We start from the raw sequence: 244,258 nt of genomic DNA on the forward strand, positions 1-244,258 counted from the left end.
GAAGTATTCTTTAAAAATACCATTTTTACAGCATAGCACCATTATGATAAAATGAGTGATACCTGTTTTAAGTTTTGTCTTAGTCTCTCCCTTTTGACACGCTCTCTATACACCACAAGATCACATTCAAGAGACATTTTCAGTATTGGGCTTGTGCATCTCCTTCTTTGTCATGAAAAACATCAAATGAAGCAAAAATGGCCACATTTCTAGTGAGCAATCAGGTTTCAGGCCATGCAGTGTTTTTCTTCCACTTGTTATCCTCTAGAAATCCTGATGCACAGGGATATGAGGGACAGGAATCTGCCACCTGCCCCAAGGATTTGCCTTGAGTTAGAACCAGGACCTTCCCTGTGTCCTGGCCATGGTTTGCCAAGGTAATGGGCAAGCAAATCACATTGGAAACCACTGGTTCTGAATTTAATTCCAGGGCAGTTCACCCCAAATGGCTCCAATTTCAGTGACCTCCAAGTGCAGCCAGCATAATTTTCTGTGCTGCACTTAATATCCTGCCTGCTGTTGAGGATAAAATTCACTTCTTGACTGGGCCTACACAAGATCCAAACTCTGGAATGCCATAGTAAGGGTAATTCAGACTTCAAGGGCCAGCACAAGGCCATTGCTTTTAGGAGTGTTTTTACTCTTAACAGTTTCAGCTATGCCTATTCACACTTAATTTCATTAATAGGTTCCCTATGAATAATTAACCAATTATTTTTCTCCTTATCGTCACTGGACAAATGATTGCAGAGTTAAAGCATCTGCTGCTTTATACTTTGATCTGTTTAGCTTGCTGTGTAATATTAAGCAATTTATCTTCAATTTTGTTTTGAATTAGTACAATATTTCTGACAAATGCTTTATGGAGTTAGCTGAGCATGGAAAAGGAATTTTCACACATATGAAATATCTGAACTATCAGCAGTAGCTTAAAAATACATTTCCTGTATATGTTCGTACACACCGCAGTAAAATGGAACTGGCACAGTTACAAAAACTCTGTATCAAAATGATACACAGATATGGGGGGTTTGTGTGATGTTTTTAAACCAAACAAAAGAGCAACACGGTAAAATGCTGTGAAACGGGCTATTTGAATTATTGGTGAGGTTTTTTGCTGATGCTTTAAACATTTTTTGGGTGCATTTGTTCAAGTTAGGTGAACACAGGTGCAATTCCAAAACCCCTTTTTATTCCATTGTTTTCACCTTGTCCCTATGACCCAGTTTGTAGTCACACAGTATATAGGATTTTGATTATTGTTTACCTCAGTGCAGTTTATACCAAAAACCCCACTTTGCTTTCCAGGAAAGCCACAGCCCCTCTCCAGGGTTTCTCACCTGAAAAGAGGCTGCAGATGAGTGACGGAGGAGCTGGTGAGCACTGTCAGGTGAGGTTCATAAAGGAGACCTCAAGTGTGGAATCAGCTAAATCCACTCAGGAGATGGGGCCACCACCGGAGCCCCTGGGTGATTGTTCCTGTGACTGAGCAGCAGCTGCAGCTCCAGCCCCGTGGGGCTTTAGCCCAGGCCTTTTTGGAAACACAGCTTGCACACCTTGGAGAACGGGTGGCACCGGTGCTCCTCTCCATCAGCTGCTCCCTTCCCGCAGGGAGCTGCCGAGCTGCTCAGCACCTCGCAGAGTTGAGGCTTTGGGGTTTATGGCAGACGGGAGAGCTGCTCTCCCCTGCTTGTGGGATGCTGCCTGAACCAGGAGGGATGGAATTCCTGCATCCAGGTCAATGGCAGGGATTGGCCCCTGCTCCAGTGTCACATCTGACAGGTGCAGTCAGGATCAGCCTGGAGTGACCCGAGGTGTGCCCTGTCCCAGCGGGCACACGAGCAGAGGGCAATGTTCCCTGGCACAGGGGGGAATGGCACATGCCCCAGGAGGGCTCCTCACCCCTGCCCAGCTGCAAGGGCAGAGTAGTTGACCACCATGTAAGCACAGCACATCAGAGAGGTTTGGCTGGTCGTGTCAGGAGGAAATTGCACAGTCAGATGTATTTACACTCCACTGGACTTATCCTCTGACTGTTTCATTTTCCTCTGGCTGAGCCTGGAATGTCTGTCTTTCCTGCTCTTTGAGTTTGTGTATCCAGCTTTTAAATTGGCTGATCAGCCTGTTGTACTCGTGATGGCTCTAGAGGGAGTTTGCTTTGAATTAGGACCCTTGGATGAGGATCGCAGTTCCCTTGAAAGTCCTTTTTCTGGGGGCACCTCAGTGAACACGAAATGAAAAGTGCTGGAAAAGGCATTTGATTCCATTCTAGTAAAATGTAGCTTATTTAAGTGGTAAAAGGAACATTTGTGGCCCTTCTGCACATGATGGATTAATGTAACTCCATTTGCAATCTGTGTTTTCAGATGTTTCCCCATGATAGAGAACCGTGGAAGAGTTCTGGTTTTACAGATGAATGAAGGAGGTACAAATGTGTTTTCATTTTTTCAGAACATGACTAGTGCTTTAGGATATGAACATTTTTACAATCAATCTTTAAAAAATAAAAAAGATCTTCAGAGCTGTCATTCCATAAGGATCTTAATGGTGATGGTTCTTTTTTTTTGTGGTGTATTTACAAATAAAGAAGCAAAAATTAACACAATTTATTGTCCTAACACTTCTTATATTCATCACTCAGATAAGTTCACCCATTTTATCACCATGTCACTGTTTCTTTTCAATTAATATTAGAAATTGCTTTGTTTCTTCGGCAACTTGGATTAGAGTTTAATAATTTAATGTAACTGCTCTTAGAAATGAATTGTAAATATAAATACAGGTTTTTAAGGATTTGTTATCTCAGCTAATTTTATTTCCCTACATAATCTGCTGTTAAATGGATTTGCAGCTTTTTGTTGCTTATGAAAGCCCAATTAACAGTTCTTTCAGAGTCTGGTTCACTACTGCAGTGGTAAAAGACTTTGATCTTCATTGTTTTTATTATTAGATTATTTTTTAACGATTACATTTTTACCTTCCCTCGGAAACAGCAAGTGCAAAGTTTCTTTAATTTGGGAAATTCAGCTACAGGGCTTTGACATTTGCATGTTTGCACATTTCTATCGGTATGGATAAACATTTATAATATGCCATGTAAATGCCGATATTCTTCCTGCTGTAAATGCCATTTCTAACAGGAAATCCATTCTCTTGCACAACATATATGGTGTCCTTGGTCTTCCTAGCTTGACTCAATCCTCCAAGCTTACCTTGTTCCCTGTACTTTACAGCAGTGGACTCCAATGGGACAGAGTTTTGTCTTAATTATTTTACACAAGATTTTACTGCCTGTGGATGTGTGTACATGGGTGGATGAGGCTCAACAGATCCCTCATCTTTGTCTGAGTTTTCCATTCCAACAAAGACAACAGTGCTGCACATTTACACACAGATTCAAACACGAGCTGCTGTTTAAACCTTCAGCACGTTGCTCATCCTCCCACAAGCCTCTCTCTGTGGCTGCCTGCTTTTGGTTTGCTCCTTAGCCATGCTTCAGGCATACCTGGCATCTACTGATTTTTTTCCTCTGCTCTTGTCCTTCTTTAAGAGTCCCTGACAGGGGGGCTGATGCAAACTGCAGCTCAGGCATCACGGTGGTCAGCCAGAAACTGTATTCATTAGCAAAGAACTGACACGTTCCCCGCTGGCCCTGGCACTCAATGAATGGTGCTGATCTGAAGTCTTCCAGGCAGCTTCCGGGTGACATAAGGGACTGTCCACCTCCCTGGTCACCAGATCCAGTGTGCTGCAAAGAACAAAGAGACAGCTTGGTAACTGTGCATGAAAAATAGGTAAATGATGTTAATCTGTCTTTTTCCCTACTTGATTTTACCTGTGCTGTTTTTTGTAATCTTAAATTGGAGTAAGCTTCTTTTGCTGGAGAAAATCTTGATTTGTTCTGTAATAAATTAATTTCAAAGTCTAGAGCCGGCTCACTTAACTTTCAGGTATTTATCAAACTGAAGGGAGGGTTGATTCAGAATGATGCTGTTATCCAAACTGCTGCAAATGTAACTTGAGGATGGCATTAAAAAGACTGGAGCTCTAATTCTGAAAATTGTCTTTGCACATGAAAATCTCATTGTTTATTATAGACAAGGAGGCAAAACCTTTGTACTTTTAGGAAATGTGTATCTTAAGTCTCTGAGTACAGTATATGTAGCTACAGCCAGGTTCTGCAATTTGGAAGTAACCTTTGTCTTGTTTCTTGTGAATTTTCCTCTTTAATGTTCACTAGACATTGAATAATTTACTTTTCAGAGCTAAAAATCCTTGAACCTTCAGAATACAAAAGCTGGATGAAAGCAACATATCTATATAACCACACACCCGTTTCTTACCATCAGAAAAGAGTATCCTATCCAAAGACTCCTCCAGTTGAGTGGGCAGGGAGGAATGGTCTGGTCCTGGCTGTGCAGTGCCACTGCCTGTGCCGGGGCCTCGCACACGGCACACCTGCTGATGTAGGGCCGGATCTCCTCCTCGGACAGCGGCGCCACGGGCAGCGGCGCCGCGCTCGACAGCCAGTAGGACTTGTCATTGCGGCTGGCATAGTAACACACCTGGTTGATGTTGCAGTAGGCAAAGGGCATGGTGCTAAACACAGGCAGGCAGGATCCTGCCAGACCTGAAAATAACAGCAGTGATGCCAATTATTCCACTTCCTAGGTAAGCTGAAAATTGTATTCTGGTCAGTGTTGCTACAAAACTATGTATTTTAGCAGGACTTAGGTAATCCACAGATGTTAAACCTCCCAAGCCCTTTACCAAAATGTCAACGGTAAAAACAGAGACCTATTACAAGTAAGTATCTTCCTTTGACCAGTAATATTTAATTGTGTCAATCTGATATTTAAACATGATGTAGTTTGTCACCATGAGAAACAGTTATGACAACAAATTTCTTAGCTGTGCCAACACTGAAAAATAAATTAGGCAAGAGGTGGTGGCTGGTATAAAAGGAGATCAGCTATTTACAAACTCATTAGGAGCAGTGAGAAACCAAATGACAATGCTGATAAATAGAAACATTTTTGTGAAGGATGACAAGCCGTTGCTAGCAGTGCATTAAGCTGAAATCTCAGCAGCTGTCCTACTGCCTTCCAGAAAGGTTTCATAGACTCTCAAAGTGAAATAAAAGGATTGAGGGATTTTGCAGAGCCAATCCTGCAAAATTCTTGTCAGGCAGACATCAGTGGGAACCAAGAAGTGACCAGTGCATACTTCTGTGGTGAACTTCTTCCAGAACTGAATTTAGAACAGTTTCACGATGGCCTATTTAGTTGGCAGTAATCACTGCACAAAGCTGTGCCTTGAACTTGCTGTGTGAAGTGTTATTTCTGTAATGCCCCCAAACCCAAATACCTTCATTAAAGACATGTGGCACTTCTGTACAAAAGCCAGTTTTGTTTATCACTGATAATATTCCATTCCAGTACTAATGAAGGATCTGGAACAGCCTGAGTAGGAAAAATGCCTGCAAAATCACACAGGAGACAAAGACTCTGTTTTCTTTGAATCTTATTTTCACTGCTGTTATGAGGCATTCTGTTAGCAACTGACTCTCCTGGGGAATGCCAAACACACAATAGTGAAAACATTCTAAAACATCACTGCTAGTCTAAAAATAGCTTTTTTATTGCTCTTTTAAACACTTCTTTTTTGTTCAGCTTATTAGGTCCTTGATCTTTTTTCCTCAGAGACTTCTCTGACTCTTGTATAACAAGTCAACAAGAATTTAGGAGACTTTTTCTGTGCAAATTGCCACCAATCAGTTCCTCAGGCTGCAAGTCAGGCAGCTTATTTAGACATCTAATTTTAGTCAGAATTGTGAAAGACAGGGAAGAGATGACCCAAGGCACCTAAAGGAGATGTCTCTGGAAGAAATTTGGCTTTGGCTTTTCTAAAAAGTATTAGCTTCTGACTCTGAAAAGCACAGGATTCTGCTCTACACATGATGCATAATTTACTTGTAAAACTTACTTATACTGCCCAACTGTACTTACCCAACTTAACAAGCTGTATGTATAGTAAAAAAGGAGCAGATCCTCCAGGGAGTTATTTCAGAGTGGCCAAATGAGATTTCTGACCTAGGAAAATCTCTCCAGTGACTTCAAAGCCTAAAATGAGCTGGGATAAGTGAAATAAAGCACTCATCTCTCCAACTTCAAGTCAAAATAACTCAGAAATACTTTTCCATTCAATTGCAGTGCAGTAGAAAGCCATTTTACATAGGTGACAATAGGGCAGCAAAACCAAGTTCATTATCATCTGTGTAAATTAGTTTTGAGTCTGTAGAAAATAAGAAACTGACAGTTGTATAGCTTGCTGCATGTGGCGTGTCTTTCCTTGCATAGATAACACCATATTATCCCTGAGCTGGGAGCAATTCTATACAATACATACCCAGATCTTGATTATGGGCTTTCTCTTGTCCTTCCAGGTACAGCAGACTATAGCCAGTCCATAACTTTGGCATCCCCTGTGGGCACAGTGGTTCTCTATCTGACTGACTGTGCAGGACGAGCAAGAATCCACTTGCAGATCTAATCTGGGGGCCTGGTTGTCCTGGGACACCAGTCTGGCCAGGTGGGCCTTGGAGAAAGGCAAAAGAAATTTACTCGTATAACACACAGTAAAAGTTCACACCAGCTGTGTGTTCAATGTTCAGTAAGAAGTTCCCAATTGAATATAATACAATTTCAGGGCAGTCATGGGCAATAGAGACACAAGTAGACTTGTTATCCTTCTGGGAGAGAAATGAACTAGATTGCTACTGAATGCTTGGCACTTGGCTTTTCTATTGTGCCTCTGTCTTGTGCTGTATGGATTAAGAAATGAACTGAAGTGGGCAATGATTTCCCAGACTTGCTCACTAGGATGAACAGAATGTCTGGACTGAATTTGAATCCTTGCAGTAACAGTCGATGCCCTGCTCACGTAAGTATTAAACCCTTAATTTTTTAGAGAGCAGTCACAGTTAAAATACAACTTCAATTACTGCCAGACAGTTGCCCCATTAGCCCTGGCTCAGAGATGCATGCCTATTGATATATGCTGTCTGAGCATGGCTGCTTAATTGTCTTTCTGCTTGACACTGAATGCTGAGATACATTTTCTTCCAACAGGTCTTGTTATGAAATTATTCACAAATGTCACTGTCAGTGCTTGAACTGAGAGGGGGAAAGAGGTGTCACGGAATCTCAGGCTAGAGGTGGATGTATCCATGTGGGAATTGGGGGAGCAGAAAGAAAACTGATCTGTGCATCATCTCACACCTCTCCCCCCCACAGTCATGCTCCATTTTTACCTTGTGGCCCAGCATATCCTTGCTCTCCTCGGCTTCCTTGGTCACCTGGTGGTCCAGGTGCCCCAGGTAACCCATCTTGACCTGGCAGGCCACATGATCCTTCTTCACCTTTTATGCCTAGATAAATACAAAGCACGTGCTTTTTCCTTCATAGGGCTGCATTTAAGGTTCTGCAGTGTACAAACACAAAGTGCCAAGACAGCAAAATGGACACTGGGACAGGGAGGTGCAGAACTGCTTCTGCTGGGAATTCTCCTCACCACTGATTCACCTTGTGACTATAGCAGTAGCTCAGCGGCACGACTTAGGAACAGCAGCTCCTGATAAGGTTTTCCATCCTCTCCAGAGATCTTGTATGATTTTACAGTTGAAGTTAAAGCACTCTTCAACAAACATTACCATGCAAGCCTTGTGCAGAGCTGCCATCAGGCTGTGTACCATGGAATGAGCTGTAACTCCTCCCGAGGCAAGCCAAGCTGTCAGCTTTGAGAACCCCACTCAGCAAAGTCTCAGAACAGACAGTGAACTCCCTTTGAAGTAATGGATGTATTGGAGTACTTAGAGAACAGGGAGGGACTGCAGAACTGGACATTTTTGGGCTCCTGATGGCCTCACCTTTTTGTATTTCTCACACGTCCATGCATTTTTTACACTAGCAGGGAAGATATGGCTGTGACAGTAAAATATAGATCTCATGTAGAGTGCAGATAATTATGGGCCTATTCATTGGCTACTTAAAATATAATCTGAATTGAACAAAGTAACACTTATCAAGTACTGTTGCACTTAGAAGTGGTTTTCCCCTTTTGATAAAAACCAGGTTTCAGAGGAGGGTGTTTCTCTGGCACCCACCACAGTTGTTTATCAGTAATGGTGTGTCATTCCTTGCAGACTTTGCTATTTAACCTGCAGACTGAGTAATTCAGGGTTGCCTCACAATATTCAAACTTCCCCTTGTTACTTTTTACTAAGAAAGTCTGAACCACTCAAAAAAATTAACAGCTTTTCTATGCTGGTTGCAGAGTTATTCTGCCAAAGCTTAAGCACATTTAGGGGTTTTAATAAAATCCATTGCTTTTGCCAGTAAAACTTCCAGTTCGCCTTCCAAGCCAGGAAAAAATTGGATTCTCCTATCTTAATGAAGGAAAAAGCATTACTACTTCTTTATTTCTTTCATAAAACCAGTGCAAATATGTGTATCACTGTATCACCTGGTTTTACAGAAGCCCTTAATGATGTATACAATGGAAACACAGCTGTGTAACCCCAGAAACCCCTTTTAGCTGGCAAATGAACTAAGATACTAAAGAGTTTACTGAAAACTGCATTGTTTCCTTTCATGATGGGAATGACTGCTGCAGGGAATCTCCTCGGAGACAATCATGGATCTTTTTCTCTGGGCACACTAGATGTCCAGAGCTGCAAACACAACAAACTTCAGTTTCCCAAGTAGGAAATACCTAAAACCACACAAGGGATTCCACCATCTAAACTGAAGACACTCTGCAATACAGCCAGTGCTGTGTTTCTATGAAGGTGGCCTCTCTTTTGGGATTAACAGTACCAGCATCACCCTTGTTTTCCTTTCATCTGTCAGAAGAACATTTCAGTCTTTCATTACTTCCTTTTAAGATCTCTTTGGTCAGTTTTCTTTGGTGGTAACTTTTTCATGTTCTAGCAGATAAAGACCTCTTGTGTCCTTTCAGGACTTTGGTTAGCAGAGCTTTGGGATTCATTATTGCTAGATTTTAAAGCATGCATATTTTAAACATCCTCCAAATAGGTCTAAACCACAGGGATGGTTTGAGGCATTGCTTTATAATTTAGTGAGGAAAAAGGAAAAATACCACTTGAACTTTTTTTCTCAACAGTGCCTTATGCTTTGCCTTGCCTGGCCTAGGAAATGGGAATGTAGTGCAGGCAGGTTCAAACAGCCTGGTTCAGCTACATTTATCCATCATCCTCAGCATTAATCAGTCCACTATGTCTTTCTGGAGACTGTTAATAAGTGTTTAAGGAGAAGAGAGAGGGTAAAACACAGAGAAGTAACTCTGACACTGACCCTTTTCAACTTGTTGTCTAAATGGCTGAGAAGAACATCCAAGCTTCTGAAACATGAGCTTACCTTGGGGTCCAGGGTGGCCTATTGGCCCTGGTAATCCCGCAGAGCCATCCTCTCCTCTTTGCCCTGCTTCCCCAGGAGGCCCTGGGATTGTAGGGCATGAATCATCTACTTTTCCTGGTTCACCAGGGTCACCTGGAATGTGTAATGGCAAAGTGAATTGCAAGACTGGCTAACAGCTCCCATGCAAAACCTAAACATAAACGTTGCTGATATGGATGTTCAGGAGTGTGTTTTAAGTATTTTAAAACCTTGAATTATTGAGTCCTGCTGTCTTTAATTTTAGTATTAACAGCATGGCAAGCCAGTGTTAGCAAGTATATGTTAGCTGTTCTGTGATCTTGTGGGCAAGGCCAATGGCATCCTTGCCTGTGGCCAGCAGGACCAGGGCAGTGACCCTTCCCCTGTGCTCAGCACTGGTGAGGCTCCACCTTGGGCTTCTCCAGAAGGACATTGAAGTGCTGGAGTGTGTCCAGAGAGAGACAGTGCAGCTGAGAACAGTCTGGAGCACAAGTCTGGTGAGGAGCAGCTGAGGGAACTGAGGGTATTTAGTCTGGAGGAGGGTCAGGAGAGGCCTTATTGCTCTATTACAGTTACTTGAAAAGAGCTTGTGGAGTGTCTCTTCTACCAAGTAACAAGAGGAAATGGCCTTAAGTTTCATAAGGGAGACTTATATTAGATATTAGGAAGTATGTCTTCATGGGAAGGGTTGTCAAGGCCTGGAACAGGCTGCCCAGGGAAGTGGTGGTGTCACCATCCCTGCAGGTGTTGAGAAGACATGCAGATGGGGCACCTGGGGACATGCTAGAGGGGTGGCCTTGGCAGTGCTGGGTTAATGGTGAGATTTGGTGTCTTGAAGGTCTTTTCCAACTTAAACAATTCAATGCTTATATTTCACATATTTCATATTCAGCTTCAGTGTTAATGTGCCCCAAACTGATTTAAAGTGTAAAGTCTATGCAGCTTCAGTGTAAGCACCTTAGCACATGGAAAATTTTGCAGTATTTTGCCTATTTTGTTTCTGCAAAACCATCAATAGGCAGGCCAGAAAAGCTGGCCCATAACAGCCATTTGAAATAATTATAATACATAATTAAAAAAAAAATAGTCACATTTTATATATTGAAAGTTACTGGCAGCTTTTGCTTGTTTGCATTTTGGATCAGCATTTAGTCAGATGGAGAGTTCAGTGTTTGTAATAATCCAGTGTTGGGATTCAGCCTTTTGCTATGATTTTGGTTAGAAAGCATCTTGTGTGAAAACCAAAAAAAAAACCAAGTAAGAACTAGAAACAAATGTTTCAGAAGTCTAATTGACATCCTAGTATGAGAGTTCTCAGCAGAGCATTCTCATGACATTGGTGCAGTTTATGTGAAATATGTATTAGAACTATATCCTGCTAGCAGTACTTTCTAAGAAACTATGCCAAGGATACCTTCTAGTAAGAGCTGAATGTTTCTATATATAAGGGAGCTCCCATGAAAAGAACAATAATCAGAAGTCATGAACTTACCTATGAAACCTGAAGGATTTGAAAAATGGAAAGCAGATTGTGGCCATTGAGGTGCAGGTGGAAGCAAGTTTCAGGCATGTAAATTAGAGTAAAGAATGGAATGAGAACTGAAATTACTTACATGAGGTGACATTAGAAACAAATAGTTGAGAAATTTTAATCAAATGAGAAATCATTTAAGTCGGCAACTGCAGGGGTCTTTTTTCTGAGATTGTTTAAATTATTTGCATGCAAATTAACATTAGTATGATTATATATGAATAGAAGGACCATAATTACAGTTGAATGACAATGAGCAACAGCTTCATAAGTACCTGTAGGACCTCTGGGACCAGGTCTTCCTGGAAAACCTTGGTCTCCTGGTTGTCCTAAAGCACCAGGTGGACCCTGTGGGCCATGGACCCCCATAGGACCTGGAAATAAAACCAAACAAAAGTAAAATGCAGTCTGGATGCTTGAGTAACAAAAAATGCTTGGGAATCCTCAACTCTGTTGTGCCACAGAAAGAAATACGCATTTTTTTCTTCCTTCCCTGGTCTGGATCTGACTTAAAATTTACTACTTTGTTTTTTGTAGAGATTGGAAATGATTGGTGTAGATGGGATTTCTCTACAGTGTGTGGAAGAAGCAGAGTATGTAGATTTCTGTTTTCAAACTAAAGAATCTCTTGAAAGCCCCAAGCTATTGATATGGGCAGATGTGAGACTCTGTTAGTTCAAACACATCTGCATTTTCCATAGTTTCTCAAGACCCTCGAAGAGAGGTCACAGTTTGCTTATCTGGCAAACTCAAATGTTTTATTGGGCACAAGGCTCAATCACAGGGCATAAGTGCACACAGGAGTTAAAAACCTGTCTGACCATACCCTTTGGGCCTTCTCTTCCTTGGCTCCCTGGAGGGCCTCTGGCTCCCTGTTGTCCTCGTGGCCCAGGATTACCTGGTGCCCCTCGCATGCCGGTGTCACCTGGATCTCCTCGCACAAAGATAGTCTCTCCAGGAGGACCAGGATTCCCAGGATCACCTATGGAAAAGAACTTTATTCTTAATGTATGCATAAAGTACAAACATCTAAAAATAGCCATGTTCTGCTGGTGGGTTTTTTTTTTAATTTTACTCTAGCATGTGGGGGTTTTTTCTCTAGGATGTAGGACAGCCCTTGCATGTTTCTGGAAATAGCAGTGTTAGCCTTTGTCCAAGGAAGACAATGTTAGGAAGAGTTCCCAAAATTATTTAACTTCTGTGCAAGCAGAATAGGCAGCAAGTTACTGGTACATTCATTGAAACACTGTTTCCCTGTATTTATATCTTATAGATGTATTAGTGTCTTGGTTAATCTGGAGATATGCATTTTGTCCTTGCTCTGCTTATCTACTTAGGTTACTTGGGTTTCTTTATTCCCTATGCACTTCTATACATTGCTTCACAGACAGTAACCCTGTTATTCCTAATAGTCTCAGGGTTTTTTTATATTATAAAAGTTGGTACTTTTAGTTTTAATACCTCTGATTCCATCTAAACCAGGTAATCCTTGATCCCCTGGAGGACCAGGGGAAGCACTATCAGGAGACCTTCCCATAGGTCCAGTGGGTCCAACAGGTCCTCTTCTACCTAAGGGATCACATTTAAAAAAAGTAAATCTGAGGGTTCTTTTTTTTTAGATTACAGACAGAAGTTAGTAAGTAAAAGAATGCTGACATGAGAAGTCATGGAGGTAATGTATACCAAACATACCAGTCCCCAGGCTAATGAGGCCATCTTGTCAAAGTGAAAATATCCCTTATCTTTTTAAATTTTTAATTCTTCCTGTAAAATCTAGGCAACCTGAAGAATACATCATCACATGTTGGCACATTGCCACAAATACCCACGTTTTCCTGAATTCCAACAAGGGCAGCAATGGTAACCATGTAAGGTGAGTGGGGACTATGAAATGATTCTGCCTGGGGCAGGATAAGTACTCACAGATTGTTCCTAGCAAAAGGGAGTTATGCTGATTCTAAAAATCTCAGTGAACAAGATGAATTTACTAGCCTTAGATGCATTTTTTTTTCTAATCTTTAATCTGGATTTTTACATAATAAAATATTTATGCCCGTACTTGTGACAGGCAGAGTTGCAGGTTACCATCCTCTCTACAAAACTTTTGAACAGTTGCAGCTGGTTAACATGTGGGTTGTATTCTGTTGCCTTCTCTTTTCTACAAAAAAACAAATCTAGTTTCTTCAGTCTTGCTTTTGACTCCCTCTTTCCATTTACTTTTTGCTGAGTTTTCTCTTACTTGTCAAAGCTGGTCACAGCCATCAGAGACCTCGCCCATCCTATATCAAACAGTGTTAATACATCTCAGAATTCAACCTTCTCCTTTTTCCTCAGCAGCACCATTCTGTTGACTCCCCCAGTTCACAAACTAGTAACCGAAGTAAGAAAAATGATTGTGTCTTCATCTTAGAATAATTCACCTCACCAGATTTCACCTCCTGCTATTTTTAGTCCATGTGTTATATGACTGTGGCAAGGTCTGGCAGCATAAAGCTGATGTCACTTCTAATCACAGAATTGCTGAGGCTTGAGTGGGCCTCTGGAGACTTCCTAGACTAACCCTGCCCTCAAAGCAGGATCCACTGGAGCAGGTTGCCTCAGGCTCTGTCCAGCTGGGGTTTGAGTATCTCCAATGACAGACACTTCTCCAGAAACCTGTTCCCATGTTCAATTCCCTTCACAGGGAAAACAGAACTTTTCCTTGTACTTAAGTAGAATGTTCTGTATGTCAATTTGTGCCCATTCCCTCTTGTACTGTCACTGGATATCAGTATGAACTGTCTCCAGGTCCTTCCTATCAGGTACTTACACACATTAATAAACTCCCCTTGAACCTTCTCTTCGGGAGCCAAAGCAATTCCCCCTCTCTCAACCTCTCCCCATAGAGATGCTCCAGTCTCTTCACTTTCTCAGTGGCCTTTCCTCAGACACTTGCTTTTTCCCATTTCTGTGCAGTTCCTATATCAAGGAGCTACCAAGCTCTAAAATAACCATTGCAATCTTGTGAAGCAGTTCTATCTTGCACTTACATCAGAACAGTTGATAGATTTACTATAGTTCTGGGACTGCCAGATCTTCTGCACTCTTTTTCTTCAGGAATTTCTTCCCAATTGGCAACCCTACCTAGCAGTTCCCCAAGTCTATTCAAGTCCATAATTTTCTATTTTCATTCTTTCCTATAACATAAACCAGAAGTTCTGAAGTCTCTGTATCTCCACTCAGGAAACAGCAGCATGTTACAACAGAAGTGTTTTTAGGGAAAGAATCCTCTGAGTAATGTTCATATTGATCAGAGTAAGAACCTTTAGAAAAAGAAATTAAGTATGAGCTTAATTTCAACTCTGCAGAGCAGCACTTTGGAGAAAACTTTTTCTTACCTGGAAATCCTGGGAACCCCCTTTCTCCAGGGGGGCCTGGAATAGAAATACCAGGCCATCCAGGTTCACCTCTGTCTCCTTTTGGTCCAATTTCTCCTGAGTATCCTGGGGGCCCTGTCTCACTCTGACCTTTGTAAGAAACCAATTATGTACATAAAGCTTACAGCGAGTACAAATACAGATGTGCAGAACAGAAATACCAGTTGCAGATGTTCCTCCTTGCAAGGGTTGCCTAGTGCTGTTTTTCTGGTTCTCTCTTGGAAGCTGGATAGAGTTTTGTTGAATCTGGCCCTAATTCATCACTTTCAAAGAAAGTAATCTTTTTGCTTGAATGCTCTTCTTCAGGGGTGATTTTATTATTGTCTATAACTTGAAATGTAAACTGATTGGATTTAATTTTCTATATATATATATATCTGTAATCTTTAGATAGATTATAAGCATTGTTTTTAAATAGTGCTTCAAAAGCACCTTTTTAAAGTTGCAAATACATCAGCACGAGTGAAATCCACATTCCTCTTGAGGCACAACTCCCATGGACTTTAAATGGAGCTGGGATTTCACAAGTCTCCTTTTAATTTGCTAGTTTTATCTTTTATATATTAAAAAAAAAAAAAAAGAGAGACTTGGCTCTCCTTTGAATCATCTGCACTGAACTTTTAAATTTTATAAACAGCCTTGTAACGTTCCAACAAAACTATGTGAGTAATGGAAGTTTGAAAGTTTTCCCCACAAATAACTGCAGGTGTGCCATTAAGCATACTTTAGATTCTGTTTGAAAATTTAGACTGAGCCTTAATGATATCTTCTGGGCAAGACAAGCATCAAAATAACATGCACCATTCCTTGCACATTCAATCTTGTAGGAGAAGATTTTCTGTTCCAGTTTTTTCTCATCTTTACCTGGAGCTCCTGCAGAACCCTTTTGACCTTTTAGTCCATCCAAGCCATCCAGTCCAGGCAGTCCAGGAAGACCTGAGAGGTGTTACACAGGTATGACTGGGTACCACAACAATCTTCTACAGTCACAATTAAAAATCAAGCCTTTGTTAAATCTGACAACACATACTGGATCAAGATGGGGTATTTGCTGAATTTGATTACTGGCAACTGCAGATGAGGTCACATTGCAGTGCAGTCTTTTTGGAAAGGCAAGAGTGAAAGGTTTAGAAATAGCAGTCATAATCTAGTTTCACATCAAAGCAATCAGAAAGCACAACTTTTAATCCTTTAGGTACTTCCATCCTGCAGCTAGCAGATTATGGGCTAATCTACAGAGAACCTTGTGACTGTGGCTGGGCTGCTACTGCTACCTGTGGTTGCTACTCCAAAGTTCACTGTGCTACCACTTCATGGCCACTGATGGGGATGCAGACACTACCTAGGATAGCTTAAAGCTTTATAGCTTCTGTTCAAAATAGAAGTGCAGTTTAACCCAGCTGCACCAAAAAGAAACTAAATTTCCACCTGGCTTCTTTTTTCTGGTCCTGAAGATTTCACACAGAAAACTGCTTTTTTTGCATCACTCTATTACAAAAGCTCTTTGAACTGAACAGCACAAAACTTTTGAAGACAACAGATCTATAATGAAACCTCTGGTGACACATGGTAGTATATAGAGCAGCTCTGTCACTAGTGATGTTCACTAGCACTGGCTGAGTGCTTGTGATAGTCAGACATAACTTCTGCTTTATAATTTGTGCTTTTTTGAAAATTGCTAAAACACAATAAATAAAACCATAGATGGCACTTTTTAATCCATTTTTTAAAAGCTGAGCTAATCTAAGGCTTGTTTGTTGTTGGCATTCAAGGGTAAAAATATCTCCATGTCATCAGTGCTTTTTAGTTCCTAGGTTGTATAAACTATCAAATGTGAGAACAAACACTTCCTCAATGCAGACAGTAGTCTGTCACCTGTGATAGCAACAAGTCTGGCAAAACTGATGGGTCATTTGTGACAAGTTTCAAAGAGGTTTCAGAGACAGGAACAGACTTGGGATGCCTCTTGCTCCAGACAGGGACACTGATCACCAAGGAGCTGAATGATACTGTCAGTGCTTGTTCCTGTCCCTGTTCCACTTCTCCTGCCCATCTCTGCCTCCTTTCCTTCCCCATCAATTCCTCTCCCTGCCCTGCAGGATTCCCATTCCAGTGGCTTTTCCCCACAAGGCTGAATTTTCTGTGTGTCTGTCTCCTTTCCTCTGGCTCCTTCCTGGCACAGAAAATACAGGTTCTCTGTTGAGTGCCTGTGCTCAATCCCAGCATGTCCTGCAGCTCACCAACCTGCCATGGACCCAGAGCAGGCATCTTGGGAGAATTTATTGCACTAGTTGGACATATATGAACGGATATATTTTTTAAAGTTATAAACTGGTCAAATTTGGCAAGGACAAACTGCTGTAGGAACAGCAACACAAAACCCTTCATCAACGCCTTCACCTGCCAAATTTAAGTGTCCATAGTTCAAAGATGGGTCATCTGACAATGAAAAAATAAAAAAAGCCCTAGAGTTCTCTAGCAGGCACACCAAAAATTATAATCATATAGCTTTGTTCTCAGAAACTGTTGAATTATTGTAGTTAAAATTTAACAAAGGATGAATTGAAAAAAAAAATTCCAGTGTGTAGCCAACATCAGTCTGGAAAAATTTTAAATCCAGAAAATTGTTTGAAAACCTGCAAAATATTGATAATACACTCTCTGTGTAATCCACTTTATAATATGGGACACTTAGTAATCCAACCTGTAATATCTTCTATGACCTTAATTAACTATTCTTTAACTTTTCATGACATTCTAACTTTCATTCCTGCTTTCTGTAACCTTCTTGTGGTTTGGACATGTTCCCATTCTAAAATTTCTGTAAGAGTTGCTCTTGAGGAATTTAACAGTGGTATTTTAAAATTATTAAGAACTCCTAACTAATTTTGGCCCCCAGGTCACCATTGAAAACTTTTTTGATCTTTGGCTTATTCAGGCAAGATTGATGGCTTGGTTTTACTTGCTTTCCAGGGAATTTCTGACACATTTGCCAACAATCCATTATAATATCAGCACTTGTAATTCTAGATTTTTGGATTGCTATGGTCCCATATTTCTAGGTACAGCTGAATTGGCTGACCTGAGCATGAACCACTGTTTCTGTGTTGTACTGCCCAATTCAGCTTCTACTCACACAAGTCTTCCTGGTGATGGTCTGAATATTACTTGCTCCATCAAGGATTACTCACACAAATAAGGCTTGCCAGGCTAAGCCTTTAACTAGTAAAACTACTGTAATAAAGAAAATGGGATTATGCTTTGATGGATGATTTTTAACTTTTTTTTTTTTTTTAAATCTAGAACTTCTTTAAAATCTGAAAGCTCAGGCACAAGACCTTTAATGTAACTGAGAACCAATGAGACTAACGAGGCCAGGTACTTAGCAATGAATTATCCATTTCATTTCTAATGCTTGCACCAGCACTTGTTGAAAACAGCACCAAGATCTATATATCCAGTTGAACTGGAGTACAAAGACCAGTCAGTTTTTATTACTGGGTATAGTTTCAAAGGTATTAACCTTCTTTTCAGCTATGCTGGGGATACATAAAATCCTTAACAGCAGGCAGCTCAGTCTCTAATGAACTGCCATTTTGGACTGAACTTTTCCCTCTGCAGGATGTGTCTTAACGTTATGTTCCTGTGCAGGACTTGGGATAACTTCTGCACAGTACAGTAAAGAAGTGTCTTGTGGCAAGAAGGAAATTGCCCATCAATTATGAAGTTTTTAGCAGAAGAATGCTTTGTTCTTCTTTGACCCCTTTCAGACATCCCTGCTGCTGTAGATCTCTGCTTTTGTTACAGCAAATATTGTTTGCAACACTGAAATGTTCTCTTGCACATTATGTACCAGCAGGGAATCTGTCATGACAGTTTAAATCAGCACTGCTTATTTACTGCAAGCAATCATAAATTGTTTCCATTTTTCATTTGGATTTTCAGTAATTTGTAAGAAACCTTCTCAATTTGTCCTTAAGCTGAATTTGAAAAAGTGGATCTATTGTCCTCTCTAACCAATTTTTTTAGCTCCAAGTGTTACTTTACTGTGGTTTCTGTACATGGGTCACTAATCTTCTTCCTGTCTGGGAACAGGTTATGACAGACACAGGATACTGACTTGTTAACTTTCTTTATTAATAACTTAAAATTTCAATTCTAAGCATAGTAAAAGTTAATAATGTTCTCCAACAAAAAACCCAATTGTATAGATGAATTGACATTCAATCTAAACATAACAGTAATTGCAAGAAGTGTAAATTAGGATTTGGAGGAAACACTTCTCTGCTAAATACTCCAAAATCAGACAAGAAGCAAGAAAACCAACAATAAAACACAACTCAAGTTATAACAGTTTGTTAAAACAAATTTGAAAAACAAAGCTGTCATAGCAGCCTGCTGGGTTTATAGAGTAACAGTGGCACTCCATGGTGAAAATGTAGAACACAGCATAACTGAAGTGAAACAACTGAATTATTGCAAACTCCTTTTTCTTTCCCGAATTTCTGCTATTGGTTACACCAGACTCTGTTTCTGTTTTCCTCCTTACTCATTTTAGATTGTAGCCCAATTTTCCAAAGTAGCATTTATGTTACTTCTCAAAGGTAATGGGAACTGGCTTAAGTCTTCTAGCAGTTTAAGAGACCACAGAGTCCAAATGACAGTCACTGTTAGGCCTTTTCCATTTTCACTACTGAAAGAATATTTGTCTGGTACTGTCACATTACCACTAGAATGGCACTGTATATTCTGTTTACCTTTTCTGCCTTGGGATCCAGGTAACCCTTGCAATCCTGGAGGTCCCAAAATTCCAGGTTTCCCGTTTTCTCCACGTTCTCCTGGCAATCCTTGAGGACCTAGAGCTCCTGAGAGTAAAAGAAACCCCTGTGAATATGCAATTTGATTAAACTGTTGATTGTTTTCCCCATGCTATGCAGCACACTGAAAGTGTCTGGGGATGCAGGAAGAATTAATGGGTCTTGCCCTCTGAGACTGAGCAGACAATTGCTGCTATAGGTACAGAAATAACTTTCAATGCCTCCCTTCATATGATCTCTGATTTCTCCTGCCTCCTCACAGAGATGCCTCAACTGTCTTCTCCTGTTTCATCCCTCTTTTGAGCTATCCATGGCACTATTTTTCAAACTTGGGCATTACCTGGTAATCCAGGTAGCCCTGGATATCCAGGGTCACCCTTGGATCCTGGCCTCCCAGGCTGTCCTTGGATACCTGGTAAACCCTTCTCCCCTGGAAATCCACGAAGTCCTAAAAGAAAAAAAAAAACGCTCAAATTAATGGCACAGGGAGCAGAGCTCCCTCTGCTAATAAAACTTTAGAGAAAATATATTTTTAAGTCCAATTTTATGTCCAGTCACACAGAGGTACCTGGCAATCCTGGATCTCCTGGAGGCCCTTTCTGACCGCGTGTACCAAGCAGAGGAGTTGGGTCACCTCTCTTGCCTGTTGAGGTACAATGACTTCCATTTTATACAAGCATCCTTTCCATCCACAAAAGCAAAGCTGGACACTTTTTTAGGATCAGAAAAGTCATTAATAGATATAAACAGCTATAGAAGGGACTAAGAGAGCACAAAATGAAAATTGCTTTGGCACATGCAAATTATGACAGTTCACTTTGATTGCATTTTCTCTTATTTGATTTGACAAAATTTCCATATCCATAAGAATGGATTTGTACATGATTTTGATGGAATTTTTAAGTTCTATAAAATTTGACAGGAATTTATCTTCTAAATTAGTAATACCTACTTTTAAAGGAACAAGCTGTTAAAGAATATACTGAAATGCAACTTTTGCCTTCAGGTAAGTGAGACTTGTTTCTAATTGCATTCATGTTTTATGGTAAAACAGGACAGAAGTGAAAATAATTTTCTAGAGAGTCTTCACCATCTATCCCTCATACATCCTAACAATATTGCTCTTTTCAGATTGTATCTATATAAACTCATTACCTTTACATCCTTTGGGGCCAATCAGTCCTGGATATCCAGGGTTTCCTGGTAAGCCAACATCACCCTAATTTTTTAAAAAAAAACAAAATAGAAATGTTTGACATAGGATACGTGTAGCAGGAATGACCTGCAGGAGCATTTGGTTCTCATAGCAAAATTGTATCTTAAGCTCAACAAAAAACATCTTGTCTTTGTTACATATCTAACACTGGCCACCAACAAAAAACTGTAGGTTAGACTTACTATTAATTTTGAATTTGTGCTTTTATAGCTTATTCTCATTCTTGGCTCAAACAGCTTAATTTCCCCACAGATGGCTTGAATAATTTGCTTTAAAAGGTACCGTAAAATACATATCCAATATTGTTGTATGTTACCCAAAATTTGCTATAAACATTAACCAGAAATATGCTGATGTCACAATAAAGATGTAGATTTCCCTATTTTTTCCTTTTGAATAATGATCTTTAATCATCAAAGAATTTTAATTAAACAAACCAAGAAAAAATATGTCCCTTTACCAAGAAAATAACTGTGTTTTATCCTTCATGTAATTTCATTGTCTACCTCCCCAGCATGCAAGAAGTGAAGAATTATACCTTGTATGGAATGTTTGTGTGGTTTTGTGTATTTGTTCTTGAGCAACACTGCTTGCCTGGGTTCTGCTTGGGGCAAAGAAGGCTTGCTTTGTCTTGTCTGCTGCCTTGGTCACTTCACACAGCAGGACATGAAGAAATAGCTACGTATTAACTGCCTAATTGTGCTGCGGCTATGTTATGATCTCTGTGGTAAGTGGTTTGTCAATCTGTTCTAAAGAAAAATGTTAAAGACTTGATTGTGCATCTGTTTTTTGCCCTCCTATTTAGTGTAGTGAGCCTGGACTTCAACCACATAGCAAAGCACTGCATCAGAACAGGCAACTAAGACAGGTCCTTTCTTAACTCCCACCTCCCACCACAGCTCCTCCTAAAATTTAACCAAGGCACAGAGGGGTTTCATTAGGGAATTTACAGTTCCTACTACACTGGCTGTCTCTTCTTAGGAGGAACATCTAATGGGTGAGTACAATACAAGCACCCTTCATCATATTTCTTAAGGGCAGGAGATAACTGCAAAGTCCAGGACACTTCACTACCACTCTGTTTACCTGGTCACCTGGTTCTCCTTGAAAACCAGTAATTCCTTGAAGGCCCTTTGGTCCAGGCAAACCCCGTGATCCTGGAAACCCCATCACTCCAGTGTCACCTTGGTCACCTGGCAGTCCTGGAACACCATTCTTCCCTGGAAATCCTCGTGTGCCTCTGAAACCAGTATTGCCTTTTTCACCTGAAATTGATTGCAGAACAAGATAATGACCAATCAAGTCAAGCCAGTGTTTGACACTGATTTTCAATATGGCAACGCTTTCACTCTTGGTGCACTGCCTTAGTGATAATCTAAATAAACTGTGCAGCCAGTTTAGGAATCTGTAAAGGTGGTATGGTGGCTGGATGTTACTGCAGCCCTGAGTCCACACTGTGAAAACCACCAGTGATATATGTCAGAGGAATGTGTGTGTATGCAGGGCTTTCTTTTCTGAACTTACCTCTTTCACCTCTCAATCCATGGTCACCAGGAAACCCTGGGTCTCCCTTTTGTCCTTTCTCCAGACGGAGGTTAACACAGCCACTGTCTCCTGGAGGCCCCCTTTCACCTTGGAAGTAAATGTGGAATGTAAATATATCCTCACAAGTGACATGTCCTGAAAATCACTTTGAATGGTGACTTTCCTAATAGAGAAAGCCTTCAAATACTGATGTGGTTCTCAGTTTTTCCAGCAGGCTCACTGCTGACAGAATTTGCAATCCTTTCCTTGCTTTTTTGTTAATTTAGTCATAACCCAGATGATGTTAAATCAGAAGAATTAGGAAAGATTGTGAAATTAGGAAAGACAGCAATTTTGAACGGCCTGTGATTGCACATGATTATTCTTTTTCCTATAAAAATTAAACAGATTTTTAACATAGTAGTAACAAAACTAAACATAGCAGCAATATAACTACAGAGTGAAGTGGATTTTTACCAACCTTTTATTCCCATATCTCCACATTCTCCACTAGGCCCAGGTAGACCCATTTCTCCTTCTTCACCTTTTACACCAAAGATTCCCATTGGGCCTTGTATTCCTGGGAGTCCTGGGAATCCCTGGGGTCCTTGAATGCCTTTGCTTCCTGGTAATATGAAATGCTTTATTTACATGTTAAGTCTGCTTGTACTGTTGCTATCATATTCTAAAGAATAGTATAAAGCAAAAGCAGGATGTTCATAAGTACTTCTTAGGAAATCAGCAGAACTAGAGAGCTAACAGTTGGAGCATGTCTTCATGCCAAGGTCAAACTTCTCTTGAAACCCAGATTCCACTGAAGCAAACTGCCTCCCTGTACCTGCAGTCAGCCCCTGGAGATTTAGGCTACCCTTACTCCTAAAGCAGTTATCCCTAAAACACCACCAGACCTTGCATGTGGCTACTGGATTATGGGGGCTGCATTCTATTCCCTGTCCCTGCCCTCCAGCTCAGGAGGCTGGTGCCCAGAGAACAGTTGGGCTTGCCATTAAAGCAAAGGTGAAGAAGGCATTAAGTACCTCAGCCTTTTCCTCATCCTTTGTCACTATGTTTTCCCCCCTCCCATCCAATAAAGGATGGAGATTTGCATTACCCTTCCTTTTTGCTGCTAATGTATTTATAAAAGCATTTTTACTGTCTTTTACAGCACTAGCCAGATTGAGTTCTGGCTGCACTTTGGGCCTTTTGATTTTCTCCCCCCATAACCCTAAGACACCCTTGTCCTGAGCTGCCTGTCTCTTCTTCCAAACTTCATACACTCTCCCTTTTTTCTTGAGTTCAGCTAAAACTCTGTTCAGCCCAGCTGCTTCTCTTCCCTGCTGGCTCATCTTTTAGTGCATGGGATGGCCTGTTCCCATGCCTTAAAAATTTCCTTCTTGAAGACAAGCAGCCCCTCAGGACTGCCACCCAAGGGATTCTGTTAAACCTCTTACTATAGCATATTGCAACCTATTATAAATAGTTAGGAAATAATATATAGAAATATTTTAGTGTTGTAAAACAACTAAAGCACCAGCATACATCAAACCATATTCATCCCTTTGCTTTTATCATAAGAGAAAGAACAAGGGATGGTTCTATGGTTATTGATTCTGCCCTGCTGCAGACTTATTCTTGAAGCTGGAAAGGGAGGTGGCTGGAAAGTACTTCCTGACCTTAACAGCAGTAAAAAGGGCTCCCTCTACAAGAGAACTTAAAAGTGAGATGGTCTGCATGGTATTTAACATACCTGTTTCTCCTGGGAAGCCAGCGGGTCCTTTATTGCCTGGAAGTCCTGGGGGACCTCGTGAGCCTGGAGGACCTGGGAGACCTCGTGAGCCCAGAGAGCCTTTGAGACCTTTGATTCCAGGTGGCCCAGCCAGGCCCCTGTCTCCCCTCTGACCTTTAAATCCTGGTAAGCCTGAGAAAGAGAGCTTTAATCTATGTATGTAAATGCAGGCAAAAGTTAAGCAATTGTATATAAAATAGAAAGTGATAGATTTGGTATAAATTTGAAGACCATCAAACATGGCAAAATAAGATGAAACCTTTTCTTTACCATGTTGGAGTCCTAGCCTTGCCTAGCTTTCTCAATTGGAATGTTTGTTTTCTTCTATTTCTTTAGTGACAGATATTATAAGAGCACTGTGAAAAATCCCTACTAATTTGTAAATACTTTTGATAGATGTATCTCCTAGCTCTTCCTAAATAATACCTCCACTGAACAATAAAGAAGATAAAAGCATCACAGTAATGACAGGTCAGTTAAGTTACTCAAGACAACAGGTAAGAGACAACTCTTTGTTTATTACTTATAGTGTACCCACTGTGATTTGGCCAGTTAAGGAGCAGCATGGGAAGGGAAGTTGGGATGCACCTGACATGCACAGTCTACATTCCTTGAGTTTAAAGAAATGTGCAAAACATAATGTACACCCCCAGTAATGAGCAGCCCCCATGGAAACATTTGTCATGCCAGCCACAAAAATCATGTGATGAAATCTGGCAGAAAGTATGTGAAAAGCTTAGAGCTGTGAGGCAACCTGCTGGCTGTTGTGTACCTTGAGGTCCTGGCAGGCCCATGACACCTCTGAGTCCAGGTGGTCCTGGTAAGCCTGGGACACATGGTGAGCCAGGGAAGCCTGGACAACCTGGTGCTCCTACATCACCCTCTGGGCCTCTAAAACCTTTGGCACCTGGAAATCCTGGGGTGCCAGGCTGTCCTGGAATAAAAACCATTATTAGTTCCATTACTCACTGTCCCTCAAAATTCCTAGTTTTAATTTTGAAATGTATGTGTTCGGTTACTGTAGTATCTTACTTATCCTCTAATTTTTGCATAGTTTGTAAACAGTGATGCTTTTCTGCAATTTAGAATTGGCTGTTGTGGAGAACTTCTTTCTTTAAGGAACAAATATAAATTCAACCCTCATCTATAGGTACAGTAGGCAGTTTCTGATGTGTAGGAGCAGAATGGGAGGAGCTCACTGGCCTGCACCAGGTGCACAGCACTGGCCCAGTTCTATAGGTGTTCCCTGCAGTGAAGGATGGGTGTTATCTGCTTAGGGCCAGGCAAAAGGGACACCTGTAAAAGGAAACAGCAATATCCTCTATGAGGTGGGATGGACATGGTGCTGTGGAGACATCACTGCAGCAAACAGCAAAATGTAAATGTAAAAACAGGGAGTACTGTTCACAGTCACCATTATGGATCTGAGTGTGAGGAAGTTTTCTCTGAACCAGGAGCACCTTTGCTCAGATTTTGCCCTTTGAACATGTAGAAGTGTTTCATAGAAACTGATCCATACCTTGAAGTCCAGGAATGCCTGGATTACCCCTTGCTCCCTGTGCACCAGGGGGTCCTGGCAGTCCCCTGTTGCCTGGCATTCCTGGAGGGCCATAAGTGGTGTCACCTGGAAGACCTTTCTGACCATCTGTGCCAGGTGGACCTGGAAGGCCATTTTTGCCATCAATTGTAGGTCCTCTTTCACCTTCATCACCAGGATCACCAGCTGTGCCTCGAAAGCCTGTTAATATGATTTTTAAATTCAAATAAGGCTTAATTCAGGAAGTGTTCAAGATTTTTTGTTCTGTTCTTCCCACACCCAAACTGTGGAATATTGTAGTCCAAATTTAGCCAGATTTAAACTGTCACCTTGAAAAGAAAAATATAATAATAATATAAATTTCATGTTTCTTATTTATAGCTAATGATACATGAGGACTGAAGGAGGTAATTCCTGTGGGAAGTAACAGGGGTTTTCTTTGGGGCAGCATCTGTCTTGAGTACTGTCAGTCTTGTCCAGTTCAGTGCCTTTGCTCTCTGGACACTGAACTATTCATTTCAATTCAATTCTACTTAACCCTGCCCTATCCTACCTTTCCCTGCATGTATGAATTACAATTTGACCAGCAGTTCTCCCAAATTAGGAAAAGCACAATTTACCTTCTGGTCCAGGGATTCCTGCTCCTGGCCTTCCTCGATAGCCTTTTTGCCCATCAAAGCCATTTGGTCCGGGATGCCCAGGGAGTCCTTTTAAACCCTTTTGTCCTGGAAATAAAAAGAAAATACATAAAAAGGCTGTTAATAGTGTAGCATTTTAGGACAGCCTCTTTTCTTTAATTAGCAACTCAAAACTCCATTTCAGTAGAAATCAAAAATTCTCCTATGCATAAACATACCTTGAACACCTTTAAAACCCGGGGGACCTGGATTTCCAGGATATGGTGATGTAATGCAGACAGTTTCACCTGAAGCAAGAGGGAGAAGAAACTGGCTTATGATTTTAGATTAACTGGAGTCTGAACGCTTCCTGTAATATTTCTTGGGAATTACTCAATCACATGTGCAAACGTGCAGTGACTGTTTATGCAGATTGTTAATTCCATATTACTGAAATTTTGATGGGGAATCTTAAAATATATTTTTCTTGGTGATTTTCATTGGTAACATCTCAAATGTTGTAACACAGTTGTATTTTTAAAGTCTTTTTTAAAATTTTCATGGCAATTTGTTTTACAATACTCTCTATTGCAAGAAAGAAATAATATTTTCATTTAAATTCTATCTACAGTTATGAATGTAGACTTTTTTTGCTAAGCATTTTTTATAACCAAAAACCAGGCCAAGCTTTAAGTATAAATTGTGTTTTCCTATAAATTAGCATTATTTTTACCCTAAATGAATAGACTATATGTATATACATAGACATGTATATAGAATAATACATCAATACAATATATAATACATGTTAAGCCATAATGGATGCCACCAAACATCCAAACATATATTTTGTTATTTCATTCTTAACATAAACATTCAAAATTACCTTTCTGGCCTTTTGGACCAGGTGGCCCAACATTACCCATATCACCAAAGTCCCCAGGGCTGCCTCTGGCTCCTGGAGACCCAGGAAGCCCCAGGCCAGGCAATCCCATCTGGCCTTTTACCCCAGGAGGTCCCGGGAGCCCAGGGAATCCTTTATCACCTGGAACTGCTACTCCAGAATCGCCCTGAAATAAAAACTCTCGGTAAGAAGTAACAAGAGCTAATTTCTCTCCTGCCTTTGATTATGAAAATCGTGTTAGAGAATTATCTGGAGAAACACTTTCACAATGGAAAGACTAAACGGATGACATTAGTATTTTTAAATATTCAAAGGCAATAGGAACAAAGGGGTTTGTGTATTTTTTGTTTCCTGACCCCATAATATTGGCACACAGTATATGCAGAGCTTATAATCAGGAATGCTAAAATAAACAGTAATACTTACATGAAACTAGTTTTTTAATGGATAAAAACTTCCATAACTTTTAATAAGATAATATGTTAACTGAAATGCAAAAAGTCTGGGGAAGTTGAACATACCTGAGCTCCTTTTTCCCCTGGCAATCCTAGTTCCCCATCTCTGCCATCAAGACCTCTTTGGCCTGGAAATCCTGGAAGCCCAGTAGGTCCTCTTTCACCTTTTAATCCTTAAAATATTTTTTTGGGAAAAAAATAATATTTGCAGTAATTTTAGAGGGAGGAATTATTTCTGCTTAAGGAAATGCTGGGTAACTGTTGATCCTATCTTCATGATAATTCCCAGTCCTTGATTTCACATTTCCTAGGCATTTTCGGATTAGAAAGGCAGTTTGTAGTTGGATACCTGATGGAACAACTTGGTCTCTCTGTAAAAGACATGTTCACAGGCACCACAGGAATGTGGCTTTTGTCCATGCTAAAAAGTTAAAATATTTTACTATTGAAACAGATCACAGATTTATCCTTGATTTCAGTGAAGTCAGGATATAGCAGTGCCATATGATAGAGAATATTTGCATCAATATTCCCCAAAGCTTTTTGCTTTTTTCCCCCCCATGGATTTCTCCTGCACTAATATTTATGAAAAAGTAACTTTTGCATCAAGAACAATAAAACTATTCTAATACAAAGATTCATTCTGCTGTGTCAAGAAATCCTTTGCAAATAAAAGCAAATGTTTTCCCCTGCTCCAACATCTGTAAAAAACCCACAGGCATCCAAAGCAAAGCTAACTTTTTATAAACAATAAGAAGGACAATCTTTTGTGAAATAACTATTTTAGCCTTTCTAACTAAGCTTTGCCATCAGATTGCTGTCATTTATTGTTCTCTGTTTCTTTTGCTTTTGCAAATCATAACCATAACTGTGGAGAGGTTTTGATCTATTTAATTAAAATAATTCCAGTTGTGCAACTGGTGGCCTATTGTTTCTCTTCAATGCCTGGTCAAGAGTAATTTTTAGAAATAGGAGAGGAATCTGAATAGTCATTGAGGCTGAAGTTTTCCCAAGAAGGATGTTGGTGGCCTAATTTGAGATAACAGCTATGATATTGGTATATGACATTTCAGGAGGTGGCTTCTGTTCAATAATATTTCTTCATGATTTCACAGTACTTGTATTCTGCTTAGTCTTTGCTGTACAGACCTCTGGAAGACCCCCAATTATCACCTGCATGACATGAAAAGTCATTTGTTGGCATGAATAACATGCTGTTAAAATTGTTTTATGGCTCAAATATAGAGAAAAACCCCACAAAACACTGCGTTGATCTTGTGTTTAGCAAGAAGAGGTGGTACCAAGAGAGCAGTTTGGATATATATGCCCTCTAGGTTTCAGTAACTTATTGAGCTAATAGATTTAGTAAAGAGTAAATTAATGTTTTTCTCACACTATTGCTTAGACATCATATAAGAAAACAAAAAGGTTAATGCTAAAATGTGTTTACCTTTTATTCTAACTCTTCCTGGATCACCCTTCTCTCCTTTTTCCCCATGCTGTCCAGCAAAACCAGGAGTCCCCTTATCATTGACAAAGAAAAGAGTTGTCAGTTATCTCCAGCAAGGAATCAAAGTGTGCATTTAAGGGAAAATTAGATATCCATCTCTTGCATGGTTTCCAAAAAAAGACCAATTAAAATAACCAAAAGGACACACTTTTCTCTTTTGATGGTCAAAAAGAGGAGTGTGAATGGCACATGTCCTTTCCAGCCTGACTGCCACGTGCACAGATACACAAGTGCAAAAAATTGTAATGCTGGAAGTACTGGGCTCAGGGCTGCACAGATGGGACTAAAAAACGTAAGAATATCAAGAGACAAATGATTCATTAATTCTTCCCACTGCAGACTTCAACCCACAATCCATTGAGGAAGGGAATCTCTGGAGGGTGGTGTCCTAGGGTGATGTTATGGTGTTTGTATCTCCAATCGTGTGTCCTGATTATGTTTGGTATTATGTCCTGTGCTTCCAGGACTGAGTCTGAGAGTGAAGCTTTGTTTTGTCTTGTTATCAGCCGGCTCACCTCCCCCATGGTCTATGTTTAGGAGAGGTTTTAGCTCGGCTTGCTTGCTTGCTTGCTTGCCTGCTTGCTTGCCTGCTTGCTCGCTTCTGCCTTTTTCTTTCCTTCGCTTTGCCCTTGCTTTCTGCTTATTAGTTAGTTCAGCTAGGCAGTCCAACTTTTTCCCTGGACTGTTTTCTCTTCCACCCCGTCCCCTCCCTCTCCTGGATACCATCTGAACGGACGAGGACCTGGGAACCCCAAGAAACACCGGGAGGCTACACTTTGTCACCTGCAGCAGTCATCCCCAGCGCCAGAGACTGATAACTGAGCGACCACTCGCCAGAGAGACTGAGTTTGTCATCCCTTCAGAACGGTGAAAGAGTTTTTTTGTCAGCTGGTGTTGTCTTTTTCCCTGTGCTGGGGAGTGTCTTGCTTGTTAAATAAACAGGTTTTTTCTCCCACTCTTCTCCGAGGAAATTCTTCCCGAACCCGGTGGGGTGGGGGGGGAGGAGTCGTGGGGTTTGCTGTTTGGGGGCTCCTCCTGGAGGTTTTCCCCCAAATTTGCCCGAAACCAGGACAGGTGGTGACTCCTGGATGAAGCTGTCCTCCCAGAAGGGAACACAGCAGGAGGTAAGTGATGTTTTGTTTTCTGAATGAAAACTCACAAAGCTACCAATAAAAAATTTCATCTGGTTAGGTACATTATATTCTTAGATGAATATATGGCTCGACAGGTTTAGAGGGGAAAAGAAAAGCTTTTCTATATTTTTATGCTGATTTTTGCTTTCAGCTGTCCAAGCAGGGTGCAATTTTTATATCATCATTGGTCAAGCTCGGATCTTGCAGCAGTACATGTGGATCAATACACTTAACCACGTGAAATTTACACAGAAGTAAAAGGCCACTAATGTACAAAAACTGGCATATTACTTAGGCAGCTTTCTCTGTTACTCAAAATCTTTCCCTTAGGAATAGGTGGAGCAAAGCCAGTTTATAATGTGATTGACAATTTTAAATCACGCAGCAGACCTCTGAAAAATATGTATCTGAAACTAGAAGTGATTACTCGTTACAATCTCTCGATCTTCAAGTGGGCAGTGATGAGTTATTATTGTCTGAAAAGAAAATGAAGTATTTGGGAAGAAAAGGGAGCAGAAAAATGGAGAAAAATGGTCCATTAAACCAAAGCACTTCTGTACTGAAGTGAATTATTTCTTTCCAAAGTGATTGCTTTGTCCTTGTTTCTCAATTAAATAATCTAAGAACAGCAAAGTTCAGGAGAAGGCTTCAAGCTTCACTTCAGAGCCACAAGGGCTAAAACATCAGAATCTCACACACACCACTCAGGTAAACGAGTTTTAAGAAAAAAAAAAAGAGAGCAAATGTAAACCTTCTAATGAAAGTTCTATTGGAACTTGAATGTGAGCCCTTCCACCTCCTTCTCTCAGACTCACAATGGATTTGTTTGCTTTTTTTCTTTTGAAAGAACATGTTCTGGAAACTTTTAAGCAATTTCTTATGTGAAGAAACAGTTCTGCTGTTAAAACTAACTCAAATCTCAAAAAAATAAAAAAAGAACCAAGTAAGGACAACAAAAAAAGGCCCAAAACCCCCTCTAAACATGCCCCTCAAAATAACCCAAAAACCCAACCATAATGCAACAGTTATAAAGCAGGGTATATCTACCTATATTCTCAAAAGAAAACCCTCTCACACACAAGAAAGTGCATTAAAAACCTCTTATATTTGGCATCATTTTGGCATGCAGCATCCTGGATGTACATTCTGCATGCCACACCAGAAGAAGCAGATCAAAATCACAGCAAGGCCAATAAATTCTCATATAGTGTATTCCTAAAGCAGTCAGATTAAGTGGCGTTTTGAATTATTGCTCACTCTGGGGACTAAGATAAACTATATGAAGCACATTAAAGAAAGTAAGTCTGCTCCCAAAAGTAAAAGCTTGTTTCCTGAGACTGTATTAAGCTATAGTAGATAAAAGTTCCAGATAGTGCCCTGCAAAACTTTCTCCACCATTCTGCTTAAATGCCTCCTGAGTTGAGAGGTAACTTGATGTTTACTGAAGCTCATGAAAACTACTCACAGGGAGCCCTGGTGATCCCACTGCACCAGATGAGCCTGGGTCGCCCTTTTCCCCGTGTCTTCCAGGGTATCCCATCTGTCCTTTCCTTCCTTCACTACCTGGAGGTCCTTGCACACCACGGGGACCAGGAGGACCAGCAGCACATGAGCAGAAGCCTTGACTTCCTACATGAAAATTTCAAAATTACTTTGAAACGGTAGCAAAATTAATCCACAAATATAATGTTGCCCTTTTTCTTTTCTGTGTGCGTAGTGCACAGACCATTCTATCTCATGTTCTCTCACCTGGAGAGGATTATCAGCCTCCCTTTACAGTGCTGAGGACCTCTGCACTAACAGGACTCTGCTGACTCAGAAGCCCCAATGCCAGCAGGCTGTGTAACTCTGTGTTTGATGAGCCTCATCCTCCCAGTTACCATGAATTTCTTGCACATTTAGATTTGACACTCCTGGCAAAGGTTTCATGCTCAAATTGTTGTTATCCAGGCCAACTTACCCTTCTCTCCTTTTGCACCTTTTCTTCCTGGAAGGCCTATCTGACCTTTTGCTCCAGGTTCTCCAGGGATCCCTCTCTCAGTACAGATTACACCTTTGAAAAAACAAATTTTCCAGCCAGTGTAAATCAGGTTTACTGTTTCCACAGCTTAGGTCATGTGTCCTCTTCTCGTTTCTCTCGTTATTCTTGCATGAAGAGTTAGAGATCTTATTAAATGCTTTACAAGTTGTTGCTTATAGATTATACTGCAACAGACAATATGGTTAGAGTTGAATGTTGACCCATTGCTTCTCATTGCCACTCCTATTTTTTTCTACTTAGCACTTGACTTTTTCCTTATCTAAAGGATGCAGATTTGGGTTTCCTCCTCAGTATTTTTAACTTCAAGTAGTATATTCTTAATAGAATTTTAATATGTGTGTTACTTCTGTGGGTTTAAATCACCCAGAAAACTATGAAAATCTTGAAATCTCACTGATCAAAACCTAATAGGAAAAATATGTTTTTAACATCCCATGTAAACTTGGAAATAGCTGTCAAAACTCACTTTTCACATCTCTGTATTGCAATGGATCTATTAATCTGCAGAATTCTATTCTTGTTATATAAATTGCTATTGAACCTACTGGGTAGTCCAGGTAAGCCTTGTCTTCCTGGCTGCCCTGGTGGGCCTGGTGGTCCAGGAAACCCCGGTCTTCCTGGGATTAATTCACCTGTTCCAGGCAAACCAGGGTCCCCTTGAAAACCTTGAGGTCCTGGTGCCCCACTTACTCCTGGCAGGCCAGGAAGACCTGAAAAAAAAGAAAGGTAAACAGCCCATACAGCATTAATGTGAGATATCAAGGAAACTCCAGACCATTCAGGACTGTCCTGAAAAACAGCTTCTATATAACTAATGCTGGAATCCAAATCCTAAATTTTTCAGGATGCTCAGGAAAAGAGGTTCCTGCTGTAGACCTTCAAATGCTTCTTTTCCTCCTTCCCTCCATTACCTCTTTTCCAGACATCCCAGTTACTCCAGCTCCTCATACAGAGCAAAGCCATCCTCAGCACTTCCCTTTATATCTTTTTGACACGGAGAGCAGAAATTTTAAGCACAGCACTCCAGACACAGTTATACCATGGGTTTACCCATGGTAGTATTCTCCTCAGTCTTCTGTTCCTTTTCTAGTCATTCCTAATGTTCTGCTTGGATAATTTTGTTTCTTTGTCTGGCTATTAAGTGCTGAGTTAATATTTTTACTGAACAGTCTTTACAGTTGGTGACTTGCATCAAGCAAGAACAAAGAACAGTTGTCTTTCCTCCTGGTGTATAGTTCACATTTATCCTCTACTTCTCTTACTTGTTCCATCATATCCTGGTCTTCCTAAAAGGCCTGAAGGACCAATTGGTCCAACTGACCCCATTTCACCAACAGGACCTGGAAATCCTGGATCTCCTCGTGGACCTACAGAGAATTACAGACACATGTGAGTTGAACACCTTATGGAATTTATAGCTTAAATCTAAATTAAGTTGCAACCAAAATTATAATTTGGAAACTACACAAGTGTAAAATAATTTATGAAATATTTTAAAATGTGTAACAATTGAATTTTAAGGTGGGAGGATTTGGTTACTTTTCTATGGATTCCAGCCCATTTCATGAGCACATTTTTAAGTCTTCAACACTTTGTAGAAGCATCTTTGTGCTATGTATTACAAAATGCTGAGAGAAATGTTTGCCCAAAATAAATGCATGTAGCATTTAAAATAAATATGGATTTCATGTTATGTGCTTTGGCAGTACACAGAGAGAGGTCATTTCAGGATCACCTTAGTTGAAATTATCCAGATTTTTAAAAAGTATATTTTCAAAATTGCTAAAAATAATGAAATTTAAAATTGCAATTACATACTAATACATAAAGAAAACCTAAACGCAGCTAACCAGCTTCATTAAATTGGAAAAGGAAAATACTGGCAGTAGTTCTGTTCTCTATTGTGCTAAAGGCCTCTCTTTCTGAAGATTGTATCCACTCACACACCATGCACACCACTGAATGTTACTTCAGGTTTTAAACATGGAGGGGTTTTGTTGTAACTTCTGCGATGACAAGAAATTTCTGGTGCTGCACTAGAAATACATTTATGATGACTTCTCTGTTGAAATGTTCTCACAAGACAAACTCTCCAAGTATTAGATGCAAAAGCACAACCTTGCAAGCAGCAGACCTGGCTGTTCCCCACTGCTTCCTGCTATGAAATAAGAATTTCCACACATCTTTTCACTGATTATATGAGTAAGATGGGGATAAAAGGAGTTGGGGCATTAAAACCCAGCCTTCAGGGTTAGGGAGGAAGGTGATAAATTGACAGGTATCCTGTTAGGGGTACTAGTCCCAGGACTTTGCCCCTGCTATGCAATAGGAAGCTTGATTGTAGTCAATAATCCGTGTGCTGTGGCAATACTGAAAACAGGAATCCTGCATTACAATGGGAAGGCAAGTTTTCTTATTTGCTGTCCATTAACCAGCATGGGCTTATTTTTCATAGATTTTTTTGTAGATGTGCTTAGGTCCAATAACGAGAGAGTCCTTGAGATCTAGTTGTGACTGCATGCATGAAGATCTTGCACACAAACATTTAATCTGACACTTGTATGTTTAACGTAGTTCCAGGAAGATCAGGGAGACAAACACAAAAACGTGGCCAAACCCACAAACACAGCCTGTGGCCACTAGGAATCATTTACGATTTTGTCCCCTGAACCCCTAGTGACCATTTTCATACACCTTAGCAAAACAGGTCCTGCATTTCATACAGCACAAAGACTAGTCAAAAATAAATACAACCTTTTATAGGAGGCAGTGGAGTTCCAACAGCTCCAGGAGGACCTGGGGGCCCTTTCTCTCCTGGATCCCCCTGTAGGAGTCCAACAATTAATTTTTTTTATACAAATATATGGTGTACTAGAATGTAACTGAGTATTTCAACAATGGGGAGGTATGTAAGGATTTGACACACACCACCCAGGAAACTTGATTTTGACACTTCACAGCATTTAAAACCAAGCAAAAGGATTTTAAATAATCATTATCTTTCAGGATGCCAGTGGCTAAATAGCAATATACCCATCATACATGTCTATTTGACCCTTCAGAACATGTGACTGTTGTATTTGATTTCATTACTTTATTGTACATATGACTTAAGTACAGTAAATCAGTATCCATTCAACTGAGATAATTTAACAACCTATCTGTAATTAAAATTACAAAAATTCTATATCAGAATTAGGAAACTACTTCTATGACAGATAAGCATAAAGGAAAACAGTTTCACAGTCTAACAACTATTACCAATGGTAAGAGATACTCAAAGATCTTATAAAAAGTTTAAAACATCTGCATTAGGGAAACATAAAAGTGCTTACTAATGGTGAGGAAAATCACTTCTGCTTGGAGGATTTCTAAATTAACTTGGATTTTGTTACTTAGAATTGCAAGTGAAGTGGACTTTAGGGAAGACTTTTATGTAGCAAATTGTATTAGACCTTTTGCTTTGTAGCTTAGAAATCAGCTTTCCTTTTTCAGCAAATGGGAACTGAGAAAAGAAGAATGGCAATGTGGGAACTGCGTAGTGAGGCTGCATTCCCAGGGCTGGATCCCAGGGCTGTTCAGGACACAGACAGGGAGAACTGGGACTGCAAAACTGGATACCCATTCTTACATAAGTGAAAACAAGGCCTCTGTGCCTCTTTCTTGGCTTTTTTATTTATTTATTTTTTAATGGTATCTCTACAGTAATTAGACAGTTCTGTCACTGACTGCTGCCCTCTTCATCTCTGGCCTGTTTCCTTTGACTGTATCTTGCAGAATGAAAAAATATCCTTGTGTCATCTTTGGTTCTTTTAAATAGGAACATAAATTTGTCTTCCCTAATGACACCAAGAGCCTTCTGTGTGGCAGGAAAGAAAAGGTAAAACTAGCATTTTCCCTCCTCTGATAAATTTAGAAAGGATTTTTAGCTTTAAAATTAACTTAACGATGATAAATAATCAAAGATTTGTATAATATTTGTATTTGGCCCAAGTCTTATATAATTTTCATGCTGATTTTAAAATGACAACCAGAACACAAGAAATAACTGAAGAGTAATAAGCCAATGTCAAACATGTCTGTTCTTTGTATCTCAAATAATAAATTCTGGTTGTGGTCTCTGAAAATCTGTTTTTAGGCTGTTAGGGTAAGGACCCTCTTTAGCTGGCTGCTGCCTATTTGCTGTGTTTTCACTGTTGGTACACTCCTACATAATGGCATAGATCTGTTTGGATTATTTTGTTGACTGATACTGTTTTACCACAAAAATTTCAGGAGACTCAACTTGCCAACAGCTTATTAAAAAAAAAAAAAGTGCTGCCAGCATCCAGGCTTAGGCATCAAAGGCTATGGCAACAATTCCTTGAAGTTCACTCTTTGCTTTTAGCAACAGTTAGCATTTTTTAAAGATGAAATCTACTTTCAGTGCAACTGGGGTTCTTTTCTGTCTCTACACCTTAAATCTGAATACATCTTAGATTTTCTATGAACATGGTTTTTTTTCAGAATAATCTACATAAAGACAGGCTATTCCCAGGAGAAATTTTAATTAAATTCTTGTTCCTTTGGTGCATGTGATTTTTAGTAGATAAGCAAGAGCTGAGGTGAGGCCAGCTGAACAGCTGGTGCAGTCTGGATAGGTCTGCCCCTTTCAGGAATAATCAGATTTCTCCAATTGATTCCCAATCAAAACTACAGCATCTGTGTAATCACTCAGGATTTTGCATATCTGTATTAGTTACCCTTTTTTATTAAGTTGTGTCTATACTTGATTTGATTTCTTTTGCTCTGGGCACTAGCAATTGTAATTTCATCTTTCTGATTCATTACTGCAGGACTTCAACCTTTTCCCTAGTATAACCTACCAACAATTAATCACGTTTTGTTTACTGTTTGTAGTGTTAACTGATGGCTACTCAGGCCGTGGGCTAAGCAATGGAGTGTGAGGAATGCACAATTCTGCCTATAACATAATTTGTATCAAGTTTGTTAATGAGGCCCTGAATTAAAACAATATGTACATCAGGGTGAGAACTTTTTAACAACAAAACACTTAAGATTTGATTCTAGATTTTGGGAGTATTGGACTGCAATGAATTTTCTGTTTAAATCTGATATGCAATGTTTCAGTTCAATTAGTATCTAAATGATATCACCATGTTGTGAAGTTGATAATAGCCAAAGGAGAGGAAAAGTAACATCTATGGGCTATTTTCTCCCCCTGGGTATGACCATATAATTAAAATCTTAGCTGAAGAAGCTGGTGTAGCATTCTCCTGGCAGTCCTAACTTTGAAAGTAAGTTTTTGACTAAGCCAGATGTTTTTATTCTACTTTTATTTATTTACTTTATGTGTTCGTCATTTCTCCTTTGTAGACATGCTTTGGGAACCTGTTTGTTGCTTTTATTTGTGTGCTTTTCTACTGTGTCTTTAGCTGTGTACTACTTATGACAAGTATGCACCAGCCACAGTTTACTTCTTTGTGTGGATTATGTAGAGTGTGTTCCAGTCTTAGCTTTAGTTTATAACAGAGGTGATTTTTGTGCAAATCTCTTGAAGAAAATTTCCTAGCTTATATGCAGTTTTCAAAAAAATATTTCAGAGGGAAATAAACACTCCTGGACTTTTGTATTCAATAATATTTAAGCCAAGTTCATTAGCATCACAATTTCTGCAATGTTTTTGTCTTCTGTGCAGTGGTAATAACTTCGATGAGCTTTTTCAGCCTTGGTGTCACTATTGATGATTCATCCACCTTCTGCATTGCAGCACTTCACTTCTCCTCTTGCTCACACACTGCTGACCACCTGGACCCTATCCTAGGACTCCTTGGGCCTTCCCCTCTGGCTAGACTCACTGCTGCTTTGCTCTCTCTAGGGCAGCATCCAGAACTGCTTTTTTCTTCTGAGTGTGCTTTAGCATTGTGGATTCCACAGGAGATACAGTAGTTCCCTTCATTCAAGTCTTTGTTGTTACTCAGAATTACAATATGATCCAGTAGTCAGAATTTCATTGTTTCTGCAGCCTGCAGAAGAAAACGCCATAAACTTTTATCCTAAGATGTCACTAGACTGACACCTGGGTCTTCTGAAATTGTTTTAAACTTCTCTTCCATACTTTAATTTTTTTCCTGTTTTACTGCTTAGCCCTGGGATGTGACACCTACACTTCTACTCCCTAATGGAATCCTCATTTATAGGATCATACTATTAACTAAATAGCAATTTCCTTTACCTCCCATACCTCCCTGAGAATGCAGCTCAACCATGAATACCCTGCAGAGCACTACAATTCATGGATTAGGAAGCTATTTGGATTAACAATTCCTATGATATGTAAAACAGAATTCCCACTCTCACATGCTAGGAATGTTTCCTTACATTGCTGTTTACTACCACAGTGATGAATAACTACAACTACCATGAAAATAGTAAATCTTTAAAGAAATTATGACTGTATAAAGGGAAATGACCTGGCAAGTGGGTACATTTGGGAGGAAATATTGGCACAGAGGGGAGAGGGGTGTGAATGTGTGGTCACTTTTTACCTGTATGCCTGGATAGCCAGGTTGTCCAGGAAACCCAGCAAATCCTGTTTCACCCTGGAAACGATTGCATAAATACAATTTAATTAATCTATTAAGACATAATTAATTGAGCAAAACCCAGTAAGGCAGTCATACAGTACTGTCATGTTATAATTGTGTCCACAGCTTGTTTCAGAGAATTCCCTGGGTTTGTAAACAAGGTGGTGTTTCACAGACTCTCCTGTGTTGGGAAATTCACAGCATGTATTGGCAGGTTATTCAGACAGTGCTCAGCAGATTCAGAGAAGCTGGGGCACAGAATTAGCTGGAATACATACCAGCAGACTCTGATAGACTGTCTGTTTAATACAGCTGAAATTGGTTTGCTGCCTGCTGAATGACTCTCTTAAACTACTGCATGGAAAGCAACTGCACATCAGCTCTCTTCTCTTTTTATGATTTTCTAATATACTCATCCAGCCAGTATTTGAACTCTTTGGGTAGATGGGAGTGAAAAACAAAGTTAAAAGTATTTTTGCAGATAAAACAGTCACCTGGAACATAAATCTAGAGGCAAATATTTATACATTAATGTGATTCATGAACAGCATGATCACTACCTTAACTAGAGTTGGGCAAGACATAGATCTATATACATATATATATTGTTCTTCATTTCAGTAAGATGTTTTAAGTTCATAAGTAAAATTTAGCAGACTTAGTATCACTGGAATTTCTCAAGTCACAAACTTGAACAAAACATGCATGCACCACAAAATTACACGATGTCACCATAAAACACAAAATTAACATGCTGCATAGCTTTTCTGTTATGCTGTATGTGTGTCCCACTAACTTTTCTACCTCCTTGCAACTTCAGATTCCATTAGCAAATTTCAGCCCAATTTCAAAGAGTAGCAGAAATTCAAAGACACAAAGTTCATACAGCTTCTGTGACAACAGGTAGCAGAAGAGAAAAGAAGGAATGCAATCTGAGCTGTGAAGTATGTGAAAATTCCAAATCTGCACAAATCCACAGAAAACAAAATCTCACTGATCCCACTGTTCAGAGAGCTGCTTAATACTTTCTGCCTTCATACCTTCATTCCAGGAAAACCTGCAGGTCCATAAGAACCAGGATGACCCTAATAAAAGCAAGCAGACTGTAAGCTAAAACGGTAAAAACGTATTTAAAATTAAACCTATTCAGAACTGCTGATAGTTAATGTTACATAGATAAATATTATGTGGGATATCTTCCAAAAACTTTGCAAAGCTTTTGAAAATATTTTCTGTGAGAAATGGACAAGAATTAGAACTACAGACCAAAGCAAGCCAGTCAGGTTTTCACTTATTTTTTTTATCATATTGCATCAAGCATAGTAGTGGAATGCTGCTCCATTTCAGCACTCTTAGGTAAATCAAGCACAAGTAAAGTTGCTGTAAAAAACTGCCATCAACACGTGTGCAGAACATTAAAATTACTGTATTAGTACTGTGCTATTCCAGAGCAGCTTTGTGCTGGTCTGAATATTTAGAGGATAACCCTACAGATTTACTTTCTTTCCAAGAGAAGTCTGTGTGAGCTTATGTTTAAGTCTGAGACAGGGTAAGTACCAGGGCAAGTCTCCTAAATATTCAATACATAAAGCATGACAGATTGGGTTAAAAAAATCCTTAAAGTCTTTCTTGAAATTGCAAACTTAAACTGCCTAATTATAGTGAATTTGTAATATCATTTTTTGTGCAATTTTCTTACCTGCAATCCAGGGAATCCAGGAAGGCCTTTCTCACCCTTTTCTCCTCTCCCAAGTATGCCCTAGAGCAGTCAAAATAGGTGTTTTAATGAAGATACTCAGTGAAGTGTGCCATAAATTTCAATTTTTGTGCAGGTTTATTAAATTATGTATACATTGCATTGATGGATCTTGTTTCACTTGCAAGGCTCAGTCACTGGGGCTGACCTCACACAGCATCACCAGCAGTGCCTAAGTAGCTCCACTTATTTGAGGAACCTGCTCTGGTGTCTTCTCTAAGCTACATACTATTCCAGCAGTTGAATTTTTATATTTTTTTTTAAGTTCTGGACATCGTTTGAGCTGCTTCAGTTGGTTTCTCTGTTCCTGCTTATGACTAACAAGAGCATGTATTATCATCCACACAGACAACTAGTACTGGAGCAATGTCTATAAAGCCCATTTTATTCAATGTAAATCTGATGGAAAAAAATTAGCTTTGCTCTCTTTTCTAGTGCCAAGTAACAGTGGTCTTTTTATGATGGAAAATGAACTTCTGAAAAAGTGCTAGACTTACAACTCAGAAATGTGATGTTCATGCTTCTCGTTTCTTCTCTTCTGCTACAAAGCTAAATTAGTTTTTAACATAAACTAGAGTTATCCTTTTGCCTCCAATTATCCTCTCTGTTTTTCAGAGATCTGGCAGCTTCCTGCCTATGGATCTTCCTCTTCTGGCAACTCAAACTTAAATTGATCATGTTGACAGAAAGAAAAGAAAATTCAGAATAGACAGTCAAGAGCAACTCTTTCTCCAAACAGGTGACTTTGCCTTCTCCACCCTTGGGGATATCCACAATGTCATGTTAAAGACTTTCCTCAACCTTCTGTGGTAAATATACATCATGCCCCACATGAACACACTCAGATCATCTCTGTTTCTCTTCCTGAGGAAAAATAATCTGTACTTGTGTTTTCTTTATAGTTCCAATCCATTATGTCAACTGCCCAACTGGCAACAACACTGACTTTTTGCTACCAGGCAACACTCAATAGGTATGTATAAAACAGACTCCAAGAGATTTTCCAAAGGGTTTTGAAATATTTTTGCTTTCACACTGATTTAGCTGGTGATTAAATTTCACAGCAAAAAATGCTTTAGAAGTTTAACATAATAACCACAGAAGGACTTTGCCAGCACCATGGGAAAAAAAGGTCCTGTTACTTACTTTGGGTCCACGTGGCCCTCTGTATCCTGCTACCCCAGGCAATCCTTTTTGGCCCTAAATATAAAAGAGAAGATTTTGTGTATATTAATATGAAGGATATGCCTATGTGCTAGTTAACTTTTTTTAAGTCCTACTCTGAATTAGAAGTGTTAAATGATGTTTTTATAAGCACTGGATGTGTTTCTTTAGGTGTCCTAGACACAAGAAAAACATTTAAGTACTTATCTTTATTTCTGTTAACACTGTCAAACCAGCATAATGACTGTGGAGGGAGACTTGTATCTTTTCACTTCAAGGATCTGCAAGTCAGTGCTTTGTTCCTACAAATATGCATGACAGTAGTTCTTTTTTTAATTTGCTGCTCTTCTTGGTTTGATGCAAGTACTCAAAAGCATAAATCTACACTTTTGAGCACAGCCCAAATCTGAATGGGGTGCATGGCTGCTTACATGGCCATGATTATGTGATGTAGATGCAGCAAATGTCCCACTTCCCAGGAACATGGGGAGTTTATGGAGGTTCTTTTGGTCCTTTCCCTCTCTCTGTACACCTGTACAGCAGCCATTTGCATGATCAAAGCCCAAGGTCCAACATGTGAAATCTACTGGTTCCCTGAGTTGAGGCTGCAAGAGCTGGCAATGCCAACTTTACCTTTTCATTTGTGTATTTGAGGAAATCTGACTTGAGGATGCAGAGAGCTCTGTAACACAGTTTTTGTTTAAAAGTGACATGGGTTACAAACATTCTAATGTTCTAAGCCACTCAGCTGTAGCTATGGTAGGTGTGATGTAGAAGTGCAGGCTGCCCAGGAAAGTTGTGGATGCCCCATTCTGGGAAATGTTCAGAGCCAGTTTGGATGAGGCTTTGAGCAGCCTGGTCTAGTGAAAGGTGTCCCTGCCCATGACAGAGGGACTGGGACGAGCTGATCTCTAAGGACTCTTCCAACCCAAACCATTCTATGATTCTGTGATAAACTTGCAATAAAAATTGACAACAAAATCACACAGTTTTTATATTAAAAAGAGTATCCTAGCAGGGTTAGGGTTAGTTCAAAACTGTACGTTAGAGTACAGTTGCTAGTGATATGCAAAATTTAAACTATTAATGAAGAGCCACAAAGAGATTCAATAGCACAGTAATCAAATTTGCCAAGATGCCTGAAATACGATTTGCTAATGACAAAAAGTGAAGAAAAGCAAAGCAAGGGCAGTATATCTTTTCTGCATCAACAGTCTTCCCTCCAGAACATGAGCTGAAGTACACGTGGGGTGTTCTCTCCTGAAAGTTTGTAGGAAGGGTGCTGAACACAGGATTCTGTTGCAGCTGGTGGTTTCTTACAGAAAGATGTTTGTCTAATGCCATCCTTGCAAAAATTATATCATAGGATTGTACTTGCCAAGTTGAGCACTGTTAAATATGATGACAAATTAACACCTTTTGTCCTTTGAACAGCTGAGCTCCAGGAGGTCCAACTAACAGTGGTGACCCAGGTGGCCCAGGCAGTCCGATGTCACCCTGTGGAAGCCAAAGCAACAGCAGAGATGCTCCATGCAGTATTTCAGTGACACTCTGCTTGTCTTCCTGTTGTAACACAGCACTACGTATTTCTGTACTCACTTAAAATGTACTAATTACCTGCAGATAAAGGTTTGCACTGAAATGTGTAAGCCTCTTCACCATCTGCCCAGAAGAGTAAGGTTGGCAATCTAATCTCCTATTCTCCTGAGTCATTAAAAATAACATTATGGCTAGGGAAATAAATGAGAAAGCCTGGCTCCTGCTCCAAATCTGCTGTGGGGAGAGTAGTTACAGGACTGTCAAATATCTTATGTGTCCAATCTCTCATGTTCTAGACCAAAGCCTTTGAGCACAAGACTGTGAATGTGAAATGAAATTATTGATTTGCTATGGAAACTTGTGTATGTTAGACACTTGCACAAATTCTAAGAACTGATTGGACCAATTCATAGAAGAAATATCAAATATTCTTTCATAGAAGAAATATCAAATATTCCTCATTGGTTCTACACATCCTATCTACACATATAGGTGGAGACTGGTAGAGGAACTATTATTATGTGCTTCTTACACACTTTCCTTGACACCTGTTCTGCACTTAGCAAGAGATGAGATGCAGGATCTGATCTGGTCCAGCCCCTGTCATTAAGTAATCACAAATACTGTTGTGATTATCTAGGCAGTATCTGTTCAGAATATATGCAAATGCTAAGTAACACTGTTGCTTTTCAAAATCTTCAGAATGTGCTTGATTCCTGCATGCAGCTCACTGAAGGAATCACTTCTGCTCAGAATTAATTGATTCAGTAACTTCTTCTGTTCTAACATGATTAGCAGGAGACAAAGCCACAAATGAATGGGTTCCAGGGAACTCAATAAGACACTATTATTCTTCTAATGCTACATCAATAATATATTTATTATTATTTGTTTTCTTACCGGCTCCCCCTTTTGTCCATCTACTCCAATCCCTGGATTTCCCTAATTGATAAAGAATGTAAACAGTTTCAGCATGATCAAAAAATACTAACATTAGAGTTGAATTAAGTAACTCTTTTGAAAAACTTGATAAAAAATAAACATAAGAAACATTTCAAATAGTTGTATAAATTATTATTCCATTAGCAGCTTCAGAAGTTGTTACCTACCTGTTCACCTGGCAAACCAGGGTAACCTGGAATACCCTTTAAAAGAGAATGAAGACAAGTTAATATGTGGGATTTAGAGACAGTTTTTGAAAATTATTTCCTCTTGATTATAGGACCTAGAGGCAGAATTTTCTCTTGGGGTTTACCTATCCCAAAGTACAATTTACTTCACTTGGTCACTGCTTTCAGGAGGGCTGACCTCTGGTTTCCCCCTTTCCTGTCTCCCACAGGTGGTCTTGGGAAAAGGGATTAAAGAGAGCACTAGGAGCATTTCTCCATGATCACAGACTGCCAGGATGAAACATGTTCACACAGACATGGGAAGGAACAACATATCCCTCAACTTCCAAACTTGTAAGGTAAAGCAAAAATCTATCTTATCACCTGCCTCAAAATTACTTTTAGGCTTTGATTCACATTAAGGCAAGTTTTAAAATGGCTAGACAAGAATGAATGCATATGCTAAGGCAAGGCTGTATAACTGGTTATCTTACAGGCAAGCCTGGATGGCCTGGGTATCCAGATGGGCCCGTTGCACCTCTGGGCCCTCTAGGTCCCTGGAAAAGATTGCAAAAGGTCTTTTTGTGAACACAGAAAGAACTTTCCCTTTTCTACACAAACCCAGCCCCTCCAAAACACCTTGGACTCAGCCTTCTGGTCACTGGATTCCACCCAGAGCCCAAAGCTTACACCACAAGTGAAATCTCCCTGTGACTAGAGCAGCCCAGCACCAGCTCCTGGGTAATGCTGGACAAGACACAGCTCTGTGTTTTTAATGCACTGAGAGTTCACTTTGTCAGCAATTGTGCTACAGTGTAGGGACTTGATACAACTCATCAGTGAACACCTTTTTGAAGGGTGTAACCAGAGGAATCCAAAGCCATCAAGAATGTGATTCAGGAACAAAATTAAACTCTCTCATCTTCTTTCGTGTTCTTATGGCTGGAATATGATGAAGTGCTACTTATTCTTAGGAAACCCATCAGATACTGTAGGAGAAGATTTCATATCTTGAATTTCACAGAGAAAATACTCTGTGAGTACCAGGGCAACAGCTGCTCCACACACAGTGAATGCAGATGAGGATGGACTGTTACTACTCCCTTTCAGCCAGCATGAACTGGCCATGGGAACAGACTATACAGATTTGATGTTTCTCAGACTTTATTCTGGAATTTTACTATTTAAGGCAGGCAGAGAGAAACCCCAATATTTGTTACCATGCTAAGCAGAAAAAAATTTATGGTCTTCATGTCAAAAAGCAGTTCCAGAACCCACTGGCTGTACTTACAGGCATGCCAGGGGGTCCAGGATCACCTCTCTCTCCCTGTAATGACAAATGAACCAGTTCAAACTTTCTTGTGGGTATTTTTTAACTTTACAGATATTAAGATCACAAACTATCTGTTAGAGTTGTATATGTGTTTTTCATTTAGGGTTTTTTTCACTAAGTTTTATTAACTAGTGAGGAATAATGGAACAATTACATTTACCATACATCTTTTCCTACAATAGATGATTTTTTTTCACAATCAGGTACTTACTGGAAGTCCTTTTCCAAAATGTGAAATATAAACTGAATTTCCTTTTTCTCCTTTTTGCCCTGGAATTCCCTTTAAAGAAAAAGAGTCTTTTAAAACATGATCCACTTTTACATTATATGATCCATATTTTACATTTCCAAGGAGACTGTATGATAACTTCTCAGGCTGTGACTTTCAGGTGCCCGTATATCACAAGGTAACCCACAAGGATCATGAATGACCATTTTATTTTAACAAAACCTTCTGTTCAGTTGAGCAAACCAGCTTCCCACAGCTTCTGGACTCTGTTAGCACTTGGGTCCTTCAATATTCTACAATCTTTACAAATCTTGCCTTTAGTCTTTATTTTTCTTTCAGAGAGGCAGTGGCTTTAAGTACTAGCACTCTGCCTTCCATGAAAGTTCATTGTGTGATTCAGAAGAATTTAAAGTGATACTGCATACAAAAAAAAAAAAAGGTATGGACTGTATTAGATGCATAGTATTCAATATTTCCATGTATTAGGAAACCTGTTTCAGTCTATGAAAAAATCTGATACCTAAGACCCCTGGATTTTAAGAACCAAGTTCCCATGGTACTTGCTGTAGGGTCCTTTATAAAACCCTGTTAATTGTAGCACCCTCCAAAACTCAATCTGAGTTAGCATGAACAGATGATTTATTTTGCAAATTTAACTGTAATGCTCAGTTTAGTGTTAAGAGCATGATATATACATATCTAAAGAACAGATATATAAAGACATTATTGCTGAAGTTTTTTCCATTTGAAATCCAAATAAAGTGGATATAATTTAACTAAGTTAACCATCTGACTACTGAATTCACTAAAATGGGACACTGTCAACCAGGTTAAAACTACTAGTACAGTGTTCATGATATCATAAACTGGCTATCCAAATCCAGCAGTCAGAATGAAACAGGGAAGGTATTTCTCCCTGGAATGGCACAATAAAAGGAAGAATTACAGCTGTCTGCAGCTGGATATAGCTACAGTAGATTAGCTACAGATTACAGGTAAACAACAGTGCTAGGGAACACATTAAACAAATCAAAAGTTGTATTTATCTTTAGTTATTTTACATGTGGTCTCTTGTATAATAAAACATCTTTGTTAGATTCAGTTTTTTATCTTCTATATGACTTAGGCAAGGCCTTACAGATAGAAACTGCTTTCTTATTTTCCAACAAGGTCCATGAATATGTACATGGTGTTAAAAAAAATTATACAGGAGAATGTTAAAAATAAGAATTAGATAAAAACGTTGGCTGTAATGTAACAGGTTTGTACCTGGTGCAACATATCTATTTAAAAATAGACAATCTGCATAGAGAGGCATTCTTGCACACAAATGGTTACTATGTGTTGTTTTTCTGGGTAGCTAAATGAATTTGCACTGGAATTTTAGTTTGCATATCCAAGGCTACATGCCTATTGTGTCTCCCTGTTTTGTAGTTCGCAAATACTTTTCTAGGCCTGCCAAAGAGCATGCTCCTGAAATTGGTAGGATTTATGCTGTAATTTGTCCCATATCCCGTTTTTCCTTTATGTCACTTGTCTAATTTCAAAAAGTAAAACTCTATTTTGAAGGCCATAGTCAGTAAGAAAATACGGATGAAATTAGAGTTTCAGCAGAAGTAACAAGTTACTTTCAGAGGTATAACAAATAAGGTTATTATTAAGTTTATAACGTTGCATCTTTCATAGCATGAAACTGTATTTTATTCTAACTGGTATTATCTTTGATAACATCATTACACTCGTGAATCCTCTCCACGTTTTTCTAACAGCTGAATTCATTAGTAGCATTTTATTTAGCTCTCATTAAACACGTTTGATTTTTCATGTAAAGTGCAGTTGTTTTTATTGTATTACTTAGAAAATTTCAGGGAAGCTGTTAGACCAACTAATCAGCTCTAATTCATTCAGAAGTAAAACTTGTTTCCAGAAAAAGTCAGAGACTGGTGACTTGAACTGTTCTGCAAAATTTTTTTGGACCTACAATAATTTATTTCCCTTAATGACAAGAATCTTTTTATCTTCAGTAGTCAAGTACTGCTAACACAGCTACTTAAACAAATATTGAAGTGCTAATTTCAAACATTTTAATGTGGAACGATCTCTGCATATACAGATACATGCCCAGGCAAGACTAGGAGTGCATAGAGCACATATGTGTAAAAAAGTGGTACAAAATCTTAGAGTGTAACAGGACTTAGGCTTGTTGTACCTTCCACTTAGTTTTTAAGTCATGTCACCTATGTCTCTACTAGTAATGCTTTTAAGAAATTTCAGGTACTAATGAATGGTATGGTGGTTTCAAGCTTCACCTTCTCAGCTGGTGTGGCTTCATTCTGGGGAAACAAGTCAGAATTTAACTCTCAAGGCAGCCACATGTATTTCAAGGATACAGGACCTTATTTGACATTCAAGCTTAATCTGTTAAGGCAGTGTGCTTCACTCCCATTAACCTGAGTAAGAATTCCTGGGAATTCCCAGGAAATTCCCAGCAGCAGTGTACAGCTGGTGCCACAGTCTAAGTCATTTTAAGAGCAGTTAGCTTGGAGGGGAAATGCACATGCACAGTGGGAATGCCTTTCACATACATAAGGACCTCTTGGTCCCATGTAACCGTTTTCTCCTGGAAATCCTGGGTCACCTCTGGAGCCATTGCAGCCATCCAAACCATGCTTGCCTCTGGGTCCTTCCCTTCCTGGGAGGCCCTGAAAGACAGTTTATTATTTATTAGAAATACACCATGACTAATGGGAAATTACTTTTTAAATTAACAGAACAGTTCAGAAACAAATATATCTCAGATGTGAACAAGATGACTTCTAACATTGGTGCTGGTTTCATACTCTTGCATTAGAAATGCTTTCTATTCTGAATATATATTTTTTTGTGTGGTGTAGAACAAATGAGGAAAGTCTTTTATTTGAGTTTTTTTGATGCACAGGAAATATAACAGGGACAACACTGGTTAAGAGGACCAGACTGTGTTCTCACTTGAGTGAAAAAGTAATGTTTGTCTTCTCAGACAATACTGACTCTAGCTCTCTATCTGTCGTCTTTCTTGTGGCTGCAAAGCTGAAAAAACCCACCAAAAAAACCCCACGATGTCTCAAGCAGCCTCATGGTTTGTAATTGTTAGGATAAAAAAAGTAAAAAGAGGACACAGCTTGACTCAGGCACACAGTAATTACAGAAATTGTGATTTTTCTAACCTAGCAATAACTAGCCAGTGTCCAGATAAGGATTAGTTCTACTAAACATTAGGAACTGGCCAATGAAACAATGAGATTTTTCTTGGAATAATCTTCCTGTTCTAGGAAAAAACTATTTTTCACAGAATTAAAGACTTTTGTAAGGACAAAATATTCATTTTGACCTAAAATTATTTTTGGGGGGGAATCTGAGAAATTGTCAAGCAAGTATCCTCCTGGCCATTTGCCTGAAATGCTTTTGTCAATTCTACCTCTTCCCGTCTGTAAATGCTTCAGTCTAATTTGTAGATACTATTTTTAAATTAACTTTTTTTTTTTTTGCAAAAAGAATATCTATTTCTTGGGAACGCTTTTTTTTTCTTTTTTTTTTTTTGCCAAATTTTGGGCTTGTGACCTCTACAGACATTTTACAGACATTATCCAGACATTTTGGCAACAGTCCCACTGTCAAATGTGGACAGCTGACAAGCCGATGTTGCAACACCCACTCAGCTTTTGGTTCTGTTTTCACTTTCAAAATTCAAAATTTTAACTTTGTTTGATCCATATGAAACTGGTAACATCACAGGAATTCAGTTCTAGTAGAGTATTTTTAAAATTCCAGTATCAAAGATACTATTTCACCAATTTTCACACTGAGGAAGACATTCACAAAAATACATTATCACATGCTTATAAAGACATACTTAGGACCCACTTTGCTTATTCAGCCCCTATTCAGGTTAAATTACTGGACTCAATTGTTGGGTTTCCTCTTGCAAAAGGACTACAAGCAAAAATCAGAATATTTGAACAAAAACCAGTGGATTGTTTGAGATATTTTCAGGGATATTAAGAATTAACCAAGCAGACTAGAGTCTGCTATAGAGCCTGAGATAAGAAATATACTGCTTTGAATCCTAGCTCTGGCACATGCTCCATGGCCATGGGTGGTCTCTGCCTTCACTGCCCCACTCCTGCATGAAAATTCTCTACTTACCTCATTGGGATTTGCTGGCCTTTGCTGTCAATAGGAAATACAGCTGAAGTTAACCTAGTTATTTTACATTTTTTCAAAACATGTAACTCTGAGAGAAATTATATCAATAAGTATAAAGAATTTAGTGAGTGTATTATTCTGTCAGAGGACTTGCTATGAATTTATAGGACCTATAATTTTTATAAATATTAGTTTAATACGTACAGGAACACCATCTAAACCAGGAAATCCTGGGACGCCAGTTGGGCCCTAAAAACAGGTGATATGAAAAAACAAAGTTGATGAGGTCATTAACTCTTAAAAAGAATTAAAAACAATAATATGTGGTACTATATAGCAAGAAACAAAATAACAGTCTTGTTTGAAATATCAATCAAAAGCCACAATTTTCAGAAATTAAGAATCTGAAAAAAACTTCTACAGGCCTAGCAGAAGACTAGTGCAAACAGTTACCCATGTGACAGGTGGTACAGTACAGGACAAATGTCTAATACTCAACAGCCATTCATCCTCTGAAGATTATAAAATGACAGAGAATGGGAAGTTGCCTGTAACTTATAAAATATTTCTGTACATAATTTCACAATGCTGCTCCAGTACAATACAATTTTTGTTTACAGTATTTACATTTCAGGTGTGCTAGATACTGACATTAGTGATTTCACTCTGGGATCAGTCAAATTAGATTTTTAAAACTAAGATGAAGTACCAAGAGCCAGGGATTGTACAGATATGAATCTGAACAGCAGTTTATAATCTCTAAGTGGTAATAAAATTCTGCTTAGTGCAGCACTTTTATAAGCACCATACTGCTCCCTCCAGCTCCACACTTCAACATCTTCTTTGAGGTTAAGGAGGATGACATGTTATGTGACAATCTGAGTCTGTCTGTTCATCATATTTTATGTCTTCTGACAATTCTAATCTTGCAATCCACAGCAAAAAATCTCCTGAAATACTTTTTCAAGAATTAATTTTCTATAATTGACTTCTGTGAGAATTTTGTGTGAGCAAGAAAATAGTTTGGCAAATGCTTTTTGGTCATTCAAGTTCTGTTTCACTTATTTAACTTTATATATTATATACACCTAAAAGAGCTGTCTGTGGTGTTTCCTACCTTATCACCTTTTTCTCCAGCTGGCCCAGGCTGCCCATTCTCACCTCTCTGTCCTTTCTCCCCTGGCAGACCAGCTGGTCCTGTAGATCCCAAGGACCCAATTGGACCTTGAGCTCCCAGCTCACCAGGCTGACCCTGAAAAGAGTTCAAAAAAGTGGATGACTACTGCTGTAACCCCCACAGCAATTCAGAGATGACTCTGTGGATAAAACAAGGCTTACAATATATAAATATTCATGATTGAAAATAGCTGCTGGACAGCCTGCAAAACTGTCCCATCCATTAGGTGCTGTAGGAACATGACATTCAAGTTTATCAACTTGCTTAAGGTGATAATTTTTTTTTCACCTTCATCAGGTCTCCAAGACCACCTCTCTGAGATGCTTGGGATAACCTGCAAGTCTCCACCAATTGAAGTATCACCTTTTGCAAGCCTAGGACTCCAATGAGCATTGTTTTCCCACCAGAAAAATGAGGACTCATTTTAGACAAAGGGACTTTGTACACAATTAGAACAAATCAAGCGAGTTCCCTCTTTCAAGACATGGTATGCCAATTATCTTAAGTTTTTCTAGCTCACATTTTTCATAATCATTCTCATATCTTAGTGCAAGTTTCCTGGAGAAAAAAATAATAGTTATTAGAAAACATATTCACAGAAAGTATCAATTTTAATAGATTGTGTTAAAATGGATTGGGGGGTTGAAGAATGTAATTTATCTATAAATGGCTCTAAATTGAGTATTTGTACCTTCATTACCATGCAGTCTCCATAGATTTCTACTAACTTTTCCAAGGTAATACAGATTCTCCTGAAGCCAAATTACTTCTTATGCCAACTGGACTTTTCAGCCTATAATACTGGTGTGGAGTTGTTTCAGATGTGTTGCAGTTTTTGATCTGTGCTGCTCAACAACTATGCAATCATAGATTTAAAGTGCTGAATAAAGTAAACTTTCTAATCAGGCTTCACATGTGAGCTGTCTATACTTCCACCCTATAAAAATCTATGTTATTGCAGGTCTTTATTTCTCTTACATATCTTTTTCATTTTATATCATTATCCTTGTCTACCGATAACTTGTTCTGTTTCCAAACTGAAGACATTTTTGCTTTCTTTCCAGATTTCATCCATTAATTATAATTAATTATTATAACTGTAATTAATTATATTAGTTACACAGTATGTATAATCAATCAATAATTTTAGTATAGAATTAATTCTTATAATTCAGTATTTTAAAAGAGAGCAAAATGGAACCCCATACGTTCCTGAGAAAACCCTACGGCTTTAGGACCACTTGAGGGCAGTAAAAGATATTTCAGTAATACAGAAGTAACAGACTATATCTTTACTTTTATGAATGGATTGACAAAAGAAAAAAAAAGATGGAAATGAAAGATAATTGTAAGAAGGATATGTAGCTTCAGGAAGCAAAAGAACTGAAGGCTTGCTTCTCAGTGTAAACACTTCAGCAGGCTAAATCTATCTGGACAAAATCTTGTGAATTATAAGCAGGGACTTAAGCTTCTTTTACTTTTTATTTATTTTCTACTTTTCTTTGTAAAATCAGTGTGATTTGACAGTTGGAGCAGAAGTGAAAAAATGTATGGTACGCATCATTCAATCAAACCAGCAAAGCAACAGAGAAGGTAATTACTATGTTTGCACAGGAACATACCATAGGCTCATGTCACAGTGGAAGTAGGGCTGGGTGACCACTGGCCCTTAAGATGTGAAAAGGAACTTAGTCCAGAGGCTGGGAAAAGAAGTCCTACACTTAGGAATAAGGACCTCCTAAAAAAAGAATCCTCATATGAGTCATGTTCTATTTATCTTTACTCCTCTCACTGCAGCCTTGATCCTGCTTCCAGAGAAGTCACTAGCAAAAATTCCAGGGCAGAACCAGCATGTTGTCTTCTCTAACAGTTAAATTTTTTGTGATACCAGAATTTCAGCAGTGTAAAATATTATGCAAATTAAGGGCTACTGGTATTAAAAGCTGCTGATTCTGCATCCTTGTTAACAGTGAATGGACAGTGGGGTTTCTGGGTGTTGAGTGTCTGCTTGCATGAACACTTGCAGCCTGTCTACTGGCAGTGCATTGCTTATTCTATGTTAGAATGAATTTATCAATTGAAGTACTTCTAAGGCAGCTATTATGCTCTTTAAATACTTGACTGAAAAAATAATTGGACGACCATTTTAATTAAAGCATCATTTTGAGTACCAGTGAAATGAATCAGACTAATAATATAATAAAATACAACTGTTTGAGCAATTAACTTTACCATAAGTGGCTTTTTAGTTCTCTAAACTAGCGATTACCTTGCAAAATGCATCATCCATCAACAGGACAAGAAAAGCATAAGATGTTTTGCACTCATTTTATAATGCCTTTGTCTTTCAATGCATTTTGTTGACAACAGGTTTCTGCACCAACTTCAAATTTTCTTAATTACTAGTGTATATGTCCTGCATTCAAGAGTTGAAAGAGAAAATTTTCAAAACCTGTTATATCCTTTGGACAGTTAAAAAACATGACTTTTATTGCACTCAGAAAAAATGCTGAGACACTGTAGGCATTCCATGGTAGTTATTATACTTAATAAATAAACGCTTCCAGGACATGTAGTCCTTTAGGTTGATAAAATGTCTTCATTTGCTGCTACTCTGTGAATTAATTGACTCCATGGTCTTCAGTAGAAGGTAGTGAAGTCATAGAACAGAGTCACTGAATTCAAAATTCACAATGGGTTTGGCAGCTGATACAACTTTAGCATGCCATGTGAAGCTGATGGATTCTCTCTCTTTCTTTCAGCTCAAAGACTGATAATGACTGGAGCTTTGTTAAGACCAAACTGATACCATGCCATAACATCTATTATCACATCTATTATTTGTGCCCATCCAATGTGACTACCACAGCATTACAGTCTCAGGACAGCTGTAAAAATAAAGAGGATGAAGGTAGTCATGCTCATGTGGAAATGACAAATTAGCTCAGATAAAATGAACAGAATATTATGCCCGCTCTGCCATCTGATGCCAATAAATTCCTCTAGGTTTTCAGTGCCTTGTTAATTGTCTAGGTCAGGAGCTACCATGCCAAGACTACAGTCTGTTATTTTAGCATATCCTGGGCTTGACCTGCAGTAAGAAATTGACTTTAAGCAAAACAAGGCTATATTGTTTTTTAATTAACTATGCTTCCTAAGAGTAAGACTGCAAATACTTCAGAATCATGAAACAAAACATTTAATATTGTTTGGAAAAGGCAATGGTCAAGGTTATCTGGAATTAATTATTTTTGATGCATGAGACTGAAAGCACCTGATTTTGAGAGTGCCTTAAGCACTTAACTGTCTCAAGCACAATGTTTAAAAGGAGTCTTAATTGGAAATGAAAAAAACTTCATGCTACTCGAATGAATTTTCTTGCTTGTTATCAATAAAGTCGAAAGAAGCCCAATTATCACCTTCAGCTATGGAGATGTACCAGTGATGTACCAGTGAAATGCACTTACCTTCTGTTCATAAAAGCAAAAGTGAAAATGCCCAGCAATTCCACACAGATTGTAGGCAAATAATACAGCAACCCTTTCCACTGTGCACTGGACTCTGGCTTGTAACCAGCCTTTTTCATTTCCCCAGGAGCAGGACAGAGCAAGAAGGAAAGTAAAGCAGTCTGTGGGCAAGAGAGGAGCGCTCACAAAGCGTTTGGAGAGATGTTTTATTTTGTCATTTGCTTAGTGAGGTGGGGGCATCTGCTGCTGCTCTAAGCTCCACCCATGTCCTCTCCCCTTTTAGAAGAGCTGATCAAATACAGAGCAAAGCCACAGCTTCTGGGGCTTGGAGTCGTGTCCATTCTGGGAAGATTCTACTCCTCACTGGGTAAGACTAGAAACAAACTGATTTTCACTGTGAGCCAAGGCTCAAAAAAACCCAGAACAAGCCCTCTTCTAAATATAAACCTGATTAAGAGAAATATGAGAAATCACACAATTTGGCATTAAATCCAATCTCTTGTCCTTAACAGACCAAATTAGATAATTTTTTTTTCATACATTTTTAGCCAAGTAAATGCAATAATAATACTTAGAGCTTGACTTTTCACAGAATCAAAGAATGGTTTGGGATAAAAGGGATCTTAAAGATCACATAGTTCCAAACCCCCTGTGCCATGGTTAGGAACTCCTTCCACTAGACCGGGTCACTCAAAACCCCATTCAACCTGGCCTCGGAACACTTTCAAGGATGAGGTATCCACAACTTCTCTGGGCAACCTGTGCCAGGGCCTCAGCACCCTCACAGTAAAGAATTTCTTCCTCATATCTAATCTAAACTCTCTCTCAGCCTGAAGCCACTACCCCTTGATCTGTCACTATAGGCCTTTGTAAATAGTCTATCTTTCTTGTAAAGAACATCTAAACCATGCTCTAAACTGTTGGAAAATGTGGAACTTATCATATTGGGCAACTTTATTATATTTTTCAATTATATAATATGCTACAAGAACAAAACACCTAATGATGCAGCTTAGCATTCACAGTAGTACTTTACAGAAGCATGACAAATCACAGTGAAGTGCTCAAAACATCATTCATAATGTATACTTATGTTTGTGTTTTAACCCTGTGGGACTTCGAAAAGAAAAACTATCCAATAAGCCAGTGGGTGTCACTATTGTGTTAAACAAACTCAACAAATCATAATTTAGCACTGAAACTCTTAACTGCTAATGGCTGAAAGCAGAGAGCTACAAAAGAGCATAAATATTATAGAAATAGACCACAAATAATTAACATCAGCTTAGCTAATAAAATTAAATTGAATTTTGTTCTGTACCATTTTATTGAAACGATATTGAAAATTTATTGAAATTTTTTGGTTGATTCAAATCTGTAAAAAATAATTATTTTGTAGAATTTTATCTTGCTTGATTTGGAAAAGCTTCATAATCTGTAGCAACTGGGAAAAAGCACCATATTCAGTATGGTAGGATATGAGAACCAAAAGTATTAAGAAAAGAAAGATGCTCAAGAACAAAAGGAGGGATAATTAACAAGGTCAAAAGTTCTAAAAATTTGGAAAATGTCTAATATGAAAAATGCTAATTTACAGATGCTGTAGCTGGGCATCGTATATGATGAACAACCTCAAAGAGACCTTGCAGTGATTGGTGTGATTCTCCTTACAGACTGGAGTGGCTATTCCCCATTCTGGTAAGCAGGATCCATTCCCTACCAGTTCAACTTTTAACTTCTGCAGTTAGAGAACTGCCTATCTCTCTGCCCAGTTACAAAAAGAAAAAAAAATTAAAGTGTGGTTTGCTTCAGATATAGATTTAGGGGTCTTATTTCTCTGGGTCTGTTTTATAGAAAACCATAATATGGTTCTCAGTGAATGTAAGTGAAATGTATAACTGGTCTCAGGAACCTTCTGCTTTAAAACTTACAGCTAATGTACTGGGAAAAAATGATCAACAAGTAGGAGGCAAATAATGGGAGAAATCTGGATTTCCTCAGATGCCAGTGTACATACATCTCTGATAGTGGATTTGAGATCAAGCAGAAGGATTTTGCATATTTATTTCCTGAGGGTGCCACTTGAAAATTCAAATACAAGTACTAGATATTCCATGTGAATGACAGACTGCCACTTCACACTGACATGCAAAAAAAGTGTGTTTTAATAAATGCCTCTTACTTCCCAAAATAGACAGAATTTGCACACTTTTCAGAGTTAGTGCATTTAAAATATGTTTACACTGTGCTGTAAATTGAACTCAGATAACCCATGGAATCTACTAAGGAAATTTGGCAACTCACAAGAGCTACTGGGGAGATGTTACAAGAGAAGCAGAGCCAGAGTTTTGACTTACTCTCAGGTAACTGCTCATTCTTACCTCAGGCCAGTGCATTCTTGCCCTGCAGTGACTGATACCAGCTGACTTCCCAGCTTACCTGTGACACCCAAGTGACTCAGCATCTCCTGTGAATGCTAACTCCTTACATCTGAAGTGTCAGAAAGTGTAAAACCCTCCTCTTAGATTTCTGTTTGCTGCATTCTCCCCTACACTAGGATAAAAATAAGCCTCTTGCTTCATCCATCTGCAAAAGAACGAGCATTGGTCCTGCTGAGTTATATTTATAATTCACTTTGATCCAGGCATTTCACATGACCCCATAGAAGCCAGATCAGGTTGGGTCATGAATAGATGCTTGCTTCCCAAATCTACTTAACTAAAAACAAAGCCAACGGAATTGAATAGGATCAAACTCTGGGTCAGCACAGGACAGGTTTACAAGCGGTCAGTGCTAACTGCAAACATTTTTTTAACAATCTAAATTCTATTAGAGCAGCCAGCATTTTTAGAAGCCAGTGATAAAATATTGCAGGAGTTTTCTAGGAAACAACTTTCCGATGTAGAAAAAAGAGAATGAAATGGTGGAAAGGTTTTACTCTGTCTTTAAGGAAAATTGAAATCACAGACTTTACAGCCTACCAAAAAGGAAGAGGGGAAAAAGAATCTAGTAAGTCAGATAGAACACTTATTGCTAAATATACTTTCACTAATGATGTTTTGCCTTATTTATCTGTTCTACAGTTCTGAAATGGCTAGATATAATAGCACACAGTATGGGCAAAGAGATTTAGCAGCACATTTTAATGGTGTCCTATGGAAGAAAGAGTCCTTTTGAATTGTGAAGATCAAAAGATAAACAGTTTCATGAAAAACTAATTCCAACAAGACTGTAATCCCAAGTGAACAGAAGTCAAAATTTCATTGTGATGTGAACAATTGTAATGATATACTACTAGCAGTAGTGACTAAAATGTTTTTTCAGACAATGGTTTCTTGCTAATGAATAGGAGTGCAAATGTATTCATTGCACAGAGGTATATATGTTAGAGAGAATTAAAAATGATAGGTACACAAGCTCTTCTAAAACACAATAGAGCAACTGATGCATAGCTATAAAGGTTATATTTAAATATTAAATGAAAGTTCAGCTATTTGCTTCTACTTGTCTTTCAATTTTCCCAGTATCAATACATTCAAGGATGGCCATGGCAGTTTCAATTTCTTATTCCCATGGTCAGCTTTTCTCTAGCTAAACTTCAATTATCATTACCTTGTCGACTTAATGAAGAAGGCTTTTGATGTTGAAATTTAAAATATTTTCAAATGGGCAAATAGAAGGCAAAGTGTTAATAACAAAAGTTCTGAATATTTAGGCTTGTGTACTGTACAATGCCAGAGGCTTTTAATAATAATTTGTTTCTTACCATTTCAAGACAGGATTGAGAAAGATGCAAAACTGAGGAAAGAGCCTCAGAGCAGGATTCAGACAGAAAAGCAGATAAAGCAGATGTTTTGCATTCTAGAAAGCTAACAATAAGATAAACCAATCTTTTATTTTGTAATGGGTAGCCTCCACAAAAACTTGGAGAGCAAATTTAGTGTGTCAGAGTGTAAAAGCAGAACACAGCAAAGTTTAAAACCCAGAAGAATTGTAGTATGAAAGAAAAGATTAAATAATCCTATAGAAAATTATTCATCACCATACATTAGTATAGAAAATATGTGCAGTAATCTATGTGAAGCAATATTTAGTTAAGCCATGTTTCATGTAGGGTTTGAAGAGTACTTCTGTTTCTAGTATATTGATTAATATAAATGACTGCATGAAATATAAATTCCTATTACATTGGAGATACTTTATCCATTATTCATCAGGGTACTTATTTCACAGCTTTTTCAGAAAATGCTACAATTCTCAGACTTACAGTTGCATAACAACATTCAATTCATTTTGAAGTGTTTACTACACCTCTATTTGGCACTTAGGTCCAGTTCCTTGGAATTATTTAGAAAACTAACTGCAAATGCATGAATCATAGCACAGTTTACCTGTGATGAGGGACAGCCTAGGAAAGAGCCAGAACAACTGCAGAAGATATTTATTATTGACTAAGTATGGCCATGTAATTCAGAACTTCTGGGCTACTGAGTGAGAACCCAAATCAGGGAAATTCCCCCTAGTTTGAAAGTCAGTTGTTTTTAAATGGCACTTCAGATCAGGTTTTTGGTATCTAAAACAGTCTGTTCAGTAGCACTGAGACACTGCAGTGGTACCAGTCAAAATACTTTTCCTGGGATGCCCTTTTGTTAGCACAGTGTTACAGAGATACACGCACCCTAGGCCTCTATTATGAAAATCCTACAGCATGGGGGACTTTCACATAGACATAATCCTGGAGGATTAGGATAGGATCCAAGGACACCAGGGCAGTGATCATGACACAGCAAAGCGTGCAGCTAACTGCAGAAGCACAGGAAGAAAAAGGTGTGTCTTGCTTTTCTGGCAACTCAGGTTGAACACAAAGAAATGGGGCACGTGGCTCTTCCAAAACTGATCCACCATATTCAACCTTCCTAGACCTAAACTTAACCATTAGTACTTCCGTAGAAAAAAATTTTTATCACTGACAATTTTTCAGTTGATCACCAATCAGAACATACATATATATATATATATGTTTTCTCCTCACACAATGTTTAAATTATTGGTGATCTCTGTGAGTAATTAGCAAAATGCACTAATTTTGGTATGTAATGTGAAAATGCCTTAGAGTTGTTTTATAATTATTCATAACACAAAGAGAACTCAGGGTTTTTTTAAAGTTAGTATATTAAGTGAGTAAGCTAAAAAGTCTGCAAACATCTTTAGAGTCACCTAACCCAAATAAGAAATAACTAAGTTCTCATAAAATTAGAGAGTGGCATGGACATTCTCTTTCAATCAGCCTCTTAGCAGAAAACAAGCACAGGTTTCTATACTTTATATGTATTAGGAATTACATTTATCTAATCCCTAGACTGATTTCAAAGAATCCTTAATACAAGAAAGGTACTATGATTAGTATAAACCCAATTAGAAACAAAATTGTTTACAAACAATCTTAGGTTTCTTCAGTGACAGCTACACTTGATACCAGTGAGAGAATTATGCTAGTTTATTAGATGTGTTTATGTCTGATTATTGATTTATTGATTTATCAACCATGTTGATTTTCAGGAACAGCAATGTGCACAAAATGAACAGTATTTACAACAGCAATTATCATTAGTTCTAATCACGACTTACCCTTGATCCTTTTTCTGGAAAGCACCGACAAACTGAACAATCCTGTCCCCCACAGGGATCAATATATGCATATCCTCCCTAAAAATTGAAAGGTTATGGATTTACCAATACACAACAGACAACAATCCAACAATAACATCATCAAATATTCTCAGCTGGACATATTAGCTAATTAGATGGTTTTCAAGGCAAAAGATCTCTCATCAACATAAACATGCTGGCAAGGTAGAAGCAATAAGTAAAAGCTTATTACTTGTTGCTGTAGGGGGTAGAAGACCTTAACTACAAGTTATGTCACATAACACTAAATATTACACCAAATATAACTTAGGAAACCAGCTGCACCTGAAATAAATTTTAACAGAATCAGAATTTCATTTGCAATAATGTAAAATTTGTAATCCATCACATTATTTTAGATTGTTCAACTACAATGAAATAAGGCACAACAAGGTGAAGGAGCAAGAAGTTCACTCAGAGATAAAACTTTGAATTTAATTCTTGTCTATTAAATGAAATTAAGTATATGCATGGTTTAATTATGCATTTCCTACTATTAATTTACTTATTCCTTGTATTAAAAATTTCTATTATTGTCCTTCTAATAGTGAAGAAGTGACTGCTTTTTTCATCAAATTGTAATGAGAAAAAAAATAATATTCAAGGGGAAATGAAAACACAACAAAATCTTCTGTGTGGTAAATGAACATGATTTCACTTTTCTATTTCTCCAAATGTAGTAATAAATACACATCATATGCACTTATAAACTAAGTTGGAATGTCCACTAAATAACATTTTTTTCAGTAAAACTGTGTAAATTATCAAAGATACTTTAAAAATAATTTTAACAAGGAGGTAAAAGATTCAAGAATAATGTAGGTAACCAAGTAAACTGTGATAAAACAAATATTTCCTCAGCGTGGGTTTTCATTATTATCAAGGCCAAGATTGTTTTGTTACTGGTTTTAATACCCAACAGAACACTATAGGCTCATACTTCAATGTTTCAAGGAGAAAACACTGACAAATATTAGATAAGGATGAAAAATTCTGTTCTTTATGACATTTTTAGAATATCTGGAATTCTCAAACCCCAGTCAAGAGGGTATGATGGTCTCTCTCACAGACTACTTGTCTTTCACACTGCATTTCCCATGAAATAACTAATCTATTCTGCTCTAGTCTCTCACATAGTTGTTAGAATCTTGCTTCTCCTGGAATGTCAATAGAATACAAGTGTCTAATAACAGAACTATTACCCTTTCTTCTGATTGAACAGTTATTTTTTAAAAATATTTCCATCTTCAACAGCTCAAATAAAAAGGGATGAGTTTAGAGATTAAAAAAAACCCTCTACAAAAAAAGAGCTTTAGAGATTTAGAAAAATATTTGAAAGAATACAAAGAGGATGGACTTGAAAGAAGTTTCAGTGAGGGCATTGCAAACCTAAGGGTAATATGAAGGCCAGTACAGAGAGGATAATAAAGAAGATATTGAAACTAGATTATGTGTGACATTTTGGCTTCAGAGGGATGAGACTGTCCATAGAAGCCAGTTTAAGATCTAGGCTAACATACAGAGCAGAATGGAAAGCTAGAATTGACATATGCCATAATACAGAACCATTTATGAGAAAGGAGACAGACTCAGTGAACAAGGGAGGGTTTTCTATATGCAGCTTTCCAAAGGTACCTCAAGAAGCCAGAATTAGAATTAGGAAAATCTAGAGCCTAAAATTGCAAAATATATAAGATGAGTAGCAGAAAGGAAAGTCAGAACTGCAGAAATATGGAAAGGAACATTGTGGTTTTCCCACAGAACTATTGGTGATTGTGGTGCATGTGGTGCTACTTGTTTGAACTCTTCCATTCTATCTCTCACCTGCCTAAAGTAAATATTAATGTCACTTACCCCATCAATTCCTTGAGTTGAAAAAACAATCAGCAGCCACCTGATTTAAATGAAGAAAACTAAATTAAAACTTCACTCACAACATCAAACCTTCACAAAAATTTAGCCTGTAGAAACCAAGAAGTGATCAAGTGTAGACATGATTAAGTCTTGTTTGAGGTTACTATATAGTACTTTTATAAGGGGTGCACTTCATCAAGAAATGGGCCCCCATGCTGTAAATATTTGTCTTTTTGGATTTGTGAGACTGAAGACAGACAGATAGGCATAAACAAGACCATGAAAAAGTCATTCTAACTCCCCCTTGTAACCTATTTCCAATCCCACAGTTACAAAGGGCCAGAGAGGAACCATTCCAGACAGATTTGTCCATGGACACCATGAGGTGAAGAATGAGTAGAGACAGGAATAATCTGCATCTGCCCTAAAATCAGTTAGCTGGTGCTGTTTTCTTTTGCTCGGAGAAAGAGGGCAAGAGAAAGTGGAGAGCAAAACCACATTCAGAATAGCCACATGATTCCAGAGCAGCTGCTGGGGAAGCCCAGCTCCATGCCAACCATTGCTAGTGATGGCTTGTAAAGTTTACCAAAGAAATATATACTAAAATAAAAAAAGGTAGCCAAAAATTTCTGTAGCAATACAGAAAATAAACATTCTTTTAAATTATTATTAATGCTAATATTATTTTTACTGAGAACTAAGGTACTTACTCATTATATGAGAAGATAAATTAGGTACAGCCATAGCACACAGACTGCTGTGTACTATTCTATAGGCTACAGTGAAGTTTATTTCAAAATTACTCCAACTTTGCAAAGTATCTAGGCATTTCTTATTACTGTTAAGTTGATAGATGAGAATATATCTCAGTGAATCTGGTTAAAAAATGTAGTGATCTGTAAAACTCACCAGGCAGCTGTGATAAGCCACTTAATCCGTTCAAATGAATCCTTTGTTAATGCCATTCCTGCTGATTGAGGATTTGTATATGCAGCACTTTTTTTTTCTTTAAATGGCAGGTCTTCTCTTTCCTTCTGTTTGTGGATGGTCTATAAACACTGTTCCATACTGGTGGTGTTTTCCCCTCTGAACCTGTTTATATTAAAATATACATCCAATGTACACATGAATAATTACTGAATAATCAAAAATAAGTCTTAACCATTTGTATGTGTTACACTGCACAGCTCTGTGTTGGCACTACATTATATTCTTCCTATTCAGGCCACATTTTATTTTATCAGCAATCCAATTATTTCAAGGGGACTATAATGAAACTGCAGATCAACATAAAAAGGGGTGCAAGATTTCAGCCTAGTAAAGATGGCCCTCATTCTGTGTTTCAAATAATGAACAAAGAGCATCTTGCATCATTATTTCTTAAAAAGTTTTCACAGCCACCATTTTAGTTAAAGGCATTAAGACACAATCAAATTTTGCATACATAAATTGCACTATCCAGATTATCAGAGGCTTCTGCTTTTTAGCACTCTAGTATTTCAAATGTGGGAAATAATTTTGAGGAGACTGAACACTGACTCGAGTGAATGGACAGAGGTTTGATTCCTTTGGAGAAGTCTCCTGAGTAGGCAAAGACACTGAGTTCCTGAGCAGGGAGTAAGGATGTGAAGTGCAGCAAACTCTGCTCTCTGACAGCTGTTCAGGCAGCAGCCATGTGTCTGTTAAACACGTGAGGGTACAGTTCCTGAAACACTGCTGTTCTGCTCTCTATTTTTTGGATAGTGTGGCATCTTTCTAATCAGAAATAATCTATAAATAATATTGACTCCTGTGTGTACACACAGTATATCCAAATCCCACAGTACTAAGAGGAGATTTTGGAAGCTGCTGTGCACTGACTGATGAATAAATAGCCTAAAGGCAGCCAGTCCATGCTGCAAGATCTCTCTCTACATGTATTGTACAGTACTCCATTCATCTGTCAAATTCTTACAGGCTTGCTGTGCCCCAGTTCCCCATCTGTAAGAAAAGAAAAAAATAACAGCATCCCTAATAAAAAAATAATATTCCAACAGCATTCCTACCTCACTGATTTTTTACATTAGTAATATAAACAATATAAGCAAAATTGTGAGGTGATAAAATATTGCAGGGACTGATTGCCTCAAACGGAAAATCTAAGAGAGTCACAAAGTGTTAGACTTTGCAGAAATGTGTTCCTGTTGCCCACTATCCATCTCATTATTTAATTATCCACACAGCTTCTGAAAATTAAGAAGAAAATAAAAAAGAAAATTATATTTGGTACATTTGCTGTGTATTAGCAGCAAAACTTTTATTTTCAAATTAAAATCCATTTTGATCCAACCCATTGACACAGTTTGAAATAATACTTAATGCATGACTGGAAGACTTGCAACCCTCTGCTTGTTATGTTGTCATGGCTATCTAAACCCTATCATTTTCTGAACAAGTTGAATTGTTCAGTAGCTAATACAATAACAGAAAGAATACAAAGTGTTGTTTAGATTGAGGTGTCAAATTGATCTCATTTTTTATGTTTTTGAAGCAATCACAACTGTTACCTCAGTAAAATATCCCCAGGATAGCACACTTACTGCCACCAAAGGAATAGGTTTCATATGAGACCACGAAACCTCACCTCAGCCTCAGAAAACAGAAGGGGAAAAGCTGGCACTAAAACATAATCTAGATGTTTACTTTCTAGGCAAGAATCAAGAGGCAAGACAATTTCATTCTCAGTAATTCTGCTAAAGAGCAGGGGACATGAGCCATAGTTTGAGGCAGACACACAGCTGCAGGTATTGAGGTATAAAAAATTAGAGCAGTCCTAATTGTATTTTCATTGCATCCAAAGGAAGCAACATCATGTGCAACAATACCACACAAGTTGCAAAGTCAAGGATTCAGAAGATGCAAAATAAAAAATGGGGTTGTGTGCTCAGTTTGTGATTCTTTTATGCAAATAATTAGGACAGTCATTTTAAGTGCATAAACCTATATGCTGTTTTCCATAGGACATCTGCCTCATTCATGATGGACTTATTCGATACTCTTTCCATCCTTCCCAATAAGTCCTATTTTTTCATTTATAGTGTTCTATAAAACTTTGCACTTTACACTAAATTCATTCAACTTTAATGTTTCTCACAAAAATATTCCTGAAAATGGTATTATCCTTTCTTTACCACAGAGAACCAAGAAAAAAAAAAGACAAAGTTAAAATAATTAAGTACCAGTTTCTGTAGAAAAACTTTAAAGAGATCCACCTTTCAATTGCTTTCTAGAATTAAGGTTGATCTCCAGTGTTCATGTACTGGTGCTTTTGTTGGATTTTTGGGAAGTAGCTCTACAGGCAGTTGCAGGTACACATTTTGGCACAACCGCCGCCTTTCCCGGTCCCGCCTCGCTCCCGCCCGGTTTCACCGTGCCCTTCTCCCCGCCGGGAGCCAGGGCCGACCCCGCTCCGTGCGAGCTCAGCCGTGCCCGGTTCGGGCGGTGCCCGGGGCCGGCCCCGCTCCCGCTGCGCAGCCCCGTGGCTCGGGCGGGCCCCGCCACCTGCGCCCTCGCGGCGGCGCGGGCGGGACACGGAGCCAGCGGGCGAACTCGGGGCACCTCCCGCTGTCCCGGGACGGGGCTGCCCTCAGCGCGCTGCCCGGCCCCGTCCCGAGGAGAGCCAGGTGCCCCCGCCCGGGGCTGCCCGTCCGCGGCGCTCACCTCAGCTCTCAGGCGGGAAAGCCCCCGACACCTCGCTCACTCCATGCCCGCTGAGGACGGACGGACGGACGAGCGGCGCTGCCAGCGCTGCCCAAGGCAGGACACGGGGGGGGTGGGTGTGAAGGGGTGGAGGAGAGGGGTGGCCGGGGCGGGGCCGCGACCCGGGAGCGGCGAGGCGGGTGCGGAGCAGGAACCCTCAGGCCAAAACCCACGGGAGGGCGGGCGGGGGGCAGAGTCGAAGCGCCCCGGGACGCCGTGCAGGCAGCGCCGAGGGGGGAATGGCCGGCGGGGGCAGCCCCGGCCGCCTGGCGCCGGTGCTGCTGCTCGCCCTGCTCTGGCCGGGCCGCTCTGCGGCGGAGGTGAGTGGGTGAGCGGCGGGACGGGGCGGTGGAGCGGGGGCCCGCGGAGGCGGCGGCGGGCCCTGGGGCAGAGCGGGCTCGGCCCCGCGCTCCCCGTTGTGTTGGCCGCTGGTGGGGAAGGAAAGGTGAATGCGTGTGTTTCACATGATGCGCTTCGTATGCCCGCCCGGGCAGGGCGAGCTGAGGTGAGCTTCATCTCGCCCAGCTGGCAGACACCGCTACCCGCACACCTCCCGGGGCAGGGAAGGCCCTGCGCGGGGCACCGCATCCCCGCTGGCCTCAGGAGCTTCCCGCCCTTCCAGCTGAGGGAACAGCACGGGGTGGGATGGGGGCTCCGTCCCATCCGCTGCTCGGGAAGCGGCTGCGGGGCCCGGCCTGCGGGCACGGGGGATGGCACGGCCGGGACGGAGCGGTGTGGGTGCGCATGGTCCCCGAGGCAAACACCTCCGGAGCGGCACTTACCGTCTGGAGCACCTGTGCCACCTTCAAGACAAAATCATTTTACTGATTATCTTTCAGGCTTAATGATGAGTGTCCATCACCTTTTGGTCAATAAATTATCCTAGATCATATGGTAGTCTTTTCCATGCTTTCTCCAGTGTCTGGTTATAACATTTGGACTGTGCATTCCCAGCTGGGAGAAGAGCAGTCAGCTCTAGGGGTACATGGGTCGGTGTAGCTCTCAACACTTCTGGCAGTTACCCAACAGAAAACTGCTGGTTTCCGTAAAATTCTGGTAAAAATCAAACACACGAAATGGACAGTTTTAAAGTTTCCGACAAACCTAAAACACAAGAAACTGACAGTTTTAGTAAATTTCAAGCTCTTTCTCACGTAATAGTCAACAATGTTAATTTTTCCTTGTATGAGTATGTATGAGTAAAGCTCTAACGCCGTACATGAAAAGCTTTACTGCCTCTCAAAACATTTTGAAGTTCACCTTTATAAGGAAGAAATATAATCTTGTACTTTGCTGTTGCTAAAGTAGAGCCACATTTTGCTGTAATAATCTGAAGCGGTCTAATTAGTAATTGTGTTTTTTGTAAACTTCTGTGGCTCTTTCACTCACGCGTTCTGTGTAGAGTGTCTGGAAACAGCATAAGTGCCTCACCCAATATGCTGGGTTTTTTCATAGCACTCTAACTCGACTGGCAGTCCAGTTTAATCATTTAACAAAGATCTAATTGTTTTATTTGTAATGGAATTAAAATACCTCTTAGTTCTTAATGTAGAACAGAGGTACCAGATCTATTTACAAAGGACATGTTTTCTGCAGAGTTGTTTCAGGCTTCATCTAGATCTGAATGTGGAAGATGTGGAAGATTAATAACTCGAGACCTGTCTCTCTCTTCTGCCCAGTTTCCTGGTTTTTGTTCCATTCTTCTCTTCCTCTGCTGATACCTGCCATGCATTGCCCTTGTTGCTCTGAAGAGATGGATATCATCATGTGGGCTTCTGAATGGCTTTTAGCAAGCACAGGCTGTGTTCCAGGAATGCCCTCGCTCTCCCACAATACACACACGCTTTTTCTAAACCTCTCTTCTGGCAGTTTTATCTAAACTCCTAATTAAATATTAGTGGCTACTGTAATTGACATGAGGTAATTGATAAATAAATCGTTGCATCTTGGCTAATCTGTTCATTGCAAAGAAATAGGTATGGGTAATGTTGTAAAATCATGCTACGCTTTCATGTGAAAATAAATTGATGTTCGACCAGCAAGCAATACTTTTGCTGTTTGCATCAATTAAAAATGTTTCAACATAGAAAATTTCAGATGTAGTTTATTCCTGAAGACAGGAGAGCAAATTACTAATTTGTGTCTGCTGCTGTTTATACAGTAAATTTTTGTCATTGCAGCTCTTCACAGAGTCCAGACTTCTCTGCCCTTAGGAGGCTGAACTTCCTAGCACCTGCTAAAGTGCATTATTGTCTGCATTCTTGGCCACTGGCATGCTCTAATCACAGCTTCTGAAATCTCAGCAGAAGTAGCATCTTCCCATGTCAAATGCTTTTCAGCTTCTTTGATGAGCTTCTTTCTTCTTCCTTGACTTGGAATACTGGTCTTATAATTCTTCAGATTTTTCCATTGTTCATTTAAATATTTTTGAATCATCATCAATATGTTTTCACAGGGTACAAGATTCTTCCTATTCATCTTTTTTTTTCCTTTCAGAAAAAAAAAAAAAAAAAGGATTTGCTTTTTCATTGAATAATTTTGTCTAACAGCACCTGGAGCTGATAGTGTCTTGATGAAAATGTACAACTCAATTAATTCCCTTGAGTGTGCCCTGTCTTTTTATATAATTTATGTACTTCTCTTATATCTTCAAATTAAACACTAATCTAAAAATGTTCCCTGAAATTTGTTGTTTCAAATGGCATGTTGTTTCAATTTTTCCTAATAGGAAAAATACCTTGGTCAAGTTCATTAGTACTCAATCTATATTGTGGCACTGATCGTTTTTATGATGGCATCAAGATCGTATTTGTTCAGCACAAGATAAAGAGAGTTTCTACTTGAGCAAGATTACTTGCTTGCAAGTTAGCTGTGCCTCATCTTACTACCACTTTTTAATTTGTTTTGTAAATACTGTTGCAATGTTTGTTAGCTCACAGGATAAAATTAGGTGCACCTTGTTATGTTTTTGCCTCCATCATGACATTTCATATTTTTCATCATGCTCTGGTGGCAATGGAGGGGACATAACAACTTTGGAGACTGTAAGACTTGGGAAAATATGTTTTGCATCCTCTTCCTCACTCATATTGTCTATGACTAGATGCAAATGTTCATATTTCATATCTAATTTCATTTCTTACAAATGTTAGAATTTGTATGCAAGTACTTAAAATGAATCTTCTTTGTCTCCTAATAGCAATATTTTTTTTGCTAATTATATGCAACCAATATTGCTGTCACAAATAGATCTTAATACGTGGCTCTGGAAGGGTAAAATGATGTTCTAGCTCGGCCTATGGCTGTCTCCAAGGCTGGCAAGAATGAGATGCAGGCTTAGCTTGACAAGGAGTCAGTGTTGGAGGCACCAAGTGTCATGGTGAGAGTGTTCCTTGTGTGACAGCCTTTGGAAGCACCCAAGTTCTTTGTTGCACAAGCAGCTGAGAAGGGAAGATGTGCACCTGAGTATACAAGAGAGTTCACAGAGCATGTTAGAAAAACAAGTCCTTTGTGAAGTGCCCTCTTTGATTTGGTTAATGTGATCCCAGCACTGAAGTCAAGGAGGGTGTTACTCTGAGAATTGGGTCCAACTTCTGCTAGGCTGTTCTGCTCCTGATTGCCTCTACATTTATTGTAATTCAGCCATCACCTCCATAGAGAAACAGGCCAATGTCACAGCACTGCAGAGCAAGACTTTTCCTACTAGGCCAAGAGAGGTAGCCTATATTAGCAGTTACCCTAATGTTTGCACATCCAAAGTGATGAAGTTCTGCTGGTCTGCAGCACATTGCTCTGATGGCCAAGAAATGTGAAGTCTTCCTATGTGTGTGCTGCAAAATACAACTGAAAGATAAACCTTAGGTGACCTAAGTAGACACCTGTAAAAATTGAACTGTTGACACTTGATGTCTTTTCTAGAAAACCTGCAAGACAAATACACATTTAAGCAAAAGTCTATAGTTCAAGTTATTTTGCTGGCTGAATAATACCATTAAAATTGTTCGAGTAGGCAGGCAAACACTGGTTCTTTCTTCAGTGCTTTGCATTTCATGGAGATAGAACCATTTTACTTATGATCTGTGCTAGCAGTCCTGTCTGCAGTACCTAGAGCTGATTTGATATAACAGATCTTTGAAATAAAATACTTTGCTATTAAGTGCAACCAGTATGGGATGTCCGGTCGTCTGTTTTACTGTCACATTCTCACCTTACTGCCTAACAAAGTAATACTAGAAGTATGTTGGCATGGATTACAGGAGCCTAGGAGGAAGGTGAAATAAAAAAAAACTTTCCTTAACTCCTTAACTTCCCAGTCTCTCACAGTCACACAGAAAAAGTTAAATTTTGTCACACCTAGTATATTTTTAGTTCTGTTTTCATTATTTGTCTTAGCAATTTTGTGATAGGGTACAAGTCTCACAGGTTTACAGGTTTTCCATTTTGCCTGGTTTAGTGAAGACCTTTTAGCAAGGGCTTAGTGCTACATTTTTCCAGATTATTTTGGAGGAAGCTGCAGGAAGAAGTGACCTTTAATTTTTTTTTTAATCTGTGAAATCACAGAGCCTTTCAAATAAGGAAAAACCAAAGCATGTGCAATAAGCCTTCTCTGAACAAGCTACTGTTGCTTTCATTGCTATTTGCACCACTTAACAGAAGATGCACACCAGGAATTTTATGAATATACAAATATACAGGCCTGAGGAGACAAAAGTTTTAGTGAATACCATTCCCACACTCAACAGCTAGGAAGAAATACAAAATGTGTGAGTTAATGCTCACCATATTGTGGTAGGTAAGCAAGAATTCAGTAGTTAAATAGTGTGTATTCTTTGTTATTAGATTGCTCTTTTAAGGTGATTGTTAGGAAGCAAGAGCACGGATGAATAAGCTGATTAAATACCCTTAAGAGTTTGCTACACAAAACAAAATTGTGTGGCCTGAATTACTTAGTCTTTTTTTCCTTGGAGAAAAGAAAAGTATTTATTTCTGTTGTCCCCATGTCCTCTTCAAGGTCAGGAGAAGAAACCAACCCCAGAGATGGAGTTTATGGCTCTGTCTTTGGAGATTTTGCACATCTGGATATATGAGGAACAGTTTGGTTCCATTTCTGATCGTCCTTATCACAGTGACTTCCACCCTAATGAGATAATTTGTAGAGTAAGGTATTGGCCATTATAAACCTAAATATCTAAATATTCTGTGGTTTGGAAGAAGAAGGAAAAGCATCATTCTCTTTATCTAAAGAGAGAGAAATTCTGTATCTTCTCTTTATAGACCAAAAGTAATTTACATACACATTCCTCCCCAAAACAGGAGATTTTAGAGCCTCAACGTGCAGTTTTCCAAAACAGCACACAATATGCTACCTCTACTTATATAGATATTGAATAATTTTAGGCAATGTCTACAAAATAGACCTTAGTAGCCATTACTCCAGAAGTCACAAATAATCTGAGTTCGTGAAAACTCAGTGTGCTTATTTTTTTCTGCATCAAGACATTTTATCTGTTTTATCTTAAGGCAGTGATGAAGACATGGGCAAAGTGAAGATTTCTAAGCCCTGCTATTCTCACACTTCCCACTGATAGTGAGTTGGAGAGAAGGGAGAAGCCCAGTAGAATTAATTGTGCTGTATCTGCTTGAAGAAGAGTATGGTTGGCACCATGGGAGTTGTATGTGGAGCACACTCCCAATGACACAGTGGTGTGTTTTCCTTTATGAACACCTGTGTTACAGTGCTTTCTTGGAACTTCTGTATGAACAGGTACAAACAGGTTCATTCACAGAAAAAAAAAAAAAAAAAGATAGACTGTACAGTAAGTATATCAACAAAAAAAGAAGCAAGAGATACCAGAAGTTCTCTGGTATCTGTTTTCATCTGGCTTATACTGTTTAACCTAAGGTTTATATTACTGCTTTTTTATTGTGCTAGGTGTGGATAATTGTGAGGGATTTGTCTAAAAATTAAAAAGCTATTTGTTATACAAAGTTCTTAACCAACAGGCTGTTGCTGTAAAAAGTAAGATAATTTTTTCAAAGTGTTTTCAATCTCTGAAGTGAAAAAAGGGGTTCATGCACATGTTCCTCTTGGTATAGTAGAAAGTTGTTTAAATGTTCACATACAGAAGCTTCTTCCATTTCTTTCTACATTGCATTTAGGTTAGTTGGTTTGAAAAACCATTATAAATATGTCTTTATATGACATGAATGAGCATATCCCTTTCAAAAGAACTTAAAATTAAGGATTTAAAGTAAGGAAATTCTTACCAAGTTCAGATAGAAATGTGCATGAACATCATGTGACCATGAATTGTGTATTTGTAAGTTAAACACAAAGTCCTGCTTCTCTGAAGTGTTACGTTTTCCTATGACCACAAATGTTTAGGACTTCTGTCCTGCACCTCACACTGAAAGCAGCCCATAACCAGTAACACAAGGCCTGTGTCACCAACGGGGCATTTTGATTCAATAGTTATTCCCTGAGCAGGGTTCTCATTACAGGTGTTTGATGGAGCTCATTCAACAGCTGCACTGCCTGCAGCATCACAGTTGTCTCCTGCTGTGTGTTTTAGACCCAGGCTCTCTGCATTGGGTGCTATTGACCAGGTTGTTTATTAGTTGAGTTACAGGTGTATTTCTTTATAATGGAAAGTCTAAATGAAATAGTTTTCATCCTATGCTAGGTATTCAACTGGTAAGCAAATGCTGTGAATTTGGTAGCATACATGGTTGTTAACAGGAGTCTTCTAAGGTAGGAATGTCTGGCTGGCTGCCTTCCATTTTACAAGTGACTACACTTGTTTCAGGGTTTGGGAACTGACATATTTTCCTTCATCTCATCATCTCCTATTTCTGCTCTATGTTGTCTATACTTATTGAAGGCTTAATAATTTGGTTTTGTTGTACTGGTCCAGCAATCACTAAAAAAACACAAAGTTCTTCGTGGTCTTTGATAATTTTAATGAATTCATGTTTGATGCTTAGAATGCATGAAAAACTTCTAGTATACAGATTCTAACTGTGAGACTGGTATTTTGTTTTGATAGCAATGTTTTGGAGTGAGGGGACCTCATTCTCCAGGACCTTGCACGCTCCATGGTGATTTGCAGTTGTGCAACATGAGGAATATGCTGCCAGGGTCACGTATCCACTAACCTTGTCTAGCTAGAATTCCTGACTGTGCTAATCCAGATAAGTGTCTTAATTCAGGTGCATCAGAAGAAAAAGATTTTCTTTATATAGCTTTTCTCACAGTGGGAACCTTTTTCTGTAAAGCTCTGCTCTCAGGTCCTCTTGTGATGTATAGGATAAATTTTCAAAATTGTAACTGTATCCAAGCTAGAAACTTGCTACCAAGTTTCCAAGTTACCAAGAATCCAAGCTACCACCATGATGTTCTTCAGAAAGTGCAGCATTTAACATATGTGCAGCATACCTACCCCAGCACAAATCTGCAGTGTAGATAAATGGTAGAACAAAACTTTCCACTTCCTATAATCACAACGTATTGCTCCCACCTTTATTAGATGCAACAGAAAACATGTAATAGAGAATGAGTGAAATGGGCCTTTTGAAGTTTTAAGCACCATATTAACATCAACTGTTGGAGCAGAGTTATTCTATGTGCTCAGTTGTGATTTATAGACGCAGCTGGGATGTGTAAAGTGATTGCTCTGCACTGAGACAGCCCAGGAAGAATTCAAAAATCTCCATGTGTCAGCAGCCCTTGAAAATTCATAATCAAGACTTACAGGAGCTGGCTCACTGATACGTGATTTTTAATAAGTATTGGCATTTAAGAGAATTTACAGAAAACTTGAAATTAGCTGATAAGTTACTTCCACTTTAAAAAGACCATTGTGATGACATGCATATTTTTAGGCTTCTCGGGATATCATTAATGAGCAGAAATATGGAAAAGAATAAAAAAGTGCCATTGTAAAAAAATAGATATTATCCAGTAAGTCTTCTTCCATATAGTGATAGAGTTCTAATTTAGTGATTCTGTAAGTTAGGAGATAAAGACCTAATGGCAGGATAGGTGAGATGCTAATAAGTATCAAGTTCAAATGAAAATGCATTTTTAAAAATAAGTCTGATCAGCTGTTCGAACAACCAGTGAAGGAAAGTGACAGCTTCATCACCTACTTGAGAGAAGACACCTGCTCTATTTTTACTGTCCACAGTAATTAATGGATATCACTTGCACTGCTTTTAATTCATTTGCAAATACCTCGTGTTGTACAGTCATCTTTCATTTATGTTAACCAGGATTTACTTTGGGCATCAGTGGAGTTCATCCATGAAATTAAAGACCAGTCGTGCCGAAAGTGCAAACTTGAAATTCACTTCAGCCACTTTACTGTATTCCTACATAATACATTTAATTTCATCTCAGCTTACATCTGAATGTTTTTATTACTCATCTTGTGTGGTCTTGGTCTGAAATATACTTTAAGAATATGGTTTTTTGTTTCCTGCTGCAACACATTTTGCTGCCTCTCTGTTCTGGGTGCAGTATTTTTAATACAAATATGTATTTTGTAATTATAGCTGAGCTACTCTGATCTTCCCTGGATCTGGAAAAACAAAGAAATACTCTGACAGTTCTCTCATTGTATATATCACTCAAAAAAATAGATCAGTGGAGAAATACTGGATCATCCTCACTTTGTCTCTGTTTGTCTGTACTCGACCTTCCTGCCTTTAAACCATTCCCAGTAGGACTGCATTGCCCTGCCAAGCACTCAGAGCCTGTGCTAGTGACAGAATAGGAAGGCTGGCATTGCTTGCTCGTCTCCTTACATTAAGACTTTGTCACATCCTCTGGCATATTCAGGTTTGATGACATCCCTAAATACATTCTCTGACATTCTTCATGTAGCCAGTGCTACTGGCAAAGTGCTGAGAACTGTGTAAGATTCTCTCCAAATTAAGTTGCCACCACTGCAGTAGCTAAGTTGCAGTGTCATGCTCAATCTACATTAACCTTTGCATGGGTGACACCATGGTCTGTAGGATGTTATTTCTTCCTTCTTTCTGTGTCATTTCTTTGAGGAATTATGTGAAGGAGAGGACTGGAATACTTTCTAAGCAGTTGGTTAAGTTACTCTCTGAATCAGGAGCAGAGAGGTCAGAGCCCTGTAGAATCCAATCCCACTGGAGTGTAGGAAGGGCAATTCAGTGTTATAGATAAGGTTGCACCCACTGAACAAAACATTAACCACTGCAGTAAATATGCCTCAAGGTGTACTACTGGAATTATGTATCTGTTTAATATAACATTAACTATCACTAAAAATACTTTGGAGAAGAGCTCCTCTGTAAATTACTCCAAGTGCTGTGGGGTTTTAATTTCGGTTCATTGGTAAATTGATTTGATTTGGTATTCCTGTAATGATCTGGCTGTATCCTTTGAGCTAAATTTTAGATCAAAATGATTCTTTATCTAAATACTTGAAAGAAAAGTAAATTCTTTTTATGAAAATCACAAAACCAAAAAACATGCAGTAAACCTATGGGTTTGGTTAATACACTTATGTAGATGTTATTGTGAGAATTTTGAATAAATTATTAATGACTAATACTCAGTTTCCTTATCTTATAACCTGGCAACATCACATTGGTTTTTTTATGATGCTTTGATAAAGGAGCTGCAGGCATCTTGCAAGGTTGTGAAAGCATCCAGCAGTGTAAGTGAGCAATGATTTTTTGGTTCAAAGCTCCTGTACAGAAGGCATAATCTAATCTTACATAAAAAATCATATGCCAAAACATTTAGTATTATCCAGCTAACTGACTGTGTAATGTTAAATCATCTTTGGTCTTTTCAGTTTAGTTTAAAGTGATATGTGTACACAAAAAGACCTAAATAGATCTGAAAGCTTACTGATGGCAAATTAAACACCTTCTAAGCATTCTGACTTCTTGAAGAGCAAAGGCTCTTTTTCTTTCAATAGTTTATTAACTTAGATTAATTGTATGGTGTCATAATTTTCTACATGTTTATGCATTTCTCTTCACATTGGATTGTCTTTAATTATTAGATAAAAGAAAAGGGTTTGTTCTGTATCTCTGCACACATCAGATCTTCTGCAGACTATACCTGTTACAGGAGAGTAATTTCGTTTTTTGATTTTCTCCACATGTCCTGAGAACAGTGTTTTGCATACAGATACTAGAAAGAATCTGCTTCTGGTTTGCTTTCACAGACAGAAATAAGGTACAGTGAGGGTCTATAGAATTATAATGGTACATATCTGTGTATACATCTTGCCTTGAGCAACTACTTTTTTTAGATTGCTTAGTAGGCCTCTACCAATAATCAGTTTTGAAGAGAATGCTTTGGGATGCAAGATACTGTCATTGAATAAGGAACAAGAAAATCAGTTGTCTTATAAACTGTCCCAAATTTATTTGGAGATATATGTCACTTTATCCTCTTGAGTTGATATTTAAAGGCTTAAAATATCTGTCATATAACTGACTTGATGAATTTAGATTATCCAGTACCAGACTGATTGACCTTACCAAGGAGAAATCAGGATTATTCTTGTGTCTCTGGTGATTTAATCATATTGATTAATATAATAGTAAAGGTAGCCTATTTAGATAGTTTCTGTTTTACACAATACCTTTTTTTCCAAATTTGTGATGCTTGTATTCTAGCTGTCAGATCAGGGTAAGAGTGAGTCTTCTATAAATATTATAAAGAATTAACTATTTAATGTTTGCAACTCTTTAGAAATCTAGCTTGAAACATCAAGTAGCCACCTATTGATCTGTCCATAAAACAGAGGCAGACACAATAATTTCTTGAGGATTTGCCTTTCATGGCTAACTGATTTTAATTTCTGCTTTATTTTGGAAATAAATGTTTAAGTATCTGTGCACTGGAGGAATGCTCCCTGCAGGTGTTTTTAAATTGATGGATGGCGTCACCTAAGTTCAGCCACCTAAGAGACAGGCAGCAGCTGTCAGGAATTGTCAAGTCCATAGAGAACAGTAACTACTTGCATCATCTTTCCTCCATCATAAAAGAAACATAAAAGTTACAAATTTGAAACACTGTGACTACTAATATGAGCAATGTAAGGGTTAGTTAATTCTGTCTGCAAGATCTCCTAATGCTTTAATTTGTCTAGAAAGACAATACAGAGGAATAATGAGCTCTTTGCCACTCTTGAGAATTGCCTCTTCACAAACATTTTTTTCTAAAGTTGTATTATCTGTGAAATAATTGCTTACTAAACCACTGAGATCTTACTTGGCTCTCTCCAAACAACTCAATAAGAAAAATAATTGTATTATAAAGATTATATTTTTGTTTTTCAGAACTGTGTATGCAAAGGTAAAAGTCCCTGCTTTTGTGATAGCACAAAAGGTAGTAAGGTAAGAACAGATATATTTTCCTTTTTTAATATTAGCTAATATACTTGGAAATTGTTGATAAATTACTTCAGTTGATACAGTGAGTGAATTTAGTGTGTGATGGTATTTTGCCAACAGAGTTTACAGAGAATGATTACCTTATAAAATTCTGTTAACTTTGAGGAAACTGTTTAAATAAGACTTTTCCACTAAATTTTTTTACTGCATTGGTATGTTTACAGCACTGTATGATGTTTGGACAGCAGCAGAACAATTGTCCAAAGCACCAGGTCTCTTTCAGTCACTCCTAACAAATGCCATTACCTTGGCAGCTGCTCTCCTGTTACAAATTTCATAATTAGGAGTCTCGTGTTCAGTGCTTCCCTCTTTCCATCTCTGGACCCTGTCTGCCCCCCTTTGCCAGTTCCTGAAGGAAAGCTGCACACACTGGCATCACACTGATAAACCTCCTGTAGATCACACAGGGGATGAGTTTCTGGGTCCTGATCATAAACACCTTGCCAGCACTGAAGGAACAGCAAATCCATCAGCAGTAACAGATCCACAGCTCTGCCTTTGCCAATAGCAGCTTGGCAGAGGCTCTGGGTGCCTTTTAGACAAACCTGAATTACACAAATGCCAAAAATTCTTTGAAACTCCTGCTTGCAGTTGGAAGAATAACTGATTCACCAATGAAAGGGGCATTATTGAAGAAGTCATGGTTGTAATTTAGGTGAGCCATGAACACAGAAGTTGCCCTACTAAACCTTATTAACAGATTCCAGACATCTATAAAGATCTGGGATTATGATTAGTCCCACTGGTTGGTCCCATCTGCTTTTATGAAGTTGGAGAAAATTTATCTGGAAGTAAATAGGTTCATTATTAAAATACATATTATTAAGTGGGAAGGGAGAATACTAATATTTTCAGTAAAACCTCCCTGTTTATTTTTTGTATTACTAGTTGGTTTAACCTGACTTTGTCCTAAGCACTGAAATTTAAACCAGTTGAAAACCTAGGAAAAAATAAGCTGCCCACTAAAAGAGAAATATTAGTAAGAATGGACACCCACAACTTGTCTTTATCAGTTCCATGAAAACTAACTGAGCAATTTGTGGGTAAAAGTAAATCAATGTTTAGACTAATGAAGTTTTTCAAGCAGAAAATCAGGATAACTACATTAATCAACATGTTTTGATACTTATTCAGTGTTCAGAATTCTCCAGCCTGAAAATCCTCTGATTTTGTTGATCTGCTAAGAAGGAAGTGTGGCTAAAATTCTCTTTTCTGTAGAGAGGGCCGTGAAGGTGTCACGAGAGTGCAGTGCTGCTCTGGGTTCAGACAGCACCGCGTGTCTTGCCATGGGCAGGCAGGTCGAGGAGTTTGATTTTCCTGTGAGCTGGTACCGAACCCCCTCCAGCGGCTCGTCCTGGGATAGCATTCATCCTCCTACCTTGGGATGCTGCTACATGAAATAAACTATTTTTTATTAAAAACTATGCCGATTATTATATAGATCTCACAGACACTTTATAATGCAATTCTTATTTTCATATGTGTTAAAATATTATGGCGTTACATTCTATCTTGAGAGATACAAATATATATAATTACTATTTTTTAACCTTTTATTTCATTTAGAAGCTACTTAAAATCTGCCGAGTTTGTGGGATTTTGAGGAGTGAGAATTGGTGCAGGGAAAAGCCAAAATATTTTGGCTTCCCAGAGACATCTCTTGGCTCCTGTCTTGTACATCAAATAGGACCCTCAAACTTCTGCACAGCAGAATTTCACATGCTTTCTTTGTATAATTTTGTATAAATCAATAGGAAAATTGGCTCTGAGAGATTTGATAATCCCATTCTCTCCCTCCCATGTCATGCTGTGATGTAAAAGGTGTTGAACTGGCAGCTCTGCAATGATGTAAAACTGAGCATGCTAAATTGCTGCTGTCTGAAGGACTGAAACCCTTTTCCATGGGCTTCCATGCTTGAAGCATTTCATTTAAACCAAGTTAAGACTTGCATCTTCTACATTTAACTAAAAAACTGAAAATGCCCCTTTCACTCTAGCTTAGCCTCTTGTATTCTGTTTCCATAGCTTCAATTTTGTTTCCTTAACATAGCTTATTGGAATTTGATCTTTAAAAAAACTACATGAGAAACTAATTTGATGTCTTAATCTCTGAGATTCAGAAAAATTTAAGATACTTGTCATGCAAAGCAAGGGTTTTTATTCTGTCTGAATGGTTTTGTTGCATTTCACTCCCACTGTGTCCTTCCTTGGCTTCCATGAAGAGATATTGATGGTTTGGAACTGACCTTGCTGTACAGCAGCATTAAGTTTCTCAATTTGTGTTGCTAAACATCAGAAGTATTAACAAGGAATACGTATCAGCTGCCTTCTTAAACTTCTCATGCTGTCAGCTAACTTCTGTGCTCTGTAAAATCTTGAGTACTGTCTTGTGCTCTGATAATTCAGCCATTATGAGCGTGTGGTGCCGTGAGGCTGAGGCAGCCCAGAGAAAAACAGATCAGTGTGGGCAAGGGCAGTGGATCTGCCACAGCAGCAGGAAGCCAAGAGGTACTGAAAGTAATGAGTACCTTAGGAATAAGCTATCAAAAGGAGAATTCGTGGATATTTGAAAAGTTTAATTATCTTAATGTTTACAGGGTGAAAAAGGCTTTCCTGGTGTTCCAGGCCCACCTGGTCAAAGAGGCTTTCCTGGTCCAGAAGGGCCTCCAGGGCCACAGGGACCAAAGGTAGGTATGTATGTGAGACACAGAGATATGGAGCCAGTGGCTTCAGTGACTTGAGCTTTCTTTCTTTCCTGTATGCCTAAACTCAGGCTATATATCAATTTTCAATAGCACAGTTATTTGTTTTGACTTATGATGAGATATAGATATTTTTTTCACTATGAGGGTAGGAGGGGGATGAGATACTGAACAGGTTGCCCATCCCTGGAAGTTCAAGACCGAGTTGGATGAGGCTTTGAGCAACTTGTTCTAGTGGAAGGGGTCTCTGCCCATGTCAGGGGGGTTTGAACTAGATCATCTTTAAGGTTCCTTCCAATTTGAACTGTTCTGTGATTCTATGATACTTCTCCTGTGAACACTGGAAGGGAGGAAAAGACACCACAATTCATGCAAGTTGTATGAAATGCTTGTTTCCTTTATTGACTGTAAATAGGCCAATCATGTATTTATTTATATAGCTGGTTTTGTGTGCACATATTGATATTGAAAATATTGCATGTCCTGTTGACATTTATGTGCTCTTTCTCAATGGAAACATATTGAAAAACATCTCTTTCCATTTCTGATCTAGGGTTCTCCAGGACTTACAGGCTTAGTTGGACCCAAAGGTGCAAGAGTAAGTGTTTGTATTTTAAACAAACTTACATCTATTAAATGTCATGCTAATTGCCAACTTGGTTCAATGATCTGTGAAAATAAAAGCAAAACATTATGTCTGATTTCAAAGTAAGATTAAAATTTATTACACTGTCTATGTACAAGTATTATTTATTTTTAAAACTTTTGCCCTTTTTGTTACCTCTTACATTCAAGGTTACTGCTGTATGTATTTAATGTTTGGGTGTGCAATGAAAAAGTCAGACTAGAATACCACAAAGAGTTGTTTGGTTTTTTTCCTGTGGGCAAAACGAGTGTGTGTTACCTGTGTGTAACCATTATGCTTGGTTCACAGTCAGAAGAGTTAAGGAAGTAATGATCTTTTAATAGAATCATGCTTGCATTCATCCTTATTATGACTTTAACCAAAGAAAAATTGCCTAATGAGCTTTTGTTTAATATTCATAATAATATTTCTCTGGTTTAACATCATTAGGGACTCCCAGGAATACCTGGATTTTCAGGTCCTCCAGGCCTTCCCGTAAGTAAAAATGAAACTGATTTAACCATTTCTCTCTTACTTCAGTCTTTAGTGCACAATTATCCTCAGCTCAATGTGCTCACTCTAGTCTCAACATCAACATTGTCTCTGTTAATTGGCCTAGAGATAAAAATCTTGGCATCAGCAATTCTTACTCATTGTAATGATTTAAGAACACATTGTAATGTGTCAAGTCTTGTGAAACATTGCTCCAATATAAACTCTTTCAGTGTTTCTGTAGGGCAATATGAATGTGCAAAAACAAAGCTTGTGTCAATTTCGTGCTTCTTTTAGGGTGAACCAGGAGCTGTTGGTCCTCCTGGGCTCCCGGGTGTTCCAGGATGCAATGGCACAAAGGTACAAACCAAGCTGAGTGTTCTGGAGATTGCATTTGGCTGTGCTTGGGAACGGCCAGAAAGAGTTCTGAATTTCCCCCAATAAACAACTTTGACTCGTTTTGGTTTATGACTTTATCAGCTACAAAAACGTGTGTCATGGGACCAGAGAAAGGAAAAGTGCTACTTTTTGTGCAAAATAAATACTTAAGTAATACATTCTAATGGCCTTTGCCAAAAGATGAGAAAAACGTTTGATATTTTTGACAGATACTTTTTTCCCATTAAATTCAGAAGACCTAATCGGTTTTTGTCCAACATCTCCTTTTGGTGCAGTGGGTTATAAAGGAGACAGTTAATCCATTTTATTTTGTCAGTATCTAGCTTGCAATTGGCAATTCATAAATCCTGAAGGTAATGAAGAGAAAAGGATCAATGTTAAGTAACAGATTTACCAGGTTTTCTTTGCTCTATGAACATTCTGAAAGAGGGAGTCAGAATAATACCTACTACAGAAAATCATAGATTTCTAGTGAAACTGTGAACTAATCTAATCTGGACAGTCTAGGACAGAAGTCAAGCTGCATAAAATGGGATGATCCTATTCTAGCAAAATACGGTGGTTGTGAACTCACAGTGCATTTAGTGTGATAGCATAAAAAACTTCTGTGATCATTGGCCAAAATCAGGCTAAATAATAAACCATAACATGCATTAACAGTCACTGTTACTACTTTCAGGGTGACCAAGGATTTCCAGGTCCTCCAGGTCGAAGAGGTGCTCCAGGCCTTCCAGTAAGTGTGAAATCCATGATTGTGTGCATTGCCACCACATAAAGCCAGTCCCTGAAGGAGTGTAAAGCCTCATGTTAGCTCATACTGACACCAGTTGAAATATATAGGTATCCTCATTTTATCAGTATGAAAACTGTGTCATAAAGAGACCAAAGTTAAAAGTAATGCTTTATTGTCTGCATGTTGGGCCTCAACTTCTTAGCTAATAACTGCATGAAATTCATTGACCAGCTCTCATGGGAAAATTTACCTCTTACATCCCTAAAGGTGTCCAAGGTATATTTAATAGATTGCAGTTTCAGTTCATGCCTAAGTATCTTTGAGAAAATAATGGCTTAATTAAGTCAATAAGAACCAGGAATTAAACTCAGAACTTCTCACTCTGGGTACACTGCTTTAATCTCAGGATTTGGGGTTTTTTTCTCTGTAGAAATATGTTTGAAAGAGAAACTTTTAAACAAATGGAAAAGGAATGCTGTCTTAAGTTCCAGTGGCTTCAAATCTAATAACTTCTAACACGATCTTTATTTTACCAGCTTTGCTGATTTTATTTTTTCGTTTATTAAGATCAGGCTTCAAAGCTGTTCTGCCTTTACTTGTAGAGTTGCACCTGTGAGATGGACTATTTTTTAACAATATACCCTTTCTTCTTAAATTAAAGTCTGGCCCATTAAACACGAAGCTGGCTATGCACCTTCTTCATGAAAATAAATCACCTGAAGAACACCAAGTTTAGATGATATTTAGAATGTTATTTCAGCAGTCTTTTTCTCTTCTGTTTCAATATGATTGTTCTTCTTCCTAGGGAGTTGTTGGTATCAAAGGAGAGAAGGTCAGTTATTTGCATCATATTACATGAAATATTTATTGGTTATCAACAATTTGTGTGTATTTTTGTTGCTCTTAACATCTCCATTCATGAGAAACAGAAGGTTTACCTTCCAGAAGAAGCAACCACAAAGTTTGGTGCTTCCTTTCTCCTAGTAGCATTCACCTCAGGTTGCAAAATGAGTATTTTTTCCCTTCAAACTACTGTTACTGCATAAAATTAATTCAACACTTTCAAGCACACAAAGAACTAAGCTCCTCCCCCAAACAGATTATGAATTAATATGGAAATCTACAGATACACTAGAGAGTATTTTACAGCAATAAAGAGTCACAAAAATAAATTTAAGGCAAGGAGTAATATAGATATATCTGAAAAGAAGACTACTCCTAACAGTGAATTGGAGGACCTGCAAAAGATATAGTTGGCTTCATAAAATCTTTTTAAAAGTAGAACTATCTATGGTAGACAGTTTCCATCATTATGTAATACTTGTGTTGCCAATTTCCCTACAAACTGTATTAGAAGATTTGTTGCATTTCAGAGTTCTGCAGCATAACTTTTTATGTTTCTTTTTATCTAATTGTCCAGGGGTGCCCTGCAGAGGCATATAGCCAAGAGTATGGTGCAAAAGGTGATCCTGGACTACCAGGAATGCCTGGTCTCCAGGTAACTCAAAATAAGGGGCAGTGAGATAGATATGTATAAATATATACAATAATATGTATAAATACATCCTATATAGCACGAGTATGTATTAAAATTAGTTTATATTTTACATAATGTAAGTGTATAATTTGTTTAATATAGATATCGTATCTTTTACAATTGTATCAGTGATTTCTAAACCAAAAGCAGTCAGATTGCAGAAAAACAGTACTTCAGGTATGGAGAAAAAATGGTACAGATCTATGAGTTTACCTCTACACAGAATAGAATAGAATAGAATAGAATAGAATAGAATAGAATAGAATAGAATAGTTCAGTTGGAAGGGACCTAAAATGGCCATCAAGTACAACTGCTGAATTCCCATTGAAGTTGACTGAACAGGTTAGACCAGCTCAACTTTAGAGTACTAACAAAGGACTGAATTGTCCATATTTCAAGAATGAACATTAACAGGGGAAGGCAGGGCTGACATTTCTTTTGACTATTGGAATAAACAGAGCATTAAATTAAAAAGAAAATAAAAATGTTTAATTTTCCATTTCTTTGGAAAAAAAGGTTTAAAGTATGGGATTTATTGCATAGAATATTTGAAGGATTGAAGGCTTATTAGAGGCATTAATAGGACCATATGGATTATGAGTCCACATTTCTTAGAGGACTTAGATCCTCACTTGAGTAGTTTAGTTATAGAACAGATGTTTTCTTGTGTTTCAAAACATATGCCAAACAATGAAGCCGTGAGGAAAAGTTATACTTCTGTGTTCTTCTGAGATAGGAAAAGGAAATTCAGAGCAGCAGAGCTGCTGATCTCTTTCTTATTCAGTTCATTGAATTTAGTGTTGTGTTTTGCTCATAATCTTGCTAGGAGATTTATTCCTGTTTCTGTTTTAATATGCAGGGTGCTCCGGGTGCTCAAGGATATCCTGGGGAACTTGGACCACAGGGCCCTCCAGGACCTTTGGTATGAATTTATGTCTCACTTGTTACTTTGACCTTTGATTTTCCTTAAATCCTGTGGAGTTACACAGATACAAGTATTTGACTCTCCCAAACTTATTTGAGATCTAGACACGTGTATGTAAAAACTGTATTTTTCTGCACACATCTGATTTTTTTTTCAGTTTCTTTTGATTATTTTTATGCATGATAATTTCTATATTTTCAGAAGCATCCCTTGTCCATGTAGGCATAAATTTTAATTTTCAAATGGCTATCCATTAATTCATCTGAAATACTAATATGCATAACATTGAGAGATGCATATGTTTGCAACTAGACTATGTAAACAATCTGTCACCCATTGACAATGACTTGCGGTTATAAAGGTGGAGGAAAGAGTAAAAATCTGATATAAGTTCTGTGAAATTTGGGTACTTCAAATCATCTATCAGAGAAAATGATTTTAAGTTTTATAGCTGAGGATTTATTTTTCCTTTTTTGTAGGGCATGCCAGGGAAACCAGGACCTCCTGGACCTAAGGTAGTCTCAGATTGGTAATAAAAATGAAAACTTCTGTTATGTAACTTGAATTAACCCATTTTTAAGTGTTTGTAAGATAAAAAATGACATTTGTGGATTTTTTTTTCAGGGTCTTATGGGACTGAAAGTAATAGGAGCCAAAGGAAGAAAGGTAATTTCATAAGAAGCTTTAAACATTTTAAAAGTTTTGTTTCTGTTTTCTGCATTTTCTGATTTTCTAAGGTGAAATAAGTACTGTAGGTGTAAGGTGAAGTAAGTATGTAAAATGCAAATTTTCACTATATATATGGGAGTCTTTTGTTGAAAAATGGAAATATGGCAGTGCTCTCTAAGGTCAAAATGTTTTCCCATAAGAGCCAATGATATAAACATCTAGACAGAAGATTAGACACTGAAAAGAAGCCAGTAATTAGTATTTACTAGCACATAGCATTAAATTACTATATATACTTTGTGTAGTGCTCCTAAATGCTGTCTAAGCAGGTAAACAGTGGTAAATATGTAGCATTTCTAGTCTCATAACTTCTGTCCAATGTATTTTCAGTGCCAGCCCTTGTGATGCCAGCAAAACTCCCAGGTTTTGAATAAAAATTGGATAACTTGTCTTTCATGTATTTACTTTGTATTCAAAGTAATTGACATTAAACCAGGAATTACTACAAATGCCCACATTGTCTCCCAGCAGCCAGCCTGCAGTTGCAGGACTGGTGTAGTTAATCTGAATATTCTTGCAAGAGATTAGGGCATCTCACTATTATGCTAACTGACCTGCACAGATCCAGCTGTGATTGGTTTTAACATTGTAATCACTGCCAGTAATGTGCTAGGAGTTTCCTGGGAAATAAAAAATTGCCTACATACCTCATTACTCACTAGCAGTAGCTCAGGTGACTATGGAACATCTTGCTTCCTTATGAAAGAGTGACACTCTGCTGTTGTGCTGCAAATTCATGCAAAAGCATTCCACTGGCTTAAAATCACTGAAAATTGTGGATATTGTTTTGTTGAGCTCCACAGGAAAGATGACACTGAGGACTTCCCCTGTTCTCAAAGATTCTTAAAAAAGTGCACTTCACTACTTATGTTGTCAGTGAAGGACACATGAAAGCTTATTTTGTCTGTTGATTTGTTGTTGTTTGTCAGTGATTCTATGATCTCCCTGGAATACCCAGACTACAGTTTGGAGTATGTCACCAAAGACAGTTCATGTAATTTACTGATTGACATAATTAAATGGAGATAAATATTGTAATCAAGGAGATATTTTTGCTTGATTTAAACTAGTTTTGTAACAAATAAATAAGATTACAAATTTAAATTCTCTCTAGAAAGTGTAACAGAAACCAGCATATTCATTTTTATATTAATCAGCTAGGGGAAGGTTAAATCTTCCATATGTCTTTTACTGGAATTTAAATAGCAAGCAAAGGGAAGTGTTAACGGAATTAATGGCTGAGTGTAATGACAGAAGAATTTTCATGATATCAAAAGTACAACAGTAGTAATTTGAAATACAAAAACACACTACTTGTAATTTGCTCTATTTTTCTTTTTTCTTTCAAGGGTGACACTGGATTAACTGGACCCCCTGGGCCCCCAGGAACTGTTATTGTGACATTAAGTGGACCAGACAACATGACGGTAGTAAAACTGTTAAACATCATGTTCAGATAACCCATCTGACTAGGTTTTACTTTGAGAGGACGTTTTCATCTTCACTGCTCTGATAACATTTCCTTTTACCCATCCTAACATTTTTTAGACTTGTTTAGTTAGATTCTAAGCTCTCTTAGAGTGTGTGTGTAGAGCCACCCAGCTGAGGCTGTGTGCTCACATGCACATCTGCACGATGCCAATGCAATGCTTCTTGCTTACCAGTGCCCCAGCTGCTGGGAATCCCTGAGTACATGAAGAGTAAATCACTTCTGCTTCACCAAATCCTCATGGCTGTTCTGAATGGCTGTCAGAACCACATACCACGTTTCTTAATCGTTTGAGTAAAACCATCTCTACTCAAAGAATCTTGCTGGTGACAGAAGGATTTCCTATTTGTAGAACTAGACTGAAATGGTAAGCATAGAAAAATCCAAGACACCACAGTAAGCTCTTCTTTTCTGTGTAATAGGACTTGAAAGGAGAAAAAGGAGATAAAGGATCAAGAGGACCTCCAGGGCCAATGGGGTTTACAGTAAGTGACCAGAAGTAAATCCCTTAAATCCAGATGCTCAGGCAGCATCACCTAATAAATGCTATTGTTTACAGTATTTACACTAATTATTTCAACCTTTAATGAAAAGAATAGAACTAATGAATAGAATAAAATACCTATTAATAACATTCCAACTATACTTTTTTTTAAAGATAAAAAAATATAAAATATATATTTAACTTAGAAAATGTGAGTTTCAAATATGAGTATCCTCAGTGTGGTTTTGTTCCAGGGGCCAGTTGGTGACTCTCAAAGTGAAAAGGGTGACCGAGGAGAGCCAGGAGCACAGGTGTGTGCAAACAGCTGAATACATGTGTTAGTCCTTTCTGAAAAGCAGTTTTGAAATAGTGTTGTGCAGTTTTTGTCTCACTGCTACTCAGAGCAAATTTGCTTAGATTCAAAAGCTCTTTCCTGCAGTAAACTAGACAAGAGCTGGAAGTCAAGTGTCTGTACTTACATGAGTACTTGGAGTGAAGGTCAGTTGATTATGAGTACACTTCTGGTTTTTTTGCTTTAAAGGTTCTGCTGTTGAAACTTAATAAAGAAGTGCTCTACTGAACATACACTGGCTTTATAGTGCAAGCCTGTAAGTAAAAGAGAAAACACTGAGTTTACTTAAGGCAGCAGATTTAAATTGGCATGTTCAACCAGCACTGTGTGGAGACATGAAGAAAGCTGCCTAAGAGTTACTCTGTTAACAGCATAGTATATGAAAAAATATTTATTTGAAAAACATGCATATTAAAGTGCAATTTTCCTGATGATTTTTTGGGAAGATAATTAATGGAAAGTTATTATTTTCATTCAAATGCCTTTCAAACTTTCAGATAAAAGTTAATCAATGACAGATACAAGGTCTTAATAACTAAAACTACTAATTCGTAACAATTTAATGAGATGTATAAACAGGGGAGAACCCTAAAATAGTAAAAAAAAAAATCAAAATGTTTTGTGACATTTTCTAAATACACATTTTGAATACATTATGAAAGCAATACAAAGAAAAATAATTTTCAAATTCAGTATTTAATTCAGTCCAAATGTGTATATTTTTGAAACTTTTCTCATACTTCTTGTGGTTGCAATACATTTTCCTCCAGAAGGAAAGATAGCAAGACAAGACCCTGGTACTACCTGAGGATTGTTCTTTCTTCAGTTGTGTGGTGCTATAATGATGATGTTAGAGAGCAACTTGATTGTTATTTTTATTATTCCTATACATAATGAAAATTTCAATTTGAGTTACTAGTGTAACGTTCTAGAAGTTCTTGCTTTCCAATGTGTGTTATTAATCCTCCATCTTCTGTGTTTCTTCCACATTGCTAAGGAAGTGTTGTTAAGACATTGATTGATTAACTGTTCTAAAAAGAAAAGAATTTTTTTTTTTTGCAATTGAAATTACATCAGTGAGCACAAAATATCAAATTGCTGTGAATTTTACATTTTAGCAAAAAGTATTTTGTGCAAGTGAGGTTTTAGCCTATGGGACATCATTCTATTCTCCTTCTTTATCTTTTAAGTTCTGACATCTTTTTGCCGTTTTTTTCTGATCCTTACATCCTAATTCATAGTATGATCTTTTCAAAATTATTTTAAATTTCATTCATTTATTTTGTGGGGGAAAATATCTAAAATGTTCTTTATTCCCTGTTGTTCTGAGTTCATAATCTCCCCCCACCCTCCTTTTCTCTTTTCACGGCCTTCCTCCTGTGGATATTAATGAGCCAGAATTTCCTCATGTCTGCCTTTAAAGGTGGCAAGCAAGGTATCCATGTAATCATGTTTTCATTTCATTCTCCCTTTTGTCTTGTTATTTTGTTGTTATGAATTGCTCAAACAATTGTTTCTTGTTGCTACACAAGGTACAGGACCCTGGTCGAGGTTACCAAATGGGCCATGGAAAGCAGCAGATACCTCTGGCATGCTACCTCCTTCAGTTTCCACTTTCCCGTTTACTGCCCTGCTTCAGATACCTTTGAAGTGCACTCCCTATTCTTTTTCATGAAGTAATTTCTCCTCAAGTTATCCCATACAGGAAATGGGGTTCAGAGAATTTTCCTTCAGTGTCCTTCCACTGTATGGGAATACAGCTTGCTGCTGTATTGTTTTATCATTTGTCTTGTTTCTGCAAGAACCTGATTTTTCACCAAGCTTTCTGCACTTGCCTGGCACTTTGTACTGCTAGAGTCTGGCACAAATAATCCTCCACAGGAGGATGAGTGTCAATGGAATATCTTAATATCTATTTTGTAGAGTTTTATGAACTTTAGTTATGATTAACGAATACTTTAAAATAACCTTAATGGCTTTTTACAGTTTACACAGTTTACAGTTATGTGCACAGCATCGAGTTCCTATGCTCTTTGAATGCAATATCCTCACTTTAATTTTTTTAAATTTTATTTTACATTTTTCCTTTGTAGGGGAATCCTGGAAAAGAAGGTGCCCCAGGTCCACCTGGTTTACCGGTAATGAAAGAAGCCTTCTAAATGTTTTCTAAGTGATAGTCATCTGTTTATGACAGTTCTATCTTCCTGTCACAGCTCTTCTCTCATTGTGGAATGTGTTTCAAAATGTTGATTTGCATACACTGAAACATTTCCTTCATGCAGCTGGCCTTGGAACATGCCATGTCCTCACAGATTTATGTGCAGGAGACAGAGGCTCAGTTCATAGATAAAATAAATAAGAAGACCTGTTGCTTGCTGCTGACTATCTAATAAGTGTGAGACACATTGCAAATTCAGCAAAATTAATTCTGCTGAGTTTTTTTCTGGTTAGTCACATTGAAATTTTTGCAAAAGAGTTATACCTTCCCTTTAACATGAATCGAGAAGAGAAATGAATAGTTTGTAACCACTAGGATCAAAGACATTGTTTTATGAAGAAAAGTTATTGTCAGGGTCATGGCTATCAGATGACTGATTGCTATTAAAACTATCAATTTGTTAACATGTAGTTCTTAAAATATGCCATTTTAGAAGCAAAATAGTCTCATTTGTGTACTAATTTAAAAGTTGGAATTGTTCAAATGTGTTTGAAGTACTGTATTCAATTGGTTAAATATCAGTTCTCTTTACTTCATCTCTACTTTCACATCATTAGAGTCGCAGTGACCTTATAAATATCTTACCAAAATTCTTACTGCCAGGATAGCCCATTGCACAAGTATCTTACTGTAACATCACCTTTGTCATGCTAAAAGACCTTCACAGGCAGTCTAAACACATTCCAGTCTGACAAAGAACACTGAATGACAGACTGCAAAGCTCTACTGTCTCAGCTAACAGAAAGAAAATTTTCTGTCATGACAAAGACATGTCATTGCTCTGTTCCCATTTCAGCTTTACTCACTAGCAGTTCATTCAACTGCATGAGCCTCCAAGATGTCTCTTGCCTGTATTCATTTACAGAAGGCATTAGTCTGCACTGTTTTCCTTGGTGCTGCTGACACCTCTTGAGATCAGCACCATCCCACAGACTGAGTTCTGGGGAGGGTGTTGAATAGGAGAGTCTTGCATTGTGTTCAGGTTCTCCCCTTCAGAAATAGTTTGCAGAGAGAGAGCAGATCAGAGACTCCTACATTTGTGCCATGCACAGCAGCTTCCCCTTGGGAGTGTTGGAGTGTGCTGTAATAAATGCAGGTTTGGATGGGACACCTGCAGCTTTTCCTACAGGCATAGAGCTGTACCTCCAACTGGATCTTTCACTCCAGTTTCTTCTCCTGAGCAAGTTGCATTCACTTTGCCATCACCATGAAAGATTAAAACTTCACATTTTAGATCTTACTGTTGTCAGTGCTAAAAGATTAATCCTTAAAAAATTGTGTACTGTGATCTGCAGGGACAGAAGGGTGAACAGGGCAAGCCGGGACTGGCTGGAAGGCAAGGAGCTAAGGTATTGTCCAATGGTTTGGTTGTTGCTTTTGAGGATAAGCAATGATGTTATTATATAATTTTATTTATTACTGTGTATATCATGTGTTTCACTTGGCCTAAAAAATGACAAGGGTATCATGGAATAGGGAATGGATCAGCTGAAACAAACCATGGGTTTGAACTGGTGTCCATCTGTGTCTGCTGATGAGTTCCTGTAGGCTTTGGTGTATGCAGCTGAATAGTTGTGTAAGGAACAGACATGGGGTGTTGAAGGACTGGTCAGGAACAGTTGCTTTTCTGTAATGTTTTGAACAATGTACTGAAGTAACAGTGGGTAAATGTCATTCCATACATTGTTTTTAATAAAAAAAACTTTCTCTGTTCTTTGATGAAGGGGATGAAAGGAAACCCTGGTCCACCTGGAGCTTGTGGACGAGTAAGTGTAAAATACCTTCATATATAATTTTTCTAAACCATTAGAATAAGAATAATCTAAATGGTTTGCATGAGAAAATAATGGATATCCTGTGCTGCTCTAATCAGGCATGGCTTTCTCTAAGTACTGATATTGCTGGGATTCTCACACAGATGAGATCTTCCTTTATATGGAATTGCATACAGTATCTGTGCCTGGTTAGACCTCACCTGGATCCAGCAATTTTGGCAGGAGATTGGACTGTCAAAGAACAGTTAAAAAAATTCACAGGAGTTAATATCTAAACCAATTTCTAATCACTTTCACAACAGGGGACCTAATTTTAAAATCCTAAAAACACTTTTTAAAGAAAGCAAGAGTAGGTATGAGTACTATTTCCCTGTCTGGTCATGCCATCTCCCTAATGGCTTTCCTAAAGGCCCCATGTGCACCTAATGGAAACTTTCTGCCCAAGTGGTTTAGGAGAAATAGCTTTGTAAAAAGCTGAAGTGTTTGTGATATTGACAGAGTACTAAGAAAACACTGCTGCTAATAACAATCCTGATTTCATTTCTGGTTACTTGTAATTAGTAAGGTCTTGTGGTGTCAGAATATCACAATTATGAATGAGATCAAAGCATTGCTTTAATCATGTCTTCGGTGTGAGGTACTGTGCTTCTCTCTTAATTCTTGCAACTCTTTCTTTTCTTACCACCTTTCTCTTCAGACTGAGTATTATGATTATGTGGTTGGTGAAAAAGGGGATGAAGGACCCCCTGGGCCTCCAGGACCAAAAGGTCAACGTGGCATGCCTGGTGAGTGGGACATCAAAACTACAATCCTGTAGCAAGAACACTCCACTCAAAGGGCTTATTGCACACTACATTTTGAGCAACCTTCTTCTGCCTTTACAAGAATATTTCCTAAACTCACATCCTGAGACTATGATTTTTAGCATTATTTGCCCTTAAAAATAATTGCCAGTGTGTAAAAGTTGCATGACTGGTAGATGCCTACTCAGGCAAAACCAAGTTCTTATTTTAACTTTTAAGCTTAAAATGCAAAAGATCGAAGTTTGTATCCAATGTTATTGAATAGTGACTTTGTAAAGTATAGAGTGGTTTAATTCAAGTTTTTAATATCTTGCTTTTGCAGGGCCACAGGGTCCTCCTGGAGCTGCTGGTAGACCAGGTACATGCAATAATAAAATTACACTGAATCAGCTTTGTCAAATATTAATTTCAGATGACTTTAAAAATACCTCTAAGTGCTGAAAAATTGTCACCCAGGAGCTCTGGTGGGTCAAGTTCTTAGGTTAAAGATCATTTTCAAATGTCTGTAGAGTCTCACTTTGATTAATATATTTCAAGATAAAAAAGATTTGTGGGATGAACTTGATGTGTTTGTCTGTCATTTAGCCTTTGAGTACTTACTTAGCTTTGAAATGCCTTTTCTTCTTTAATTCTGTTTTTGTGTTTTTTCCCCTTTGGTTAGGTGTGTCAAGACCTGGTCTGAGAGGGCCCCCAGGATTTCCTGGCCCAAAAGGAGCAAAAGGAGAGAGAGGACAACCTGGCTTGTATATTGTAGGCCCTCCAGGACTGCCTGGTATTACTGGCAGGCCTGGTTCTGTTGGATTGCCAGGTCCTCCAGGAGAACCAGGTACTTCAAGTTGCAGGTGTTTAGGATTTTTCCAGGTGGCTCTCTCTTTTAAATGAATTGTTGAATATCTCAAGTTGGAAGGGACCCATAAATATCAGAATACTGTTTCTAGCTTATCCCTTCAACTTTTTTCTCCCTTAGCAAGTAGAGAATTGTCTGAATAATCTGTGATGTAATGGTGCCATGCTCATTTCATTAACAGGTAGAGTAACGTTTGGAACTGGCCTACCAGGCCTTCCTGGAGAGCCAGGGTGTACAGGACCTCCAGGACCTCCAGGAGATACTGGCATGAGAGGTCAGTTTCAGATAAATGTCACTCAGAAGTAGATGGTACAATCTAGTAATCTTCACAGATCCTCATTAGATCTTTTGAAAATTTAATTTACCTTTTAAATCATTAGCTGAGTTCAGAGTTTTAAGAACAGTCATTAGGGATAGTGAGATGCCCTCCTCCCCTTACATCAGCTAAAAGAGCAGTGATGTGCCAGTGCTGCACACCAGCTGTACAGAGCTGTGGCAGGGTGTAGATCTTCACTGGAACAGTTACTACAGATTGGTAGGGCTTTGTTCTCTGTTTTTATATTCTTGCTGATAGTTTGTCCCTGAAAGAAGCTGCAACTTCCACCCACAGAAGCTACTGAATCTCTTTGCCCTTTGCTTGTCATTAGAATGACCCTGAGTGTTACAGAGCTCTGTTAGTTGGAAGTGTATGTCCCTTACTTCTTTTGAGAGAATCTGGCTTATCAGTAAAGTGACCGCATCCAATTTTTTTGCTGAAACATGAATTTAAAAAATAAAGATATTTAAACTAAATCTTTCTGTCCTTTCAATTAATTGCAGTCAGTTCTGATTGACTTTCTGACCACAGGTAATTGAGTAGTGTGTTAGAAGTGATCTTCCAACAAAATTAAGGCCATGATTCTACCACTCCTGGCCAAAAAGTGTTAGCTAGAACAAACTAAGTAGCACATTAGTTAAGTTTGAAAATGACTTGCTGTGAAGCAACTAATGATTTCTTTTCATTCTAGGTGATGATGCTGGTGTGTGTACTGATTGTAGCTACATTCCAGGAATGCCTGGTCTTCCTGGGTCTCCTGGGCCTCGTGGTCAGGATGGCATGCCTGGTAAATTGTCTTGTTCCTTACAGGCTAGTAGGAGTGAAAATGATTTTGCTTTTAGCATGAGATTCATGTGTGGGCATGTCTGCAGCCTGCAGTCCTTGAACTAGCCTGAGGTGGTGGTGAGTGTGAGAGCCTGGTGCAGCTCCCTCTGCTGATATGAGCACAAGCCCTAAAAGATGGGAACTCGGAGTGCTGATAGGCTTTAGGTGCAGTCTGAAGCCAGCTCAGTCTATGATGACTAATCAATATAACAACAGAAGCATTGAATACTGGGTGCAGTTATTGGAGCTTATCAAAATCTATGTCCTTGTTTTCATTTTTCTTTACTAAATATACTGTTTCTTTTGCAGGTAGAGATGGAACAACAGGTCCAAAAGGTTCTCCAGGTTCTCCAGGAACACCAGGGTTTCCAGGGGCCCAAGTAAGACTGGTTTTTCAGACTAACATTCAGATCCCACTGTAATTATTTCAGAGAAACATCATGGCTAGTGTTGTGTGCAGTGTCATATTGGGTGATCTCAACAGGTTTTTTCCTGTAGTAATGACTGTATCAGCATGGGAAGCAAGGCAAGAATGTAATGTATGGCTCACACAGCTTTACATGAGCCTGGTTGCTCAGTGCAGCAAGTTAGCTGCAGTCAATGAGGCAGGTAAATAAATACCTGTGTGATTAACCTGTGCTGCATTTCATGTTCTGTCTGGTATAGGTAGTCTATGGTTACCTTCTATTCCTTTATATAATTCAATAATCATGGCAGTGGCTGTAAAGCATATAAAGATTTTTGTGTGCTGTGATCTTTGTCAGACTTCTTAATTCTCTTGTTTCCAGCATACTCAGGAGTTGCTAAAGCCCCAGCTGTACAGAAAAACTTGCTTCTCATCATACCCTCTTCAGGGGTGCAAAGGACAGTCCCTCCTGGGAAAGGTTATGAAGAGGGAAGTCGGCCACCTGCTGCCACACGTGTCAGTTGGTTGTGCTAACTTGTGCCCGTAGTAGTAATTATTTATGGGAAAGTACAGCCAGTGCTGTCCAATAAAAAGTCATGCACAAGTATTTGTTGGGGTTGTTTCTGTACAGATGCAGAATGAGTCTGCTAACAGGCTTTGCCAGGAGCCCCCAAAGAGTTCATGTGCCCAAGATGACGAGAGCCCAGTGTGCTGTTACTGGGATAGTGCACCCGCTTTGTAACCTGTTGGGGAGAGGAGGGAGAGGGAAGTTAACTATGAACAGAGCCAGCTATGGCACTTAGAGTGGCCCTGGGGAAATATTCCCATGTGGAAGAGAAATTTCTTACTAGGTCTTAAAGTCCTTCTTTTTGTGCCATGGTCTTACTCATTAAATTATGCTACATTATTCCTGCTTGTAGTAGCATAAATGAAATGGTAGTCATGTCAAAAGAAGTAAAGACAGGAGAAAAAGAAAAGACAAAAAACCCCAAAACCCTATTCATTGAAGTGTGCCATTACAGAGAATAAAAATGAGACTAGGGAGAACCTCTCTGAGGTATTTAATATTTAAAAAAAGAAAACTTGAAAACAGATAGCATACATCTAGCACTGAAATTCTTTTGATAACTCTATTCTAGGGACCTCCAGGTTTTAGAGGAGAACAAGGACGTAAAGGATCAAAAGGTGAGCCAGGATATGTACATCCAGAAGGGCCAAAAGGTGAGCGAGGAGATCCAGGAGCCAGGGGAGAAAAAGGAAGAAGAGGTTCAAGTGGATTTATGGGAAGACCTGGCTCTAAAGGATCCAAGGGTTCTAAAGGTGAAGAGGTGGGTATGCACTTCTTGCAATTGATATGGAAGTCATGGAAACCTAAGTCAGCATTTTATCTTGTACAACAATCTGTTTAATCTATGCAGATATTTCAGCTGATATCCCCTACCTGACTGAGGGTACCGTCCTCAACTGTAACAACCAATATGCATGAAAGGAGAGGAAATATTCTGATATAATACCAGAGAGAGATGAGGCCAGTGTAGGTACACATTGCAGAAAAACCTCAGCAGTCTAGTGAGGTGTTAGTTTGGATATTGATACTGGAGCATTTTGTTGGATTTCTGTGATGGATAAAATATTTTTCAAAAGTATTTTCCTGATTACTTATAATGCTTAATAATTCAAATACTGCCTGTTCAGTCTTTATGGATTAATTTTCAGTGAGAACTGACCATAAAACTAGAATTGTTAGGGCAGAGTTCAGCAGAAACAAAAACTAGCAATTATTTTTGTGTTATGTTGGCTGAGAAACTGTTAACATGACTCAGATATAACTGTCTCTAAACCTGACTTCACAGTATTCAAGGAGAGTCAGAGCTGAGGTGGGTTTGGGTTTTTTTGTCAAATGTTTTTTAAAATAGAAGAAAAGTGTACAGTACAACAACAGTGATTGGAAAAAATCAGGAAATTGTAGTTATTTGTAGTATTTCCCTCTTAATAGCCCTCTCATTGTAACAGTTGATATTCAAATTTATACTCATATAATCACAAGTAAATGAGAGGAAAATTTTTTTCTTAAATTATCAGAGTTACTCTGTTACTGAAATAATACAAGATTATAGTCAGGGAAATGTGCATTTTGTTAAGAAAGCTGGTGTGGAAAGCAAGTAATGCTTGGTATACATGTGTAATTATTAGGGATTGGCTGGATCAAAAGGAGATAGAGGAGTACCTGGATTGCCTGGCAGACTTGGGCTTCCTGGAGAAATGGGGCTTCCTGGACTGCCAGGTTATGGACCACAAGGAGTTAGAGGTTCTAAAGGCTCTAAAGGAATACCTGGCCCACCTGGATTACCTGGAGAAGCTGGTTTGTAACTTCCCTATTTTACTGTGTTTTACCTATGTTAAGAAGTACTTGATTAAAATTGCAGAGAGAGATTGAAATCAAAGACATAATTTATGAAACATGGGAAATCCCTCCTTGCCATAGGACTTCCACAGCATTGTCCCAGATTTGGTCCCTCCAAAGATTGTAGCAAAAGTCTTAGGGTGATAAGGACTTAGTCTTAGGGTGAAGGGACTCTGTACAGTCTGAATTTCATCTCAGCACAGGGACAGCTATGATGTCAGACCAAGTTACTCAAAGCATTATCCAGTTGAAAATCTCCAAGAATGAAGACAGCACATTATCTGTGAGCAATGTGTTCCAGTGCTTGACTGCCCTCACTGGACACACAAAGTATTCAAATATGAATCCAGTCATCATCATTAGTGTAAACTGAGTCAGCAAGGTGTATGTAAAGGGCACAATAATTTTTGACTGCTGGAAACATACCAGTGTAGGTTTTACAGGCAATCCTAGTATGGAAGAACCCAGCTGAATGGCAGGCATAGCAAGGTTGCATAAAGATAATGCCCCTTGAGTCTTTATGACATAGAGTTGCAGATTTAAGCATTTTTGCAGTTGCATCATTTTCCTGGTGACTTTCTGCTTCCTTTTCTGGGTCTCCACTAGACTGCAGGAGGGCTGAGAGGAAGACTGTGTGTTAATAAAATGATTTTGCATAATGAAGCCAGGATGAGAAGGCTTTTTAAAGCCTTTTGAGTTTCAGAAATATGGAAAATGTAGAAGACTACATTTTTAGCCAAGTAGATTGATCACTAATATTTTTAAATGCTTGAGATTACATATTGCCAAACTGTACACCCTTGTAATATTTTATAATGTATTTGCTGAAGGTCTGAAAGGAGAGACCAGTAGGGCAACTCCATTACCTGCATTGCCTGGACCTCAGGGACCACATGGTTTACCTGGACCCCCAGGAGTGCCTGGTGAGTACCATCACTAAATCAGTAAAACAATTAAAATCAGAGACTGGTTAACTGTAAGGATCTTTGCTGGGGTTTTGTGGAACAATAGTCCTTAAAACTGTCCTGAACAGCACAGGGCAGTTTCTGTTTCAAGCCTCCTATAAAGTATGTTTGGAACCTCTCAAGAAGTGGAAGATTTGTGTCTGCATGTAGCTGTTTCTAGGTGTCTGGAATTTGGCCAGATTGCATAAAAACTTAACTCACAGGCTCATACATGCTTTGGTACTGTGAATGCAATTAGCATTTTAACTGTGAAAACCTGCATTGGAGAAATAGTGTCTAAATTCTAATACAATCTACAGTGGTGTCCTTATTAATAATGATAAACTATAACACACATAATCTTACAAGTTGATGTTCTGTGGTAAGACATTCACAGTTTACTTATTTTCTTTGTACAGGCAGGGTTGGAACAAGAGGTCAGCCGGGTGATCCAGGACATCCAGGACCAACAGGTGACACAGGCTTTCCAGGGCTTGGGTTTCCTGGAAACCCAGGTCCCAAAGGTAAAAGACCCTTTTTGATCTACTTTAAAAAAAAAAAAAGCAAAACAAAAAATATTTTTTTAACTACGCCTTAAAATAATTATGTAGTTAAAAATATAAATCAGTAAACAGACACATAAATGTTTCTATCAGTCTTGTAATTTACTGCCTTCGTTTTAGAAATTGCAAGTTGGAAATATTCTGAGGTATTTCAGAGTATCAAGTATCAAAGCTGACAGTAGGAAAATACTTTAAAAGACATTGATGCTTTCTGGAATATTGCCCAAACAGGTGAAGCTATCTCATTTGACTGCTGCACTTAATTCAGATGGATTCTCTTTACCTGGATATGTGTTACAGAGACAGAGCTGTATGAGTGTCTTCTTTCTTTTCAATCAATTTTGGTTATGTTCAGTGTAATACCTGCTCTATTGTGCAGGTAATAGAAAGCATTTTAAATACTGTAAATTTGGCCATTCCTCATGCAAAGTTATAACTCCCTTTGAGCACTAGAAATACTAGGAAATTCTCAAAATCTTGTAAGGACAGGAGTTAACAGAAAAAGCTCAGATACTAAAATTTGTACCAAGCTGCTTGTTAAAGAGAACAGCAGGAAATGACATCAGAATGGGCTCACTTAAAAAAAAGAATACCTGCTTCAAATTAGTTCATAACAAATAGTGTTACAGTCAATTTTGAGTGAATACGTAAGGAACAAGATGCTGTGTGTCACATCTACTCTGGAATTAAAATCAGAATCACTAGGTTGGAAGAGACCTTTAACATCATCGAGTCCAACCCATGCCCTATCACCTCAACTAAACCATATGGCACCACTGAGTGCCACATCCAATCTTTTTTAAAACCATCCAGGGATGGTGACTCCACCACCTCCCTGGGCAGACCATTCCAGTACTTCGTTATTCTTTCTGTAAAAAACTTTTTCCTGATATCCGACCTATATTTCCTATATTTCCCATGGCACAGCTTAAGACTGTGTCCTCTCATTCTGTCAGTGCCTGGAGAAAGAGACCAACCCTTACCAGATTACAACCACCTTTCAGAGAGCTGTAGGAGTGATAAGGTCACCCCTGAGTCTCCTTTTCTCCAGGCTGAACACCCCCAGCTCCCTCAGTCGTTCCTCACAGAGCTTGTGCTTCAAGCCCCTCACCAGCCTTGTTGCCCTCAGCATCCTTCCTAAACTGAGGGGCCCAGAACTGGACACTCAAGGTGTGGCCTCACCAATGCTCCCTTCAGCTCATGTAAACTCCATTAGTGTCAGAGGCTCATGACCACACACATGTAAAATAAACCATCTGCACTGCCATTTAATTCCTTTTGCAGGAGATAAAGGACTTGCAGGAGGCAGAGGGCCACCAGGTTGTGAAGGAAAGACTGGAGATCCAGGCCGAGCTGGAAACCTAGGACAGCCAGGACAAAAGGTTTGGTTAGAAATACAGCACAGACTTTTCCATAAGGTCCTATTCATTAAATTTTATACTGAGGAAATAAATAAAGAATTGTAAGGAGTATAGGAATTCCTTTATTTCTGGACTAGTTATGCACAAACTATGAAATTAAATTCTTTCTATGAAAAGGGGCTCAAGCCAAAATTTTAGATCCAAATACAAGATTTCAGAATTCCAAGTGTTTGGGATGTTTTCCTACTTCAGCTTTCAGACCACAAGAAGGATATTGTATTGCTTACAGCAAAAAAATTACGGCCACAGCTGCTGAAAAGATGCCTGTTCAGAAATCCAATTAAGCATATATTTGATGGAGATCATTGACAAGTAAGTATGTATTTCATTTAAGCAAATGCCCTGTTGAATTGAAGCATGGAGAAAGCAGACTGAAGGTAATACTGCAGTCACTCCTGCTGATTAACAGAAGCTAATTACTGATTCTTGACTACTCTGTAATTAGGATTCCATTTGGAACAAAATATTAACACCTAAATGATTTGAAAACATGGCATTTCTTTTTTTCTGTGTGTGCCTGTATGCAATTCTTTTGTGCATTTTTTGATGTGATGAAAGAAGGGGACTGAGGTTGTGAATGTTTTTTTAACTATTTAATCTGTATTTGATGCCACAGAAGATCTGGATGTGAAGGGGCCTCTGTGGTCCAAGTATATCATTAGTGACTGATATAAGGTCAGGTCTGCTGACCTGCTTTATGAACATATTGATTTGCAGCAGTTCAATCAGCTAAAAAAACCCTACCAATTCAAACTTTCCAATCAGAGAATACACTTGGGGCACTTGTGATAAAACCAGTCTTCATGGAAAACAATGTTCAAAAGAATGATTTTTCAAAACCCCAACACCTGACTGAGTATTCTGAGACATATCTGAGGTCATTTAAATGACCTTCATTATTTAAATAAATAATTTGATTTGAAAATATAACTATGATATAAAAACAAAGGAAAAGTTATATTTGCACAAACTTCACCTCCACTTCAGATAGATATCCAAAGCTTTTCACAGCTACAGAAGGCATGTCAATGCATTAAAGACCAAATGGAGGGAAGTGTCTTGCATTGCTCAGAAGCAACTTCTTCGGATTAGGAGACAAAGTTTAAAAGCTGTCTAGATGAATTCCTCAGCTGGCCAATAAGGAGCATCCAGTGGTCTGCTGAACTGAAGCCGTTAGAAATTAGTGTGAAAGACCCAAAGAGGATAAGGAGAATTATCCTAATAAAATGAGGTCATTATTCCCACAGTGGAGAAAATATTTTGGCAGATTTGCAAAACAGAAAGGATTGTTTACATTTCTCTGTGTGTTGCAGGGTGAGCCAGGCATGGTTATTCCTGGAGAGCCAGGAAGAATGGGTTCACCAGGAAGTCATGGCAGTCCTGGCTCAAAAGGTGAAGATGGGCTTCCAGGACTCCCAGGTCTACCAGGGCATCCTGGGCATGATGGTGATGATGGCCTAAGAGGTAATGTTGCCAGAGAAGCTCAGGGAGCACAGCAAGTTATTTTAAGGAAAACCAAATCAAACAATGTTCACTCAAAGCCTAAAACTTAATTTGGCTGTGAATCCACTCTCATGTCTTCTAGGAGATCGTGGCTCACCTGGAGTTCCTGGAGACCCGGGATTTCCAGGGAGACCTGCTGAATGTCTTATTGGCCTGCCAGGTTTGCCAGGTGGCCAGGGAGCTACAGGCCCACCAGGTAGGATTTTCTGACCCAAAAATGCCATTTGGCTGGGTGAGTGGGGATTTTGTTGCTGCCTTCCAATGGACTGAGGGAGCTGAAATTGTTTCTGGATGTTGTTTATAGAACAGTATGCAAGGAAACATGAGTCCATTTAAAAGATGCTCTTTCTGTAGATGGGAGGAAGCACAGACACTGATCAAGATGGATGAAGATTCAGATTCCACCAGACAATATAAAGAGTAATCACAAACTGACCCAAATACCACAGGAAAAAGGATGTTTCAGTCATATCTCCCCTGTGGGACTGAACTTAGATTCTGTGGTGCAATGGGACTGATAAAGAAATAAAAGAGAGGAAGAGCTCAGCTAGGTAGGAAAACAATTTAGGGTCCCAAAAGTACCTGTCTGTACTGTATATGATTTTCTTTTTTAAAAAAACAGTCAGGCATACTTTCATATACTTTCATACTTCATATACTTCATATACTTTCATACATATGCATTTTTCTGCATATGGTCTCAGAAGGATTTTTAAAAGGAAAAATTTAAAGAATGAATGCAAAATCTGTGGAATTTTCAGGTTTGGATTTTTCTTCTTTTTTTCAAAAAGAACAGATTTGTCAACTCTCACTGGTTTTTATTCCTCTTTTCAAAAAACCCAACCCACAGCCCTTGTAAGATTTCTGGATGTATCTGTTGCCTTACAGATCTCATGTTTAGCCTCAAACAGGCAGAGTTCAAGAAGAGTTTCATGCCTATGATGTAAAGATAGAGATGAAAGTTTGTTTTTCAGACAGATCTATCATACTACACTGTCCTGCACTTTTCTTAGGAGGAAGAGGTTTACAGGGTTCAAAAGGAAACCTAGGTCCTCCTGGTTTGAGTGTCCCGGGAATCTATGGAAAGCCTGGGGAACCTGGATTAATAGGTCTTCAGGGAAGTATGGGATTACCTGGACCCAAGGGACAGTCTGGAAGACCAGGAATCTCTGGTTTGCCAGGTAAGGATTACCCAAGAATTTGTTTTGATGTAGCAATTAGGTGAGTCTTTGCAGAAAAGTGTTTAGCAAAAGGGTGTGCAAAAAGGTCATGTTTTTCCAGACTGAAGATGCTGAAATATTTTACCCTTCACAGTATTCATTTATCTTTGAGATTTTATGGAAAACTAATAAATCGTTCTTCCTTAAATGATGAGCATATCTTGAAGCTCTCTTGATACAGTGTGGAATTTTCTGTAATAGTCTTCTGAGAGCAGTGTTTTACGTAGATTTTTATACAGTAATGTCCTTGCAGTAGGACGTGAAATAGTTAATATTCAAAGCACCTCTCCCAGCACAATGGAAGTGCAAAGTGTTTAGTTCTTACTCAGCATCCCTTTTCAAACAAATAGTTTGTAATACCATCTTCTTTTTCTTAAAATTCCAGATCTAGAATCTGACAGAGATGAGTCAGATCAAGCTCTGGCACTAACCAGAGCTACCTTTAATTAAGCTAAGTGGTCCCTATAGGGTTGATTTGTTTGAGATTTGTCTTTCAGAAATATGTTCAAATTTGTTTTGAAAAAAAGAAAAATCAGTCATGCAATGCTTATTTCTAACAAAGATTTTTTCCTTAATATCAAGTCATTACACTGTGGGAAGGAGATAGAGCATACCTCTTTATATTGAGAATCTGTAAAGCTTTGGAGAAACATGTAGCACTTGACTCAGTTATGCAAACATAGACTTCAGATGGCATTTGAGGGAGTTGTTATTCCCAGCTGGTCTTTACTCCTGAACCAGAAATGAATGTCATTCCCATACATCTCATGACCAATCTCTCATCCCCATGTGGGTATCTCAGATACATTATCCCTCATCCTTATGAATGAAGCTTTTTCATTCATTGGTAGGAGTTGTTGCAGCTGCTAATTTTGGTAATTTGGGGGTTATAAGTCATGATCTTGTGATTAAAGATGGGAAAACTGGCCTGGACAGTTACAGAAATGGAGAAAAAATAAAATAAGCAATTAAACAGTGAAATGACAGGCGTAAGTGTAGTTTTCTGAAGTAATGTTCTGTTTAACTGATCAAATACTAATATGTTCCTTTTGCTTCAATTCCACAGGTGCAAGGGGAGATCCAGGTGTAATGGGACTGTTAGGAATTCCTGGACCCCCTGGCATGGCTGGAATACCAGGCAGCCCAGGAATCAGAGGCAAGTGACCACTGTATCTGCCTTCATTATTACTTAGAATACAGGAATTTTAATGCTCAAGTTAGTCTTGTGAGCCACTCTTGTGTGTATTATCCCTCCTGAATACAGATGTTTTACTGGAATTTCTATGAGTCTTGGTAAATCTCTCTTCTGTATATGTGCAGTCTGCAGACTGAATAACATCATCAGATTTTTCAGCCGTTTTGACTTGCCACCATTTATTTTTCTTGGTTTTTTTTTTAAGTGGCTGGTGATTTACTGAATAAAGAGCAGAGAGCCTTTTTGCTGGGTGTTTTTTTCCATGCTGTGTGGATACCATTATTGTATTTATTTAACAGACACAAAATTATATGTTTATTCACTATTAGAAATAATTTCCATCTCTTGCCATAATCAGTACTTGTATGTGTTTTATTGATGAGTGGAGCAGTTAAGAAGCTAGTTTAAGTTGTTAGTGTGGAATGTATATTTACATATGTAAATTACAATTGCTCTTGAAGATTGGCATTATCTGGTTTCCTTTATTATATCATCTGTCAAGTCTCTTCAGAAAATTTCACTCTGTTTTCTTGCAGGTTCTCCTGGCTTCCCAGGAATAAAGGGAAGAAAAGGGTTTCTTGGAGAAAAAGGTGAACCAGGTGATAAAGGTTTTCCTGGACCATCTGAGACCTTGGTTGGTATTGGGGACAAAGGAGAACGAGGTTTAAAAGGTACACATTCATTGTTCTGTCATTAAAACTAGTCAGGGTTGTCATCTGTTTTGCAGTTCCAGTGAACTCTAAAATAGGAATAAACTGACTCTATTGCTGAGAGTACTTGCATGGTTTTGAAATAATTATTGCTCAACATTAGAACTGCCTTCTTATTTATGGGATAGTTGGATATTACATTGAGTTGAATATTCAGTTCAATTTCAACAGTCCTAATTCCTTTAAAAAACTTTTATTTTAATGCTAAATAATATATCAGTAGAATATATCAGGAAGCTTCTGTACATGTATGCTATTAATTCATATTTTTACACACTTAGTATCCTATGAGCACAGAAATGGCTACACTTACATGCTGCATTGCAAAGACATTAAATCTGCTCAGAAATACTTTCTGAAGAAAGTATTCCTGAAGAATACTTTGTTCTAGAAGAACTTTGCAATATTAATATGGACTCTCTGTATGAGCTGTACATGCTTAACTAATACTATCTGGCTTTTTGTATCCATGTTTTCCTATGAAACCTTTCAGGAGCTTCCTGTTGTCTGCACATGAAAAGTACAGAAGGTGTTAGAGCTGAGCTTGTGTTTTGCTTATGTGTGTTCAGAATGAAAATCCTATGCTCTACTTCTGTTTCATTAGCTCAAAGAGTTATCAAATTTTAACCTTTGTGTAAAATTTATATACTAAGATGTTGTTTCGTAATATTTTTTAAATGAAACTTCATTTTAGGAGTTCAAGGCCAAATGGGTGTAAGGGGAGACAAAGGAGATGTTGGTGTGCAAGGTCCCCCAGGTGTTGATGGGTCTGAAGGAATGCCTGGTCTACCAGGTATGGAATATGAATATTGAAAATTACTGTGCCATGTGGACAGGGAGGTACTGCTGCTCCAATGCACACCACTCCAGAAGCAGCACTACATTCTCTCTATTAACTCTCAGCTTTCCTGAGAATTCTGAAACTGAGCAATTTCGAAAGCTGCTGTTTGAAAGTCACAGCAGCTGACACCAAATGATTCTTTGTTTTCTTTCAAGTATAAACATTGTTTATGACAAATAGAAAATAATGTTAAATCCTAAATAACAATAAGGTTTAAAAGCTGATGAAACCAATGAATAAGAAAATTAATATTTCTAAAAAGTAAAAATAAGTTTCATTTGCAATATAATTTAAAAATTAATTCTAAAATATTACAATTTTGAACAAAAAATATTTTAGGATTTTTTTTTAATTTCAGATTAATTGTATTTCCCTTTTCAAAACCTACATACTTGACTTATATTTCAAAAGTTAGCAGATTGCCAATGAAAAGCAGGTTTAAAAATGTCAGGCACTGGCACGCTGGAATTTAGGAGGACTGTTCAGAGAACATTCTAGATGCATCTGGATCTTTTAGTCATTAAACTGAGTGCTAATTAAGCTAAATTAATCTCCAGATAAGTAGTGAGTGGGGGGGAAATTGCTTAGATCACACTCAGGAGCTTTTTATTATGTACTAGTCATGAGAAATCTATAATGAGTAAGTGATAATGTGATTGTTCCATGCACAGAAACTAAACTGAACTGCAGTTCAAGCAATGAAAGAGAGTCCAGTGCATAAATACAAATTCATGATCTTGATCAAATTCAGCTAAAATATATTGCAGTGGCTGCCCCAAGTGCTGTGGTCACAACCTTAATGTTGATATATAAGGTATTTGTTATTTGCTTGACTTTCTGAAAGCAATAATGATAATTTTATCTTTATCTGGGGCAATAGGCTCCATGTTGATTATCTATAAAATAGTAAAACACCAAGAGAAGGTGTGTGGTAGAGGATTTTGTATCCATGGCAGCTCTAACATCCAGCCAGTGTCTAAAGCAAATGTATGAAGATGACATTTATTTCTTCATCTTGCAGGAGCCAAAGGATTTATGGGTCTTCCAGGGATTCCTGGAGGACAAGGATTCCCAGGTGCACTCGGAGACCAAGGGAACATGGGAATTCCAGGTCATTTTCTCTCAAGACATATTACAAATTCATAGAGCTTTATAGAAGCACTTGCACAGGTCTGAGCTGTTACTGTCAGCACACCACACAATACTTAGTCTGGGATTTATTCTTTAGTATCCATAGACTTATCTTCACCCCAGCATTCGCTTGACTTGCCGAATGCAGTTCTCTCTCTCTATCTAAATTCTTTAATTTATCTATTGTTACATGTAAGAACCTCTTTTTAGAAATAAAATCACAGTTTAAATTACTTTAATGAAGAATTAATATCTCTGTATATGAGCAATAGCTCACAAAACACGAGGTGTGAAATGCAATTATGATCCTTTTAAGAATGGTATTGGTATTGGTATTTTTCCAGGTCCAAAAGGCCAGAAAGGATCTCCAGGCTTTCCAGGACCATCAGGGGACCCTGGTCCACCAGGCTATGGTGGCTTTCCAGGTGACAAAGGAGATCCTGGGTACCCATCTGCTGGGCCTCCAGGAGAACCTGGTCCAAAGGTATAAAGGCAATAGAAAAATTTTCCTGTTAGGCAGAGCCTTTGATTATAGAAACAGAGCAACAACATGTAAGCAAGAGCTGCAGAATTTGCAGAAATAGATGATTTGTTAGTGGTAAGAAATTCGAAAATTCTATTGTGTCATTACTCAGGAGAAATTTATTTCATTATATTTCACTTTTTTGTGCAAGAATTTCTTATTTAATAAAGATGAAATATCTTGAAGTAACTTTCTGTAAAAGTTCCTAATTCATTAAGGACAAGGATATTAAAAAGTACATCAAAACCTCATTTTAGCAAATGCAAAAGCTTTGTACTCTAAACTTGTACTGTTTGATTTTGATAGTCTGGTAATATCCTTGCACAAGTTTTTTTTTCTTAGTAATATGTATTACACTCAGTATATGTCATGTTTGGTCATATATATATAATGCTAAGAAAAAAAGCAGTATTTTTAAGTAAGATCAGTTGGATAGTTTAACTCCACATGTTCTGGTTGTTGAATAACTGGAAATCTTTTTACCTATGAGATCATCTGAAATGTGTGGCTGAGGTTGTAAATTCCACTATAAATCCTGTAATCTGTCTAAATTATTTGTTTATTCTCAGTATGAGCTGGGTAGCCCCAATGAGATTGCTGTCAAAAACGTTATTAGGAATTCCAAGAAAAAAAAATGCATTTCAGTATTTTGTATAGCTGCATCTTACCTAAGGAATGGATGTTTGGATCAAAAGAAGAGCTGGTAGAATAAAATTGAAGGGAAATTTGTGCCAGGGAAAATATCTAAAAACAACTTGGTTTGTAAAGGTTAAAAATAGATCTTAGCTATGTCTAAAAGATCAGTAGTGTTATGAGAAGAGCTCGTATTTAGTCTGCTTTGGTTTTTGTCTGAAAATCTTAATGAAACATGATTACATGTACTTGATCTTTAAAATTGCATGTGATTTTTCTGTTCCTCACTGTGATTCTTTACCTGTGTGCATGCAACTGTTTCCCAGGGAGATCCAGGTCCCCCAGGAGTTTTTGGCAGCAAAGGAGAGAAGGGCTCCGAGGGTCATCCAGGACTTAAAGGAGTACCAGGACCACGTGGGGCCAGAGGGGAAACTGGGGGTGCAGGAATCCCAGGTATGGGGTACTTTTGGAGGGATGATAAGCTGGTGACATGCTTGTAGAAGAAGATAATTCCTCCAACTGCACAGGGAGCCTGGGGGTGGCACACTGATTTATTCTGACTGCTCTAAACCTCAACAGCTGCTTTGTGGTCAGGAGAGCCAGGCCAGCTTGTGTCACTTGGAGAACTTTTGCAGCTGGCCAAAGCAGAAACAACAGCAAAGCTCTTAAACTGAGTCTGGATCTAGGGGTGATTCCCCTCTGGCAAACTCCTTCTTCTTACAGGGAAGTGTGGACCCCCTGGAGATATTGGTGATAAAGCATCCCAGGGCCGCCCAGGACAGCAGGGAGTCCCAGGCCCTCCTGGTATGGTATATAGCATCTCTCCTAAATCACTGCCCTGGATTTGGGATTTCATTTCAGTTTGAGGCTTTCTTTACCTTTAAACAGCCCCTTTTCAATGTTATCAGTTCAGCTGAGGCAAAAAGTTTTGATTTTGTTTCATTACTGGAAAGCTTTTTGCCCCTTTTTATTTATAAGTACATATCCAAGGATCTCAAGATGCGATGCCCACACATTACAAGACAATAATAAATTAAGATATAAGTAATTGAAAAGAAGAAAATTAACTGGAGTAGAAAGAGACAGAGTTGCAGTTTTCTGCTAAAGCAACAGAACTAAAACAGAATTAAAAACATACCTCAGGGGCAGCGTGTATATGTAGCAGCAGAGAGGCATGCATTGAAGGTTATATTATGTCTGTGAAAATAGTGGGGGTGTTAAATCCACTGAAGTTCAGTGAGCTCAATACAAGCTATATGCTGTTCTATACCAACACAGCTACCTCTATCTTTGAAATAGCTGAGCTAATTAAATTTTAATATAGGGGAGTCAAATCTTCTCACTGCAAAATTACAGAAGTGAAAATTATATTGTGGTCCATTGTAATTCACAGGTGCTGTTGGAGTCCCTGGAAAACATGGACTTGTTGGTGAAAGGGGTACTCAGGGTCGGGATGGTATGCCTGGTCCCCCAGGAGTAAAGGGAGAACCAGGTAACACCCGGGAAATATTTTCCTTCTACTTTACAATTGTTTTTTTTTTCTGTAATTATAGTGACAAGGATTATTTGGGAAGGATTACTAAGGAGCTTCTGTGGAGTCAAAGCTAAGTTTATAAGTAGAAGGTTATACGTGTTTTTCTGTAAAATTTTTGTACATGCTGTCAACAACCCAAGTGCTTTATAAATGCTCTATTCTACATGTGTTGTAATGTTGCCTAAAAATGTTCATGTCTGCAAGAGTCAAAGTACTGTTGTTAACTGTTCTTATGGGTTTAACCTCAAAGAGAGTAAAAGAACCAAAGTCCTTTCAAAGGCATCTTCTGTCTTACATGAATATAAAATAAAAGGAATTACAGTGTTTTCCTGCATGAATAGAGAAAGCTGCCATGACCTAAGCCTTGGTTTGTGAAACTTTTTATTTAAAAGTCACTCCTGATGTTATCAATGTTCAGATAGATTTAGTCCTACACTGAATTCTGGCAGAATTTTACACTGAAAGTATTTCTTTGCATGTTAGTATCAAGAAGATACTGAGAGGACATTCTTAGTATTTAGAAAGCTTTTCGTGTTAACTTTGAAGTAATCACTGTAAACGTATTTTCTTTTGTAGGTATTTATATTTATTTTTCTATTTGTCTTAATAACTAAACTAAATGCATGTTTTTTTCTCTGAAAAGGAAGAAAAAGCTTCTTTTCGTAGAGTGTATCTCAAATAAGATTGACCAATAAGAGTCAATATAAACATATATAAATATAAATATAAATATAAATATAAATATAAATATAAATATAAATATAAATATAAATATAAATATAAATATAAATATAAATAAAAGTTAACATTTTAATTTGTGTTTTTGTATAGAAGAAATGGAAATAATACATTTCATTTTGCATACAACTAAACTCTACCTTTCGATTCAGTGATTTCTGAAAAAAAAATTGTGAAATATTAGGAGACTGTGATGTTTTCTAAAAATTATTTTGGACTGTGAGTGTAATGTTACCTAATATTTTACAGGACCCCCAGGGAGAGGGATCCCTGGTGTTCCAGGTATTCCTGGACGTAGAGGTGAGTTGTCTTTTCAAAAAACAACAGTTTAATTTTTAAATCCCAGAACCATCATCAAGTCCCTTCCTGTTTTCCAGTGCTTGAAATGGCACTGAGAGTGTCAGAGGAAATGAAGAATAATTCTGTGCTTTTGATTAATGGTTTGGTCCTATATATTAAATGTCAAGAGTTGGTGCTTGTAAAGTTTAGATTGTAGTAAAAGGGAAATAGAGAAGCTGACTTCTGTGGTCTTGTGAAAGTGGCATACACATTCAAGAGCTTTTAAAATTTCATTGCAATATATAATTTGATTAACAGAGTATGCTTTTATGAAAACAAGATCTTTCTGGATAATAAGCATACTTTGAGAAAGCTGCAGTGGTTGCATTTTAATTTTGTTCATCTTCCTTTTTATATTGACAAACAGAAGGGACTTCCCATTTTTTAGGTTTTACATTGTATTTCTAGTGCTGGTAGAAATTCCATTGATTTGCTTCACTTTAAAAAAGTAAAATTAAAGCACTCCAAGATCAACTTCAGAGCAATATCCTTTTGGAATAGTCTCTTATTTTGTTGCATTCATATTGATGCTTCCATCTGGGATTTAGTTTAAAAGGATTTGTTAGTTCTAATGAAAAAAGAAGCATTTCTTCTACTTATTCATCAATGAATATTCCCTTCTGTGGTCTGTTTATCCTCCTCTCAAGTTTATTCCTTGGGATGAGCAATCTCTGAAGTGGAGTGGGGTTTTTTTAATTTGTGGGAGGTTTTTTTAATTTAAAAAAGTGGTGTGTACTTTGCTGTGAGTCCTGTCACAACTATTTTGCTTTAGGTTAGCTAAGTTTAGACTTCTCAGTACTAAAAACAAGGGCTGAATTCCACCTTTGCCATATAGGAAACACAAATTCGGAGTTGTCACATCACCTCACTGTCTTGACAGCCTTCCCCATATGTAATATTCACACTCTGCAGGAGTCAAAGGAGACATGGGACTGCCTGGTTTTCCTGGGCCTCCAGGTGTGAAAGGTCATCAGGGAGATCAAGGACCCATTGGACCTCCTGGCTTAGTGGGGTTACCTGGATTTCAAGGCACCACAGGCATGGCAATCACTGGCCAGAAAGGGAACAGAGGTGTTCCTGGTGCACATGGAAGACCAGGTGTGTTGTTGGAACTTCTTCTTTGTCTGAAAGGATGTACTGATAATTGAAAGTAGAAGTCAGCCTATCCAGAATTCAAGGATGAAAGGGATATTTCCCCAAGAGAGTTTCATAATTAAACAGGTCCCTTTAGCAGTTAATGCAATATTACCATTGCAAACAACATGATCTATGCAGTGGCATTTAAATTAAAATAACTCTAAGCTTTCAAGTCCACCTAATTGCATTATTTTGCTTTCCTCCCATGTGGTCGGTAGGGCAGCTGAGATCCAGCTTTAACAAAGTGAGATAGCATGAATGGCAGTTAGGGACATGGTTTAGTGAGGACAGGCAGTGTTATAAACTTGTATTAAAAGAATACTGTAAGTTTTGGTCTTTGATTAAATTAGCAAGCTGGGAAAAACTTGGTTTCTTTTTTTAAGTATATGTATTTCCTTGGAAATCACTGAGGTGCTAAACATGACTGTCATTATGGAGCCACTGACTGTTGCACTGTGTTGTGTGTAATCTATGTGAAAAGCTGTTGGCAGGAGTCTTCACTTACTCTGATGTTTCTGTATAGGTGCTCCTGGTTTTCCAGGCCTTCCTGGTCTTTCCACTCTCAGCATGAAAGGAAGCAAAGGTGTCCGAGGGGCAGATGGAATACCAGGGCCAAGGGGCCCAGCCGGTGACATTGGCCCTCCTGGTCCCAAAGTCAGTGAAAGGGGAATATTGCTTCTTTACTGCATTGATAGTCTGCTCTTACCATGAAAATTAAAATACCCTCTAAAATTTCAAAACAAGCAACAAACCCAAACAAACATCCCCTCCAACCCATTTTCACAAAAACACCTTGTAATAGAGGAAATACCAAAATATATATGAGAAGCAGGTTTTATGGACTTTTATGGTTTTTTTAATTCTTGTTATGTCATTTCCTTGGCTGTTTTGTATTACAGGATAATATGAACAATAATATGGCTATTTCTAACATGCTTAGAAGTGGAGCAGATAGTTCTAGTTGCACCATATTCTGTGAACATAATGCTTTGAATATTCTGAACAAAACTGTATTTCATTGTATGAAGATGCTGCTTCTGTTTATTACTGATGTCATGTTTTGCAGGGAATAGAAGGTCGATCAGGCTATCCTGGTGCTAGAGGGCACCCTGGATTTCTTGGATTCCCTGGTGTAAAAGGTATTCATATATTTATTATGTACACTCCTGTGCCAAATACAATAATTTATATGTTGAGTTATAATAGTTTTTGTGTATGTGGGATTCTAGAGACATGCGGTTTTGCCATGAAAATCAGGGTGTAAGTCAGGTCTAAAAATGAAAGCATTCACTAAGAGTTTTCACTGAGGTTCGTGCTCTGGTGGGTCCAAACTTACTTTCAGGTGAGGAAAGGCTGACACATCAACAGACTTCATTTCAGGCAGGTTCAAAACAAGTTTGTGAGTGATGAGCTGTAAGGACTTTGGCACTGAGTCTGCCAATTGGAAATGTCCCCCCACTGCTAGAAAATGTGACTTTCTGACAACCTACAACCTCTTAGCTACAGAACTCAGGAGCATTTAATCATAATTACAGCACTGAGTCCTCTTTGCTGTAAGAATAGTTCCAATTATAATCTCATTTACAGATTATCAGCAGATGAATTGTTAAATGTATTGGCTTCATTAATTTCATATTCTTGAGGGTAAGTTTAATCAGTAGCTGGCTAAAAATCCTTTAAATTTAGACAATTCTCTAGTGATTTAAATATGATGTAGGCATGCATTCTCCAGTATTCTCATTTTTTCAATTGCGTGATTTAGTCACACAGGATTGTCATTACCTGTTTAACCTACCTGTCAGTGATCCATGCTAACTATTGTGCATTTTAAATTTGTTCTAATTGGCAATGTCACCACACAGACAGTAATCTTACTTTCTTAAACAAAAAAACTCTCACGTATGTCAAATCTCCCAACATGGCATTAAAAATACTTTTTAATTTTTTTTTTTGTTTCAAGCAGAACTGTGGAGCATAGTCTGAATGTAAGCTCATCAAAGCACTTATCAAATTCCTCATAAAAAATTCTACAACTCTCTTAAAGCCTTCAGCATAACTGACAATAGCGTTAAAGGGAGCTGAACTCCACATGAAGGCTGCAAATCCAGTGACAAAAACATGTAACATAGAAAGGACATAGTCTAAAGTAGAGAATTCAAACTAGGTTTATCGACTAACCTTCATATAGATAGGGATGACAGTATCATCTTATAAATTAAATGCACTTGTCCTCTAAATTACACAGTTGCAGCAAAGGTGGAGAAACTGCCTTTCACATTTCAAATGAGTCTATAGGCTGTATTTCCCTTTGGGAGCTTTGCATGGACTGTGCAGGACTCTTCAATAAGTCTCTGAAACTTGGACAGTTGTTCTGACATTTTAAACCAGACAGATGTATCTTCAATCTTCTCTTTTAGGAGAAAAGGGTAATCAAGGACCCCCAGGACCACAAGGTGCAGAAGGGCCAAGGGGACCAAAGGGCCAGCAAGGTAACCAACCCTTCTCCTTCCAATACCAGCTGATTTACGTTGATTTATTTGGTTTGTTCTGTAGTTTGTTTGCTTTCTCTTAACGTAAAGCAATAGATCTTCATTATATTTTTGCTGTTAGGCCCACCTGGAGTCTCTGGAAAAACATTCTCCATCCCAGGAAGCAAGGGTCCTCCAGGACTGCCAGGAATCCCAGGAACACCAGGTGATCAAGGAGTTCAAGGGATTCCTGGACTACAAGGTGATTTATGTTTTTACCTCTATGCATGTCTGTGTGCACTGCTTAGCAGAACGTTTTGGTTTGGTGGAAAAACTTCTGCATAGAAAATTGACATGTCTTTTAAAATACCTCACCATATTTAAAAATATCTCTTTGTATCTTGTTAACACCCTAACATTTATAACCTGTCCCATTCCATCTGCCCTCCACCCTTGCAGTGAGTCAGTGAGTACATCCCTCAATATAAGCCTAAGGCTTATGGTGGATGAAAACATTCCCCATTTTCATCCAACCAGAACCATGCTCAGGATGTTTGTCATTTGTGGGGAGGAGGGAATTACCACCTGGAATAGAAGTATTTGAGATGTGCTCCAGTGTGATTGTGTCTGTTCTAGTCTGGGGTGGGAAGAAAAGGACAGGCTGGCTTATCTCATTGGCACCGGAAGTGAAGCCTGCCACAGCTGGGAGGAATGGGGAAGGAAGGAGAAGGCAGGCTGATGTGGATATGCAGTGGGTATCTGGCCACCCTTCCCACTACCACAGCTTTGTACCCCAGAGAGGCAGCTCTTCAAGGAGACAGGCCTGCTGAAGTAATTTTTCTCCAGTGCATTCAATATTTCCTTGTCATCTTGCTGATAGGAAAGATGATGACACTTGCACTATAGATAGTCTGAAAACTTACTACGTTCATGCTTTTATCCTAACACAGATAGATTTATGTAAGGATTTTAACTTTATTCTTTACCAGTTATTAAAATCTATAACTACTGCCATATGCCTCTGGGGTTTTTTTTCTTGATTGCAATTTAGGACCTAAAGGAGTAAAAGGTCTACCAGGACGTTTTGGTCACCCAGGTCGTCCAGGATTGCCTGGTCCAAAAGGAGACAGGGGATTTCCAGGACAAAGAGGTACAGGAAAGAAGAATCTCTGTTTGACTGATACTAATGAATTTACAGATAAATTGTACCGCTGATTTCTGTAAATCCTTCCTCTTGCATGTATTGAGATTCTGTAATTTGCAGAACATTTACAGTAGCTTTAGGGACACATGTAAGCACATTCTTAGCTTTTAACAGATGTGTGTTCACAACTGAAATAATAATTTACAGAAATATACCTTGACTGCTCGTCTGTTATTAATCACATCTGTTTAATCACTTGAAATCCCTAGGTACCAGGGTGCCTTTTTATTACATCAAAATAGAACCAACTATTTTTATTTAGGCATCACTAAATGTTTTAACTTTAGGCTTTTTTTGGTAAAAATGGCTGTGGTTCTTTAAAATACCTCACTAGTCCATGAAGCTATGCAATGTAAAGCTGCCTGAGCTAGGTCTGAAGGAATTCCTACTTCTGCAACAAATACTACCAGTTTTTAATTTGTATGTTGTTATTGGTAATTTTTTTGTTAGTTTTCAAGCAGTTTCACTAATTTAAAAGAAAAGAAAATTCAAACAAAATTATAATACTTGCATATTTATTTCTCATCCACAGGACAACCTGGATTGATTGGCTTTCCAGGTCTGCAGGGGTTACCTGGATCACCAGGTACTATCATTGCTGGTCCAACAAGAAAAGGATTTATCTTTACCCGACATAGTCAAACAACAAAGATTCCTTCGTGCCCACGTGGGACATCCCAGATCTATGTTGGCTATTCACTGCTTTTTGTACAAGGAAATGAACGAGCACATGGACAAGATCTTGGTACTGTATTGGTAAAAGATTTCAGATTGTTTTCTTAGAGTCCAGTAATGATGTTGTCATGAAACCAAATTTACAGTAAGTGTCTGAAACATTGGTTTCAATAATCCATCTCCAGAGTGGTCTGGAGTCAATCCAGGAATCATGGTTTAAAAGACACCTTTCTTGCCTGCACTCATATATTCCCTTGTTGATATCCCTAGAGTTTTTTGATGAGGAATTCAGTTACTTATGGATAGATGTCTACTATAAACCTTCACAGCATTTGCACAGGATGTGAAGGAGAATCTTGTGGGTTTTGGAGCCTAAGTTGGATGCTTTAGGGTATGAACAATGTCACCAGAAACTTTTGTTTAAGCAGCTGAATCCCTGCCACTGTGTGCAGGACTGATAACATTCAAGAAGATTGTATTATTTTAACAGATTTTGTTCTTAGCCTTTGTTTATTATATAGGTATTTTTGTATAAACCAGAAGCATTTTGCTTTCAGATAATTTCACTGTACTGACACTTTCATAGTTACTAACTGTTTTAATTCTTCCTACATAGATTGGATGCCATCATGTGTCTCTTCTGGTCACTGCACTAAATTTAATCTCCTTTTTGTCACAAACCTCTCATCTTTTGTCTTTTAGGAACAGCTGGTAGCTGCTTGCAGAGGTTCAGCACCATGCCATTCTTGTTCTGTAGCCTCAATGACGTTTGTAGCTTCGCTTCTCGTAACGACTACTCCTACTGGCTGTCCACTGCAGTGGTGATGCCACCAGACATGGCACCCATTTCTGGCAGGGCACTAGAGCCCCAGATAAGCAGGTAAGAGAATAATAAGAATTTTAGCTCTTCTGCCCTGGAACCACAGAGACATCATAAAATATTAAGCAAGACCTGCTCGTCTCAGCCAGTACAAGCACTGACTTCAACAGCCTGGTTTTTGATTATTCACCTAAGTATGTCAAATATTCAGTGATACTCTCAAGAAAAGTTAGAATAAAGTTAGGGCCTATTGCTGCAGAGCCAACATAAGAAAGTGGCACACTGTCCTGCTGATTGCAGGGATTGTTTTCTTAAGACCCTATAATTATGGATATTAAAGATAGACTAAAATTAAATAAAGACAGTGTTGTTATTTAGAATTATAGCACAAATCAAGTTCTGCTTTCAATTCTGGATGATGTATTTACTGTAGCTGGTGAAGAACATTGTAAACTGAGCTGAAGGTTCTCAGCTAGGAAACACCCTTCTGCAAGTGTAGCCCATCTAGTTGCTTAGACTAGCTGAGAAGGATGAAGAATAAGTTAGGAGAAAAGTTCTAAAAGCATGAAAAACCTAGAGCAGTGAAATCCGAGGTTGGAAGGCAGGCTTTGCACTCTTATCTTCTGTCTTGCCTTACCCAGTTGTTGCATTCCAGTAGCTCAGCTTCAGTCTCCTCATTTAGGAAATAAAGTTTACTTTTTCCAATCTTAGCAAATAAACATACAGAAATGCAGAACTTTGAAGTAAACCAGAACAACATAAAGTAGTGAGCACATGAAAAAGGTAACATTTTGCTCATTACTTCATTAAAGGCAAAATTAAGAAGCTTAAATATTCTGGAAATACTTCCCATCTTAGAACAGTTTTAGTCTGATGTTATAGAAGAGATTGCAAAGCAATTGGAAGGTAAGGTACATGGATTACCTTCAATTTACTTACTCCTCATTAAACACAGAAACCTGTGTGAGTAGTAGCATTTATAGCAAGGTATGCTATGCCATGAGGTAGCTATGATCCTAGAAAGCAGAAGTTTGTTCTGCTTTCATGTTTTTCCTCATGTCTGCACTGAATGTACATGCTTTCCTTCACAGGTGTGTTGTCTGTGAAGGAGCTGCAATGGTAATAGCAGTTCACAGCCAAACAACTGTAGTTCCTGCATGTCCAGATGGCTGGATGTCTCTCTGGAAGGGTTTTTCTTTTGTTATGGTAAGGATATAAAAATCTGAATTGCTCATTTTTATGTCCTCTTATTTTACCTGGTGTTTTGAGCTGTTCATAGCTCATTTGTTTCTTAATAACTGTTTGTTTTTTTGCCTCGGCCAAGAAGTAGAAAATAATTCTGTGAATTCTTACTCAATTCCAAAAGCATAGAAACAGCTATTCTGATCTGTTCACAAAAATAGGTGACAGGAGGAAAAGCAGAAAAGATGAGAGAAGTACTAAAGGACTTTAGTCTGAAAAAAATAAGTGCATGCATTCACTTTCACATGTTATATTAAGATCTAGGAAACAGGTTTGGGGAGTGAAGTGATTAAACTGGTCCTGAACACAAAAACGCAAAAATAAGTGACCAACTTCCATGCCAGGCAGTTCTTTCAAAAATCAAATTTGAGGCTGAGCTCCACAGAAAGCAAAAATCAAAATAAACAGTGAACACTGTCTACAGAAGACTGCCTCAGTAATTTTGATGCCATCATTAGATATGAGTGAAGAAAGTTCATAATGTAACTGCAAATTGAGAACTGCTTAGGGGACTAACAGTGTACTTATAGTAGAGGATGTAGCATTTCATCTTTCTTACCCATGTTTGTGGGATGTCATATGGATGCCAGCAAATGAAGGTAGAAGAATTTTAAACCCCTCTTTTTTGCATAATGTAAAGTCCTTTTAGGTCTAGGGTGAAATTTTTGTTTCTCCTATGATTTGGCCCCAAGTAGTAATAATAATAAACTTGGAAAAGAATGAGAGAAATTTTTAGCATTTGGTTAAAACAATTTGCTTGTTTCCAACAGCAGCAAAGCTAGATGGTATTTTCTATCCAATTTTAAACTGTTGTAAATTATTTTAGAGCTACTTCTACAAGCATTTGCCAACATCAGAGAAGGAAAATGCCTTTTCTGCTTTTTGTGCTTGGTAAAATGATCAATGCAACAAAAAATATGAAAACACACCCCCACCAATTTGGTTTATTTGTAATGTAGTTGCTGTTATACTCAAGTGGACAGAAGCCAGCTTTCTAGTCTTTGTACTGGTTAGTTTAATGTATTTCATCGAGCTGAAAAAGGCCTTTGCAGGGAAGACTTAAGAAATGCCATAACTGCTTGAATTTTCAGAAGACTTCTGTGCTTCATTGCAAGTTTTATCAAATGAATCTGCATTCAATTTATTTTGTCCAAGATATACCACAGAACATATGGTATGTTTTAGAAAGAGGTTTGGGGTTTTTTTTGCCTGCAGTTTACTAAAAGCTGATGGACAAGTTCTCATCAAAATGTTTTGGTGGTTACAGTACACAAGTGCGGGCTCAGAAGCTTCTGGCCAAGCATTGGCATCTCCTGGATCTTGTCTGGAAGAATTTCGAGCTGTCCCGTTCATAGAGTGCCATGGCAGGGGGACTTGCAACTACTACACAAATTCCTACAGTTTCTGGTTGGCATCACTGAATCCAAGAAGAATGTTCAGGTAAACTCTACTTCCCTGCATCCCAGTACCCAACGGGACAATAAACACTTGCAAAACCTGTGGGGGCTTCCTTTGAATTCCCTTCAGGTTAGGCACCCCTCTTTGTTACATGCAGGGTCATTCTGTAGCACACAGATGTTTGAGCCAAGAATGTCAAGGTTGTTGTCAGTAATTCCACATCCAAAGTCTCATTGTCTCTCTCTGTTTTTTAAGGAAAAAAATTGAATGTTTGGGTTTTTTCTTCTAGGAGACCTGTGCCACAGACTTTGAAAGCAGGACAACAAGAAAATATCATCAGTCGTTGTCAGGTCTGCATGAGGAGACCAATCTAAACAGTGGTCACTCTTCACAGAACATGAAACTCTGATTTATTACAAAGAATTGCCTGACTCTGAAGAGCTATAATTTATTAAAGTCCAGATGCATCTGGAAAAAAAATTATAAATTGCCAGTGCAGCACTGTGGGAGGTAGGGCAACAGTTTGACTTTTGTCTTTGGCAAATGACAAAGCACTTTGTTGGAGGAAGTCTGTAATGGCATCTGCAGGGGCATCTGCTGAACCTTGTCATTTCTGAGCCACATCTTCACCATTAAACTACAGCATCACCAGATCTTTAATGAAAGATGTCAATGCTGCCTTGTGTCATGGGCTTCTCAAAGGGCAAGACAAACTAAATGCTCCTGTATCAGCTTACATATGTTCAGTGTTCCAAGTGGATATCATTTCAGATGACAGTCTGGCACTTAGGAGAGATAGGGTTCAATAGGAAATATTTTCAGTGCACTTTTAACTATATAATGATTCATTAAGAGTTGTTTTGGTTTGGTTTTCTTGTCTAATAAACAAGTATCTCCCCACGTACCTTACCCTTCCTGTGGCTGGCAAACAGGAATACAAAGCGTTTTGTATCACTGTGATGATAATGGTGCTTGACTGGCCAGAGAGGGAGAACAGCAGCACTGGGCAGGCAGGACAGTGGTGACAGGCACTGGTTGTGTGCTCCAGAGTGATTGTGGCTAAGGGCTGACTGAAGAAAGTGTTGGAAAGTTTTCTTTAGATTCCATGGCTTTTGACATGGATCATGCAATCTTTGACTTCTTCAAAATTGGCAGTATTGGGCCTCTGTTATGATTACATGCTTTTGTCTCTCCTGAAGAAAAAGCTATTTATCATATAATTTGGGATTTTGTTAGAATTAACAATTACTGTATGGCTCAAGGGCTCCCATGGCATTATCAGGTTATTACACACCCCTCAGAATGTGATTCCTAACAAAATCTATATTTCCATTTTTACAGCATTTCATATTTAAATATTTATCACAAATTGTATTCTGTATTTAAATATTTAGCATGCATATCTGAAAATGAAATCATTATTCCATTCAGATAAATGTATGCATCCAGAATTTTTAAAAAGACTGATATTTAAATTGTACCATCTAAGCACTGACTTATATACAAGAAAATCCAACTGTAAATGAATATAAATACTTGAAAAGCACTTTCATTTGCTCATATAAATTATATAAAATTGTAGCTCTGAGGTTTTTTTTAATATTTATAACATTGCACTTGCAAGGCTATTTAAAATTGTAATGTTGACATTTAAAATGTTAATATTTTTTAATACTTGCACAATTTATCAGAATTTCAGTATTTAGTGTTACAGAAGAAGCCTAATTCATCTGAATAGTTTGTAAATGCACCATTTTAAATGTAGGGTCTAGCAATTCAGTGAAAAAACCAAGATTTCTTATTTAGATGTTTTTTTAAGCCAGTGAAATTTTATATTGTTTCTGTTAAATTACTTGCATTATGTTTGTCAGACTGTTTGTCAGACCTAACTAAGAAAAGGTTCTGTCTGTGTTCCATGCCAGTTTCTTACCATGGAGCTAATGTGAAGATACCATTTACATGAACTGAATGGATATTTTAAAATTATTGTTTGCTTGAACAGTTGTAGTAATTCTGTTTGCAAAGTATAATTGTGAATTTACAGAGTTTTATGAAGAATCTCTTTGCAGATGCACTACTGATAAGAAGGTATTAATGTCAAGTTAATATTTAGTCTTTCATTTGAGTCAAGCCTGGGGTTGAGGTTATCTTCTTTAAAACAATCACATACTAGACTTTTGAATAAACTCTGAAGTTTGCTTTAAATACTCAAAGATAAAAACCACACCTGTTGCTTGGTAGGTTGTTGGGGTGCTCGGAGTTTCTTTTTTTCATTAAGGCTCATTGCAGTCATCCAAAGGCATTGTAACAACATAGAATCGATGGCTCTGGAGACTTTCACGTAAAACTTGCTAGTAAAATGCAAATGTGAGTACCTGAGGCTGAAGTCTGCTGGAAATGTGTCCAGTAGAGAATAAATAAGGAGAAGGGAATGGATTGTGGCTTTAAAGTCCAAAGGTAAGTTACAGAAAATTGTCTCATAGTATAGCATATAACTGGAAGTTTTGCCTTGTTCCTAGTTTTGGATCCTGCTGCTCACTTTTTGTGTGGCCTTCAACAAGTTACTAAAGAAAGATATTGATAAATAGCTCTAGATTTTGAGTGCTCCAAATGAGTCTTTCTTTCAAAAGCATGAGGTACAACTGCAGGGACACGTTTCAAGCCTGGCATAATACAAGCTAGACACTGGAAATCAAAGAAAAACTTGGAAAAAGTTGATGTTAACTTCTCACTGCAGCTGCAGATCGTTTTACTCCCCTACTGCTAATGGTTGTTGTGAGGATTAATTGACTGATGTCTTTAAATGCTTTGGGAGCCTTAACAGGAAAGTGCTGATGAGGTGCAAGCTGTTAACATATTGTACTGAAAGAATGGACACATGAGAAATTGGGAATAATGAGCAAACAATGGGGACTGCATTCTGCTAAATGCAGCCAAATAAAAATATTTTGACTAAATAAAAGATCCATTTCCATGTCGGCTTTTTTTTTTCCCCCAGTACTAATGATCTTGTCCACTACCTGTGCATGCCAAAAAAAGTGTTATCTGATTAAAACACAGGGGCAGGGGTTTGTCCTCAGAAAGACACTTGCTCTCTCTGACCTGGACCACACTCCAAGTTTAGCACTTGAGTATAAATACCCAAGCTGGGTCTCTGCATGCCAGCTTTCTTCCTACATAGGATGCTGTGATGAGCTGGGGTTTTTCTTCTTATCAGCTGTTTCAGGGCTTTTCTGGATTCAGTATGAGAATTTACATTGCTAACTGATAATGTATATTGCTAACATGCTGATGGCTAGGTTGTTGCTCAGTAGTGTTTACTCTAAGTCAAGGATTTTTCAGTGTCCCATGGTCTGCCAGTGAGGAGAGGTACAGAAATCTGGGAGGAAGCATGGCTGGGACAGGTGCCCTGAACTGGCCAAAGGGCAATTCCACCCCACAGAACATCATGCCAGTATATGGACTGGGGAAATTACCTGGAAAGAGGAGGCTGATGGTGGATCAGGGACCAGCTTGGCACTGGGCAGCAGGGAGTGGGCTATTGTATTGTCATCACATGTCTTACCTGGGTTTTATCTACTTCTCTCCTTCTTTTTATTACAATTAGTAGTAGTAGTATCATCATGATTACTACTTTGTTTCCCTTATAGAACCATTCTTACCTCAACATGAGTTCCATTTTATTTTCTTGATTCTCCTCCCATCCCATGGTGAGGTGAGATGTGGGGAGTGAGTGAGTGGCTCTGTGGTGCTTGGTACAATCAGACTGTGCAGAAAGAAAAAGGCACAACCTAAAATTATTATCAAGAGTTTGGCATGAAAATAAGGAAGACAAACCACCAGAACTGTGTTGTATGTAGCATGCTTGAGTATGGCCTTTTAAATCAGTGATCTGAAAATTAAGGATAGCTGCAGCGAAATCTGCAAACTGTCAAAGAAAGTTACTTGTGCAAGAACCTGCACACAATGCAAAGAATGGAAAGAACATCCTGAGAGGAGAAGGGATACAGCTTGATGCAATTCTTTCTGCGATGGGACAGAAGGTGGGCAGGGGCAGTCGTGACCTTCTAATGGTAATTCATAATGTGATACTACACTAGAAATCCCCACCAGAGCTTTTCTGGAGGATTTCCCATGACTCAGAACAACTCAAGTGACTTGCCTGTGACAACTGCATTAACAACAGTCATATTCAATGGAACAAAAGCAGTCACAAAACTGATCTCAAAATTATAAATGGGGAATCAGTAGAGGAACCATATTTCTAGTGTGCATGAAGAACCAGTTTTTAGACCATAATTGCTTTGGGGTTTTCTTGTTTGTTTTTATTTTAAACACGAAATCCTTTTGATAGTTCATAAAATGTTAAAGAAGAGGTAAAATTGATGATTCCACATAAAGAATTATGAGGATTGCCTGGTAAGATTGCTTGGGCCACAGCTCATGTTTCAAGGCGGCCCGATATAAAATCAAATGTAAGATCTTAAGGCAAGTCCTGTATCATTCTCAATGTTAGACAACTTTTATTTAGTAGGAGATCATCTTTCTGACCACTTGCCTCTGTAAAACAGTGCTGTTGGTATTTGTGAAGAGCTGAATCAGCAAGTTGCAAGCCCTTGATCAATACATGCTTCTGTGGTGGAACTCCTACACTTTCTGACCTCCAAAACATTGTAACCATAAATCCAAAAGATAGGGAAAGCTCTGAGCCTGCTTTCTTCTCTTTAAAACAAATACCTTATATATACATATATATAATAGCAACTTTCATTGTATTTTCCTGTATGGAGTTGGAAAATCGAGTTACGCCGTGAAGCAGCAGCTGCTCCTCGGTTCTCTGAGAGTCAGTCTCAGGAAAGGCCAGCTGATGCTGCCCTTGGAAGCCTTTTAGCTCCATCGGGAGCTGGGCAGAGCTGGCGTCTGCGCTGGGTGTCAGCGGCAGAAAAGAGACGGCTGTCACCCACGTTTGGTGACAAATGTTGTGTGATGGGCGGCGATGGGTGTGGGCCAGGCAGGGCCTCGGGGGCTGAGCGAGTGGCGGGGCTGTCCCGGCGGGACTGCCCGGGAGCAGCGCCTCAGGACACAGCGGGCTGCGGCCGCCAGACGCGCCCTGCAGTGCCCCGGCTCCTGCCCGTGCCAGAGCCCAGCACGCACCCGGACACGCACCGGGCACACGCCACCACTCCGTGTGGCGGCACAGAGCGCGGCGCCACGCAGAGCCGGGCAGGGCTGGCCCATCCTGCTCTGCAGCGCCCGCTGGGGCCGCGCCCCGGGTCACCTTGCCGGGCACCCCAACGCGCCTGCGCGGCGCCTGGCTGCCCTCAGTAAAGATGGCTGCCCCCGGCTCCTCCATACTTCAGGCACCGGTGAGAGCCGCTTCCGCCCGCCTCCAGTCACATGACACGCGGCCCTTACGGAAGCCCGATGGGGACGGAGGCTGCGTTTGGCGGCTGATCCGCGGAGCGCGGCGCGGTGCCGCGGTGCCTGACGCGCTCCGGGCTGGCAGCGCTCCCCGGCTTCCTCTCGCCGCACCGGGTGAGTACGGACCGCCGGGGCCTGGTGGCAGCGGCCCCAGTTCCGCTCGGAGGGCTCGGCCTGCCAGCGGGGCCGCAGCCGGCCCTTGGCCGCGCTCGCAGCCGGAGCCCCTTCAGCCCGTGTATCCCTCGCGGCCCCGTATCCGCTCAGCCCCGGCTCCCGGCTGCCAGTACCGCTCCCCGCCCGGCCCGGGGCCCTCGGGCTGTTCCCCGCTGCGGGGTCACTGCCAGGGTCGCTGCTGTGGGGGCGTTCGGCAGCGGGACAGGCGCCGGTGCCGGGGGCTGCCCCCGCCCGGGGACACGCGGGGGCCGAAGCGCCGGGGCCGCGAGCTCCCCAATTCCCTCGGACACTGTGGGCTGGCCCGCCGTGCCGACCCCCGTAAAGGGAAGGAAGCACCTACGCCCCCTCTGTTCCTCTGTTTCCGAATGCTTTGAATGCCGCCTCAGCGCAGCGAATAGTTGGGTGTTCCAGAAAAATGGTTATCAAAATGACGTTTTTCTTCTAACGTTCGCCAGTATTTTTTTCTTATTAAAAAAAAAATTAATATACTTTTGTATTAAAACATTCTGCTGGAGTAAAACAAACCTGAAAGAATGCAGCCTTTAGTGTTCTGTGATCATATAGCCTTGCTCGTGTGTAATAGGTACATTTTGTTGATGTCATCCCAGTGCTAAAGGAGAGGCACTAGTGTATTGTCTAAGTTCAGCACCTATAACTGTACTTTGCAGAACAGCTTTCCACGTTTAAGGCTATGGCTGGTGCTCCTCTCCCTCAGAGCGTTCTGTTCATGCTTTGTTAGTTCACTGATCCGTGTTCTGACAGTTATAGGGCCCCGAAATAGGTCCTTAATTCGTATCCTTAACTTCGCTCTTTGTCTTCCTCTTCCTTTTTTACTTGTCCAAGGGTATCTGGACGCTTGCCAAGGGAACACTTCGTAGCTTATGTGCACATGAACAGAGGATCGGTGAAAGCCATATCGGGATCAAACAGTAATGGAGCTGGAGAAGCTACAGTTTGGTGTGGCTTGTAAAACCTCCTCTGAGCTCAGTGCTGACAGAGCTATAATGTTACCAGAGCTCATCTTGTATCTTGGGCTCCACACTGTGCAGAACATTCCAGCTTGCAGCACAGATATGGCCAATGTCTGATTGTGGCCAAAATGCTGCCAAACACCGTCCCTCACATTTCTATGCAGTGCTTCATCCTCATGTCTTCTGTTCTTGTTTAGGAGAGGGAGGTACTCCTGTGTCTTTCTGAACATGCTTTTTCTTTCTCTTTTGCCTTATCATCCTCTGGATTTCCTCCTTCCTTCCTTGCTTTCATTAAATGCTGTTGATGCTCATTTGCATGTCAGCTGTTCTCTGTCTATTTGTCCTGTATTTGTGATTAGATTTTTATTGTCTTACCATTCTCAGATTTCTATTATCATGCCTCTTTAAGAAGTACTTATTTCTGTAAATATCAATTTTAAAATCCTCATTCTCCTGATTTATTATTAATGCTTTCTGTAAAATGTTTTGTGTAACAAGGACATTGCAGAACACCTAACTTTGGTTTGTTCAGAAGCTTCGTTAAAATGTTTTATGTGTTGCTGAGATCTCACTATTTTTTGTTTTGCTGTTGTCTTGTAAAAAGGAGTAAAAATTGAAATCACTTTGACAGCAAATCCAGTTCACAGTGGCACAAAGTAGACAAGAGTAGGATGATAGTGAGGTATTGCATCTGTAGGTCCTTGACAAGTGCTGCTAAACCTACACAGTGCTATTTAGTTTATAAATACTTTTTACCACTGTCTGGTTTTGTGTATGTTTTGCCTTGCAGCTGGGAAGCAGTTGTTGTGCAAGCAGATTTGTGTCCAAAAGCCACACCAGGCTGTGGGGAAGCTGTGGTGCAAACACTGCTGCAGGGCAGGGATACTTCATCACTAACGTCGGAGCCAGCCAGGGTTTCCAAATGAGAGTGAGCAAGCAGGGAAACACCTTTTGTCATACGTGAGCAATAAGGGTGCTTGAAGCTGTTGCCAGTCAATGCTCTGGGTATTGTAAGTTCTTAAAATTTGGACTCTCTTGACATAATGATTTTTATGAGATCAGGAAATGCTTTACTGATCACAGACAATGTTAAAATGAAAAGCACCTTTTGGAGTGTAGACATCTCAGAAGGCTGTGTATTTTGTTCATGTCACTGGCTGATCTAACCAATGTCTTGCAAAAGGGACAAATCTAGTTTGTAAAATCAAAGGGCAGGGATGAAAAACCTCCATGTGAAAAGGTTAAAATTCATGAAGTGGCAGATCCTTAAGCACCTCTTGAACTGCTATAAAGTGTTTATTCCTAAATAAACAGGTTGTTTCACTTTCACTCGATACAAACAGTGAGAATTAATACAGGTGGATTAAATGTGCAGCACTTCAAGTATTTCTTGTAAAACTGATTTTTTAAGGTTACACAGTGGTCTTTTTGCCTGCTCCCTGATCACCTGTACTCCTACTGTGCTACAGTGACACTTGGAGATGATTGAGATACTTTGATCTGTGGTCACAGGAAGCCTTGTGAATAACACTGAGGCCGGAGGATGGGCTGCCAGGTGATCACATCTTGGGTATTCTCAGTGTGTGTGCATTCATGTGTGGCACGGTCTAGATCCTTCCCTGTGCCTCTGTGCATTGTGTGAAGGTTATTCAGGGTTTTATTGATCAGTGTGGCAGTATTGCTTATTGAGATGGTGGAAGGGAGGGCTCCTGGGCTGTCTCCCCTGCCTTGTGGCTGCTCTGCACTGAGGCCTTTTGCTCTCTGAGTTCTGCACGTTCAGCTCAGTGAAGTGCACGTGCAGCCACAGACGTGGCCTTGCTGCCAAAAATAGTAAAGGAATGTAGTTACAATTTCAATGTCAAACCCTGCCTTTTTGCCAGGATGGGTTACTTCATTTAGGGTCCTACTTAAGCAACAACACTCAAAGATTTTGTGCTAGAGTATACTATGCTTTGCATGGGCAGATTTACCATGAAAGCTGTATTTACATGTTGTGTACGTGTATATATATGTCTAGAAACTTTGTTTTCCTATTCTAACCCTAAAAAACCCCATCATCTCAGTGTGAGCTGTTGACAAGCCCCCCAGCCATTGCCTGGATGAAAAGTTTCCCACAACCAGTTCTTGCAGCTCAGTGTTTCCTCTGGAAGCCCCTTTCCAGCCCTGCTCCAAATGCTTCAGGGTGTCTCTTAACCCAGCCCATTACCATTATCTGGGTCTGAGCCATCAGCAAGGTCCTCTGGCCACTTTCAGGTGACCAACTTCTCCCAGCTGGCTGGTCCCCTTCCAGCCAGCCCCAGGCACAGCTCTAGGATTTCTTTTTCTCTCAACCCTAAATCTAACTTCAAACTCCTAGTTACCTTGGTCTTTGACACAACTCCCAGCAACTGCATTAGTAAGTTTCTCACAGCCCAGTTTCTAGGAAATTCCTCCACCACTTCATTTGAAATCCCACTGCTTTTCTAGGAAAATGTATATGTAAAGTATTGACAAACTCTTTCAAGTTTAAATAAAGTCTTGTTCTCTCTCCTCCTCATCTTGTATCAGTTCAGGAAAAGTAAGATGCTGATTAAACTTCTCACTTCTATATTTTTCTGTAAAAGAATTTCTGCACTTGGGAAGGGTTATGAATTTTCTCAGTTTTCAAGCTGATTTGACAGGCTGTTGATAAGGAACTTTGTCCTTGTAAGGTGGGGTAAGATCTGGTGACTGATAGTGAGCAGGAGGCTGCTGCTCAGGCTGAATCTTTTCTGTCATTTCCCTGCCTCAACATGCAGTTTTGTGAGACTTCAGCCATTTTCTCAACAATCAGTATACTGGATTTATGTAAATGCAAATCAATAATTTTGATTTCTCACCGATCCTGAATAGATTTCCTATCAATCCTCCCAGTTCTTTGATGTGTTTGTTTATGTTTCTATTTCTGCCAGACAGTGCAGGAATAGTACCTTAGCTGCGGAATTTCTGGGTCGGTTTGTTTTGATTTTTTTTTTTTTTTTTAATTTGTCATGGCTCAAGTTGAGGACCCTCAATTTGAGCATTGTCTACAGTATCACTTTGTTCTTCTTTCATTGCCTGCGCCTCTCAGGACTTTGTGACTACGGTTCCTGTGAATTGGTTCCTTTAAATAAGACTCTTCATTTAGGATCTCCCCCTTGCCAGGTAATTGAACAAAGCGTCTCGTTTCCGTGTGGTGCTGGGTGGCAGCCGGGCTCTGAGCGCTGTGGCTTCCCTTGGCAGGATGAGCGGGGCCGCGTTCCCGTCGCCCGCGGCCGAGATGGCAGAGATGAACCGGCTGCAGTACGAGATGGAATACACCGAGGGCATCAGCCAGCGCATGAGGGTCCCCGAGAAACTCAAGGTGGCTCCTCAGAACTCTGACCTGGACAAGGACAGCCAGGAAGGATTTCCAAATGCCAGTGTAACCATGCAGGTTCCAGAGCGGATTGTAGTGGCAGGTACGTCTGGGTCGCAGTGCAGGTGAAAACTTAAATTAGCTCCCCAGATTTCTGGATGGAAAAGATATATATTGATATGTCATTTTAAAAAGAACAACCGAAAATGCTTTCTACTGTTAAAAAGCTCTTGTGAAGTTTTCTTAAAATGTTTCATTAATAGTTTTGGTGTAGCTCATAATGGAGATAGCTGATGAATTAATTATGAACAGAAGGTTTAATTGCTGATGTTTCATCTTACTATGTTATTTTTGGAGAAAAAAAATTACTGTTTATTGATTTGCACCTGATTTTTAGTAATTAACTGTAAGCTAAAGTAACTATAGCTAGTTTTGGGGATGGACTTTATATTTGTCATGCAAAATGTGTTTGAGTTTAATCAGAATGCAAATTTTGTTAAGAATCTGCCTGAGTGGACTCTATCAATATTACTTTAGTATTTGTGGTTATGGGCTTTACAGTGATAGATCTAGAAATGCTGAAGGTCTAACAGTTTGCAAAATGTGTGACATGCATATATTTTGTGCATTGATGTCCCCAAAGACGCCACTGGTGGGACTGTGTCTTGAGTGCTCTCACTTGCATAACGGTTTGATGTGGTTCAGGGTTACTCAGGATCATTGTCCTCAGAGAAACTACTCAAATAAAAGCCAATGTGGTCTTTATTAGCACTTTTAACAGTAGTTTTTAGCAGACCTGTTAAAGAAAGTTATACTTTATCATTTGGCACAGGCAGGAGAAATTACTGCTGTGATGTCCTTTTGAACATTAAGCCTTCAGGCCTCAGAACAATTTGCTTTCTATTGACAACTGATGTTCTTGCAGGTAATAGTGAAGACATTCCATTTTCCAGACCAGCAGACCTTGACATTCTTCAGTCTACTCCATTCAAACCACTGGCATTGAAAACTCCTCCCCGTGTTATTTCTCTTAGTGATCGACCACTAGATTTTTTGGACCTAGAAAAACCTCCACAGCAGACACCTCAAAGTGAAGAGGCCAGTACTTATTTTGCTTTTTCCTTAGATGAGAAGCATTCTACTAAAGAAAGTGAAATGACCAATGATTTCTCTACTGTGCTGCAGATCAACTTGGTGCTGACATATGTTGGGAAAATAAAAAAAATTTTTATTAGCGCTATAGTAGTTCTGTTTAGACTTTGAAGTGGCAGATGGCCTGGGATTGCCATGCTCAGTAAGCTTACTCACTACTTACAAAAATAAAGTCATAACTACTCAAAATACTAACAAAAAAAATCCTTGTGATGAAGAGAAAGCTACAAGGTTTGTTTTTGATTTACAGAGTATCAGAAAAATATAAAATTCTTGTAATGTATGTAGTTATGCATTATAATGTATGTGGTTAACTTCTGGACTTCATAGCCAGATGACGTAACACCACACAGAACTAATGAGTTTTAACAAAACTCTGAAGAAAACAGCTTCAAAGTATGGTATGACATTGACATCCAGCTAAATAATGGCAACTGACACTTTAAAAATGGAAAATAATTTATGAAGCTTCATATTCTATAGACTTATAAAATACAGCATAAATGTATTTATCTCTGGTGGTAGGAAGTAATCCCAGAATGGGTAAGGCTGGAAGGGACCACTGGAGTTGATCTAGTCCAGCCTCCCTCAGCAGGGTCATCCTAGAGCACGTTACTCAGGATTGTGTCCAGAGGGCTTTGAGTATCTCCAGAAAATATTCAAAATTCTGTTGGTTCATAATTTTGGCATCAGGTCACACAGCTAGGTAACAACAGGATTGCAGTGAGTTTGGAGCTCGATTTTCCATGTAGCAGCATCAGGTCTGTCACCAGTTGTTTTCCTCACAATCCCTGTGAAAGCCGTGAAAGCGTGCCCGTGTGTGCGAGGTGAGCCGTGGCTGACGGAGCTCCCGTGCCCAGCGCTGTGTCCTGGAGCTCCGTGGCGTTGACGTGTGCTGTGCTCCGTGTGCAGGTGCGCTCGCTGGGAAGGCTGAAGAGGGAGCGCTCCATGAGCGAGAACGCCACGCGGCACAACGGGCAGCTGGCCCGCAACGACTCCGTGTGAGTGCAGCCCTGGGACACCTTCCCTTCCCTTCCCTTCCCTTCCCTTCCCTTCCCTTCCCTTCCCTTCCCTTCCCTTCCCTTCCCTTCCCTTCCCTTCCCTTCCCTTCCCTTCCCTTCCCTTCCCTTCCCTCCCGGCATCCTCCTCGCTGCCTTTTCCCAACTAACGTTTTCTATGTTGTGGCAAGAGCAGCATTTTAACTGTTGTAACACCAACCTTGTTCTTCTTTTCTATGGGTTTTGTTTAGGGAGGTGACCTCTTGCAGTGGATGAGTGGAAGTGTTTATGGGCTCACAGTTGGTTTCACCAGGAATTGTTATTTCAGGAGATTTTTCAGTTTCTGAGTTGGTATAATACTTTTTTCTCCCTGAATTTTCAGGAAATTGAGTTCTTTGTGCATCAAAATATTCCCAATTCTCTCACTGTTAATATTACAATGATTTTCATTCATAGGAGAAGAAATACTTTTATTTCCTCATAAATATTAGAATAAGTAATTTTTTTGTGGTGTCACTGTGCTTCATGTATTGGATCTGTGAGTGTATATATATCTTAATCTTTTTGGACTAAAATAGCAAGGAGCATTTAGAATTGGAAACTTCACCTATTGTTACCATCCAAGGAAGCAGTTCTTTGGGTGCCTTCTGAAGACATGCATGTCTGTATGTTTTTATTAGATATGATAGTCTTGGATTAATCATGGCTTAGTGTGAGTGACAGCATCTTACCACCTGGAAATAACTGGTTTTGTAATATAACACTTAGGAATCTTTTATATCCAAGTTTTAATACAGCTGCCATAAGGAATACTTGCCTTAGGAAAGGCTTTAGATTTAAGATTTGAAATACGGGATTCATCTGTCTCAATACAGTAGACTGTATAACACTATTGCTAAATCATCATCAAAATAAATTTTCAGTAACTAGAGGGAAAGAAGTGCATAGCCTACTTAGAGTCTCCCTATTTTTAGTTTAAAGTAGATCAAGTGAATTATGCCCTAGAAATGCCTGTTTTCTTCTATTTACATCAGGGGCACTAGGAGGTACTGTGTGTACTACCTGTTAATTTGGCTAAAATGAAATGTACTCTGATGCACGTTCCAGATATGTTATACTTCTTCTCTTCCAGATATTCATGGAAATATTGTTTCATATCTTTCCCTTCTTATTTGGTCAGACTTTTGGTTCATGCAGGTTTAAAGATTGTACATGTCTAGGTGCTCAGGTCTGCAGAGTCACACAAACTTCCTGAGTTGGCAGCAAAACTTCGATTCCCATCTTTAAGGTCCTGATCAGCTCAGTCTCTGGGTGTTCTATCAGCCTCCTCACTGTCCAAGTTCCCTGGAGTGTCACAGTACTGGATACTCTGGTATCCAGTAATGTCCCATTGGACTGGTCACACAGCAATGTTACTTCAGAATGGCTTTCTTTTGCCCGTCTGGTAGTTTGGACACAGTGCATGCTGGAGTACCATGGTCTTCATGTGATGGGAGCTTCCTGTGGAAGCATCTCTCCCTTTGATGCTGCCAGCTCAGCTTTGCCAGTCCTTGATGTATTGCACTTAAATAAAAGTCACTTTTTTTCTAAAAGGAAAAAACAGATGGTAAAGAAATTCTTGCAATTTCTTGAAATTGCTTTACACTTGATCCCAGTGTTAGTTTACTCTTCCAAAAGTCGTGGGCCATGCCAGCCATCTGAGAAAATAGTAAGATTAGCTCTGCCTGTAGTTGCTGTCAGATTTCTCACACTTCCGGACTTCTTGAATCTGAAAATCCCAAATCTGTAAAATTCGCCCATGTGCTTTGCTGTCACTCAATAGTTATATATAGAATTACTGGGTTTACATGGTCTGAATGTTATTTGCTGTCACAGTATTTTAATCTACTATCAATCTTTCAGAGGCTTAGCAATACAATAAACACGTGGAGTCCTGTAAATTTAGAAAGGCTGTGATAAAGGAACATATAACTGGCAGCTGGCATAACTCAGTTATCATTTACAAAAGCCAGGAAATTATGACACACCTGGAGATTAGTTTTCCTCACTTGATGCCCGTGCTAGTGCTTGATAAGGACTGTCAAATAATTCATAATTCCAATGCCAAGCACCTTCTATTGTATCTTTTTGATTGAACCAGGATCTCTTCTCTTGCTTGTAAGATAAATAACAGCTAGATGATATTGAGCCTTCTGATCTGTAATCTCTACTGCCCATGTGGAAGATATCCTTCTTCTTTGCAGTATTCTGCACTTCTGACCTGCAGATAATGTATTTTAATAGAACTTCATTTTTCTCTTGTCCTCCCTCTTATGACAGAAGTTGTGCTTTGTCTAGTGTTAGATCATCTGCTTTGAAATCACAGAGGTTCCTAGAAATGGCTTCTTTCTCTGTCATAATTGTTTCTTCTGATTCAGTATGATCCAAAGAAAGAAATCACTTTGAACATGCTATGGCACTCTGATGCTGAGTCTGACATTTCTCCTTCATCCAGGTTTTGTCACTCTCCAAGTGGAGAACATGACTTTGTACCTGGCTAACTCTCAGGAGAATGTTCTAGGAATTCAGATTGTAAAAACTCCACGGTCACAGTGGACCTTGTGTGGCTCCCACAAGTGCAGAAAGGCCTGGCCTTCTGTACTTGGTGAAAATGTAAACTCTTGGCTCTTGTTTCCTCACAGTTTAAGCCCTCAGGACATATAGTATAAACTGCAAAAAAAATGACGAGTTTCATGTAAATCTATTCTTTGCACTACAGAAAATTTAGTTCTGCAGCTGTTGCCTCATATCACCTTGAAATTCCTTTACCATCCGGAAATAATAATTTTCCAGTTAATTACAAAAAATAGAAGAAACTAGCTGCTCCTAAAGTTCTTGAATCCAGTGTTGTTGGTTGAAAAAATAGTTTACTTCTGCACTAACAAATGTTGTGGTGCTCTACCTTGACAAAAATCGGCTCTTTGTTTTTGTGCTTTGGCTTAGTTCACATCTTCAAATAGAAAAGGAAGTTCACATGGACTGTTCATATGCTGTGATGAAGATTGAAGATGTGCTTGGAGCACTGCCTTTGAAAACCTTTGTTTTCAAAATATGACTACACTTCTCAAGTTTTAGTCTTGGGCACTGTTGTCCTCCTTGGACGAAATATTCAGATGCACTGTGTGAAATTACAGTGCTTGACTTAGAAAGTGACAAAATTAAACATTCTGGAATAGATTTGCAAGTCTGAGTTGGCTGGGCTCCCTGTCACTGTGTTCTTGGCACACATATAGTGCACAAATAGTGGTCTCTCTTCCATTGCCTTTTTCTTCTTGTCATCCCGTTGCGTGCAGAGACAGTTCTGAGGAATTTTTTTGGCAGCTGGGCTTTACTAAAGTCAGTAATGCGTTTCTCTAATGCTCTTAGAAATCCTGGGACTAACAAGTACCTGCTGGTACAATAACTGTGTAGCAATAATGACAGCTCTCTAAATTACAACCCCTCTATTTCTATGGATGCTTACTTAAGAGATTACAATTATTATTCAAGGTGGCACAGATCAGATACTGTCCCAAGAAATAAAATGCCACGGTTCCAGTCACCTCTTTCGACTAAGGATTGCACGTAAGCCTGAACATTACCTGGTATATGAAAAGCAAGAGTGTGTTTAATTCTGTAGCTCTCTGCACTACTAATATTCTGACTAAGTACCTGTAGTTTAGAATATAAAATTTGAAACAGCTACACTGTATGTGTGGTTTCTAATTTTGCTCCAGGGTTTCTCAAACTTCGCCAAATTGTTTCCCTCTGTAAAGAGCATAGGGAAAAACACCTGACAGCCAAAGAAAGGGACAAGTAAATTTCAAAATAGCTTTAATTCATTTGATACTTTGTTCTTTGGCTAGTTTGGAGTAGCTGGAGAAACAAAGTTTTTTGTTGGTTATTGCCAGCCAATGCTGAATACAAGGATTCCACTTCTGTACTGAAAATCACCAAACCACCAAATGTGCATGGAAAAGTGGGCAGCACTTAATTTCTTTTTGCTCCAGCCTTTTCCTTACAATAACACATCTTTCTAGAGAGTTCAATTTCACAGTTTGAGAAATTCTGTTCTTCATGCAAGTCATGGAGGAAAAGGTAATGATGTGCACGTCTGTCTATATGCTTGAATTTAAAGTAACCTTAATTAGTTAAATCTGTTTACCTCTCATTTGATACTACCAGAACTACAAGTCAGAGAAATACCTGAAATAAAGCCTGTATACACCACAAATGCATTGAGAAGGTTTAGGGGAGATTACTGCTAAGCTAAAAACTGCATATAGCAAAATGCTACTGTGCTCTCTCATAGTAATGTCTGTAATTTCATCTTGTTTGGTTTGGTTCTGAGCTCTGAAATTGACTGGTGTCTGTAACCAGGGAGGAATAAAATCAGTGGAGCTGTATATAAGAATTCTTTTCAGACACGAGAAGCAAATTATACCTACAACTAAGACCATTTCACTAGGAATGGAGGAGGGAAGGGGGATGGCCACAATGTCTAAGGATAAGTGCTCATACTACATATTAGAAAATTTCCTTATGGCAGAGATGGATTTTTCTTCTGTTATCTGGGCTGATTTGTCTATCAGGTAATTGCTTCATAATATTTCTTCTACATGGTCTCTGACATCGTCCAAAGGATTGCCAGATGTTTACAGGACAGCAATTTCAAATCCTGAAAAAGGAAAATAAAAGAAAAATTTTGCTTCTCTATCCACCCCATCATGGCCTTTGTGCCCTTCATAGAATTATTCTTATTTTTTGATTTTTCCTTATTATATAACTTTGAATTTAGTCAGTACACGTAACTTAATTCTAGAGAATTCTGTATAGTTTTAGTTAAAACTGGTTGGGTTTTTTTTGTTTTGCTTTTAAATTTTTTAGAATATTTTTAGTATATACAGAAATCTGTGTATGCAGATATCGTTACTGTAGTATTTATAGTAACACCATTCTGGACAACAGTAACTCCACAATGTTTTCTGTATTGCTATATGTTTAAATATTATTTGCTACCTTTTTTTTTTTTTTTAAGTTGTCTTTCACCCTATTCTGTACATCTCTGATGTACAGGAAAAATTAGTTTTAATGTAAAACGTACTGTGAGTTCAAGTGTTAACTCTTCCTTTGTTTGCCTCAATCTGGCAAATCCATAAGGAGTAAAACTTCTGATAAATTCATTTTAGTTGCAATATTTTGAACTTGCCCTGCTGCTTGATATTTTTCTTCTGAATATTGGCATTTCTAGTGCAATTCCGTAGTAAAATGTGTGGATGTGACCACTACTATTGATTACAAAGTAGAACTCGGCATAAATACAGAAGAAAGGTGGATTCCACAAGTATGGGAGAACAATAAAAGCTGTAAGGAAGCAACTCAATGTTTATTGAAGTGTAGTCTGTGGCAGCCTGAAAAGGTACCTGCTCTTGAGGTAGCAAACAGTGACCAGTGCCAGCCAAGCCCCAGCTGCTGCAGTCTGTGAGTGTCCCTTGGAGCCCAGGATGGCTGAGCTCTGCCGTGGGTGAGGTGACATTCATGTAACATTCTTTGCTTCAGTCTGTTCAGTGGAACTTTGTCTCACTTTTGTGATCTTGCTGCCAGCCACGTGCAGAGCAGCTCTGCTCAAAGTCAGAGTAGCCACAGAATTCTGACCCAGCTAGAGATTAGCCAAATATCAAACCAACTTCCAAGTACTCAGCATTAATGTTTTATTAAAACACCAATGTCAAAAAGATTAACATTTTAAATCCAAAGCTGGTGTAGCAAAGCACAAGTGGCAAGGAAATGCATTGAATTATGGGTGCTAATCTAGGGATGAAAACTAACCCAAGATTTAAAGGGTACAGCAGTGTGCACGTGGCTTGCATGTGTGTTAATATTTACAATTAAGTTAACACTAATTCCTATTAAAAAAGCATCTCACCTCTAATAAAATTTCCAGATTTAAAAAAAAAAAGTCTTGCTGTGTGCAGGAAGTGACTATTCACTTTGAATGTAAAGAAACATAAGCAAATCATAGGCAGTTTATCAAAACTATTTTCTCTCTGGTAAAGTGTGGTATAATGCAAATGGCCATGTTTGAATTTCAGTACTGCCTATTTTAAACAATATTTTTCCATCATAGTCAACAAGTTATATCATGTAATTTGTTGTCACTGGGATGTGAATTTTGTACTGTTTTTTGGAATTTGTTGCAGTTTGCTTTTAAATTTGTTCATGTGCAAATCAAAATACTGTCTTGATCACAACTTCCCAAAAATTGTGTTGAAGGGATTCTGTGTGAGATTCTCCTTACTGAAAAAGGCTTGTGTTCTGAAAAGAGATTATGTGTAGGATTTTCTTAAAATGCCAATGCTTGTAAAAACTCTCATTGATGTCTGTGGGGACTTGAACACTGATTTCAGCAGGTACAGTTTTAGCTGTACAAGCACTTTCTTGGACTAACCTGTATAACAGAGCAAAATGTGTCCTTATTACTGCCTGTGTTTGTTTCTGATGAACGTGTGTAAATGCAGCTCATAATCCCCACACTACTGGAATTTGGGACTGTTAGCTTACATTGGTGGGAGAAGGGTAAACCAAAAGCAAGCAATAAGCATTTTGGAATGGTGTCTATCTGAAAAGCTTTTTTTCATTTAAAATCTGACTCTAGTATTTCTCTCTTCATTAACTGTGCTTGTATGAACAGTGTGACCCCATCACTGCAACAGGCTCGTGTCTGTCCTCCCAATATGTTACCTGAAGATGGAATTAATCTTTACTCTGCTCGTGGCATTTTGTCGTTTATCCAGTCTTCCACTCGTAGGGCTTACCAGCAGGTCTTGGATGTGCTGGATGAAAACCGCAGGTGATTGGTTGTCACTGATTCTGCCAGCTTCTGCTGCTTTGTTTTCTTTTCTTCTTTTTTTTAGTGGAGTTTGGTTTCTGTTTACACAATGATGAGATGAAATTATTTGCTTTCGCTTTCCTTTGCTTTCTACTATTCATAAGCAATTTAAATGTCCAAAATTCACATTTCAAAATGCTTCTGTTTCAAATCTAGGATTCTTTTGGTTTCCTTCCAAATAAAAATCTTAATAGGAAGGGTTAGCCTGTGGCTGCAAGGGGTTGTGCTGTTCTGAGATTATCAGCATATTCTGCAATTAATACTTGACCCTGAGCCTGCAAATTTACAAGCCTTGCCTTCTGCTTTTCTGTTGGTGAGCAGTGGTGCAAATCAATAAGATTGGGTTGATGATGTCATAAAGCATTAAAAAATTGTGTAGAAACAGAATAGAATATTAGAAGGCATTGTAAACTACTTCGATAATGTGTCAAGACTTGCAAAGGTTATGGTTTATATTTATATATATGTTATACACATGTAATTATGGTTTATGGAATTATTCTCTCTGGTGGCCATGTGACTTATGGTGGCTACCCTGTATGCTGAGAGCAAAAAAGGGCAGGAGACACTTAGGAGTTGTTGTTCCTCTGATTTTATGGATAACCTGACACTTGGTGAGTAATGAGCCAGAACAAGCCTCATGGCAATCCCTGGTTAGTTATCTCCATTCTCTTCAGTGGAGTTTTGCTCACTTGGTGTATCCTTGGACTGTCTGGATTTGGGATTTGGAAGCGTTCCAAGACTGGCGTGTTTAACACTATAGAAACAGTCCCAAAGACTAATAATGGCAATATTCTTTTACCAAAAGCTATTTCCATGTTAGTTGTATGCCAGCACAGAAGTTCAAGTAACAATTGCACAGTCTCCAGTGCAATGGCTCAGACCTCTGGGGCTGGCCAGGAGGTTGAATAAGTGGAAATAATTGGTTAGAACACTGGGAGGAACTGCTCATTTCTCCTGCAGTCCTTCAGTGTGGCCTGTGCTAGCAAGTTCTTTGAAATTTGCCATCTGCCTCTGCTAATATCTCAGCAATACACTTACTGTGTGCAGTGTGAAGTTTAAATTATTTGCTTTCTAGTTGTTTTGGTCATGAAATGTGACTCTCAAGCCAATCTTACTGTGAATGTCTGTGTGTTTGCAGTCATTTTCCAAACTGGCACCTCCTGTAGCTCACCATGTTTGCTGACCTGACAGTATATAAATGCCCATATTAACATTCCTGAATTGTAAAGAACTCCAGTCTTGCTGGCCTTTGTGTTCATAAACTGGGACTCAGATAAACAAACAAAATTAGCTGCATAGAAAATTTTCCCTTGAAATACTGTGAGCTGGGTGCTTAACTAATGAATTACTTAATCCTGTGAAATACCAGGCTGTAGCTGTTAAAATTTTGATGCCTATCTATCAAGAGTTGGGCATCAATACTTTTTTCCTTATCAGTATTAAAACTGTAAAATTATAAATTGATTTTGCCAAATTAAAGCTCCCAGATAAGAAAAAGCTGTACTGTCTATGAAAAGTAACACTTCTGGATCTTGAGTTAACAAGAGTCCTTGTTAAAACATAGATTGGAGCTGCAGCCCTTTTCCCAGTCTGCAGTGAAGCTAACAGGTTTTATTCCTGGTTTCTCTTGCCCGTGTTTTCTTGGATTCTGGAAAAAAAATCCGTATACATACATACACTTTCAACTTAGTTAAATTATCAGAAAAAAATCTAGGCTTCTGTATACTTCAAAAGCTGCATTATTCATCCTGGATTGAGTTAATTTTTGAGGTGTTCTTACTAACCCTCCTAGAAGGGATGGGAAACCTGTTTCTAGTCACCTATGAATAAATAGGTGCTAAAATAATGAACTTTTCAATAAGGTGAAAGTGTATTCTTTGTGGCTGGGTGCTTAGACACCCACCATTACAGCTGGCGTGGGAATGTGAAATTTGGATGATCCACTTGCATGGTTGCAAAATATTGTTCATTTAAAATTGCTCCAAACCTGCACTCTGTTCTTTTGCTCTGTGTAATGTGCTTTCTATCTCAAAGCCTTACCTATTTTAACATTTTATGCTTAATACTTGAAGAGATCTTTTAAAACTAACAAGATCTGGCTGTGTATTACTCACTGGAAATATTTTTAACTTGTTTTATAGCTTGTCTTTTTTTTTTTTCCCCAAACATTTTCCAATCTACTAAAACTGCTAACGGTAGGTGCTGATGGTACTGCTGCAGATAATGAATTATGCCTAGCTCAGCCAGCACTGCTCACATAAAGAGTTATTTAAATGAGCAACAATTTAATGATCACTATTTACTCTTGCATTTCCTTCAGCTTGGACAAGGACAATAGGTCAGTTTTGGTTTCTAGTTCTAACCATTTTTCTGTTTAAATTTCTGTGGAATGACTGTAGGGTCTACTCCTAGTGACCTTTAAAGATTGATCTTTTATGCTCTAGGCAGCAGAAGAAAATCTGAAAACAAACCAGCCAAACAAACAAGCCCCTAGAAAACTCCACGCATTTAAGGAGATTTTAGTGATGTCTTAAATGCAGGAAAAAGAGACAATTTCATATCTCTACAGACTTGTTTTGAAATCTGTACTTTATCTAAACTGTTCTTCATCTCTTGAGGAGGAAAAGAGCATGGAGGAAAGAGCCTGGCAATTTATCATTTCCTTTCTTTAGGGTAGGCCTTTCTAAAAAGACACTGTCCTTTTTAAATGCTAAACTCCACCCACATAATCATATCCTGAGGTTTTATAAGATCATTTTTTATATTGAGAAAGTTAATGATATTTTTCATTGTAGAAATAAAATGGGAAGTGAGTTAAGACCATCAAAGAGGGCCACACTTGACTCTGGCCTGGAGTAATAATTAGTTCAGAGGGAAATGGGATGGGTGTGTAGATGAAGGAGGCTGGGAAAGGCAGCCCCAGCTTTGCTGTACTGCTGGCAGCACTGGGACAGGCAAGGGGAGCCCTTTGAGCCAGCCAGTCCTGTCTGTACTTCAGGAGCTCACCCAGCTCATGTCCAGAGCACACCCCTTTATCCAATGCCCATTCTTATGGCCTTGCTGACACTTGCAGAGCTGTTTCACAGTTCAGCCAGAGCTGAGCACAGCTGCTGCCTCTGCTCAGCAGAGTGTGTGCTGGCCCCAGTCCTCCACTCACAGGCACAGGAATGATGGAAGCTGGAACCAGGTTCTTGAATTGTCCACCCCTTGTTGTTTTCCTCCCAGGCCGTGTGTTTAGGGTTGCATCTTCCCTGTGGAAGCAGCAGAAGACAGAGCAGGTTCAGTTGCTCCTTGCCTTACTGCCTGTTTTCCCACTGGTATTAGATTGTATTCCTGAGCATTCCCTTCAAGTCTGAGGTTGCAGCTGTATTTGCAGGGAGTACATATGACCTTGGTGTTATGGCTTCTTCTGGTTATGCACTAATATTTAAGATGGAATTGACAGAAGTAGCCAGAAAATTCCAAGTTGTAATGTACGCTTATTTTTTTAAAGAAGGACAAACATTTAACGGCTGCCTATATTATACTTGACATTCTGTATTTCCCAAAAAACTTGCTGCTAATTTTGGGGTGAGGTTCTCAGTTATGAGGCCACTGTGATCTATGTAATCAGTTATCTGTTGATAGAAAAAACCAAGGAAGTAGAAGAGGTGGGGCAATATTGTGGTATTCCTTTTGGGTCAACCTGTAATGAAATTAAATGTGAACTGTAAAGAAAAGGAAGAAATCACCTGCAACTTCCTAACAGCCTAGCTGTGTTGGGAAGTCAGTTCAGACTTTAGTTTAAGTTCCTGACTTGCACAGATCCCAGAGTGCTCTGGGTTTGTGCCTTGCTGTAGCCCTCAGCTGTCTCCAAGCCTGTGGCTTTCCTTGGGAAGAGCAGTTGTGAATTAGGATTGGCTAATTCTACAACAGCTATAAATCTTTGTTTGCCAAAAGATAGCAGAGAGGCTGACTTTAGAGAGTGCTTGAGACTCTTGTTCTCATTACACAGAGTCCAAATGTTTGTGTCAGATTGTGTGGGAGGTGCCTGCTGGGTACTGGCACTGGCATTCACAGATCTGCCTGTTATTTACAGGTGGCCTAAGTTCTCAGAGAAATTCTGTGACCTTCTCCATAGTTTGCTCGATTTCATACCCTGTCTCAAAGTATTTAGTTGTAGCATCTGTCAGAGAAGATTTTAGACCAGCTAATTATTTCTCTGGTTAGGAATAGTGCTTTTTTTGATAACTTTCTGTGAGACCATGTACATTTAGGTAAGAACATTTTACATTGCACATATCGGAGACTGGGCTTTCTGTTTTGTAAAACACATCATGCTGGCCTAAGTGCCTGAGAGGAGAGCATTGTGGTGTGCACTTGTGCTGCTAACTAGACTAGGAGCTGGTCCCAGTAAGTAGTTGTCAGGTAGCAGAGTTTGCCAAGGCTCCTAGATCCAGATCTTTTGAAGTGAAGCTGGTGCCTGTGACATTTTTGCATGGTTCTGGCTGGTTTCAGGCCAGGGCACAGTGTTCTCCCAGCCACCTTGGCCCCAAGGCTCTGCCTCCTACACAGACCTGCTGGAAAGATTTTCATACCTAGATTCTTTGTCTTTGCAGTATACGTGGGTTAAATGCATGGTGCAAGTATCTCTCTCCAGTTGGCATTGATAAAATGAGAGAGATTGAAAAGAGAATTTAGGCTCCTGCAGAGTTTGTTGCACACCTGTGATGTGGAACCCTAATGCCTCCTTACCACAGGCACTGTTCAAGACATCTGCTTGAAGCCTGTAGTCACTTCTCCCTGGAGAGATCTACCTCTCTTCAGACTACACACGGCCCTTAGGCTGCCAGCCCAAGTCTTCTGATTTTCAGCTAGCATAGATGAGTACAGGAAAGGCAAATCTCCCCTTTCCCTGCAGGGAGCAGAGGATGATTAAAAGGGCTTTTATAAGTATGTGTAATACATTAATTGATTTCCTGTTATTGTTGGGTGAGGTTTTAGACTTTGGGGGTAATTATTTTTTTTAAACCTGAAGTTTCCCATGTTTATAAGGCTAACAATATTCTCCTTAGTTTCTATCCCAATAGTTTGTCATCTGTAAATGAAGCTGCTTCATCAAAAATTTGCTTACACGTCTTAGCTGTACAAATATTCAGTGTTAATTAAATATGAATGAGAGACATATGAAAGTGCAATTTACAACAAAATAAATTCTAGAAGTTATATTGAAACAGAGTATATCTGGAAATATTTTCATGTTCCTTTGTTCTTTGTGTTTTACCTCTTATCTCTTGTTTGTCATTTCCTGTTTCTGTCATGTGCTTTCAATCTACAAAATCCTGCTGTAGGCCAATGTTACGTGGTGGGTCAGCTGCTACCACTTCCTCTAACCCTCATCATGACAACACCAGGTAAAGAGCATTTTTTTGTTAGTCATGATCCACTAATACTGAAATCAGATTTCTGTTTCCCTCTTTCCAGAAATGTTATTTTAAAACACAACGCCCATTTTTATGCTGCCTCTCAGCTCTTGAGATATTTCAGGCCTTTATTCCTTCCCCATCCAGGTCACTTGCCCAGATCTCAGTTGTCTGCTAGATACAATGTGCTGCAGAACTCTGGCTCAGGTTAATGCCTGAGGGGAGGGGAGACTCTTACATTACATGAGCTGTGTAGTTCAAGTATTTGCTGTTTAATAGGGCGCTTGCTAGAAAGCTTGGCCTTTACTCACCTAATTTGGAGGTGCTCTCAGCCTGTTTGTTGGTTGTAGCTGGAGGCCTTTTCACTGCTGTTGTCTTGGTGGATTGACATCATTTCAGTGGAACTGGGTAAAAGACTGACACATAATCCCATGGTCTGGATGATGGGGAAAAAATAATACTTTCACGTCCATTTTTCCCATTTGCCATTTAGCCTTCAGTGTTTTCATGGAAATAGAGGTTAGATTTGTGTTAAAGTATAAACTGGATTCAAACAGGTGATTCTTCTCTAACTCGGGAATTCAGTTTCTAAAATGATCCAAGAGATACCTCCAGGGGTTTTTTGCTGGTACCCTCTTGATTTAACACTTGGAATGGTTTGGAAATTGTGGAGCAGCAGTGATACACTGTTATGTGAGCTGGGAGGGAGGTGTGTGCATCTCCCTGGAATGCTGACCCTTGCTTCCTCTCCCAGGAGAGGGTGAAGGACAGCCGTGCTGTAGGTCTGGTGGAATTTTCTCATTGTTTTACCATGTACTACTAACAAAAAAACAGCTACAAAAAGACCCTCATCAGAAATCTCTTCGGTATTCAGAGGACCTGTAGAGTAAGTAAAACAGTCCAGACTAGGGCAACTCTCATGTAGAAATAGCAGTTCTTATTTAGAAACAAAGTATTGATGGGCAGTGATACGTGGAAACCGGACAATTTGTTGGGAGAAGAGAGGCTGCTTGAGCTGTGGCCATTCTAGAGAAGTTTCAGGAAAGTGATGGAAGAACCTGCAGTGCAAAAGTAGTTTCTGCACTTAGGAGCATTCTGCAAGCTCCAGGAATTCTACTCATATTCTTGTTAGTTCAAGTTGACTATAACTACCATTAAATGCTTAACGTCCTTTTGGGTATTTTTGCTCCATTTGAGATATTTGCAGCAGTTCACAGGTCCTCATGAGAAAGGAAATCAAGGGGAACTGATATTGGAAACTTTTTTTCTTTTTTAAGACAGAAAGTGAGAAGCTCAGAAGTAGGTGGAAGACCAGGAACTGCTTTACCTGTTAGTTGTTGGAAATGAATCTGGTTAAGATCCAGCACTTGGATGATCAAAATACAAACCTATATAGACTCTCTGCCACTTTCGAACTGATAATAAATATTCTGTATTTATTTAACTTGTCCTGGATTTGGAATAATGCTCTTCTTAAATTCCTGCATTCAGAAAACTGAGAGCGCCCTGGGAACAAACTTTCTAATGCACACAAAGTTCGGCAAGCAGTGAGTGACTCTGCACTGGGCTTTGTTTTCCAGATTTTCTGCCTAAAATACAGAGATTAATGTGACTGAGGTACATAATCACAGTAAGTGTCCCCTGGGATATTGAAGTAGGTACTGAGCTTAAGACACTTTGCAAGTCTGGTTATTTCTACTCTTGCCAGGTTTCTTGCAACTTTGGCACTTTAGGTCAGGCAATGTTCAGGTTTCATGAATCAGTAAACTGGAAACAGTCTTTTGAGGAACTGTGTGTCAGCAGGAAGTTTGTGTGGAGAATTTTAAGTGTGGAGAGCAATCAACCTGAATTTAGTCAAGCACTTACCCACTTCATATGTGTTTGTGCTTTATGCAATTAGGATCCTATTGAAATGCAACTCTGTAACAGCTGCAAAAAAAACCTGTAATTCTTGTCTCCATCACCACCAAAATATACATCTACTAGAATGTTGATAAAATCTGGTACTTGCTGATCTGCATGGCTGAGACAGTTGAGCCCTCTCCTTTATTTGATAGATACGGTCTGTCCAACTTTGATACGACACTCGAGGCGACACCAGATGACATGACAGTCGTAGATGCTGCCTCCTTAAGAAGACAGGTATGTAAAACACGGTTAGGACAAAGCTGTAGTGGTAAAATGGGGGAGAAAGTCTTCTCTATGACTGCAAAGATACCCACAACAAACAAGGCAAAGGCTCCTCTCTGTGGCCCTGCTGGACTGCCCTCACACATTATGTATTGTTCTGGGAGTCTGGAGAATCTGACTCCGTTTCTGTTCCTAAATAACAGGGACTGCAGGATCTGATCACTACTGATTGAAGACAGAAAGTCAAACTATCAACTGTTTAACATCCCTCCATTTGAGATACTAATTTTACATGGTTATTCAGAAACTTCTAGAAAGTGTGGCAGCTTTTAATGAAATATATTAAAAGCCTTTATTTGTTTTTAGATAATCAAACTTAATCGCCGTCTCCAGCTCCTGGAAGAAGAGAACAAAGAGCGTGCTAAGAGGGAAATGATCATGTATTCCATTACTGTAGCTTTCTGGCTACTCAATAGCTGGCTTTGGTTTCGGCGCTAGACACAGCTCTCAGAAAGATTTACTAGTTGAAAACACAATTTGCAAAATTCCTTGTTTCTGTTTGATTCTATGCTGTTTTTTAATGAATACACTGGAAACTTACACCACAGATAAAGGCTCTAGAATTGCAGTGTTAAAGGGACACCTTGTTCAGTTATAACGTATTTAATAGATTTGCATTGCAAATGCTGCAGTATCCTCCTTTGCATGCTTCTCTGTAAACATGGACCAGCCCATGGGGAGTCTGCTTCATGCAGTGTGAGTGGTCTCCAGGACTAACCACTGGGGGCTTTGTGGAGTGAAGAGAACAAATGGAATGGGTTTGGAAAAAACAAACAAAAACAAAGGAATAAAAAGTCATTTTTATTGTTCTGTTGTTAGATGCAATTAAACAATTGCACTAGTTTTCCTTTAGTCCAAGTAGTTTTGAGGTGTGCCATAATCAAGGAGTGTGTCCTGTTTCATGAGTATGTTACTTGTTTGTGTTCAGGTTCAGTAATAAAAGGAATTCTTTGCTAACATGCAGATTGTCCAGAGGTGTGTAATATGTATTTTTTTTAGGTTAATTTTGCGGATGTTTTTCTATAAATTCCATTTTTAAGCAAGCTGGTCTGTGAGTGATCAAAATATTATGGAGTACAAGATTTTGGTGTAGTATCTTTAATAAAATTCTCTCCAAAAAATCCCAACCCCAAACCATTGTTTAATATAATTTTAAGAGAATTTATTTCAGACTTTATGTAAACTATTAGTCTTTGAAGTAAGTAGTAGCAGGGGCCTGAACAGCTCCAAAGCAGCAGGTGGGCATGTGCCAGCCCTGCAGGTTGTGGCGCTGGTGTCAGGCTGTGTGGTGGCGATGGGGGCCAGCCTGGGCTGCCCTGATCCCGGGCTTAGTTTAAACATTCCCTGCTCAGCCTCGTGCTCCACCTTGTGTGCGCGATGTTGTCACAGGGGTGCTGAGCGAGCTCCCTGCAGGCTGGCGGCTTCATACCCCTGGCACAGCTGCAGCAGCCGCGCTCCTTGCCCGGGCAGTAGGGAACAACTCCTGCGGCAGTGACAGCACAGCGCTGCTTCACTGGGAACGTTCCTGAGCACAGCGCGACCCAGAGCCCTTTTCGGGCTGTAGAGGGGCACAGCGGGTGAAGATGGTGATGCACAGCAGCTGCAGAGGAGAAGAGCCGGGGGCTGTTTCAGCGCTGTCCTCACAACCCCCGCAGCACAGAGGCCCCAGTGCCGTGCCAGGGCTGTCCCTGCACAGGGGACCCAGGGCGGTGCTGGGCTGCACACGGGGCATGGGCAGTGCCGCAGTGCCTTGGCATGGACTGGGCATCCCGGGAGCAGCAGCACGAGAAGGCCTGAGGATTTTGATACAAGTGCTGCAGGAATGCTGCTCTCATCCATTTCCTGCGCTGTGGGGTCAGGGGGGCTCAGTGTGTGGCTGCTGCACTGCTGTACAGGCTCCTGCTCCTGCTTCCTTGGCTTCTCCCACAGGGCTCTGGCACATGTGGCACATGTTCTTTCTGAGCTTTGTTTACCGTGTTCTGTGACTACATCGGGGCGTTTGCTGTGCATGTTTTCTTACCGTGAATGTTGAAGCGTGTGCCTTTGTCTTTTAGTAAAGACGATAAAAAGGGCCAGGCCTGCTTTGCACATTTTCTGCATTTTCATGAGTTTTATACCATGACCTTTGCACTCAACGTGTACTGTATGAACTGATGGTTCAAATGAGGGCTGAGAGATGTAACTGTATAGGCGATAGTCAAAAATAAAGCTTCTTTTAAGTGCACAAAAACGGACTTTGTCTTGCACGTGGGAATGAAACTAAAAAAAAAAAAAAATTAAAACGCCTGTATCTGAGGGGCCGCCCACGGGGCATGTTCGGCGAGCGCGGCTGCCCCGGGATCCGCTGCGAGCTCCCCGGTCACACCGCGGGGCTGCCGCGGCCGGAGGGTCTCACCCGAAACGCCCCGGCGGCCAAGCCGGAGCCCTGGCGCTGCAGCTGCTCAGCTCCTGTCCTTGCCCGTGTCTCCGGGGCCGGGGATGCTCGGCGGCGGCCGCAGAGCCCAGGCCCGGTTCCGCCGCCCCGGCCGGGAGCGCTTCCGCCCGGAAGCCGCGGGGCGGAGCCGGCCCTGCCCGCACCGCCATGGCCGCGCGGCTGCTCCTGCGGGCGGCGCGGCCGCTCCTGGCCGGGGCCGGGCGGAGCTCCCGGCTCGGCACCGGGCTCGGCACCGCGCTCAGCACCGCGCCGCCCCCTGAAAAGAAGCGGTGGCTTCGGGCGTACCTGGAGCTTCAGCGGCTGCAGGCGCCTCCGCAGCGGCGGTGAGGGGCGGGCGGGGCTCGGAGAAAGGGGTGCGACGGCCCCAGAAAAGGGGGAAATCAGAACGTTTAGGCTCCGTCTGGTCATGCTTCGGAGCAGAATGGGTTGAGCTTTGCAGGTTGGCATAGCCTGGGTTGAACGAGGCAGGCAGACGGGGATGCGGAACCGACAGTGTCTGACCCCAGGGATTTAAATGCTGGGTTTGGTATTCAAGCTCAATTTCATTTCTCGTGTCCTTTCGAAAGGCGCGGGGCGGGTAACGCGTTCTCTTCCTGAGCTGGTTCTTTTTCCGCGCCCGCAGGTCCGAGAAGCCCAACTGGGATTACCATGCGGAGATCCAGGCCTTCAGCCACCGGGTGCAGGAAAACTTCGCCCTGGACCTTCTAAAGACTGCGTTTGTTAATCCCTGCTACATCGAAAGCGAGGAGGCGAGGCGCCGGCAGCTGGGGCTGGACAAGGACGCGGTCGCTCTTCAGCTCCAGGATAACACTGATCTTGCGGAGCGAGGGCTGCGCTTCGCCCGCGCTTATTTGGCGCAGTGCTTTGAAGGCGCCTACCCAGAGTTACCTGCAAAGGGCACAGAAGCACTGGTTAATTTTCTTACCAGTCAGGAACTTGTCTCTTATGTGGCTCAAAACCTGTCCATACAGGACCTGGCGCTTTGCAGGGATTTCCCTGCCCCACCAGACGTGCTGCAGAGGACGTTCCTCGCCGTGATAGGAGCCCTGCTGGAAAGCAGCGGGCCCGAGAGAACCGGGATCTTTGTCAGGGTAGGTTCATTAAATGCTGGTTTGTACCTGGATGGGGAGAGATCCAGGGAGGTTGGCTGGAATTTGACAATAGCTGTAACAAAACAATTCAACATTGAGATCTGTTGGTGATGGTAGGGTCAGCTGGAATTTTGGGGGTTGGGGATTTTGTTGGGGTTTTTTTTCATTAGAAAGGCTGATCGGGCACATAAAATCATACACTTCGGTTTATGATGGTGATATTAATATTTGCCAAAAGTTGCTAAGGGAAAACATTATATTCCATGCACTATACTATCAGATTAATGAAATTCTTCTATCTGAGATTTCATATATCTACAATTTTTAAAAACTCTGTTTTGTATAAACAGAGATGAGTTCATAGGTTTTGCATGTAGAAATACAAGCCCTTGAAGATTGAAATTCTGTGTGACAAAGTAGTTTTAGCAGCTGTTGTTGTTTCAGTCATCTTTTTCACTTATATTTAATTTGATGCAATGGAGAAGTGTTTGTTGAAATGTTCTTCATGGTACAAGACCATTGAGAGGTGTCTGTAAGAGCAAGGAGGTGTTTACAGACAGGAGAGTGATCCAAAAATGTGAACGACCCTTGGGTTGCACATTCCCTTGCATTGTCACAGCTCCTCTGCTGTCACAGCTCATCCCTTAGGCTGGAGCTGGCCCTTCTCTGGGTCTGGGGCTGGCTTTGCCCCGGGCACAAGTCTGGCAGTGGCTGAACCAAAATGAGAGACTCCGAGCACTGGGATGGGGCACCGTGGCAGCTTTATCATTCATTCCAGCAATTCGTCGTCAGTTACTGTCTCTTCATACTGTATTTTCATTAGGAATACCACAATCTCAGGCCATTAATTGTAACTTCTGAATATTCTTGTTTAGGACTTTTTCATTCCCCAGCTGATTGGAAAAGACCTGTTTGAGATCTGGGAAGTTGTAAATCCTATGGGCTTACTGCTGGAAGAACTGGCCAAGAGGAATATCTCTGCTCCAGAACCAAGAATTACCAGACAGCTGGGAATCAGCACGGTTCTGCCAGTCTACTTTGTTGGGTTGTACTGGTCAGTGCAATATTAATTTAAAGTTAAATGGGTTTAATTGGAGGAGTGGGAAGGAGGGAAGATGGTCTTTTACTTTACTCGTGCTTTTTGGTCAAGTTGTTCCAGAAAATAAACCTGATAGTGACTTCCATATAAAATGAGCCATTTAAGCATTGGCCATAGCTCGCTATGGTGATACATAAACAGTCTCTGATTAAGGGCTCCAAAGGCTAAATGGAGTGCACCAAAGAGCCTGGGTGTGTTCTGAGTGACCTGACACAGGAACTTTGGGAACAGCATAACTGCATGGCTTTGGAGGGACCACAGCTCTAACCAAGACTTAGGCAAAGCATAAAGAGACATCAAGGGAGGTGGGATGGAAGAGAGACTCATTTTAAGTCCCAGAGAAGCTTTGAAGTTTTAAAATCAGCAGCACTGTAAACTGGGCCATATGAGTGTCTGTGTCCAGGCATGACTTAGGAAGTGCCATTTGTCCCTGGTGCATCTGTGTCGGGTGTGGTCAGTGCTTGTCTCAGTCCCAGTGACATCGCTCCTGTGGGGCAGGACAGAATCCACATCAGTGCTGCTTTCCTAAAGGAGCTGCAGATGAACACATGGGAAGGCTGCCTTAACTTGTTCTGCTTTACCCTGCATTGGTCTCTGTGCCTTCTAAGATGTGTCTTATAAAAAATGAAAGGAATTCTGATTGTTTCTCTTCTGGAATCCCTGGTGTCCCGTCATGAACTGCTCCCATTTAGTGCCCGTAGGTGTTTGTTAAACAGACATGAGCATGTAATTCATACCAGAGAGAGCTTTTCTGTCAGTTCTTTCAAAGCAATTTGAAATGCATCCTTACCAGGGGAGAAGAAAAGACAAAAGCACTTCAGTTTCTGTTTAAGCTAACCAGAGTAACGAATTTGCATATTTCTATTAGGGCTAACAAACTGAATGCTGTAAAGGATCAGTGCTGTGTTAGGAACTTAAATGAAGAGAGTGATGTTCTTTCAGGAAATAGACACATTTCTGATCTGAGTTTCTATTACTGAATATACAGTTACTTACCTTTGCAGGAAATACAACAGAAATGTTTTCCATTGTGTATATAAAGAAATCAGTGCTCACAGACATTGGAGAAAAACCAATGTGTTTTATGTACACAGCAGTGCTCAGGGTTGTAACTTTGTTTTTTTTCCCCCAAGTGATAAGAAGATTTTAGCTGAAGGCCCTGGTGAAACGCTGCTGGCTGCAGAGGAGGAGGCTGCACGTGTGGCACTGCGGAAGCTCTATGGATACACAGAGAACAGGAGACCTTGGGATTACTCGAAACCCAAACAAGAATTGGCAGCTGAAAAGGCAATCAGCAGTAACTAGATGCTAAAAGACACTTCTGGTGTATCTGTCTTAAAAATCAATGGCTTCCATGCTGAATGTAGGTGTATTTGGAAAAGCAAAATAATTCGTTTTTCTGGTCTTCAGTGCTTGAGACTTCTGAATCATATAATGGTGTTAAATAAAGTCTTTTCCTTTTCAACAATGTTTAATGTTTGATCATTTTCCTAAATGTAACAGAAGTGCCCTTAATCTGAATTTTTGCCTTTTGGCTGAGAAGTTTTTCTGTACATCACAGGAGACCATTTTTAATGATGTTTAATAATGTGTGACAAACTCTCACTGTACAGAAACAGCTTTCATGAATGCTTCCTTGGAGATTGTTTGGAGAGGATTGTTAATAAGCTGAGTTTAATTAACATATGTAACATCAGCCTTTGGATTGCATCTGGATTGATATATCCTTCACCTTGTGAAAACATTAGTTGTGATGATGATCCTGACACTGTTGGGGATTCAAACTTCTGAGGTCTCACTGCTTTCATCCAAAATTTTATTTGCTATGTGCATTGGTTTTTATTGTTGGAGTATGCTCTGAAAGATTTTTAAAATTTGTAAAAACAAGTGAAAATAAGGATCATGAAGGCCTTCATGGCCCTAAAGAAATTGGAGAACATGATTTCATTATAGGTGTAAGATAAGCTTTTTCTTTCTTTCTCTTTTTTCTCTTTTTGGTATTTTCCCTGTTTAGTCCATGTACTTTCGTTTAATCTGTTCCATGACTGAAGTATTGGATTCACTGACGTCAGTATTTGTTTTGTTTGCAGCATCTGTAGTTGTTTTAGGGTAACTCCAAATGAATGGAAATACACTTAGGAATAACTCGGGTATCTGTACATTTCTGTTAAATGTCATAGAAACTCAGCATGTCTACCAGAGGGCAACAGATGTGTGAGAACTGCAGCTCTTTTGGAATAATTTTCTTAAAAAATGAGTGAGAGTCTATGACAGACTTGTCTGAGCCCTGCAAGGAGGAAGCTGGATGTAGGAGAGTTGTTCAGGAAGTGTTTCCTGCTTTATCCCATTGTGAGCACATAAAGGAAGACACCAGGTGAATGAATGTGCCTTCACTAATAGGAGGGGGAAAATCAGGCTGGTGGCCATTCATCCAAATTTGATAGTGCTGTCCATTGCAACACATCCTTTGCCTTTAGCCCACAAGATGGATTTAGGGAAGGACACTTGACAGCCAAGGGTCCTGGCTGCAGCTGCTGGGCAGGTTTGTGCTGTGACAGTGAGTGCTGGCTCTGTGAACCCTGTGGAAACAGATTTATTGGTGTTCTCAGGCAGGAGGAGTCTGTGTGTGACCCCTGAGTGTCTCCAGCACTCAGTGCCCTGCATCTCACCCAGTGTCAAACACTGATGTGGCTGGGGGGCAGCAAGGCCTTCCTATTGCCTCTGGCTGAGTGGTCACAGGACTGAGAGCTGGAATACAAAAAGGAGGGCAGAAATATCAGCCCAGCATAAAACATGCATTAAATTGCTTGTGTTAAATGAAAAATTCCAGCTAGGCAATCTATTACCACTTACATAAGCAAAGCCAATAAGGTCACTATATTCCAGGGGAATAAGAGCAAAATGTGAAAAGATGGTAAAATTACTCATGCTATTTTTAGTTTCTAGATGAGGTTATTGCTCTTTACCTATTTTAAAAGGACAATAGTAAAGGTGGGTATTTTACAGCCTAAGTTACCTACTGCTTTTATATACATATTTATGTATTTTGAGATGGAAAAGCAAATTTCAGTCAGTTTATGTCTAAAAACAATTAAGATCTGCTTCCTTTGGCTTTATAGTTTGGAATGTGGGCGTAAGTCCTAGTAGTGGATTACTGAATACTGTGCTGGTAAAACCCTGAACAAAAAAAGGTCCAAGAATAATTCTTGTGTTAATTGTTGCTGTGACTTAAAGGCGGGAGATGAAAACAGAATCATTTCACAGTTATCTCTGTTAATTCAGAGTTTGAAATTTCTGGTGAAAAGTCAAAGCTTCTACTGGTTTATGACATTTATTTTTTATTTCTTATAACAATCTCTGGGGTTTTATGATAAATCAAAAATGTAAATGAGGTGCTCTGGTGTTATGCTGCTATACAAAGCCATGAAGAATTCAAAACATCAAAAGATGTGTTATTGTTTTTTGCAGGGCAGAGGGAGGGGATGATGCAGTACAGGAGTCCTACTTTTCCTTGTCCTTCACTTTACTGAGTGCTGTGGTAACTTTAAAGAGGTTCTGAACTATTTGGGTTCTCTTACATCAGTGCTTTGAAGTTTAATATTGAGAGATGCATTTAGTGTTGAGAAGCAAATAGTTCTCAACAAGGACAGATTTGTTTTATCTTTCCAAATCAGGTCCCCAGATGTAATGACACTAGTTTTGCGTTTTTCCCATTTCAGCTTCCCTAAGAAACTAAAGATGCAGTGCTCACAGTTGGTCAGTAAATAGCCCCTGTCAGAGTTTGAGGCTGCAGAGTGGGAACAGCTGCTCCCTGTGACAGAATCAGAGCATTATTGAAGGCTCTTGGTGATTCCTAAATCACAGGCACACTGCAATGCAGCTCTTCGTGGTGCACATAAAAACTGGGCTGCTCTTCTTTGGGAAAAGGGTAGCTCTAGGGAGAAGGTAAACATCATCATCCCTTTCTATTTCTGTGTAATAAGTGTAATGTTTCTGCTAGTCTGTGGCAGCTGTGTTGGGGACTGTGCTCTTGAACTTACAGGTTTATAATCAAACATGTTAATTTTGGATACATTAAATCTTTTGCTCCTGTTGCTCCAGCTGGGAACAATTACAGAACCTCACTTTTCTGATATGGAAATTAAAATTTATTATTTACTTCTGTAACTGTTCATTGCCAGTTGTGCTCACTTATTCTTACACCAATGTTCTTTATCAGAAGAAATCTTGATTTTATTGATATTGGAGGAATTTTGCATTTAATTCCAATGAGATTAAAATTTCATTGAGTTTTGAACATCCTTGAGAACTCCCCTTTAATGGGCATCTCAATAGCTCTGCAGTCCTGTGTTTTCCCTTAATTAGTTTGGATTGCTTATATAAAGCAGAGCAACATTTGTTTTTCTAACTTGAGTAACATTTTTAGATTAGTTGTTGCCTAAGCTTTCTAGTTTAGTACTCTTTGTCCTGAAGGCAACATTTTGGTTTAAAGCACCTAATTTTTGTTACTTTATATAGGAAACCAAAATTACTTGCATGAGTAGGTAGGCATTTCGATTAAACATGTTATTTTCCATAGTAATTTAACTTAGCTAGCCAATGTTTATGTAGCATTTCTAAGTACAAAAAATATGCAACTTGCAAAAAAAGTTCTGAAACAATGTTTTGGTATCTGCTTTCGAAGAAACTTAACACTGTTTAATGCAAGTTGTTTCAGTATTCAATGGTGAGCTGTAGTCCTTTGCTCCTAGCAAGAGGTTCCATAGTTTCATGATTCCCACATATTTAGCCAAGTTTTGAATCAAATCTTCAGTTTGTCAATGCCAGTGTATGTGTGGCTTTTTGTAGGCTGTACCATGTACTTGGTGGGGAGGAAAAGCGGCCCTGGCAATTTTTCAACCTTAGAGAAGGGAGAAATTAAATGCTTGTGACTGGTACAGGAGATCAGTGGCTGAAGTTCAGAAGTTTTAAAATGTTCTGCTCTGGCTTATTTGACCATTTCTAGAGAATGATGCCACAAAGCAGGTAATGAGTGAGGACAGACTCACTGCCATGTTGAGACGGTGGGGACGTATCCAGATTTGGGATGAATATCTCTGGGGTAATGCAGGGGATATTGCCAGGTCAGATTTGGGATGAATATCTCTGGGGTAATGCAGGGGATATTGCCAGGTCAAACAATGAAGCCAGGTGGAATGAAACATGAGTGTTCTTTCCTCGAGGCTGAAGGAAACACATGGGTGGAGCACCACTGCCCACATTAGACCTAAACCTAAGAGAGAAAATTCAGAGTAACTGGAGTTCAAAGATAGCAATCTGAAACCTATTCCTGTCGATTATCTCCTCCACAGGGGCAGTTCTGCAAAATTAAGAAAATACTGTTGAAACTGAGGAAGTGTCACGGAGTTAGTCATGTCATAGGAGAATAGGGGAAGCATTCCCACCACCAGAGGGCAAAGATTTGTCTAAACGTTTTGGTGGTTAAATAAAGAAATTCAGTTACTTTAGTGGTTATTTCAGTAGCACTAGGAGGCACAGCTTTATCCTCTAAGTTACTGGACAAAATATCAGTGACAACAGAACAAAATAATTTGTGAAAATCAGTCCAACCTCAGAGAATGTTTAAGAAGGAAAAGAGTCCAGAGAGAAAATGGCTTCATTAGTTGAGCTAGTTGAATGTTAATGGAAATTATTCTCTTTCATTTCAAGTGATGGAACTGGAAATGTTTATAAACTTTTTTAATAGTCCATCAGGAAAAACACAGTTGCCTAATTTAACAGTGTGTCTAAAGGTTTCTTATTCCATTACAGACCTTCTGATCAAGCAATGAATGTGGCAATGAGCTTGGAAGAGCTACTTTTATAATTTGATTAGGTTTTCATGACAAGGGAGATGGTGGGTTTAGATTTGAATGATTGCCCTGTCATTTTCTGTTTATAATATCAGAGCACAGTTCAGTTTTCTTTCATGTTTCTTTTGCAGTTAAAAATATGTTAAATATTTAATTTCTATCTCAAATATCATGTGATGCTACTTCAGCATGTTTTCAGTCAGGCATTTTTCAGCAACCTGTGGCCATCAGGCAGAGAGACAACAATTGGAGAAGAAAAAAAGGATGACATTCATATTGACACTTAACAGATCCCCCCATGGCAATTCATTATTGCTTCTACTGCTGCTCTGATAACTTTAGAAGGAACTTAGATGCCCACACCCACCCAGTTTCACTTCAAGACCCACAGCATTGGACATTTTTTCCCAGCTGCCACGAATTTGCTCTGACGGTGTCCTGTGACTGCAAGCATGATATCAAAATGAGGTTTGTGAGGATTTCCTTGATTCAGGCTCTGTGCTGCATGACCAGCAGGCAGACTGCTGAAGTTCATGGAAATCTAGACCAGTAGCAAACTGTTGATTATTCCCAGGTTTCAGAATTAGGTCATTATTTCATAGCTTATTTCTTTGAAAGTTTCGTTTCAAAGCAATTAGTTCCTAATTGGTTATTTCAGCTGCCCCCTGCAAGCTCAGCTGTAAGGTCAAGTGTTTAGGAGATGATCATGGATCAAGTTGAATTTGGTTGATCTCATATATAAAAATAGGCTGTTAAAAATAAATTTGAGCATTTTTTTTCCTTGATTGGGGTACTATACTCATCATTTCCTAGTAGCCAAAAACATCAAGGATTAAATGATAACAACAAAAATAAAACCGTTCGATAAAATTTGGAATAAGCTTCAAAATTTTCCTTTAGAGAAAAACTCCCTGTTGCAGAAAGGATTTGTTACCAGTGACTGTACACACTGCTGAGTTCTCTCAGTCTTACTAGCTAATTTTTGAAACCTGCAAGGAATAATTTTATGCTTCAAGATAATTTCCAGTTTTGAAGCATAACAATACATCATTTAACATGAAGATGTTATTCCAAAGAGCTGTGATAAATGGTTATTTGGATTTCATTATGCAGGGGGATGACACTGGCTGTCTAGAGGACCAAAGGAAATTGTGGGCATTTCCTGGCAATGCTGAGAGGCTGCAGCAAAGAAACAAAACACAGAGTGCTTCAGAGCAAGGCTGAGACTGCAGAGAGTACTCTGAACATTCACTGACTCTTTATAATGAGAAAATACAGAAAGAGCTAAACCTTTTGGCAGGTGGGTTTGAACAGTGATCTCTGTCCAGGAGTACCCTGACAAATGCCTAGGTCAGTATCAATGCAAAATTTTCAGTAATTACTATGAAACCTTTCTCTGTGAATTGTTCCTTTGCTTAAATTGTTTTAGTTTTGAGTGTTTAGACTCCTAATCAGCAAAGTTGTAGTGTGCAGCAATGCACAAAACTCCTCCATCTCCTCTATCTCCTGGCTGCACGTGTTCCCATAGCAGCTGGGCAGATATTGGTGGGCACAGAGGGACAAGGGGGGGACAAGAACCTGAAGGTTTCAGAGCAGTAATTATAAACTGGCTATGAATACAGCAGACTGGAACAATTGGAAAGTTGCATCTTCATTAGTAAAGCACTGGGATCTGAAACAACCATATACAAAGAGGAGCAGGATGTAAAACCTCTGTGTATTCATTAAGTGGATAATTTATGAAAGTTGGGGTAAACTGAGAAGGGAGATCTAAAAAAGTTAGACTAACAGGGTTACAAACTCTAACAATTACAAGAGACTTGATTAAAAGTCCTAGCTTGTAAGAAATACTATCCTTCCCTAACAGCTTCTGTACTATTTTTGTTTCCATATTTGTGATGATTTATTAACTGTCAGGTTCCTTCTCCCCACCAATTTTCCTCATCCATCGTAGCCCAGAGGTCCTTGCTGGTGGTTTTTTTTTCCATTTGTATAAAATCTCTTGGACATCAGGGGTGTACTTCTCAAATTCCTCTGTTTATGTCAGTTAGACACTGCTATTTCTTCTGCTGTTATCCCAAATTTTCATTCACCGTGTTGTTTCAGAGTATTTATTAATTCTCTTCCTTGTCCACAAACCAAAACAAGGTTTTGTTCTATTCAGGCTCTCGTAATGTTCTGAGCACTTATTCTTTTCCCATTTCCAAAACACAGTACCTGGAATGATGCTATGCACAACATGCCGTTGATTATTCGTTTCTGGTGGTTGTATTGTTGCTGGATTTTTGTTGTGTTGTTTTTTTTATTTTAAAAATTTATTTAAACATGTAACTAGTAGATATTACCGTCACGTAATGAAAAGTGCTTCTTTTTCATGTCAAGACATTTTGATTAAGTCACATGAAGATAAGCACTTCTCTTTTTTATCTCCTGGCTAAAAAAAGAGTTTTTCTAACTGACAAATGCTTTCAAAATCAACCTTCTCAGCTGAAATTCCCACACATTGTTTCCAAGAGACATGTCTGTCATTGCCACTTCACCAGAGAACGCAGTCTTGAAAGAAATCTTAAATTTTTTACAGCTGTTTGTAACTACAAGTACGGCTTGCAGTGTTAAACACAGTTCAAGGCAAGACACTGCAGGTGCTCTTGCTGTACAGGAGAAGGTACAAGAGGCTTGAGTGTCAGGGGATTCATTTTTCTCGTTAAACCAGTTATTCTCTAAACAACAATTTGAAGGTTTGTTTTTGTACTTCTGAAGAAAATGACATGGAGACAAAGTGCTAAACCATTACTACATTTAGCATTATTTTTCCCATGTATGGATTGAGATTAGGCTTCTCCTGCAGAAAACCTCCCCTAAGAGAATATTTGCAGCTACCAGGGATTATCCATATCCACTCTCTGCAGCTGCAGGAGCCTGTGCTACATTCTCTGGGGAATCTTTTTGCCTGTTGTGCATCTTGTTAGTGCTTTTACTTTTATCTGTTATTGCTATCTGTCATAAAGCCCTTCTCTCTGCAGTTTGAATGAGGCAAATTCTCAAAGATTAATGGAAAAAAATATTGGTGACAACATATCAGATTTTAAAATTACAGTAGTGAGAAACATTACACTAAAGTTCATAGAATCAGTTTTCTTTTTGTAGTTGTCCTCTAAAATATTTTCTTTCAAAAATGGGCTGACTGAAAAACTTAATTTTCCCATATTCACATGATACAGATTATCTTCTATACTCTTCTAGTTGAATGTCTGACATCTAAAAGCTCTATTTCCTATATTTCCCTCTTTTGTTATGTCCATTTTTTACTCAAAGATACTGTTCTTTTTCATCTCATTTCAAGTCCAAATGGATGTTTCCATGACGTTTAGCTGTTCTGACACTTGTTCTATTCATTGATTTGTGCAGTGGAGTGTACAAAACTTTGTTTATCAGGCAAGACTCAAACATTACTACATTGGAGTCACTGATTTACAGTCTCAGTGTTCAGATCATGCAGTGCGTGACAGGTATTTCATAACTTGTCTTGGGAACTGTGACTCTGCACTTTTCTTCTTTCTTTCTGTCCTTTTTCATTCTTTATATAATCAGGTTGCTTAGAGAATTAGAAAGTTACGGACCTGTTTTCTAGATTCCAGGTGTAGACACTGCTTCAGAGTTACCATGAGCACCAAAAGATGTCTGCTCAGAACATCTAATTCTACTCTAGTGTTCCACAAATCAGCCCCAAAGTAATGTTTATTAAAATAAATAAAATTCTAGGGAAATATGAAGGAAACTATGTGAGTTTTGTAAATTGTGGGCAAATAAAAGAGCACTGGTTGAATATGCTGTTTCTCCTACTTATTTTAATATTCTTTCCCTCACTGAAGATCTTTGTGAAATTACCCATATTTCTTTTTGCCCAATCTAAGGCACTTCTAAGGCAGCACTAACCAATAGCAGTTTCCACAAATTAGACTGACTAATCAATAATTTAGATTCATTAGTGGAAAGCAACAAAGGCCTCTCTTCACTCCCATGGGAGTTTTAGAGAAAATAGGCAGGAAAGGCTCATCAAGTGGAAAAGGTACTGAAGAACTGAACTTCAAAATACATTGGGCTTTAAATACAAATCTCATTTATAGGTCAAAAAATAACTTAAGTCTTTAAACTTTAATGTGAAAATTAAGTTGTTCTTGCTCAGAGAGTTGGGAAAGCTTTTCCTGGTTCAGTACTTTATGTAGCCAAATACTACAGAAGCTATTGGGGTTTAGATGTCTAGATTCTGTCTCTCCCTTTTCTAATTTAGAACCAAAAGAGTTGAAGAGTTGAACTATCTTATCACCATCGAGTTCTGCCTTTCACATTGGCCTCCTAAAACTGTTTTTGGGTTTTTTTTTGCATTCTTGTGATTTTATTCATATCAGTTCCACAACTTCTTTCTTCTACCCATAGACTCTGGGCTGCCTTGTGCATTGCCAGCGTTCCTGTGGGATGTTCCAGCAAATGTAAAATATTGTATGATTTACCATTATATTTCTATTGCTGTTACAGGATCAAATATGAATATACTCCGTGGTTTAAAGGGTTCCACTCTCCTCTGGAATGTTCCTCTGAAAGGATGCATGAAACAATCATTTTACCAAAACTTCTATGGCAGCTTACAAAGCATCATTCAACTACAGGGTTTCACAGACTAATGATAAACCAATACAAAACAAGTAACAGTAATAGAAACATTGGCACATACTCTAAAAATAGATGTACTGTAAAGATTAACTTAAAAATTAAATGCATTTGCCTTGCATACAAGATATTCCTATGACAGATATTTTGCCTTCACTGCAACTGTATATAGGCATGTTCTTTCCACTGCCTAGTCTGTGATTACAAACTGGAATATGATCTTATGCACTTAAGGCATGATGGAAATTCAAGAACTGTGTCAAATAAAGGGGCAAGGTTGAAATATTGATAACCTTTCAAGATCACTGGCCAGTCTAGAAAGCAGGGAGAATCATATGGTGACTGAAAATCATTTCGTACCCCATATTACTCCAAATGAATTAGGTGTGTGTCACACAAATAAAAGACGACATTAAAAAAATACAGATTGTTCATTACAAAAATCCCAAGATCATGTGACTGTGCCTTTCTCTTTGTTGTGAGACCAGTTTCTTATTCACAGCTGTTAAGGGTAAAGGCAGGGCTTTCCATCATTTACCTTTTTATACTATGTTAATGTCATAGCAGTGGGTGGGAAATGTCCAAGGGAAATGGCATTGCAAGTAAAGATAATGTTGTAATTCAATCATATTTGTCTGGCCATTTTCTTGCATTGAATTGTCCAGATTTAAGTAACTGTCAACAGGAAGTATGATTTATATAACCATTACTCTATGACTTTCTCTTGTTCTGATCTCTTACCAAAATGTATCTATTCATTAATAAAAAGCTACTGCTTGAATAAGGCCAGGCACAGACACATTAATTTATACTCAGTGAACTGAACCTTGAATAGAGCATATGAGTGAACATTCTGGCTGTGTTCTTTCCTAGCATTTTCAGAAAAGCCTTCAAATACAAATATTGAGGTAGCAGTTTACCACCGATCCGATATACCTAATCCCAGGATTAATTCTGTATGCCCATCACTGGTGAAGCAAGATGGATTTAATAGCCCATTAGCCTTTCAGCATGATAATTTTCACGTCACTTATCCTGCTGGGTTAATTGCTTTAAAGTGGATATTATTGACCTCAATCCTAGTGGCAAACAGAGAACGTCTTATTCATCTCCCAAATGTACGTTCTGAGACTCTTGTTTCTTTTGGTCCTGACAATAAATCCCCTAGATTATGTGTTTGTATATTATAATTTATACCCTATTGGCCCATATTTAAGAGCTTACTGAAGCAACATCTTTCAGATATTATTACCCACGACTGGAATATTAAATTCTTTTCTTATGTAAAAAGAAATGTTGCAAGCATAAAAAATAATTGTTTTACCTCTGGTTAAGAAATTAATTTTAATGCTAAAAGCTGTAGCGGGTGCATCAGGGATTAAGCACTTTTGGAATAAACAGCTAGCCAGTATATTTCCAACTGCAGAAGTCTGGTCATTAGAAGGAGAGAATGAAGAACAAATTTGGACAGAGAAGCTGCAGGAAAGGAAATTCGTGTACTAGCATAGAGAAACAAAAACATGTAATGAAAAAGAAAATCAAGGAGTAAAACTGAAGAGCAACGTTTTTATTCATGTGTATTATTTGTGAGTGTTTTCCTCTAGTGATTTAGAGAAAACAGGCCAGCTGCTTTGAGGGAATTAATGCTAGCTGTGAGCAGCAAGAAATAGAAAAAGCAGGAGTGGAAGAGGAGCACAAGTGATGTGATTGCTTGTGGGGAGGTGAAAGAGAGCTGGAAGTTACCACAGCCAGTTTTTAGATCCATGTGTGTCAAGAGTGTTGCACACACAGTTATACACAGAGCCTTGTATTCCTCAGGCACCCGTTCCTATGGGAAACAGGAGGAAACCTAAGATTTAGGTACTTGATTGTAGGAAGCCAAGGTTTGGAGCAGGTGTGCCCACAGACTCTAGAAGAACCCAAATCCCTCAGATCTCATTTGTAACACAGTCTGTCCTCACACACCCCTGAAGTCTCATTCTGTAGTTTCCTGGGATAAATTTCCTCTATAAGATACAGAATGGAGAAGCTTTGTATTTGCAAAAAGTGATTTCTAAACCACATTAATGTTAACATAGGTTAATGGCAGAATGGCACCAGAATAATGGCAGAACTGTTTCTTCACAAAGCAAATTGGAGCCAGAAGATTCCTACTGAACTATCTGATTGACTTAAACAGTGCTGGGATTTTCCCTGCGAGCTCAGTTCCACATTTTACTGACAATGACAATGTCAATGACAGTGATGTTGTTTTTATTAGCAGCTGTTCCTGTGTGACATCCACATGAGAACAGTCGTGACTTGAGCAGTGGAAGCTGCATGTTCCTGCTTCAGTTACAAACCACCTTTGACTCTGGTTGAAACAAAACCTGACTGCATGTAGCAACTCTCTGCTGCAGCAGGTGTGTGGCCAATCACTGCTCTCCAAAGGATTTTCCAGGAAAAAGAAACTCGCTTTTTAACCTTCAAATTTTTTTTTTTTCTAAATTTAGGTCATCTGCTTTAGGTCATTTAGGTCATTGGCAAAGGTACAATGTTAGCATGTTTCGTAAAAGGCAAAATAAATGAAACCTTCTGAATAACAAGAATATCAGCATTTCATAAAGCAGTGAAAAATTAGAAGAAGCAGGGAGAATTTGGTCTTTATAAGACTGGAAATATTTCCTGTTTACTCTTAAGAATGCTATTTAAGTATTGGTGATTATTTAGTGATGTTTATTTTTTACTTTGAACAGCTCCTGCCATCCATACTAGGAAAAGAATTAGAGTATTGCCTTCTGTGTTTAAAACTTAGAACTGGTTGATCAGCTCATGTAAATTAGCACATCCAGAGGAATCAGAAGAGGAAGGACAGATTACTGATGCTGAACACCTAGTCCTAGATTTTTAAACTAAAACTATGAGGAAAATACAGTGGACTGACGTCAGGGGCACAAAACTTGACCCTAAATACACTGTACTGGGAATCATTAAACCGTAAAAGATTTTAATCATACATAGTGTTGCTGGGGAGTTTTGTAAATGAAATTACTGAAATATAAAATGCATTGACTTTTTTTTTTTTTTATACATTGATTTCACACACTGTTGTAAAGTATTCCTTTAGGCACCTTTGTGTGGAACAAACTCGTATTTTGTGGGTCAGGGGCTGACTGGGGTTTCCTCTCTGGTACCACATGTACGTGACTGTTGGCTCTGCTCTCCCTCGATGGGGGAACGGCCAGCCGGGCACCAACTCCCCAAAGGAAAACCGAGCATTTCTCACCTCCGTCCCAAGAAAGCCAGACCATGTGGGGGTGTGTGTTCTCCCCACAGATCCGCTGCCTGCTGCAATCCGCCTGACGATGCCCACGGAACTGGGCCACCAGCCCGTCCCGGCTCATCCCCGCCGCCAGGACCCCGCGCTGGGAGCGGGAGCAAAGCGCCCGACGGGACCGGGAGCGCCTTCGCTCTCGCCGCGCTCCGTGACGGAATTTCCAGACTTTTGGGACACAGAGGGGCACGGGCAGAGCTGGGGCGGGGACGAGGCAGGTGGTCACTCTTTCACGGAGCACCTCTCGCTCTCCCCGGCCGGCCTGAGCCCGCTGCCCACCAGGGGCGGCGGGGACTGCCTGGCGCTCACCCCGTGGTGTGAGGGGCACTGTCCGCCCCAGCACCTCTCTCAGCGGGGAGGCCGTCCCCTCCTCCCCGAGGAAAGTCTAACTGCACTCAGTTTTTATTGATATTTTTCCATCGGGACTCTCCACAGGACTGACCCCCGCCCCGCCGGGTCACGCGGGGTGACTCGGCCCCGCCGGAGGCACCGCCCCGGGCCGGGGTCGCGGTGTGAGGGGAGGGGAGGGATGCGGTGCGTCCTCCCAGCCGACAGGGAGCGCTGCAGCCGGCGGGCGCGCAGGGCTCCGCCGCCGCCGCCATCTCCTCGCTGAGCTCATAAAGGTGTCGCGCAGGTTCCGCCCGGGCTCGTCATTCTGCCGCCCCGGGCCCGGTGCTGCTGCCGCCGCCGCCGCTGCTTCCCCCGAGCCGCGGCCCCCGTCCGCTTCCTCTCTTTCAGAGCCGCCGGTCCGCATCAGCGGCCACCGCGCTCTCGAACCGGCCCGCCAGCAGGCGCCGGTTGTGCCCTCCCCGCCCCTTCCTCCCCTGTCTTCCCCTCACCCCCCCGCCCGCCCGGCCCCTCTCCCGCCGGCCGAGCCCCGGAGCGCCGCCGCCGCCGGGGTGTGAGCGGGGCCCGGCGCCGTGCCGGGCCGTCCCTCGCCGGCGGGGCCATGGCCGCGAGCGCCAAGCGGAAGCAAGAGGAGAAGCACCTGAAGCTGCTGCGGGAGATGAGCAGCCTCCCGCCCAACCGCAAGTGCTTCGACTGCGACCAGCGGGGCCCCACCTACACCGACATGACCGTGGGCAGCTTCGTGTGCACCTCCTGCTCCGGCATCCTGTGAGTGAGTTCGGGTGGGGACCGCCGGCTCCATCCCCCCGGCAGCGGTGACCTCCGCCCCCGGCCGCCGGGGGACGCGTCCGCAGGGCGGCGGCGGCGGCCGGGCGGTGCAGCCCCGCCGCGGGTCTCGCTGCGCCGCCGCTCCCCTGCGCTCGCCCTTCCTGCTGCCGGCTCGGCCACGTCGGAGGGCTGCGGGCGGGGGGATAGCCTGAGGAGGGGAAGGGAAGGAGGCCGTCGGGAGGCTTTCCCGGGCGCATTCGCTGGAAATCCCCGTCGGAGCCCCCGGTGCGGAGGTGGCGGCCGCTGGCGCGGCGTGCGGGGCTGGGGCGCACGGCAGCCCCGCGGCCCGGAGATGATCCTGGGGAGGTTTCTCCGGCACGTAGGGGGAGCGCGCACGGGCAGCCGGAGCGCCACCACCCCACGGACGTGTCGGAGGGGTGGTTAATTAAACAAGTGTGCGACAATACTTGTGGAAAGGGAAGGGGCACGTGGCTGAGCAGTTTACTGTCATGACAGCCTTGAAGATGCGGCGATACTAACCCTGTCGTGAATACGTTTACAGATATTGCTTCAACGTTAAGTTAAGCCACCAGCATAGCTTTATGTGCATCGGGTTCTGCTTGGTGGTAGTTTGTAAGACAACTCTTTAAGCTCTGTCTTAGTCGATAAACTCCAGCCCCAGTGGTTTAAGAGACTTGATCAGAAAAGTAGAAGGTGGTTGGATTTTTTTTTTCCTCTTACATCGAATGTTTCCTTCAAACTATATATATAAACCTTGGAAAGGGATTGGCTCTGATAAAGTGATTGCATTTTTCCTGTTCCTCATTCCTGTATGGGCCTCCCCACTACTCCTCCCTTTTCCACCCATCCTCCCCAGAGATATTGTATATTAAACTAAGAGTTGAGGTCAGTCACTTGTGAATTTCAGTCACATATCCCTAACTTGGGGGGAAAGACCCCTCTCTCTTCAGTGCTGCTGTCTCCTTAGCTATATCTGTTTGATTTTATATGATTCTGTAGCATTGTGCTAATGAAATGGAACAGAATCAAAGAGTAACCAAAGAAGTAATAAATAGTATGTCAAAGGATACAGATTGGTGTTTCTAAGGGTTTGAGCTCATAAAAGGAATTCAGGAATCTGAACTAATTTCTGTCACCTTACTACCTCAAATAGCCCTTCCAGGTGAGGTCTGATGTTTTAGAACAAGGTTGGTAATTATGTTGAAATGCAAAATAAAGCAAAATGTTAGTTCTTTGCTGAATTTCTATGGAACAAACTGCCTTTTATACCAATAGACAGCTAATTAGACTTGGGTTTCTTTTACTTCTGCTTTATGTAGGCCTCTGAACAGACTTGCAAATACAGAAAATACATTTAGGTTGTGAAATTGAAAAGAGTCTGGTTTTTCACACATACATGCCACTCAATCAGCCAGCTCTGGCTATTGTTTGCTCTCTTAGCAAACTTATTTGTGCTGGCACGTGAAACTATTTTAAGCTACTGCATTGAGCTTATTTAATGGTTGCACATGTTCTTACTGGGTTCAGCTGACAGCGTGATAAAGCTGCACCATGAGAGTGTTTGTCTTTATTTTTCAGGCTTCTTAGCCTTAATAGACAAATATATTGTGAATGCTGCTGAGATGCTTAGCGTGGGTTCAGAAGAGTCTGTTCCTTTTATCTGTTGGCTGGGAGGTATGGACTACTAAAGTGCATAGTCCAATTTACAGCAACCAAAAGGACGTACAGCCAGCTCGTAAGCAGGGGACAGCTGCCACTTGCTGTTAAGTTGGCCATCATTTGGTTGTTACCATGCTTAAAGGAGGAAGACTATCTGCAAAAACATGGTTAAGGTATTGGTATTCCAATAAAATGCAAATGTTTTTTTCATTCTAAATATGCAGTGTTTTTGCCTTGCTGTAAAAAAGCAACCACAAACATGTTTGGTTCTTACAGCTAGTAACACACTTGCATCTGGAGTAAACTGCTGTTAAAGAGACTTAAAGCTTCCCTCGAAAATAAATTTGGACTCATTCTTTCATGTCAACTTGGAAAAACCTCCATAAACTGTATGTGCTGGACCATGTACATTGGTTAACACCTAGCCATTGGGATGTTTTTGTTAGTGATGAGACTTGGTGTAGGTCATGTCTGTTTCATAACTAGAAACTTATTTTTAACACTTCTGTCAGAACAGTTCTTCAAACAACTTATTTATTTCCAAATGCTTTTCACTGTAGAATTCCATGCTGTAGGGAAATGACTTGGGAACAAACCACATAATGGCAAATAGAAAAGTACTGCTGCTTCTGTAGTCCTTAATGGCTGTTTGCGTTCTGCCTTGTAGTACTTGCTTTACTGTAAGGCTTTAATAATCTTAGTACTTTATCTTGTTTATATGCTATGTGAATGACTTGCATTGCTTCTTGTTATAATTACTTTTTTCTAATCTGGTACTGGAAGTATTCGTGGAGTCAAGTAGACTAGTTTTTTCAAGTATGAAGTGCCCAATGCAAGATTAAAATACTATTAGATTAAAATCTCCTTCTGAAAGGTTTCTCAGTTAATTAAAAGTGATTGCTAACATCAATGTCATTTTAAGTAGGCATGTTATTCTAGATACAGTTAACTCTAAACTCTTTAAAACTGTAGTATAACTTTTTTTGTTAGTTTTCTGAAGTGTTTATTCATTTTCCTGGCTGTCTATTCACACTGCAGATCTTAATTCTGGATCCATCCTGGATTTCCCTTAAGTATTTAATATGCATCAAAAGAGTGATGCTACGTATTACTAGATTTAGCTTTAAAAACCTACCATTCCCTCTACTAGCTTGTTCTTTTGGTGCTAAGAACAATGACAGAACTAGTGGTTTTGCTAAAAAATCTGTTTCTGGCTTGAATGTTAAAGGTGAGTCTTGTCAAGTCAGAAGTGTGAATGACAGGAGGTTTTTTTCCTTAGTACTTTGGTTCTAAGTGGTCAGATCAGATCACGTTTACCAGAGCAGAAGTTTTGCGGTGCAAAATTGCTCATGCTGGAGAAAGTTCATGCACAGTGATGTGAATTTGCTTCCTCTTAAAATACTTCTGCTTGTCCCCTGTGTTTAAGTTCTTCGTGTGGGCGAAAGAGGTGTGCTGGCATGACACAAGGTAATTCACCTTTTTGGTGTTGTACGAGAATATAGGATATATGGAACGATCCACACAGTCATTTCTGCGGGAGGAGATGCTCTGGAGGAGCAGTGTGCTTAGGTCAAGGATTACGGTCATACACCACGGGAAGATTTCTCTTTATTACAGCAAACTCGCATCTCGGGAAATGTTGGCAGGGAGATTATTTTGGTTTGACAGTAGTCCTTTGATTCAAAGGATTATGTTGGTAGCTATGACCATTGTTTTCCTGGATGCTCCCATGTGGCCTGCTGACAGTGACATCCTTCCCTTTGTCTTATCAAATGCCTCTCTGCCTTGTATCTCAGCTGTCTGTGCATCTCTGCTTTCAGGCACTTCTGTAGCACTCGCAGTCAGCCTGCTCCCAACTTTGATAAAAAGAACATGTTTTTCAGTTCACCAATGGAGAATATCCCTGTTTAAGAGTCCACTTGCACACGTTTTGTATTATATAATTTTTTAATTTAATCTTGACTCTTTTTTGTATCTGCTGATGTGATAATTAAGGCACTCCTGTCCTTTCTTTCACTGCCCTCTTAACTCTCTCCCAACTTATTTAGGAAGTCTCTTGTTCAGCAACAAGGAATGTTTAGAACATAATAGGTACTTTGAAAAATGCTAAAGCCCGTTTATGCTATTTTTTTTTTACAAGAGTTGGCCTTCTTCTGGCTGCGTGTGATGCTCCTAGTTTAAATTTTAAATTTTCACGAGCAGGGGACTTCTGTTCCAGCCAGATAGAAGTATTTGATGGCAGATAGATTAGTAACAAACTATAGCATCTCTGTGCAGTGACTGTTCTTTCCCTAGAGGAAGTTTAGTAAAAATTAAAATAGTGTAAATAAACAGTGCTAGAGTGAAGGTGATTGTGTTAGCATGACTTTTCAGTCCTCTTTTTTGCTTTGGAGCATGTTTGGAAAATGCCTCCATGTCTTCTGTGTCTTTGTGTGTATATATAAGGGTATTTTCTGTTTTACTATATTTCTTGTTTTCAGTTGCAAGGCAGGAGAGCAAAGGAAATGGCTCTATACCACAGTGAACAATGTGCAGTTCAGAAAGAATGTTTGAGTATTTTTTAAGAAAAAACCTAAATTAACCTTAATTCTGCTTCAAAATGTGTGTATGAGTCGTCTGCTATTAAAAATAAATGAGCTTGTGAGATGGCGGAGGGTCTCCAGGGAGGTCTACAAGTATCAGGAATGGCCAGTGCTGCTTATATTCTTTTTTGCTAATTGCAGTAGCACAGAAATAATAACGAAGACTGTGACATTGGGTATTCTGGTGCTTGTTTTGTGGACACCTGGGAATGTGGGGTGCTCTATGATGGCTTGGTATTTGACTTTTCTCGTTAACTTCCTGATTTTTAGGGGATGAGATTTTGCTGGCTTAGACTCGAGATGGTGTTCAAATCTGATCCAGGGAACACTAGCAGTGTTGAGCAGCCGTCTGCCCACCATTCCTCCCACAGAAGGGACCCTCTCTTCTGCCAGAGCTCACTCTTTGCATTTTTCTTCCCTCCCAGCCCTGGCCTTTGCAGACGGCTGCTCTGCCAACAATCACAAGTTCAACTATAATTTGCCGCTAAATTATGTTAGTAACAAATATCTGCTGCTTGTTGACGGTGTTTTGAATGTTTAATGTTTCAGTTGCCAGACTGCAGAATCTTGTGTCAGTGGCCTTAAAGGTTCCTTTGTTTGTGAGAGCCCCAGTTTAACAATGCCCTCTGGAGAACAGAGGTCTCATGTTCTCTGAAGCTGCCCCTGCGCTACGCTGTGACTCAGTGAGGGTCAGTGGAGGAGAGTCTCCACTGGGCTGGAAGCTCTGGTCACAGCGCTCTTGCACAGAAATAATCGTTGCTGAGCGTGAAGAAGTTGGCAGTGATGAGTGGGATCTCTGTGTGGGATGTTCTAGCTGTGGTGTGCTGGATAAGTGCAGATGGCAGAATTGTCTTACTCTGTCATCTTTCCCCAGGGCCTCTTGGGAGAGCTGCAGTCTGGTTTAAGTGCTGAGGTAGCGTTTGGTTGCTGCCTTCCCCTTGAGCTCTGTTGTAGGGAAGGGAGTAACTGGTACTTCTGCACAGGGGCAGGTTGAAAATACTTCTTCAGGGTCAATTTAAATTTAGGCATGGATAACTTGCACTAAGGGACTGCAATCCATTCTGTGCCCTGTTAAATAGGGAGTACTGTAAAGCATTGGAACTGTGTGAAACACTTGTCAAATACAAGAAAAGAAACATTTTTCCTGTAAAAAAGGAGATTTATCAGTTCCTCATAAGGGATAATTGCACTTGGCTGTCTACCAGTAAGCTTCCCCCATATGTAGATGAGCTATTTGTGAATCATTTGGGTCATTAAATAATCTTTGTAGGTAAGGAAGGTCCTTGAATCCTGTTTCAAAAATGTTACAACTGTTCTGTTTTAGGGAAGATCCAGGCAATTAATGGATGACAGTCAGAAATCATAAAAAAAATGGAGAGTTTGCTGTTCTAATGGTAGAATGGAAGTAATTTATCTAAGGAAGATAATGCATATGTTTGGGCTATGTTGGTGTGCGCCTTCTTGTCTCGAATTCTTTGTTCTCGGCTGACTTCTTAGGCTGCTTTAGCATAAGGGAAAGCTTTACATAGGTTCTTTGCATCCTTTGCCATATTCAGTGGACATGAATACTTGAATATACAGTAGTTCAGCTTTATAGTTTACTTTAGATTATAGCTTTTAAAGTTTTGTTCAGAATTTCCAGTCCTCCTGGACCACTGACATGGTGTCATGCTTTCTTTCATCCTGCCAGACATCTGACACCTCTGTATGGTGATGTGATCTTTAGGGGGGATATCTTCCTTCTTTTAGCAGAATGGTGTAAGAGAAATGTGAATTCATCTTATCCCATGTGGATATAATGCGTATATCAGGAAACCTTATGAAACCTTATATCTTTGAACTCTTCACTGGAGAGAGAGGCATGGAGGAAGTCTCTGGTGAGATTTAACAAAATCTTATCTAGGCCTCAACCACATTTAATATTGCTGCTTAATAGAGCTGAAGATGTTGAAGATATCTGTATTTGCTGATGTAAATGCTCTGAAGAGCTCTGGTAGGTGAGTGTAGACTAGGTACATCTTAAAGAAGTTGTGCAGTGCCCTGAAATTGCAAACGTAGGTACAACAGAGCACTGAAACTATACTTACTGCAAAAGGGAATTCCCAGCAGGAGCTAGTGGGAAAGTTGAGATCTACTGCCTGTGCTGAGAAACATGTGAATGTGTTCGTGAATAGCTCCGGCTTTTAAGCAGTCATTAAATAGTTTACAACTACCTAACTGTGCTGCTATTGTAATTACTCCGAGTAGAGTAAATTGAACAGACTAAGGCAGATAGAACTGCTTTTACACTTACTGCAAAAGCAAGGGACAGTAATTGTCATATAACATTTGATGGAGCAGATCTGTGTGAAATGCCAGGTGGATGCCAACTTTATTTCTGTGCTGTCACTCAATATGTGATGCCACAAGTGCCATTTAGTGAAATGTAATTACTTGCATGCACAGACCAAGAAGGTGATGCTTTTAAAACCGAAAAATAAGCAAAACCTAATCCTAGCACCAGCTCTGAGACAATGAATTTTAACTGCATGGAACTCCTACAGATTTGGTTTAAATTGCATCATCTTATAATGAATACTTACTTTAAAAAAATCTTAGATAATACTGTAGTATTAAATGTAGTAAATGTAATTTATTTGTGATGTAGATGATACAGCTAGATGAAAGATATTAAACTGGTAACTTTAATTAACTAAGAAATTTAAATATTTTGAGAGAAGATAGATTAATCAACTACCTTAAAACCTCTCAGTTAAACTTCTTACCATGTCAAGGTGCTGAACTGTGGAGTCCAATGTCAGCTGCTCCAATTTCAAAAATCTGCTGCAGCAAATAGTATTCTGTAAAACTAATTTTCATATGCCTGTACGTTTGTAAATGACTTCTGTTTTTAAGGTACTCAAAATCACTGCATTTCTTAGCAAAATACAATTAGTTGTTTATCCAAGTGTTAATCCAGGAGTGATTATCTCAAATTGTTTTCTCCTGAAACTTAGGCTAAAATATTACTGCTTAGTGTTCTAACCTGTATCCAACTTTTGATTAAAAATGTGGAGATATTTTAACACAGAATCAGAATTTTCTTACAGGTACACTTGAATTTAGGTGTGAAGGTCAATTTGCAATTTGAATGCACAACAGTATTTTTCCCATTGGACTTACTTTGAAAACTTGAAGTGCTAAAACTTTGCTGTCAAAGTTGAATATAACGTTAATATTTGAAATATCAAATTTTTGTCGTAGACTGTTCTGATGGATAACAATTTAATTTATAGTTAATGTTTGTGAGATAATCATGGAGTTTAAAGAAAATCACTGGTTGTCCTAAATTAGATGTCAGTGTTGTTTTGGTTTTTAGTCTCAAAAGTAATCTGAATCAAATTCAGAGTTCTAAGTGTAGGGACAAATACAAGCAATACAGTTATCAGTTGATTTTCTTTGTGATTTGTTAGGCCCGTATGACATCCCTGGAAAGCTTTTTGTGTGCTTTGATATCTCGAATGTATATTAATTGTTTTTTGAGATGGTATTTCAGAAATCCAGGCCTAATTAATCAGTGTTAAACTAGCGCCGTGGTTTTTACCTGAGCGAGTGTCAACACTGCCTGGCATTTGTGGGGTGGAATGTTCTGGCATCCATTGGGCAAAGCACAGCTTGGGTTTGATTGGAAGTGTTTGTGGGCAAAAGCAGTAGGTAGCATGTATTTAAAGAAGGAGTTTGAAAAGAAAGCAAGCTTTTTCTTACCCTGGTGCTGTGGCTCAGCAGGTTTTGTCTCTGTGCTTGCAGGTTGTGACTGAACGGGGTTTGTCAGTGTCAGGCTGTGTGGCAGCACAGGTGCCTGGAGTTGTGCTGGCCCTGCTGCAGCAGCCTGGCGTGGATGTGAGTGAGAGCGGTGCCAAGCTGGGCTCCAGGCAGAGCTGCTCACCTTTGGAGCTGTGGCATTAGCAATGGCATCTCTCGTTTGAGAGCATGCTAAAATCAGTGTCTTTTTGCTTTTGCTGTGGTTACTTCTGTAGTGTTCAGGAAGAGGAATAAGCCCCTGTGAGTGCAGGGGCAAAAAGTAAACTAGAAAAAGATGCTCTAACAGGAAATGTAGGTTAAAGCAAGAGAAAAAGACTGAGCTGGGTAGTTTAGCTTGAAGAAATCTACTTACTGTGTAGAAGTTTCAATAAGAGATCAAAATGAGGAAGGAGTTGGAGGGAAAGGAAACTACAACCAGGAACCCAAGAGTGAGAGATAAAAGGTAGAGAGGCAAGGGTGAAGCAGATTAGGATTTAAAAAATAGAAGTCTAATTTTGTTTTCTTAAATTTGCATAGAAAGTGCCAGAGTGACTTTGCATGAGCGATTGTGAATATTGGTCTCCCCTGAAGTTCTGTTATTTTGCTTTGTATACAGAGTGTTACCTTGAGAAAAGCTTGCACAGCCTTAAGTTGTATGACAGTACTAAGAATGAGTATGTTTTACAGCTGTGGCTCCTGATTTTAAAACTGAGTTCTAGCTGTAGCATTAAATGTGCTTGTACGATGACAAATTTCCCAAATGCTCAATACTTCTCGCTTCTTTCAGGCGGGGCTTGAATCCACCCCACAGAGTGAAGTCGATTTCAATGACTACGTTCACACAACAAGAAATAGAATTTCTGCAGAAACATGGAAATGAAGTAAGTATTAGCAAATAAAGTGGGTTTGGCACTGTAATATTAAAGTTGAAAACACTACTTAAAGAAAATGTAGGGTTTTTTTTTTATTATTTTGCTTTTTGTTTTTTTTGCAAAAGCTAGACAGAAGTCTTTTGAAGCCACCATCATTTGAAATGAGGCTTCTGAAGAGCTTGTTTCATTGGGTAGCAGATCATCACAATGTTATTGCCCAACCCAGACAATCCACATTCACATGATCACTATTTCTGAATTGGGTTTTCTTTTGATTTTGCATAAGGCAATATGCAACTGTCTTTTTTTTTTCCTGTAAGCTCAGCACTTGAAACTGACTGCAGCAGTATTTCCTGAAAGAGTGTACTGTGACAAGAATAAATACAAAAATACAGCTTGTAGCTGTATTGTTTACACTTGGTGTCAGAAAGTCTTCTTGTAGTTTTAATAGCCTCTCTACTTAATGAAAGTATATCCATATTGAATATTATTGAGAGAGGAAGGAAAGGGAGAAATTGTTATTTAGTGACTGGTTTGTGGCAGTTTTGAAGAGAAGTTCTAGCATACTGACTTTTTGTTCTTTTTGATAGAAACAAAAATGGGAGGTGAATGTTGGATTGGCTCTGTGGGAATACACAGATCACTTAAGCCCTGGATGTGGCTATTGCCGAGGGTGAAGTTTGTGTTTTAATGCTCTGCTGTAGCCTTGAGGATGTTAGAGGCAGATTTTTGCCTCTGTTCGAAGTAGATAAGGTTCTGCTTCGCACTGATTGCATCTGTATCCTGTTTAGTAGAACTATTGATTGTAGGCTAGAGAGGTTTTATTGGTGTGCTTTTGTGAAGCTTTGTGGGGATAAATCCCATCATTCAGTAAAATGCTGATACTTAACTTTCTTAAAGTTGGTCTATTCATAACTGTCAGGTTGAAGAATGAAAACAGAAGTAGTAATTTCTTTTTCTGCCCTGGTAAATATGCGTTGAAATACACTTGTTGAAATGACTGTTAGTGGATGATTCCTCCAGACAGAGCTAGAACAAGGCCTGAACTCTCTGACTTCATAAAATACTGTTGATGGCTTGGATTGGTTGGGTTTTTAAAACTAGAGCGTTGCATATATGTGTGTGTATGTACAGAGCATATTGCTGACTTTTTGCATAGGGAAATTTAATAAACAATCTTCCATTCACATGCAGTGTGTTGAAGGCTCTTTCCATAAGGTTAGATTGGAAACTCCAGCTTAGCTTTAAGCTTCATGAAGTGTGAAGGAAAATGTGTGTTTGTAGCTCTGTCCCTGTATTTGTTTTAATTTCGTTTTTTACTGAACTTACAGTGTCTAGAGAGTGCTATGAGCTTGTTTTCACTGATCTGGAACCTTAAGTGATCCCTTCTCAAGTGATTAGTGTGGTTATCCTTCTCATTATAGCCATGACTAGTCTGCTAATCATAATGATTTACTTGATACATAATTTATTATTGACATAAAAAAATCAGACCTCTGCAGTGCTATTCTGTTTCAAAAGTGGGGGTCTTTGCACTTGTAGTACTCTAATTAGAGATTTGTAATGATTTAAATGAGGTGCTTCATAAATGAAGATGTCCTTCTGAGTTTAGTTTTAGGTTGTTGATTATTGCTTTAATTCTTAAGTAGAACTGAATAGACACTTTTAAATGCCTATGGTAGATTTAAGGAGTGCTCAAATACTGAACAGAAATTATTATTGCTTTAAACACTGTTAGAAGTTCAAAACCTAGTTAAACATGTTTTCACTGTGTTGTACTTTATATTGCATAGTTAAATAGGCATTTTGCTTTCTCATGTTCGTATTGGACTTTGGAATACTTATCTGCAGATAAGATAATGTATTGGACAGAGGAAATTCATCTGACTTCACAAAAAAAACCCGTTTTATTGCTTAGCTTGCTGTTCAGCATAGGAGGCTCTTATGTGTATAGGAAGAAAGGAAATTTCCTAAAATAAGTCTTTTCAAATGTGGAATTGTCCAATGTCTTAATATCAACAATTAAAACAATTGTACAACGATACAGATAAAAAGAAGCTCAACTTTTTTGACAGTCTATAAGGTTTAGCTTCTAGTTTTCTGGCACTTCTAAAATACTGTCATTCCAATTTTTTTGTTCTAGTCTTTCTCCCACATGGCCAGGGCCTCTGTGATAAACTTTCTTGCTTCCTGATGAGTAGATCATGGTTGTACAATAGGGATCTTGTTCTGAATACAAAGTAAAATAGCAAGAAAAATTCCATGAGATAAAGTAGTTAAGGTGCTGTGTTGTTCTTGGAGGAAGTAGTTTTCCACTCTCCTTCAAAGGATATTTGTGAGGTCAGTGTTTTGTGTGAGGTAGAAGTCCTTTAAAATAACCCAGACAACAAACAAAACCAAAAAACCCCAACCACTCAACCATGCAAAGTAAAACCCAAAATACTTCCTAATATGTAAAATGCCAACTTTTCCCTGGTTGGTGTAAATGACCCGCTTTGTAGCACGCATGGGTAAAATAATCAGTTACTGACAGGCTTCTGCAAAGCAACTGCTTCAGGGAGAGATTATTCAGAGCAGCTTTTCCTTTGGTGAGACTTCATCTTCTTCCCCATATAGACACATTCTAAGAAATGTCTTTCTGGCACAAGTAGCTTGAACATTATTTTAAATGAGTTTTTACTGCTTCAAACAGAGTTTTAAATCCTTATGCTGTGTTAGAAGACACCTATATTTTGGTGTTGCTTACTCATCTGGAGATATAAACAGTTGTCCAGACTCCAGTTTTGCTAATGCTGGGATTAGGTCACTGCAGTGAGAATGGAGGCATCTTCCAGCTGACATTCCTCAAGTGCCTTCTGAAATCCTTTTGGAGGATAAAGGCAGTTCTGACTCTGCTGGGTAAGGAGTTTTCTCTCCCTGCTCTCTTCATGAAGAGCAGTGTGAGGTATTTTCACATTTTCCCGTTAGGAATAATGGAGTGCTATGGAGATGTCTGTTTGAATCCTCATCCTCGAATGACGGTAGTGCTGATTCCGCCTCTGATTCAGTTGTGCAGTGGTAGTAGGAAGTGAACTCGCTGTTTGAAGAAAGTGGAGGTGGTGCTAATCTGCTGTTGCCATTATAGCTGTGAATATCTATTCAGAAACTTTTCCCCTCAGATAAAGAATAGTATTATGAACTGGTTACAGGGTTAATTTTTCTCCTACCCTTTTGAAAAATGACAGGTATTTTATAACCTTTCCAAATAACCCATTCTAATATGCATGTAGTTGAAGAAAAAGATCTTGATGATCTTGTATTTAGAAAATCTCTGTTACTCTGAGGCAAAGACAATGTTTACCTGAGCTAATGAGTAGAATACATGAAGGTATGCTCAGCTGCTTGGAATTATTTTAATAGTGCTGAATTTTGGTTTGGTGCCAATTTTCCTGACTCTCAATAGCACCTGTGCAAGTCTGTTTCCTGCACTCTTGCAGAACTGGCAGCAGTCTGAGTCTGGTTCAGAGCTGGTGTTAGGCCAAACCAGAATGCTTCCCTAGAATCTCCTTCAGCGTGGAATGTGGCCCAGAAACCCTGGAGTGGAAGGAGCAGTCCTAAGCTGGAGCTGATGAGTGCTGACAGCACGAGCTGTGCAGTCAGGTGTCCTTGGAGTACATTGCTGGTTCTGCTAATACGATACAGAGATACATGAGCTGATTGTGTGTAGAACAATGTCTTTGTTAGCAGGATTTACTGGCTTGACTCTGCTTATGAAACTGTTATAACTTCTGGACCCAAACTGCCTGTGTAATCAGCACTCTGGCAGTATAAAATTCTTTTAACCGACAGAGATTAATGAATAATATTGACATCAGAAGTGCAGAATTACTAAACAAAACTATAACTTACATTAAAAAATCGTTTCCAAATCTTTCTTCCTGTAGGGTGTTATGTTTTGGAACATAGTTTTGTCGTGTGGTAATGTGCAGTTCTTTGCACTGTCAGCATTACATTTGGCGCATAATTGCGGATATTTTATTGGCACGGAAGAAGAGAAGAAAAAAATCTAATTTGGCATTTACCAGCCTCCTGAAAGGTATTATCTTGTTAGAGCTTTTTAAACTAGACTGACACATGTAATCTTCCTATGCAGTGGTATGTCTGGGTCTCAAGAAGTGTTGTAGGTCAAGTAGTGCGCTTTTTCCTGATTGAAGTGCAACTTCTATCACCAGGAGGATGTGTTCTCTGAGATCTTCTCCTTGCCTTGCTGCCTTCACCATATGCAAGAGCAGGAGGCTTAATGAGCAAGAACTTAATTCTGCTGTCCTGACTGAATTTTTATTCTTCCTAACTAGCACAACTATGCTAACAGGAGTTTCTAAAGTGTGGTGGCTCAATGTGTTGTGTAAGCAGAAGGCCTTTGTCTCTCCTATATCCGCCTTCCCACACACACTGGAGATCTCTATCAGTGAAATAGTTATGACATGGCAAAGCTTTATTTGGTTGTTGAAATACATAGCACTGGAATGGAAATAACTGAAATCTCAGATTCTCGGTGTTTCTGCGAAAGTTGATGAATAATGCTGATTTTCTTAATTAGCACTTTTTTAGTGGGACTGTTCTTCCCCACTTGCCCAACTCTGTAAAAACACACAGGGGAAAAAAACCCCAAAACAACGTCAATAAAACACAAAGCAAAACAAAAGCTAAATTTTTGTGGAAAACAGGTAAATGTATTTTCTTTTTAGTCTTTGAGCCCTTCTTGGGATTCCTGAAAGCATGAAATGTTACTGGAGGCTGGGTTTTAAATCACAAACCTTTCTGATTAACTATGTTTTGTGGTGTGCCAGATGTGCACTGAATGGGATGTGTTATTTGTTGCTTTCTGTCAAAGCTGAAAACAAAGGTAATTTCTCCAAGTGTCGGACTACAAATGCAAATAGTGTATGGAAAACCTAATGCATGGTAAATATAATTACTCTGGGAAGAACAAATCTCCCTCAGATGGAATAGCTGTGGAGTGCAGATTCAGGGAAACCAATGGTATGAAGAGAAATATAGGTAAAGGCTTTATTATAACATACAATATGCACTTGGCCCAATTTCTCTGTTCAATGATATATTGAAGTTACAGCAACTCACAGTTTCTGCCTTGCTACCTCCTGGGTTTTTATCTAGGTCAGGGTGAGTAGGTTGGTGCTGGTTGTGATTCTCTTTCCCTCTTTACTTCATGCTGTACTTGCTGATCTAATTCTGAACGTCCCAGTATCTGGTTGCCAAGTGTCTAATGACATCCCTTGCAGGACTGGAGCTTGTTGGCAGAGGACAGGTACTATCCTTCCCAAAGCAGTTGTAAAGGGATTCTTATGAACTTTTAAATTCCATGAAGACAACTGCTGAATCTTGTTATCTACATATTGTTACCTGACAAGATAAAACTTGGCTTTGTCTTGATTTTTGCCGCCCTCAGAGTGCAGTAGGGGCAAAACTTCAAAGTATTGCTCTTGTCAACCCTTCAACAAAAGTAGACTTTCAAATGCTGCATACGCTTAGTCATTCTGACTTCAATGCTCTCCTTTTTTTTCCCCTGCTCCGTTGGTGAACCAGTGGGACATGGACTAATTATACTTTTCAGGGACAGTGGACAATGATTATGGATTGTTGGATATGTTCCACTGTTTCTAGGGGCTTCCACATAACTCGAATGTTTACTCTTGGCTCCAGCTTGTCAGGCTCTTCTCTAAGCAGAGCATTTTGTTTGATAGAGCTGTGGTTATCAAAAGGAGGAGTATAGCAAAGCTTTTGGCAAATAAACAGCGCTTTTGAGCAAAGGCTTATTTGTGCTGCTGTTGCAGAAAGAACAATATTAATATGAAATGGCTGAACCACAGTATTCCCAAGGAGATGGTGCAATGTAGAAGGATTTCAGAAAGCCATAGATATTTTAGGCCCGATACCTTAATAGTATTGTGTGTAATTGTGTGGTGAGTTGGGATGATGCTTCATATATTATCTGTAAAAGCAAAAGAATGAGTAATTCTGTTAAAATGGGGCTGAAGATGTGTCACAACTTGAGCAGTAGCATTTTCTCAATGAGGTCTGCAAGTATGACTTATATGTGGAGCCATTAGAGGGGTGGTTTGAAATACATGCTCCTTGGAATATCAAATTCAAATTTCTCAAAACATATGTTTTCAAAATAACCAAAGATTGAAAACAGTTACTTCCTTGGATTCTTTTTCAGATAGTGAATTTGTGTTAAATAGGAATGCTTGCTTAAGGCTTGGGTTTGTGCAGGTTTACATTTCCTTTAATGCCTTTTTGCAGTTCCTCCCTGCTCCAATGCCCTGCAAGAGTGAGCACATGCTGTGGATAAGTGTTCTGAATAACTGTGGCAGTAACTGTGCTGTTCAGGTGTCCTGCCTGGGCAGCTGTCGGGCCAGACAGAACATAGCACTGAAGCTTACAATGAAGTGTTGGCAACTAAAATCTGACCTTTCTATACTTGTGCTATTTTTTTTTTTCTGTTGTTGTAATGAATCTTTTGGTATCCGTCCAGTTCAGATGGTGAATTAGTGGGGTGTAATCAGGGTACCAAAGGTATAAATGGTGAGTAATTGTTCCCCACCATAAATAGCAAGTTGTATGGCATAAGTTTCCCTGGTATTTATCACAACAGTAACTTTTGAATAGCTTTGAAAGAAATAGTGTGATGGCCTGATCAATAAAAACAAAGCAAAAATAAAAATTTCTCACAGCAAACCTTTTTCTTTGCATGATACTCAGAAGTGCAGGTGACTTCAAGAAAACACAATTTCACATCATTGTGTTTGTGAAAACACAATTACATGATGCGAGTTCTGTCTCTGACAACAATATTTTTTAAATTTTATTTTGCAATTTTTATTTCATCCTGTAGTACTGCACAGCTCTCTGCCATTTGTGTTTTTTTATATGGCAGAAAATTGTGTTTTGTGGATCACTTGAAGCATAATCAATGCAGTGTTGTGGATCCCTGTCAAGTCAGATGATAGTAGCAGAAGTATAACTAGACAGAGCACACAGGTCACCAGCAAGCAGGGGAAGACAACGGGCCTTTTATTGGGCTTTGAATGCCTGCTTGGAACAACTGCTGATGTTCGAATTCAAAGCATTGTGTGCTACTTCAGACAGAAATATGTGCCTTTTCATGATTTCTGGTGTGCTTCTAAAGCTTTATATAAAATATGGCTTTCTGAAGGACTTAAGCAGAATTGTGTAGGTTGGAGAAAACCTTTAAGATCATCAAGCCCAGCTGTAGTAGGAAGACAAAACAGCCTTTTTTGGCATAAGCATGGTCTGAAGTGCCCTTATGAGGATGTCATTTACCCTTCATATTCCAGTCATGTTGTACACCCACTTAGTCGTGTGGTTCCTTTCCATCATTCCCACTATCCAAATCCAAACAACTCTTACCTCTTGTGGGTGTCTGGATTTGGTTTAAGATTTCTTCCTATTTAAGAATTTTTAAGAAATTATGCTTTCTCTTCAGATAAAGAAACCTAGGTGAAATTTAATTTGCATCCTGGTTTGGTAAATTTGTACAGCTCCTGCAGTCAGACTCTGGTACAAGGAGAGTGTCTTGCTGAGGTGTGTGTGACTAAGTATGTTCTTTGGCTTGGTGGTTGTCCATTAGTAAAACTGGTAGTAATACTGCTTGCCCATTTAGTAAAACTGTTCTCTGTGCTACCAGCAACAGAAGAACACCAAGTGCCTGGCAGTTTGTTTAAATTAATTACAGTAGTGACTTAAGGCATATTTCACTTGTTACTTCCTTTTGTGGTTAGGTATTTAGAAGGAATTAGTTGCTCCAGGACACACTTTTGGAAGCCTCCTTTCTGAAGGTTTTCAGAAATTGCAATGCAGTGGCAAGAACTGATGCCTTTAAGAAGCTTGCATCATTTTAAACTAACAGGTGTTTCTTCAGCACAGTCCTCCTCCATTCCTGTTTGCATATTCCGAGAACTGTATCTGCTATAGCTCTGTAGCTGGTACTGCTCTAAAGTCACACAGCACCTTGTTTTCTGAGTCCTCACAGAAATCACCTGCAATGGTAATGATGGAGCTGTGGTGGGGTTTTTTGGTTTGGATTGTTTGTTGTTGGGGGTTTTCTTTCGTTTGTTTTGGGGATTTTTTGTTTTGTTTTCTTTCCCCCTCACACCAAATGCTTAGGCACTTCAGGGTGAAAATGAAGCAGAAAACTGGGAGGGAGAAACATGAAAAACTGGGTTGTAGTTTGTTGCTGTGAGTTGATCTCCTTCAGGTAATTGGTAATTATGATGAGTTTCTTTGATCTAACTTGTTTTGGGTGGCAGGAGAAGGAGGAGTAATTGGATGGTCTGATATGGGTGGGGAAGAGGCCCTCCTCTGTCATTTGCCAGCACATCTCAAGCTGGATGCAAACTGATTATCATGGTAGAGCTCCAAGTGTTACAGTGCTGGATGCTGAATCAAGTAGGGACTGTTGTAACATTTGTCTTTCTGCTTGTCTGAAATTAAGCACAATTTTTCTTTTCTTTAGTATTTCCTGATGTTCTTTTCAATATTGAAGTTGAGATTGAGAGGGGACTGTGTGGATTTGAACACCACCAACTCCTGCTGCTAGAGATTCTGTAAATAGCCACAAGCAGGACTTCTCTTCCTCCCAGCAATCATATGACTGCTGCTTGTATAGTTATACTCACAAATCTAAGTATGGAAGTACTACTGCTGGCTCATCTCAGACTATTTAGTGCAAATTTAAAGCTACACACATAAATACTCTGACTTTATACATTTTGTCACCAAAAAGTAGTGAAAGCTTGGTACTGTTCAAACAGTGATTCTTGATATCAGCCTTTACTTTAAAACAGACTTGTGACTTTTTTGACTAAGTTTGTATGAACAAGTATTAAATACATCTATTAAGCTTCATTTTATCTATTACTATAATGTAAGTGACTTTAATGTTGAGAACTCAAATCAGAGTGTTGAACTTGACACTTTTATGGAGTACAATTGCAGAATGAATGCAGAATTGATGAGTTTATTTGAGGTAGGAACTACTGATCTGAGCTCTAAACTAGCTATATAAATACTCATTTAAAAATATCTTTTGATCTAATGATAATTTCATTTCCTGTTGTTGTCTCTATCCAATAGATTATAATAATGTTGGTAATAAGGACTATTAGGTGTTGAATATGCAATCGAGCTATTTAGAACTGAAACATCAAGTATGAAATATGTAGTTAGAATATTTGCCTAATCTCTCTCATCTTGAGCAATCTTTGGAATGACCTATAAGATATATCATGTTTGCCAACTAATTTGGAGAAGATGCTGAAGTGAGTATCACAGCCTCTGCCTTGATTTGCCAACTTTCAGAGCAGTCAGTGTTGCAGCTCTTGGTTGTTAGAGCCTGTGCTTCTCCTGAAGGTCACTGGGGACAATGTTGAAAACCTGACACTTGCAGGAATAGAGGGCATGTTTGCAGTAGGCATGCAAGAGGGATGGTCAGAGCTATTTCAGAAAGGGTGTGGGAAGAAAGGGTATGCATTGTAAAAACAAAGGTTTTTTGACACTGGTTCTCTGGAAGAAACCTGTTCTAAAAGGGCATTGTGATTTTTGGAGGGCGGCTAATGTTTGGTGTTATTGTTTGGATGCATGTTCAGGTTACTTGCAGAATAGTCTGAAGGGCTTAAAGCAATTCAAGTTAAAGCTCCTACTCTTGTTTAGTTTTGAGAACACTTTTCCTCTTGTTTTGTCCAGGAATTGAAGCTTGAACATACTGAGAATTTTACAAGTGGTTCAACTTTTCCTCACTCACAACTACAATTAGAAAATTCAATTGAAGCAGGACTATTTTTTACCCCTTATCTCATACCATCACTCAAACGTATATGATATTGTAGAAACTACATCATGGTAACAAAAGCTGTTGGAAAAGCAGTTCTTGTACTCAAATAGTAATTAAATGTATAAATACTGAACTTTGGATCTTTTAAAATGTACCATTTGAGGCTTAGGTCATATGGAATCTGTTGAAACAGTTTAAGCCCTGAAGTACAGTAAGGGAATGTGTAGAATTAGGTGAAGGAGAAGAATTTTAAAGATTACAAGTAGAAATCAGGTGCTTTGCATTTCATGAGTACATTCTACAAATATTTTGTAAATCAAGTGTTGGATTGTGAAATTGGATGCTGGGATCTGGTTGCCCTGCTGTGACAGGCAACTTTAGGTATTTCAACCAGTACATGGTGCACCAGTCAGTTGTTATAGCAGCTCAGTCTGGAATATCAATTATGCAGCCACACACTGTAATGGTTTAATGTATTAACAATAGTAAACTTAAATAAGTTTTAAGTTAAGGTATTTTCTCTGATCAATCTGTGTTGTTGTGGTTTTTTTATGAAGGTGTGCAAACAGATTTGGCTAGGCCTATTTGATGATAGATCATCAGCAATTCCAGACTTCAGGGATCCACAGAAAGTAAAGGAATTTCTACAGGAAAAATATGAAAAGAAAAGATGGTAAGATACTTTTACTATTACAGAGTTTGTCTCTATGATGAGAAGTGAAGATTTTGACTGTGCTCTGTAAAGTGGAATGATTTCTGAATTTTATTTAGAGCTCCTGTAGGAAGCAGAAAAACTAAAGAAGTTTCTCAGTGTTCATGTTGATGGAACAGAAATGGCTTAAGAGGATGTCAACAACAGTGTAAAGTAACAGTTTTGCAGATTATTGTTTTCCATCCTATTTGTTAGTATGGGAAAGACATGTTTTGTATTGATTAATACAATATTGAAGACTTTAAATTCTAGTCCATTAAAAAAAAAGTCTCTGGCATAATTGAAGAATGGGTAGTTTACTGATAGAATCTATTACTGGATTGGGTTTCAGTAGCAAAGCTGAGATCTGCCAGTTCTCAACTTCAGACTTAGGAACTTCTCACATGAAACTTGTAAAAACCGTTGCTCTTTTTGAATGTAGGTATGTTCCTCCAGAACAAGCAAAGGTGGTGGCATCAGTCCATGCATCCATATCGGGGTCTTCTGCCAGTAGTACAAGCAGCACACCTGAGGTGAAGCCACTTAAATCTCTTTTGGGAGAAGCTGCACCCACACTGCACTTAAACAAGGGCACACCTAGCCAAGTGAGTAATGACTGCTGAGGAGCACAGAACTGTTCTGCAGTCCTTGGTACTGTTTCAGTAGCACAAAAATTCTTGCAATAACAACTGCTGTGATCTGTAGGAACTAATATGATCACTGTATTTTGTATATTTTACTGAAGTACCTACATGTTTGCAGATCAGGTACTAAATGAAGTTTGTTTCTATTGACCAAATTGATTTTTCAGTGGTTATTTTCAGCAATCGGTTTTCCAGTGTGATAGGATTAATTCTTTTGCATAAATACCTCTAAAGTTTGGACCTGATGTGTTATATTTTCATCTTTGTTTTTTCTCTTTGAAAATAAGAAAATAACTGATGCTGTTAACTGTGAGATTAGTAGTGAATATGTGGATGAAATCATGTCATATTTATTATTGCTTCCTATGCATTCTGAAACTGTCTTAAATGGCTTTCAGGGGGAGTCTGTATGCTGTAATGTAAAGTCAAACAATGCTGTGTACTTTGATTTTTGACGGGAAGACAGTTTGTTTGAAAACTGCCTTCAGGATACAGGCAACTCTGGAATGGACCTCTTTCACCTCAAACAGTAGAAAATTGCAACTTCAAGCCTTGCTATAAAATTATTCAATTGTTTTTCCCTTATACTGAATTACAAAGATTTTTTTCATAATGTAGTGAATAACTATTTTCCATCCTGTAAAATTAAGTGTTACTGCTTGTATTTGATGGCATTTTCAGTTTCAAATACAAAATCTGAAGTTGCTAATGATATATTGCTACTTTATTCTTCTGAGTGCTATTAAACTGTGTAAATCTGCTGTAGAGTTCCTTTAAAAGCCAGAGTAGTAGCATAAATTGTCTTCGTCATACTACAGGAGGAGGGTGTGTGCTACATACAGCATTTTAAACTTCAGGAATAAATGTCCTGTTAAAGAAGTAAGTTTAGGCTAGCCTTCTTATATTTTGTAAATGTCACTTTGGTAAAATATTACCTTTTTGTACTAGCTAATTGAAATCTTGTTTGTAGTCTCCTGTTGTAGTTCGATCTCAAGGACAGCAGCAACAAGAAAAGAAACAATTTGACCTCCTCAGTGACCTTGGCTCAGATATCTTTGCTGCTGCTCCTCCTCAATCCACTGCTACAGCGAATTTTGCTAATTTTGCACACTTCAACAGTCATACAGGTACGTATTTGGACCACTGTATCTATTTTAAATGTATAAACTATAGTTTTGATTTGGATGGGTTTTGACTAAACTTCCTGAGGTGTATGTAATCTCTCTGCCTTAGGAATGTTGTATTGCTCAAGATTTCTTTCTTTATAAAGAAAGACTGAAGACATAAAGACTGACAATTGTGCTTTTGCAAGTGAGAGTTGCTGTAGCTATTCCCTGGGATATGTATGATTACACTATTTCTGCCTGCTACTAAACTTCAGGTTTCTTTGGGGGAGAGAGTGAGAGGATGTGTAACAAAGTGTTGGGAAAAGCTGATATTAGACCTTCAAGTTTCTTTCTGAAAATTATTAGGAAGAGCATTCACGAAGAGCAAGCAGATACAGAGACTTTAAAGGAGTTCAAATGCATTGATAAAAACTGCCAATTTGTCGGAAGAAAAACCAAGGCTTGCCCAGCTTGAAGAGCGATCTCTTTTGTGTGTGTGTCTGTTTGAAAGCTGAGTATTGCCCATGTGGGCAGTATTCTGTAGTTTCAGGAAGAATAAACAAGCCTTGAGCATATATATTGACTGAGGAAAGGGGCTAGGCCTTGAATTCTTAGAGGATGACTTCAGTAAAATACATTGAACCATCAGGGTTTTTGTTTTTTTCCCAGTCAAAGACCAAGAGACATAGAATCCTGAAGACAGAGTCGGTTCTGTGGTAGCTGAAGTTTGTTGTTGCTAGCTTGCCTTGTAGTTGTGAGAAAGTACCTCTGCCTGCCTGGTGTGAATGGGCTTTTCATCTAGTTGTTCTGAGAGAAACTGTGATGCTGCTAAGCCACCCAGAATAAGAGATTTCTTGCAAATCAGTCCTGAAACTGTTAACAGCCAAGATAAAGTGTCATGGATGGGACTTAAGGTTCACACCTGAGGAACTGAGCAAAATAGCAAGAATTTGTCCAAATTAATGTTGTGAAATAAATGACTGAATTCAGTAACAGTACAACAGCAATTGTTATTCTCTACATTCTGTAAAATCCTTAAAGTTAGATTTCATGTTAAGCATTATTTTGGAGGTATGTTTAACTGGGAGAACTTGTGCTGCTGGCCAATACTGTATAGTGTTACTGAAAGGGCTGCAGATGGTTCATTCTTTCTTATAATTTCTTTCCAAACTTGTTGCTGAACGATTCTTTATTTGTATACACTTACTTGTTCTTAGTGCTTTTTAGAAGATGAAAATTCCATTAAAGCAGTATTTCAATGCTGTGTTCCAAACCTAGATAAAATTCCAATGCATGTCTGCTGGGTAATTTTTAAAAGGTTAAAAAGCTATAAGAACGCTCTAGAATAAATACCAACTGAGGAGAGAGTCTGTTCATTTTTGGTCACAAACTAACCATTGTGGTCATTCCCATGACTTCTTACCATAAGTTTTAGAGCCCAAAGCAGTATCAGGGTTAGTAAATCAGTTTCTAAAAGACAGAAACCTGATTCTGAGTGTCTGATAGCTGAACATGTGTTACAGACTTGTTACCTGAGGGTGTTTTCTGACTTGCTGCAATAAAATGCTTGTAAAGCTTGTCTTGTGTGCAGTAAGTACAGGGTAGTGTTAGTGAAATGAATAACAAAATGTTACAGACTCTTCCTTTGGAACACAAGGAGGGTTGATCAGTCTGCCAGCTTTGGCAAAAATGAGTTTGAAATGCTCATTAAGGAGCTGTATAAACATGTAATTTTTGTTAGCAATTACACACTGAAGTGGAGGATGGGAGAATTTGTACTTAGTCCAGCTCTGCTTTCTCGACGTTTATGGTCTGGTGTTCTTGCTTTAGGGCTTGGTTTTAGCTGTGTGTATAAGGAATGGACTTTTTCCACTTCCTGTACACAATACTAACTAAAGAAATCATTGAAGAGACCAGCGAACTTAAGATCCTTCAGTACAACTTACTGAGTGCAGCAGCTGATAGGAAAAATATTAACAAACTTGTGCTGTAATCTGTGAAGTGTAGGTGTAAATCTTGAAAATTATGCAGGAACTGCAATTTGTGATATATTCCTGCTTTCCAAGTTCTTTAATGTATTAAGCTGGTTCAGGATATTGTTGCTTATTGAAGGGAAAACATACTGTCCTTATGTTTACTGCCTGTATTTAATTTACAAAGTTTTTTAATTTTTGCAAAATTGAGATTTTGAAGATGGTAATGACTGATTTGTCTGTAGTTTATAGACTGGTAATAGCAACAAGGATCAAAATTTTTGGCACACGGATTTCTTATAAACTAATGGAATAGGTGACACACACAACAGATTTTACAAAGGTGTAGTGACATAGCACAACTCTATCACAGATAACATGGGAGAAGAGGCTTTATCTAGAAAAAGTAAAATAGCATGAGAGTTTGTAGAGGTTTTTTTTTTCCTTTAGGTATGTGTGGATTTTATTTTAGTTTTTTTTTGTTTTGCAGTGTTTCATGCCTTTGTTGTGTACCAGGTAGTATAAACCTCACAGAAGAAACTGCAGAGATTGTAGGAGCAGCTGGCATTGCCATGACTGGTGTTGTCATCCCTGGCTGTAGCCAGCTGGCTTTTGTACTGCCTCGTTGGTCTGCAGTGTCAAGAGCAGCTGTAAATCCATGGCAATCTGCAACCCCCTGCAGTTCCTGAATTTACTTAGGGTTGTTCCTGGGTTTTTGTGTGGAGAACTGAATTTTGGAATTTGCAATCTACATATTGTCCAGGTTCAGGAGAGTAAAGTCTTACCTGGTCTTTAACTTTGTGCCACATTTACAAAGGTTGAAACTTTACTTCATAAAATAAAACAAGTTTAATATCAGAATACTCTGCTGAAGAGGCTTTACACCAATACTGTTTGAACCTGGGCTCATCTGAAAGTCATCCTTTGTGATGCAGTAAAATGAAGTGTTTTGTAATGTAATACACTCCAGTTTTTAATTTGGACCGAAAAGATATTTCATTTAAGATTCTTGACATAGTTTTCTGTTTGTGTGAGTGGTTAAAATGAATAATCTTGCCCTTATTCTAGGAATGACATTTATATACTTAATCCTCTTTGGTCAACTAAACATCAGTCTCTCATCTGTCCAACTGATGCATTAGGATTGATGTATCCTAATTGTATCACTTCCATTTTTAAAGTAAATTCTTAATCTCTTCCTATTAAAAAGCTACTGGTTTAAAAATCAAAACAATTCATTTGAGATTTGGAGTTGGAGTTTGTAAAATGCTATTTGAACCAATACAGAAGATATAATAGAAGTAATTTTTTGTCTGTTTGAAATGTGCAAAAAGTTGGCACAAAGGTGAAAATAGCTTTCCCAAGTTCTTGCTTTCACTTAGATTTCTTTTTTTTTTTTTTTTTTTTTTTCTCACTGACTCTCATGCTGTGGTGGGTTGACTTTGCCTGGTTCCGGGTGCCCACAGGGCTGTGTGTTCACTCTCTCATCAGCAGGGCTGGGGGAGGAGACACAAAAAAGCTGATGAGTCAAGAGAAAGTAACTGGGCAAACCAGACTTTGTTTGACACTTAATAATAGAGTAGGATAGTAAGAAAATAAAACCAAACCTACCTTCATCTCTTCTTGTGAGGTGTAATTTCACTCCTGACCATTTTAGCTGTTCCTCATTATGGGGCTGGGGAATGAGCATTGCAGTTAAGTCATAAGATTCCATCTCTGTTGCTACTTCATGCTGTTCCCCTGCTCCATTGTGAGTGGGATCCATCCTGAAGTGGGATATGGTCCTTCTCAAACTTCTTGGAATATGTGAGCTCTTTCCAGGGGTGTCAGTTCTTTGAGTACTGCTCCAGCACAGGTCCTTTCCATGGGGTGCTGTCCTTCAGGCAGGGTCACAGCTCCTGCCAGAAAACCTACTCCAGTGGGGCCTCCTCTCCATCAGCCACAGCTCTTGCCAGAAGCCTGCTCCAGCAGTGGCTTTCCATGAGTTGCAGCCTCCTCACGACCTCCCCTACCTGCTCTGGCATGGCTCTTCCACAGACTGCAGTGTGAATGTGTTCCACCATGGTCCTTCATGGGCTGCAGTGGGACAGCCTTCCTTACCATAGTCTTCTTCATGGGCTTGGAGCATGTCCCTCCCTCCCTCTTAGCTGACCTTGGTGTCTGCAGTGTTTTTTCTTGCCTTTTCCTCACTCTCCTCTGCCACAGCTGCTGCATACTGGTAACCTTTATAAACACCGTGCCCCAGCCAGCACTGCTGGTGGGCTTAGCTTTGGGCAGTGCTGGGGCAGTCTTGGAGCTGCAGCAGCTGTGCAGCAATGGGGGCAGCTTCTGTTTTCTCCTCACAGGGACCACCCTGGCTGCTCCCTGCTGCCAAAACCATGCTCTGTAACCCAAGGCTTATGCACATGGTTTATTAAATGTGGCATCGAGTCTTGCCAAACCTTACCCTCTCTCCCAGTGTACTCTGAAGAGGAAAATGCTGGCATTTTCCTGCTAGTTTATGTTAGCAGCATCGTGGAGTACAGTAGTTTGTATTAAAATGTCCTTTTAGTTTGTAAATCTGTAGTACAGATGCTTTCGAATAGAAATTAAGTGAAATAATACAACTTTTAGTTAGCACTATCACACTATTAAGTTACAGTACTTCAGCAATCAACATAATTTATTCTCTTGGTATATACTTAATCTGCAAAATCTCTCCAGAATAAACAAATTCTAACCTAAAAATATAATGTATTGCCATCTGTTATTCCAGAAGGTGCTTTGTGAGTGTTCTGTAGATAGTAACTGTAGTTATCTTTATAAAAAGATTTTGTTTGCATTTGATTAAAAACATTTTTTCCTTTCTTGCTTATAACAGAGTTTAAGGGCTTCTGTAGATCTTACCAATTAGGCATACAATTCCTGTTGAATCCATAGATGCTTGAATATCCAGCTGGTCAAAATTAGATTAGTGTTAACTTCTGTTTTCTCCTATAGTATGGCACAAAAGGAAGGTGAAAACTGAAATTCTATTTGAAATTTCCTTGGATTTTATTTTGTGGATGCACTCTATTAATGCTATTTTCTTGCCATTGGTATTGATTTTCCATATTTCTGTACTCTGATTTAGTGTTTTTAGAGACTGAATTTTCCAGTTAAATGAATTTATAAACTAGCTGAAACTATTCAAGTTGTGCCAACCAAAATTCACCTGAGGAAGGAAGCACTTGGTATATGGGCAATTTAATGTGCTAGTATGTTACAAGAATACCTTCTGATTTTTATTCACAAAGAAATGTTGGGTTAGCCCACAAGTTCTAGTTTTGGAAACTAGGTATTCTGTACTTTATGGCTGTTTTCTCCTGAGCAGCCAGCACTGCAAACACCTAGGGTTAAGCAGAAGTGGATTCCATTGGGTCATGCAGTTGTGAGTAGGAGCTTGTGTGAGAAGGACAGTAGTAGCATGAACTGTGAACAGCTCTGTGAAGGTGACTTGTGAAAGATTGTTCAAAGACAGCTCTCAGTTGTAGAATAACATGTAATTTTCTTCATGTCAACAGCAGCACATGTTAGGACATAACCCTTGGAGGCTGTCATGACCATGAATTCAGTTAATACGTCTGTTTTTGTGTTTATTTCCCATATCCATTAACATGTTTTGTTCCTTTGCGATTTACAGCGCAGAACTCTGCCAATGCAGGTTTTGCAAACTTTGATGCATTTGGACAGTCTAGTGGCTCGAGTAATTTTGGAGGTTTCCCCACAGCAAGTCAGTCTCCTTTTCTGCCCCAAAATACAGGTAGAACTCCTAGCACTTTTGATTAATACTTAATTGAAATAATCCTTACCTTTATGTTGGAAGGTACCGAAGTTGAGTTTTTCTTGCATCTGCCTGCTTTAATGCAATCAAGCCATCTGAAGCTCTGGGGAAACTCAAAATGAATTCCTTGTGTTTGGTGTTGATTTTTTTTTTCCCCTAATGCTACTCAGAAGTCTGATTTATGGCACTGTGTTTGTTAGCTCTACACCTGAAATAACTATGAAAAGAATAAACTCTACTGCTTTCAATAAGTATTGAATTGACTGTGTCTTCTAAGAGAAGCACTTCAGTAGATCCAAAAGGATGTCACAAACAAGTGTGTGTCTATGCATATGTATAGCATGTGCACACACTTCAGCATGTTTGACTTCATGTGTAGAGCCTATTGCTAAGATTTATTTTGCTTTCCTTTAATTTGATCATGCTTTAGAACTTCTGCTTGAGTTTACACTTGCTGTTTGTCTAGATCTTTGGCTGACTGACTTTCTTTTCCTTTTTTTTTTTCTTTTGAGTGTGGTGTTGTGTTAAACTTTTTTTTCAAATTTTCTTTCTCCCTTCTTATGTTAACTTTAACCCACACACAATTTCTGGCTGTCCAGCGTTCAGAACGCTTTCATCTAGCTGCAGTTTTGGTGAATTTACTTCAGCTTTTCCTCTCCAGGCTGTACACAGTAAGTTCCACGCAGTGGAAAACTCAGCTTGCTTCATTTTATGCCATTGTAGTATAGCACTTCCATTCCTACTGTCGCATATGTTTCAACTTGTTGCTTATGCTTTTAGAAAGTTGTGTTTCTGTTTTAGAAAGTTCTGTAGTATGAGTGGAATCATCAACCGTTACAAAATGTGATACACTTAATGGAACAGCTCATTTAAATTTAAGTATGTGACCTGCCTAGATAAAATTGTCTGGACAATGAAGAGATGGAAACTCATGATGTCATACTTGATCTAAAGTTCAGTTGTGTGGACCCATATCAGATTTCTAAAATTGATTTATGTATCTCTGATGTCAGTGTAGATTTGTTATAAAAGAGATGTGTTGTGTCTTCCTCCTAGCCTCTTTCCTGATTGGATGCAGTCTAAAACTCTTGAGAACAGAGAACCAAACTCTCTAAACGTGGGCATGAAATCCTACAACTTTTGGACTTCTAGGCTTTTTTTTTTTTTTTTTGCTTAGGATGATGTCTGACATCTGATATGACTAAGCATTGAACCATTAAGTAAATGCAGTAGTAGCTATTCATTAACCACATATAGAAGGGAAATGAAGCTTCTGTATTTTGAATATTAAAGATTAAGACAAATATATATTTTCCTAGGAAGCTTTTATTATTGAAATTACTTTTAACAGCTAAAAATAGCACATAGTTTTCAGGATCAAATTATGACTGTCATTTGAAGTGTTGAAGTTTAGGATGTTTATCCCTGATATGCAGTCCAAACAGTATATTATATTTTTTTTCTGATGGCCCACTGAACTTTGAAGGAAATGGAAAAAAGTCTTAAATGTGTAGAATGGGGCAGGCAGACACATTTGCCTCATACAACCACAAAGGGAGGGTTATTGTGCCATCAGTTACAGTGACTTTCTAACTTTAGAGCATTGATCATCTTTAACTTAATTTGTTACAGGTGGAAGTGCTGGATCAGTGAATGCTAATTTTGCTCACTTTGATAACTTCCCCAAATCCTCCAGTGCTGATTTTGGATCCTTCAATGCTTCTCAGAGCAACGCCACAGCAACTGCAGCCAGTAAAGCTGCAGTGAATAAAATGAATCTTCAGTCAGCTGACAAATATGCAGCTCTTGCTAATTTAGATAATATCTTCAGTGCAGGGCAAGGTATTAAACTTTATTGTTTGCCATGGTTATTCTATATATGTGTATAGTTACCACAAGGATGACTGTGCTTGTCAAAGTACTGTAACTGTACTTCAAAATTTCCCTTGTCGAAGTGATCAGAATTCTGTGTCAATGTACCCTTAATGTGCAAGATATAAGTTTTAAGACATTGTTCCAAAGGATGTCATTCTAAATTAAAATATCTAAATAATCATTACTTCAATAATAAAAACATACAAAAATAAAACCTGATATTTTATATTTGTACTAAAACCTATAGTGGATACTCTGGAATGGAGAGCTGTAGCTGTTGCAAAGAGCCACCAGAGCAGCTTTCTTACCTTTCTGCCACAAAAACATTTGGCTTTAGTTTCTCATAAAATAGTAGCAGTGATATTTGGATTTAGTTTATAGTAAAATAAGGAGAAAAAGCTAGATATTCTGTTATTCAAATGTAGTCCTTCTTGAATGGTGTGTTAAAACTTATGTTCATTTGTACTGCAGAGGTTTATTCTGAAATGGATTATTTGAGGTTAGGTGTTCTGTTCATTTTCTAGTTGAGGATGAATTCATTGTTTTTCTGGAAAAAAAAAAAAAGCTTTTGGGGGCTACAGAGTACCTATAGAGGTAGGACATTTTTCTAATAGCTAATGGCTTGTTAAACACTTTTTCCTCTATGCCCTAGTGCATATTTAATTTTTTAGTCTGCAACCGTCTGTGAATTTTCATGTAGTTCTCAATATCAGCAGGATAGAAAGTGAAACCATCTTCAGTATGTTTGATCTGCTTTCTTTCTTTCTAGGTGGGAGTGAGCAGGGCAGTGGCTTCAGCACAGCCGTGTCCTCAGCAGGCCCTGCGCTGGCCGCCCCCAACCAGTCAAGTGCATCTTCAGACAAGTACGCGGCGCTGGCAGAGCTGGACAGCGTCTTCAGCTCCACGGCCACCTCCAGCAGCGCCTACACTGCCACCAGTAACGTCAGCAGGTACGGGCCAGGGCTGCTCTGTGCCACACTGCCTGCAGCAGCAGCACACAGCAGCTTCAGGTCATCTCTCGCATCTCTTCGTTCTTGTCTAAATGGGGAAGCATTGAATCAGTTTAGAGGTACTACTGAAACTGCATCTCTTGTTTTAAATAATGGCAGTACTGAGGGATAGCATTCTCTAGGAATGTCAGTGGACTGTTCTCTGCACCTTTCTAGTCATGACATGCTAAACCTGTTAGATGGTAGCACTTTGCTCTGCAGAGTACTTGCATGTATACTCAAAATCATAGGATCATCCCTGAAAAAAGAAATCGGATATTTTTAATGTAAATGGTGCCACCTATTTCTTTTCTAGATGACTGAAGTAAAAAATACCAAATACCTTTTAGGGGCTTGGTATTGCAAGTGCCCCTAAGGCTTCTGCTCTGCAACCTTTATGATGTTGGCCTTAGCTCAATATTCCTTCTGCTGTTGGTGGAGATTACCTTGCATTGCTCAGCACTAGTGAGATTGTCTGACCCTGGCATCAGGGAGGTACATTGCAGTCTGCAAACTGCATAGAAGTGTTCATCCCCTTTCTTTTACATGCCAGCAGTAACTGTAAATTGTATTTAATTATTAAACAAGCAATTCTGACTTCACTGAATGAATTGTATAAATTATTTCCAGCAATGCTTTTGGAACAGTACCTGTGGCTGCTACTGCACAGACACAGCCTGCATCTTCAAGCGTGCCTGCTCCATTTGGAGGTATGGAAGTGTTACTAACACCCTTTGAGGACTGTAAGTAAGCAATCTAGTAATTTTTATTTGATAATGCTCTACTTTGATACCACTAATACTGAAGCTAATAAAGGTATTATTAACGAAAAAGTACTTCTGTCAAAAAAACTATGTTTTTAATGTATCTTATAAATTCCTGATTTTTTCATCTAATTTTAGGTATTTATTTATGTGTCTTTGTATAAAAGCTGTCTAGACTTTGTGAGTCAGATTGGCTATTAGAGAAATGCTTACTTAATAAAGTGTCTTTAATCTTTCAGCAACACCTTCCACAAATCCATTTGTAGCTGCCCCTGTTGCCCCAGTGGCACCTTCAACAAATCCATTCCAGACCAATAGCCGAGGAGCAACAGGTTAGGAAAAAATACATTGAGTGTTTGAGAAACTTTCTTTAAAGAATTGCATTGATGCTTTTTTTCCTGTATCTGTGTAATTTGTTTCTTAAAGATTTTCTGTATTATTTGTCCCTAGTCTATTTGACATGTTGTGTGTTTGCTCAGTGTTGAGGTGCAAATCTAGGATTTCAAATGGTAGCCATGAAAAAAATCTGTTTGAGCTCTACCTGTTTGTAGTCTGTGTATCACCAGCTGGATTCCTTCCAAGAATATAACCTTGGCTTTAGAGCATGCTTTATGGCAGGTAGCCCTGAAATCAGGGATCTTGAAAGCCCTTCTTTTTACTTTCTTTCTTTTTTTTCAAAGTGTTGAAAGCTCTCAGAACCAAAGAGCTGGAGCCAGAACCAGTAAAAACAAGGCTCTTGGGATGTTAGCTCCTCACCAGTCCATTTACTCAGTACATTAGTGTCTCTTTTTTAAAGCGTATGTTTAATCATTGCATTAATTTTTCATATTAATTTTCTGTAGAGGAATTTCTTATATTAATTTTATGTAGGGGGATTCTGTAGAATTATAATTCCATGGGCAAAACTTTTTAAGAAGGCAAACTTGTACTTCTTTAAATCTATGAACTTGGATTTAGATGGCTGCTAGATTATGCTGATTTTCTTCCCCAGAGCAGCTGCTAAATTTTGACACTTTTGTCTGTTAGCTGGATTAAAATCTGCTGATGTGTGCATTTTGACATTGAGTTGTGGTTTGCTCAATGATTTAGGTAGGCTGAGTTAAAAACTGATTTGATAAATTTGTGTCATGTGCTGAAATTAATTGTTTTCAGTCCCTTTTGAGATATTATGCAGTTAAACTTGTTCAGATACTTAATGCCCAAAATACCTTTTTTCCCTTCATTTTAATCCCATTCCTAAATGGGCTGTTTTGGATCAGCATTAAGAATTTGTAGCCTCTTTAGTTAAATTTCTTTGAATACAGCACCTCTATCCTTCCACGTTCTATACAGCTGTCCCTGGCTTGCTGAGGTTCCAAGCCTTTAGCAGCATCCTGGTGTTCCATAGGTGACAGAAATTATTTCTATAAGTAATCTTCAGTCCCTTTCAGTGTAAGGTGTAGACTTATGGCTTGTCCTTTTATGTGTTCTTCCTGCATGAACTTTTCTATTTAGTACATGGGAGATCTGTTTTGTAGAGCTTATTTCTGATGGTTTTCTAATACTAATCTATTGCTGGTCATGCTATTGATAAACTGTTTGGTACATATATGTGTATTTATTTCTCTCTCTATATATAACTAAGAAATGACTGTTGAAGAGTATAAATGATTTGACATTGTCTGGTCTCTTTGTGGCTTCCATAAGGCCTCTCGGGAGCAATGCACTCTCACATATTTCCTCAGGCTCATTTTGGTAGGTGGCCACATTTGGTATCAAGTTTCTTGTGGCTAATTGTTCTTGCTTGTAAAAGCTTATTGACAGCTATCTGGTTCTCTGCACGAAGAATTGTGGAAGACTTCTTAAAAATGGAGTGGGTGTGGGTGTTTGGCAACTGGGCAGAGGGACAGAAGAGCATACATAGATATCGTGTCGAGCAACCAAAACAAAACCATTATCAATATCCTCCATGGTCACCATATAGTGCTAATGAGTGACTGTTGAAGTTTTTGCCACCAGTAGTTTGATGCCTTTTGGGATATCCCAAGTCCCCTGCTGATTTTGTTGTGCTTCTGTTTGCTGTTTTAGCCAAGTTTGCTGTCGAGTAGCTGCTCTGCTCACTGTAATTTGAGAAGTGTTAGTACATTAGTTTTGTGTGCACTTGTCAACAGTTTGTCTGTATAATGTCTTGCCCTTGAATACTTTTGGGGTAAATATTTCAACTGATAATTAAGCTATATTCATTAAATTTATTTTATTAGCTTTTTTAAACAGTTGAGCTTGCATAAAATGTAGCTTGTAACATTTCAAAAGAGAAATGCTGTTTAACTAGCATAGAATACCTGGTGTCTCTATTTGTACCAAAAATCTTCCTGTACACTTCTCTTTTCAAGAATAACTCCCAAAAGACTGAATAATGGTTTTGTTACTATACTTTTGCACCTAACGTGCTCCTGTTTATTTGCCAAAGGCATGGGAAAATGCTTATGAGCTGTGTGTTCTTTACTCGAAACGTTCAGCAGAGAATCAGATGAAAAGTTTTGGGCTCTTTTTGTTTTAAGTTCTACCTCAATAGTAAAGAGGGTTTGCAACAGGAACTTTGTGTGCAAATAATGTGCATGGTGAGAATTTCCTTAAAGATATTAAAGATGGGATGAAAATAGGGGATGCATGTATCCCTTTGATTTGGCTGTTTGTTTTTTCTTTATTTATAACCTCCTGTAGTGCAGCTTGAACTAGGAAAATCCTTTCATGCTTTTCTCAGAAGGAGAAAAACAGAGGGGCTTAGGCTGCCTGAACCTGCTTGCTTCTTATGTGTATGGACTTCTACCAGAAAAACTGTGGGGGAAATGTATGATAACACTGAGAACAAAAAATAATTTCCTCTTCAGAAAGTATATCTGAATGTGCTAGATCTACTAAATTTTAAATAATGCCATTCATAAGTGTAAAAGCAAATTGTGCACCCAGTTGGTGATGATCGAAGGGAAGAAATCAGTTCAGTGGCTGTAGAAGTCGGACCAAACTTTTGTCCAGTCACAGAGGGCATTAGAAGACTTAAGATGGCCTTACAGTGATTTTTTTTTTTTTTTTTTTTTAATGAAAAAAGTGATTTCTTACAAATAATTGTGTGTTATTTTTTCCCTACCAGCAGCAACATTTGGTACTGCATCCATGAGCATGCCGGCAGGATTTGGAACTCCTGCCTCCTACAGTCTTCCTACTAGTTATAGTGGCAACTTCCAGCAGCCCACGTTCCCAACCCAGGCAGCTTTCCCTCAACAGACTGCTTTTGCTCAGCAGCCAAATGGTAGGTCTGCATGTTTTAGATAATCTTGTCTAAATCAGAAATATGGAGAAAATTATCTGTGTATAAGTTGGCAATAATGGGTGGATATTTATTTCTACATGAACTTGATAGTAATGTTGATGAAGGGTTCCCACACTGTTTTGGCTCTGTAATTGAGCCTTCTGACTTGGCTGTTTGCAATTAAGTAATGATCAAACTGAAATTTTACCAAAATCTCATACTAAAATGGTGAGTATTCCAAGATGTAAAGGCATTTTAGGCAAGAAGGGCTGTTTTGGGATGTCTGCGACACACTATTACTCTTTCTCTAACTTCATAGAACATAGGCAAGAGAAAATATTTTCTCCCTGAATTTATATGATATCATAATATTGAAAAAAGTGCATGTGTAGAAATTGGAGATCGGTGAGTTATTAACCATTGAAAACAAAGAAAAAGCTCAACCACAGTGACATTCCTGATCATGTTTAAGTAGGATCAGTCCTGCTGATTCTGCAGTTCAAACTTACGCTTAATTTTGGCTGGGAGCTGAAGCAAAGAACTGTTTGAACATTGTTTAGTAGCATTAATTTTTTTTACTTTCCAAGGAGCAGGTTTTGCTACATTTGGGCAAGCAAAGCCTGTAGTAACTCCTTTTGGACAAGTTGCAGCTGTTGGAGTATCTAGTAACCCTTTTATGGTAAGTTGTTGCATGTTAATAACTTCTGTATGTCCAAAGAAGAATAGTCTGTAACACTTGATTTAGAGATACACAAAGATTTGGGGGGTTTCTTGCTTTTAATAAGGGAAGGCAGCATGTGACTTTTCAAACTGCAGCTCACCATTCTGATAATATGCCGTTTGCAAGATTAAAGCAGAGGTACTTTCATGCATGTTCCCACAGTAGTGTAATTCCAGAGAAGCTGCAAAAAGCAGATTGCAATATAAAACAGAAGTATTCCCCAGCAGGTTATTTTTTTTTTAGTATATTCTGCATTTATGATTTACATTATGGGCAAAAACTCTTAAATACTTGCCTTATTTTTCTTTGTTCCTTTTCCCCCAGGCTGGTGCACCAACAGGACAATTTCCAACAGGAAGCTCATCAACCAATCCTTTCTTATAGCCTTATAGACACTTTACCCAAAAGAACTCTTATGTGGTCACATAACATCTCTGCGCCTCTTGCACTGTTGTCTTGTTTCACTGATATTAGCTTTAAACACAAAAGAAGTCTTTAAGAAGTAAAAATAAAAGCCTGCATTGTGTACCTTTAAAAAATTTCAAAAAGAAAAAAAACCACCCGACACAAAAAACAAGAGAACCAACCCCCCACCAGGTAATAACGTGCAAAACAGAGGGCTGTGGTAACATCCTTGAACCTGTGAAGTGGCAGGTAAAAAGTAGCGGTATCATGTGTATTAAAATTGGCTAATAAGTTATTGCAGATACCACACTCATTATGCTGCAGTACTGTACATATTTTTCTTAGAAAATAGCTATTTGTGCATATCAGTATTTGTAACTTTAACACATTGTTATGTGAAAAATGTTACTGGGGAATAGATCAGCCACTTTAAGGTGCTGTTGTATCTCTTGGAATGAATGAGCTGCATCATTTTAACCATTGGTATTGGAAGTCACAAAGTTAAATTGAAGGTTTGTTCATTTCTCAAAATGTTTTCCTTTCCTAAGAGCTCTTCTATTTATACATGCCTAAATCTCTAATGTTAGAGGGATACCTGTCTGCATAATAAAGCTGATCATGTTTTGCTACAGTTTGCAGGTGAAAAAATAAATATTAGAAAAAAAAAAACTGTGTAGCATTATTTCTGTGCAGTAACATTTACTGGATGAAAATGTTCACAGTGTGTCTTGTACACAGATGAGGTGTCCAAAGCAATGTGTTTAAAAGTGAGTTAAGCTTAAAATTTTAACATGTCTCACTTGGATCTGTTTCTTTGTGTCCTTGAGAGGAAGCTTGCTGTTCTAGTTCAGGTGAAGTGACCTGTCCCACAGGAGAGTGTTAGGTGAGGTTTAGATTGTTTGTTTGCACAGAGTATCTGTCATGAAGGACACTGGAAGCACTGTGCAGGGTAGTTATTGGAGATAAGGTTTGCAGCAAAAGACACCTTATTATTGGTAACTAATGACAGGCTCTGAACAAGCCTTAGTTGTGGTCTGAACAGAGTGTGTAACAGCAGGCCAAGGGACCACAGATGTAATAGCCCTCTCTTTATTAAAAACTGATACATATCTAAGAGCTCCTGTGAAATATTAAATTTGTCTTTTTTTTTTTTTTTTTAATTTACAGAAATATTTCCTGCCATATTAGAGTGAAATTTGTAGCAGGAAAAATGTCTGGCTTGTCTTCCTCTGTAACAGTGATAAAGTTCAAGAAAAATATAACAGCATCAAAGTAGTTGGTGTTTTAAACAGAGATAATTTGACTAAAGTTAAAGTGTAATACTGGAACTAAGCAAATAATGTAAGTATTTTGTGAATACATAAACTGCAAGCATAAAGGTTTCTGACCAGCTGGAGAATAAAATTTTAACTTTCAGGATAACAGGAATAAAAAAAGGTGAGATTAACTTTTTAAAAAAAGGAGATGCCAAGTCCATTTGAGATAAACACGAAAATTCTTCAAGGTAAGACATTTCACTTTTAATTGACTCCGTGAATGTCAGATATGTTTTTCTAGGGTATCTGTAAAGTTTGACCTCTGCTTGTAAAAACATTTATGCTAATGCTTTTGACTTCTGTTGCCTGCCTATGGTGAGGTTGTAATTTCTTCTTGTTTGTTTTTGTTTTTTAAACTTTGGAGATACCAAGCAGGAGACAGGCAGCTCATAAAACATGCTGCCTGTAAGTTTTCCATACTTAAATGTCAGTTTTTGTCCTGTTGGCTTATTTAAAATGGGCTTGAAGTCTCTCTGTATCTGATGAAGAATGCTGGACAGTGTGGTGTACAGTTCAGTTCCCAGCATTCTCGAGGGAATTCACAGAACAAATCCCAGCAACTGGAGGTTTGCAGAGTATTAGTGATAGCCTTTTTCTCACCACTGTATTTTAGCACAGTGTAAATAGTTGTTTACTCTTCCCCGTTCACCAACCTTGACTGTTTTGGATAGTAAGAGGTAAATGCAGTAGAGAATGGGGAACTGCAAGGGTTCAGCAGGGCTTGTGGAATACTTAAAAATGCTTAGTGCAGAGCACTGGACCAAATCAAAGAGATGTCTTTTCAAGGAGCTGAAAAGTGTTATGAAAGAGCAATAATTCTGTTCCCTCTTCACTTAGACTGTTGTAAATCAGACTTTGGACAAGGGCTAATGAGATCAGCATCTAGACATTGTTTTAATCCAAATATTACTTCTGAGATACTGAAACTGATTGAAGTATGCAAGGCATGTAGTTTAGAATATGCTGTAGAACTAGTAGAATACCTTGTTTTTCATAATTTGAGTTAACTCCAGACGAAAGGTTTGCAACTTTTAACTGTACACGAGCACACCTCTTTAGTCTGTGTTCACTGATTTTAGGTTTGTCAGATTCCAGATAAATTGAAGATCTTGTATTGTTTTGCATCTTCTGTATATGGAGCATAAACTGACACCATAGGTGTTTTGATTAGGTTTTAAAAATAGCTTTATTTTAAAAATTAATTCTTCACCCCTGATTTTAAATATATTTATTGTGGAAATTTATGCAGTTGTTCCCACGATTGTTCATGCAAATAGCGTCATTGCCTAAAAGCTGTATTTTCGGGCTGTAGCATCAAAGCACTTCACTTGATAACTTTAGGCCCCTTATACAGAAATTAATATGAAGACCTCCTAGAGTAGACTTCAGTCCTAAAATGTCAGCTGTTACAAGTGTAAGAAGATGCAACACTTGCAGGACCAGCCTGAGTTCTGTAAGGCAGACACCATGTCCAGTTGAAAAAGTGTTAAGTTTTCCAAAAGCCTCTGTGCCAAATTTTCTGACGTGTCATTGTCTGGTACAACTGCTTTAGATTCCTTGGGCATGTCTGGTCTTCTGTCAGTAACTAAATTCCTTTATACTGAGATACTCAGAAGGAGGGAAAGTCCCAAGGTTGTTCTGTGAGTTCCTCTGGTGTGAAGTTTAGGCATCTGTATGTCCTTGTGCTCACCGAGTCTTAATAGCAGTTTGTATGTTGGATCACTAAACTTGAATTAGAAGACTGTTTGAGGAATATTTGTATTAAACTCCTGGTGAAGAAAATGGACCAAATGCATCATCCTTTTGACAAAACTCTCTATGCAGTAGGCTCATAAATAGCTTGCTTCAACCTGGACCAGTTTTGCTTGATTGAACCTTATATTTCTCCTGATTTGTTGTCCAGATGATGGAGCCTTCTGCATTGTTGCTTGTAACCGTTGCTTTTGTCTCGGTTGTTAAGGAGCAGTGCTTTCAGCAGCCACGCTTGTATTTCTGCATTTGATGGAAATTATGGTGTACACACTTCTGATCAGGAAAATTCCAGTTATGACTGTGAAGTAGCTTCCATAAATGAGAAACTGGGAAATGGAGGTGAGGAAGGAGAAAAGTTATTATCTAACAGCAAAAATGGTTTTTGACTCTAAGGGGTGTCCCTGCATTGCTGCCTTCCCTTTCCTGTCACCTGTGCCCAGTGACCCCATCTTGAGAGGATTCAGGAAGTCTGGACTGCTTGACTTGACACTAGAAATTCTGTGGTTGTAAAAGGGGGACAGAATGTTCTGTTACATACTTCCCACCTCAGTAAAGGAAGACAGCTGTCCTGCACTTTTCTCTTCTGTGAAAACATGGAAACGAAACTTAAACTCATTCAGTGTCTAAGTTTCACCTAATTTTAGAAATTTAACGGGGAATTGTAATGAGTTAATTTTCAGAATTACAGTAACTTTAAAGGTGTGTCCACTGAAACTATGTAACTTAGAATTGCCCTAGTAAGTGCCTTTATACTGGCTTCCTGTTTCTTGTGAATAGAAAGCTTTTAATTTAAAGAATATGCAGAGCAATAGGTGGTCACCTTTCCTCTCTGTTCTGTGAACATAGAATATTTTCCAGTCATCTCAGTACTGGGAGGCCTAGAGGACAAGCAGGTTGTCGTAGTTCAAGCCAGTTCACTTTAAATTAACCTTTTTCCAGGTGAGTAACTGTCCTGAGCTTGCACATTACCACAGACTAATCTTGGAGTAGAACCTGCTTTTGAAGGAGAGTAGGAGAACTAAGCAGTGAGACTCAGGGACTTACCTGAGTGCTGATATCCAGTCCCAGACCTCTTGAATCTACTACAACAACAGTTAAAATCGTCTGAATCACCAGTGCAACAAAGTTGTTGAAGCCAAACATCAAAGCATAACGCTCCATGCTGAGGTTGACAGCAATCTGAAACCTGACAATGAATGCAGATTCACAAAACTGGAGAGCAAGGATGGGTGGATGCACTTTCCATTTGGTAACAGTTTCATGTGCACAGTGCTCTTTTCAAAGTACAAGGTCACTTCAGTCTTGTCTATTAAGCTTTAACAGCTTCATTTTGACAGAAATTTGTTGTTTTTTCTGGCTTTTTGACTTTTGTGCATCTTTTTTACCCTTGAGTGAATATTTTTGCTAAATGCCTGTGTATGTTGATTGGATCACTTCAAAAATACTCATACATTGGTCATTGAACAGCCAAGTGCAGAAGCAACCTTGTTCTGACTTGGAGTGTACTGTGGTAATAGTTAGGTCATATAATTTTACCCTGTTTTATACAGGCTAGAAGCAATATATGCTGCTGTCATAACCTATCTATATCTATCTAAATTTATATCAGTAAAATTTTGATAAATGTGAAAATTTGATACTGATTTAAATCAGTTAGTTAGACCAGTTGTGTGTTGTACTTACGTTGCTATTGTTATGAGGAGCATATAGCAGGCTTTAAATGCAAGGTAACCAGCATAACATGCCCAGATGTTGTCAGTGAAGTGCATAAGAAGCAGAGAACCAGCATCCAGTGCAGAGAAGATTCCCAAAGCCAGTTCTCCAGAGAGATCCCAGTTTACTTTAACATATCCAACTGCCATGGATGTTGCTGAACCTAAAATTGAAAAGTGGCAATTAAAACTTTGAAACATTGTCATTGAGAGCCATTGCATAATTGTCACTGGATCGTGCTTGGGGCTCTTCAGTCTTGGTCACAGTGGGCTTTAGTAATGGTGTGGATTATATTTCCTGTTAGGGGTGTGGGAGTCTTCCATTAGTTTGGATGTTTTCCTCCTTGCTTAGACCCTTCACTGACTCAAGTGCTCTGGGAAAGTGCCTCATGCCCAAGGCTGGAGGCAGCAGTGCACAATCTACTGTTGTTCCTCCAGTTTTAGACAATTATGAGCAATCACACCAAGCATTTTCTGCCAAAATATGTATAATGAGTTCAGTTACTTCATGTTAAGTTCTTTATGAAAAGAAAATCTGTAGCACCTCATGCTTGCTTTTTATTTTTTTTCTTAAATGGAAGTGTATTTTCAGTTTCTGGTGAAAATTTGTTAATGCCTTATTGGCCACATGTAGGAGAACCCTTACTCGAGTCTATTAGAGTGTAGCAAACCCCATGTTCTCAGGCGGGCTAGCACAAAAACTGGACTTGGTTTGCTGATTGTATGTGCTCTTCATCAGAATTCCAAAAACTGGAGCAAACCAACCCCTTTGGTCCATCCCTACTGTGAGCAGTGGTTGTCAGTGCTGTGAGGGCATTCTGTACTCTGAAATTTTGTCAAATGCCAGTGTAAGTGTAAGAAAGCCTTTGGGAACACTACTCAAAGCAGTAGTCAGAAGTTCTGGAGTAGCTTCAGTAAAATAGATTTTCATGCTGATTGCAGGGAGGAAAAGTAAAGTGACAATTCCCTGTAGAAGTGTGGGATACAGCTCCGGGAATGTACGGGGAGACAGCTGTGTGAGCTCAAAAAGGAGGCTGTAGTGGTGCTGAACAGCTGTGTAAATGAAGTTTAACTTTACCCATATCCTCCTCTCCTGTGGCTAAAGAGAAATGGAATTTGTGTGGACCAGGTAACTAGTGAGAGGCAGAATGGCTGAGGTATGAAGAGAGATGGAGATCACATGGTCCTGCTAAAAGCTGAGTCAGCTAAAGGAAGCTGCTCAGGATGGTGTCTAGGTTTTGACTCTAGGATGGAGAGGCCACACCTCTGGCCAACCTGTTCTTATTTTAAATTACCCTTGGAATAAAAATGTTCTGTGTTAAAGTGGATTAGCTTGGTTTTTGTGCCCCTTGACTCTTGTCCTGTCACTGGGCACCACTGGGAAGAGCCTGGTTCCATCCTCTTTGCTCCTCCCCTTCAAGTCTCTGTGCACATTAATAAGATTCCTTGTTTTCCAAGGGTAAGCATTTACAGTGCTCTCAGCCTTGTCACATCACAGAAATGGTTTCATATTCTAAGTTGGAAGGGACCCACAAGGATCATCAAGTCAAACTCTGAAGTGAATGGCCCATACAAGGGTTGAACACAACCTTTGTTGTGGCAAACTTGCCAATCAGGATACAGATGTAGTCACAGAATATTTGTTAAGGAGTGCTTAGACTGGAATGATTTTTAATCCAGTGTCTAAATAGACAACTTTCACAGTATGTTCTGAGTAATATTTAGAGCAGTGTATCTGCTAATGTGTTCTTTTGATTCTTAAATCAGCCAGCTTAAGGTGTATTTGAGGGAGGAATAGGCAAGATATAATTGCACAGGGTTTTGATATGCTTACATGGGGTTAAATATATGGTATAAACAGAGCTGTAAACTTAAAACTCTTAAAACATTTTGGCAGAATGAGTCTCCTCTAAGAAGGAAAAGCTTATTTAAATATGTTTTTTAAGAGCCCACTGTAAAAGTTTATAGTAAAATTATGCTTTGCACAGTGTTTATCTCTGTTTACTTTACTCCTCATAGGAGATGGAAAGGCACCAAACACATTGCTGAAGAATCCCTCAGCACAGGATGGATTACAAGTACTAACGACAGCTTACCCAAAAAAGTTGCTATAGCTTCGACAGCTCCGTTGTACACTGCAGAGCTGTGGGAGGGGGCTCGCAAGTCCCACAGCACCTGGACATAATTCACCACCTGATTAAAGCCGGCCGTGGCCAGAGCCCACCACAGGGACCAGTAGAGGAGTTTTCGGGAGCCGTAGCAATCCCTCAGGTCCCTGCCCAGCTGCAGCAGCACGCTGAGCATGTGCCCCTGGGGCCTGGCATTGCCGGGCTGGGGCTGGGGGCTCGGGCCCCCGGCAGCAGCCTCGGGGCTCCTTTCCTCCGGGCAGCTCGAGGGCCTGGGGGCAGCAGCCGCAGGCAGCCCTTTATCAGGGCCTGGCAGAGGCTCAGGGGTATCCTTCCTGTGGAAGAACATGCTCCTCTGGGGCATGGGCAGGAAGAATGCGCACAGGAATGCCAGGGACACGGAAGCCAAGGTCATGGCGTTGAGGTAGAAGTAGGAGACGTTTGCCAAGGACACCAGCAGCTGTCCCAGCACGGCGGCCACGGTGGCTGCCACCAGCGTGACACTCCTGCAGTAGCTGGTGACCCTCTGGTAGTGCTGGGTGCTGACCACGCTGTAGATGTAGGCGTAGTAGGCCACCTCGGTGGCTGTGACCATGCCATAGAAGAACTCCACCACCTGCATGGCCACCACTCCGTGTGCAAAGAGCAGCAGGAGCCAGGTGACGATGAGGCTGGTGCCCTGCAGGAGCAGCACGGGCTTGTAGCGCACGTAGTCTGTGAGCAGGAACACTGGGAAAAGGAGAGCGAGGTAGGAGTATGTCCAAACTGGCAGAACCTGGTTGGTAACCTGGAACAGGATAAAAGAGGAAATGTTAAAAGAAACAAACAAAAGAGCCCAAACCCCTAAATGTTTAAAATACCTTTTTGGATGGTTTTTGATGGTGTTACTGCTGAAGCAACATAGTTGTGATGATAGGAAGCATTGAATTATATTTAACTGTGCTGGCTTAAACTGCTTTAAGTTACAAGACTGTGACTTCGCTATGTAAGGACCAAAGAGTGATGCTGTGCTCTACTAAAGAAACAGCATTAAAAATTTATTCCAATAAAGACCTATGAAGAAGGCAGGTACTGCACCTTCTATGTTTTCTTCTGATTTGAAGTGTAAGATGTAAGGAAGTTTTTCAGTAAGTTTAAATTGGATTTCAATACATAGATGCCTTGTGAAAAAATTCTTTCTCTTTTTTCTAAAACTGGTCTGAATTTGGGTTGAAAGGTGTTGTTTGTGGTTGCCACTAAAGTTCAGTCCTTTCCTGGGCAGTTTGGGCACACCTGGAGCAGGTATCCCTCTTTCAGATGCACATCACGAAGTAACCTTTCTCTGTGACTCCACGTTGCCTGTTTTGGAGAGGTCTTGCCTAGTAATTGTGGGGTCTGCTGAGGTATCCGTTCCTGATCTCTTGTTCTCTGCTTAAGCAATTAGACTAGAAAGGAACTATATCAAATGCTGGAGGAATGCTTTTTACTTTTCACTCCAGGTGCTGGAGTGAGTTGTGTGGTGAGCAGCAGGTTCACTGTATCTTTCTTCTTTTGTTTCTCTGAATTTACAATTACCTCACGGCATTAACTCACTGGAGATGAGTTTGGCTGAAAGAGACAATATCTGTACTATACTTGTTTTTGAGTTAAAGAATCTTGCTGAAATCAGAATTAAGGCATTCTATGATGCTGTGTCATTTATATAAGAAATGACGCTTTCCTTTGTGTTTAAAAAATAATAATAAAAAGAGGGGAGAAAAAAAATCTCCCTGACAACCTAAACCACAAATACCTTTTTTCAGCAGAAACCTTGGGTTCACAGTGTGCTGGTAGATTCTGCCTTAACATTTGCTTCTGCACATCAGGAATGACTGTTCTTCATATTAGCTGTATGTGGGTGTAGCAAGCCTGTGTTTTCTAATTATACTGTTAGCTCCATGACTCAGCCACGTGTTAACCCTGTCCCCTTTTGTTGGGAGGTGTACTCCTCAAGCAGCCAGTGCTGAACACAGGAGCATAGCGAGGAAACTTGGAGTGTATGCTTTTGTCAAAACCCAATTTCTCTGAATGTGAACCTAACCTCCACATGTTAACAAATGCATGAAATATAGGGAATGTAGGAAATAAAATTTACAGCTCATAAAGGGAAGACTGCTTAGCTTTCTTAGGTTTTGAAATCGATGCTGTAATCAGTGTAATCAATTCCATGGTAAGTATAAATAAATGTCTCCTCTGGGGTGGAAAGAGGAACTAGCCAACATGATTTTGCCAAAAAATATCAACCACCAAAGGGGTTTTAAAGTCCTAAGAACGTAGGAACTTTAAAGTTTGGACCTCCTGCCAAAGAGATGACTCCTTACTCTCTTCCAGAAGCATCTTAAATATGAGTGTCTAGATAAAATATTCACACTTCATCTTCTCTTCCGTTACTGCTGTAAGGCCTAATGCTTTAAGCATTTTAGTTACTGATTAAGAGAATAGTTACCTACCTCTTCAATTGTTAGGTTTTTGTCTGGCCCTGTTAGATAGGGGGTGAGAAAAGATTCTGATGGCCTCATTGTGGTGAAAAATCCATTTGCACAGATGATCACCGTGGGATAAATCCAGCTGTGGCTTACGGGACCCTTCCAGCAATCCATAGTCTACCTAAACAAAAAAAAAAAAAGTGTCAAAGGAAGAATAGATGTTCTTCACAGTTGGTAAAAATTAATTTTCAAGTTTACTTGTTACTAAACCTGCACTCACTCCCCTGAAGCTGTAACCACCAATGAGGGCGGTGGCATGCAGTGTGACTGGACTTTAGGGGATGGGTGGCAGTGACAGCCAAGGGCTGCCTGCAGAGGTGACTCTGATGTCTGGCTGGTGTGCAGATGTAACCAAACCACTGATCTCAAGCTCTCCTGCACTGATCTGCACACCTGGATCTCCTCTTAGGCAGGGATACCTCTCACAGTTACTCCTGAGGCTGAGACTCTTCTCTGCAGCACATTCTTAGTAAGTGACTAACAGGGTGCTCAGCCTTGAAACCTCGACTAAGTCATATAAAGAACTTATTGCACATACTGCATAATCTTTTAGATGGAAGCAGTTGACCAAATCTGAGACTAGGAGTGGGTCTAAGCTGCACCCAGGATCCTCTCTGAGAGGAGTTTAGAACCCAGACTTAGCTGGAGGGTCCCTCTGACAGTTTTACCTGATCCTGTAGTCTCTGCACTAAGTCAAGCACACCTTGCTGTTGAGTCTTGTTTAACCACTGTCACATTTCCCACTGAACTTTGTTATATTGATAAAGGGCATTGTTGCTTCTGCCTTGTGAGTGGAGCGTGTGGCTCCAGCTGTGTCGTGTACCTCCCCTCCCTGAACCTGCCTGGCATCACAGCTGCAGCTTGTGAACGAGCAACTGGGATCAAGGTGCATCAGCCCTGCTGACCTCTATTGCCTGTCAAAGGTTGTTCATAGTGATGTGCTTAGGGCTGAGTGCTGTGCTGTAGCAGGAGAATAAAGTTCCATTAGTCTCATTTCTGAATAAATGAGTGGGTGAAGTGTGAGATTGAAGCTCATTCTCTTTGCCCAAGGAGGTTTTTTGTGTTGATTTGCAGCCTGAGTACCCAATGACACAATGACTGTGCAAGCATTCTTGATGGCAATAAAAACCATCAGGCACCTCAACCCATTGCAACCTCAGTTTCTTCAAAATGCTTTAACATTCACTGTGTTTCTTGCACTCCAGTCGTTGGAGAGGGTAAAGGAAGATGCAGAAACTATCTGCTCATGGTACCTGACCAGACTTAGAATAGAGAATTATTGACTTAATTTTTGAAAGTGATGACCAAAAGGAAAAGGTTTGTTTCTTCAGTGTAGTTAGCAGCAAATAGACGTCTAAAGAGATTTGGTTTAAGTTTATTTTACTTGTTTTGTATTAAAAAGTCAATTTCACTGGTCCTGAAAGCAAGTGAAACAGTGTTTTCAATCACAAGCAAATGAAAGCAAAGCATTAGCTGATGTTTAATCATGCTGCTACAAGCTGTGTATCTTAAATTCCACTTGAAAAAGTGCCTGCTATCAAAAGTGCTTCTACTTGCACTGAGATAGTATTCATTAAAACTTAGTATAAATGATATATTATAAAGACAATATTTCTGTTAGAAAAAGAAGATATAACCTTGTAACTTGGTTTTTAAAAATTGCCTCTCTCATCTTTCTCTTAAAAATAATTGTAAATAAAATATAATCTTTAGTATCTTCAAATCAAGACCTTATTTGCAATGTGATAAAAATATAAAAATTAAGCCCTGGGCTGATCAGTAACATCTGCATAAATCTTGCATCACCTCCAAATGCACTGAGCAAGTGAGTAGCCAGCACGTTCCCAAATAACTCCAGAAGTGATGAATTACCTGTCAAGGCTCTGGCTGTGGTGTATTTCCTGTGGATTCAGGTGCAGTTCTTCCTAGGATGACTTTTGTCTTGCAGAGAAGTCAGAAACCACCCTTTAGAGCTGGTGGTAGTCAGAAATTTCTGTAACTTTTTTTTCTAAAAAGTTCTTTCTAAACTTGATAAAATGTTATCAGAATTTAAATAATAATAATAATAACAACTTGTCATAGCTATTCTTTCTTGCAGAACTTGTCCATGAAGATTGCAGGGAAAAGTGTTCTTTACGGGTTTTGTTAGCAAACTGAGTTCTATTTTTAAGATAAAACTATAAGACTCAAAGTAGCTAATGATTAATAAAACCTGTTGTGACAAGAAAGTAATGATTGCATTCTTTCTGTTAATAAATACCTTTACAAGCTCTGGTCTCTGATTCATGGAAAGACAGAGCACCAGTTTTACAGTTTGGGCTAACAATGTCCCTTTCCTGTGCATAGCACAGAGGCCTCTGGGCTAGTGGGGTCTGCTCTGGCTGTCCTGGTTTTACTGGGGCTTTGGGAGGTAGGACATCAAATGCTTCCTAGTATTGGTTGGCCAGGAATTACTTCTGCATAGGGGCAGATCTGTCATTTAAGGACAAATTGATGAAATTAAACTGCTAAATCTAGGTTCTAAGCTAAAAAATTAACAGGCTTGCTTCAGAGAAATGCTGCTGCTTTGCTTTCCTTTTCCCCCCTTTTTTTTTTTTTTTTTTTTTTTAGACTGTGCTGCCTGCATCTTCCAAGGCTCATCAGAGGCTGGAGTTCACCCTGAAGCCTGTTGGTAGGACGTGTATTGACCCTGGGAGCAGATGCTGAGGCCCTGGCAGGAGGGGCCCTTTGTGAGCTCAACAGAGCCTGCTCTGGTTCTGCAGGTATGGGAGGTTCCCTCGTGCTCAGGTGTGTGCTGCAGCCAGGTAGGCACGTGCTCAGGGAAGCCAGGCCTGCCTCTGCCCTCCATCCTCTTCCCTGGCCAAGGGCTTCTGAGGCAGGGAGAGAACCTTGGGAAGGGAAAGTGCTGCTGGGCAGGGGCTGAAAGGGGCTGCTGGCTTGTGTTTCTCCAGTAGCCCACACAGTGTTTGGGCAATATCTGCATGCTTTGAATACAAACACACTATTTATTCCTTCCTTGTTTGCTCAAACTGGTCTTTATCAGCTTGCTGGACTGTATCTTCACGGTAGACTTGTGCCCAAACCCACTAATGTTTCAAAGGTAATTAGTGGTGCATTTAGCGGGGGTTGCAGCTATGGGGAGGAATGTGCCTGGCTCTAGAGTTCCATGTTTGCATGGAAACCTTTAATGCACTGGAAGAAAGACAAACAATACTAAAAGCTGCTAGGAGAGGTGGATGTGATGAGAATTTCCTTTTCCCGTGGAACTAGACAGCCTGTGGTTCCAGCCTTCCTTGTAACCTGCCAAGTCTCAACTATTTCCTCTCCAGAGTGTATGTGTGTGCAGGTACAGAAACACACAGGTACATGTGTACACCTTACTCTTTTAGAAACCTCTGATTGCTGGGTGAGTTCTGATTTGCAGCTGAAAACCCAGGATAACAAGGCCTTGTCTTTCTCCTCTTACACCCCTAAGAGCTGCGTTCATCCTCCTCTATTTCCCCCATAATGCTTCCTGCCACCTTCCAGCCTCAGAATCATTATTTTGGAGATTAGAGAGAATAGGAATGGATTCTTTTTTCTTTAAAGTTTTATCTGCTTTCTGAAGATGGTTTTCTCTAAAGCTGCAAGCCAAATACATTGTATCTGCTTGGTTCCTGTGCTCTTCAGTGGCATCCTACAGACAGAGCATTTAGCTCTAGCCAGAACATAAGAATGGAGCTGAAAATATGAATCTTCTAATTAAAACATGAACTCTTGTTAACTTCCAGTGAGGGACTGACGTCTAGTTCTAAACTGAATGCCTCAAAAGAAGACTGCTGCTCACAAGGAAGAATAAAAAAAAATAGTCCTTGCTCTCCTGGATTCTGTCCCTCTTTCTTCAGGCAGGAGCATCATGCCCTCAGTTCTGCAGTAAAAAAATAATTCTTACTGTAGACTAAGTACATCCCCCACTTTTATGACTGCATAGGTTAAACTGTTCTGCTTAGAGCCATTTTACAACAGACAATGACCCCACAATGCACAGTATTAAACAAAAAGCCTAAAAAAATTAGCCAGGTTCATTTTGTCAGATCCTACTATTTCTTCTTGTGACTTGAAACAAATTGCTTCTGTCCTGCCTGCCCTCGCCTCTGGGCACTTTGTCTAGTTGCAGTGTGTGACAGTCGTATGAAAAGCTGATATATCTATACAAATGATAGCTTGTGTCTCTACAGAAAAAATATTATTCTGTAAATGCTAAGTGTTTTTTATTAGTTAGATGTAGATATTGGAAGCTAGAAGCAAACAGCAGTACAGAAATAACTTCAGCATATGGATATAGCTTATATTAAATTAGACATTCACTATGCAAACTGGTTTCTAGTCTCTTTTTTCTTCTCCTGGACTGTCTTTTGGACTAAATTAGCTGTAGGACTTGAAGCTTCTTGACAAACTGAGATGCTGATCCTGTCAAATTCTTGGCCAAGATCAGTGGCACTCAGAAGTACACATGATGCTTACTGTTTGTTTCAGTTATTAATCTTCTTGGATATTTCTGTTAATCTGGAATTTTCCTGTGTGGAATCAGCTTTATTTCTCCACATTGTCCTTCTCTGGTTTTAGTCTGTGCTAGTTAAGCCCCGTCATATTATTTCTTTTTCCTGCTGAAAGAGGAAGACAGTCAGTCGTGAATTTAATTTTACTGGAAGCACAAGCAAAGGAGTGGTGGTTTGCATTTTGCTTGGACTCTGAAGTTATTCCTCTCAGCAGAGGTTGCTGTGAAATCAGCACAGAGTTTGTAGCTCTCAAATGTGGGCCAAGCAACAACTGTGACGTAGCAGTGCTGCAGTGAAGCTCCTGGGATGGGTTGTGCAAGCCCTGCTTTTTGCAGCCTGTGTGGGATGAGACAGGAGGAGCCTGTCCCCCATCTGCCTATACTGGGTATGAAAGAATAGAATGATGCAAACGTGATCTTTTCCTCCTTGGTTCAGAGCAAAGGCTGTGCAAAGGGGAGTCAGACCTTCAACCACTGCATCAGCAAATGTGACAGAAGCAGCTTTGGCAGCACCACATTCAGGAGCTACAATGAACAAGGCAGGGTGAACTCTGCTCTCTGCCATTGTGCATGGGGAGATGCAAATGTGATTCTGTGTATAAATTACTGCCCTTAAGATCTTTATACGCATGAAAATAAGAATCTAAAGCAACTTATCTTTTATTTTTGGCACAGTGCCATTCTGGAGAGCTCTCTGCTGGCATATGTTGTGCTGAAGTGCTGGAATGATTCAGAGTAGCTTTTCAGGGCTGAGTTGAACGTTCTTCTTGCACTGCTCTTCCCTGCATGCTGCTCTTCATCCCTGCTGAGAGCCCTTCTCCCAAGAGAAGCCCTTCTCCAGCCTGCCTGCCTCCTACAGCCGTGTCATGTAGCTTGTGACAATCTGCTCTCTTGACTCATGCTCAGCCTGGTTCAGCTGCTCTGTGCAAGATCTCACTATTTTCCTTTGGCATTTGCATGAGACCAGCACACAAATGCTTCTGATCATGAAAATCCCATGTATGACTGTGAAGTAGCTGCCATAAATTAAAAACTGTGAGAGGAGGAGAAAAAGGCAGAACAATTAATGAAAAACACATTAGAGGAATGCTGCCTCTTCTGAAGATGACAGTCACAGATTTTCTTTACTTGTGTTCTGGCAGTTTCTCTAAGCTTGGGTTTTTGCTTTGTGATTAAGCAAAATCTCAGCTTTTCAAGTTTACAGCAAATACTTGTGAAATGAAGAACTGCCCCTTCCATTCCTTATGTCTTTGAATAAACGTCAGAGGGGAGAGGGATAAAAACATGATTATTTTTTCTATTAGTGCAAAATGTAGAAGTAGTTTCGTTACCCACATGGTCATGAATAATCTGTGTGAAGAGCCTGAGTTCGTCCTTGTTTTGCTTTTGCAGTTTTCAATAACTGTCAACGGCTTCAGTAAATACACTGTGATTTCACTGTGATTTTATATCAGTATTTCCAACAACAATGGCAAGACTATTTATGAAGTCTTACATATTCCTGTCTTTAATTTTAAAGATTTAATGTTTGATTCAATCTTTACTCTTTCAAAGTCGCTTTTGCCTTCTCTGTGCAGAGTGTGAATAGCTTTAGTCTTCTTCAGACCCGTTCGAGTAGAAAGCTGCCCCAGCTGAGAGCCCATTTGAGAAAATGCAGAAGTCAGTAGGTTTCGATTGACTGAAGTTAGGGACACAGCTGTGAGATAGGATATCCCATCCCAAATAAAGTACCCAAGCTATGGGCAGAAGACTCTATTGTACATGTTGAGAAACAGACCAACAGTTTGCTCCTGAGCTGGAATTAGAAGTTACTTGAGCTGAAATAACTTAAATAATCCAAGCTGTGCCTCATAGTCCTGAACTCCCATTCTGTATCTGACAAAACCAGTCTGAGCTTTTGGGAAGAGAGCATGTCGTTCAGTGTCCTATTAACTACTAAAACTGGTCAGATAGCAGAGCTTGGTTTGTTATGTTCTGGTGTATCTCCCTTTAAAAAGTCACAGAGCAGCATCTGTAATCCTAAATGCATTAAAAAGCAAAAGGGAAGAATGACAACAAATGATGAATGATGATGAAGAATGACAAGGGAAGAACAAGATGTCTGGATTTATATAGAGGAAGGGTAATTAAGTTATGTCCTTTGGCATAGGAATTTTGAAGATGGCTTGGCTGAGCAGTAAATAGGAAGTAAGGTAACTGCACTTACTTGAGTCACTATGTCCAGTCCCAGGCCTCTTGAATCTACAACAATTATTGTGAGAATGGTCTGAATCAGCAGGGCAATGAAGTTGTTGAATCCAAACATCAGGGCATAGCGTTCCATGCTCAGATTGACAGCGATCTGGAACCTAACAGGAAGCTGGCAGGTCAGTCACTTCCCACTGGGAAAGCTATTGCTGTCTATCAGTCAATGAAGAGAAAATGATTCATGGAGATGGTGCATCAAGGGCAGAGGAAATGGTGCTTCATTTGTTTATTTGCTTCCTTGCTTTCTCTAAAAAAATCAAAACATCTGGAGTACCATAGTGTATTTCAATGCTTTTTGAACTGCAAGGGCTACTTTTCTAACCCCTAAGAATGTCAATTCTCTGTACCCTTCCCCTTTGTTCCTTCTCTGCCTGCACAGACTGTGCCAGACAGGCTGTAAAGAGTCCATGACTGGAAGCTTTCAGAGACCTGGCCAGGCAAAGCTGTGACTTGCTCTGGCACTGGAAGCAGTTCTGCCCTGCCTGGGAGGTCACTGTGGGTATCTTCTAATCAAGGTTTCTGTGGTGACGAGTCACGTTTTGCTTTGTGATTTGACAGTGGAGGTAACATGCTGTTTATTTCTGTCAAGAGCCTGTAGATTTTTACTTACAATATCTCTTTTGAAAATAATCAGAACATCTTTCCTTGCAATATATACCTGCAAACTTTTTATACAAACAAAAGGGTGTTATTCCTTCAGGACTCATTTTCAATTATTTTAGCTTGGGAGTTTTTTGCGAGATTTTACTTTGTTGGGGATTTTTTAGAATACATTGAAATAGTCCAGGTGTAATTCAATATAAAGTAGTAACAATCAACCAAAATGACAATTAAGAGCTCACTTGACTTCCTTCAAGATGGGCATAACCTTATCATGCATTATAAATTTAGCAATTTTTTAAAATGGTATCTGATTAATTTTGGAGTTTGACACAAATTGCAGCCAATATTTTTGTTAATGAAATAGTGCCGTATGTCTAAAGACATTCCAAGCAAGAAAATGACTGGAGCAAAAACATTTTATATTTATTACACAGGATAAAATATTTGTTATTAATATTATTTATACCTTTCTATTTCTGACAACAGAATAGCTTGGCCTCTTATGAGATCTCATTTTTTATATGTCTGATGTTCCCTTTTATTTCTTTTCTACATCTTAATATCATTAATGATTCTATGTATAAAATTATGTTGGGGAACACTCTGTGTGGAGTCTTTTCCTGCATTCATGCAGTTCATGGCATGCTGAAAGGTTTAGCAGTAGGGGGTCTAAGCATATGGTGATCCTAAAGGATGGCTGTCAAGGTATGCTTGTCCCTGTTGTGCAGTTTTCATCTTTCATGCCAGAAAGGAGGAAGATGGCTTCTACATTTTGCTGTTACCATTGCCTTTAGTAATAACATTACCTTGTACCTTGTTTAATTTCTGCTTGAATGTTTGATGCTGTTTTGACAATTTTTCTTTCCTGGTTGTTTGGAAGAATGAAAGCAACATAACCAGACATTTAAGTGTCCTTGTCCTTACCTAAACAGTTATGTTTAGCATTAGGTCAGCTACCGCTGAGGAAAGGGATGCAAAAAGCAAACTCAAAGCAGAGTCGGTATCCTGTGCATGATGGCAGCATTGTGATGTTTGGTACTTACGTTGCAATTGTCAGAAGGAGCACATAGCATGCCTTGAAAATGAGATATCCAGCATAACATGCCCAGATGTTGGTAGAGAAGTGCATGAGAAACAGACAACCGGCATCTATTGCAGAGAAGATCCCTAAAGCCAGTTCTCCAAAATGGTCCCAGTTAATCTTCATATATTGTACTAGGAAAGATGTTACTGAGCCTAGAAAAAGAGAAAAAATATGAGTAAATTTTGTATCTGTTCCATAGCCTGTATGACCAAGCCTTACCATGTTCACATGCTGAAAGGCAATGCTGAATAATGAAGCAGAGAAGTCTGAATTTTGAAAGCATTTCTGATGACTTCTGCAGCTGTGCAGTCATCTAAAGACAATTGCATATATCAAGTCTCTACCATTCCGTTCTTAGTGTTTAATTCCACTTCACAGGATAAACTGTAATGTAGAAGGATTATTTAGGTGTCTGTACACATCTTGTGTCTCTGGAGAGAGAATTAGGAACATGGTTTGGAGTTCAAGAAAGAAATTCTTTTCACCTTCTCCTAGCTCACTGCACAGCTAGGCTACTAAGCCTTCTATTGTAACAGTTTAGCTCTGTGCACTTCATAGAGGGGGTAAATTGTAAAAAATTAATTTCAGGGCATCCAAGGAACGAGAAAGGATAGGTTTGCTTTTAGTGGGCCTCCTAAATGATGCATCTCTTGCAAAGATAAGACACCTGCCTATCTTAGGGGTCCCAGACAATTAAAAAACTTCTATACTTATACACTGAGAAACAAGCAAGTCCACCAGGGAGAAAAATTCATCAAGGAGTAGATGGGAGGGCTTCTAGTTCATTATTCACTTGGTCTATTTAGTTGTGTACTGCAAGAGTAGTATCTGTTTTTCCTTAATGACTGTAAGGTTGACTTGAATGACCGGTGTGGTGCAGATGTGTTTATTTTTCCTGGTAGGACACGCCCCCATGTCTTGTGCAAGTTCTTTGCAACAGCACAATGTGAGGCAAGCAGGGTGGTATCCTCTGATGTTACCTTTTGATAACCTCGCTTTGTTTGTGTGGTAATGAGCATCTGCTCGTGGTACCAAAGTGGAATGGTTCACATCAGTATCGTAAGGATTCATAGGGTCCTTTTTTCCATGAAAATCTTTGTATCTTGCAATGACTAAAATTTTTCTTTTTGTCTGGTTGCACAAGGGTATTTCACTAGAAAAGTATCTTAATAGGAAGATTATGTTCTTTTTGTGTAAAATTTTATGGAAAACTTCTCTCGTCTGTGTAAGGTGATAGCATTGTATGGGAACAGTGCAATACTTGTTCTGGGAAAAAAAAAACACCCAATAGCCTCATACAGAGAAACGGGGTGCTTCTGAATGGATTTACCAGCTAGATGCAATGTCTGTGTGACTTGCAGTCTTTCTGCATACTGGTAAGATACAGTTATTTGTCTAGTACTAAAGAAAAACCAACAGAACTCACATTTGAACTGCTGTACATCAAAGACTTAGGTCTGGACTGCACAGGGTGTGCACTGGCTCCCTGGAGCGCCTGCAATGGAATGGCACTTTGAAAGTTTACTAAAGTGAAACTTCAGAGGCTGCCATTGTGATCAATGTTTAAACATTGACTTACTCAGAAACATCGCTATAGCTTCGACAGCTCCGTTGTACACTGCAGAGCTGTGGGAGGGGGCTCGCAAGTCCCACAGCACCTGGACATAATTCACCACCTGGTTAAAGCCGGCCGTGGCCAGAGCCCACCACAGGGACCAGTAGAGGAGTTTTCGGGAGCCGTAGCAATCCCTCAGGTCCCTGCCCAGCTGCAGCAGCACGCTGAGCATGTGCCCCTGGGGCCTGGCATTGCCGGGCTGGGGCTGGGGGCTCGGGGCCCCGGCAGCAGCCTCGGGGCTCCTTTCCTCCGGGCAGCTCGAGGGCCTGGGGGCAGCAGCCGCAGGCAGCCCTTTATCAGGGCCTGGCAGAGGCTCAGGGGTATCCTTCCTGTGGAAGAACATGCTCCTCTGGGGCATGGGCAGGAAGAATGCGCACAGGAATGCCAGGGACACGGAAGCCAAGGTCATGGCGTTGAGGTAGAAGTAGGAGACGTTTGCCAAGGACACCAGCAGCTGTCCCAGCACGGCGGCCACGGTGGCTGCCACCAGCGTGACACTCCTGCAGTAGCTGGTGACCCTCTGGTAGTGCTGGGTGCTGACCACGCTGTAGATGTAGGCGTAGTAGGCCACCTCGGTGGCTGTGACCATGCCATAGAAGAACTCCACCACCTGCATGGCCACCACTCCGTGTGCAAAGAGCAGCAGGAGCCAGGTGACGATGAGGCTGGTGCCCTGCAGGAGCAGCACGGGCTTGTAGCGCACGTAGTCTGTGAGCAGGAACACTGGGAAAAGGAGAGCGAGGTAGGAGTATGTCCAAACTGGCAGAACCTGGTTGGTAACCTGGAACAGAAGAGGAAATGTCAGTGTTTTTATTGTTGAGGAAAGGAAGTTCATGTATTTTAAATGGTGTTGTAGAGGCAAGTCTTTTTTCTGAAGGAATTCATAAAATATATAACCACATTGAATCGGCGTGGGACTGTTGGGCAGGCAAATGGATCTTAGATCCATTAAACGGATCTTTTATTTATGCAGTCTGCTGCAAATTGCAACCTGCCAGAACTGGTTAAAGTTGTGCTTTTTTTTTCTTTTAATCTTTAAAAAAAAACTTTAAACAGTGTTTTCCCTTTCTATTTTCACTACTTCAATTAAAATAAATCGTATAATAAAATTATACCTCATCTATGGTCAGGTTTTTATCTGGTCCTGTTAGATAGGGTGTTAAGAAAGGTTCTGATGGTTTCATCATGTAGAAGAATCCATAGAGGCAGAGGATCAGGGTGGGAAAAGCCCAGGTGTTGGTTTTCTCTTGCTTCCAGCAGCCCATGGCCTCTGAGCAAAACTGAGGAGAAAATTTGTTAGAATAATGATACCGCCCATGCAAGTGCAAAGAGATTTTGCAATTAATTTTTATTTGGTTGTTTCTAATGCCAAAGAGTGCTCTTTAGAGGCTGACAGTTCAAAATCATTTTTATTTATAATGTTAAAGTGAACAGCTATTCCTTACATTTGTCTGCTCCTCTTTTTGTAGAAAGTGCATAAAAAATGAATTGGAAGATCCTTAACTGGGAGACAAATGTCCCTGTCATTCCATCTGCACTGACCAAGATAAACACAGGAAAAGTCTTTCTAGATAGAAGTGGCTGAAGACAGCTGAGCACTGGGATTTCTCTCAACGCTGTTACTGATCACAGCCAAGCACCTGGTTGAATGACAGGGATAACTATGGAGCCTAGCAGATGGGAGCTGCTAGTAAATACAGAAAAGATGTCAAGCTTGACTCCCATCTGGAATTATCTGCATAAGAAGTCCATTTTGGATAAAGACATCATATTTTCCATTTATAAAAGTGGCCACAGAAGGTTAACAGTCCATGCTCAAATGAAATGAACCAGATATTTTTGTTCTTGTCACTAGGTAAAGTGATGGAATAAATTAAGATTTTCAACTCTGTGGGCCAGAGCCCAAACAGAAGCCAAAATGGGTGTAATGGGGGCATGTAAAGGAAATAGACAGTAAGTTAATACCCATATTCATGTTAGTATAGGCAAGGTCAAGAGTATTAATGTGTGCAGTTTATCTTTTGGAGCCCTTTGGAGTTTGCATATTAGCAGATGGGATTTCTATTACTCTGCTTTTAACTTTTATCTACTTCCCTCCTGATAACTTTTTTTTTAGGGAAAAAATGAATCTTACAAAAATTTTAAAAATGAAGTAGTACTTTTTCACAAACTTTTTTGTAAAGTCCGTTCAGCCCAAACCAGTCATGTCCTGATGAGTACATCACTCCAGGTGGGATGGGCAGAGGATCCTTTTTTATAGGATATGATATGTTTACAGCAGTAGGCATTATGAATCTTCTTTTGTAACTTCATGACAGCACATTTTACTGACAGCCTGGGCTAAAAGCATGGGCATGACAGTATTTCCAGCAGAAACGAACCCAGCTCTGTGTCAGCTCTGCAGTGTGAACCACTAGATGGCAAGGTGACCCCAGCAAGACAAAACGAGCTCGGCAGGATTGTGAGACACTGAGTGCTGCAGGAAGGAAGCATTTCTGCCCCTCCTTCCTCCCCAGCTGTTGTAACATCAGTCTGCTGCAAACGTGGCTTTGGCAGGACCAGTTTGGGCCCTGCCCAGGATCGTGCTCACTGAGTCATCATAGTATCCCCTGGCTCTCACGTGGTAATCATTAAAGCCATACAGCACCCCAGTGCCATGGGAATGCTTTGAGTGATTCTGAGAAAGGCATTGGGAAGAGTGGGGTGGAGAGCATCTTTAGCACTGTAATGAGAAACATTTGTACAAGTCAGCTTTGGGACTTAGCCAGGGCATGTATTTCCCTTCCCAGCCTAGATTCTCTGCTCTGCTCTGTTTCAGTCTTACGCTGTTTGCCCACACCCCAGCAGGCTGTGTCACACAAGGGCAGCAAGTCTCATGTAGCCTGTCAAAATGTCCCATACCTTGCGAGGTGAGTGGGGCAAGCTGCTGCCTCTGCAGGGCTCACAGGGGGCTTGTGCTGCCCGTCGGATGCTGCCCATGGCGGCAGGGCTTTGCCAGCCTGCGCAGGAATTCATGGTTTCAGCTGTACACAGAACTTCAGGTGTGCCCTGGCTCATTGCATCCCTACAGTGCCAGCACATGCACTGTTTAGGGTTTTGGGCTAGACCTGCACCTCTAATCTGCTCTTTTACTCTTTGAGGTGCCAGTTAGGCTGGTAGGGAAAGTCAGGTGACAAGTTTCCCACATGATATAAGGAGCTGTGCAGAAAAAACCCCGTGGTGCTGAGCTGGGAAGGGCAGTGGGCTGAGGGCTCTCAGGAGTAGCCCACTCTGCCTTTGGGGAGTGGGAGATGGTGTCACTTCACCTACCCTGGGGTTTGTGCTCCACTCTCACCCCAGCCCTTGGCCAGCAGTGAACCCCTTCCAGCTCTGCAGCTGCTGTACGACCCCTCTTTTCTGTATTCAGAACCACAAACCTCTGACAACCAGAGCTCTCTCTTGGTGCTTGAGGGGGAAGGATCCAATTTGTTCCCGATTCACTCATCCCATGTGGTCAATTTGTCTTTTATAAATCTAGGTTTTTGTTCACCTTTGAAGAGATTTTAGGATGCCTTGGTGGTGTTCTGCAACAAAACAATCCTCTGTTTCTTTTTTCCTTCAGCAATTCTTGGTGTCTTCTACACACAGCCTAACACAGCCCCCCAGCTCCCCATTGGATTGTTCTCTTCTTTTCCCCCCACTTTCCCTTGTCATTGAAGGATTTCATATTTCTAAAGTTCGTATATAATCATACCTTCTGTGCAGGAGCTCTTCCTTTCTTACTTCCAAGGGAAAAGCCTCCTTTTAGTGTTCCCAATCTTACTTCTGGTTGTCCTGTGTGTATTGCAACTACTGGAATCTAGGTTTTGTGCTTTTGCTGCTCTTCTGGTACTACAGCTTGCTCTGACACCTCCTTTGGAATGGCTGGAAAGCCAGCCTCCAGCTGGCTTGCTTTCAGCACCCTTAAAGGAACAGCCCGACAATCCTGGCTTGTCTTTGCCCCAAGGCAGCAATGAATCAAGACCCAAACCGCAGTTTAGTGCCTGACTGGCACAAAATCAATAGAGGTAGCTCTGTACCCAAAGAATATTGGGTCAATTTGACAGGATATGTGGCTTGGGAGCAATCTGTGCCTCAAACTGGCCTATATTAAAGAGGGAGCAGTAGCTGTGCATGGGTAGGTGAGGGCCAGCAAATACCACTGCTGTAAGGTTGGAATGTATCCACACCACTCACGTGGGGGTTCAAACTATTCTGAAAAATTTAAAAGGTAAAAAGTAAAACACCCTGCTCTGCTTCCTCTTGACTTATTTGCTGGCAAATTTGTCAGGATCATCCACTCCCTCCTCCTCACAGGACTATCTCAAACTGAACCATGTGACTCACGGTACATCATCCTGACACTCCTTAAATGCTGGCAACTTCTGTAATGTACGTGAAACTAACACATGGAAGGAATGTAATAATTCCTTTGGGCCCTTTCCCAGCCATCAGTCATTGTCTGACACTGATCCCAGAGTTATCTTGGTTCTGCCTGTTCTATTGACCCTGTAGCTATAGGAGGTGGCAGCTCCTCTGAAAGAACACTGAGTATACCTGCATTTGGTTTTATTCGCATGAACTCTTGCTAAACCGCAGAGAACTCTTGAGGGAAACTGTGTTATTTGGGGTTTGCATTGACTTGCTGAACAATCCAACTCAAATTTCTTTACACTAAGAAAACTGCAAAATTCTGTTTTTCCTGTAATGCAATAATGAGAATGATTTAAGTAACTTCCACGTATTGATGTTTGGTTTCTCTGCTTTCAGATCCTCTTTTATCCTTTATTATCTCTTCTTTCCCATAGTCTTCAATCCATCTTGTTTGTAGTTAAAATTTCATGCTTTTTCACCAATTCTCTTCTGAATGCCAAATGGAAGACTGTAAAACTGTGATGAGCTTATGCACGTTTTTGGTCAACTTGAGCCCTATGCTATAAGCTGTCTGCAGCAGAGCTTGGCTGCTGGGTTTGAAGAGCTTTTCACAAAGTAGTCAGATGTAGAAGTGTTCTGCTTGGAGGGTGGGCTGGGAGATCTGTTTCTAGCTAACATCCCAATTCTGTTCAGTTGGGAAAGGGAAGATTCTGAAAGAGTGGAGGAAAGGTGAGTTTTATGGTAGTAGTGTAGTCTGAAGAGTTAATGTAATATGGTCTCTAATGAATCAAGGAGATAGGAAAGTTCTGAGAGGGGAAGGAAGGCAATAAAAAAACAAGGCTGCAAACCTTTGTCATCCTCATACTGTCTCCTGCCTCTCCTGCCTCTGCTGCCTCTTGGGCTCAATCCGATATTACCTCTGGTGCTTCACAGGCTGAAAGATCACCAAGGCTGAAAGACTCATATTGGCACTGTGAGGTGATTCTCTGGTTGGGCACTGACTTTCAGCTCTCAAATTCACAACTGCACTTTCTGATTTATGGATGAGGTGATCTTTATCTTTTCTCATGTACAGCATTCTCACTGTGGGAATGAGCTGCTTTCTGCAGTCTGGCCCTGAATCCCACAGTGTGTGGGTGAGATTTTCCATAACTTGCTTTTCAGCTGAATCTTACCATGTGTTCCTAAGGTGGCAAGACATTCACATCCTGGGCTCAGCTGCTTTTCATCTGAGACACAAAACTGAATAAGCAACGTTTAGTTTGGGATATTTAGCTAGAAGGTACTAAGGGATTACTCCAAGGGGTAGGTTAGGAAATACATTCAACCAAACTAACATTTCAGGTATTTGGTTTAAATGTACACTTACAGCTGCTTCCTAACTAAAGAGTAATGCTGTAAGGCTATTTTTCACTATGCTGTAACTTACCTAAGGATAATGCCCACACTTTTTATCTATTAGCTCTTCTTAACTCTTGTCACTGGAGTGCCCTTTGCCACTGGCACTGTGCAGGGTAGTGGCTGCTGGCAGCAGTGTAGAAGCTGGAACAAACACCTTGCCATTAATCATCACCCTGAGACAGTTTGAAGAGGGGTTAACTCTTTTTTCTTACAGGCAGCGTCTTTGTAGTGGCACAAACAAGGCTTAGACCTCTTGTTATAATGTGCTTCCAACATGGTATGGGACACATAGAAGTCCTGTGATGAGTTTATAAAGACTGGTTGAACCTACTTTGGCCTGCAGAGCCATAGTTTATGTCCCTTTTGTACACAATGAAGTCTGGGCAAGTGCTGGTTTGAAGGGAGTGATTTACCCTCTTGGTCTCCTCTTACTGGCCAGGGAAAGTTAAGTTGCATTACCTTTCTGCAGTATAAGTCACTGTCTGGTTTGTTTTCTTTTGGTGACAGTTTCATTGCTGAATTCGTTGTAGGTGATCATGGATGTAATTGTAAGAGACTGGGCAAGGAGCATCCAATTACAGTGGGTAATTGGTCTCTTTGGAAGCATTGCCAAGGCTTTACGTGCAACCTTATTTGCATGGCAGTGACCTGCATTGCAGCTCTCTGATTTGCTCTGTGCCTCTTGCAAAAGTCTCTCAGAGACTTTGGAAGGTTTCCAAATTAAGGTGTTTCCTACCATCTGAGGACTGGGTTCGGTTATCTGAGGACTGGGTTGGTTGAACAAGCTTTTACTTTCTCACTCTGACTGGCACAAAGCACAATCTGCTCTCCTAGCTGAGGGGAACAAAGCAGGGAGGTGTTGGAAGGTGGAGAAAATCTTTCTGTTGCATTCAATGAACATAACAGAAGAACAGGAAGACTTACAGAAGAGCAGGTTATACCTTAAGTAGGTCCTTTAGTTTTCCTTATATTTTTATTCTGGATCAATGGAGAACAGGAACGACTCCATTGTCAGTGGAATTCTCTGAGGATTTTCCTTTCTAATAAAATATTATGAGGTAGGTTTGCAGCTGACTTTTGTGCAAGTGCTGACTGTGGCTGGCTGCACTGGGCTCTGGTGTCTCTCTGTCCCCTACACTGTCAGCTCTTCTAATGGCATAGAAGCCATCAGTAGTTAAAGGAAGAACAGCAGTTTTTTGTTTCTTAATGAAGTGGGGAAAGATGATTCTGGCGAGAAACATGGAACATGGTAACAAAATATGAGCAAAAAAGCATTGCTTTCAGGAGATGATGAAGAATATAAAAGACTCCATGAAGCTTCACCTTTAGAATTTCTAACTACAGTTAGAAATAGATGTATGTAAGATACTTTTCCCAGCACCAAAAAACCCTCCCCTATCTCCAAATCTGCTACTTGATGATTGGCCTGGTGACTTTAATATCTTATTTGTAATTTTTGTAATAATGCCATACAATCCAATTCAATACTTGTGGTTTAGTCTTTCTTGGATTGCATACTTTTAAAATCTCCAGTTAATTAACAAAAGGAAAGTGACATATAGGTCAACGAAATCTCATCTGAATTGGTTAATACTTGTAGTGACTAATGCTCACTTAACTGTGGTTTGCCAAAGAGAAATGAGAGGAAAAGCCTGAAGGCATTTCTAAGGCACTTTCCATGTTGAAAGATCACTTTCCAAGGTGTGTTCCCCTGTAGATGTAGTCCATAGACCTCCCACTAGTGGCAGATATTGTCCTGTTGTCACAGAAAGACATCTCGTTACAGAGATGCAAATTTATAATTGCACAACCTGTATGTGTAGGAAGTTTCAGCCCAACATGTCCTCTCTACATTTTTTTATCCTCAAGGTGCATCTCATTATAGACGTCATGGGAGACTTTGAACCATTGCAACAGCCCTGCTGGAAGAGCATTTGTCACATTTTCACAAGTTCTCATAACAAGCTGGCTGCTTCATTTAATGCTAAACCTCTAATGACGACTGAAACAGACTTATTTTAAGTCCATTATGCTGCTAGTGTTTGCTTAAATGCAAGAATTCTTGCACTTAAAATGTCCTGAGTTCTTCTAATACCTTGTTTTCTTGCCAGCTCCAAGGAGGTTTGATCATAGAGTTACTAAAATCTTTAGGGGTTTTGTTTTTGCTTGTTTGGTTGGTTTTTTTCATCAACAGTGTGTTAGGTTTTATCCCTTTCATGAAGAATTGGTTTTTTTTTAAATGTGGTCCAAGTTTTTCTCTATATACCTTCCTGTGAGTTCTTTCAAAGGCAGAGTAGTTACAGTGTATGTGTTGTACCCCGGAGCTCTGGCCCTGGTTCCCATATCCCTCAATATCCTAGGTTGGGTACAAACACAAATAGAAAAAAGGACCAGTCCTTGATCTGAGGAAAGCTGAGCTTAATTACTTGTAAAACACAAGTCACTTTGGAATAGCAGATTTCTGTCAAACCCAAGACAGCTTGACTTAAAACATCTTTTCTGGCTTTAAAACACCTTTTCTCTCTCTGGTTCTTGTCTGGTTTACAGGAGCCCCTGATGGTTGTGAGCAGGCTTGAGTGGCTAGAAACAGCACCCTCCTCAAAGTCCTAGCCAAGAGCCCAACCAACAGGGGACTCTTGGGGTTGGCTGAGTTGTCTGGACTAGCAATAAGCAAGAAAGTGAAAAATGAAAATGGGGACAAGCAAGAGAATGCTTGAAGCAGCCAAGAAAATCCTGCAGAAAGAGAAGAAATATTACCCTGGCAGATGGCTTCCTTAACAGGACCTAGGGCAAGGCTGCCCTTTCTAGGGCCTCATAATGCTGCTTGCAGAAATCAAGAGGTGATAGCCAAGGTCCAGAAAAGGGGTGTAGGAGGGTAAGAAAGTCAGTGATCTCAGTTGTGTTATGCAAAAGAACCTGTAAGAGTCAGGATGGAAAGGATGTGGTAGTGTGCTTGGGAAAAAGCAGCCCTCTTGGAAAGAGGAAAGTCCAGGGAATCTGGTTTGGGCAATTGTGGTTTAAAGCTCCTCACAGGGAAGTCCCTATAACGTAACCTTGGAGTGCTGAAAAGCTGCAGTGATTGCAGCACTTGCCTTGAGAGGGCCTGTGTCCACAGCAGCTCTGCCAGGCTTCCTGACACAGCCACTCCACAGCGTTAACTAACAGCTATTAAAACAGTCCTGACTGGATTTTGTTTGGCAATCACAAATAAGCAGGTATTGCTGGGTATTTTTAAGCTGGTCTTCCAGTAACATGACAAAACTCTGGCTGTGTTAATAATGTACTAAGTAGTCCAAGTAATCACAGGTTCTATACGTCAAGTATGATTTAGTAAAACCTTCATGAGTTCTCTTGGTCAACTTAAAACTTTACCACTTCATGTTATTTAGTTATTTTTCCTTTTTTCTGTATAAGGTTTGGATTATTTGTTTTAGGTCTTCCTGAGGAAGCCAACAGCACACAAAGAAAGCAGCTTCTCATTTTCTAACTAGTTCTCTTCTAATTTTATACAAAAACATGTTTCAATTGAATTAATGAACAGTTTCAGCCAACCTAAAACTGCATTTTAATTAAAATTTTAAGTCACAGATTTTTTCCTCCCTACTTCTATTCTTGTCTTTTACTTTCAAGATTCAGAAAATGTCACATATTTCTCTTTCATAACTGCCAAGCATAGTATCTTTTTCTCCTCTTTCTGAATTAAATATTTTTAAAGTGCAAGTCCTCATTTTTTTAGTATTGGAAGGCATTTTCATGTTCAGGCTGTGGATTTTGGCTCCAGCAATTTTCTTTTTCCAAATCTTCTTTGGGATCTCTGCATCTTAGGGAAATTCTCAGCCCAGCTGAGGTAGTGGAGAAGCACTGACTGGTGTAGAAGTGATGAGGGTCAGGCTCAGTTTCAGCGTGGTTGTATGATCACTCTAGTGCTTAAAAGCTGCTGATAGCTTTTCCTGGTGAAGATTTTGGGATGATAAACACATCTGTGTCTAACATGTGTTTAACATCCTTGCATTACATTCATTAATTACATTAATTAATTAATCACATTGCTACATTTTGTAATCAGGTTTCTTTTTTTCTGTAAATGACATTTGGTGGTCTTTGTCCCTTGCAGAAGACAGTGTAAAATTCTGTCTAGTGATTCCTTCCTTTCTTCCCACCTTTGTAGAATTTTTTTCAGAAAATCTGCACTTCTGGACTACTTTAAGGATCAGAAATGTGTTAGTAAAAATTAGTACAAACATGCTGTTGAGTTTACTATGTCAGCCTTGTCCACTAAGTCCTTCCTTGGAGCCAGCTGGCCTTGGCTCTGCCAGACATGGGAGGAGTCTCTAGCAGAGAATCCACCACTCACTACCAAAGCCCTGCCACACAAATCCAATGAAGACTTTTTTTCATTCTTCTTTCCAATTATAGACTTTGACATCACATTTGAGAAGTCCATTTCTGTGAAAAGGAGGTTGGCTACCCCAAGGAACTGTAGACAGAATAGAGTTAACTTTGCAGAGAGAAATCTGCCCTCAGAGCATTAGATATAGAGCATTCTATAGGTAGCAGGAAGCAATGAGCAGTGCTGGGACAGCTGCCAGGATGTTCATGGCAGGTGCACCAGGTCTCCTCATAATCTGCACTTTCGATAGATGGGAAGTTAATTTCTCCTAACAGGCACATGTCGTCCATAATTACATCAAAGCAATGTCATTCAATAGTATTTCTAGATCTGTAACTTATGAAGTGCAACCTATAATTAGTGAAAATTATCTTCTTCCTCGGATAATAATTTTTGTCAGTCATGCAAGCAGTGAATTGCCTGAAATCACTGGATTGCATCACAGCCTCTATAGCTCCAGAAGTATTGAGCAAGTTACCACTGGAACTTTTGTGTTTGGGACTTATTACGCATTTACTCATCAGAGGTTATGCAATTACTAAATCCCCGTATTTGGCCATGTTCCTTTCAGCTACTGCCTTCTCATGCACTTTGCTTTACTAAAGGAGTCCTAAACCTTTGGAAATCACAGAAGGGAATTTCCCCCATCTGGTTCTGTGTTTCCTGGATGATCACCTGGGTTCTGTAAGGCTTTATTTACATCAATTCAGAAAAGGTACTAATATGCAATAAAACAATATCTCTTTGTGAGGATGGAAAAACATGGAAGCTGTTGTTAACTGCCAGTTGATTAACAACTCTTAGTATGTTCGTCATCTTATTGTAGGGCACAGGTAAAGGTACTGACAGTGGCTGACATTTAAGTTCTTTATTTTAATCTTTCATGTTTCATGTTAGACCTAAACCCATAAAGGGACAATAATCAAATGGTTGATGATTATAAAATTCCTTCTCTGTCTTTCTCTTCAAAAGTCCATGAGGTATTTTAACCCTTGCATGGAAACCAGGTGGACTGCTCCTGTGCTTTTCCATGACGGGGATAATGATGTGGTAAGCCCACACACTCTCCCCTCCCAAATTTTTTGCCCTGTATGAGGATGTTTATCAAGGTTGAACTATTGAGTCCTCTTCAGCACTTTCGACTTCCAGCAGGTATTTCTGTAAGTAAAAGTCCTTTGGGATATTAGACAGGAAGTGAATGATCAGGATGCAGCACTTGGTGACCAGAGAAAGTTGCCTCTGGCTGTAGCTTTGCAGATGGTGTCTGAGAGCAGTTTGACTCCCCAGCTCTCCTCTTTAACATCTCCAAACTGCTCAGAACTGTCAGTTCCCCAGTATTACTTGGGAAAAGGCTCAGTTTTCCCTGATGCATTTCTTCTTCCGCAGGTCTGACTGGATGGCTCTGCAGCACTGGCACACAGGCTGTCTCTGCCTCATCTTTTGTTATAAACACAGGAGGGATCTGAGCCTGTTTTCTCTGGTCCTTGGAACAATGGGACAGGAAGCTTAGGAGAGGATGAACCCTTTGTCAGTCTGTGTTTTGCTGCTCTGTCTTACTGTGACTGCAGTTGTTGCGAGGGCATCTGAGGAGGGACAACAGGAAGGAGGGAAGCTGAGAAGCTTACAGCAAAGTCAAGTCAGGAAGACTAGTAAGTCAGGAAACTAAACTAAACAAACAGCTAAATGTGAAAAACCCAGAAAAAATTACGTAGGGTTGATTGTGGCTTGGGAAGGAACCCAAGTTCAAGATCATGCTCAGGGAAGGACCACATCCAGCTTGAGTATCTGCAAGGGTATTCAAATTAGGCTTTCACATCCCATCCTGGGCAGCCTGCCCCAGTGCCTCATCCCCTTGCTATGGAGAGAGTGCTTCCTTATGTCTGATGAGAATTTCCCTTTTCACAGCTTGTGGAAGCTTCACCTCTCATGCTTTGGCTGTAGCCTCTGAGGACACTCTGGGCACAGCCCTCCCCACGCAGGTCCCAGGGCAGGGAAATGATGGCCTCCCTTCACCTGCTGCCCCCCTCAGTAGCCCTTGAACTGCAGTAGTGTTAAGACACTAAACACATTTATATAGCACCAGCAACTGACCCAGGAACAGTTTTGGAGGTGCCACTGGCCACCCTGGGGCCTGGCAGCCTCATCTCTTGGCTGTGTGGCATTCCCTGCCAGCCCACATGGCCCACTTGCTCACACAGGTGCCAAAGGAAACCAGGTTGAAAGTTTGGTTGGGTCAGGGTGGATAACAGTCACTGTCCCCTCATTCCCAGGGAGTAATGAAAAACACTTCCCTGGAACATATAAGCACCTCCCTATTTGATATATTTTTTGCCTTCCGTTTGCATTCAGGGGTTGTGAAGGTAAAGACTGATAAGATACACTTATGTGTCATATCACAATCGGCATAGCTTTCTTCAGCTATTTGCATGAAACCTTTTTTTATTGTTTTAACTACTTTGTGCTAATAAACTGAAGGTACTTTGTACACACCAAGTACAAACAAAATGACAGCACTTGAAATTGAGATCCTCCTTGCCACTGTTGTTCTAAGTCTAAGTCTTAACCTAATTTCTTAAATCAAACAAAACATGAGATAAAAGGAGCACTATGAGCATGAGTCCAGCTGCGACGAGGCACATTGCCAGCCATGGTCAGGTGTGGGAACCACTGGTGAGAGGAGAACTGCCTGAGGGCAGGACTACAGGGTGAGCACTGCCTGAGCACTGTCATCGCTCTGGTATCCAAACTGCTGGTACTTCGGTAGAAGGGTCAAAGTTTAGATGAGAAGATTCTGTCCAAGAAGCACTGAATGGAGAAGAAATAGAGCTGCAGAGTCACAAGGAGGACTTGAGAGGGGCAAGGCCACCTCCATCTGGATAACAGTATGGCCTAGGAAATGGCATATGAAATGCCAAAGTTGGGTATAGGTGTAAATAGATTTGAGATCCATGAACTCTGTATGTTAAAGAAAAAACTACCATTCTAGTCAGCTAGTTTGAGGCATTGACTAATGCTGACAGATAATCTTTAAAGCAGTGCAGAGATAGCTGCATAGTGAGAGCATTGATATTTTGTAATCTTTTGTGGCATTTGACTATGATCTATAAAACAATTACAAAAAGCTGCATACATTAGGGCATGGGTTCTTTATTGCTTCCTGCCCATCCTTTGGCCAGTAACTGTGGCTCTGCAGAGAAACACGTCCAGTATATGTGATGCCATGCACACTGCAAGGTTGCTCTCAAATATTTCAGCCATATAAAATTTCCTTAATTCTAGCTATTACATAGAGAAATTAATTTCTCTGAATAACAATCTGTTCTAGAGTTCAAGTTGTTTCCGTTTCTACAAAGAAATAATAGGAGCTCACCCTTTGAGAGAGCTACTGGCACTCTGTGAAGGATAGAAGGCATCTAATTATGCACTATCTACAATTGTCCATGAGCTCTACCTTAAGAGAAGCCACTTAAAGCTCAGGTTACTCTGTAAGTACCTGGAGCTGGCAGCAGCTGCTCTGTACCCTGGCTGGCCAGGACATGGCCTGTAGCCAACACAGTAGTTTCACATAGATCCCTAAACAGCATGGGAAAGTGCCATCCTTCAGTAGCAGCTCTAACAATGTACTTGGAGTGGTGACAGAGTGGTGGCTTCTCTAGAGCTGTGCCAGGCAATTTTAAGATTGTGTGTATTATTGTTGAATGTTCAGGAGTCACAATACTCTGGTACAGTTTCGGAAAGCAACAGACTACAGCTATTGTTCATGAAGTGCATTAATGCATTCTAGAAAGCACAGATTAGGAGAATATAGGCCCCATTTCAAGTTTCTTTTAAGCTCACTCTGTTTCAGATTAAATAGTTCAGACGTGTAACAAACTGGCAAGAAGTCATGGCAGGGAATATATGGTTAAGGAAATGAAATAAACCCGTTTCCATTAATACTTAATGTTGCCCATGTGTCCTTGCCAATACTGCAGTCCAGAGCTCGGAAAGCAGTAATCTGGAAAGCCCGATGTTACAGTGTTGGCCAGCCAGGAATATTCATGTAGTACTTTGGTGTTGGTACAGCTTGTGACCCAGCTCCTGTGAGCTTGCCACATTGAAATGAATCTGGCTGGCTCAGCCCACCTCCTTCTGCCCCTAGGTTGGGTTTCTTAAACGAGAGCACAGCAGACACACAGTTTCTGTAGCCAACAAAATTTACCTACATTTGACTTTCCCCATTTCACAACCCACACGCCTACCCGTAAAAACTATGGCTTCACCCACAGACCCATTACCTCACAGCCTTTATTTCCTTTTCTTTTAGACCGAGTCTTTTAGGTGACTTTAAAAAAAACAGAGAATATTCCCCAGCACGCTGTTATCTCGGGTTCTAGTACCAGGAAGGAGTGCTGGGGCCAAATCGGGCACGATGGAATTTGCTGTGGGGAAACCCGCTGATGACAGTGGAACCCGCCCGTGTGTGAATTCCTGTGGCTCCTGGCACCCCTTTATAAGCAGGTGGAGATGCCGGCAGGAGCAGCAGGCAGCAGCCAGGCGCTGACGGGAGCACAGCTGTGTGTGCAGAGGGAATGACTGGCTGCAGCAGCAAGAGCATGGTGCTGCTTGCCCTGCTGGGGCTCCTGGCGCTGCTCCTGTGCGGCTCCGCGGAAGGTGAGTGACCTCGGCTCTTCTGCTCCGGGAAGGGCTCCTGGTGCTGCTCACAGCTGGCAGCAGGATGAGGCTGGGCTGGAAGGGAATGGTTTCAGCAATATGTGCTATCTCATCTCCCTCTTCTGTCACGAGGGAGCTGGATGGCTGGGGTTGAACAGTGAGTGCCAGAGACAGCAGGGCAGTGTGGGCCAAATGGGGTTTATTTGCTTTGTTTTGTCCTTCACTCCAGCACAAAGCAACCAGGATTGCTGCCTGTCCTACACCAAAGTGCGTCTGCCCCGGTGGGCCCTGAAGGGTTACACTGAACAGCTGTCCAGTGAGGTCTGCGACATCCCTGCCATCATGTAAGTTACTTTCTGAATTTCCACTGTTTTTTCTGGCACGTGTTAACCTTGGGAAGTCTGTTTGGGCTAAAACAAGGATTTGAATGTTATATGCATGATTTTTCCTGCCCTTTCACAAAGTTAAATTAACCGAATAAATTGTATATCACACCTGTAAACAAAACACATAACCTCTAGTTGATAGGGACTGCTAACCCAAGGGACAGCCATACAATGTAAATAATAAATCTGACTCTTTAGGAATCACTGTGCAAAGACAGGTTTTGTCTCCAGCTAAGCACTCTGGCCAACACAGAGTGCTCCCTTGCCAAAACCTGTGAACAGATACATAAGTGACAAGACTTCTTCTAATTCACAGGGGTCAGATCTTTTTCTTACAAGGTTTTGTCACCTTAGCTTAACAGCAGCTAATCTCCTTAATTGTACAATTTTTTTTTTCGGCATCCAGTACAGGTCTTTGCCTAAACAGATCAAATAAATGGAGCAAAATTTTATGGTGCAAAAAATGATCCCTGAGACTGAAGTAGCTTTTATATTTAACTTTCTTTTTCTTCATATAATATTGGAAGAATTTGGAGCATTCCATGTCTAACTGGTGTTTACAAAAGCAGTTTCTATTTGTTATTACAGAGAGTATCTGTACTCTCCACAGCAATTATTGGAATTTCTAATTTCTTTATCGTTATTTCTTTTCCAGTTTCCACACTGCCAGTGGGCTGAAGGCCTGTGTAAATCCTAAGGAAGGCTGGGTGAAGAAACATCTCCTTTTCCTGAGGTAGGAATTGAAACTTTTAATTAACACCAGACTGATGAAAACAGGGCATGTATGAAAGCTTTTCTCTTACATCTCCTGAACGTCACTTTTTCCAGCATTGGCAAACACATTTGTCTTTCCATCTCCTGTCAGACTTAGCTACTCCTTTCTGGTGTCTTCTCTGGTACAGTCATGGCACATGAGCTATTCTCTCAGGGAAGAAGAGAAGCCTGTAACTGAGGTCATTATTTACGTGTGTTCTCTCTTCCTTTGAACAGCCACAGGCTCAGGAAGATGTCAGCCTGACGTGGTTTCCAGCAAGGAGCTAAGCACAGACATGGATGAAGAAGCCTGGGCTGAGATGCTTTGTGCACTCGTGTGCTCACTCTCCTCCAACTTCGGCTTTTGTGCAACAAATGAATTTGAGTTCATTCATATTGCAACATGGTTCTGCTTGAGCTAAGCATGTTGTTAAAGTTTCTAGGTTTACAATATCTGTATGTTACTGATAGGACATGAGTACTGTTTTGTAAGGTCTACCTTGAGCTGTTGTACAGAGTGTGAATTGTATTAAGTTTATTGAATGTTGTTTTTGTTTTCTTCAGCATATGTAAAGAGGGTTATTTATTCTGTTTATTTTGTTGTTGTCTTGTACCAAAATGTTCCCTTTAAACTGTAATTGGCATTATAATACCTCTTGAACTGTGGTTAAACGTGTTTGTAGAAAAAAAAGGTAAATGAGAGTAAAAAAATAAATGTTAATATCAGCACTTTCTGTGATATGTTTATTTGTTTTTAATTGAAAATGTGACTTGCCCTTGAAATTAATTCCTTTTTAAGAACCTCCAGCTGAAACAATTGCACAGGTGTGTTGACACACACCTTAAAGCCTTTTTCCACCTTACTCACTTTGCTTGCCCTCGGGGTAGCTATGACCTCCATAGGATATAATTCCTTCCTCACCCCGAGACAGCTGCTATATATCAAGTTTTTATCTAGCATGAAGGCTTAGCTTCATCTTAATCAGACTAGAGAGAACTTCTTTTGCCAGTTTCTCTATTTATTCAGGAGGAACTTTGCACATTGTTACTGGGCAACTTTCTATCTTATCACACCGCGGAGGATTCATTGAGGTAACACAGTGTGCTCTCAACTTAAAGGGCTTTCTCTAGAGGAGAAACCTGCAGTGCTTTCCTCCTCTTTTTCTATTTCCCTATGGTATCCTATGGCTCCCAGCCTAATGAGGTTTTCCTGATGCAGGAGCTCTTGATGGAGGTCAGGGATGCCTAACAAAATAATAAGACCTCATGGAAGGGATGGGTGCAGGTGGGCTGGGGAAGACTGCTCAGCTTTTTATGCACTAGTACATTGAAGTCCCATGTGGACTTCAGGGATGTGACCATGTAGAGTGTGCAGGTGAAGTCTTCTCACTGTCAGCACCAGAGTCTTATGGTTAAATGTACAACTTGCCTTTTAGCCATACAAATATAAGCACTAATTGTAATTTAATTTAAACTTAAATGCAAAGTATTTTTGGTGCCCTTGAGAAAGGAGCTGAGACATACTGGGTTTTTAAAATGGTGTTCGTGACTGTAAGGCTGTTATTTTCTGTTTTCAACAACTGTTAGAACTTGAAAAACCTGCTTGTGGCTCTACAAATCTGGGAACTGTCACTTCCCTGTGGGTAAAGCTCTCAAGGAGCAAAGTATCTAAAGGAGCAAAAGTAATTAGCTTTAATTTCCTTTAGGTGGATTCCTGATATTGAGAACATAATGTATTCCCCAGGGAGAAGTAATTACCCAGCTTATTCCTTGGGCATTCCCCTAACTTCTGGGCAGAATTGCAAAGTTCTGTCTCATAGCTGCTAGGGCTGTTTGGGCTCAAAGAGTTCATAGGCTAAATCAGGTACCAAAAAATGGCCCAGACATGGTGAATGGGTTTATGTTAAAAGTGCTGGACAGTGAGATTTCCCCGGGCCTGCCCTGGGAATTGGTGTTAGGAGCCAGAGCTGTGAAGAACTTGGTGCAAAAAAGCCTGGAGTCCAACGGTTGAATTCGAAGCAGGGGAGCAAAATAAGAAAGTGAAGACCAGTGTGTGGAACTCTGTGGGTGTCACTTTACTCCCAGTTCAGGCCTCTTTAAAGTTTTGTATTGCCTCTGTAACTCACACCTCCTCTGGTCATCCATGGTTCCATTGCTAGAAAACCCCACATGCTTCAACCACAGCACTATGATTTGAGGGATTTCTTTTTAGTTCCTCTTATTCTGGCTGATTTTTTTTATATAACCAACCCCTTGGGAAGAAAAAAGGTATTGAAAATATTGGTTTCTATGCTCAATATCAGAAATTGCTAAGGTCTTTATGTTACTGATGGGAAAGTCTGTGCATGTCCCTCGATGCCTTCCTGGGGATACAAATAGGTATTATAACTGAGTGCTGTGACTCCAAAATCATCAGATCAGAGGCATATTTTTCCATGTAACCTTAAATGGTCACTTAGAAGTTCTGATAGCTCTGTAAATTCTGACCCTTTCTAGAAAAATCTGATCCTGAATCCTGATTACTTTGGTGGGACTGTTCTGCAATTGAATAGACGAGTTTCTGTCTCCCTTCTCTCTGTGGCCTTCAGCTCCTAATTCAGCCTGTGAAATTTGGTGAATAATTTGAGATGCAGAATTAAATAATGGTCATTTGGAGACTCTTTCTCTTTCATTTACTTAGTGTTTAGAAAAACAGGTTTTTTTCTTTGAAAAATGCTTTTTATTATAGCTTGGATATTTTGGAAGTGGATGTGAGAGCTTTCCCTTCGAAGTCTGAGCACTTTATACTTCAGTTTCAAAGTGTCCTGCTTTCTCTGTATTGAAACCAGTCCTCAGAGATTCTTGTGCTAGCTGCAGTATTGTTATTGAATCCTATTTGTGTCTGTTCTTTCTGTGCTCTTTTCATTGTTGGGTTTTTTTAATAACTTTTTTGCTTCTTTTTTAATTTCTTTTTTTACCATAAAGCAGTCTCACACCTTTCAGAATTGCAGCCTTTTTTTGTGTTAAGATCTTTGACAGAAAAATTTCTGTCCTCATTTGGAATCATAATTAGATTTACTAATTTCTGATTTTTTTAAAATTACACTCAAGCACAAAGCAACAAAATAGCTTAGCACTGAATGAGCAGGGATTTTTGTAGGGAATAGCAAATCTTCTGATTACTTAATTTTCCTGTTAAAATATAAAACCTGACATATTTCATCTGTTATTTATTGCATTTCTCTTCAGTTGATAGTAGCTCCCATTAGTTGAAGACTGTTTTATTCCTTCCTTGTCTCCCAATTTTTCTACCAAAAGGGGAAAAACACAAATGGGGGTTGTAAAGCCCCTGCAAATCCAGCAGACAAATGGGTGAATGGCCTTGTCCTGCCGTGTGCAGCTTTCAAGATATCTGAAACCCAAGCTTTCCTGAGTGTGCTTAGTGATAATTTGTCACTTATTTTCAATTACCAACGAGCCTACGTGCAGCCTAACTTCACTCCTGATGAACTGGAATGCACCCTTCAGCTGCAGTTTTATTGAGAATTGAATTGAGGAACTCAAGAACCGCAAAGGGCTTTAAGCTTATGACACTGTCACTTGATTCTAATGGCATCCACCCAGTTGGACAAACATCAAAACAATAGAAATGGATCCATTGTAACAAACCTTCTGTATGCCAAGTTCAGCTGTGTTACACCCTGGCAGGCTTGCTCCAAATATCAGGCTACAGGCAACATCCTTTGCCAAAAAATTAATCATAAAAGAAGCTTTTAGTGATTAGAACAAACTCACTGCATTGTGTATGCAAACCAATTATAAGACTGTACATAGATGAAAACTATGATTTATGTTCCCATGATCTCATGGTTGCTCTATTCTGGGAGGTGTCAGCCTTAACTGAGCAGTGTTGCAGTCCTAAGGCTGTAAAGACTTTTGAATTGCTGTGTTTATTCTTTCTGTGCTGTCAGGTGCAGACAGCTTCCAGCCAAGCCCTCCTAGAGCTGCTGGTGTTAGAACATTTAAATGTGATATACAATAGCTGCAATCCTGTGGCTGCTATTGTACATTAGCCATAGAGTATTGCTCATAGACCTACCACCACAAACCCAGGCACTCACTTAGCAGTGTTTTAGCTTTTTTGAATTTATACCATTATTCAAAAATCATGCAATACAAAATACATATCAAATGTAAAGGAGCAGATGAAATTTGCAATATTGTATGGGTGAAAAGCAAATATGCCACAGGAAAAGTAGAGACTAAAATAATGTTTTTAATTTTTGTTTTTAAATTTACAACAGCATTTCTATAGTTTTGCTTCCATGGCTTCATTTACAGCCCCAATAAAGTAATAATTTTACTTGTGTGGACCTGCATTTGCATTTCCATGTTCCTGAAATTTTATCACTCCCTAACTTTAAACTGAAAGGCTCTCTTAATTATTTTACACTCTCTATGTATCTAGGAGAAAATTTATAACCTGGGTTGAAACTGCCTGAAAAAATAGATATTCTCTAGATAGTGTCCATATATGGAATGTGCTGGATATACTTACAAGGCATATCCTATATGGAAGGGATTTTATCTACCACACAGCTGATGTACAAAAGTGAGGAGAGAAAGATTGCACATGGCAGTTTGTCCTAGACTGATACTGCCAGCAAAGGGATATGAGCATCCAAGGAGAAGGAGCTACCCCTATGCTCAGAAGTGGTGGCTGATGTAAGTGGGAGTTGACTTTGTACAGGAAGCTGTTCTACACATGAAAAGTTGTATCACAGGTTCTGTTAAATTTTATTCCTTCCCAGTTCTTAATATTCATGAGATGCAATCAGCTCAGGTTCATTAAATATATAATTAATTATCACACAAAAATTAAAAAACCCAAGCCCTTGATTAAATTTGTTTATATCCAATGCATTTCAGTGTACCAGGTTTTCATGATACACCTTCTCCTGAAGTATCTTGGTTTACCTAACAATCTAAGCCTCTTAATGATTGTTTTTCTAGCCCTCAAAATTAACCCAGACAAAACACTGGAAAACAAATGATGAAGAACATCTCAACAGCTTTTTGCACCCCAAGCTAGTTGCTTGATGTTCGACACCCAACTCATGTTTTTGTCTAGCAGCTGTTGTAGTGAAATTTAACGGGAAGGACATTGTCATGTTTCTTTCAGTGAACACTACTTCCAGTTATCAGAAATCATGATCTTGAGCCCCTTTTGCAGTGAAAACAATAGCTGTTCTAGCTGAGGCCGAAGATGTGTATGTTCTTTCTATCTGTTTGGTTTATAGGGTTGTTTTTCTCCTTGAATTCTTTACTGCTGGAGAGGGATGGAATGGCTCACGGCCTTTAGAGACAATTCAGCACACCCAGGCTATCATCAGCTGTGTGTGTGTCACAGTGCTGGAGAGGACACACATGGGTAGTTGTAATATCAGATATGCTTTTGTTAGATGACATTTGGTTAAGGGATGTGCCCATGATAAGAAGGAAGAAGAGGGAAACAAACATGCAAACCAGAAATGAGAGCAAGGTGGCCCATCTGGCTTCCTTGGTGAGAAAACCTGAATGATAGGATCCATTCAATAGATGGCTACGAGATAAGGCAACTCAGGAAACATGAAACATTGAAATAGTGCACTTGGGGATCCATGGTTAGTGTAGGCATGTACCAAAGTGTTTAAAACAGAGCACAAAATATTTTTAATTTCTTAGCCAAACTTCAGGTAGAGTGATTCAAATTGTAACTGTCTTCTCTCTTGGCCACATGCCCACAAGCCAAGGCAAAATACTTATGTGTAGGCAGAGATGTTATGTGTAGGATGGTCTAGTACAACAAATACTTGACTCTTTCTATATCTTTTGCATAAAAAATTTAATCAAAAACATACATTGCTTTTGAAGGAGCTTGACTTGCACGGGGGTATCAGCACTGACTGATCAAGCCATCTGCTTAGAGTGTGCCAGTGGAGATGAGTTCAAGTAAGTGGTCCAATTGGCAGTGAAATTGTCAATTACAGTGTCAAGATTAAACTAGTAGTTCAATAAACTTGCAGCATCATTGGTCAGGCACAAAGCCAGTGATAACTCTATAAACATTCAAAGTAGGCAAATGGGAAATTGAGAATGACAAATTTAATATGGTAGGTAAATCAGAGCTGTAAAGTGGTCAGTGTTTAGAATGACTTCACTTGTTCACTCACGTATGAATTGTATCTCATGTATGAATAAGAATTGTTATACATCTGTGTTTAGGGAATGCAAATCAAAATGCTCACATAAAAGTTTGCCATGCATATCTGAAAAAAAATTATGTTTTGACTATATGTCCTACTACAGTAGTTTCTTTTTTTTCAAATGTACATTTAATAGAGCTGTTTCAAAAACATGGTTGTGTGTTCATGTGAGCATCTGAATGTTTCCTTTTGTTATGACTAGGAATAAATGGTCAAAATGTCTTTCAGAGATTATGCAAATCTCAGATATCTGCAAATCTCAAAGACTTGCTCACTCTATAGCATTCCCCAAATTGGTACAAGAGCAGGCAAAAATGCTTCATGAATATTAAAGTGGGTAGTGCTGTATTACTGCTAATTACAATTAATGGTTGATATACATGCACCTTGTCTGGCACATCCATATGAAGGACATCAAAATGATGGTAAAGAAGAGAAGACAATGTAGTAGGGCTACCACACCGAATGAAGGAATATAGAATCATAGAATGGTTTGGGTTGAAAGGAACCTTAAACATCATCCAGTTTCAAGCCCCCTGACACAGGCAGGGACACCTTCCACTAGAACAGGTTGCTCAAAGATCCATCCAACCCCACCCAACCTGGCCTTGAAACAGATAGGGAAAAAAGAACTGCTTAAGTGAAATGCTTAGTATATTTCAGAATTATAAACAATAAATATGAAAGCACAGATTAAGTATTTTGGCTTAAAAAAAATTACAAACAATGGTAAGATGAACACACTTTTACTTCGGTGAAGTCGTGTTTTCTAAAACAAAGTGGCTTGCATTACTTAAATTTTCCAGTTCTATTGTAGACTTACTAGAAATCTTGTTATTTGTCAGGAGTTTTTGCTGCCTCCTGACTCATGGTTTGACCCAGTTGTGCACTATGTATCTGTAGAAGAGCTCCTCTTTTCCTCACTGGGTGCATCTGGAAAGCTCACTGACCGCAGAACACTTGTGTTATTACTGACACCAGCAGCTTCGCTGTCTCGATGCGATGATGTGGAGCTCAGCCTAAAGGTTTTCAGCCCCCATGGTCTGGGCCATGGAAAGAAAGATTAAAGGCATTTCTGAGTTCTCAGAAGCGGTAAGATAAATATATCTCATTGGGGGTTTTGCACTGAGGATTTTTTTGTTGTCGGGTCAATTCATAAACTTGGCAAGGTTAAGAGGAAAGTCATAAAAAGTGGACAGCAAGGAAAAATTTGTTTCAGCTAACTGAAAATGTGATTGAAGCAAGTAAGGATGTATGGAATTCCCTGACTGCATGGGATATGCAAGCAGTTTGTCAGAGATGGCAAATGGAAGAGTAAGGAAGAGGACTACTGTTCCTTTCTGCTACTTGCTATTATCTCACTGTAGGTGAACATCACAAGCAACTATGCTTGTGAACAGAATTTGTGGGTGACACACTGTCTCTGCAAATTGCAACTAGCAATTTTTTTTTAATTTTGGATTTTTAAATTAATGAAAACATCCATGCAGAGGAAAAGTAATCCCTGGGAAAGAGAACACTGTTCTACAATGCACTGTCACTTCTTTCTCCTAGAACAGCTCTTACCTAGCAAAGAGCAAACTCCCAGAACACAATGTCCCGCATATAAGTAATAGTTTTAACATTTTTCATGGTTGTGGTGTCATGATTAGCATTGGAAATAACAGAGCAGAAGTGAGAAGGAGCTCTAGCAATGCACTGTTTGGGTAAGAGGAATCAGAATGTGCCAGAATAAAGCAACCTTGGAAAAAGAAAAATCATGTAAATCCCTTTAATTCACCAAGTAGAAACAAGGAACAATTGTTCTGCATTCTACAGACCTGACAATTATGAGAAAGGACAGCACAAAAAAACTCCCCTTAGTAAAAATT

At 39.7% G+C, this 244,258-nt stretch overlaps 8 protein-coding genes across 43 annotated transcripts; 5 read left to right on the forward strand and 3 right to left on the reverse strand.

Moving 5' to 3' along the window:
* Positions 1–2,591: 2,591 nt before the first annotated feature.
* COL4A4 (collagen type IV alpha 4 chain) lies at positions 2,592–65,805 on the reverse strand. Its single transcript, XM_088170728.1, has 47 exons — positions 65,730–65,805; positions 62,940–63,122; positions 62,031–62,070; positions 60,117–60,194; positions 50,962–51,096; positions 50,049–50,093; positions 48,245–48,361; positions 45,642–45,710; positions 45,389–45,424; positions 44,592–44,654; positions 44,098–44,133; positions 43,889–43,930; positions 42,866–42,946; positions 41,432–41,485; positions 40,229–40,288; positions 39,570–39,614; positions 38,491–38,544; positions 34,697–34,766; positions 33,205–33,309; positions 32,488–32,652; positions 31,862–31,954; positions 31,367–31,530; positions 28,709–28,781; positions 27,325–27,431; positions 26,786–26,969; positions 26,139–26,207; positions 25,903–26,007; positions 25,265–25,483; positions 24,518–24,679; positions 23,707–23,877; positions 22,441–22,584; positions 21,960–22,067; positions 21,522–21,700; positions 20,375–20,438; positions 19,788–19,862; positions 19,560–19,667; positions 19,160–19,267; positions 15,267–15,338; positions 14,364–14,492; positions 12,448–12,555; positions 11,813–11,968; positions 11,262–11,360; positions 9,438–9,569; positions 7,313–7,429; positions 6,409–6,597; positions 4,344–4,630; positions 2,592–3,748 (listed from the first exon to the last, which is right to left on the reverse strand). Exons 2-47 carry the CDS (start codon positions 62,993–62,995, stop codon positions 3,485–3,487), a joined length of 5,037 nt encoding a protein of 1,678 aa, XP_088026854.1. The 5' UTR covers positions 62,996–63,122; positions 65,730–65,805; the 3' UTR covers positions 2,592–3,484.
* COL4A3 (collagen type IV alpha 3 chain) lies at positions 63,578–122,574 on the forward strand. The gene is made up of 53 exons (XM_088170916.1): positions 63,578–63,587; positions 65,300–66,636; positions 77,103–77,159; positions 79,814–79,903; positions 80,472–80,516; positions 80,994–81,038; positions 81,333–81,395; positions 82,114–82,167; positions 82,973–82,999; positions 83,588–83,665; positions 84,565–84,627; positions 85,110–85,145; positions 85,255–85,296; positions 86,709–86,786; positions 87,271–87,333; positions 87,587–87,643; positions 89,778–89,822; positions 91,198–91,251; positions 91,627–91,668; positions 92,375–92,462; positions 92,803–92,838; positions 93,142–93,306; positions 93,509–93,601; positions 94,335–94,430; positions 94,778–94,848; positions 96,014–96,202; positions 97,068–97,236; positions 98,109–98,201; positions 98,642–98,746; positions 100,070–100,167; positions 101,520–101,670; positions 101,792–101,905; positions 102,723–102,890; positions 103,996–104,085; positions 104,661–104,795; positions 105,529–105,627; positions 106,697–106,786; positions 107,151–107,290; positions 108,289–108,415; positions 108,686–108,766; positions 109,356–109,454; positions 110,484–110,534; positions 111,486–111,671; positions 112,234–112,364; positions 112,777–112,849; positions 114,128–114,199; positions 114,321–114,440; positions 115,230–115,328; positions 115,915–116,127; positions 116,760–116,937; positions 117,969–118,083; positions 119,387–119,559; positions 119,807–122,574. The coding sequence occupies exons 1-53, from the start codon at positions 63,578–63,580 to the stop codon at positions 119,889–119,891; spliced, it is 6,279 nt and encodes a 2,092-aa protein (XP_088027042.1). The 3' UTR covers positions 119,892–122,574.
* Positions 122,575–124,892: 2,318 nt separating this feature from the next.
* MFF (mitochondrial fission factor) lies at positions 124,893–147,049 on the forward strand. Of its 21 annotated transcripts, XM_088170746.1 has the most exons (12): positions 124,912–125,052; positions 127,553–127,638; positions 129,172–129,245; positions 129,324–129,541; positions 130,364–130,536; positions 131,503–131,591; positions 135,117–135,191; positions 138,298–138,456; positions 140,819–140,836; positions 143,829–143,891; positions 145,958–146,042; positions 146,397–147,049. In XM_088170746.1, exons 4-12 carry the CDS (start codon positions 129,325–129,327, stop codon positions 146,526–146,528), a joined length of 1,011 nt encoding a protein of 336 aa, XP_088026872.1. In that variant the 5' UTR covers positions 124,912–125,052; positions 127,553–127,638; positions 129,172–129,245; position 129,324; the 3' UTR covers positions 146,529–147,049. The 21 variants fall into 21 exon arrangements, with proteins under 21 accessions (XP_088026870.1, XP_088026874.1, XP_088026875.1 ...); XM_088170744.1 differs by lacking the exon at positions 127,553–127,638 and having other exon boundaries at positions 124,893–125,052; XM_088170748.1 differs by lacking the exons at positions 127,553–127,638; positions 140,819–140,836 and having other exon boundaries at positions 124,893–125,052.
* A 1,590-nt stretch (positions 147,050–148,639) lies between these two features.
* On the forward strand, positions 148,640–152,182 carry MRPL44 (mitochondrial ribosomal protein L44). The gene is made up of 4 exons (XM_014877854.2): positions 148,640–148,847; positions 149,147–149,615; positions 150,491–150,669; positions 151,848–152,182. The coding sequence occupies exons 1-4, from the start codon at positions 148,672–148,674 to the stop codon at positions 152,017–152,019; spliced, it is 996 nt and encodes a 331-aa protein (XP_014733340.1). The 5' UTR covers positions 148,640–148,671; the 3' UTR covers positions 152,020–152,182.
* A 13,223-nt stretch (positions 152,183–165,405) lies between these two features.
* Positions 165,406–201,323, forward strand: AGFG1 (ArfGAP with FG repeats 1). Of its 14 annotated transcripts, none has more exons than XM_088170729.1 (15): positions 165,407–165,663; positions 174,493–174,586; positions 184,991–185,106; positions 185,567–185,729; positions 186,739–186,895; positions 192,509–192,628; positions 193,162–193,320; positions 194,282–194,491; positions 195,294–195,474; positions 196,144–196,223; positions 196,517–196,609; positions 197,964–198,011; positions 199,408–199,566; positions 200,154–200,245; positions 200,612–201,323. In XM_088170729.1, the coding sequence occupies exons 1-15, from the start codon at positions 165,497–165,499 to the stop codon at positions 200,669–200,671; spliced, it is 1,899 nt and encodes a 632-aa protein (XP_088026855.1). In that variant the 5' UTR covers positions 165,407–165,496; the 3' UTR covers positions 200,672–201,323. The 14 variants fall into 14 exon arrangements, with proteins under 14 accessions (XP_088026861.1, XP_014733361.1, XP_088026865.1 ...); XM_088170733.1 differs by having other exon boundaries at positions 193,249–193,320; XM_088170737.1 differs by having other exon boundaries at positions 165,552–165,667.
* Positions 201,324–203,175: 1,852 nt separating this feature from the next.
* LOC106854154 (thiamine transporter 2-like) lies at positions 203,176–214,746 on the reverse strand. Of its 3 annotated transcripts, none has more exons than XM_088170743.1 (7): positions 214,606–214,746; positions 211,975–212,043; positions 210,067–210,223; positions 207,569–208,385; positions 205,444–205,636; positions 204,805–204,946; positions 203,176–204,086 (listed from the first exon to the last, which is right to left on the reverse strand). In XM_088170743.1, the coding sequence occupies exons 3-7, from the start codon at positions 210,214–210,216 to the stop codon at positions 203,964–203,966; spliced, it is 1,425 nt and encodes a 474-aa protein (XP_088026869.1). In that variant the 5' UTR covers positions 210,217–210,223; positions 211,975–212,043; positions 214,606–214,746; the 3' UTR covers positions 203,176–203,963. The 3 variants fall into 3 exon arrangements, with proteins under 3 accessions (XP_088026869.1, XP_088026868.1, XP_014733365.2); XM_088170742.1 differs by having other exon boundaries at positions 211,975–212,075; XM_014877879.2 differs by lacking the exon at positions 211,975–212,043 and having other exon boundaries at positions 214,606–214,745.
* LOC106854153 (thiamine transporter 2-like) lies at positions 214,336–224,057 on the reverse strand. The gene is made up of 6 exons (XM_014877878.2): positions 223,922–224,057; positions 221,304–221,468; positions 220,153–220,969; positions 218,533–218,725; positions 216,846–216,987; positions 214,336–215,672 (listed from the first exon to the last, which is right to left on the reverse strand). Exons 2-6 carry the CDS (start codon positions 221,451–221,453, stop codon positions 215,493–215,495), a joined length of 1,482 nt encoding a protein of 493 aa, XP_014733364.2. The 5' UTR covers positions 221,454–221,468; positions 223,922–224,057; the 3' UTR covers positions 214,336–215,492.
* A 2,709-nt stretch (positions 224,058–226,766) lies between these two features.
* On the forward strand, positions 226,767–236,892 carry CCL20 (C-C motif chemokine ligand 20). The gene is made up of 5 exons (XM_014877864.2): positions 226,767–227,039; positions 234,678–235,024; positions 235,254–235,368; positions 236,066–236,143; positions 236,401–236,892. Exons 2-5 carry the CDS (start codon positions 234,943–234,945, stop codon positions 236,426–236,428), a joined length of 303 nt encoding a protein of 100 aa, XP_014733350.1. The 5' UTR covers positions 226,767–227,039; positions 234,678–234,942; the 3' UTR covers positions 236,429–236,892.
* Positions 236,893–244,258: the final 7,366 nt, after the last annotated feature.

This window comes from Sturnus vulgaris, chromosome 10 (assembly GCF_052056855.1).
Source record: "Sturnus vulgaris isolate bStuVul1 chromosome 10, bStuVul1.hap1, whole genome shotgun sequence".
In the NCBI taxonomy this organism is placed as follows: domain Eukaryota; kingdom Metazoa; phylum Chordata; class Aves; order Passeriformes; family Sturnidae; genus Sturnus; species Sturnus vulgaris.

Bases quoted from the DNA above. Each gene is read 5' to 3' on its own strand.
- COL4A4 (XM_088170728.1), bottom strand. From the start codon at position 62,995: ATGGCATTAACAAAGGATTCATTTGAACGGATTAAGTGGCTTATCACA. The intron at 51,097-60,116 runs GTAAGTCGTGAT...AACTCTTTTCAG, and splicing joins TTCCAGAAAAAGGATCAAGG to GGTCAGCCTGGTGAGCTGGG. The intron at 48,362-50,048 runs GTACGTATTAAA...ACTGTCTTTCAG, and splicing joins CTGGTTTAGATGGTGTTCCT to GGCCTCCCAGGAAGGGAAGG.
- COL4A3 (XM_088170916.1), top strand. The intron at 87,644-89,777 runs GTGTGTGCAAAC...TTTCCTTTGTAG, and splicing joins GAGGAGAGCCAGGAGCACAG to GGGAATCCTGGAAAAGAAGG. The intron at 119,560-119,806 runs GTAAACTCTACT...TTTTTCTTCTAG, and splicing joins AATCCAAGAAGAATGTTCAG to GAGACCTGTGCCACAGACTT.
- MFF (XM_088170744.1), top strand. From the start codon at position 129,325: ATGAGCGGGGCCGCGTTCCCGTCGCCCGCGGCCGAGATGGCAGAGATG. The intron at 129,542-130,363 runs GTACGTCTGGGT...ATGTTCTTGCAG, and splicing joins AGAGCGGATTGTAGTGGCAG to GTAATAGTGAAGACATTCCA. The intron at 146,043-146,396 runs GTATGTAAAACA...ATTTGTTTTTAG, and splicing joins CTGCCTCCTTAAGAAGACAG to ATAATCAAACTTAATCGCCG.
- MRPL44 (XM_014877854.2), top strand. From the start codon at position 148,672: ATGGCCGCGCGGCTGCTCCTGCGGGCGGCGCGGCCGCTCCTGGCCGGG. The intron at 148,848-149,146 runs GTGAGGGGCGGG...CCGCGCCCGCAG, and splicing joins CAGGCGCCTCCGCAGCGGCG to GTCCGAGAAGCCCAACTGGG. The intron at 150,670-151,847 runs GTCAGTGCAATA...TTTTCCCCCAAG, and splicing joins TACTTTGTTGGGTTGTACTG to TGATAAGAAGATTTTAGCTG.
- AGFG1 (XM_088170729.1), top strand. From the start codon at position 165,497: ATGGCCGCGAGCGCCAAGCGGAAGCAAGAGGAGAAGCACCTGAAGCTG. The intron at 174,587-184,990 runs GTAAGTATTAGC...TTTTTTATGAAG, and splicing joins TGCAGAAACATGGAAATGAA to GTGTGCAAACAGATTTGGCT. The intron at 193,321-194,281 runs GTAAGTTCCACG...AATTTGTTACAG, and splicing joins TCCTCTCCAGGCTGTACACA to GTGGAAGTGCTGGATCAGTG.
- LOC106854154 (XM_088170743.1), bottom strand. From the start codon at position 210,216: ATGGATTGCTGGAAGGGTCCCGTAAGCCACAGCTGGATTTATCCCACG. The intron at 205,637-207,568 runs GTAAGCTGTCGT...TTTCAATTTTAG, and splicing joins AGCTATAGCAACTTTTTTGG to GTTCAGCAACATCCATGGCA. The intron at 204,087-204,804 runs GTAAGTCCCTGA...TCCATTTCCCAG, and splicing joins GACTGGATATCAGCACTCAG to TTTCTCATTTATGGAAGCTA.
- LOC106854153 (XM_014877878.2), bottom strand. From the start codon at position 221,453: ATGGGCTGCTGGAAGCAAGAGAAAACCAACACCTGGGCTTTTCCCACC. The intron at 218,726-220,152 runs GTAAGTCAATGT...CTCTTTTTCTAG, and splicing joins AGCTATAGCGATGTTTCTGA to GCTCAGTAACATCTTTCCTA. The intron at 216,988-218,532 runs GTAAGTACCAAA...GCTTCCTGTTAG, and splicing joins CTCCTTCTGACAATTGCAAC to GTTCCAGATCGCTGTCAATC.
- CCL20 (XM_014877864.2), top strand. From the start codon at position 234,943: ATGACTGGCTGCAGCAGCAAGAGCATGGTGCTGCTTGCCCTGCTGGGG. The intron at 235,025-235,253 runs GTGAGTGACCTC...CCTTCACTCCAG, and splicing joins CCTGTGCGGCTCCGCGGAAG to CACAAAGCAACCAGGATTGC. The intron at 235,369-236,065 runs GTAAGTTACTTT...TTTCTTTTCCAG, and splicing joins TGCGACATCCCTGCCATCAT to TTTCCACACTGCCAGTGGGC.